The sequence below is a fragment of the Argopecten irradians genome, chromosome 9 (genome assembly GCF_041381155.1).
Source record: "Argopecten irradians isolate NY chromosome 9, Ai_NY, whole genome shotgun sequence".
Lineage (NCBI taxonomy): Eukaryota > Metazoa > Mollusca > Bivalvia > Pectinida > Pectinidae > Argopecten > Argopecten irradians.
Window position 1 is genome coordinate 21,423,257 of NC_091142.1, and position 288,146 is coordinate 21,711,402.

A 288,146-nucleotide genomic window follows, 5' to 3' on the forward strand; every position below is an offset into this window, starting at 1 on the left:
TAATCAAAGCAATAGCAATGAGCATGTAATGACATTACTTCCGAAGATGACAACATCACCGATGCTCTTAATTATAACAAAATACAGAAAGATTTATGAGTAAATATGCTAATTATAAAGACAATAACCTAGTTATGGCTAACAATTCCATGACTACAACATGTAATAATTTCATATTTACAACAAGTATTAAAAGCAAACAGGTCACGGCTGTAGTCTCAAAATAATCATGTCTGTTCAAGAAGATTTATTATTTAAATCCTAATGATCTATATTCCTACAATAATTAACATATGCCGATATTATTATAATTAAAATGATCATATTTACAAAGATACACCATTATAATTAACCTGTAAAGTTAACGTTACACAGTGCAATGTAAAGAGACGTAACTCAATAGGTTTAAATACAATATGGCGGTCTCCGCTTTGCGGGACCTTATCAAAGATGGTTAATTTCAATTATATTATCGACTTCCATAATTAAGATAGATTTCTAACATATAAGTAACTTAGGACGATAATAAAATTAATTAACATCAATTCCAATTATTTACTTTTGAGTTTGAAATACATTTTACAATCATAATACCTGATTAATCGCATTGTGTTATTAAGTACAAAAATAATAATTAAATCAATGAATAATTGACAATTTGAAGATATACAGTTAATAAGTAATCATAATAGTAAAAATAGGTTACAAACAAATGTATACAATAACATAGAATTTCTTACCTGAAATAATAGTCAAGCCATCAATAAGGTTCAGAGGTTTATTGGTAATGACCAGTTAACCCTCTCGACTTATATAGGCACTAGATGGCTTCAGGTGTTAAGCATAGGTAAACCGGCTTTTTCAGCTAAACTTTTGACAGCCGACACAAATACAATGGTGACCGCCGTACGGTGCCAAAGGGTAAAAAAACATATTCTATGACAATAAGATAGCTTCTACTATCACTTAAATAATCTACCTATTACGTGTGATTTCCTTTGATTAATAATTTCAAGATGACCGAAACATCCGGAAGTTAATCTCCCTTTTGAATTCATACGTGTCGGTCAGAACGATTTATTGACTTCAAATATATTGCAGACTAATTGATATGCCGACACATTTTTCTCATATCAATACTAAATGAAATGTGTTACAAACACAGGTAAATATATATATACACAATATACCTTAGCTATAAAATTATACTTTTGAAATTTCAATGTATTTACAAATAATCTTAGTTTCATAAGGGTAAAATATTCCTTATGATATAGTGGAGAAGCATAGCAGAAGTACCTACTGAGGATACGCGGATGAATATTTTCTTAATTTTTGTTTAATTAGTCATTGAGCTATCATTGTTTCAAAATTGCTTCAAGTAACAAAACTTATATCTTTGTATCGTTTCATATAACAAAACAAATATTGGCTTTTTGTAGGTTTATACGAGGAATTGTTAAACCTTTGAAAGGTGATATTACCCTCGGCCTTCGGCCTCGGGGAACATCCCCTTTTTCATGTTTCACAATACCTCGTATTAACATACAAAAAGACAATACTTGTATATTCCTAATCCATATTCGTCAGACATTTGTTTCAGTTTATACCGGCGGGCTGGAATTTTTCGCGAGTTTATTTTCGCAATTTTTAGAACATTGCACAATTTTAATCCCAGAAAATACACGATATCGCGACTGCTTACATATCTTCTTTATTAAATCGAAACGCTTAGCTGATCAAAGCTGGTTCAATCTACGATAGATTCCCTCTTTCTTTCTCCAATATTGTAGTTTTGTTGTTAAAATATTATCGTTATAGGCTACCGTAAAATCCCATTTAGGAAAACATGTAATTGATTCTGAATTATTGTTTCCTTTCATCAATGAAGGTCAGACGTGATTTACGACAACAAGTGGTTTTAATGAGGAATAAATATTTCAGCAATGGTCATTTGTGTTATCATCATTGTATATATATATTTAAAAGGTTTTATAAATCACATATTCACAACTTTAGCTGCAATTGTTGCTGCCAATCTAATTAATCATCTTTATCACCAAACATTAATTAATATCATTATTTCCTTATACTTTCAGGTACATAAACAAATTGCCAGATCTTCATCATCGTCAATCTAAACCATTTTATCATGATTATCTTGTCTTCTTATGAATAAAACCATCCAAACATTGAAACAACTTTCATATGATTTTGATTATCTTGTAGATAGTAAATGTTAGTTATCTTGGTTTCTTTCATCCGTTATAATTAAACTCGGGACCAAATACCATTATGAACATTTGGAAAGACTGAAATGTTATACTTGGTATGACCAACGGTGGGTGGGTTCGCTAAAATGTAAATAATAATTGAAAATCAACCTTTACAGTATTCAATTAGAATAGTACGGGCAAAAAATATCTTTAAAAAATAGATGCTGTTATTGTATACTAAGTAGATGTTGATTTATTAAAGTTCAAAATATACCCATCCGAAGTTGCAAGCAAAGCGTGAATGTGCCAAGGAGCATTTATCCAGTAGGCCTCTATGGATAAACAGTGATACGACTCTGTGCTGAAAGGAAACAGGGTTTATGGCTTTTATTTGCGATGTTTGTGATTTTTATTTTTTATAACTCGATCCCTGGTTATGGCCCTTAACATAACTTTCTGATTTTCAAGCTATAAGACCATGGTCATTTTGATACTTTATTTGTCTATGTCGGTTGAAAAATGTCAATGTTTTGACTATTTTTCATTTTTCAGTGAAATTCGAGATGGCGTCGAATTACAATTTTTAAGCTTAAAATCCGATTTTTTTCATTTACTGCGTAGAAACCACTACATACATTGAGTTATTTGGTCCTGATGTGCATTTATGTTCTATTGTGGTCATTTTGATACTTCATTTGTCTACTTCGGTTGAAAAATGTCAATGTTATGACAACTTTTCAATTTTTAGTGAAATTCAAGATAGCGGCCATCTTGATGACGTCATAACCGGAAGTTCATCCCAATTTATGCAATGTTAACATTTTGATTTGTAATCAGTGGGTCATAAAGGTTCAGAAAAATATTGGTTCGGAGGTTTGGGGTGCATTTGGGACTCTGTTTGCCCATTGCCTATATATTTTATGTCTTATGTCTTAAATGATGGTTAAGGATGTACTCCTCTGAGAAGTCAAAATTTTCTTGTATTAAACTTTTTTTCTCATATAAATTTTTGGAATGAAGAGTTCATACCATGAAAGTAAATGGAAGAAAAAACATATGTCCGTGTGCTCGTTTTTGAGTTATTGTCACTCAAAGATACCAAAATGACAAAATAGTGGATTTTATTGGAATTTCACCGTTTTGACCACATACACTAGAATCTAAAGCCATAATTTCCTAATGAGGTGTTTGATATGTATGGATGTTTGTAGAATTTATTTTCCAGTAGTCTTCATTAAAAATATATCAGTTATGATTAATAAGAGTCATATTTTTTCTCAAAATAACAACATATGCTACCCCTACCCCTTAATTTTGAGCTCCAAAATGCACCATTTTCAGCCATTTTTGTCAAATTTAATACTTTATAGAAAAAGTTCTGGTATTAAACTTTTGTCAATAGTTTGCAGATCAATAGGGAAAGGGTTGTTCTTTCTAAATCCGGCAGAAAAATGGGGTGTCCGTGTGCTTACTTTTTTGCCCCATTTAAATATATGTTATTTTTCAATATTTTTGACTAAAAAACAAAAGTGCTCAAATTACCATTAAATGTAAAAATAAAGTGACAAAAGTGTATCATTTCACACATTAATGTTCAATATTTTAATTAACATGAACCCAGTAAAGATTTACAGCAAAAATTAAATCCATACAGCTGAAAATGCTGACGCAGTGATGATTTAAGTAAAAACAATTTAAGTAAAAAATGGGAAAACGATGGCACTTCTCAAAGCCAAAAAAGACACAATTTCAAAATGGCCGCCAAATGGGCCATTTCTAAAAATCGCTGTGTAAAAAAATCTACTAAAATTAGAAATGTAATTTTTTGACAAAATTTGCTACATACCACATGCTACAGATATTGATAAATCGTATTTGAAAATCTCATAACGTTTTTGATCTATGTCGAAACGAGTCTTTAACGGGACTGAAACCACAGAAGAATACATCATTAACAAGAGTTATCCCTCTTTGCCTCTAGCTCAAACAGTCCAAGATATAAGACAAATTATTTGTTATTTTCCGCGATATTTATCGTGTTGAGCACACGCAATTATTTTTATGTCATTTAACTTTGACCTAATGAGTTTCTTCCACGTGTTTTACTAATATATGTCAAACGAAAAAAACACACAAAATGTATCACGACCTCTTATAATTCAGTTAGAGTGATCCAGCCTTATAAAAATCGTGACCCTTTTTACTTAATCAAACATTTAATAATGAAATTAAAAGTTTCATGAATTCATGTACCAGACATATATATTTTACACTTTGATATTGTCTTGTTTTTGAAGTTATGTATCTTTTGAACTACTTTAAAAGTAAGGTAACTTCAAGTATTATTTCAAAGTCGATAGAATGCATAGTATTCCGTATCATAATTACGAAAAAGTCTCAAACCAAATGATAAAATTGTTGAATTGTTTAATATGTTACTTATATTATACACGCTGTAGCATATTTAATGTTATCAAAATATTAAAATAATGTTAGTTCATTTTAATAGTTTCTAACATTGCATAAAATTCAGTTAATCCTCATCTGGCCAACAAATGAAACATTTTATCCTTTTTTGAGCAATACCAACATCTTAATAATATCACGAATTTAAAAAGGGATACGAACTCTCAGTAGTGGTATCATATTTACGTTATTGCATGTAACACCAATAATGAAAACAGTTTGATGATGGCTTTGTTCAAAGTCAAATACGATTGCGTCAAAGGAAGAAAAATAGAAAACATGATTAAGTTAAAGAAAAAACTCAAACACGATTATATCAAAAGAAGAAACTCTAGAAACATGATTAACTTAAAGAACAAGAATTCAAAGACAATTACATGAAAGGAAGAAAAACTAGAAACATGAATAAATTTAAAAAAATAAATAAATAAATAAAAAAACGAAAAAAAAAATAGAAACATGATTAAATAAAAGAACAAAAACCTCAAACACGACTGTATCAACAGAAGAAAATCTAGAAACATGATAAAGTTAAAGAACAAAACATCAAACACAACTGAATGAAAGGTAGAAAAAAAACTAAAAATATATTTAAATTAAAAAAAAAGACTTTCAAAACTACAGACATAAGTAACGTAAAGAATATACCCGACTGTATGAACGGAAAATAAAACTAGGAACACGATTAAATTAAACAAAACAAAATATCAGCTTGTCAAAAAGACTACGTTTCCTTCGCTTGATATAATTTTTTACAGAGAGAAAACAAAAACAAAAAGAACGAAGAAACATGAAATTGTAGAAAAGAAACGACAATCTTGATCGATGATGAGAGAAAATAATAAGGAAGATACATCCGGGATATAAATTGTTCCCTCTGAGTGAACATATTTTAAGGCATTATCATAGTTTATGTAATGAGAGTGATACACAACCAGTCGACATGTGTAACGATGACGACGTGTCCATGTCACCATCGTCAAACAAAAACGTCATACATAAAGGTTTCACCAGTAATGAAACAGTATCTTTACATGAACCATACTTATCTACCTAAAGAATCACTGTCATAATCATCTTAATGTTCTGTGCTGTCATGCAAAATGTTGTAAAATAATTCAATCAAATTATTTTGAGTCATCACATACTATTATTATATGTTTTCGTAACATAATCCTATTTTGTGTTCTATATAGTTATTTATCACATACAATGTGCTAGATATTCCATAAATTTCCCCGTATGATATCTTTGTATATGTCACTAGTGTAATATAACCCAGAGCGGTAATTCATTGTAACGTCATGACGGAAAAAATAAAATGACGTCGGGATTTCGAGGATAACGGGATACAATGACTGTCTCTGCTGAATTTTCGTAATACATTTTGACCTGAGATTCCTTAAAAATATAAGATGCTGTAGTGATGGGATAAAAAGAATCTAACATTAATTATAAATTATGCGTTCATTTCATATGAGATTTTATGAACTCTTCCCAAAGCTTTAATTTTTGGGCACCAAGGCTCGTACAAATAAAAGTATCCTATGCTCGTTTCATGAAATTTCATATCCAATGAACATTATTTAAGATCCTATATGTATCGCATTATCCGCTTGATATCCTGTGAATTTGCACATGAAATATCTTTGCATATGTTACTATTTAAGGATAAAGTTAAATAACTTTTTTATGTCATTTAAGCATTGATGTCTCTATTTTTTTTTAATTCATCGTGGTATGAAAACAAAAATGTTTGCAAACTATGTGAATCCGCATAGTGGATTCTCACAAAAGTTTGCAAACAAAATTTATTTCATAACCCGATAAAGTTTAAAAAATAGTTGCATCAATGCTTTTAAATAAGTTTTCAGACTACTTATTAACATAAAACACTTTTAAAAGTATGATTCCATTGACATTCCAAAGATTTTTTTTTTCTAAATCAATTCGCAACATCGACGTCTCTATTGTGACGTCATTATAACGTCGGGTTTTCGCGCAATTCTCGGATTTTTGTCGTCAGAGTATATGAAGAAAACGTATCTGCCAATCAGAAAGTCGGATTGTACTTCAAATAAATACAATTTATATCGCCATAAAGTTTTATATAATCTCATATGAAATGAACACTCGTTTAAGTTCCTTTCTAACTCAATAGGCGGTGTTCTTAAACTCCCAAAAACACTCAGAATAAACGATGCAACTGTTGATTAACATTTGTTTATACCACACGTGGAATAAGCTCTGTACGCATTCTGATTGGCTGACATGGTAAACTTTGACCGAACTACTTATGAACTACTTATTTCGCAGTGCCGCATCATCATTTGTCAATGCATGAATAATCGACTGACGTCATGCTACCGTGTATGTTAGGATCGCTGCTTGACGCCAACACTGCTGCTGGAAAGCGTACCGTATGTGACGTGGTTGTTGTGTCAAAAACGTGACGTTTTTATGTGAAGTATAGTAATAGGTGTAATTCGTTTTGATGGAAAAAGGATATTACTGGTGAATTTGTTAGATTAAACGAGTCTGTAACGGCCTTGAACTTGATAACAATGGCTTGATGATTATTTGGCGGGAAGTAAACGGCACGGCTCTGCCGTGCGCAAGCTTTTATATAGTCCGACAGTGAGCGATATATTGTTGGAGTAACTTTGAAAAAAATCTATTCAATAATACGTTTAATGAGAAATGTTTCATCCTAAAATTGACTTTTTGAATATTGATTAATGCCTTTTTGCTGATGAAAATATTACTACAATTTATTTGCATATGTCGGCAAACACATGTTATCATATCGTCGCCGTATTTCTATCGGCTAAAAGCTGATATAATTGTGGTACAAAACAAGTTATACGACTCGTGCTTGTTGGATACTCCTGGGTTATTTTTAGTGTTACAAAAGACACTCACTAAATCTCGTGTCTTTTGTAACTTTTAAAAATAACTCACTCGTGTGGAATAAAGTCGATATCCAACGACCAATCGTTGTGTAACCTCTATATATATCTCATGACCTAGTTGTGCTAAATTCTACATGTGTCTAAAACAACGTCACATGTTACACATTCACTTGTTGCAATATTAAAGAGGTGAGCACGTCCATGTTGACATATAGCGTGAATCAAGTTTAGAGAAAAATAGGTGACTTCCCTTCATTGCCTAGATATCCCCTTTCCTCTCTTATCAATAGGTATTCTGACCTTTTATTAATTATCAATTTATATTGCCTCCTAATCGCCATATGATGGGTGGGATTATTAAGTCTTTGAAAAGGTACTCATATTTCTTTTGTAGCAATCTCTTCCTTGTTGAATATGATGAACGCAAATAAATGTAAAAAAGTAACACAAATGTATTGTTTTGCTTTGGTTTTGAAATTATTATTATTTTTGTAATGAAAAAGGTAAAATGATTAGACAGGTATTAAACGTGTGTATATCAAATTAATAATGATGGTGTTTGGTACGTCCTGCAATCATCGTATAGAAAATTATAATTTTTTTTTAAAACTCAAATACTTTAATTAAAAGTGATTTGTTCCGTATTTTGTATACTGACACATCACGCACTGTTGTTGAGTTACACAGTACCAAGCATTATGAGAGTTATGATCCATAGGTATTCATTTTACAAAGTCAAATTACGGTTCAAAATGAATTCTTAGAATGAGACTACTGTATATTAACGAAACCACACATGGTCAAGACGCCACGCAGTGGTCTCCAACTTTATTTCACAATTATTTACAGTTTTAATTGTTGACTAGTGACCAAGCGACTTATTTTCTATGGTTTTCATCTCAACACAAAACATGAAAAACGAAGAGTTCTATATCATGTAAAGTCACTGATGTTACTAGGTAGTCGGTAACAATTATAAGAATTTCTAAAGCGTATTCCGCTTCAATTAAATTAAGTACTGAAGGCAAAAAAAACAGCAGATTTTATGACCAGTCGTTGTAAATAGAACTCTTTTTTAAATAATTAGATATTTTTCTCCAAATTTAAAAGGATTGAAAAGTAGAATAAAAAAGTTATCGCCAATAATCCATGAGCCTGAATAAAAAATATGCACGACGGAGAGTCTAGGAAACAGTAAAATTCTTGTTTCATCGTCACAATATGCTGAAAATTTAACTCCATTTATGTTACAATTACTATAAGAAAGATTTGAATTAACATGACCACACCGTATTTATTCAAATGGTGACATTTTAAAATTAATATAAACAAACTATCTATTTGATATCTATCTAATTTCAACAGACACATAAAAACATTAAAGAAATCAAAGCAAGTGTCCAAAAATATCAATTACACAAAATTAAAGCAAAAGTCTGTGTAGCGGTTACCACTGCCTTCTATTATCCCGGAGGATGGTACTCTTTACCTTCATTATTGGTTTCGTCAATGAAGGATGATACACTGACTCATTCTTTGAATCCATTGTCTTTATGATTAGTGTTCATTTGTGCTCATACATCAACTCATCGATCGGAATGATTTTTAGGTTAAAAAAGTTTGATAATTTAGAGTCGCAAAAGTTTTTACCGTTTATGCCACACTTATCATTCCCCCTTATAATGATTTACAAAATATATTAAAAATTATTTCTGTCACGCGGGTCATCTTAATATGTTTCCCGGCGAAGTCCTTATTACAGCGTCATACTTATCCGCTACTTCGCTACGAAGCGAAAAAGCAAAATGTACTTTCATCGTAAACCTATACTTACAGGACATCTCGAATTTTTTGATATGGAAACTTCATTTTAGGCCATCGATGTAGATATTTTGACGTTATATTTGATTTTATCAAACTTCTATTTGGTTCTTTTGAATACGTAGTAGAACTCCTCGATTAATCGTTTTTATGTTTGGATGACGATTTCTTTATTATATCGCCATTTGAAAATGAACAACCACAATTTTGAGACCAAATGTGATACTGGAACCTGTCTATAAAGACCAGCGAAATGAAAGAGTAAAACAGGTCCATATAGCCAAGCGGTCTGTATACACAGGTGGCATTGCGTTGTAAATTGGTCATTTAGGACCTTAGATAAGAGGTCTTAGGTGGACCTCACAACAGTGGTGTTAGGTGGACATTATACAAAGGCGGTTTACACGTAGTATATTCTATGTAACAACACAGCAGTGAAATATTACAATATTTCTATAATGTTAATATAGTAACGGTACAGTTCCCTACTAGGAAAGCACGGTATGCGTCTCGCCGGTGTCCTGTGCTGGTAAAGGGACCTCCGACACCTGGCTTTTATTTGACTTAAAATGTCGATCAATTTTCTCTTACAACTCCAGAGAATGTCTTAATAAAAGATCGTTATATCAACTTATAAAGACCATGCTGGGAAAGAAAGCCTGGATCTTTGTTGAATGGGGGCTTGTTTTCTTGGTAGATTATCAGTAGTTAGTGAAGAATCCGCCCAACACTAGATCACTTATGACAACACTAATACTTCTGTCCCATATACCAGGGGTACAGGATCAAATGTTTGCATAGTCGCCTCGGATTTCACCTCATTTGCACGGATAACGGTAAGTTTATCATATACATATGTTGTATCGATAGTTTATTACCATGTTCATGTGAACTGAATTTTATATCTTATATATTCATATTTATGTATGTCAAAAACATCAATGACCAAAAGCGCTAAGGTTTTGCTAAGATAAATAGGAAATTATGTCAATAGCCTATCTATAGTTACATTGATATTCATAATATATTTTGTTATAATTGCGTCTAAAGGTTTGTCCTCTCAGAAATACATTTAATAAACCATCATATCAGACATAAATATAAATGATGATATATTTGTAAACGGATTGTAATGCTGACAAATAATTGAATGGTACATCCTCGTACTGTTACTCATAAGAAGAATAACGTCGTATCTACAGAATATCGATACATGCATAGTAAAAGTTAAATAACATATCATTTCTGTGCAGAATTTTTCGAATTTTGAAGGTTTCAAATTATTTCGTGAGTAGACATATTCCTGATGACTTTAGTTACAACGATAACAATAACTTGATTTTAATACTCATTCTTTTTTATCAGAAGGCAATGACAGATAATTTCATGATATGTACTATAACACTAAGTTAACCAAGCGTTAGTTACGATGGAATATTCATATTTTAAAAAAATGTGAGTTTAAGAAGTTTTGTCGGCATAGATTGTATTACCGTTTATTTTAAATGTTTGTTATCGAACCTAGAACCTTCGTCTCCCTCCCCGATCGTTACATGTATCACTTCGAAGAACTCATTCATACACAAAATTGAAGTTTGAAAAAAAAAAGAAAAATGCGTCATAGGAAACGGTTGAAGTGACGAAATGGCGGGAGCTTTGATCGATTTTGCTGATTGTTAAAGAATCTGTAACATCACTCAATGTATATGTTCAGCATAGTATACCAACAATACTAGGAAAAAGACAATTGTTCTATTTACAGAAGTGTCATAAAAATGAGGGATGTCGTCAGGTACAGGTATTTACATGATATCAAAGAGGGAAATCGTCCAAATGCTACTTAGGAGAGTCCCATTTAATGTTAAATACGTTTCATAAACCGTTTAAGCTATTAACAACTCACATATCAAACTTATAAACAATAATTACGTTTGTAAATAATGAAGCTTTATTGCATGTCTTTGTCGCATGACAACTACTGCATGTAATTATGACGAATACACTTAGTATTAAGTAAACAACTAAAAATGTAAAATCACTTGGGTATGTTCCTTTTAATAAAAACTGACCAAACAAAACAAGTACGTATATGTTCCATCATAAAAGTGGTAAGTCGTAGAAATTCCAAATACATTTTAATGACAAAGTATCAAAAACAGTTACGTATACATGCCATATATACGTTTTTAAATTCAAACTAGCAATTTCTTAAAATATTTGTAAATCAACGGTTTACTAGTATATATAAAATAATCTTACAAATTAACTATGGTATTTTATTACGATATTCACCGAAGGCAATTGAATATAAAGAATGAGACCAGGTGTTTCTGAAGAGTGAGAGCTTTTTAATTTCACAAGGAATACCACATGGTTTATACACATATCTAAAGCAGAGTTGCTACTTCTTTCGCACAATCTTCAATGGTGCAAACACATGTGTTTATTCCGTCTTTGCATATTACAGAGTTAGCTTATTGCGGGTAGGTATCTATGGTGATGTCATTATTTTTGCACGCAATTCACGTCGTTTCTCCGAAAAGTATGACGTAACGCTAGCAAACACATGATGTCACAATCATTACCTGCCTGCAAGGGCAGATAACTCTGTAATATGCAAATACCGAATAAACAATGACTGGTAACAGCATAGTAGAGTGTTCATGATTTACCTACTTCGTGGTGGCTAGTTACATTTGATCGTCAGATGTATTAGTAGTGGACATCTCCGTGCCTAGTGCATGTCGTATGGGATTTCTACTCTCAAGATAAAGGGATATACCTTCCCCGGAATGTTTGTATATACCCGGAAAATCTAGGTGATAACAGGGATCAGTACTTGTTTTACCTAATACACGTATTTAAATGACATATATTGGATGTTGGAATGACAAAGGTGCCGGGCAAATTCCAGCTGATGTGACATGCATTACATGGAATCAAGAGGCAGTAATTCCAATAGTCATATGATAAAGTAAATAATAGTAACTCTTTTTGGATCAATTAGATTTTGGACTTCTTAAAATTGTTCGTGGAAATCATAACCTGCAACTAAAAATATATTAATGCATAAAATAATACATTTTGGTACTTAAATCCCTTCAGATTTATATTCAGTACCTCTATGGAATTTGGAGTGAGTTACATGAGGAAATTAATAATAAAACGTCTAGAAAATGTTCAAATTATGTTTGCATTAATTCTACAGGTGTGTAGCCGTTACCGTTGGCAGGTAAAGCCTACCTTAAGTTATATATGTAACATAAAAGAGAGGCAACTAACAGCCACACTATTCACTCACAGATTAGTAGCCATCTGCCTAAATCCCTACAGATCCGTCGGATAAAAGGATCATTTTATCTCAAATGTTTTAAATCCCCATCAATTTGGATATAAATTTATGCACCTTTTAAGGATGTTATCTCTATCATACGTGCTAATAAACATGACCACATGCACATAATTTATAGCGTTTATGATGTATTTTGTTATCAGAAAGTTTATTATCAGTAGATGTCAACTAGTGATTTGATATCGCAGAATAAGTGAAGTAAGACCCGTGGGTATGGAGGAACACCCCTGGGGTAGGAGTATGGAGGGGCGAAGTGGGTGAGACATGAAGATAATAAAGTAATAAGAGTGTTAAAGAAAGGCCTAGAAGAAAGGAGTGAGGAGTAGATGGTTATGAGACAAAGCCAAAGAGTGACGACGGAAGGTCATATGGGAATCACAACAAAAATTATGTAAGGAGATGAAGGGTTTTGACGGGCGAGGTGGGTGAGACATGAAGATAATAAAGGAATGAGAATGATAAAGAAAGGACTAGGAGAAAGCAGTGAGGAATAGATGGTAATGAGTCAAAGCCAAAGAGGGAAGGGAAGGACATGTGGGCAGTAAAAGAGATATTACAAAAAGGGAAAGTGATCGAAATGAGAAAATGTGAGATACGGAGAAAAGAGATGGACGGAGGATGGACAATAGAATTCAAAAGCTTTTGGACATACTGAGCAAAGCAATAAGGGGCAATGTGGGATAGGGAACACGGAATGGAGTAAGACGAGAAGGATCAATGGAAAATGGGTAGGTGTGATAGGCGTGGCAGGAAATACATTGGAAATGAGAGCAAGGAAGTAGTATGATAAGAAGGAATAAGGAAAGGAGAAGGAGCAGCAAGAGAGAAGTCGAGTAAGGAAGAGAGAGCTGGGTAAAGATATTGGTTCGGAGATTTAATGCGGGGTGCATGTAGGACACTCCTAGCCCGTTACCTAAAGTAGGGTAACTTTGCAGGAAAGGAAGGTACAGATATAGGGAATGCAGTGAAGAAATGGATAGAGACAAGAGAAGACGGTCGACACGAATAGTTCTATTTTCAATCGTCACATGTATAATAATCTTGTCGACTCACTGAAATTCAATTTTCTTCGACAACATTCCTCAATATAGCTAATAGCCCGTCTTTAATTAAATAAAATGGGTTCAATAAATGTCATGTTTACCTGGTGTGCGTAAGATATAGATATTCTGACCTTTAAACTTTAAGCCACTCGAGAAACACTTCTTCAATCACGTATAATTGCTTGGTAGACTAGATTCGCTCCAATCAATTTTAATTCGAATTTTTACCTTTAATTGAGTGTTAACACGGTTATAAAGTATCGAGTAGACGATAATAGACAATACCTTGAAATTCAGAGTTAAATTGGGGTTCCATTATTTACCTGTATTTCGAGTGAGACTGGTATTGTAAAACGACGAACGCTGACCCTAAATCGGGATCATAATTGCAACACCGCGTCACTGTTTCGAACACAAGTTAAAACAGGACATAAATACATATGAACACAACTGTTCTTGTGCTGTCATTTTTAAAAGCAGAGACACTCTCTATCGTTTGTGTCCGAACAAAAATATACAAGCTTATTGAAATTCGTCAGAAACATCAAAGCTGTCATTGGGCTCACTCAGTATTTGGATATATGACTTAATCGAAGCATTACAGGTATGATATTCTATTTGTTGTTTATAACATTTTATAAAAGAAATGGTTTTCAAGCATGACATACGTGTATGATATGTACAGATAATGATGAACCTCTTCAACAGTTAGCTGTTTCTATGTTTACCTCTTATAAATCTCGACGTATCTATATTATGCCAATATATCATCATATTCACTTATTTATAACATAACTACTTTATGTAAACACCTTGTTGCAAACCTGAAACGTCTGAAAATATATATTACCGTTTAATAACTATTGATTTTATGTGTAGACTATTTATCTCTATGCAGTCCGGAAATTAATTGATGGCGTTCGCATGGTTTTCAACCGTCCTCCGTTTCTACTATTGTATAGCTATTCTGAAGTACTTTGGCAAAAACATACTCTTTTGCAACTGAATGGTTTGTATTTAGAAAATATTGATGTTTAAAAAAGAGAGTATTAATACGAAAATAATACAAAATGTGATTTATAGTCCCTTCTATTGGAAATCTTTCACAACTTCCGGCGTCTACCGGAAGAAAATGTTTGGGTTTTGAAAATCGTCGACGATTTGCGAGAAAAAAAAATCGAAAAAATCTAGTTGACTTTGGAGGATATTATCAGCAATATCTGACACAGATAATTAGTTGTTGGCTTTGCATTTGTATTATAAAAGCTTTTATTATATCATTACTATCAAAATATATAAATAGATTATCTCAGTTATCACTACTGTATATGGAACAAGAGCATTAACATTACCACTGATCTTTTCTTTTATTTCCAGTAAGAGAGTTGCAGCACAAGAATTTGGTGTCCTAATATCATATCTTCACAAGCATGGGATTCACTTGCTTTCTGATTGGATTTAATGGTGAAATCGACATGTACTAATGACCGGAGGATTTCGATATTGTCGCAAAGACCAAAAGGGAAACACTTCTTTATCTTAATCGAATCTTTACCTGATCGATCGAAGGTCATTTTCAACGGCAGTTTAAATAAATGCGAAGTAACGCCTTACAATAGACTTCGCCTGGTTAAAAAGAGTTGAAACGGATTATAAATGATACTTCACCTGATGTCAACTATGGATAAGAAACTTCACCAATTATCTCAATGAAAAAAGACACTGTCATTTCACATGCGATCCTCTATATGATTTTATCTTCAAACATTTTATCAATGATTAACACTTCTATGACAAAATACAGAAGACATGCAATACACGTGGTGTTAAGGTGTTATTATTTCCAGAAATAGTACTAATGTACTGATTCATATATTTTGTACACCTCGCAAATGCTATATCGGCTGGCTGACCGATATTTAATGAAAGGGGCTTTCTTTTCATTGAAAATTACTTGTTGAACAAATATACAAAGACTTTTGTATAAACAAAAGGGCTGATGAGGATCGCGGATTTCATCAAACAAATTTGTATGAACAGTACTGTTTACTATTATTTAGATGACACCTTGGGATTACTTACCCCCTAGGCTTACACGGAATTAGACCAGCTATTAATACAACCATCTATAAGTGATCTTTAAATCACTGGATCTTTTTCCCTTGAAAGTTCAAACACAGTGCTGGTTCTAGCCCTGGAGTACAAAATGAAATCAGATAGCAGGGGAAGCTACGTTAGTGCCATGAGCTCCCCTGCTCTATCGCGTCTATCCTTCAACGACAGAAAGATGAGTCTCCTGTCCAGCAAGTAAGTATCAATTTATTTTATTTACTTAGTTCATCAAATTATTGATAATATTTATTAATAGTAATGTCATTTGATGAACAAAATTGTATTTTCTTTGTTCATCAAATAGTGGTTTTATATCTGCTTTATAGATTTTATTTGATGAACAAAATAATTCATTTTGTTTTCTAAGCTCATCAAATAATGAATTATATTATTAATATTAATCTTATTTGATTAACAAAATTATTCATCATTTTATTTTAGTTCATCAAATGATGAATTTATATCAATAATATGAATCTCATTTAATGAACAATATCAGTCTTTCTCAATTGTTGTCATTTTTATATATAATGTCATCGGGGTTCACTATCCGCTGTCTTTTACGTCATTTCTGTACATTGTACATTGTTATACTAAAATTGTTGTCCAAAGCACAACATTCAATTTTGATTTGGTATTAATTTTGTACTTATTGAAAACGAACTATGTATTCACACACTTATGCATGAGTATGCCTTGGTATTTTTCATTTATTTTTATTATTATCATTTTCCCTACCTAACACCCTGTATGTATGACAACAATTAACGACGACAAATCAAAAGTCTTCCTTTCTAGTGTTATTAACATGAACTTTCTTATACGTATTGTTATTTACATATATTGATGTTTTTATAAACCACATGTTTGATGCATTTTTCGTATCATTGTCTATGACTTAGAGTGGTCAATGTTGTAAATATTGTATTTTCATCATACTATGTATAATTATAACATTGGATATCGAATAAACTCCGACTCGGCATTGCACTTAATATGTAAAACGTAATAATCATGACGTCTTCTCTTCCGGAACGCGTGGTCTATTTCCCATTATATAGTTTATATGTTCCTTTCTCTTTCAAAATCTGACAATTGGATAACTGATCAATTTGAGAAAAGCTTTCAGATATCTTGTAGATTTAAATCATAACATGGAACAGTAATATATGAATGTCTTACTATTCATATGTAAAACATGTTATATAAACAAAACATTTAATAAAACAGTATGCACAAAGGGAAATTGCATATGTTTACCAATCTTGCAAACATTCGTGTGGGATTAAAAAAACTTCATTAAGTCTTGATGATCAATATATTGACGAATCCTTTACTATTTATGAAAGATGTTTTGATTAACATTCGCCATTGATAAACATTATCGAGATATGGATTAAAACGTTCTGAACATATATTTACACTTGTCAGAGTAAACGTTCGATTGTACCTGAGACATATTGGAAGAGGGGAATTGATATGTCTTCAGAGCATTGTCAAACATAATCCCGTGTGAAAACAACAACACATCATTCTGTATAAAACATAGAACGTTAGAAATTGATGAAGACTTGGAATGGCGAGCAGCAAAGATAATACATCAAACCACTAAACTATTTTAGTGGGGAATATAGTGTTCGGGATTACATTTCCATAGACTTTGCTGTCATTTATTTTTCGTAAATTTGAGGGCAGATCAATTTCACTAGCATAAAAAGGTCTCGTGTGGAATAGAAAATAAGAAAAAAAATCACATTTCCATGTACTGCATGTTTGTATACCAACAAAAGCTATGTATATTATACATTGAAATACTGCTGTTCATCCATGTAACAGACTGTGATTGTGTTTGTTTATTTAATATTCATATCATATCCGGCAATTTAGACTAAAGCTTCACTTGGTGGTCCTTACAATACCCTAAAAACAGGCTATACAACTTCTGAGTTTATTATTGGGTGGTTTTAGAATTCTATTATTATGAAAAAGATAATGCCATTGTTTATATTAAAATGACTACAGATTTAGATCAGCAGAGTATTATATTCAAAATTTTACTGACTCTTCATCATTGGAGTCGATGTTATCGAAGCAGAAAATTTGCCTTACTTTTTATACATATGTAGACTATACTGCGTTCTGTATAATTCATAAGATGATATTTCCAGTATGCGAGTCGATAGTATTGTTTAATTGAACTCTCTACAAAGTTTTACGTTTATGGATTTTCGAATTTCCATTGATGGAAGTAAACCCCATAAACCTTTGTACCAATATTTCTGACCAAAACAATTGACTGGTTGTCAAGACTCTATAAGACCTCTATAAGGAGGTTCGGTCCACATTGGGGACCTTTAAATTATTGTCAGCTTAACGAAGCTGCGCCATTTATACTTTGTATTTAAATTTCAAAGTCAAATTCTTTTATCGATTACTTTAGTTCATGTTTCATCGTTGTTTTTACGTATAACACAGACGACGTTAAGTTGACATGTTATGGCCTTCTGTCACAAAAATAGCTATAGATTCTTGAGCTCGATGTCAGCTGTATGATTAAGTCAATGAAGAAGTATCGTATGTCCGAGTATAGACAGTACAAAAATTATAATTCAGGGCTGATATAATGAACGGCTTAACATAGGCATTTCAGTGACATACTGAGAAACGTAGGGCTTATTTTAACCCAATTAAGCCAGGCACACCTCGTTATATCGGGGCGCTTTAAATCAGTTAAATATTACATACTTAAAAAAAACATAAATACGGAACGTAGAGCCGTATATTTAAAGTATTATATAACCATTCGTTATATACATGAAGGTGGAAAAGGTTAAGAAGTTCCTCATACAACATTCCATTTACATTGTCGTTGTCATAATAAATTAACATTGTGATAGCTAAACCATTTAAATTTTGTGTCAATTTACGAGTCTCTCAATTTACGAGAGACTTGAAATGTAAAATGTTCCTCAAAATGTTTGGTTTCGAGAGAGAGTCCTACAAGGATAATAAGGGCCCGTCTAATTAATGGAATCCTATCGCTTGTAACTTATGACATAGAACTGTTAGTGTTTGTGTATACAGGCTAATAAGTCGGTGTGGTTTATTTTCTTTTATCATAAATACTTCAAATAACACGTATATTGCTAAATTTATTTTCGATTCAGGAAAGCTTTTTTTTACTTAATGTCTAAGACAATGATCCATACTTCACAAACGTTTAAAGGCTATAGACGTGTTCCCGTAGACATTGCTGAAAAGATAGCTAATTAGTTAATTACTTAGTTAACACTTTTTTTCATTACGTGCATATTTCATTATACTGTTGTTTTTTTCTATTTTGTGCATGTTATACATGGTATAATATCCAATTTCATTACGACAACATGGCTAACTCAAAATAAATTCATATATCAAAGTGCCTTAAACCCAAACTTGAACACAAATATCAAGCACATGCCAAGTAGAAGAGAAGATGAATGTGACAAAGTTATATATTCAGGAAACAGGACACTTAACATATTTTCGCGTTTCCATGTCAAACGACATTTTCTCGACGATATGATTTTGCGATTTATAGCTCTACTAGTATTGTTCTTGTAGTTAATTTATTTCCGCGGCGATTTGTTTTGGCGAATTTTTAGTGGGCGTGAAATTCGTGAAAATCAATTGCCCGCGGAATGTTGGTTTACAATATTAATTTTGTTACATTTAAGCTTCCTTATTCAGTAAATAATTTCGAAAAAAATATATGTATACATTGCATAAGATAATATCTGCACAAGTCAATTATAAACAATTATGTACATATATATCATAAAGAAATACTTCCTTACATTACGAGGTATATACACAAAGCATATTAACCATATGTCCATTTTATACCCATTGTTATTTCAATGATACACATGCTTATCAGACACCTGTAGATAGGTACATCTGAGGTGTGTACAGGTATACACTAAATAGTCTGTGATAATTCAGGTGTCCAGGTAGGCTACCGAGAGAGAGCTTTATCTCGATAAGGATTCACTTATTGGAATTTTCTCTGCGACATTTTCTTATAGAAATGTCGTCACCGAAGAAACGACGGAACAAGATTAACTGGTTTGTGAATTTTCTTATTTTCTAATTTTTTTTTTGCAGAATTGTGAATTCATATGAAATATAACGAAAACACAATTACACTTTCTTTATTGTAAATTTCTATGCAAAGTCGTTAATATAAAAAATATACCATGTAACATGTTCGGCTGCCATGAACTATGATATCTAGTTCAGGTTTTAGATTTCATTCAAAGTATGAAGCCAAAAATACCGTATCACAATTAGGTTATGATTTTTATAACGATATAATGGATAACGTTTATATAAAAAACAGTCTAAAAATGTTGGTACATAGGTATAGTGTAAAGGAAATAAAATCGGTGAGTAAAATATTGCATTGCCTTGCAATCAAAATACTGATCTTATTCTGATCACTTTTCTGGTGTTTTGAGTTGTTATGGAAAAAAATAGGAAATTTTAACATACAAAGGTTGTTGTACTGGCTGTTTTTAGGAATTATTCATTCAATCATAAAAAGTCTAAATGTATTGTTTAATACTGCGGATGTTTTAGTATGTAACGGTCACCGGACAGTACAACTTCGATAATGAACATTCAATAGATATACTGTAGCATCAGAGGTGATATTGTTATCAATTATGAATATTTCTGGTAAAGAATAAGTTTTCTGTCAGTATTACTTATTCCGTTGGTTACATCCTTGAAAGATCCTGACGGGACGAAATGGCCACCATGTGTGGTCTTATTAATAACATACGAAATATCTTGTTCCAAATTTGTATAATCAGTGTATAATTTCAAAAACAATCTCTTAAAAGAAGAAAAAATATTTTAGATAAACAAAACAAAAAATGGAAAATTGTTGGGGAATAATTCAACTATTCTTTATGCTGATACAATAAACATCATCGATTTTCATGATATAGTGCATGTATGCCGTATTTGTCTACCATCAACAAAGGGGCAAACACATTAAAGTAAACAAGCCTTTGTTTTACATAATATACAATGTTTGGTAATTTTGTCAGTTGATTCATTCATATCCATATTTATTGACGACTACGTGTCAAAGGGTTTGCTTATACAATGATCGCAAACTATCTGAAACCTGAAACGGTCCCCTAGATTAGCTAAATTAATATGAACATAAATTTATCATTAACATTCGTTAATAAAGTGTAGCAATTTGCCGTTGTATAAAAATCGTTTCCTGCAAAAGTGTTTGCCTCTTTTCACTCTCTTAGCACTTTAGTATATAGTAGGTCACTGGTATCTCATGAATAATACAAACCAAAATTAAATCATACTTTAATATATACGCAACGACTTTGGGGGTCATCTTCAGGTTAGGTGGGCTCATTTGACGATTAACCTTATCCCTTTGTAGTTCGTAACTAAAATTCGTCGGTCTTACGACTGTAGCAAAAGTGGATGCATCCACATGAACATATCGTGTTAAATTAGGTTACTCTGGCCCAGGTATACATATATATTATTGATCTTTAGTTTCAAAATTCAAAACCAATGGAAATGAGGATATAGCAGCTTAATATTAATGAAGAAACAAAAGATGCATTTTCGAAATCTGAGCAAATTTTTAATTAATCGTGGAAGTGTTTCAATGTTTAACTGATGCGATCGAGCAAAGACAACAGAAGGGCAGATCACAAATATACATGTGGTTTAAATTATAAATATGTTAAAGGATTGTTACATGGTTCTTACAATAATGGATGTAGAAATAGAAATTCAAAATATTATGTATTATATTCGTACGTGTCTTGAAATACATGTAGTGACGAAAGAGTTAGTAACCAATTTGCAAACATAAAAATATATATAACAAGACTGCTTAATGCTTTCCGATACCTTGTACATTGTGTATCTATCTTATAATGTATTAGTCATTATATAACCATTATGTTCTCATGGTACACATTTCAGTGTGTCTGCATGAATCAATAAAAATCTTGAAAAATCTCGAAATACTTATATGACACCATATTGGCTTCGTTAGGACGTCAAAAAGATTACCACGACCTTTTTTGTGTGATGGTGTGCAATAGTACATCCTAAAATGGTAGATGGATTTAAAAAAAAAACACTACCAGATTATCATTCAATGTATCGCACTGCTTCAAAAAAGACCTCGTTGAAATGTAAGCCAATGTACGAAATGACTTATCGATGAAATACCCAATGGCTTCTTGAGCAGATATCAGTCCATCAAACAATAGTATCTACTCAGAACATATGTTACAATCCCTGGATACTCGCACGGTAGAGTAAATATAATGACGGATGTGATTCCAGGGCTTTGAAGGGTGGTTTCCGACACGGGTGAGGCAGTGTTCGTCTCCTCCGATGTGTCTGTTGATACTCCTTCGGGTAAATAATGGTACAGGAACCAGACGTGTAAGATCAATAATCATATTTACCACACCACGGGATATTGACACGAACACACGTGTAAAATACATCCAAATAGGTGTGCCGATTAATTATTGAGGAGTTGTTTTGGCAGTGGCCTAGTGATTAAAGTATCATACCATCGCCACCTCAACGCATCTTAGTTGTGAGTTCAAAGTCTACTAATGGAAGTTGTCCAGTGCTTGTATTTATATCATTTTCACTTTATTCTTGGAGGTTAAGTCTCTGTCCGCTGCCTAACATCAGACACTTTATTATCAATGGACAAAAACTAAAACAAACTCTTTGAGTTTGTCATCTAAAACCATGGCTATTAAGGGTATTACTAGTCAGAGATTATTAAATTTCCTTTAAACATGTATTTTCTCCCAACAACAATTCTTCCTTTGTCGTGTGGTATTACGTCATTGAACTTATGAATATTGTTGTATACCACAAATCATAGGTTTGAAAATTAGACAGATTTAGGGGTTAAAGAGCGTAAATGATACATAGTTCTCTCGAAATTGTCGCGAACAGCAAAATAGTTAATTAACTCATGTTTGTACTGACGTTGATGCTTAGATATATATTTTTTCTGAAAAGCACCGTGAGTATTTCACGAAACACTCTTTTCAGTTCCGTGGGGCAGACTGTTCTTTCGATATTTTCTTCCTGTGTGATACAAAGTTCTATCGAAATTGTCGCGAACAGCAAAAAAGTTAATACCTCATGTTTGTACTGACGTTGATTCTCAGATATATTTTTTTTCCTGAAAAGCACCGTGAGTATTTCACGAAACACTCTTTTCAGTTCCGTGGGGCAGACTGTTCTTTCGATATTTTCTTCCTGGGTGAATTGTGTCCTTTTATGATAAACCTTAGGGAAACATTTGTTCTGGGCTGTACAAACAGTGTGAACAAAACTCTTTTGAAGACTTTGGCATCTTTGAAACACAAAACGTATTGATTCAGAGAAGCTTATGCTTATCAACATTTGTTCCCATGTTTGCTAAAATAATTTGTTTCAAATCAACATGTTTGGTTTAAAAAGAGAGTAAAATTGTGGACATATTTTAACTACATTCGGCCAAATGAGCATTTCATTAGGCATAATAAAAAGCAAAGGGTTGTTCTTCCCGACAAAAGCACCGGGTGAGTGTAGATTTATTCGGTGTTGTTTCTTCTCATACTGTCTTTGGCCTTCGGTTGAGCACTTCCCCTGTGAAGAAAGCTCTGGATTCTGTCCTCTGGTCGAGACGACACTATAGTCTTTAAAAGTGGTAGTTTTGCTCCTGCTTAGCACTCAGTATAATATGACCGGGTGGTGTGTTGCTTGGTGTCTTCGGTGGCATGCTTCGGTGATATGGCGCTATAAAAAGGGCAAGAGTCATACTATACACGAAGACACAATACGAATATACCACAGTCTCCCAAAACACGCACATGGCAAGACACCACATACACGTGAGGCTGTCCTTAAATGAATCTGGCTGTTAATAGAACGTAAATATAATAAACAAAACAAAAAGAAAATATTGTCAAAAGAATACCATTTTTCAATCAGACCATTGTGTGGACTAACTGAGTGCCTGCCCCATACAGTGTGTTCCTATCTGTTCCCTCAGCTCCTTACATAAAACACTTAGAAGTCTATTAAAGCATTATCTTGGTTGCTACATGTTTTAATTATGACAGGTTACAAATCAATATGCTGATAACGTGACACTGTCAATAATAGGCCATAATTGAAACATAAATCGTTTTCCCTTTGTTTCAAAGTCTGTCCACTTATCATTGAGAAGGGTGTTTTGAGGGTCTCGATAACGGATGTGTTATGAGCGTAAATAGGCAAGGCTTGCGTTCCATTATCGAAACGAGCCGTTATGAGTGGCAACTATCAACGTAAATATGATTAGAATATTGATGACAACGTTACCGTTATGGACGAATATCGGTCGAATGGGTCTAACCTCATAATTGACTGTGGCGATTGGCAGGTATGATTAGTGTTTGCATAGGTCACTAATGCCTTTGATGGAAGTCTCAAAGGCATCTTTCCTACACACAGGTGAGCTGAAACGTTTGATTTCCTGATTCATATCTCTGAATGGAACCGCACTGCATGAGGCAAGGCCTTGACAAAAGTAGTCCAGATAATCGCGGAGCAAAGGGCATTGTAGTAGCAATTGTAGGACTGTTATTGTGAAATAAATACCTAACTTACTCTTTATGACTTTGATAACTAATTTCTCCATTTTCATAGAGAAAAAAGTTTAATTATCAAAAATGTCAACATAATTGCTTTTAAATGTGCCTTTACGCAGTTACTTTGCAGCATTGTTTGGGTGCGTTTGATATTGCTAACAAGTTTATTGTTTAGGCGCGTTTGATACAGCAGGAGTGAAACAGGCCTCACACAACACTTCCGCTGTGGTACTTTCATCACATGCTTTCCGGAAGTTGTAAATGAATATATAGAGCCCTGGTTTTTTTGCCTCATTATGTAGCCTGCAGCAATCGATGAAAACCATAGAATTGTCAAACCTTTTGGCTGATTGTTCAGTTTTTGTTATTGTGAAAAATCAGTTTCTTGCAAACCGCGAATGCTGAAGTAGTGCTCACACGAACAATAAACAAAGCGGATATTTAAGTGTTCATCTTCATGCATTCACTGTACAACACCTAAGACAGGAGAAGCTACATTATAGTATAGACATTTCCCCCTGAAACTCTCCACTATCATTGTCTAGACAGAAATACATTCGACGGTTTTCATCACGTGTCCAATACAAAATCAGTATCCCAAAGACGTATACATGTATATCAATAGTTACACTAAACCACTACGCACCTTTAACTTTAAGAAAGATAAATGGGTTGACTTAGCTGCAGTATTGTGGCTCAAAAGACTTTTAGACAGAAAATGGTGTCGTCTTCAGCGCTACAATTGGTGCCTATTACTGCTAATGGAGCGAAGTAATGATTATGCAAACCATTATAAAACTCAAATTCTCATCGAGACATTATTATATTTTTATTCTTTTGACATAATACATATAAAGGTCTTTCTGACGGGAATTTATACGGCGAATCCGCAAATTGTGAATTTGACGTCTTGTGAGCAGTACGGTAGATATTAAGAATGGTTTTTATGTTTGTTTTGGACAAAAATAATATGTAAATGCGTGTATTATAATTGGAAACCTACAAAAACGTATAGGAAACTGTGCCCAATGATTTTCGGAGGCAGTGCTCCACTACGACACATATGTAGGGACCAATCCGTAACCAGCGGAAAGGTATAGTAGGCCGGGTACGTATATTGGTTCTAGGGTTGACTATTCTTTTCCCCCGCCCCTGAGTTACTACAATTAATGTACATGTATTTACTGACCCCTCCCCGCCCTCTCCTCTATAGCCTTTGCTATAACAGGTATAAAACTGTCAAGCTACCATAAATATTTAAGTAGTAAACTGCTACCGTATAATATAAAGTGTTTTTCGTTGTTGTAAATTTGTATGTGACCTACTTAATATTTAACATTGTCCTCAATAAATGTGTAGAGACAAATGCCACTTTTTATATAAGTCAAACCTTTCTATCATATATTTATATATTTCTGTCATACATGTATGACTTGACTTTTACAATATAATGAAAAGGGACGCTTAGTCGATTTTATACGGTATTAAAGGGCGACATTTCTATATCGCATTTTACGACTCTGAGATAATGATGGGATATAGCTTTATCATCAGGAAGTGCACTGATAAACCGGTGTGGTCATAAAGCTCCTGCTTACCTCCTATTGGTACGGATGAAACAAAGGCTTTTTAAATGGAATATCTCTTGCTTTGCAAATACTGGTGACTCTTAAAGGATTCATTTGTCGCACCATTTGCGGTTATGTTATCCAAGTACTGACGGAAAGAACCGAATTTTATATATGTATATACGTTTACATCTTTCTTTTCATCCTTGGGCTTTGCAAAGTACGATTGCGTACACAGTCTTTTTATCCTAGCAACCAAGGGGGCTACATAGTCATCAACTTCATTCTATCTAAAGCCAAAACAGTGATGTAATATAAAAGGTTGGTCTTCATTTTCACTGAGTATATGTAAACGATACATGTATTGTGAACCCGGTGATATATCCATTAATGAAACGCTTGCTGATAAAGGAAGATGAATCCTATAAAGAAGGCAAAATCATCTGCCTCAGTGATATCAGTCAATTTTGCTTGGAAAAAATAATGTATGCACTTTATAATGATCTTCTTCAGTGAAATGAAAAGTTACAGAAAACATCTTCTTTGCTATTTTTCTTGTCTTCCCCATACATGTTCATGGGTTACCTGTGTACAATATATTGGTACTCCTAGTGTCTCGCGCGCGTCTAAGTCAGTCCACTTACACTAATGACGTTTCGGAGTTACTTCTCTTCGTTTTACTCCGTCAGTTCTGACGGAGTGAAACGAAGGGAGGTAACTCTGACAGATCAGAATCTGATCGTTCTAAAGAAGATATTGGTACTCTGTTGATTACCTGTCGGTAGGTAGAGATTCGTTGCTGTGAATACATCAGTTTCCATTGATAGTATAACCGATATTTTCAAACAATGTGGTCACGCTCAACTAAGAATGTGTAAATATGAATTATTAAAGATGGTTATCTATGTCCCTGGACATTTGGCTAGTCATTAAAGCCTTGTCTCCTTTCCTCTGGGATCTTATTGAAAATATAGTAATGGATCCTTGGTGATTATTGCTTGTTAATAGAGGCCGTCGAGTTATCTTTACATTCATTACTAACGATGTAAACTCACCTGTACCTAACCGTGTTATCTAAAGAAATGTATGGATATAGATCGATACACATATTGTTTATTGTTCTTTGTAATCAGTATCGGAAATGTACATCTTTGATGTAAAATTGTAGGTAAAGTTTCAACATTACGACCTATTATTAGACCACATTATAATAACAATTTCTTGTCATATAATTGTATACCTCTCACGATTATTTTTGTCATGTTGACAAACATATAAATAGAAATTAACAGATTTAAGAATTAATTCGCCCTCCTTTTTTAATTATTTTTTCTAGTGGTTTTTCTTTTTTGTTTTACTTTGTTTGTTTGTTTGTTTGTTTGTTTGTTCTCTACACTGAGATTATCTATACCAAACCCCGATTCTGGTCATACAACCAGTTTTAAATGAATATCTACTAGATTTTGAGCAGTCTCCCAGCTTTCCCATGGATACATACGTGTATACATTACACGCCATTACATTGTGTTTCATTAAAATAAGACACAGTGTACAGTGCGTATGTAAGTTCCCAACGGCTTCTCTAAGCTGCAATGCCATTAATCATTTCTTGCGATCTTCTGCCAATTGAAAGAACAATCAACAATTGCGAGGTTAGTTTCTGCTGTTATATATTATTCATACCATGCCGATAGTCAAACGCTGTAGTTGGCACGTTTTTGATGAGCACATTTGGTTGATTAAAAAATTCGTTCAAATTGCTATAGAAATATGTATTAAATGTGATTTTATTTCCAGTCAGCCCGGAACAGACTGTTAAATGTGTTTGTCAACACATCACCGTAATTTAGCAACTAGTGAACCAATATTCAGCATCGTCCGTTAACCGGAAGTTGGGGTGGGAACATGCGTGACAGCATGCAATAAAATGGCGGTCATGGCGATATGATCAGTATCGTGTGTACATATCTTTAATTACCACCGTGGCTTGCTGTTGGTCTTTAATTTACATTTCATTGTTATCGATGAGGCCATGTCTGTGTATATCTTCAGAAGAGACGCATCTTCAAGCCAGCGTAATGAGTCTTTTGACATTTTAAAGTAGACCCATTCCCTCCCCAGCCGTTTATCTTGTATATTACAAGTAAATAGCGAATAGCAGAAAACTACGATAGTATGAAAATGCAATATTTGACGGAGCTTTCTGTCCTGTGTGGAGCATCTGCTTTTCAACTTAGCATTCAGTTAAGTTATAAAATGTAAATGTAAAATCATACTAAGTAAAATTCTGAGTCCTTAATCCTGAAATGGAAACAACATCTCTTGACCACTTTAGATCTGCTGAGATGTACAGTATATCTAATGCGTTCTTCCCATCGTCGGGATTAGGGGTTTGTGTCAGTTATTGATATATTCTAATCCTTGGCGAATCGGAGAATTTTATCGTTAGATTCTTTTGTTTTGGATTGGAAAGTGCTTCCCATATATTAGGGAATTGGTGAGTGTATCTTGATACTATGTTCTCTCCGACGTGTTCTTTTACTGTTGGATTGGTGAGAACTCTCTGATGTATTCTTTTCCTGTCGAAATGGTTATGGTGTCTCCGATATGTTCTTTTCCCTGTCGAATTGGGGAGAGTGTCTCCGATGTATTATTTTCCTGTTGGATTGGTGAGGGTGTCTCCGATAATGATCTTTTTACTGTTGGATTGGTGAGGGTGTCTCCGAAATGTTCTTTTCACACTCTGATTCGGGAAGTATCTCAGATATGCCCTTTCCTTGTCGGATTGGGGAAGGTATCTCCGATATGCCTTTCCCTGTGGGTCAAGTGTATAATCATGTACCTCCAACACCTTCTATTCCATTTGTTTCCACCCCGTTCTGATGATACAGCTGTTGTCAAATAAGTTTTTCTATAAAAGATTAGTCTTAACCGTGTTTTTTCAAATATCTCCATTATACCTCCTCCTCGTTCGATTGGCGAGTGTGTCCCTTGCATGTTTTATTTTCCATTGTCCTTTTTCGCGTCCTTGACGAATTCTCCGACACTTTATTTTTCTAAGTTGATCGAGGGCAATGACTAAGTGAGTCATGCTGTATGTAAATTGAGAGGTTGAATATTTACTGACAATGTAGTCTTAAGAATGAATTGAAATTTGTCTCGTTGTTATGTGTGAAAATGTACTTCACTCATTGTTTTGTCCATGGATTTAAGTGTCATATGAACGATATCAAGTAAGATGAGAAATAGAAATGTTAGACAATTTGATATAAGGTAACCGCTTATATTTGCGGTACATTGTAATCGTGGTTAACAGGTAATAAACTTTCTACGTTAGGTAGGTAATCATGGGTTTTGTAATATACTTCACTTTGCATGCAAAAGAGTGATAAAAACAAGTCCTAAATCCGCAGTGTAATTGATCGAAAGCGTTGTGCAATTTAGGTACATATTCCTCGGAAAAGTCAATGCCGTTAAAACCAGAGGCAGATATTGAATTATGCTAATTGATTTCCAAGACTCATATACACGTATACATTAAGGTTGACCAGGGTAAGATTGTCATTTACCGGACAACCATGCCGTTAAAGGGTTTATCTTAAGTTCAATCATTTTTGAGTACACAACTCCAGGGCAAGTTCGAGATCGAATATATTAATCGGAATATTTGAAATTGGTCAACTATTGAATATTTCTTCTGTGCAGTACTAGATAAAAAGTAGGAAATAACTGTATCTCTTTTAGTCATTAAATACAATTTGTCGCAAATTTGTTTGTAGATAAGAGTAGGTAATTATAATAAAATACAAGGTATCGACATATAGAAACTACATCTCGTTTAGACTGTTTTAATGGGTTTATGTATCTGAATCATAATAATATAATGAGTACCACATTTCGGGTGTTAATTAATCCGATGACGCCGTTAAGGCAGCCTGACAGACACTTGTCCTATAATTCCATTACGGTACTACGGTGTCCTAGGCACTGTCTGACTTAATGGACACTGTGACACTCCAGTTTTTCACACTTGTGACAAGTACTTCTTTAATCAACACAATGTGGGTATACGAAAACTTGAGAAAAAAAACGAGCCGTTACAAACTCGAACGGGTCAGGGCTCGTAAAGACCCTCCCGATCTGTCGTAATTAACCCTGTAGATCACACAAAGGCTACTTAACGAGATGGCTTTTATTTAGTCTTTGCTGGTAAAGTACCTACAGTGATTTAAAAGGCGTTATTACCTAACAACGGTGAAACAGCTTTAAAACGATTACAGTTTTGTGAATGTCGTGTCGTACAGAAAGCTAGGCGGAAATAATACGGACACCTTTAAAGTCATCCTGGGTATTTAAACGGATTTGTCAGTATGTAATATGATAAGAAAAAAACTCGGATACAATAACAGAAACAGTTTAGTCACTGCAGGTAAAACATTTATATAAAATATAGTCCATTTAAACAATAAAGGCTTAATTGGCGCAGTGATTGGTCCGGGACAAAAGGTATTTAATCTTGTCATTGTCTGTACTAACTAAGGAACGCTACGCTCCACACAGCTCGCGGCCTGTCCAGTAGAATCTACACACCGCTCGGAGATGTAACAACTCAACGTTAGTGATATATACCGACAAAAATCTTCACCCGAACCTCGATACGGGGCGACAAGCTCGACGCTACCCGGGACTGGATGGAGTAGAAGTGTAATCTTTAAGGAAACTTTATTTCCTCTGGAGCTATATATCAACTTTAAATGTGATTCTCGGATTATTTTTTTCCTTGTCTTAAGATGTTTATGGAGTCGTTGGATCGGATTACCCTAACAACCTGTCGTTTGTGGTCCGGTTTCGGCACAGTGTTTTATCGTTAGTTATGCGCAGTGTATTGGATGTATATTTTAATTACCGTTAGGTAATATAGAGTTACGGTGGAAGTCTTGTATCTATGGACTGAATGGACATCATGGAGTTTAAAAGAACATTTTTCTAACGGAATCTATCAACTTAATAGTTCAAAGTATTTCATTCAATTTTGTAAAAACATATCGATCAGTATGTTGATTGAAAATACGTGAGGAAAAAAAAACCTCGAAATTGTTTATATACAAATTATTTGATATTGAATCGATAATAGGTTTTATCTAAGAAGTGAAGTTTATATAATGTTAATTAAAAAGTTAATCGAATTTTAATCCACACGTAACAGATATACTCCGGTGAGTTTAATTAAATAATCACATATATCTACACTTAATCACGAATTTTGGAGATATGGCTAACAATACTACCGCAAACTCCAAGGAAAACGTTCCGAAAAATCCCTCGGAGCCGGAGAAAGAGGACAGCCGACCTGGTACCAAGGAGGCGAGTCCTCTGGGGATAATTACCAATGGTCACGTGACCCATCCGGATACTGTATCTCTGAGTTCGTCTGTGGCCTCTTCGCGTACAGATATCCGAGAGATGGGGAGTGTTTCCCAAAGAAACTCCGCGTCAAACTCCTCACGAGGAGCTTTTACAGGACGCTCAACACTCAAAACCACCAACAGTACATTTGGGTAAGTGTTTTTAAAGAAATAATTCAATGTTTATGTTATTTTATTTCATCGTGAATAAGTTATACTGGGATACCAGGCATGGAGGCTGTGGTGTGTTTTCTTCGCCAGCAGTTACGTAACAATACACTTTGTGTGGTTTCACATAATGTAACTTGAATGATCGACAATGATATCAAAAAGTTATAAAAGTTAATCGTAGGAAATACATAGATCTGTAAAATTATATAAGAAATTGTGATTTTTGACTGAGCCTGTGTCATACATGTACTTCGTATAGATAACACAACATGTACATAGAACATATATCAATCATGGGCCCTAGAAAGTTTGGACCCATTTAGGAAGTTGAACAATGGGGATACCCACATTACGTTTGTTTTCGAAGTTATCTATTCTAAAGTTTTCCCTGAAGTCTCTGGGTATTTCCCTGTCACGAAATTTTGGGGGATGTTGATGTGAAAGTATACTATAACTACACATATCGTGTATGCGGAACGTCACCCGAACATACAATATATATCTAATAAGTAATTGTAAAATATCAAGTTCTTTACATAACTGTACGCTGAGAAAATGTGACAGTAAAGTTGGGTTTTTTTACCTGTATTGCCTTGTGGATGATTTTTGTGTTTCACTCTTGACACTCTCTGCTAAATAGTACTGGTACAGATTGGTGATAATGGCTAACAGGAAACATTGTCAAATAGCAATGTTGAGTACTAAACGTAAATCAATTGTTTTATAAGGTTTAGAACACGTTATTGAATTAATAAAACTGACCATCGCTTACTCTACAACGGACGTAGTCCACTGCTCGGTCTGAATGGACAGTGGTCAGTTCCCATTGTCGATAATAACGCTGATGCCACGAACCCGAGGAGATGCTGTCCATTCATGCTAATGGACACTTGCATTATCCAATTACTTACCACGATAAAAGTACATGCATTATTAAAGGCATATTCTACACGGCGTATCTAGGGTATACAGTGCTAGACTCTTCAACCTGGCCAGCTGGCTGGATCAATGGAGCTGATATAAATGGTGGATTTAACCCACAGGGACTTGGTGGGATTTCCTACAATCCCATGTCCGATATATATGTATTTACATGTACTGAGACTGAACCAAACCCCTGAGCTCTTGTTTACTTCTTCAGGTCAAGAACTATCATACTGTTTGTTGATTAAAAGGAGTAGAGAAGGCGCATGTATATCGTATTGCATACTACTACTTGGTACCTTTCGGCAGCCAATCTGAGATAAATACGCGGGGCAGTTGCTAAGTAATGAACAAAGCTCGATAATTTTTCTCCTGGAACTATGCCTTTCTTTCTTCACCACAATCTATCATATACGCTTAAATTATCTTAGCTGTTTACACGTCCGAAACCATTGTGATATACACTTATGGTTTACTCGAAGATTATTGAACTCAAAATTTTCGAAAATATATGATAGGCAAAAAATCGGTCAGCAGATCAATATCCACGTGCGCGCGTGATAGTTACAACTTAACTATTGCGTGTTCATTGGACACCTGCTATTAAACCAAAGATGACCCCTGCACGAAGGAAATAAGATTCAGGGGATAACCAAGTATACGAAGTACATTTGTATTTCTGAACAGACACGGTCTTGTTACCATCAAAAGAATGCGTTTTGCGCGGTCGTAACGCCTTGGTCTTTCTTATAAGTAGCCTGAGTTTGGTTCTGCGGTCGGATATGGGTGGGTATTTCCAAACCTCGACTGGATTAATCATGATGGGTCAAAGATTTGTGACAAACCGTAACTAGTTTCCCAGACTAAGGAGACACAGTGTGATTGAACACACATTTCAGTAGATCTACCCTACAGCATTCTCGATACTCCAGGAATCACTATCACTGACGTTATATCCACCCCTGGACTAATACAACCCATGGAGTATAGATAATGACCCTACAATTGCTCTGAATCCGCTCATTTTTGTGCCTTGATATGAAGCTAAACAAGCTACCTATGATTTGATCGTAGTACTTTATGACTATGAACATATCACCACGTACTGTAAAGGTCTGTGTGTAAGTAGCTGGAATTCAAAAAACTTGTATTCGAGATGCATGATTTCAAAAACTTGATTTCAACATTTCTGACACCAATTCTGGACCACGATATATTTTCACCTTTTAAATCTTTAGCGTACATACTTGACACCAAGTGGTTGAATCTGAAATGACCATATCAACTGGACACAAGTACTCGAGACATTTTTCAGGTCTTTGTAATCAAAACATTGACACGTTATTATTTGGTGAGAAGTCGTTGGTTGTTACGGACAATATACAACTCTCTGGCTGGTGTCTTGTGTCTTGGGCTGAAGGGTTTATTAATGAGCTCCGTTTGTATTCCAATAACCTGTCTCCCAGGGAAAATTGATGACTGTTGACAGTGCTGGTCTTGTAAGTTAAAGTTCAAACAACAAGCATATCTGGCCATGTAGTCTTATTGAAAAAATATTCATAAGGGTCAGTATGGTTTCCATGTTTGATATTAAACTTAGGTTCATAACAACGTTGTGTAGTCTAAACAATTTGAAAATAGAAACAAATTAAACATTCTGTTGTTCGGTTGTCTAAATTGTATATCAAAACAATTTGAAGTCTATCTCTTTAAAGATAATATATGTTAAGTGCATCTGTTGCCTGAAGTCTTGTGCGAAGTAATGGTTGTATGCGCTAATGAATATTCATGGTGATGTTAACTAGACTTTAGTTAGTATAGTGTTTACAGTACATATTAACTATAGGACCAGATCAGCATGTTGATTTCACAGGTGATATGTAAGCATTGCTAGAGTGCGGTTAATTTGGTTGGGCTAGGTCGCAGCACTCGCAGGTTAGCAAATCGGGTTAACTTTGTTCTGGCGCTAGACTTTGGTCAGGCAGGCAATTAAGCATTGCAGGTTAGCTCCTTAACTTTGGCTAGATGGGGTTAACTTTGGGCTGATGGGTTACTGTCTGTCCAGGTTGCAGGTTAGCTCCCTATATAGGGATTGGTTAACTTTGGTGGTGTCAATGAGTCCGTTTTCTGTGCTAACTGTTTAGTGTTTTGACTCATGCCACATCGATGTGATCAACATTGAAATATATATTTGCGACGCTATACTGCCACGTCTCTCATTATCCCTTCTGTAGCTTGTGTTCACGATATGTATTACTTTATACATGTCAAAGAGGAGGTTTAGAAACCTTCGCCTAAATCGCTTTAAACATCAACATCTACTATTATTTGTGAAAATAGTCAGTATTTTAATGAAATAATTTAAAGATAAAAACAATAATAATAAGGACACCAATACTAATGTATCGTTCGTTTGCTAAATCTTGCTAAAAATCGCCTAAATCGCTGGATAGCAACATTTCTGCTAGTCTCTGTATTATTTGACTAAAATAACGTAAAAAAAAAAACCTACATTGACAAGTACTTATATAGGCACTCCCGTTGTTTGGAATGACATTTGATGAAATACACAACATCTTAAATGAAGACCAATACTATACTTTTATATTTCAATACGTATCTGGGAGTGATCCATTTCAATGCCTATTATGACATCTTCCAATGATCACGTGTTTGAGTCAATCCAACCTTACGTCCATTACTAAATTTGGTTTTAATTGTGAATCCTACTATCATGAGGATAGACATGGCACCATGTTCTATAAATAACTTAGTTGACACTGAGAACAATACCTCTTTGTTACATGTGTGAAAGACAACGGTGGCCTGTTATGTTTCGGGCCGATCATTTGTCTCTAGAACTGGTAGTAGCCGGGGACCCATACAGAATGGTACCACTATTTGTTAAACAGACAGCAGTGATTTGCCTTCTCTCAATATCTGGTATGCCAAGTATAAACAAAGCCTTTGCAAAGCTTTCTGGAGTCTTAAAGGAGTGGTCCGAGTTCCCTCTGACCTTGAGATACGACTTGGTGATCCGACAGATAAATCTCTGGTGTACCAGACATAGTTAACCCATCCACCCAAAAACACACATTTTGGACTCTTTAACTTCAAACTTGAACAGTCTATTATGAAACTTCAGGGGGAAATGGGGGGAAGATAAGAAGAATGATCAAAATAATGTTTGTTATCATTGTCATTGTTGAATATCCTACCGAGAAGATAAAAATCGTCGGAGGAAATTCTACTAAAGTGGTCTAGAGTAGTATAATGCCATAGTAGAGTGGAAAGAAGCCAAATATGAGGCAATATTGCACATTTTGACAACAATGTGGGTTCAGGCGTGGAGACATTGACCAATTTGTGATTTTTGTCCAAGACAGGCGCCACTATCATTGTGGTAGGTAAAAACTATAAACAGAAAAATAACCATTAATAAAATATTTTCTATTTACCAAGTTATATTAATGAAACTTGGCATGCAATTCAAAATTAATATCAGAAGAGATTCAGACATGGCGACATATAAATAAATAACTGTAAACATGTACCAAGCCATAATACAGGTTATGAGGGTACGGAGAAGTGACAGGGAAGGATAAAGCTATAAAATGTTTTGGCTGAGATACGTTTATCTTTTGCCGTGTCTGCCTCTTTACTAATGTAAATATGACAATCTTTCTATGTTGTATAGATAACCAGGATCACCTACAGCTAAAGAGTTATCGTAAATGGTTACTGTTCAAACAAACTATGTGAGAGAGAACTTCCTCATTACCAGGGACCGTTGACCTTGTGACAATGATGATAAACAACTTCCTCGTTCACGGGACATTTGACTTTGTGACAGAGGTGTTATTCTCCTTGTTGTTTAGGAATGTTAACTTAGGGGTTTGCATGATTATTTCAGATGAGACCCTTAGCAGCTGGCCATGCTGTAGCCCTGCTGGATTAGGAATTTCAACCTAAAGAAATATCTTCTCTGAAACAAAAACGATAGGACATATTTTAAGCTAGAAGTACTTCAATTCCTAAGCTGTGCGTAACAGAGAATTGACAAGGACATAACAATAAGCGTGAATACGACCCTTGAATACCCTTACGCGGAGATAATATCACATAGTTTAAGCATTGGCAATGATCTAGAAGTCAACATTACAAGCCCAATTCTAAACCCTATCTCAGAATTCCAAACACAACACATTGCCTACTACAGAACAGTTCGAAGTATTCGTCATACAATGTAGAAGGATTCAAAACACCATTCCCTGAGCGTAAGCTATAGTCGTTCTCACCAAGAGCAACACTACCGCCAACCTTAACCATCCGTATGGCGGGGTAGCAGTGTCATTTGAGAATAGTTTTACAGTTTTACAAGAAGGTGCAACGCAACTTGCACACTAAATAAACATATTAATGGATTACTTCGATTAGAGACCCCGCCCATTATCATTTCTTGCAACAGGGAGATCGCAGACAGTTTCTTCATCGTAAGGGCGAGAACGCGGTATGTGGTTCCATTCAGAAGGGACACTTATTTCTCATGCAACAAATCACGTTAGTAATTCAAGAGTGTGTTACTGCGAAAGAAGAGATTTACAGGCAACATATCTTCACTTTATTTGACCCGGTTCACATGAAGAAATATTGCCTGTGTAGGGATAGCTTTATAAATAACGAAAGACAAAATTAAGGTTTGTTTATCTAAATCTCGCCTTATAGCATCTAATGTTTACTGTTGTTCATTTGGTATATAGCATTTTGTAAGCGTCTTGTATTTATCTTGCAAATAAAATATGATAAAAACCTACAAGCAAGACTTCACGAATGTCGATAAACAAGACCACAATGAGAAAAGCATTTCCCCTCTCGAAGATAAGATTATCATATCAAACAAATAAATAACCGTATTTTTTTATTTTTTTTTTATAAAAAATGTTTAGCTATACGTCAAACTGAATCGCTTGATTCGTCATTTACAATCGAATATTAGTCCGTAAACATGTATATACCATACCATAACACAAAAGATAACCAATTGTTTACAAATTTCTGTGTACAATGGAATAAGACACCTTCTGGTTTGTTTATTCCATATGCAAAACAAAAACCAAAGAAGTCAGACAATATGTATTTAATATAAACCGCACGGACACTGTACTTGTGTAAATCTCCCTAAATCTGCCTTACCGAATCTGAAGTGTTCCATAACGGTTAAGGTCGATTGTTGTGGCGTTATGTGTATTGTATGTATCAAACAATAATTAGTGTTATGTAGCTTCTGTCTGACTCTTTATGAGTGGTACAGCAAATGGCATTAATTCATGTCACCCCTGAAAATTCATAATGAACTGTTCCAGTCTTTGAATTGTAGGAGTTCTAATGTGTCTACAGGGGTGAATGGGTTATAGTGAATGAGTTACGTGAAGTCGCACTTGCTTGGTCCATGCCGACGGAAGTTAATCCTAATATGTAGAAGGTCACTTCACCACATTGTGTACGATTATAAATGATAAGCCTGTCAGTGATCGGTATCTTATAGAAAATGTTTACATCACGCCATTGTGCTGTGTCGACGCGTGTGCTGATGACGTCAGCCGGACTAAAGAGACTTAATTTTAAAATCAATGCGCAATGCTTAATCAGAAAATGCTAACTAGAATGAAAATGTGCAGTGATTAATTTGTTTGTGCTTAAAGCATTGCGTGTGGTACGGAACTCAACGGTGTGTCAAATTTAAATGTACCTCAATGGCACATTAAAGCAGAACTTCCATGAATCGTATTTTCATATAATTAGCCTAAAGAAACCCTGCATTATAATACAAATTAACTGAATTCTTTTGAGGATAAACTTCCGTCAATGGCAGAATGGTCTTTCACAGTCTAATTTGGAAGGAAAAGGTTTAAACAAACGGAAACTCATACATAAAATTTGAATATTAAAGGTCTTCAAAAGTGTTTTAATTTAGTGTTGAATCGATAGTAAGGTTGTTGAACCGAGCTCTTTTTAATTGTATAGATTACAATGGAAACCAAAATGCTGAAATTTGATCCTCATTGTTATATGATTGAAGAAAAGATACACAATTGTAACACTTTTAACAATAGACGGAGAATAGATGAAAAACAGACCATCATAGACCCCACATTGTCAAATAGACTCCTGAGTGATACTAAGCACCAAAGGAGATCACTAATCCGGAATACAAAAAGATCAAACATGACGCCGAAATGTATCTTACTAAAAGTGCAAAAAACACGATTTTTTTTCTCTGAGGAATTTCAAAACTCTCATTTTTGATTAATTAAAGTGCAAGAGTGCTTGTATCATATTCTGATCTCTAAGCCGTGACATTGTTTCAGTTAATTAAAGTATAGCATTTATATACGTTGGAGTGAACCTTGGAAAAGCCCATCTGCGTCAATTGAAATGTGCTGATTGTTGTATTAATTTCATTGATGAAACGGGTATTTGCCTATTTTTCCAAACAAAACGTTTTACATGATATACTATAAATTACCCACAGACCCGTGCTAGGATTATGAAAGAATTGTATCGTGCACATAAGAGTTCATGTATATCAAGCACGTGCATAAGACAACAACAAGGTCTCTTTGGTCGTGGAAGGAGTTTAATTATCGTTGGTTGATGGTTTACCTCCGATTCTTGACGGGTTAGCAAGAAGCGACCCGACATAATGACAACTACAAGATATGATGTTACAACGTCTGAAGCAATATCGCTTACATAACTGCTTGATTAATTTCCCGTATTGTAACATGTTTCTTGGTTATTAGTGCATCAGCATTGTATCAGTATTAAGAATAACCAAAATGACTACCTTATGCGCCAACACTCTAGAAAATATGCGTTTATTGAATTATTCGAACAATTTCCTCCAATTGCAGCATATATAAACCCCTAGACATATCTTAATTTGCCCCTTAACTTCCAACATTTTGTTGCGAGTTCGAAACCCACCATCGACAAAAGTCCGATAATAATTGTAGGTCGGTGGTTCTTTTTTTTGTTTCTCCTGCTTTTCTTCACCACAGGAACATCAACGTTAGTCGTCTTTGCATGATCATGGCTGTTGTTCATAAGACGTAAAACACAAGGTACCTTGGACAATAAAACAAAGACCTAAAACGAACGTGCCACCCTTCTCTGTCAATGGCCTAGACGCGGCACTTCCGGTCTGTGCCTATGCGTTTAACAGATAATTTACGGTTGAATGGAGTAAGTGTATTTGTAGATTTATTTTTCTACAATATATAATCCTTTCCTATACATTCCATTGCCTCCTTATCCTATAAGTTAAAAACCGAAGGTGCTTTGCGTGTATATTTAATCTTCTCGTATTAATATAAATCCCTTAGAGAACTTCGTACAATCTGGGATCTGTGGTCAGTTGTAACAGAGCTATAGATTTTATAGTGTGGACACTTCAGTGCTGCAGTTGTTTCGGAAAAAAAACATATCTGGACAAACTCTCTGGTAAACTTTTGTCTATTGGTATCATGTCAGTTGATGACAATTCAACAGTTAGTTTTGTGTTACTATTGCGTCAGGAAACGCCAGGTTTGGAGTTTGGAATCTTACTTGTGAAATAAATTGCTTTGGTCATCATTTGTTGGTTTAGATCATACAACATGGATACAGCGATACATTTCTAATGAATTTAATGGATGTAGGTTTCGATGTTGTGTTTATCACATTGTTTCTGTTGAGCATCTATTGTCCGAATGAAAAGAGCTACTGTGAGTAAGAAGTGATGCTATACTACTTGACCGACATGAAAACTTGCCTGTTCATGGAATTAAGACAACAAACCAGAGCGATTTCTAATCGGGTTTATTTCCTGTAAATATGTGAAAACTTTTATTTCAAATCATGGAAAGCGACAGACGCGAAACTGGTACAGAATCCCGTTCGACGAGAATTCCAGTGTCAAGGCGAAATACTACGGTCTCTCGTTCTCTGCAGCCCAGCACAGGCCGTTACTCGCCAAGAAAAAATGTAAAAAGGACGTCGTCATTTAACGATGGCAGCGATTCCGTCACCCCACGTCCGCAAACCGTGACAATAAATGGGGCCCTGGACGGGCATCAACCACCGGAGGGCGATCTATACGTAATCAACGAAGCAAACTCAAATCTTACCAAACCTGACATCACGGACAAACATGGAGTGGAGCTGGAAGTGAAGAGGGACATTTCTCCTTCCCGGATATCACGCATATCTTTAGATTCTGTGTCCGATCGTCCTCTTTCGGAGTTACAATCTGGATACAATACTCCATACTTTTCTCTCGGTCCCACCCCGGAACCTACTCCGCGGAACACCCCGGGACACACCCCAGCGCCACCTGTTGGGATTAATTTTAAACCTAAATATGATGTCAAGGGGAAATGGTACGTACATATTCTCATAATTTACATACATAAATATATATGTGATCTTCGGTGAGTATTCAGTGCACGTTGAAATCTATAAAACGAGTTTATAGAAGTCCTAATTGTTGCGAACCTTGAACCATTATGGTATACTAGTAGCCACCAGCTACAGCAATATATCTCGCCTTGAAAAGATTTTTGTTTTGTTCTACGGGGAAATAGTCAAAGAAATAAATCAGACGAGGATTTTGTAAAAATGTAATGAGATTTGAGATATCTAAAAGCTAGTGAGACGAAGTACTGGCAAGATGTTAAAAAACATTTAGTGTTCTTATCTGAACGTACGAGTAAACCCTCTGGAATGTCGTTATGACATCTACCATTTATATATCATTACGGTCATACAAACATGTACTTTACTGATTTAATAATTACTTACTCGAAATTTAATCGTTCAAAAAAGTATATTTATACTAATGCTATAGCACTGTCAAAGTTGCGTGTTCAGCGTAAAGGACACATCAAAAGGAATATTCGAAACCATATTTTAATTGAATAGTGAAGTTCAAATGGGATCACGAATTAGAGTGACACTACCCTATTGATTACATCGCATGGGTGGGGTAAAGCGTATATAAATATAGATATAATTAATTCTTAGATTAAATTACATTGATAATATGCAACAATTTGGCCTTGAGATAATGTTTTAATTACTTGTTTTGCTTCTCGATATAATCCACGAAAATTTGTTTCACTTCAAAAGACATTGTTTTGAGATACAATTGCTCTACAGCGATTGATTCGGGATACGTATTTAGATACCTACCCGCAAGGGAGGTATCTCTTAAAATGCAAAGAGGGAATAAAATACAAGAATCCCATACGCGTTGCTATGTTGCCATTACCAATGTTTAATAAGTAGATAGCTTATTCTTTGATACTTTCAATTGTCTTAGTCTGTAAAAATAGGACTTAGATTCCTATGTTTGTAGTAAAGTCTAAAAACAGAAGAACTTTTAATCACGTAAGGCCATTCTGTACTCACAGGATTTTTTTAAAATTTGTCTTCAATAGATATGTATATCAGAGCCTTTAATCACTGCCTATGCTAGTGATCGAACTCGAAGGCCTCTGGATTCCGATTCTCAACTGAACGACCTCACAATTGTAAAATACGTTAAGCAGTTCTCTATTATAGCCGAGATGTGTATTGCGGCTTGTGTTCACCATAACGATGTATTCCGAACAAAATCACCAACAACACACTATATTCCCCTTTATAACAAACAACTTCGTAAATAGCAAGGTCAGCAAAACAATCATATATGATTTATATTTAAATCAGTGGTGTTTGGCAATCGTTTTGGGGATTGAATGATAATAGGCTGCTGTTTGTGGAGTTGAAGGGCCAGAAATGCTGCTTCATGTTAACAGAACCAAAGCAATCTAATAATCAAATATAATCGTTTTACTTCTGATGCTACATCTCTTGGTAACAATATATTGCTTTACCATGGAATAATTATGTACATCAATGTACTTTTCAATAATCATCCATGGACATATTGGGATATACATGTACCTGAAACACACGAAGTTAGGTCACTGCAGCCTTTGGTCAAAGGTCAAAGATCCATACTGTATAGTGTTTCAAAATTCAGATGTTCATATTGTGTTAATTCCAAATGTTGCTCATTTTTGCATGCATTTGATTATTCCTATCATTTCTCATTTTGCATGTACATTTAACTAAGCCGATCATTTTTTTTTTTTTTTTTGCACTCAGTTTATTTATAGCCTTTCTTTAATACCTTGATGCCAATATGCTGAATTGCTGACACATAAGCAAACCTCCACACGTGTGAATATATGTAATTCATGATTCTAATTTATCAATATTGTTTACCCGTATCGATAGTCAGTGCTGTTACCAAATACTGTTTGACCTACAGGTGTACAGGGTGTCTGTGTATCACTTGACCCTACTGCCTTACTGTAGACTTCTGTCACAGGTGGTTGCTGCGTAGTGGTGAATTAAATTTAATCAGGGTCGAATTTTACTCATGTTCATGGATTTAAAAGGGAAATAAACCCAGTATCCATGTCATTACCTGTATACCACTTTATGTATTTTTAATGAGGTGGATACGTGTCATTTAGGGTACAGAAATGGGGTGCTTCGTGGGGAAATTTTTTAACAATATATCTGCATAGTCTGTAAATTCTCGAATTATTTGTTTCAGAAATGTCAATAATATTTGCACTGCGACAGTTGACATCATTTTAACCTTTAAAAATACTTTGTTATTTTAGCTTTCGTCATTTATATTGCACGAAAGAAGTTCGATATATTAACATAATAGATAGTATGTATGTAGTTACACGGTGTATATTCACTTCACCTAATTGAGTACCTCTTTCACTTACAAGTGGTTTCCTATGTGTAACGATTAGTTATCGAAGTGTATACAATTGCCATGTGTAATTAAAATAGAATTCATAGTGGAAAATAAACATTAAATCCAATAAATCGTTGATAACACTTGTATTGAAATGACTAGGAAACCGAAGCTAATCCAACAACGCACCCGGAATGTTGGTCGATGTAACACACAAGTCAGTCTGGGGAATTTATATCTGAACAAGACTTCATGCACATTCGGGAATATAGATTAACAGCATCTCTACAAGATCTATGCAAAGTGCAATATGATTCTGTGTATGAAAAATGGATTTTATGTTTCTTATTCAAAACGAATGGAAAAATTTTGAAAAAAAACCCAATTAACCTAAAGTGTGTCTATCGATGCAATGCCTATCTGAGGATTGTACAGGGTTTATATTTCGATTGTGACAAATTCTGAGAAGGTGAAAATTTTGATGGTTCCTTAAAGTTGATGAACATCGTTCCCATGGATATCTACGTACACGACTGCAATTGAATACACATATTACGAGATGAGTGATATTCAGTCGGTGTATTCGGCTGTGAGGGAGGGGCACCATGAGGGAGATTATCTGGGGGATCTTCCTGACACTCTCGAGCCCCTTTTTACCCCACGACAACAAGTCTATTCTGTCAACTCTGACATGATCGATGCCATCTCAATCAGGTGCTTCAACTTCAAATATTAATTTGTATTTCTAAGACATTATGATGGTTATTATGGTTTTATTATGATTATTGACATGTAGTTCCTTAGCTGAATAATTCTGCGATTGATCTGGCAACTAACTCGTGAAAAAATAAATTTGTAATTTTCCCGCGGTTCAATTACTAGTAGGATGCAGTTTAGAAATGTAAAACCTGTAAAACTTTTAACGGGTAATGAAAAAAAGATGAGCACGCAAAAATAGGTTATTCATTAAAAAGGAAACTTATAGGCCTACTTAGGTTGACATGGCCGGCGTTAATGTAAAACTGATTTTGATGCTGAAAATCAAGCGTTTAGATGAAGCGGACGTTTTCAACATCTGCAACCGGAAGTTGAGCTTGAGGCGCGCGGTAAAACAAGATTTCCAGGAAAATGTCCACGATTCACAACACTCGATAATAGGCCTTTAAAGAATTAGGGGGTTGAGTAAATTTATGGTCAGATAACTTACCATTTTATCAAACGAAGAATCGAAGCTAGGGGTCAATTTAAGTATAGGGCCTAGATGATGTCTTTTATTTGGAGCAGTGACCCTTCACTTCAGAGACATGAACTGGTTAACCCCATAGACTTTGTACAGATTGTTTTCCAATAATCCACGTTTCCATTTATATCACTAGCACTCCTACAGTCACGTGATGTGGGATCCAGTTTTCGGACATTAATTTGGCGTCCTGACTCCTGACCCGGTCTGTTTTTAAATAAATGATCATGGCACATGGTACATGATATCGATCACTGATCATGGATCCGGAGTTATCCCTAATCATGAGAGATCTTTATGTTTATGTTGAATGATATACATGTATGATACTGATTTACTGATTAGCTTATGAATGTACAGTGTTTTTGAATTTGTGCAAAGTCCTAAAATAGATGATAGTGATCCTTATACATATAATACAAAAAGGTTGTCTTTTACAACTTCTTATTTAAGAAAGGATATGGAAAATTAAATTGATTTGAGACACCCAACAAATGAACATTATTATAAAATGCAAAATGTAAATCAGTAACATATTCCAAATGTGGTTCGTTGTCCTAAAGTTTTATGTAATTGACCAGATCAGATTCATTAACTTGTAAGTAATTACATCTATAACAAGTTGAGTTTTACACACACAGTGTAGATCCAGAAACACATATGTACATGTATATATATATACAGGTAGAAGCCAGTTGAACTTGATTTTCCTTCAAAAGTCAAAATAGTATAGTTATTTATCTAGTTTTTATAAGTGCACATGTACAACTCGAATGCAAATGTCAAAATGAAATCTTATGTTGTGATATATGTGTTATAAACCATCCTTGTATTTGCTTTGGTGAATGTGATGGCAAGTTGTCATTCAGTCATTAAGGTTATTTTCAGTGTGAAATATTGTATGTGCATGATAATGCATTATGATATGCATTTGTATAGATGCAAGGACCCTGTATAGGCTTTAGAGCTGTTGAAAATTGTAATTTGATCAATTAATGGACATGCAAACTTCTACATATTTACCCAAATTGTTTAGCAAATTTGATCTTTATATAAAACAGAGAATTAAAACCTGTACAACAAAGAACTTGTGTCTAGTTATGATGCAAACTACGGGGTAATAATATAGATTGAAGCTAGTCATTTTGATATCATTATAACATGAATTAATGTTATATTTTAGCATGTACATGTATTAAAGAATATGTGTTTTCCTCACCATTAACTCAGATGTTTAAATATTACCATGCCTATGATGGATGAGTTTGAAGGTTGTAAATTAAAAAGATATATTTATAAAAGAAATCCAGTAATTTATAAATCTTCATATGTATATAATTATCCAACTAAGTTGTAGGAAAACAACTTTGTATTATGTGTATTAAGTATGTTTTACCTTTTAGTACTTTAGATTAATACAATGTTTTCATTGAAAGATTTGTGCATTAAGTTATTAAAGTTATTAAAAGCTTAAAGCTTAACTTCATAAAAATATACTTAAGTAACCGTTACACATATTTTTAGAATGCCAATATTTTATATCAACTACATGATTCATTGTACGAAGGCAAAATAAAATTACTCACGCTACATTCTTATAATAAATATAATGTACATGTAAAATATGACATGTATATCGAGTAATCTACTAACAAAGATCGTAACGAGTTAAGTCTTACGAGTTTGGGTGGTGACCCGAAGCCTGCCATTGTACAAGTCTATATTGTTTGTGTTACAAGTTTGTTTCGCTCGTTTCTCTATAATGAACTAACGGAGAGACATAATTAAAATGGCCATGGATACATCGATAGTAATATGTATAGAGGCTGTGTATGGCCAGAGTGTGTAGAATTTAAAGGTAATACCCGGCTTTGTGGTGTACTATATAGCTGTTCAATGGGTAACAATACCTATATACAGTATATAGGTAAATCTTAAGTGTAACACATGTGACCCTTGGTAAACTCTAAAGGTGTATACCTTCTGATAAGGTTCAGCTGAATCAGTTACAGTTGTAATTATGGTTTCTTGTTAATTTATATGAGAAGTACCCAAATTTACTGAATTATAATTAAATAATGATTAGTTGATTTTCATTTTAAACATTATATCTAATTATCTATATAATTCAATGTATTGCCTGATTGAAAATAACTTAATCTTCAGTTTGAAGTGTCACCCATGCAATCGAAAATAACATCATTTTAATCTTCAATATGACATAGAACCTTCCTAGCTAGCTATGAAGAAGTGCTTATTTTTCAACTTGATTAAGTTCAATATAGCATACCCACCCTACAAAGAATTATTTGTTTCATCTTTGTTTTTTTGTGTTGTCTGCCCTATATTTATGCTGTCAATTTTTCCTGCTCACAATAAAGTTTTAGTTTGAGATACTTTCAATATTTTCACTGAAGCTGCAATTGACTGAATTGATAAAATAACATTGATTTCCCAAATATAAACACCTATGTTTCTTACATAATGATGAATATGCTTGAGAGAAATGTAATAAGGCCATACTTGTTAACAGGCTGTATTTTTGTGGTTTAAATCCGACCGTCAGAGAGCGTGTTTTTAGGGTTGAATTACTTGTTAGACCATTGTATAAGAGACTGAAGGTTATTGTACAACTGAGGGTTTTTAATATAGACGTCTTGTCAATACACCAGTCGAGATTGACCAGCTCTGTAAATGTTTAACATGTGTTTATGTGATAAAAACCTGACCACGGTGATAACATGGCTGTTTCGTCTATGTCTTTCAGGAGCTCCACGACGCTGTCGTCTGCAGGAGGTGTAGAGGGCGAGGATGTAGACGAACATATCAACGTCGTTCTGAGGTATGTATTCAGTACAGTTAATATATGGTTAGGTTTTTGACATAAAAATTTGCAGTATAATCACATTATGTTAACCTGATGTAACAGGAAGTCACTGGTTCCATGCATAGAATCCAGTTGAACCTGTTTTAGGGACCACCTCTTTATTAAGACCACCTGCTTAATAAAACCACATCCTCATGATCTCAAATGGTGCAATTTTAACAAGATTTTACCTGTGGTTAAAGACCCCCTTGCTAAAAAGCATTTTTTTGGTTTGTCATTATAGATATTAGGTACCTTGTATTTATAGTTTAATTAATGAAATTTTATGACAAGGCGACTCATTGGTCCCCAGAGGTTTTTGTGTTTACTATTGTTTTATTGTATAATCATAAGGGCATATGCTGTGAATGAATGTTAGAAATGCTCTTTGTTGTGGCCAAATATATGTCGATGAATGCTAAATTACAATCCTAAAGATTGTGTTATTTTATATAATTTCTCTAGCCATGTTTTGGAATGGTACCAGTTCAAAATAAAAATTAACGCTGGAATCAGTATAGAAGATCTGCATTAAAGCATGTGCTGGGGATATTTACGTTTTACAAATTAAAGTTTTACCGGTAGTTCATTTAAGAATTGTGTGAAGAATATTGAATATAGGTGGTGTGTATATTGTTATTGATGCTAAAGTTTATTTCTATCAGGTATCTATTACAGAACAAAATTAATATTATGATGGTTAATGAATATGTAACTTTATATTGTCAGTTAGCATTACAGGCTGGTAAGAGAATCTCCCTGTATATCATGTACAGATTGATTCTAAATATCCTTTTTATCAGTCAAGGGCACCCTATATTCCACTATAGCCCCCCACATAGATGTTACTGTAGATCTCTGATAACAAACCTGTTTATATGACGTGATAGGGTTTTCCCGGGTATCTCATCATGTTTGTTGTGATTTACTTGTATTCAAATTTGTAGAAGGTTAATTATTCTGCTAGAGGTTCCACTCTGATAATTGTTGTGATTTACTGGTGTACAAATTTGTAGAAGGTTAATTATTCTGAGTTTCCGCTCTGATTAAAGTACAGGTCTTCATTTTATGGTTTGCATCCATTCATTAAAAAGTGAAACCAAACACAAACAAATGTTATATTGTTCAATATTTAGAGTAATTGATTTTTAAAAAGATTATTTTGAATGGGAGGCCAGGTTTCTTTCCCTTTATATAAATAAAGAAAACTGAGTTAGATTAAATATGATGTACATCTATAATGCTCTATTGAGAACTGAAGCACTGAAGCTTGAAGCATATTTTATAGTTTTATAGAGATGAGTGTGTCTATCTTAAAATTGATTATACCATATTGTATTGTTTTATAATATTATGACAACCAGGTTCAGAGAAAATTGAATGGTTGGTGTACAAATATGCATTTGTTTTAAAAATCTACACAGAAAGAAACTTACAAGTAGTTATTTGTCCAACTTTGCATGATAAAACTCAATAACCTTTTGCGGAAGTTTGCTTCTGTACTTTTAAAGAATTCTTTTACTGTTTATCATAACAGTAAAAGGATTCTGGCTGCAGTTAGGTTGTTAGGACCTTGAAAATGATATTTGTATAGAGTTGTTTATTATACCATTAATGATCCAGCTTTATAACGTTAGCATATATAGCCTTGAAATGTTTTGTTGTTGTCAGTCATTATACATGTAACATGTATTGAGGTGTTGAGAAACAATTAACAGAATGTAACATGTAAATAGTTTCTAGTTTTATTATATATAAAAACTTTTCCGTGTTCTTTCTTGTCCAAGATTGTAATGGTATTGGACTGGGTCGATCATTGGTGACCAGGTAGCCTAACCAGCAGAGCATCTTTGCTTTAGTGTTTGTAAGTCCAGGGTTTGAACCGGACCCCAGTCTGATCATGATATTTTCTCTTCTTATACAATATTGGCAATTTACACAAAGTTGACCAAGTATAACGCATTGGCTTCTCATTCCTGAAGTAGAACGACATAGGGATACAAAATCAGAAGTAAAATTAGTTAGTACAATTAGTGTTACAAGAAAATATGAAAATGATGGAGTAGGAGTAAAACCTGCCTGGTCCCAAGCTTTAATCTGCAACTACTATTTGAAGGAGTACGCTTAATTTAGCAAAGGATATGCAAACTTGTGTATTGTTGTGTCTTCGCGTTCAGAGACATGGAGAGCGGAGGGAGAAATCTAGCGAAATTCAGGACGAGGTCGATCATCGTTGACCAGATATACCTCAATCAGTGATGTTTGTCTTTACCAGGTTTTGTCTTTACCAATAAATAATGGATAAGAAGCACAGTAAACTGCTGGCAATATGTAGTGCCACTACTTCATTTCAGTTTGCTGAAAATCTCACTCTGGCTATGAAAAAAACTTGACGGCCTTCATTTGGAAATAAGAGTCTTAAAATCCCAACATTTATTTCTAGTGTAAAGGGGGAAGGGCTTATTGCCGGTAGATGCTGGCAATATGTAGTGCCATTACTTCATTTCAGTTTGCTGAAAATCTCACTCTGGCTATGAAAAAACTTGGACCTTCATTTGGAAATAAGATACAGTACTTTAATGAAGATCAATCTTTGTATTATACTGTTTTTTATTTGGTTGAAAATCAATCTTTCAGTAATTGTAATTTTTTTTTCATCTTCTTCATATACGATTCTGTTTCATATTTAAAGCCAGGGGGTAGCTTAAGCTTATAAACTGGTGGATCATGATCGATTGATCGGTTCTAATATCCCCAGTTGGTTATATATATATTATCTGTTTATAAATGGCTTCTAGCCAGAGGTTGTTGGGGTAAGAAATTCCTGTCATTTGACTCCTGTTCCATTCGTACAGCTTTGTTCGACTAACAATAAGACTGGAAATTTTAGTATCTGCAGTTTCACATGTACATTGGGCTGTATTCTATTTGTGTCAAGGCTGAAAAGCTCTATTTACACCATTAATTTAGATTTGTTGTAAATACATTGCAAAATACAATGCAAGATGATTTTTAATATTTGAACATGCTATAGGTACATGGGTTCAAAGTTGAAATGAAAAAATTGGCCAGTTGTCAGTTGTTTGATAGTGGGATTGGACTGGGTCGATCATCAGTGACCAAGTAGCTCAGCAGTAGAGCATTATGGCTAGTGTTTCACTTTGGAGGTCCTGGGTTCGAATCCCGGTCATGTAGTTGTATAAGGGTTTCATATGTCTTTGAGAGCAAAGACTTTGAAAAAGGAGAGAGGAATGTAGAAAGATTGGACTGGGTCAATCATCGGTGATCAGGTATAGTTCAGCGATAGAGCATTAATCGGCTAGTCTTTAGATATCCCGGGTCCGAATCCCAGTCTTGCCACTACATTTTCTCCTCTATCGGAAGTTCAGAAGTAGGTGGGATATAGAGTTCGTATGTCCCATGTCTGTTTAGACCTGGGTCAAATTTTTTACTCAAGTTTATGATTTCACATGGAATTGAGTAAAAAATTTGTCTGAGAAAGTTTTATGGTGCCACACCCTGTCCTAGCCCAACCCATCCTTTCCTGTCCTTGTGGAGTTTTTGAAACACAGATACAAGGGTAAAAAGTAGCTAGACTGGCCACCCTAAGTAAGTGTTGATAAGACTTTCTCAGCAGAGTTCTTTATTATCTCCCCCTAGTTTGAAACTAGAATCAGACATGTAGTAGAGACAAAAATAATCAAGCCAAGTGATTTTTTTTAATATTCTAGAAACTTGTTGCCAGTCTATGGCAATCAGGTATTACATACATTTCCAGTAAATCTATTGAAGTAACTCAAACACTGCAAGGGCATCGGTAATTCTATAAGAAATCCTCTACTAGCCTTAGCTTATATACTCAATCATCTAGTGTATAAGGTTACAATTATGTCAGACGAACCGTGTTATCTCAAGGTTAATTGTGGGAACAAAATTGAATTTGAAAATAGATTGACTTGTAGCTTACTAGTTTTACATTAAAAGATTATGAGATTTGTAGATGTCTTTGGGGCCAAAAATTAAATTGAAGAAGGGGTGATTGAGTGTATCGCAGAATGGGGTTGGGTTATTATTTAGGCCTGGTGACATAAAGTCCTATATTGGCTTCAGTAACATTTCAGAGGTCCTTGGCTTCTTAACTGATATTACAATAATAAAGTATGCAATTATGTTAAAAAAGAGTTCCTTTTGCCTATCAGATGTGACCCAAATATATGAACCAATTGAATATATATATGTTTTGGCAGATATTTGTTGGACTAAGACCTATCTAGCGATTACTGATTTTATCCCACTGTGAGATTTAAATCTAACACCCCTCCACACACTATATACCGCTATAGAAATAAGTAGAAATTAAGTCTAAAATGTTAGTCTACACCAAGGCCTATAGGGTGATGAAATTCACCTAAAACATGATGTATAAGTTATCAGGGAAATGAACGAACATCACTGATATTCCTTACAGACTCAACTTTTTTTTGCCTGCGATTTACTTTCACAAATTTTGTGATTCAAGTACATGTATTTGCAAAAGTTTATCTCCACTAATGAAGTTCTAGTCATCATTAGCTCACCTGGTCCAAAGGACCGAGGTGAGCTTATGGGATACCGCAGCGTCCGGCGTCCGTCGTCCGTCAACAATTGACTTCTTCTCCATAACCACTGGTCGGATTTCAACAAAATTTGACTGGTAGCATCCTTATGGGCTACTTAATGAAAATTGTACAAATGATGGGGCTGATCCCCCGGGGGCCTGAGGGGCGGGGCCAAAAGGGGTCAATTTGGCTATTTCCATATAAACGACTTCTTCTCTGAAACCAAGCATGGGATAGCACCCATAATGCAATGGTAGCATCCTTATAGGGTGGGGATTCAAAATTGTACTAATTATTGGGCTGACCCCCCGGGGGCCTGAGGAGCGGGGTCAAATGGGGTCAATTTGGCTATTTCCATAAAACGACTTCTTCTCTGAAACCAAGCATGGGATAGCACCCATAATGCAATGGTAGCATCCTTATAGGGTGGGGATTCAAAAATTGTACTAATTATTGGGCTGACCCCCCGGGGGCCTGAGGAGCGGGGTCAAATGGGGTCAATTTGGCTATTTCCATAAAAACGACTTCTTCTCTGAAACTAAGCAAGAGATAGCACTCATAATGCAATGGTAGTATCGTTATAGGGTGGGGATTCAAAATTGTACAAATGATGGGGCTGACCCCCGGGGGGCCTGAGAGGCGGGGTCAAAAGGGGTCAATTTGGCTATTTCCATATAAACGACTTCTTCTCTGAAACCAAGCATGGGATAGCACCCATAATGCATTGGTAGCATTCTTATAGGGTGGGGATTCAAAATTGTACAAATGATGGGGCTGACCTCCCGGGGGCCTGAGGGGCGGGGCCAAAAGGGGTCAATTTGGCTATTTCCATATAAACGACTTCTTCTCTGAAACCAAGCATGGTATAGCACCCATAATACAATGGTAGCATCCTCATAGGGTGGGGATTCAAAATTGTGCAAATGATAGGGCTGACCCCCTGGGGGCCTGAGGGTTGGGGTCAAAAGGGGTCAATTTGGCTATTTCCATATAAATGACTTCTTCTCTGTAACTAAGCATGGTATAGCACCCATAATGCAATGGTAGCATCCTTATAGGGTGGGGATTCCAAATTGTGCAAATGATAGGGCTGACCCCTGGGGGCCTGAGGGGCGGGGTCAAAAGTGGTCAATTTCCATATAAATGACTTTTTCTCTGCAACTTAACATAGGATTAAGCTCATAATGCAATGGTTGCATCCTTATAGGGTTTGGATTCAAAATTTTGCAAATGATGGGGCTGACCCCCCGGGGGCCTGAAGGGTGGGGTCAAAAGGGGTAAATTTAGCTATTTCCATATAAACGACTTCTCTGCAACTAAGAATGGAAGAGCACTTATAATGCAATGGTAGCATCCTTATAGGGTTGGGATTTGAAATTGTACAAATGATAGGGCTGACCCCCTGGGCCTTAGACGGCAATAGATGCGAGATCAAAAAGGTCAATTAGGCTACTACTTTCATATAAATTACTTCGTCTCTGAACTATGTATTGGATAGCATCATTGTATGGTTGTGATTCAAAATTAAACTTTAAATGGGAGTCAATTTTGCTTATTTTTCTAATTGTCAGAGTCTTGTGATAATTACTAACAAAAAACCAGGTGAGCGATACAGGCCCTCTGGGCCTCTTGTTTATGATATATTGTTAGAAAATTTCCATTGAAAGTTTCTCTGAATTTCTGAGGCCACTAAAATTCTTTGACAAATATTCTAGATCTCCTACCTGTAGATATCTGCATACGGAATATACATATGTGAAAAATGTGATTTCGCAGCTCTGACAGTTCTTTTTTTTTATGAACCATGGAATCTAGATGCTTTATGATATGGTCAGAATGCATTAATTGGAAATATTATGAACATCAGTTAGATATACATGGACAAATTTACTCATTATAAGTCAATCTTAAACCCAAGTCATGATCATGCACGATCACATGTTTATTTTCATGTACACACTGATACAGCAAGTTGTTGTATTTTAATTGATATATTGTTTGTTGCAGATTTGTTAATTAATGGATTATGATTCTGTTGGTTTTTTCCAGAGTTCGACCACTCAACAATCAAGAGATTATGAGAAAGGATGCATTTGTAGCTTCATTTCCTGGTGCTGGTAGAATTGAGGTAAGGGTTGGTTCTATTGAAATTGGGGTAATAATGTTGTTCAAGTGGATTCAAGAGCAGTGCTGATGGAGATTTTGGCCTTGTAGAATCGAGATATTGATTTAGTTACACATCCTATAAACAGCGAGGGTCAGTTAATTATCGTATAAACATATACCATGTTTAGAAGATGGAGGAAAGCTGGAGTACCTAAAGTAAATCCACCAACCTGCGGTCATTACCTGGCAACTACTCCATACTGGTTTCAGAGACATGATCCAGGGATGGAGGGCTTGTGGTAATGTACTGATATATGGGGACATCTTAACCACTCAGCCACAATATGGTCCAGGAATTAATACCCTGATAATTATAATGAGACCATCTGGATGTTTATAATTACTGGTGTTTGTTTCCAGGGGAGGTATCACAGAATAGGGTGTTGATGATTTTGATGTAGGACATTCAAAGATGTACATGAAGTTAAATTTTGGATTCCACACCCATATATATATATAGCATACATTGATTGATTTAATCTTCATACTTTGTAAAGTAAAAAGTATGAAGTATTAGCACAGAAATAATAAACATTGCATGACACTAGAATTGAAAGTTCAGCTCTCAAAGTGACTGGTGTTGAAAATAGATGGTACAGGATAAAGCTTTAGTGCTGCATGAATAGAATGACATGTTTTAAAGTGGTTTAACAGTAAAAATGATTGTGTTTAATCCTAATTAAATTAAGTGCTTGATCATGTTTAATATTTTCAACATAGACAATATTTACCATATTTGACCCAATAAATGCCCCTGTCCCTATAAGCACCCCTCCCTAATTTCACTTACTTCGAATTAAAACACACTCTGAAAATGTGAGAACTGTTGGTTTCCTTACTGATTTCTTTTGGGAATTGATTAAGGGCTTACTCTGTAGAATAATTTCATGAAAGGCAAGTCCAAATCTGTTACCAAAAGCTCCCTTATTTGCTTTGATTTTTTAAGTGCCTTAGGCGCTTATTGAGTTGAAAAGAGTATATCAGACAAACCAGTTATTATGATACTGAAGCTATGTTTATCATCAAAAACCTACATTTGTTTGCACTTATAAGTACAGTGTAGCCTATAGTACAATTTGATTTTGACCTTGAAAACAGAAGAATACATGAAGGTAGAAGCAGTAATACAGTGTACAAGGTATATCAATACACCTGTAGTACAGTTTAGAAACTATCTGAAATGGGGTCAGAGACTTCTTAACCTGGTTTTAAGTGTTTAGAGACGCACATTTGTTAAACCCTTAACTGTTAAGGTACAAAAAGCTTAAAACGCTGGTAATTCAAACAAGGAAACTAAAACACTTTATAGAGAATTACCAATTCATAATGCCTTCAATAGTGTAGTTTATCTCGTATTGTGTAATTTCATTGTATTGTATTGTGACTACATGATGTTTGTAAAATTACCTTCAAAACTTGTGCAATGTTCGCGTTTTTTTGGCTAAAAATAAAAGTTGAAGTTGGTGGTGCGAAAACTACATTGTATAGAAAATTTCAATTTTTCTTCACCCCCAAAATTTGTCAATTTTCAAGACTTACCAGTGGCGGAATTCTACTCTGCAGCACTGTTATTATACCAGCTTAATTATATAAATATAATACACATGAATAAGATACTAGGGATTGACAACAAACTCAGTCTACCTGTACTATTAAATTCTATATTAGGATATTACAGAATTATCTGCCGTTGCAGACAGGTATTGATTGTGATATTATGTACTTACAAGCTTAATGTCATACTTTTATGAGAAAATTTGATATGATTTTCGCTCACAAAATAATGACACAATATTGGGGTTAATTTTTGAGATCCCAAAATGATGTGATTAAAGTATGATTTACTGCGGAATAGTCTCACCTTCTAGTGATTATGATATCAAAATTGAAGGAGAGACTAATTGGCGGTAAATTTTACTTTACTAGTTTTAACATCTCGAAACCCATATATTGTGAAGTCATTATTTTCTGAGTGGAGTTCATGCCAAATTTTGTCAGAAAATTATGACATCAAGCTTGCTGGTTGTTTGGGATCTCGAAACCTCCGTATTAAAGTTAAACTTTTCAATAATAAGTTTACAATAGATACTTTCTCGAAAGGGAGGTAATTATAATTCTAAACATTCAAAGATAGAATATTTGTTGTAATTAAGGCCTTTATTTCATGATTTTTAGACAACATCATTTTGATGTAATGCTATGTTGATATGTGTTTTTGTCTTTGCAGTGTGATGCAAACTCATCAGTGCGGTCGTTCGGGTTCAATGTGGTGTTTGAACCAGAAGCCACTCAGCAGGACCTGTTTGAACACTCAGGGATGAAGAAACTCGTTGATATGTCCTTGAATGGGTAATTTTAGCCTTCATTGTATTATTTTTGCATTTTGTAGTAATTAAGCATTGGCTGTCATATTTTTGATATGATTGGGCATGTACCGGTGTGTAACATACATTGGGTAATCTAGCATAGCCAATGGTGTGCGTTAGCAGTAGTAATGTAACTATTTGTGAAATGAAAGAATATAATTTATCTATTGAAACATAGTATATGTTTACAAGATACTAGTAATCAAACAAAATCATTGTCAAAGAAAATGTTTCAAAGAGGATGTTTTGTCTTAATAGGGAATTTTTTTTTACAGAATATTAAATTACTTATTTAGCAATGTAAAAGTCTACTGTATTAAAAGTGTTAGCAATTCTTTAAGAATGGACAGATCAAAGGCCCACTACCTTTCCGGAGCAAAATTTAAAGGTTTCTAAAAAAACATTAATAGCATAATAAAATATATATCAATGACCTAAGATGAGGTTACAGCACCAAACATATGCAAGATTTCCTGGGTAATATATGATAATAGTGGAGATTTATTAATTCGCTGATTTGCCTTCTTACACAGTGATAGTCAACTACTGCGCTGTATTAAAAACAGCCCGCATTATGAAAATAAGTTAAGTTTATAAATTTTGCGAATCTATAAAATTATCGATCTTGTTGTACATCTCCATAAAATTTGTTTCGGAAAGGTAGTGGGCCTTAAGTTGATAAATATGTACCATAACAAATATCTTTATTGCTTAATTGCTTTGTCCCCTTTTACCATAGAGGAATGTATTATTTAATGTCTTGCTGTTGTTTGTTTTCTCTTGTTTAAAACACATGTACATTTGTATGTATATATTGCATGTTGTTTTGTTCCAGTTACGCATGCACTGCTCTCGCCTTCGGACAGACAGGGTCGGGTAAAACTCACACAATGACAGGCCCGCCTCAACAGGTTAGCATAACAGAACTCTCAATGACTCAGTCAAAGTTTGGTTTTTTTTTTTCTGAAGGTCAAGGTATTCTCAAGGTCATCTTTTTTGGATAATTTTTTTTTTACCTTTTTTACTTTGGTGAACTAATGTGGAAACATTGTGATCATTAAGAGTTTCTTTCCCTAGTTACGCTCCATCAGGGTGGTATTAGCAGTTTCACAATCTAGGGACTGAGAATAGAGTGAACAGTTTTTACTATCAATGAACCTTGTGGTGTATACTATATACATATTTTATTATTAAAATCATATCAATCATTCAAAATCACACGTTTAACTCCCTCATTCATTATTTTGAGATGTGTGGGGTGAGAGGTCAGTTTTACAGAATTAACCACAACACCATTGGTCACACGATTCACCAATCAAATTTAGCGTATCATCTGTCTAATAACAAGCTTGTCAGCTGGATTGTATTGACTAACATTCTGTGGGGCAAAATGGAAACATTCTGTAATAAAAATATTTCGTTGAGAAAAATCTACAAAAATTTTTTTAGTGTATTGAAAGTCAAAGTGAAAATATTGCAATGAAGCATGCATGTTTCTTTAGCTACACAATTCAGCAGCACACATGTGTTTTAGGGAGGGGTCAGTGGTTTATTATAATATTCCTAGGCAAAAGATTGAGTCATATCATAAGGGGTAGATGTTTCAGTGGAATATTAAATAACAACCTTGGGGTCTTGTAAAGGGAGGAATGTTCAACGAACATTAGAGGATTTAGATGTTTAAGAAAAGCGTGGTTTCTTTAGTAGGGAGATGACTACCAAATTATTCAAATCAAACTTTTCTTATTGGTGAGTGACTTTATGAAGAATTTCTAAACAATATTTATTCTAGGATTAATATGGATTTGTAAATAAGATTAAGACCAAAAGTTTAAGTTCTTACTCCTCACCAATATACATGTAGTGAGTTATCATAGTTGCATATACATTATTGTAGTCCTATCATGGTCAGTTTATTTCGTCCACTTGTTTTACAGCCAAAGGTAGTTTTTACAATTCATTAGTCCTCGCCATTATGGTGAGTTTATTTCGTCCACTAAAGCCATTTCTTTTCTTTGACTTTCAGTATTATGACGAGGTTTGTACCTGTATTATTACATCGCCCGGTGGTCGATTACCCCTGTTTTATAACACCTGTACATTGTTGATAACTATATTCCTTCCCATTGATTTTGCACTTGGTTCTTTATTGGCCTTTTTCATCAGCTTATTGAAATGGCATGCAAGTTCTTTTTAAGTTTTGTTCAGTTAAATGTTATTACCAATATTGTTTATAATGATGTTTTTGCACACCAGATCCCGATAAAATTATTATTTTCAGAAGCATGAATTGTTCCCTAAATGTTTTGTATTTTGCTCACACTCACTTTGGCATTATTGAAATTGAAGGGTTATATTCTCAGTAAGTTAACTATTGTGAATACAGCCCTGGGAATTTCAGGAATTTCACTTTGCATGAATGTCACCAAATTAACGTCAAACATCACAATTGCTGAATTTGGAGGAGCTTTTTATCATATCTCTAATTGTATTGTGTGTAATCATAAATGGTTTTTTATGTCTTAAATATTCGAAAAAGTGATTAGGACTTCAGAAGAAGTTGTCATAAACATTTCACCATAACTTCAGTATAAACATATAACTTTGATGTGGAAATTCATGACAATGCTATATTTCATTCCAGTTTGTTGATTTTTCAATGAAAAATAATATTTTTTTCTATATACTGGTACATTTCTATTGTATGTGCTCTAAATTTAGTTTACTCTACAGCTGATTCTAACGGTCCTTGACCAAATGTAAAAGGTCACCATTGCCTTTTAATTGTGATCTGTTTTAGTTATAATAAAAAAGTAAGGATATTTTCAGATCTTCCTGAAATGTTCATCTTCAAAGAAACTGATTATCAATAATGCTGTTCCTGAAATTCCACTTTTTCTTACTATTCAATCTTCAAGTATGAATTTCTTCATGCTTGTTTCAAATTCATATCATGCAGTTAACTGATTTCCCATCATTTCACTCATTAAAATTATTTTTATTTTTAACATGCATTAAATCAAGTTAAAGTTGTATACAAGGGGCAATAAAGGCCTGATGTAGCAAAACTGTCCTAAAATAGACAGGTGTCCTTTATAAACAGGCGTCCTTCATATGTACAGGTATTCTTTATAGCAGGTTTGATTTTATTTAAAGGTCAAAGTTCATGTTTCATTGTAAAATGTTTTCCATCTTTTTGCTCTGAATAAAATATATGAACTTACATGATGCATCGGGATGATTAAGCGAAGAAGTCATGACAAAAACATGAGTATATAATGTAATTTGTCTCATTACATATGTGTTTAATCAAAGTTCACTTTAAATTCTGAAAAGGTCATCTGTATATAGTTCATAAAACTTCACCATTGATAAACCAGAGGTATTAGTGAATGTACCAAGAAAACAAAGTGGGGAGATATTTTTTTAACTCCCTCTTTGTCTGTCAACCAGAATAAACCTCAATGAATCAGATCATGTACCTAATTAAATCATTTATCCTGAACAGTCATATGACCTGCTCCAGACTTTGAATTAGAAGGGTTCGAAGTGTCTCCAGGGGTGAATGAGTTTAAGTTAAAATGCATCCCAATTTCGACAGGTTTGTCCTGATATCTATAACTGTTGCATTGTTCATTTTGAAATATTTTCTTGGTTATTTATATTTCAGTTTGAGGGAGGAAAACATCCCCCTGAAGACATGGTCGGAATCATGCAGCGTTCATTTGAGTATCTTATTCACATGCTACAACAAGCAGGAGGAAACAAGACTATCCGGGCTTCCTATCTAGAAATCTATAACGAACAGGTAAGGTTATGGTTCCTTTATATCTGTAATCACCGAGCCCTGAAAATGATCAGGAACATACTTCAAAGTCTTTGTTGCCATTTTTTTTTTTTTTTTTTTTTCATTTTATTACCATAACTCATGATTAATAGGGTCCCTTTCAATAAATGATGAGTGTTCTCCCCTTGACTTGTTTGATGGTTCACTATCACCTGTGCCACAGGGCCATACTGGACATAAATCCAATTTATATAACTGAAAAAAACCTGTCAAACAAAGTATTTTATTTTATTGGTGCTGACCAAATGTTTCATTATATCTTAAAGTGCAATAATTTCAAATATCCGTCTAGCTAACTCTTCAAGTTTTTTCTATGGCTTTGCAGTAACATCTTATAGGAACCCTGTCGACCCAGAATGTCAAATACATGTACTATAATGTCATAACCATCAGTTTACTGTAAGCATTTTCATTATACAATGTATTCAGGTTTTCGTGTACCAATTAAGTTTGAGGTATCAAGGTTATATTACATATTTATCTGATTTTCATGGAAAAGGATACTTTTTTAGTATTATAACCCCCGCAACAAAGTTAAAGAGGTGGTGTATATACTGGTGTATATCAGGTTGTCCGTCTGTCTGTCTGTCTGTAGACTATCCGGGTTCTGTAATGTCCCCTATTAATGGAGTTATTACTAAATTTGTGCAGCGGGGGGTATTAGTCAACCACAACGACGACAGTTCTAGTTTATAAATTATTGAAGATCATATGATTTTGAGGAGCACCTGATATTGTACGATCTGCCTAATTGTTCAATTGCTTGTTACCTAATATCCCAGTTACCAAAATCCAAATTCTACAAACTGCCAATCTTACCTAAGCTTCTTGTCATAAAACCCATTATAAAGTATGACTTGTCAATTAAGAAGTTTAAATACTATATTGAGTAGTAAATTCTCTATGATAATGTTTCCTTCCATAGCGATTGTACATATATTTGTACAGGATTGTGTTTCGTGTTTATACATTGACGCTAAAGCTTTAAGTGTATAGTTTGATCCTAAGAAAGGTGTTATTATTTCACAAGAACATGGGTTATGTTGAGGTTTTGAATGGTATTGATAAAACGGTTTAACTCAATACTTTTATCTAGTGTCAATAGTTAGCCTCTTTGTTAGATGTGTATCACCTACATACCAAACCTTCACCAGTACCACCTCCTGTCATGTCAACTTCGTATGTATAATTTTAAACAAATAAACTCAAATTTATATTACCTGGTATGTGTGTCGTGGGTCGAGTGTCCTCAGATATTAAGCTGTTGACTGTTCAATTCTTTTCATTTTCTGTTAAAAACACAATTTTTTATTATATGGTCATAGAAGTGAATACAGTTTACTCTGTATTCTGTGTATCTAACTTTTACTACGAATCATTTAGGATTTACGGACACATGTAGAAGATAGCATTTGGCTTAAGTATGTTATCCTCTTTGAATAAAGTTTATTATTGTAAATATTATTTTTAAGACAAAACAGAAACGCCTTTAACTGAGGTATCTTCGGAACATACATACTTTTACATAAAAATACTGTTTAATTATACATGTAGTGACACAGTATACACAATCATTATAAACCAGTCATGGTCAAACAGGCATATAAAATAGGCAAGTGGTCATTTATATTATAATCATTATATAACATTACAGTTATTGGTTTATAGGAAGGTGGTAGTAATAATTGAAGACAAGTTCTTGATATACAGGCTTGTTATTAAAAGTAATATATATTGGATCACATTACTTCACAGACAATATTTCTTCAGATGATTTTTTTTTCATGTGAAGAAATATTGTCTGTGTAGTTTACAGAAAAAATTAAAATATTTTAGAGGTTTCTGTCAACAACGTCCGAAATAAGCGTCCCTCTTTGTTATATTTTTATAAGCGCCCATAGGCGCTCATTATGGCAAATATGGTAATAGAAAATATTTCATTTTTCCTTACTACCACAAGTCAACCTCTAAGCGATCAATGTAAGATGATCAGTAATATATTATGTAACATTACTTCCACAGGTGGTTGACCTCCTGAACCCGGTCCGCAGGCGGAACCTTCAGGTACGATGGTCGAAAAACAAGGGATTTTACGTGGAAAATCTGTTTGTAGTGGAATGTGAGACTGTAGATGATATGATGGCCGTCCTAGAGGAAGGTATGTACAATATTACTCATTCTACTGTGTTTCTATTGCACTGAGTTGTCAGACTTATAATCCCCCCTCTCCCTCCCTCACAATGAAGTTATTAGCTGATATGTACTTATTATATGAATCCATCAAAAACATTAAATGTATTTTTTTTTTAATTAATCAATTAGGTGATTGAAATTGTAAAATCAACAGACTTAGTCTTCAAAATGTTAAGTTCAGGAAATTTGATCCAAGTCATGTGTGTAGTTCTCGCACACCTTAAGCCCCATTTAGACTTTGATTTAGCCCTCTACCTACTTGACCTTGACAGAGAGCGGCTGAACGAGTCTCGAGTGAGGCTCCTTGTCATACAGCACAGGTGATATACATCCTCTCAACCCCGCGTACAACATCTCTGGGGGGGAATTGTAACATATATAATACTGGAGAGGTTTACACTGTAGGCTCTAGTGTGGTGGGTTTGATTAATTTTAGGTTTTATAGGGCTGAGTGTGAAGTGTTTTCAATCATGTACATTGTAGAGGTCTGTTTCTAGTTTCTGTAAAACAATTCACACTGATGTTTAAGGGGAGGTAATCTTATGTTACGATTTGATTATTGTTGGAGGTGGGGATCCTTGGAATTTTAGGTAAAAGTTTTACCTAGCAATGATACATGACTTTCACATATTTATGTGTGGATATCTAAAGTTATTAAAGTCAATAACCTATTAACGCAATATGACAAACAAGTGTAATATAAGAGAGAGATAAAAACAACTTCAAAATCTAGATGAGGGTTAATATGTATCCAATAAGGTTGAGTGTAGAATTTTATGCATAAAACAATATCCTGACGTAAATGATCATATGAAGAAGGTAAAGATGGATTTTACATAGCTGGTTTTTATTTCCATGTACCTGAGGATGTCTAAGAGGCAGCAAATTTGTGAAAGAGACATATAAATTTGTACTGTTTAAATTATATGTTTTCTCCATCTGGGGGTCAATTGATTGAAAAAAATATCCTGAAAGATGTACAGTTGTTGATTGAGAGGTTGAATTATTCTATAAAAATAGAATAAATGATCGATAATTTTTTTTTCTATTCATTTTTTGGCAGACAAGCAAATTAAAAGTCCTTCTCAAAAGTGTAATAATTTAACTCGATTGATAGAAAAAAAGTATTAAAATTATTTAAGCAATTGATGTTTGATGGAAAAAGTTGACTGAGTTGAATTAGGAAAAACTACTCTGTTAATAATTTCTTATTAATATCTATAAGTAAGAGATCATTTAAATCAAGTTGTGATCATTTTGTAGTTGATTTATATCAAAAGAAAAATCTTGGTCAAGGGAAGTAACTCTGTCAGATCTACCCTTATTTACATCGGATATATCTGAATACCTGTAATTAACAAAATTGTAATAAATGAGGGAGATCACCTAGCTCCCAGCTGTCATCAGTAAATGTCAAAAGTATGTTGTTGATAGGACAATACAAAATAAAGCAATCAACATTTCATGATGCAGTTTAGACATTCACAACTGTTCACAGTCAAAATAAGATACACAGTATTATCATGGAGGACAAATCATGGTTTTTTTTCCCCAAAGTTTATTTCTGTGGTATCATATAGAGTTGACTGTCAGGTAAATGATTATGTATTGACTTGCCAATCCCATCAACTTCTGATAGATATCATTCTGTCTAAATCCTATGATAAATATTCCAAGATGTTCACCTTTGCATAGTGACCTGATGTTTATTTGTTTACACAGTACAATGATACGAAAGTCGACCTAAGAATAGCTAACATGTACTTGTATTGGCAAGGTACTTACTTTCAATGAGATTTAAAAGGTACATTTATATATACCTGGTTATAATAGGCCCCACATGCTGACGATTGGGTATCTAATTGTACACAGAATGAAAATATTGACAATTAAAACTGAAGTTACGCTTCACCGAGTACATTAGTGTTAAAAAGTCTTTATATACCAGATATGGATATAATTAATGCACCGAACCATTTAAGCGTCTCAACATTTTGTATGACCACTCGATTGATTCAATAATGTCTGAAGGGACCGAGTCCTTAGACAAATATTTGTGTTTTAAAACAAACTCAGTAGAGTTTGATTGATGGCAAGCATTTAATGTTAACGTAAAGATTAAATGTGTATGACAACTGATAAAATAAATTGAAAAATAGCATTGACAAAATAATTATTCTGTTTAATTGAAAAATAGCTTTGACGAAATAATTATTCTGTTTACATATTACGATAAAAGAAATTATCAAATTAAACTTCCAAATTAATATAAGCTTGATATAACTGTGAAATTGTTGTATTTTTCATTAAAAAAAAATAAAATAATATGCTAATGTATAAAGCTATTATCAATGTATAAAAAGTATATTTTGCTTTTAAAAATATGAAATTTAAATTGACAGATCAATTAAAAGAGATTAAGAAATTTTTTAAAGATTTTCAAATTTTGAAATAGTGTATACTTTTGTACTAGTTTAGAGGTTTTAATTGTTATGACATCACATGTTCTCTTCCTTTTCAAATAAGAATTTTTTTTAGTTAATTGATGTTCTTTAGAACATAGCAGTAAAAGTGAAATAAAAATGCAATCAATTTATGATGAGCTAAGGAGTGGGGTAGATATTGGTATCATTATATATAATTAGTGGGTACCATTAGTGGAGTGTGAGGTGTGTTAATGTATTTGTTGGTAACTGGCCTGAAGATGTAAATAAACAATATTTCTTTAGGGACTGTTCAGTTCAATAACTATTTGCTTTGAAATAAATCCTGTGTTGTGTATGAAAGCAATGATCAGGAATAATATAAAAGTTGGGAGGTTGGGAGGAGTTTGGGCGACATCGAATGTTAGAGTACTAGATATACAACCAATCAAAGATTTCATTTTTATTATGAGAAAGGGGTCATAATGTGTGTTAATGATCCGGAGGTGGGATTATGGTTCCTTACTCTCTAACTCTCCACCTCAGGGCTACATTACATTATTGACTTCTTCAAACCACTAGCCCTTCATTTGTTGGCTATAGTGCATGTATTAAACCATTATGTGTCTGATTTCTTCTCCGACCTCTGAACTAAGGTGGCCAAATTGTCTTGATTCCTTCGTCCAACAATCTATCTCAGGGCTACATAATGGCCTGAGTTCCTTGACTTCCTCAAACCACTAGCCCTCCACTTTTTTTTACTTTAATGCATGCAACAAATTAAAGGTGTGTCTTTGTGACCTCTGAACTGTGAAAAGAAAGAAAAGAAAAAAGAGAAATTTCATTCACCCCTGTAAGTTCATGATGAACTGTTCTACCCTTTGAATTAGAAGAGCTCAAATGTGTCTACAGGGGAGAATAAGTTAACTATACCAATAAATGTGTCTACAGGGGTTAATAAGTTAATTATACCATCAAATGTGTCTACAGGGGTGAATAAGTTAACTATACCATCAAATGTGTCTACAGGGGTGAATAAGTTAACTATACCATCAAATGTGTCTACAGGGGTAAAGTTAATTTCAAATGTGTCTACAGGTATAATACACAAATGTGGGGTGAATAAGAATGTGTCTACAGGGGTGAATAAGTTAACTATACCATCAAATGTGTCTACAGGGGTGAATAAGTTAACTATACCATCAAATTGTGTCTACAGGGGTGAATAAGTTAACTATACCATCAAATGTGTCTACAGGGGTGAATAAGTTAACTATACCATCAAATGTGTCTACAGGGGTTAATAAGTTAACTATACCATCAAATGTGTCTACAGGGGTGAATAAGTTAACTATACCATCAAATGTGTCTACAGGGGTGAATAAGTTAACTATACCATCAAATGTGTCTACAGGGGTGAATAAGTTAACTATACCATCAAATGTGTCTACAGGGGTAATAAGTTAACTATACCATCAAATGTGTCTACAGGGGGTTAATAAGTTAACTATACCATCAAATGTGTCTACAGGGGTTAATAAGTTAACTATACCATCAAATGTGTCTACAGGGGTGAATAAGTTAACTATACCATCAAAGTGTCTACAGGGGTGAATAAGTTAACTATACCATCAAATGTGTCTACAGGGGTGAATAAGTTAACTATACCATCAAATGTGTCTACAGGGGTGAATAAGTTAACTATACCATCAAATGTGTCTACAGGGTTAATAAGTTAACTATCATCACAAATGTGTCTACAGGGGAATATAACTATACATCAATGGTCTACAGGGTGAAAGTTAACTATACCATCAAATGTGTCTACAGGGGTAATAAGTTAACTATACCATCAAATGTGTCTACAGGGGTAATAAGTTAACTATACCATCAAATGTGTCTACAGGGGTAATAAGTTAACTATACCATCAAATGTGTCTACAGGGGTAATAAGTTAACTATACATCAAATGTGTCTACAGGGGATAGTAAACATAATGTGTCTACAGGGATAAGTTAACTATCCATCAAATGTGTCTACAGGGGTTAATAAGTAAAGTTAACTATACCATCAAATGTGTCTACAGGGGTAATAAGTTAACTATACCATCAAATGTGTCTACAGGGGTATAGACTACACAATGTGTTAGGGTAACTATACCATCAAATGTGTCTACAGGGGTGAATAAGTTAACTATACCATCAAATGTGTCTACAGGGGTTAATAAGTTAACTATACCATCAAATGTGTCTACAGGGGTGAATAAGTTAACTATACCATCAAATGTGTCTACAGGGGTTAATAAGTTAACTATACCATCAAATGTGTCTACAGGGGTTAATAAGTTAACTATACCATCAAATGTGTCTACAGGGGTGAATAAGTTAACTATACCATCAAATGTGTCTACAGGTTGTGAATAAGTTAACTATACCATCAAATGTGTCTACAGGGGTAATAAGTACTATACCATCAAATGTGTCTACAGGGGTGAATAAGTTAACTATACCATCAAATGTGTCTACAGGGGTAATAAGTTAACTATACCATCAAATGTGTCTACAGGGGTAATAAGTTAACTATACCATCAAATGTGTCTACAGGGTAATAAGTTAACTATACCATCAAATGTGTCTACAGGGTGAAAAGTTAACTATACCATCAAATGTGTCTACAGGGTAAAAGTTAACTATACATCATCAAATAAGTGTGTCTACAGGGGGAATAAGTTAACTATACCATCAAATGTGTCTACAGGGGTAATAGTTAACTATACCATCAAATGTGTACTAAGTTAACTTACCTCATGTGTCTAGGGGTAATAAGTTAACTATACCATCAAATGTGTCTACAGGGGGTGAATAAGTTAACTATACCATAATTACATCAAATGTGTCTACAGGGGTAATAAGTTAACTATACCATCAAATGTGTCTACAGGGGTGAATAAGTTAACTATACCATCAAATGTGTCTACAGGGGTGAATAAGTTAACTATACCATCAAATGTGTCTACAGGGGTGAATAAGTTAACTATACCATCAAATGTGTCTACAGGGGTGAATAAGTTAACTATACCATCAAATGTGTCTACAGGGGTGAATAAGTTAACTATACCATCAAATGTGTCTACAGGGGGTTAATAAAATGTGTTAATATAGCCTTCAAATGTGTCTACAGGAAATATATACAAAGTGGGGGGAATAAGTTAACTATACCATCAAATGTGTCTACAGGGGATAAGTTAACTTACATCAAATGTGTCTACAGGGGGGTGAATAAGTTAACTATACCATCAAATGTGTCTACAGGGGGGTGTTAATAAGTTAATATACCATCAAATGTGTCTACAGGGGTTAATAAGTTAACTATACCATCAAATGTGTCTACAGGGGTTAATAAGTTAACTATACCATCAAATGTGTCTACAGGGGTTAATAAGTTAACTATACCATCAAATGTGTCTACAGGGGTGAATAAGTTAACTATACCATCAAATGTGTCTACAGGGGTTAATAAGTTAACTATACCATCAAATGTGTCTACAGGGGTTAATAAGTTAACTATACCATCAAATGTGTCTACAGGGGTGAATAAGTTAACTATACCATCAAATGTGTCTACAGGGGTTAATAAGTTAACTATACCATCAAATGTGTCTACAGGGGTTAATAAGTTAACTATACCATCAAATGTGTCTACAGGGATTAATAAGTTAACTATACCATCAAAGTAACTTGAGAGTATTTGTGTGTCAGTGATCACAATATCAATTACATGATTTATGTGTGATTCTGTAAATAGATGTTTTATGAAATATTTATTTTAGTCAAGGTTACAAACGTCTTACCTCAATAAAAATTGATTTAAAAGTACTCAGAAAATCTTTGGGCCTGGTCAATGGGTCTATCATCAGGTCATGTCACAATTCAGATATACAAATGTACATGTATTCACTCTGAAAGTTCATCTCCTTCACTGCCATACATATATAGTAGAGGTAAAATGCAGACTGGAACCAGTCAAAAGTGGAGACAGGTGCCCTATCAATGAAACTACCTAGTAAATGATGATGAAACCTGCATCCAGTGATTAGCTTCTTCCACTTAGATTCTAACCCAAGACCTCTGATTTGTTTAACAAGCTGGTCGACGGGTTGCTATCTGATCTTATTGGTATGCTGTATCTAATTTTTTAGCTCACCTGGCCCAAAGGGCCGGTGAGCTTATGTCATGGCGCGGCGTCCATCATCCGTTGTCTGTCTGTCCGTCCGCCGTCCGTCTGTCAACATTTCCTTTAAATCGCTACTAGTCATAGAGTTCTGCATGGATTGTAACCAAATTTGGTCAAAAAAATCCATGGGGGAAGGTGAAGAGAACTTGTATAAATTTTGGCTCTGACCCCCCCCCCCCCCCCCAGGGGCAAGAGGGCCGGGGCCCAATAGGGGAAATAGAGGTAAATCCTATAAATCGCTACTTGTCCTAGCGTTCTGCATGGATTGTAACCAAATTTGGCCAATAACATCCTTGGGGGAAGGGGAACAGAACTTGTATAAATTTTGGCTCTGACCCCCCGGGGGCGAGAGGGGCGGGGCCCAATTGGGGAAATAGAGGTAATTCTATAAATCACTACTTGTCTTAAAGTTCTGCATGGATTGTAACCAAATATGGTCAAAAACATCCTTTGGGTAAGGTGAACAGAACTTGTATATATTTTGGCTCTGACCCCCCGGGGACAAGAGTGGCGGGGCCCAATAGGGGAAACAGAAGTTATTCTTATAAATCGCTACTTGTCCTAGAGTTTTGCATTGATTGTAACAAAATGTGGCCACAAACATCCTTGGGAGAAGGGGAACAGAACTTGCATAAATTTTGCCTCTGACCCGCTGGGGGGAGGAGGGGTGGGGCCCAATAGGGGAATCAGAGGTAAATATTAAAATTCCTTTAGAAATGAAACAATGAACCAGTATTCAGGACATAACTTGGCATTACAAACCAGGTGAGCGATACAGGTCCTCTGGGCCTCTTGTTACAAGAATTCTAATACTATAGCCCCCCTTCAAGGAAGTACCTGATCTGTAATATGACCTCACTTTAGTGTACTTGAGTCCAGTATGTAAACATGGAAGATAGATTTCAGGTTTCCGTTTCTGGTATGTAAGGAGGGTAGTTCTCTATTTTAGTGTAACTTGAGGGGAGAAAATATACCTGTAGCAGCCAGATTGGGGTTCGGATCCAGAACCTCTAGTTAGTGTCCTAACTATCCCCGATAATCAACCCAGTCCTCTAGATCTTCTCCCACTACAGTATAGAATTAAACCCTCCATTTCCTGGACTCTAATCAACCATGACAACATACAGTACCGTGATGCTGTGTTCATCTGCATGACTGGTAGACCTTCACTAGTTATGAATGCTGGGGTTGGTTCAGAGCCCATAGTTTTATCGTAGGAGACAACAAAGAAGATTGATTTTCTGTGATATGAGGTTAACACGAGCCCTAGGTTATCGTTGTGGGTGTTTGATTTTCGCTGATAGACCACGACGTTCCAATTTATAAGCCTTGGGTTAACGTCATTGGTGTTTCTTTGATTCACAATTATAATCACTACAAAGTTCATATCTGTGTGAACTGTTATAGAAAACTCTATTTGTAGCTGGTACACATTGGAGTAATGAAAAAAATATCAATAGTGTAATTAATAAATTTAAAAGCCTGTGGAGATGAACGGTTGTTTTATGTAACATTAAATAATATTGTGTGACATTGTGTTAAGTTAACTATTGAGAAAAATGACAGGCGCTAAATGTCTGTACAAAAAGGTGTAGTAATATATAGGTATAGTCATCATGCTATTGCCACAGCTAGACTGGGGTTCAAACCTTGGACCTCCTAGCACTACCCAGCATCCAGATTATTGTGACTCCACTGTATAGAACTTTGATTTAATATGCAAGTTTGTGAATCACTTTGTTTTCATTAGGCTTAGCATTGCATGTAACAGAAATCACCTGTATTAACATTAGAAGAGAGTAATTCATTGATTAAAATTCATTTTTAGAAATTAGACAATAGCTTTGTTGAAATAAGATTCAACTCGACAGTTAAAACTCTGAAAGCATTTTACATAGAGGATTGATGTTCGTTAATGAGAGACTGAAGTGGTTCATCTAAAAGCATTACTAAACATGGTGTTAATGTGTACACATACATATCCTCCACCCGGAATCCAATACATGATTGATCTTTTCACATAAAACTGATATGCTATCGTCCCATCTCTAAAGGACAGCTGTAATGTCCAGACATGCAGCACAGTTACCGATCAAAGATTAAACATGAACTTATTGCACCTTATTGTTTTGTACGTTATTGCTTGACCATGAGGAGGTCAAGGTGATGATATGACTGACCACACAATATGTGTTATCGGTCTAGGAACCTGTCCCGCTGGCCGCTGTCAGCGTTATGGATTGTTTTGCCTCTTGGATATGGCATACAAATAGCTGAACGATACCTAATACCTGTGGTTTTGTCAGCTTCCGTCACTGAATTGATTAATGTTTGAACTGACGCTAAACATTATTGGCACGTCCATACTATATTTTTCTTGGTTTTTTTTTTGTTCGCATAAATTATTTGAGTTATATTTTACCTGGACTAACTGATAACAGATTCTGTATTGTATTGTAGTACTGTCACTGACTTCATACCTAGACAAATCTACCTGTACTCATTTTCTACAGGTAATACAGGTGTGTTATTGACTTACAGGTAAATACTGTACTGTGCAGTAGATTTTTGAAGCTTTATCGTGTTTGGGTTTGTGTGTGAGCATTAACTAAGATTATCTACACCCTGATTCTACATAGACGTGGGATACACCTTAACATGATTAGTTTTGGAATTCTGGATTTTATACAGATCAGTTCTGGAATTCTGGAATTTATACAACGCTGTGTCAATCATCATTATCATCATCATCTATGCATCAGTGAAGTTATTAAAAAATACTAAACATCACTGCCATTTGGGATTTTATACCATAAATTTTGAAGCGCAACTGTACCAGCATCTCTGCCAGGATCTACATGTGGTATTTTTATACATACTTTACATCTCTGATAGGATCTACATGTGGTATTTTTATACATACTTTACATCTCTGCCAGGATCTACATGTGGTATTTTTATACATACTTTACATCTCTGATAGGATCTACATGTGGTATTTTTATACATACTTTACATCTCTGCCAGGATCTACATGTGGTATTTTTATACATACTTTACAACATCCATGAAAGTATGGTTACTAATCAGGATTATGTGTCATTTTCTGTGAAAAATTTTCCATCATGGAGTATAATTTTAGGATCTATGTGTTGTATTTTGTATATTCTTTATAACATCATTAAAAGTATATAACAATCAGGTTTATGTAGCATTTTCTGTGAAAACTGTTCCATTATGGAGTATTTTAGGGGATACAGCTGTATCATGACATGATCTACCATCAGACCTGTTACCCGGTAGGAGGCCGTGTAAGATACACCTGTGTAGGTATAGGGGTGGAGCTAGCATTGTCATACCATTACCTGTAATGGGTTTGAAGAGGCGACATGGAGTGAGAACATTTAAACTATATCTCTGTGTGTATTTGTTTGTGTATGCCCGAGCGACTCGCTACTGTACACCAATACAAAACACCTTTGGTCCCTTCGGGATATAAAACAGTTCCGAGTAAGAGGGATTACACGGCACGGTTCAGTGGTGTAAAAGGGTCCTTTACGGTGACACTAGATACCGTTATGTGACATTGTTATGTATACTAGACTGGAGAGAAGAATTACACTGAGCATGTATATTGTCCAACTTTTATTTTCTACTGGAAGATTCATGCTAGATTTCAGCACAAGGCGTTTGATCACGCATGGAATTTAATTTGTGACTCGCGTATATTATAGAGGCTTTAAAAGGTGTAGATCTACAGGTGTGGATATATATTTGGTGATATTTCCTTATTCATACGACCAAAGTCTATAAGACATTCATGTATGTTCTACATCGACAAAAGATCCCCGAACAATTCTTTGTGGATAATAACTCACACTGAAGTGTTCGTATGAATATATATGGCTCTTGAAAGCAGAAAATCAACCAACAAAAGTCGGTCTTTATGGTATTATCACTTCAGGGAGAGCCGAGACACGTTCTATAAAACAGGCATTTATGAAAATTTTCAAAAGGTTAACATAATGGCCTCATATTACATTCTTTCATAACATTGGATGGTTATGCTATTAATACAGTGTGTACAACACAGTGATTGAAATACAAGTTTTATTTATAAAATACCTGTGCTTTATACATATACAGAACTCAGTGGATTTTACTTGTTTGTGCCTAACTATTTGAATATGTTTGTTGAGAAGGAATAAAGACTTACAGAGTTTGGTGTACTGGATTTAATTGGTTTTCCTGTCAACTACTCAGTAGAGGCTTATCAGAAGTCCACCTATAGGCTCTCCACTAATGTCTGCTTCAGGATGGTCTAAATCGCTGGCTTGTTGACCGGGAATGCCGATAATGGCCGGGAGATTTCCCCGGGACAACTGAATGTGAATTTAAGATGGTGACATATATATCAATGTCCTGAAGAAAAATATGCGAGTTACAAAGTTTTCTATGAGATCTGTGTTGATTTACATTCAGGTGCTACAAGAATTGATCGGGAAAGCTTGTATACCCGGAGTTTGGAAATCTCCTTTAAATGTATAAGTGCCTGTAGGGGAGATATTGTAAAGTGTTACATTTTAAAAGATTTAAGTGGATTCAAGTGGTTTTAAACCTTCAGAATATTTCCCTGGTGCCTGATGTTGACTGTGCCTGCCAGGATGTTTAAGTGTTAATGTTTTAGTGATGTAAGAGTGTGTTATACATGATATCTCCGAGGATGAGGAACCCGATGGAGGACAGACAACAAACGGGATCAGGCAGACCTGTCTACCAACAGTCAGAGTTAAGGAACCCTCCAGTCTATAACCCAGGACCCCCAAGGGGCCAGCAAGGTTACCAACTTCCTCAAAATGATCGTCAGCGATATTATGATCTGAAAGCAAATAATGGACAAGATCGAAATCAAAATCGGGGAACGGATTATAGGAATTTCCCAAGATACGATCAAGATGGAAATAGGCCCCCAATGAGGGATAACCCTCGAAGGGGAGATCACCCGTATGATAATTTTGACAGGAGACGCAATGAGACTGGTGACTTGCCTAGCATTGTACCAAGGCACAGATTGAATCCCCAGGAACAGAACCAGAGAAATTTTGTGAGGGAGGAGCCCAATTATCAACAGCGATCCCAAGGTTTTCGGGGACAGGACACGGACCGGCGAGGACAGGACACGGTCCAACTGAGACATCCTGACCCACCTAACACTCAGACAGGTTCAAACAGCCATAGACCTCCACAGTCTTATGGGTTTGGAAATGGACTCCAACCACTTGATTTACGGTTTCTTGACAGTCCGACACACAGCACACCAAGGCTTAACCAACCTTACACAAGTAATGACCAGCGAAATTGTGATCCATTAGGTCCTGATCCTTACTATGGTAACCCATCCCCACAACATATAGCCCCTCCTCAGTACAGTGGAAGATCCCACCCTCCACCACGACAAACAGACAATATCAATGGGTCAAGGCCATTCAGTGAACAGATACCGGACCAGGGCAATAGTGGACTATTCCATCAGGGGGGTCGCAGGAGTGAATCACAGATAATTGACAATAGATCTGGTAATCCATATTCAAAGGAGAATTCCAATGTGCAATACTTGTTGAGGAGTAATTCAAGGACGAAAAGTTCTATTAGAGGGTCAGGGGTCACACGACCAGCAAATGCTTTAGGTCAAACCTCACAGAGTAGGTCTGAGGTCAACCAAGGTGTAACCAGAGTAGGTCAAGGTCACGGTAAGGAGGATAAAAAAACTGGAGACCCTGTTGTAAAAGGTATAATGTCTGGAAAGAGATCTGATTTAGCAAAGGAATCAACTCAAAAAAAGACTGTAGAATTTCATGATGGAAATAAACAGACGAATAATGGACTTAACATTGTGGAGCCGTTAGAGAAAACGAAAAAAGATTCTGATAAACCGAAACGGGAGAGTATAGGTAGTAGGACTGGGTATGAATTCCCGGATGTGGATGATTTAGACGATGTTAATGTAGAGGAGGATGTGGAAGGTGTGTACGAGGGGAAGGATATATACATGTGTTACCTAAAGACAGAGCAGGGAGCTCTTGTGGGACCTCTTCGTTTCGACATCGAAGACATTAGCATAGGGCTTCCAAAACCAGACATGACAGAGCCGTCGGGAGAAACACCAGAATCACAAGAAGGTATCTTAGATCGGAATTATTAATGACAGAATTTTTAGGTGATGATCAAAGGATCTGATATAATGCTATTTTCACACACCACCCCATAATCTTCATGCTTATTACAAAATGAATACAGTATAATATAGTTATAACAATCCCTTGGGGACCATCGAAATAACTTTGTTATGAGCATAGTTTCATGATATTCATATTTCTTGAATTTTCTATGAACTTTAACGGGAATAAGAAGTATTTAGTTATAACAATGAATTTGTTATCAACATGTTTTACTGTCACATATTCTCATTTCATACTGTTTAACCAATGAAATATATATATACCCAGAATTCAAATTGGCAAAATGCCATATTTAATTGATGTTCCTTGGATTGAACTTCTTACTTGAGGTTATAGTGTTGCTATGGTTTTCAAGGTCGTTTCAAGGGACCTTGCCATGTGTGTGGTGACAATTCTGAAGTATACTTCGGTATCTTACCTACAAGGGGGAATACAAATATCTGACATGACCCCAGAATCAGATCTCTGGATATATACACAATACCTTAAAATTTGTTTTATACCATCCATGCATAGACACTGAAAATCAATACATATCAAGGCATTCCGTTGGTAACAATGTGTAATATGTTTGGAAAAGTAAAGGAACTCATTTTCTTCAGTTGAAAATCTCGTCTCAACTGAAGAATTAGAAGAAGTTTGTTTAGAAATCTGTCCCTTGATGAATTTTAAGATCAATATATCTAGGTGTAGATCTAAATGTTATACAAGTGTTGAGAGGCAATTCAGAGGTGATAGCCTCTATGTAGAAAATCTCATTCTCAATCACAGACTTATGAATAATCTCGAGTAATTGAAGCGATTATTTGTGTGTTTGAATTGGCTGGTACCTATCTGAGAACAAATGTTTACTTTGGGGTGAGGTATTATCCATGACCAGTTGGCTGCCGATAAAATGTCAGCGACTAGTTAAATGACGCGACCTTTTGTTATTACAAAATCTGTTCCTTTCCACATCATTTTACCTTTCATTTTTGTAATAATAGCAGCTATTTGCCATTTGGGGACCAAAGACCCCTTTACTCATAGAAAACTTTCATAAAAGATTTGAGTTGAAATTTTGCCAAGTTTACTTAATATGCTTATTTTGTTTTCCAAATTAAATGTCTGATGGTATATAGTTGGAACAATACACTTAGTAATTTGTATGAGGTATTGTGCAATGCAACAAAAACTTAAGTAGAAAATAAACGTGTCCTCACTTAAAATCAATGTAATTAGATTAAGGGACAAATTGGTATAATTGCATGCATAGTCATACTAACAGTACTTTAACATGACCAATATTGCCAATTTGTCCCTTACTCTAATTACATTGGAGTAGCTACAGGGGTCTGTGCTGACCGAGTGGTTAAGGTGTCCCGATCTATTACCAAAAGCCCTCCACCTCTGGGTTGCGAGTTTGAATCCCATGTGGGGCATTTGTCAGGTACTGACCGCTGATCAATGTGTTTTTTCTAGGATTTCTTCCACCATCAAACCTGGCATATCCTTACATGACCCTTGCTGTTAATAGGCTGTAAAACTAAACAAAAGTACCTGCAGAAAAATTATCAGTACATTGACTGTATTTGTCAGTAGAAGTGTCTCGCCTATTCTACAAAAGAAGTTGGAGTTATATAAATGCTTATAACATCAGCATTGTATTCCATGTTACATGAAATTCATATTCACATGTGAATCATGAAATATGATAATGCGGCTCAAAGGAAAGCATGTTTACTGTGACAGATTAATGTGCCATAAGTACCAGTTCAGATATGGTTGACATTTTTAGAGCTTTTTTCATCAATATACTTACATTTTGGTTCCCTAAGCGGCCTGGGTATGTGTATTAATTCACTACTACTGGGACATCTTGATTTTATCATCAGATTATTTAGTCATTAGGAAATCATATTAGGTGAAATTCAGTTGTATCAGAAGGAGACATCATACATTATAAATAAATAAAACACAAACTACCAAGGTCAAAGTTTGATAGTTGGTTTTGTACACATGCAGTACAGCATAGGTGGGTTGACATCGGTTTAACATTATTGGTGTACACCTATAGGTACATTAGGCAGCACTGAGCATAATTTGTACATATCTGATGACTGAAATTACAAAAGGAGTGGTTCGGTGTGGTTTGTACATTAAATCGGTCTGTCACAAAGCTGAAGGAGAATGCTTGTTTTTTTTCATATTGGTTCAATTTCTGATTGTCAATCAACAGGAATCTTGTGTATTTTTACCTGTTCTTCTACATAGTTGACCATAGTTGGCTGGTACTAGTTAGCAAATAGGGTTGATGATTTTTCTCCAAGAACTTCTGCTTTCTGTAAATGACCCTTGTTGTTATATTCCAATATATAATAAAAAAGATTAATGAAGAGATTATCGGTTATTACAGTTTTGAAATATTGCTGCTCACTTTATGTTGATAATAGTTCTATATTAAAGGTGTGTCATACATGTATATTTCAACATGTTGAATGAATTGTCAAGTGATTGAAATGGTAGTTTTGTTGAGTTTCTGTTTAGCTTTACATGTGGGCTATAGTAACTGTAATGTCATGTCAGTATGGCTGGTGTAGAATTGTATTTGTGGTATAGGAAGATATCAATTATGTATGTGTCTAACAAATTAGTCTGGGTAAAGACTGGTTAGCTTCACCCAGTCATTCACAACTTCATTTTGTCATGGTCTCTTTTCGAAAACATAAATGTTTAGACTTTCAAACTTTGAAGGCTTCTAAAAATCGATTGATGCTGAAAGGTGTGATCTGAAAGAATGAAATAGATGAAAGAGGAATTCAGGGATAGCGAGATAGCAAAGAAAAATGTTGCTTTGAATAAACTGGTATGCTGAGCTGGATTTCTAGCTTTCTGAGCCACTGGAGGGAAAATTAACACCATAGAAATTAATGTTTGTTGTAAAAGCTAATGTATAGGACAATGGAAATTGGTTATGTGTAGAACAAAATAATAATAAAAAAAACAAACATGAAAATTGAAATCGTTATAAATGTATTAATTTGAATATAGATATTGATTAAAAATAGTTTTGATATTGGGTAATTACAAGTTTTTGTATATATAGTGTATTTGTTTTGGTTATATTATTTTATTATTTAATTAAGAAACCAAACAAGCATTTGATTTTTTTTTTTGTCCAAACGGCTCATAATCTGTAGTGTGTTTTACCAGGGGAAGTTTGGCTTGAAATGACAAGAGCTAATTGATTTCCAGGGGTGTTACCATTCACAGATGTATTTCAGTGAATAAACAAATTAAATTATTGGGACAACACCTACACATCTAAAAGTTGTTTATGATGTTCATGTGTGGTTGTAGTACTGACTTACCAACGTCACAGTACACCAGTAAATCTTTAAAGCATTAAGACTTTTACAGGTTCATGAATATTACATGTACATCTACTATGTTTTAATTCCTTCTATGGAACATTTTTCATCTACCTGGTATACATAACGAAAGTTATGTGAGGATTACCACATAGTTCCTATTGTTGTCTTGAAATTTCATACAATTTGATATCACTGCATGTACAAAATCCATATCTGTTGAAGGACTTTCTTTATTACATGGCTTTACCGTGCCATATTCCTATTGGAAGATACACCTCCTGGTGTTGTATATCATACATTTCCATTGTGGTATTCAAATCAATTCAATTCTACAGTGACATGGATTCTGAAATTCAAAATCTTTGAATTGCTATTTAAAAGAAGGATTTTAAAGCTCGCTCCCAGTATTGGCCAAATTGTTTTCAAACCCCATTACTGTTACTGTACACTTTACTGTAAAATTTGGTATGTACAAGTCTGGAGAGGGCGAGCGAGACTGGGTTGTTATAAATTAAACCGACCTACTCTGAAGCTGTTCCGGAATTGTGATTGAAATTCATAAATCAATTGTTACTGTACAAGCTACAAACGAAGGACGGTGATTATTCTCCAGTTACTCCAACTTCTCTCCAATGTCTTTATGACAAACAAGCAAATAAAGGAAGTTAATTATCTCCCCTTTTGTATTACAGGAATGAAGTACCGACAGACGGGGTCACATGGTCTAAACGAAACATCAAGTCGTAGCCACAGTATGATGACGCTGTCCATTGACTCTGAGCTGCAGGATCCCGATGATGAGAATCTTTACGTCACAAAACGAGGAAAACTCACTTTTGTGGATCTTGCAGGTGGGTTAATTGTCTGAAATACAAACACTCTAGCTTTCATCCTAATTATGATTTTATGTTCATGTCATTTACAGGAAGCTATGCAACATGTTTTGAAAGCTGAGAGTCTCTTGGCTAGTGAATTTAAATATTTTGCATTTTGCAACTGTTGGAATCATAAACACATAACATATGGCTTGAAGTTAACGTTATGTTCAGACTTGAAATATAACATTTAGATTAGGAATATAGTTTTCAAACTTTCACAACATAGATGATACATGATATACTGTAGTGAATCATGTTTTCACTTAATTTTCAATTTTATTTAATATTAGCTTGTTAATTTCAACTGGTACATGTCACGAATGTGTTGAGCTTTAAAAATTTTCAATGTAGTCCACATTTCAACACAGATCTTGATAAGTTATAAATTGCCCTCAAATAGGTTTTGGTTCCATGTAAATTATAGCAGGGATTCTATTTGATATCCGATAGAAGACACACAGACAGTACAAAGAGTTGTCACCCACATCTTATATAGTGTCATTAGAAATCTAACAGATGTGACAGTTATGTATATATAAACGATTACCACAGCTTTAGCCACATAACACAGAGATTTAAACCTATCCGTAACATTGTAACTCCGAGAAACTTCGGGAAATTATCACCGATTCCAAAATAGTAGGGTCAAAGGCTGCATTTTAACGCCACATGTCTTTGACAGCATGAAATAGATGCTTTAGGTATGGAAATTTTTGCAATAAAATCTACGAGTCATGGCATTCTGATGCATTTAAGGGAATTGAATGATTGTACTTTTAAGTGCAATTTTACGACTGTTCAGGTTGATAGGTTATGTGAAACATAGGTTGATAGGTTATGTGAAACATCGCTGTGACATATTAGGATACTTTTGATGTACCATTCCAATTTGTTTTTATGCACCATGCATATTCAGTAAGTTTCACTCTTAGAGCCTTTAGATAAGTGGTAATATAAGCTAAAAGATTATACTTCAAGATTATCTTTTCATTGAAATTTTCAAGAACAGTGTAATGGTAAATTGCATTGTTTGAAACTTTAACTAATGTTTTACTCTCCAATGAGATAGTTGTAACTTGCAATAACAGCTAAAGAAATAACATGTATGGTTTTTTTTTGCCTATCATTGATGAAGTTTTTTCAATCTCCAATTCCCTTATTTTTCATTTAAAATATATTTTTATGAAATTTTATAATTGATGAAAATTTACTTTCTTCGTTTCTAAAGATTTTGTTGATCTGGATGTTACAGGGAGTGAGAAAGTAAAAGACTTCCATTCTACGGCAGATGAAGTTTTTCAATCTCTAATTCCCATAATTTTTTTTCTACCGTAATCGACCCAATAAGCGCCCAGGGCGTTTAAAAAATTGAAAAGGTGCTAATAAGACACAATTGTTGCAAATCTAGACAGTTTTGTGTAGTTTTGGTCTTTTTTTTATGCGTGGGCAATTGAAATCGAGGCCTCAAAAAGTGGGAAGGGCGTTTATAGGGACATGGGCGCTAATTGGGTCGAATACGGCATATCTTTTTGTGAAATCATATAATTGATGAGAATGGTCCGTCTTTGTTTCTGATGATTTTGTTGATCTGGATGTTACAGGGAGTGAGAAAGTAAAAGACTCCCATTCTACAGCAGAGACCCTAATAGAGTCCAATAACATCAACAGAAGCTTACTGGTGTTAGGTAAGTAACAAATTTAATGATCTGAGTTTTCAAAATATCTTCATGATCTGAGTTTTCAAAACGTCTTCATGATCTGAGTTTTCAAAACTTCTTCATGATCTTAGTTTTCAAAACATCTCCATGATCTGAGTTTTCAAAACATCTTCATGATCTGAGTTTTCACAAAAAAAATATATAGCTATGATGATTAAAGTTCAAGGTCATCTGGTAAAGCTCTGACCAAATTCAATAATAAGTTCAAGGTCATCTAACAACACTTCAATTAGGTCAAGGTTATCCTTTGTAATGCCCTGGCTTGAGCCCGGTTTGTTACTTGAATGAAAACATGTAATATCTTCATTTTCAGGAAACTGTATTTCATGCCTTGGTGACCACAGGAAAAGAGGGGGCCATGTTCCATACAGAGACAGCAAACTGACAAAGCTTCTTGCTGATAGTTTAGGCGGCAGTGGAGTCACACTCATGGTAAGTGTATGGGAGAAATAGAATCTTGTACTGCTAGTCTACAGGATTACAGGGTAATGTTCACAATGAGTACAGGAGGAATAGAATCTTGTAACACTGATTATGCAGTGTAGATGATTGTGGAGCAATATCCACATATCTAAGTTAGATGTATAGGAGAAATAGAACCTTGTACTTCTGATTAGGCAGTGAATTTTGTGGGGCAATATTTATGTTAGATGTATTAGGAGAAATAGAATCTTGTACTTCTAGCTGGCAGTCTTGAGAATAGTTGGATAATGTTAAAGATGTGTGTACAGTAGGAAGACACAATCTTGTATTTCTAATGGTTAGTTTAGAGAATAACAACAAGAGAAATAGAATCTTGTACTTCTAATAGGCAGTCTAAACGAATGTTATAGTTAGAAACTTTGAAACACAGCAAGACATGAATGGCTATAGATTATCAGGCTTAAAAACTAGAATCTAAGGAAGCTTAAAGATATTATATTTTTCTCTATATGGAGGAGGATTATATTTCCTGTACAAAACAATGGTGTCACTGCCCAGTACTGGGCGACTGGTATTCATACTGGTGCCCTTTATACCAGCCTCCGTACCTGTGAGTCAGTATTCATACCTGTCCTATATCTTGTTAATACCAAATATTGATTTACCTGTGAAACGCTCGCCAATCAATACTTATGTTTTGTTGTGTCTTGGACTTGTAAAAGATTTGTCAGAAACAAAGATATTGTGATTCTTATCAGCTACAAATGTATGATATCATTACGAATGTAATTCAATATTGAATCGGCTGTTGAATGTCAAGTCGCAGTTATTGATTTCTTCGTGATGGATATCTCATTTCTATGGGAGTTTTTATACAAAATATAAGACAATACCTGTTTGTTTTATTATTAATCATTACGGTGGCATGTGTATGCTATGTTGTAAATGTTTTTATTGCAAATGAATGAATTATGAATTTTATTAAAGCTGTAGAATTTATATCATGTGAGAGAGAGACAGCATGAATATTGCAGAATTGATTTTCGTATACTGGGTTCAGTCAGAGCGTTTAATTCTCATGCATATTCTCTCTATAGCTTTTGTTTGCTGTGAGTTTACATAGGTTTGCACTTTAGAGTCTAGCACCAGGTTAATGGTGTGAACCAGCATTAAAGCATATAAGAGAAAGAAAAAATCAACGCTGTACTGTGTATATGTATGAATTGTAAATCCTGAGGACCAAATTACCTAGATATTTGAAACATGTTTATAACAAACACATTTACAACAAATTTGTGGTTATAACGTAACAATTTTCATTCCCGTCAAGATATGTGTATAATAAACTATGCTTATAACGAAGTTCTCAGAGGTCTATTATAACTGTGTTTTACTATTATACTTTTATATTGATAAAAAAAAACCAAACTGGGGATTTGAACAGTGAATACCAGTAAATATTAAAACAAATCTCTACTTGCCACAGTTTTTAAATGTTTAGACATTAGTAGTATACCATAAACAATACCATATTCAACCCAATAAGCGCCCATGTCCCTATAAGCGCCCCTCCCCTTTTTGAGGCCTCAATTTCAATTGCCCAGGAATAAGAAAGGACCAAAATTGCTTAAAACGGTATAGATTTGCTATAATTTTGACTTATTAGCACCTTTTCATTTTTATCATTTTTTTAAGTGCCCTGGGTGCGTATTGGGTCAAATACGGTACCTAGTTTAGCAGCAAGGATATCCCGCTCCAGACTTGTGTGTGCTGTCTGTATGTTGTTGGTGCAGCAATTATTGCATATACAGGGTACATTTATTCATCACTGCACTAACTTGTTCAAAATCAAATTAATGCTAAAATTTGATTGCAAGTAGGTATTCTACATTTTACTAGATTGTGTGTGTATGTTATCCAGATTGCCTGTATCACTCCATCATCACATCATATATCTGAGACCATGAACACACTGAGGTACGCCAGCAGGGCCAAGAAGATCAAAACTAAACCTTTAATCAAAATGGTAAGTCTTCAATGTTTCTCATAATGTTAAGGCTAATTCTTGGATGTTTATCATAAAAGGGACTTTAAATAAAAAACAGTAAGTCATGTACTCAAGTTGTTTTATCATTCTTTAAGCTTTTGAAAGTGTTGTCCAAATTTTAGACACATCCTTATGCTTTCAAGAACATTTAAGCTTTCAATTTCATCATTTTTGCTCTTTACCAAAAAATACCAAACAAACAACCAAGTTAAACAAAAAATAAAATCTGTATCTATGCCAGTTATTAAAGCATTAATGTCACTATTTTTAAACTTCATTGGGGTATGAAAGAATTTTGTTTACAAACTGTGTGAATCTGTGTAACAAGTTTGCAAACAAAATTTATTTCATCGAGTTAAAAAATAGTTACATCAATGCTTATAATTAATTTTTCAGACTACATGATATCAAAAAATACATTTTAACATGCTTTTCCATTGATTTTCCCATGGGTTATTTTTTTCTAAATCAATACGCAATGTTGACGTCTCGATTGGGACATCACAATAACGTTGAGTTTTGATGCCATTCTCAGATTTTTTCTTCATAGTAGTATGCAGAGAAAGTATCTGCCAATCAGGAAGTTGGATTTAGTATGAAAAAAAAATTAATTATCATGAAATCATTAAAATTATCATGAAATCATTAAGAATTTGAATTTTTTTCTCTTACTTCAGGACCCCAGGGAGAAGCTGATTATGAGTCTGAAGAGAGAGATAAAAATACTCAGGAATGAAAACCAGTATTTACGCCAACAGGTACACAATCTGACAAACAGTCAAAACTGTCTAGTATAAAGACCGTACAAAGCACAAGGAAAAATATTTTAGCCAAATGGCTTTTATACACAGGTTTAATTGTGTTAAAATTGTTCATTAGGGAATTCAAGAAGTTGGTAAACAGGAGGTCTTTATACAGAGATGGTCACTAACGCAGGTTGTACTGTAAATATGAAAAGTTTTTGGTAGTTTTTGGATCCAACCAGACGTTAGACGGACTTATTTACATTTGTAAGGTAAAAGATCTTAAAGATGCTCCACCGCTATCAAATGGTATTTTTTCTCTATCAAAAACAAGAGCATTCGGTAAATTGTTTTCTTCAGTAACCAAAATTACTAATTTTACACCATTAATTACCATTATTGAAAAGTTTGTGCTTCTTATTTTTCTTCAAGATAAGAATATTAAAATTAGTTAATTGCATTCCGGAAAAAAATCTATAGCACTAAGTCCTATGAACCACTGATTTTGTATGCACCAAAAGCAAAATAAATTATTTGATATAATTTTTGTGCTTATTACCCATATATACACACTATTAAACACAAATTATTGTTAAAATCATGGGTATCGTTAATGTCCTGTCGGTAGTAGAACATCTTTAATGAAGTGTATATTTCATACGAGATTTTATAAAACAAGTCTTTCCTTAAAAGTTGAGCCTTTTACTGTAATAAAATATATATAGGGATAACACTTTTTTGAACACCTGCACAATTACAATAGGATAAAAGTCAAACAAATAATGTATAGCACATACAATATGAATTAGTCTCAAATGATTAGTCTTAACTCCCTATATATGTTAGTCTTTACTCAAATATTGGTTCTGATTGGCATTAGAGGCCTCAGATGGGTGCATGAAGGTAAAAACACTGAATAGTAAGTGTTGATGCCTGTTGAAATTCTTGAGCCTCTTGTTTGAAAAAATGAAATTTGAATTTATTATATTTAATCTAACTAATTGTTATTTATTTATTAATAGTTGGAGTTTCCAGAGAAAACCAAAGCTGCCATGCAGAAAGAAAGCGATGAAAAATACCAAAAATTCCTGAAGGAACAAGAACAAGCCAAAAGTATGACACCATTAGCTTTGTTATAGTTCATTAGTGTACCAAATCATTTCATACTGTCATGAGGGCGGGCGTCATGAGGGCGGGCTTGTGGGTCCAGATGTATACATAAGCAAAGATGATATAAGATTTGATCATATCATTATGCCCGTGTGGGGCAGTCGCCATGACCTGACCACTGGTCAGTGTTTCTTCTCCGGGTATTTCGGACTTCCTCCACTCTCTAATCTTGGCATATCCTTAAATAAGCCAGGATGTTATTAGGATATTAAACAAAGCAAACCAATACCATCTTTAGCTCATATGGCCCGAAGGGCCGGTGCGCTTGTCATGGCGCGGCGTCCGTCGTCAATCCGTCCGTCGTCAACATTTCCTTTAAATTGCTACTAGTCATAGAGTTCTCAATGGTTTCTGACCAAATTTTGCCAGAAAAATCCTTGGAGGAAGGGGAATAGAGTTTGTATAAATTTTGGTCCTGACCCCCTGGGGGCAGGAGGGACGGGGCCCAATAGTGGAAATAGTAGTAAATCTTTTAATTTGCTACTAGTCATAGAGTCCTAGTTGGATTGTAACCGAATTTGGCCAGAAACAGCCTTGGGGGAAGGGGAATAGAGTTTGTATAAATTTTGTCTCTGACCCCCTTAGGGGCAGGAGATATGGGGCTTCATAGGGGAAATACAGGTAAATATTTAAATTCCTTTAGAAAAGAACAATCAATCTGTATTCAGAACTTAACTTGGCATTACAAACCAGGTGAGTAATACAGGCCCTCTTGGCCTCTTGTTTTAGAAGCAGCTGATATAAAATTGAACTTGTTCTTTTTTTCAGCTGGTGAAAAGCCTAAGAAGGACCCAAAATCTGAAGAGGCAGGTTTATACGAAATGTTACAGGAATATATGATTGAAAATGAGGCCCTAAGGTAATATTGTGTATCACATTATAATCTTAATTAAGACTTAAATGATCAATCTTAACTTTTTTGATGGTAATGATAAAGAAATAATCCTTGTATTCATGTATCCAACAAAAATTTTACATCTTTTTAAAATATCATGATGATATCTGATAAATAATAAAAGATATATGGATGATTAAAACATTAGGTTGATATATGTATGATATTAATTTCAACGAAAAAGATAAATGATTAATATAAGGCATTCAATTATTTTCTTTCTTAAAATTTACGTTTTTAAAACAGGATTTACTCCTGAATAGAAATTGGACTAGACATTTTCTTAAATTGTCTTTTTAAAGAACTGAGAATGCTGATCTGCATGCTACTAAAGATAAAATCCGACGAGAACAACAACTTTTATACAAAGACAACGAGAAGATGATGAAGAGGATAGAGGATTTAGAAAGGTTAGTGATAACATGACCTCTGACCAAAGAATACGCGCGTGCACACGCGCTTAACGCATGAACCCAGAGTAAACTTGACCCCTGACCTTAAAGGTTGTCTTTTTAACCTTTGATATGCACAGGCAAATCATTATTCTCTCATATATAGTCATATGTTGGTAGAACCTCATCATTGAATTATCTCTTCATTACCTATGCATTAAGTTATTAATATTTAATGTCATTTTTTTAAGTGAAAATTTGTCGATGAAATGTAGAATGTTTGAACTATCAGAGAAAACAGAGAACATTTTATCTAAAACTTTTCACTTAAAAATGAACTGAATCATAATGTATTTCAAATCGAGCCACTAAATTTTGATTACCCATTGTTCTGATTCAGAAGTAAAAAAAAAATGAGTATGCAGTCTAAAAAGGACTTCTACATGTTTCTTATTAAATACAAATTTTTTGAAATACTTAGGATCGATAATGGAAATTTCTGCAGCATAAGTTTCCTATGAGAGTATGTCTAGAAAATTGCTGCTTTATTGGGTTCATGTCAAAACCTTTCTAATTAAAAAGATCTTTGAAATCTTTTCAGATTTATGTTAGAAATAGTGAGAATGTCTTGATGCATGATTATTGAAAACTTGAAAATCTACCGTACATCAAATTGATGGTATTCCAATTTCAAAATAATTGGAAATTGTCTTAATTAAATGAATTAAAGCAGATGTACATCATTTTGTTGTCTAGTTTAACATAAGTAGTACAGATTTAGGTTTAATTTGTAAGGTTATTTTGATTTTACAGCAGTTTCTTTGGGTAAGGATTAAATTAAATATGTAAAGAAATGCATGTATAGTAGAGGTGTTTAAGTTAGGTCTGATTTTGTGAGATGGTTTGAGGAGGTATAACAATCAATTACTGCATGCCATTGTTCAAAGTCTTCATAGCTTGTTTCATATATATACTCTACTGTGGAGAATATCATTGGATTTCATATACAGTGCATGTGTTTGCATTGAGAAAAAAAGTCATATCAAAGTTAAATTCTCACAGGATAGAAGAGAATATGCATATTTGCCCTATCGTAACTTTTAACATCTTCTAGAATTGATAGCAATTTTCAGTGTTATTTATTTAATCTAAAATTTAATGACAGTGGAATTCACCTAAACTTTTCATCATCAATAAAATGTTCACCTTTGCTTCAAGACAACTCTTGAAGAATGATGGTAAGTAGGTGAATGTTTTCTGGAAATTTAAAAAAATGGCCAAATATCTTAAATTTTGATAAGAAACTTGACGACTGGCACGTATGCTAATGAACATATCTATTTTGTTTCTGAAATGAGAAGTAAATTTACTTAACCGTTATGTGATAGTGTTCGGTTGATTAACAAGCTGGCTTTGAACAATTTGGCTCAACAGAAAGAAGGACTGGTGTCAACTTAGATAAATATGCTAGGATTTCTACATAGTCTCTCAAGTCTCTGGTTCTTATTTCTCGAGAAAAACATGATTTTTTCTTTCCTTTCGTAATTTGTTATCAAAATATTCAAAAACAAAAAGAAGTAAAATAAATTGTAGGTGAGTTTCTTTCAATTTTCAGTTTTATGTGAAATTTTCTTGGAAATTTCTTTAATTGAGCAAAACAATTTAATAACTGATATTGTATTCTAAATTATTAATTAAGGAAAAAAATGTTTTCCAGGAAGTTAAATCAAGACTTATAAGAAGCTAGAGCTAGGTCATGTATAGATCCATAGACCTGTGTCCACTGTCAAGATTTTACTTTACTGTAAATTAAGGCATTTCAACCTTCCTTAAGGTCAACTGACAGATACTGGGTATACTGGAATCGGGTTGTCCGTCCGTTTATCTGTAGACACAACTTTGTCCCGCAAAATCCTCCTAAACTACCAGACAGATTTCTATCATATTTGGTACACGAACCCTGACACAAAGGGGAGTTCAGTAAACTATATAGTATTCATCATTATCCCCAATTAATGGAGTTATTACTAATGAAATGCCTATAATAAGCCTGAGCGGAGGGTAATAGTCTGCCACACTGGCAACAATTTTGACAACATTTTGTGTAAAAGCATAATACTATCTTGTTTAAACACAACGCTATTGTAGAGCAATGCTATTCTGTTTTAACATGGCATAATAGTGCAAGTACAAGGATTGCGAATGAATTAATACAATGTTATTGCTGATTGAAATCAAATGTAGTAGTATTGCTAGACCGTTTTACTTCCTTATTCAATAAAACAACCATAGGAATTTATGATAAACGTTCTTTGTTACTATGGAATTTCTATGGTAATTACTCTTCACATAACAATGACAACTTAATAATATTTTGTAATGTAGATCTAAACACAATCAGTGATTTTTAACATGTAGATGTATAAAATGTAACAAGGTGGTTTTATAGGGCTTAAAAACAATTTTGGTTTTTAATGTGAATGACATGTCTTATTACATTAATGGGAATAAGGTTACGTTCGTAAATTACATAAAATTTTCTTGTAAAATGCTCATTGTCATTGACTTTATATTGCTATAACAATAGTACACTTACAAAGGATTTCTGAGGAATTTGAATACTTTTACTGTATGTCAAGCACTATTGTACACATTGTACTCATTGAGACAACATAAGGAATAGTAGTGTCAAAGTTTATTACATTAATTATGCTACCAATGGAATGGCTGAATGTTCTGTGTCCTGTATCTAAGAATTATTTTGTTGGCCAACTCGCCCATTTAGTAGTAGGAATATTGGAGGAGAATACAGTAGAAGCCTAAAGTGTTGTGTATTCGTTATCTATCTATTACAGGTTTTAATTGATTTCATTTTCTAGGTAAATTGGTTATTATCATTTTAACCAATTTTATTTTCATATTTAACTGGGCACTCTGACCTATTTTATATTTAGGTTAATTACTGACATTGACCTATTTTATTTTCCAGGTTAATAGGTCCGACTGCGTGGCGAACACGTCCTCCCCTGGACCCCTACAGCCAGCCGTCTTCCAATGCCTCATCTCAAGTCCAGTCACCTCGTCAGTCCCCAGCTTTACAGTACCGCTCGACTCAACCCAGTGGTCAGCCTTACCCTATTGGTCAACAAGGACGCTATCCGGTAGGTTATTTATTAACTGGCCACCATTCATATGTGTGATTATGATCTAGTCTAATAACTTGTTATCAGATCATTCTCTCCCTTTAGAGCAGTGTCTGCCATGGTCACACTTGAGGACTCATTATATGTACAAACATCTGGTACAGTTACGATATTCACAGTCATAATATAAAATCACAATTTCCTATCAATGCTATGGAGCTATATAAAACCAAATTTCAGCGATTCACAAAGTTTCATTTCAACACTCAGTCTTTTGTAATCACAATTTTGATTTGATGTTTTCAGTCACAGGATCAGTATGCTGTGGCGCCGAGTCCTAACGGAACAGGTCGAGGGAAAGGACCGCCTCCTCCCCCTCCTCCTAACAATAGCAAGCCTCGACGTCCCCCTCACAGATTAGCAGAACCCATCATGAGACCAGCTCAAATGTGAGTAGATTTACACTGAAGTGGCCATTACTTGACAACTGCCCCACATGGCATTTTTAACATGCAATCCAGTGGTGTATAACTTGTTGTAACATGTCGAGACATCTTATCCACTATAAGCCACCACAGCCCTACTCAAAAGGAATAAGCCAAACAATTGATTTACAACAACATAAAACATATCATTTTCATAATCTTTATAGAATTAGTTATGAAAACTGTTGAGATTGTTTCTATTAAGAGGTAAACTTATATTGTATGAATTTATTTTCAGACCTCCTGATCACCAAAATGGTGGACCTGCCTATGATCACCCGCCTCCCATTATGCCCCCACAACACATAGCAAATGGACCAATCAGACAAGGTAAATATTGTTGTCATGGAGATCAGTATGGATTTCCTATTCGGGGTATGAAGCAGATTTCACAGGTGAAAGTGCTATTATGCTGATATATCCAAGTTTGTCTTACAGATATATAGATATTATTTAAATGGTATTTCTAGATTTAAATTTTAAGCGATCATCATCAGATGGTGGGCTATTCAAATTGCCTTTCGTCCATGGTCAGTTGTCCGTGTGAATATGTAAACCATTATCATTATCACAATTTCTCAGAAAATACTGAAGGTTCTCTCTTCAATTTTATTTCAGATGTAGGTTTCCCTATTTTGTAGAAATGCATATCACAATCTGGTACTGATTAGAAAAGATGACATTATCATCAGCTAGTCGTTTTGGATTTTGATAAATCTTTTTGCCTCTATGTTGACTTTCTATAATTAAATGCTTCAAAGAAACTGGGAAAGAAAGTAAAAGCAGATAAAAGATATCTCTTTTCTTTGACCGACACAGATGATTCAGTGGTGGGCGCCAAGATCCCACAAGGATCTCTTGTCTTACTTTCAATCTTGACTATAAGCTTGCTGCCAGAAAACTAAATGCCTTTTGCAATGCTTTCTATAATACTTGTTTGAAATCTATACTCATAACATTTGTGTGACTGTCCTTCCTCTGTCAGGATCGTGGGATAGCAGTCGTGGGACAAAGAGTTATATGTATATTCATGCTAAACGTAATCAAATGAAAGAATGGAATAGAACAAAGAATGCCAGTCTGCCCGAGTTAAGGTCGTTTCAATCCTCCGATATGTCACCGCGGTGTAAGTGCTTAGATGTGCCCTCTCAGTGGTGCTTTAATGCCAAACGTTTAGTTGACAGTGATTTTATCTTTTTCCCAGTCAACCCACTCTTCCCAAAATGTTTTCCAATTCTGGTTGAATTAACTTTTGTTAGCAAGGTATAAAATAGTTTAGATCATATGTAGATATCAAAAACATGGTAAAGAAACAAAATCAATGATTGAAAAAATTAATGTTAAAAAAAAACATAAAGGAATTCAAACTTTCTTTTCAAACTGTTATGAATTTACTGCTATTCAGAAAACAACCATTCCTATACCGGGAAAAAACGCTCGAAAAAGAGTGTTTCCTGAAGTAGCCTATCCAGGGGAGGTAACTCTTAATGATAAACTGCACTTGGAAATATTGTCAATTGTTCACAAATTGTCTTCAGAACAGTGAAAATACTTTTGTAAAATGATTTCTTTTGTTTGTATGCTATTGTACCTTTTTATATACTGTATTTATATAAAAGCTAAATTAGGTAGATATTAGGTGTTTTTTCTACTTAGATAGATCTCTTAGATAGAAGTTGCATTAAAATTTGTTATGGTTGTCTAGTCTGAGTACATTCTACATCTGTCTCTTTCTCAGTTTAATAGATTTTCAATTTCTTTTTATCATTTTAAATGGCATTAGTATTGTAGCTTATGTAGTAGTGTTTGTAGCATGTGTGAAAAATTGTAATGTGAAAATTTTTGTGTGAAAGTTAATGTTAATATACCTGCATGTCTGCATGTGTAATAAACCTACGTAGAATTATAAAGTCATGCCATTATGTCCCCTTTTCGAAGCTTCTAACTCATCTCTCCTGTTACTGTATATAAACATATTTGTTTCTGCTAAGCCACCTTTGTCAAAATATATAAACTTTATTTTACATCGATTTAGAAACAAGTTATACAAATTCTATAAATCACTCTCGATGGCCCGTATGTAAGCGCACGAGGGGTCTTAGTGTGGGAGGAAACCGGAGTAACCGGGGAAAACACACGTGATCGGGCAGGTGACCCCTGACCTTCTCACGTCCGTGCCAGGGATCGAACCCCGGCAGGCTAGGTGAAAGGCGAGCGGATTAACCACTATACACCTCCCGATCACCTTTGTCAGTATGGTACCCCTGTAGTTCCTTTACTTTTTTAGTAACGACCAAATCTTAATTGTGTCCATTGACAGCCAAACCATTACCATAGCATCTTCATAAATACCTATTTCCTGCCTATGTTCTTTGACTGCTACTATTCATCACTTGTAATATCCTTCATCCTTCGTCTTCTGTAAAGAAGTTTGTACAAATATCAATTATTTCTCTTTGGTGGTTTCTTCTTCCTTTTAAATTGTACAACAGTATTGCCTCAAGCTAATTGTCTTGTGATTTGTGAGTCTTGTTCATCTCAGCAATCATTTTCTTGCCTACACAGCTTTCTTTACACAACTTCCATTGTCTGCTCTGCTGCAAAATCAGATCAGCCATCTCTATCCGAGTCATTTCATTGGGCATAACCCCCCATCCCACACCTTCCTAATAGCTCCCTTAGATAATCCTATCTGTCAACTGAATAGATGATTGTGTCTCTTGCATTGCATGGTCATAATAAATCCTGTGCATGCAGTCATTCCCTGTTTAGTGTTGGTGTGTTAACATCATATTTAAATCAGCAATATTTCAAAATACAAAACGTTTCATTGGGGGGAAAGTCTACTTATATATTATTCTTATTTTTTTTCAAAATTAATCCTTTCATTACTAGTAAATCATCTCATTGACATGTGTGTTGTTTCGCTTGATATAATATTCTGTACAGTTTGTGTAATTGTATATATATATGTATGTTACTACCTTATGCAAAAATAAGACCAAAAAATGGGAGTGGGTTAAAATCAGGAAAAAAGCTTTAAAAACTGGGTAATTTTGTAAAATAAAATAACATTTAATAATTGTTTAATGTTCTTGCAGCTGCAATCTTCCTAAAATGTATCAATCATGTTAAGCATAGTTAGTAAAAATTATGGAATTTATTTTCTTAAAGATATGTGTAGTTTTAAAGTTGTAGTAAACTAGACTGATTTTGCTAATTATCTCCCCTTTCAGAATCACCAGCTAGGATGGATAGTCGGGCAGCTTCCCAATTATCTAATTCTGGTGAGTTGATTTTGTACAGGTAGTCCATATATAGCTTCATACTCTAGATCAAATAACTGGTAAATTTAAAGTGGATAGATTCTACCTGAATGCACAATTTGACACAATAAAGCAAAAAAAAAAACATGCATGCTACTTTATCACCTATACCTGCATGGTAACATTATGCATGACAATCTTTTTGGTATTTGTTATGACAGCATCCCCAGCTTAGCTGCATTGTTATAGGTATAGTATATGAATAAAGACTGTAGCACATGACTAACATGTATTTGTTTTGTCTCTTTCAACAGAATCGGTGCGTTCCATGAATGAAAAGCTAAAACAAGAACTGGTCGAGTTGGAAGGGGAGATCCAACATCATCACAATATAAACCAGAGGACTAGATCTAGTTTGTACGGTTCACAAGCATCAATCCGATCTGGGCCACGGTGACACCTATAAACAGCAACTTATCTTCCACTATCAGTGTCTTATAGGTACCGGGATCACACATACAGCTGCAGGGCCTACATATACAGCTGCAGGGCCTACATATACAGCTGCAGGGCCTACATGTACAGAGCCATAACAAACTGTAGACCTCTTTTTGGACATTTGACCAGATGTGTAGCAATACTGAAGGGATGTCGCTTTAGAAGCCAAATGTACAGTAAAATGGCCAGATTAAGAAGTGTTTATTGGAAACAGTGCGACTGAAGAGTGAGAGGACCGTGTATTAATTAAAGCTTTCTTCTCCAGTACCACACAAACAGTGTACATATACAGCTTGAAGGGCCACAGGAATGTATATTATCTCTATGCTTCAGCAGTCAAAATCAATTAATGTTGTCACATAATTAAGTTATTTCAGTTTCTCTGAAGAACCGGCAAAACATTACTTTGAAATCGTAAAAGTTTCAAGGAATATTTGATCTGAAATACAAAACTTTTTTCACTCATAGTAAGACATTATGTGTAACTAACATCCTTACTAAAAATGGTCCAACTAAATCTATGTTCTATCACATTAATTTTTCTAATCTCTATTGGATACAAACACAAAGAATATGAATATACCAGGTAATTATGTTATTAAATGACAGATGGCAAACTAATTAAGTAGACACAACTGTCGTTGGCCTATGTAACAATGAACCTATAGAGTGCTTCTTCTCATTACATGGTTTTCAAAATTTATATCATTTATTTGTACCATAATGATAAAAAAAAAATATTTGAAAATAGTGGTAATTTATTCATGAAATTTGCAAAGAATTATCACTTCTTACTTTCTGTTCCTAAACTCAGTGTTACATATAAATGGATGTTGCATTATGTGTTTTTTGGTGTAATGAACTTAACTAAATCATTTCAATCTTTCATCGCGCTATCCCTACTTGGAATATTAAGGGTTTTAATGGTACATCCTGTTATGTGAAAAAGAGGACGAGATATTGAATTTCTGTAAGAGCCCCGTGTTATTGGTCAGAATTCTGGGCATTCCATACAACTATTTTGTGATAATTAATTATGGTGTATCTAGAAATGCCTTGGTGTGATTGGTCAAAATGTTGTGTATTTAAATGAGCTTGACTGTGATTGGTTAGAATATTGTATATTTAAATGAGTTTGGCTGTGATTAGTCAGAATGTTGTGTAACTGGGAAAAAAATCTTGGTTGTGATTGATCAGAATATTGTGCTTAAAGAGTGTGGCTGTTAGAACGAATATACGTACCCGGCAAGCTATACCTTTCTGCCGGGTACAAATTGGTCCCTATGTGTCGTAGTGGAGCGTTGCCTCCGAAAATCACTCGGGCAGTTTTCTATACTTTTTTGTGGGTTTCCAATCATTTTATGCGTATACATGCATTTACATATTATTTTTGTCCAAAACAAACATAAGTACCATTCTTAATATCTATTGTACCGTTACTCAACGTTATATTAACAGTTTGTGGACTCGCAGTAAAAATCCCCTTCAGGAAGACCTTCATATGTATTACGTGAAAAAAATAATACCTCAATGGGAATTTGATAATCTAATTGGTTCAGTTTTATTGCCTAGTAATTAAGCGATATCAAATAAGTAAGACAAAATGCAAATAAACATTTTTATAATGGTTTGCATAATCATTACTTTGCTCTATTAGCACTAATAGGCACCAATTGTAGCTCTAAAGACAACACCATTTTCTGTCTAAAAGTCTTTTGAGCTACAATATTGCAGCTATCTGGCTGTGACTAGTCAAAATATTTTGTATTCATGGAAGATGCTGTTTGCAGATGTAAGAGAGTGAAGAAAATATCTAACAACTTTGAGATTTTCCATCTGTATATTTTTCTTTGACTATGCATATCTGATATTTTTGGTTGTGAGAATGTATGAATCTATAGTCAGTGTGAAGTATATATTGCATCTCACTCCAAGGTTTTACTGCTGATCATGAATAGTTCCAAATGTTTCAAGTTTCCATAAGGTCATTTAAATATATACATTGTAATTCATACATGTATTTATTGTTTCTGCATTTAAACTATGCCTGCTTTTCTCCCAGTTAGTGACCATACATATATTTGCCTTATTATTCTGTATTTGCATATTACAGAGTTATCTGCCCTTGTGGGTAGATATTGATTGTGACGTCATATGTTTGCAAGCGTAACATCATAAGTTTTGGAGAAAACAGTGATGTAACAATTAACACCAACCTTCGAGGGAGCTAACTCTGTAATATACAAAGATGGAATGTGTAACATCATCACAATTTTTTTTGGAATGACAATATCTGTTACTTCGCCCGTCCAGACCAATGAGAGCCGTCCAAAATCCATTACATTATGTAAAATGTGTATACATCTTGCTGTAAAAATACCATGAATCTGATGAAAACATGCAATATTTATTCTTTTGAATAATTGGTAAAGTTGTTATCAGAAGGGATACACATTAATGATTGTTTTTTGTTGTACTATAGTTTTAAAATGTCCACAATAGGGTAAGATTTTGTACGTATCGAGCTCAAAATGTGAACCTGTCATCGTATTTAACAAACCTGAAGGTCTTTCAGTGGAAAGGAACATTTGTACGATAATATATACTGTCCACTATTGATAGTGTTAACATATATATAAATAGTGTATTTAATTATTTTGTTGTTTTTTGAATAAGTGCTAAGTATTTTGTTGCCCAATAAACTTGTTTGACTAGTCTTAAAGAATGAGAGTGAAAATAAAGAATAATAGTATGTTTGAATAGATAAATATGTATTAATGTATTTACAAGTCATCACTTCTACAGGTAAATGAAAACCGTCCAAAATATTGTAGATAAACAACAGGGACTTTGCAGAAATTCTAACCTCCTCATCATTTAAAATATATATATTGTAAGGTTGTAATTTGTGTCAGGTCCCTGTGCACTAAATAAATCTGTGATACAAAGTCCTTTGTATATATTTAATGTATATTCGGTATAGATTTATATATATATATATATGTCTTTTAACCAGTCAGAAATAAAAAAAAAATTGATCGCCATCAGGTGTAAAAACCACACATAATTGAGTAGAGTTGTCTGTTATCAACACTTACGATAAATAATCTTTGCTCAGTGCTTGCCCCTGTGAGGAAAGCTCTGGGTTATGTCCCCTGGCCAAGACACGCTATAGTCTATGAGAGCGGTAGTTTCTGTTCCTGCTTAGCGCTCTGCGAAAAAGGAGTGTGATGACCGATTCGACTGTTGTCAGTTTTGTGTCTTCGGCTGCATGCTTCAGGTATATAACACTATAAAAAGGGCAAGACTTCCTCAATACAAGAAGGCAAAACGAGAGTATACCGCAGTCTCCAAAAACACATTTGCAGTTTATACTGTATACACAACACATGGAAGGCCTTTCTTACATGTCTCTGGCTGTTAATAGGACATTAATTTAATCAAACAAACAACCAAACATAATCTTAGTCATATAGACAATAGCTTATTCAGCCTTTGTATTCAGTATTACAAAGTTATCTGTCCTTGTAGGGATATGTATCGATTTTAATGTCATTAGTTTGGGAGTGAAAATTACATCATTTTCTCTAAACATGTATTTATATACGCACTAACCAAGTGTAAGTAGAAGCTAGTCTCCTGGACAAAAGTTATCTCTGAAGCATGATGTTGTCATCGTGCTCAGAAACACATGACAATCAGCATGACAAGGAACAATCAGAAGTCACATTACCTGCAAAGTGACAGATAACTCTGTTACATACAAATGCAGTACTACATGGCAATACTATTTAATTTCAAGATTTTCTTTCACAGATTTAACAACTGAATGGAAATCAGTATAAGCAAGGTAGATTCTTGGAGACAAATATTTACCCATTGACTTTGGTATTGATAACAAAATTTGCAAAAGTGAAGTGCATATGAGAGACAGTTGGTTTTTAAGTAAAATGTATTGTGGTCTTTAGCAGCCAGCACATGGGAGACTTAAAGGCACAAAATCAGCATTATAGACATGAATCATGAGAAAGATTCAAACAAATGTTTAATAGAGGCAGTGAAGAAGATTCTAATCCAAAAACAGTAGATGTAAGGAAACTTCTGACATGATCTAATGATTCAAAAGTGTCTTATCCTGCTATACCTCTAACACTATTGGAATCAATTTATTCCAAAAGAATTGATCATTAGGCAGCAATCGGTCAATTGAACCAGTTGAATCAATTAGACTGTTTATGTCCAATTTCTGATGATTTTAAAACTCTGTATCATACAGATCTACAAAGATTAAACAAATGCTTGATTGGCTAGACCCGCAGGTACAATAAAGAGTTTTCAGAGAAAGATGTCAGTAATGAAGTACTGGGCTAATCTAAGACTAGTTTTGCCATTCATCCTTTTCTCGGGAAATGAAATAATATCAAAGCACGAATTTTAAATTTTTAATATTTAATACAAAATGACAATATACCATGGTAATGTTATTCATAAAATTTACATAAAACATATCGCACCACTTTTTTAACTCTCACACTAATACATACCTGGCAGTTGAAATACAAATCATGTACACAATTATACTAGAAATAAAAATGTCTTATCATAACATTCTTGCATCTTTCTCCCAGCATATGCCCATGTATTCACTATCATTCACCTACCTACATATTATTCCGCCTGTAAAATACAGTTAACTGGTGATAGAAAAGACCATAGCGGCTTTATGAGACACAACTGGCTGAATATAAGACTAAATAAACCAATATCCTATAGGCAAAATATTTTGAAAATTTACCAAGTAAAGTGGTAAATGTTCTATAAATTGTGTTAGAAACAACAGTGAAACCTAGCTGTTTTTATTAGCAACCACTTCCGTATAAAGACCACCTGCTTACACAATTATATTTCAGGATCCCAAATGACCGTTTACATTTTTTGTATAACACAATCTGACCTATGTAAAGACCACTGGGCAATAGAGATCAATTTTTCCTTGTCCTTTGAGTGGTCTTTATAGACAGATTTATATCAAACATGGATAAATTTTCTCCAATTCTAATGACAGCATCCTATACATACCATTAATTCAATGATTAATCACACTACACAAGTTGGTTTACAGTACTACAAATCCAGAGAATCAGAACAACATCATTAATATATACAGTTGTATCTAAAACTCTTAAAAAGATTATTCACCCCAAGAACAACCAGTATTTGGGACTTTGTATAGTGACTTATAGCCACTTGCCAAAGGGTATAATGTACTGGTATACAGTATACTGCTGTATGGCATCAGAAATAAAAGTGTCTTGGAGATTTCTGTAACCTGCCAGCTTTAACAATTTACAGCTATCACGACCCCAGATATACTTCTACATGAAGTCTTTATCAATTTGTCAGGAAATGAAATCCTCTAAAATTACTGTCATAAAGAATCTGTGCTGTTTTTATGTTCATTGTTTGTAACATTGTCGGACACAGTCTCGTTTTCCTCATTTTTGACATCTTTCCTCCTCGCTTTCCCTCCTCGTCCTCCGCTGTTCGACCCTCTTACGTCCTTTTTCTAACAAAGTATAAATCAGTACATTTCAAGATTTTAGAACTTAGAAGCGCTAGAAAATGTCAAGGTTTGCCTAGAAATATCTGTAAAATAATTTCAATCACTGGTTAATTGCAGTAACTGTATTATGACTCTTTAAATCAGAACGATTAACGCTCTCGCAAAAACACGTTGTTGGGCATGCAAACATGTTTAATTGCTGGAAACTAGAACTGTCGCCAGCCCAGAGGTGGATGGACTACTATTTCTCCGCTGTTCATATTTAGTAATTATACTCCTTTTAATGGTGACATTGCAGAAACACTTTTATAGTATACTTCAATTCCCTTTTTGTCAGGGTTCTGTGTACTAAATATTTTATAACCTTTGTTAAGTAGTTTAGGTAGGAATGTGACGGACAAGGTTTGCCTAGAGACAGGTCGGACAGACATGACAAACTCATTTTCCAGTTTAAACCTTTTAAACTGTTATGCGGGGGGGTGGTGGGGTCTACTAACATATCAAGTTGATTATCAGTATTAAGAGCTTAGCTATCTTTCCTTTTTAAAGTTAAGAGCGTAGCTAACATATCTTCTACAGTGTAATAGCTGAGTCTAAACATACCTTTACAGTTAAATAGCTTTGTAACTACCTTTACAGTTAAATAGCTTTAGCTAACATACCTTTACAGTTAATAGCTTAGTAACTTACTTAGCAACTTTACAGTTAAAGCTTAGCTAACATACTTTACAGTTAAGAGCTTAGCTAACATACCTTTACAGTTAAGAGCTTAGCTAACATACCTTTACAGTTAATAGCTTAGCTAACATACCTTTACAGTTAAAGCTTAGCTAACATACCTTACAGTTAATAGCTTAGCTAACATACCTTTACAGTTAATAGCTTAGCTAACATACCTTTACAGTTAATAGCTTAGCTAACATACCTTTACAGTTAATAGCTTAGCTAACATACCTTTACAGTTAATAGCTTAGCTAACATACCTTTACAGTTAATAGCTTAGCTAACATACCTTTACAGTTAATAGCTTAGCTAACATACCTTTACAGTTAATAGCTTAGCTAACATACCTTTACAGTTAATAGCTTAGCTAACATACCTTTACAGTTAATAGCTTAGCTAACATACCTTTACAGTTAAGAGCTTAGCTAACATACCTTTACAGTTAATAGCTTAGCTAACATACCTTTACAGTTAAAAGCTTAGCTAACATACCTTTACAGTTAATAGCTTAGCTAACATACCTTTACAGTTAATAGCTTAGCTAACATACCTTTACAGTTAATAGCTTAGCTAACATACCTTTACAGTTAATAGCTTAGCTAACATACCTTTACAGTTACAGTTAACATACTTCTAGCTTAGCTAACATACCTTTACAGTTAATAGCTTAGCTAACATACCTTTACAGTTAGTAGCTTAGCTAACATACCTTTACAGTTAATAGCTTAGCTAACATACCTTTACAGTTAATAGCTTAGCTAACATACCTTTACAGTTAATAGCTTAGCTAACATACCTTTACAGTTAAGCTTAGCTAACATACCTTTACAGTTAAGAGCTTAGCTAACATACCTATACAGTTAATAGCTTAGCTAACATACCTTTACAGTTAAGAGCTTAGCTAACATACCTTTACAGTTAATAGCTTAGCTAACATACCTTTACAGTTAATCTGCCATTAAATCTTTAACTTTACAGTTAAGAGCTTAGCTAACATACCTTTACAGTTAATAGCTTAGCTAACATACCTTTACAGTTAAGAGCTTAGCTAACATACCTTTACAGTTAATAGCTTAGCTAACATACCTTTACAGTTAAGAGCTTAGCTAACATACCTTTACAGTTAAGAGCTTAGCTAACATACCTTTACAGTTAATAGCTTAGCTAACATACCTTTACAGTTAATAGCTTAGCTAACATACCTTTACAGTTAAGAGCTTAGCTAACATACCTTTACAGTTAATAGCTTAGCTAACATACCTTTACAGTTAAGAGCTTAGCTAACATACCTTTACAGTTAATAGCTTAGCTAACATACCTTTACAGTTAATAGCTTAGCTAACATACCTTTACAGTTAAGAGCTTAGCTAACATACCTTTACAGTTAATAGCTTAGCTAACATACCTTTACAGTTAAGAGCTTAGCTAACATACCTTTACAGTTAAGAGCTTAGCTAACATACCTTTACAGTTAATAGCTTAGCTAACATACCTTTACAGTTAAGAGCTTAGCTAACATACCTTTACAGTTAAGAGCTTAGCTAACATACCTTTACAGTTAATAGCTTAGCTAACATACCTTTACAGTTAAGAGCTTAGCTAACATACCTTTACAGTTAAGAGCTTAGCTAACATACCTTTACAGTTAAGAGCTTAGCTAACATACCTTTACAGTTAAGAGCTTAGCTAACATACCTTTACAGTTAATAGCTTAGCTAACATACCTTTACAGTTAAGAGCTTAGCTAACATACCTTTACAGTTAATAGCTTAGCTAACATACCTTTACAGTTAATAGCTTAGCTAACATACCTTTACAGTTAATAGCTTAGCTAACATACCTTTACAGTTAATAGCTTAGCTAACATACCTTTACAGTTAAGAGCTTAGCTAACATACCTTTACAGTTAAGAGCTTAGCTAACATACCTTTACAGTTAAGAGCTTAGCTAACATACCTTTACAGTTAAGAGCTTAGCTAACATACCTTTACAGTTAATAGCTTAGCTAACATACCTTTACAGTTAAGAGCTTAGCTAACATACCTTTACAGTTAATAGCTTAGCTAACATACCTTTACAGTTAAAGAGCTTAGCTAACATACCTTTACAGTTAATAGCTTAGCTAACATACCTTTACAGTTAAGAGCTTAGCTAACATACCTTTACAGTTAATAGCTTAGCTAACATACCTTTACAGTTAAGAGCTTAGCTAACATACCTTTACAGTTAATAGCTTAGCTAACATACCTTTACAGTTAAGAGCTTAGCTAACATACCTTTACAGTTAATAGCTTAGCTAACATACCTTTACAGTTAAGAGCTTAGCTAACATACCTTTACAGTTAAGAGCTTAGCTAACATACCTTTACAGTTAATAGCTTAGCTAACATACCTTTACAGTTAATAGCTTAGCTAACATACCTTTACAGTTAATAGCTTAGCTAACATACCTTTACAGTTAAGAGCTTAGCTAACATACCTTTACAGTTAATAGCTTAGCTAACATACCTTTACAGTTAAGAGCTTAGCTAACATATCTTTACAGTTAATAGCTTAGCTAACATACCTTTACAGTTAATAACTAGCTTAGCTAACATACCTTTACAGTTAAGAGCTTAGCTAACATATCTTTACAGTTAATAGCTTAGCTAACATACCTTTACAGTTAAGAGCTTAGCTAACATACCTTTACAGTTAAGAGCTTAGCTAACATACCTTGTAACTAGTTACTTTACGTTAAAGCTTAGCTAACATACCTTTACAGTTAGTAAGCTTAGCTAACATACCTTTACAGTTAAGAGCTTAGCTAACATACCTTTACAGTTAAGTAGCTTAGCTAACATACCTTTACAGTTAAGAGCTTAGCTAACATACTTACAGTTAAGAGCTTAGCTAACATACCTTTACAGTTAAGAGCTTAGCTAACATACCTTTACAGTTAAGAGCTTAGCTAACATACCTTTACAGTTAATAGCTAACATACCTTTAACTTCTGTCTTTGGTTTCTTTCCCTTTTGTTTCTGTTTTTTCTTCAGTCGTTTTGCTCTTTTCTTTGCCGTTCTCTCCTCTGCAGCTATTGCATTTTGTTCCACTTTTTTCTGATAGTCAACATCTGCCTCTTCCTAATAATCACAGGAAAATACTAGTTTATATCACTTGGTTATCATTTTCATCCTAAATCACAGGCTCAGCAACGACTATAATGAAACAAGTTCAAGGTAAAATGTGTTTGTTTTTCAAGCCAGATTCTTGAACTTCTATAATAGTATTAGGCATGAACTTTTCTCTGACCCTATCTCTATCTTACCCTAGGTAAATGCAAGCTACACAAGATCTTTGCAGGTGCTCATATAGGGTAAGAGAAAAATAATCATTCACCCCTCTTTGGGATATACCTCATGACCTTCGGAATAAGACTCCTAAGCTGTCAAATAATCGACAAAAGCCTTTTTTTTTTTTTTCCAAAATATTTTTTTGATAACACAATAAATATAAACAAAATTATAATATAGAACATAAATATAATAAAGTACATGTATTAACAATTGGATTAGATAACAAAAGCCTTGTGTTTGACAATCTTACCCCTGGGATACCCCTGGGATGGAGATTATCCTGTCTTTCCCTAAATGGGTTGAGAGATTCTATTAATCCTTGAGCTAGACTTTGGTGTATTCTTGTTAATCAATTCTCTTGTATGATAAGTATACAACATACCCGCTTTGCTTTTTCTAAAACAAATTTCTGTCGAGCATACTCTCTCCTCCTCACTCCTCTGTAGACATGGAAATCTCCACTACCAGCTCCCGCACTGGACCCTTCAATGAAGAAACATCATAAAACTACATAACCGGGTAATATTTGTTTTAATTTAGTGTTTTTTTCTTCATACATCTCCAGAACAAAATTTTAATAAGTGCCAAATGTAGGATCATGAAAGCTAGTGCAGAATGATTACAAGTGTCACATAACAATACTGGACATTGAACACTACAGATAACGATGTATTTGATTTATGAAATAAATATAATTACAATTTACACTTAACTTATATAAGGTATGCTCAATTTGGTGAAAAGCATGTAAGGAACTAAATAATTTAAAACTTTTTAATGTACAGAAATAATGCCTGTGCAGTCTGATGATAAATCAACAGATATTTACGGAGGTAATAATTGTTGGACAATTTTTAAAACAAAGCATATCTGATGTGGAAGTCATCAAATATCCAACTGTGCATTTCAATTTTTGTGATCAACATCCATTTCCATGCTTTTGACGTAAAAACATGTTTTCATCTTGTGAGATTGCTTTCATTACCATTTTATATGCAAGCTAAGACATCTTTTTTTTTTTTAATTTGAAAGAAAGGAATATGAGTATATAAATTTCTTGTCCCAAATTAATAATATAACCATTTTAATTATCTTCCCATATCATCTAAAATTAATATTAATGCAACAATTCATAATTATCTCCCCTGATCATCCACAAATCACTGGTAATAATGTAGTGATTTAATTTAGAACCTGATTCAGTTATCTGAATTAAATTATAAGCATTATTCTCAATATCTTTTGGGTTTATAACTTCATAAACCCAAAATATATTGAGAATAATGCTTAATGATACAAATATATACCCCTAAACATTTCGGATGATGGTGAGCTATATACTATCTACTGTATGATTATACATACCCCAAACATTTCGGATGAATTCCAATGGTGCTCTAGGATTGTATTCCTGGGATTTTTCTCCAATGACAACCTCTTTATCCTAAAAAGATAATAAGAAAATATGAAATCTATAACTTTCTGATTAGCCAATTCTTTGTTTTTCACATATACCAATGTGACAGTAGCTATAAAAAAGATCCCACAGTGGTCAAATACTTAATTGATGATATAATGACATCATAATTGAGACATTGACAGTGCATAATGATTTGGAAAAAGAATCCCTAAAAAAATCAGTGGAATCATACATTACACATTTTGTTTTGTCAAAATGTAGGAAACATTAATTATAACCCATGGATGTTACTTTTTCTTAGTTTCATCTGAAAAAGTAGCAGATATCTTCTCACAAAAATTTACAATTTTTTTTTTTATATCCCTCGCTATGATTTAAAAAAAATGATGAAATCAATGATTACTTACAATATATAATACAGGCTTGTATCATGGACAGTGAGAGAGATATTACAGTGACTATATATGATAAAAAAAATCATGTACATGTATAAACATCTCTAGTACCAGTCCACACATGTTTGTTTTTCAAAGAGGTTGAATTTTTTTTTTTTTTATCTATAAACATGAATTAGTTACTGTATCTATATCCCTGTTCTAATAACCACATAATACATTTTTTACACCTTTGCATGTATATGACACCATTGAATTGCAGTTCTGGGAATATAATCTAATACCAGAGAATGCTTATACCTTCAGGTGTACCATTTAGTTAATTTCCTGCTCTATGTTAAAGGTCAACTAAGTTTCCGAAACAAAAATAAATGCTTATTAATAATAATTATAATCCAAATTAAAGTTTTATGCTAAAATTAATTCAATTAATTCATTCACTACACCTTTGACTCAATACAATTTTTATTCTCTATTTATGGATTGAATCTTGCTTTGGTCGATTTCATGGGGTGATGATTCAATTGAGTTCCTCTTGAAAGTTAATTGAAACAAATTAAATGAACTGCGTTCGTGAAATAAGGCAAAAGTAAGTCTAGAATATTTTCTTGCATAAAGACTGATGTTAACCTACCCAAGTTTGTGAGCAAATGAAATAGGATTTATTAAGTAGTTTTATTGAGTCCAACTTCAGCGAAAATTGAAATATTAATTTTAATTGTACACCGACTAAAATTCAAACTTTTCATCAGTGAGTATAATATGTATTTTTTATATATGAATAACCATTCGGAATATGAAGTCTTAATTGATCTTGTTAAACTATGAAATGAGTTGCATGGTACGTCATACAATGTACGGTGGATCATGTGATCAAAATTACAATGCCTGCATGGTATTCTGTCTTTGCATATTACAGATTTAGCTCCCTTGTAGGTAGATATTCATTGTGACGTCATTATTTTGTGAGGGCAATTCACTTTGTTTTCTCCGACGTAACACTCACAAACATATGGCGCCACAATCAATACCTATGCGCAAGTGCAGACAACTCTGTTGTATGCATATGGAGAATATGTAAATCTATGTATTTGGTAATAACAATTACATTTTTTATGTAAATGACAAACATGTACATGCATGTATAGACAAATGTATTAAATAAAATTGAATTCATGGATCACCTTAAATATAGAAGTAATCAACATTCCTTATCATTAGAATTTTATTTTTTATTTAGCATTTTATCCCTATATTATGAATATATATATATATATATATTAAATTACAGTAATGGATATTGTACGTACTATGTTGTATCACACATATGCATGTATAAAAGTATATGCATGACCAGATTGAATTGACTGCAATATACATGTATAATATTGATGGACCAGCTTTATATATATACATCCTTCTTCTTCTTCTTATATAGAACACAATTCCATTGATGCCGGTGATTATATTGTGCGGATTGGCAGAGGTGTGATTGTGAAAAAAAAAGTTATTTACAGTGATTGTGAAGGTGCATGTTATTTTTTTTTTATTCGGTTCGGTTATTATAGTTTAAATGTTATATTGTTTGGTTATAACAGAGAAGAGGACAGATAAAACTATAGATGCGTATTACATTTGTTTTTATGTTACCAAAATTATAGTAGATAGAAATTATTCCATTGTTGACCAACAGTGACAATTTTTTTCAGAATTAAAAAGCCCCTTGGGACATAAGCCCTTAGGACAAAAGCCCCTCTGGACAAAAGCCTCTTAGGATAAAAGCCCCTCCGAACAAAAGCCCTTTCTTTATGAAATAATTTATTTTTTCTTATTTTTTATTTATTTAAAAAAAAAATATTTATCTGCTGTATGGTACATTTTGTACATCCTTAAATTACAGTAATGGATATTGTACGTACTACTACGTTGTATCACACATATGCATGTATAAAAGTATATGCATGACCAGATTGAATTGACTGCAATATACTATACATGTTATAATATTGATGGACCAGCTTTATATATATACATCCTTCTTCTTCTTTTTCTTATATAGAACACAATTCCATCGATGCCGGTGATTATATATTGTGCGGATTGGCAGAGGTGTGATTGTGAAAAAAAAGTTATTTACAGTGATTGTGAAGGTGCATGTTATTTTTTTTTTTATTCGGTTCGGTTATTATAGTTTAAATTTTATATTGTTTGGTTATAACAGAGAAGCTAGAGGACATATAAAACTATAGATGCGTATTACATTTGTTTTTATGTGACCAGAATCATAGTAGATAGAAATTATTCCATTGTTGACCAACAGTGACAATTTTTTTCAGAATTAAAATGTCTGTCAAAGGCTTAAATTAATTCTAACAATTTAACAGACATTTTGCAATTGTGTAGCATGTCTTTCTTATCATGATTTACTGCCAGACTATAATATGCTATACTCTATACTGACTAAATCACCACTACCATCCCCCCTCCTCTTCCCTATCTACATTGTGCCTATTACCTGACAGGTAAATATGATTCCCCATCACCCAATTAGTTGTATCAATTGGCCCCAACACCTGGCCCAGCAAGTTAACAACCCCTGGGGGGGTCACAACGTGACTCACACCTGTCCCTGAATAGAATACGCTTTAAATTAACCTAGAGTTGATAAACTTGATCATGCGTCCAGAGAAAATAGAAATATTCAATCAATAGTATCATTTCAAAAGCATGCATTTCAAAAGATTAAACTTAAGAATTACCAGAAATTTAGATAAATCATCTGGCTAGATGATTTAATTATAAATCTCTTGAATTATAGATGCATGTTTAAAATTTCATGGATGTATAATCAGAAACAATAAACCTATACATATACAATGTATAATGTTAATAGTATATAATTAACAAGGCTTAAAATAACATGCATATTATATATATATATGACTTTTCAAGCCTTATTTCTTATTTGAATAATTATAGCTGAGTTTTAAGGCTCAAGTTTCAGACCTAGGGATGTATCATCAAAAATATACATTGTATGTTAACTTTTTAATAATATATGACTTTTTAAACCTTAATTATTTTTTATTCTTATAATTATATGCATAGTTGAATTAATTGCTAGAATACTCAAATAATTGGTATAAATGAGTCCACAGACAATTTATTTGACATGTTAGTTACATGATGAATATTAATGTGTAGCCTAATAAACTCAGTAGGGGGTATATACATTGTGGGACAGAATCAACCCCCTCCCCACCTCACCCAGGCTGTCCACTATATACCCTGTGTATTTCCCAGTTGGACAGGTGCCACCCTGTCATCTTTTCCTCTGGTTGGTTTACCTGTAGCTAACAATTAACCAACACCTACAGGTACACTGCCTAATTAGTACACAGTAAACTGCAGGTAACTTTCTCACTTTGTGTAAGGACACTGAAGAACAAGGCTGGACAAAAGATTAAGGATAAGTACAAGTTTACTTATTTATATATTTGTGTTCTGTAGACAATTGTGTGAAAATTTTATATTGGGTATATGGTATATTAACTCATTAACACCTAAAGTCACATTTAGACTCTTCTAAATCTTAAGACTAGAACAGTCCATTATGAAATTTCAGGGGATGATGTGTTAATAACTGTATTAATGCTTACAAAATCATTGGTAACATTTGAATACTGTAGATCATGGCATCTATAATGGCTGAAAGTATTGAATTAGATCATTTTGTTAGAGAAACCATCTCCCATTCACCAACATCTCTACCAAACATTACTTGTTATACAAATGATCAACTAATTAGTCTGAAAGCATCTATCTTAAATGGATGTATCATAGGGGTGGACAAGACAGTGAATTTAGGTTCTTGCTGTGTAACCATGCTCTCATTTAAAAATGAGAATTTCTTAAGGAGAGGGAAAAGTTACTCGCCAATACAGTTAGGACCATGCTACCTACATTGGAATCGAGATTATGAAACATATCATCAATTTTTTTCACATTTGCAAAGCAAACTTATTGATATTCCTCAGTCCAAAATTGTTTTTGGCACAAATGAGGAACCAGTTGTACTCAAGGCAATCACAGAATGTTTTCCAAAATCTGCACATACTCTGTGTACACTTCAACTAAAACAAAAAGCTACAGCAAACTTGAGAAAATCCATGACTCGTCAAATTGCTGACATAGTCATCGAAAAAACTATTTGCTAAGGATGGTGGTCTACTGACAGTCAGGGACCAAATGGTTTACGATAAGATTGAAACAGAGATCCAAGAAAGTCATCCTAACTGCTCCTACCTATGCCAGAAGTTGTTGCCAACTTTAAAGTTGAAAGTGTTCAAGGTACTTTGTCAGAATGGAAAAGTTCCTGTTTTATGGACAAACAACAATTGCAAGTCCATTTTCCATGTTCTCAAACTAACAGCGAATCAAAGTAGTTTGGTGAACATCTCAGTTCTTAAAGATCACATTCAACGCCTAGAGCAGGAACAGCAGATAAATATCTGGGGATCCCTACATGGTAAGGGAGATTTCATTCTCAATCCAAACACAAAAGCAACAAGATATTTTGTGACAAATGATACCTGGACATACATGACTCCTGATCAGAGATCCCGCAGACTTCATCAGCTGCTCATGCACAAAGAACCTCAAGTTGACAGCCTTGCATCAGCTAGGGTGAAGCTCGCAGTACCTCAATCAGATCCAAGCAATAAGAGGACAGTATCTTACCAAAACAGACCTGGTAACAGGCCTAATGTGAAGAGGGCTAAAACTGAATAGACAACTTCATGTTGTAACTATATTTTTATCATGTGTTCACACTATCTTGTATAGTTGTAATACTTGAAAGATAGCATGATACAATATACTGTACATATGATCAAATTTACATTGGATAATCACTTGACAAATCTAAATGTGTGATCACTAATCAAAGTTGTACTGTTGTAAACAAAGTCGGCTGTCGATGTAAAAAGATGCTAAAATAGACGATTATATAAAGGCATGCAGCAGATAGTAAATTTAGTAAAGTCTATGTCAAATTACCGGTTTTTTCATCAACTTTTCGAGCTTCAATCTCTGTAGATCTGAGGCCGTTTTCGGTAAAACGACTTGTTTTTCTTCTTTCGACATTTTGAGAAAAAAAATCCAAAATCTTCCGGAAGTTAGCTATGGAGATATAAATAAAAAGCGCGTCAATGTGTACATTTTCCGGAAATCAACTTATATTTTAAATAGTGCATTAATTTAGTTATACAAATAGTATTTTTGCATTTAATACAATTTTATTTCATATTTTGATAAAACGAATATTGATGGTTCTTCTGATAGCTTTTGACTGTAATGTTAATATTTTGTCCTAATCCGTTTTCTATAATTCCGCGCTCCGTACGCTGCATCAACCAAATTATGTGATTTCTCGCGAAACTCTCGCATTGTGCGAGAAGAAACCATTTTGGTGCTTTGTAAACAATAACACACTTTGTCTATTGTTTGTATTTACAAGTTTTTGCAACTAGTTTGTGGACTTCAAATAAAGCTCGATGAACATCTCTACAGACTGACATCGGAGTATTAGAAGAAACAAAAATGAAGGTAACCGTATCGCAGATTTAATTGAAACGAAATAAAATAGTTTCGGTAAATATATTGCACTCGATATGCCTCGTTATTAAAAAGGGGGTGTTTCTCGAACAATGACATTTTGACAGATGTGGTGCGCTCACTGTTGTCACAGTCAGTGTGTATGTTGATTTTGAGTTTTGTGTATTTTTAACACAACATTAACAAACTGACAATACCATGTGGATTAAAGAACAAATGATTTTCAGATGTTTTCTAATTTCAACAATTTATCAATTTACCTCATGTCAGTCATAATTATTGCCTGTAACGTTAGACTAAGGTACAAAACATTTTCATACTTTGTAATATTTTTATTGATTTATTGCATGCATCTAAATTCCACACTGACGTACAATATGTACATTTTTGTCAGAAAAATAACCACAACCTGACCTGTACGAAATGACTGGGGTGCATAGTGATAAAGATTAGTAGAGAAGGAATCAGCTGTATCACATTCATATGCATGGAGTATTTAAAAAATTAGGTGATTTTGATCATTTGTGATAAACAAATTACTTTCTTTATGGTGTTTTGTGAAGTACATGTATATGTCTATTTAAGTATTTCAACAAAAAAAATCTTTGTCATATATCATCAGATCTATAGACCTGCATGTCGATCAGTATTTGAAAATTAAGACAGTGATTTTTCAGGGAATTTAGGGGAAAAAAGATTTTGTAACAAATTGGGAATTTTTAATCGCAAAAAGAGCAGTATTGGGAAAAAGTTACCTACCCATTACTGAACATTGTATTATCGGTGATTAAAAGATATTGTTAAACAGTAGACTGTTTCATTTTATCAAAAGATGACGACCATCACAACAGTTCAAAGTAGTTTGTTTTTAGATTAAACAACGAGGGGAGAGATTTCCATGTTTTATTTGTTTTTCAGCAATTTGATTAGGGAATTTTTCATTTGATTGTAATTGGGGAAAAAATAGGGGAAGTTTGGCATTGGGAATGGGGCCATTTACCAACCCAAGTTATATAAGGAGAACAATCACTGTAAGAGAAATTGGTTGGAAGAATTATTAAAGTATATGTATGATTTATGTATTCGAAACATAAAGCCAACCTGCAATCAATCATTTAAATGAAGCTTTAATGAACATGAAAGGCCCACTTATATTACCTTTCTGTTCAATGGCTTTTGATTTTTAAAATGGGAATGTAAAACAAGATTTATAGTTTTGTAGAGTTGCATAAGTTATTAATTAGCTCAATTTTAATACTACATTGATCAACGCTTTCTAAACAATTTAATTAAAATCAATAGAATTTTAATGTTCATAATGCAAGCAAGGTCGTTTTATGTTTTTACATCCTCGTCCTAATTACTGTAGATCAGTGGACTATCACTGCGTGCCCCAGATGGTGCAAAAAAGCAAAATGAATCTTCACTTAAACCTTCATATCTCACTGCCACCAGGGACATAAAATGTTTATTATACCGAAAATTTGCGATTCGCTACTTTGGGTTAACTTGCGAAGAGTAAAAAAATGCCATTTTACTTTCCGTCTGTCATTGTTGTACAATCAAAAGGGGAGATAACTCCATGTTAAAGACAGGCGGTCACCATAGGGGCACAGTGCCCCAGTTAAATACATATGATGTTTTATTTCCCCTAAGGTAAATAGGACGTTTTATTTCCCTGTCATGTGATCTGTTAACTAATCACAGACACTGTTATAAACATGTGGTATAATAATTTATAGATTACACAAAAGGTTAATAACTTGGATGCAAGGCTGTCGATTTGTGTCCTTTAATTGCTTACTGTGTCAATGGCCTCTTTATCTTTAGGTTTTGGATGATTCTATCTTATTAATTTAAACTTAGCTGATATGAGTTGAAAACTGGTCTGATATATGGGTAGATCACAAGAAGTTGTTAATTTTTGGATTTGAACAATCTTTGATATGGCTGCCACAACTGATTACTGTTGATGCATGTGTGTATGTCCAGTAGTTCTAAATATGCTGATTTTATTTATTGAAAAGTACCAAGATAAAGTGAAATTTATCCACGTAATGGTTTTTTTTCTGATAAATTGATATTTACTTTACTAATTGATATCACATTCTATATACATGTACTATCTGAAATTATCTTGGAAACCAATCCTTCAATTATAATTTGATATATATATTTAAAAGAATTGTAACTTTTCATGAGTAAACGAAATGTGTTCAATTACAGATTCAGATGGAGGGTTTCCATAAATTACACGATGACTTGGAAAAAGTTATTGAAAAAGATGATTCCAACAGTTCCATAACAACAGATTCTGATGAAGCTAAACAGGAGTTCCGGACATTTAGAGAGAGACTGGTACACATTCTCCACACAAACAAGTTCCAGATTATTATTGTGTGTTTTGTGATATTGGACTGCCTTCTGGTCATTGCCGAGCTTCTCCTAGATATGAACATTGTCAATCTGCCGGACCATGAAAATCACATCGCTCCACAGATACTTCACTACTCCAGTATTTCTATCCTCTGTTTATTTGTTATCGAGATCATTGTTCGTATCTATGCCTATCGACTTAGCTTCCTCAAACACAAAATGGAAGTGTTTGATGCCATAATCGTCACAGTGTCTTTTGTCCTGGACATTGTATTCCGTTCCCACGAGGGTCCTGAAAGTGGAATTGGCCTCCTGGTGGTTCTGAGACTGTGGAGAGTAACCAGGATTCTGAATGGTAAGAATCGGTAGAATTGTATCAGTATTGTTTATTGTAGAGTTATATGCTCTTGTTAACTACTGTATAGACGGTGTATTTTGTGATAGGTTTATTTTATTTTAATCAGTGAATCAGCACCATTATGAAACTTATTGATATGAGAATATTGCATTTAGAGGAATAATTATTGTACCGCAAAATTAAACCACCACTTACAAATTCCTTTCACAAAACTGCAAAATATTGACCTCACAAGGCGCTATACAGTAGATCAGGATATATACTGTAGACTTGGAAATTTTCGGTAGGGGGAAATAAACACTAATTATGCGAAGGCCACTTGATCACGAACATTTTCCCAGCGCATTATATTTTGATCATGTATGAACTTTGTTGTTAAAAGTGTGAAAGTGTATCTGTCGCGAAAAATAACAACACCGCGAAAGCTGCATGCATACAAATTGCGAAAATAAGCACTCGCAAAAATAACCACATTCACAGTAGTACAGTCATCAAATCTGTTTATAAAGACCACCAAAAGGACAGAGGGAAAATGTTCATAGGTGGTTTTTATACACAAGAAGTTGAATTGTTTTGAAATTGGTAATTTTGTTATTAACTTGATAAAAAGATTAAAAGCTATGGGGTATTATATTATTCCTTTAGTTAAAATGTCTTTATTTTCGAAAGTTCTTCTCAACCCTCAAAATAAAAAATCATTACACATGAAAAACAAGATTAGGAGGTTTGCAGTATTGTGTCTAGCTCAGCATCAATCATAAAAATGTACTGTAAAACAAACATCTTTAATATCTAACATATATATAATTTCACTTGAATAAAAGTAAAGCTTTCAATGAAAATATTTTTTGGTCACATTTGTATTAAAAATAGGAGACATTATTTGTTCTTTTTTTGATCATCTAGGTATTGTGATGTCAGTTAAAAAGCAGGCTGAGAAGAGACTTCTCCGAGAGAGACGACTTCGGCAGGCCTGTGAACAAGAATTAACCAAATACAGAGAGTATTGTTCAACACAGGAACAGGAAATCGAAATCCTAAGAGGAATGTTACGCAAACACGGTATCGAGGATGCAAATAGACTAGACAACCAGCCAGTAGTGATTAGCACCATAGATGTGGTGGCAGAGGTTAATCAGATATCCGACAAAGCCTCAGAATCCGGAGAAGAAATGAACTCGGACAAAAATACAGAAAACTCCAATGGAAGTTGAGTTGGCAGGGACTAAATATATGTCTTAAACTGAACGTTTTGTCGGAGATTTGATGAAAAAGTTTAATTTACATGATATGGACAGATTTTTGGAACTTTTTTCCAGAGATTTGAAGAGTAAATAACATTTATGTGTGTGTATACATGTATATAATTACATGGTGTTGATGAGTTTTAGACTGAAGCTAGGTTTTTTATGGTTACTGGTTGTAATGTTGTATTTAAACCATATGAAGATTTGTTTGTATATTGTCACTAGTTGTTGATATGATGCACTTTTTCTCTCTCTCTTTCATTAAAGTTTATGAGTTAACAATACATATAGCTAGAGTACTGCACTGGTTTAAATTCCTGAATCTTTGAATTTTATATTAGTCTCATTTTATTTTTTATTTATTTTTTTTTTTTTTGGCAAAACATTTTTCATGGACCACATTTAACAAAAGGCACTCATTGTAATTTAATTTGATAAAATGCACTTTGCTCACTCTAATATTCAATTGATACAAATACTAATCATGAAAAGTTATCATTAAATTATGCTTTTTGTGTAATAGTATGTCAGGTTTTATGGGTTTCAATACCTTTAATAATTTAACTTCTAGAGAATTCCCCCGCCCATCACCATGGCCACCTACCTAACCCCCATATATAACCATACCTTTGATTAACAGAATTATAACCTTTATACAAAGCTAGCCATCTTTCAACTATAATTAGCACTGTGAATAAAAAAGATTTGTTCACCATTATCTCCTTATAAAAATTAATATTATTAATGATACATATACCCATGTATGTACACAAACTTGACAATCTGATTAGAATCCAGATGGCCATTCTCAGTCATTCGTTTTATAGAGAGTCTGACAACATCCTGTATAGATTCATGTTCTAATGACCTTTCAAATTGACCAATCAAGTAACTAGTACTACCACGAAATTTCTTAACAGAGAGAAAATAGTTTACAAGATCTAGAGCTGTCATCATTTATATGTATGTACTGTAGTCATTTTGCCTATATAACACAATATAGCCACAGTACATACCAGGTATATATATTAGTACTATTAGTATATTATACATGCTGTTACATAATGTCATTTTCAGTACTGTACAGTAGATGTATAAATGTAGTACATGTAGCTATATAGCTATCTAGGTGTAAAAAGTGTACAGTGAGTAGAAAGGTCACCAGAACGTGACCCCGAACGAGTTGTTGTTAAATCCTCTTTGTAATGAAGTGAGAATAGGGATCTGTATTTGAATGAGATTGTCTGATAACCACAACACCAGTCCTATGTTGTATATCACTATATATACCATTGCCTTTTATATGCTTTGTATGATTGAATTTGTTTACGCCAGTTTGCATTTAATATCAGATATTAAATTTATACTGTATAACATGAAATGTTTGTTGTGTAGAAATTTCCATTTTGTTTGTGGTCACTGGAAACCAAGAATAAAAAAATCAACAAATTTAGTTTAAATGTTATTCGAATCACTATATCAAACCACAAATATCTTTGCTCACACAAATTGAAAATTTTCATTGCTTTTGTGGTTGCTGTTAGACCATGACTATAAAAACAATGAATTTGGTAAATATGTTATTGGAATGGATCATTGTTCCAAAGACCAACCATGAATTCTAACCACAAAAACTCCAAACAATGAAAAAATATACCCAAGAATATTTCATGATACAGTGCCATTTTAATATCATTTGACTAAATCTCTGAATAATGTCTTGACTATGTTTTGCAAATTTTATTTAATGAAGTTCAAAAATATGATACTCTAAGACGATGTGTTTTTTATTTTAGCATATCAATTTTTAGCGTCTTTCTTCAAATAAACAAACGAAAGAAGTAGTCATAAATCCTATAAAAAATTTGTAATGAAGGATTTTCATATTTTTTTTTATTAAATTACACAAGATATTATTATTTACATTACATACTTAAAATGATCAGTTTTTTGTAAAGACATAACAAAAAATACAAATTGATACCTCAGATAATCAGCCCTCCCCTTTAAATATGTATTTATTATGTATTTATATTTCCTTCTTTACCTTAGTTGATGTTCAAAACAATGTGAAATTCTGTACATCTGTTGTAATTTTGATAGATAAACGTTTTTGTAAAATTTTGTAAAAATGTAATTAAGCACAAGTCAATAGATCTAGAATTGTTTGTTTAATATAAATCAAATGTAACAGCTTTTTGTGTATTACAGATACAAGTATAGTTATAATTACAATACAGATGAATGCAGAATTGATACAATGTATTATGAGCTTGTTATACTGTAACAGTTAACCTTGTTTTAATTAAATTCTGTATTTGCACATTACAGAGTTATCTGCCCTTGCTGGTAGGTATTGATTGTGACATCATGTGATTACGAGCGTAACATCATGCTTTTCGGAGAAAACAATGTGAATTGTGCTTACAAAATAATGATGTAATAATTGATACTGCCCCACAAGGGAGCTAACTCTTTAATATGCAAATACAGAAGATTTTTGGTTTTAATTTAAATGGAAATTCTATATAAGTTGACCTCTATGAAAGGGATATTCTGCTTATGTAGAACTGAATGCTTGTTCAAAGGTCTTTGTTAACATCATGGGGGCGAAGTTTATGTGACACAATAACTTTCCATATTAAAGAGAAACAAAATAATGTGAAAAATTGAATTGAAAACTTGTGTAAAATTCAAATGGCGGATAGTATCCCTTTCAAAAGGTACTGATTGGTTCGGTGTATTGGTTTACACGTATCTTAAGATCTGTAATTTATGTATTCCCATAAACTTGTTGTCGTGATCTGAGTCTCGATCTGTACAATTTCTTTTAAGGTTTTACTTAGTCAAGTTTTATTTAACTTCTAATTTTTACACTGATAATTATATGATAAAAATATGTTCTATTCTAGATTATTGTATGAAAATGTAATGAAAATACCGCCATCTAAAAATAGAACATGTAGATTAGTACTACTGTCATCAGAATTTTATCATCAAAACTGTATTAGATATGAAGCATTAATTTTGATTTTATTTATAGTAATGATATTTTTGTTTGTTGATTGAATTTGTTGTCTTAACATTATTTCTACTACTGTGTTTCTAGGTACAGGAATCACCTCTTGTAATGCAGATATATGAATCATTAATGAATCTCAATGTTAATTAAACTAGTCAGTCCAAGGTCAATAACAAACACATTTTATATAATGGTACACCTTTAAGTACTTCTTTCACTCTTACTTAACAGCTATTTTAAATGGTAATTGGTTTTATTTATAAGACCAGTTGCTTAATAAATAAATAGTTTATGGTTTTTTTATTCTAACATTGACTATATTTTTTCTTTTTACAAAACAAAAATGGTATATCAAATTTGACAAACAAGTTGATAAACGAAGTAGGCATGGGAAAGAAAAACTGTACTGCTAAAGCATTAAATAAATTGATTAATATAAGTTCAATTACTCCTTACTCGTAACTTGAATTTATATTGAAAACTTTATTCTTGATAATAATTTGAATGTAATTAACTTTATCAATCGTTATATTTTTTTTATCTTTTCCGAACAAAAATAAAATTATATTTCTTATTACTACTGAACAGAAATTTAAGTTTATCTATATCTTACCATTCTTAAGTTTACCAGTTTTCTTTTTCTTTTTTACGTCATCATTATCAAATCTTTTATCAGTAGAAATTACACACCTTGCCGTTTGTCACCTGTTCAAGTTACGCCCACCTATAGCTTACTACCATAACATTGTGCCATATTGATGTATGCAAGTGAATAGAGAGGGTAGTTTCAGAATTTTGTTAGAGTTAAAGCAAACGTTGACAGTTTTAACTTACTTGAATAAAACTAATAAATCCTTTTTAAAAAGATGAAGCTATTCATTTATTCTCTCTGAATATCTTAACTCATATCAAAATATACTGTCCTTACCATATATGGTTTCACCTCAATATTTGTAGTCGCTCTGTTAATGGAAATAATGTTGGCCATATCAAAGTTGAGATTTTTCATAAAAGATGTATTGTAAGGGAAGTTTGAAAACAGATTTTTTTTGTCAATTTGTTTGGCCATATCAAAGTTGAAATTTTTACTTAAAAAACTACATGTTGTAAGGGGAGTTTGAAAACAGATTTTTTTAAAAACTTTTTGCCATGATTCTTTGACATATCAAATATTGAAGAAAAAAACGAAAAAAAAACGAATTGATAAATGAAACCATGCACTCATTTATTCATATTTATGTCCGGCTCTTAATGTAAAAATGAGATTTCAAATCAAAAGTTGTGATCTAAAATATAATTGATCAAAAGCTCTTTTGTATTCTGAACACGAGAGTGCCTTGAGAGGTTGATTGTCACAGAACAAACTTTTTGATCATTTTGTAGATATTTTACATGTACATAGTAGCCGTTAGAATTATACACAGGCTGATGTAAAGGTATACTGGTGCACTGTGAGTAATCACAGGACATTGTGATAGGTGAGCGATGTGTATAACAAATAAACATATTAATGATCAATTTTCTGTTTAGTTTCATCTTATTTTACATATTTGCATGTTAAAGAGTTATTTCTCTTGCGGGAAGTTATCATTTGTGACTTTCATTACTTTATGAGCAAATTCACATCTTTTTCTTTGAAAAATATTACCTTACTATCACAAACACAACGTAATCATTAATACAAGGGCAGATAACTCTTTAATATGCAAACACAGAATAGCTCACCTGCAGAATGAGGACCTGGTGATGGTGTGCTCTTAAAACCCTCATTGTCTGTGGTCCTACATCCGCCCTAATGTCTCTCTTTTAAGTCATGGTATTGTTAATAACTTTGTTTGACGTCTTATTAACAGCATGCAAGGTCATTCAGTTTCAAGGACATGCCCAGTTGAGATATGGAGGAAAGCTGGAGTATTCCTTTGATATTTTTGAAGTTTTTAGGTCATCTGACCTGAAGGGTAAGAATGACTTATAGCAATTGTGCTTCATCAGTCATCTTGTGCAACTTCCCACTCTAGATCTCTAGTTATCTTACTTAATCCATATTTTGCATCGTCTGCTGTTTGTAAAACTTTTTCTTCAAATGACTTCTCAAAACCTAGAGTGTTCAGGGTACATACTCATATTATGCTTGTACTATGCTGGGATGAAGGTGTGTTCACATGAATGACCTTGACCATCATTCAAGGTCGCAGGGGTAAAAAGTCTTTCAACACCTACATGACAGTAACTTAGAGACCTATAGAATGCTGGGATACTTTTCAAGATCACAAAGGTCAAATTGGTAAAAATCTTTCAATCTGTTCTCAATAAGTTTTGATTTTCTTGTCTCGAAAATTTGGCCTGTAGCATGCATACCATCCTTGATACTCCATGGGTTCCGATCACTTACAATCTCTACACCCATGGACTATCGGATCCCATAGAGTATCGAGGATGTATGCATACATGCTGGTAAGAAGCACTTCAAAATTATTAATGAATGAAATTGACCATCTTTTTCAAATTTATTAGAAACTGTTGCTACACTTACAGCTGATCTAATGCTGCATCATCCTCCTGGCATTCCTGTAGTTCAAATGCCTGGTTTTCTGCTCCTCGGTGCCCACTTGTCACTCTAAATCGTCATCAGGTGGTCACCAACTATCCTCAGATATTTCAACCCTAAACCACGACATCCTCCAGTTGATGGGTCAGTAGTTGTGGCCAATCCACTACTCGATGGATCCTGACATCCATTCCAAGTCGCCCCGACGATGCCATACGCAGAAAGATGCTTTCGCAGCAGCTTCACCAATTCTCCTCAAGGCTGATGACATTGCCTTCCCCAGTACTCTTAACTGTCGCAGGAGTCTGTTCGATGATTGGGTTAGGAATCCCTGCATCCAACATCGACTGCGAAGAGACATGCCTTCCATCATTTCACTTTGCAGCCTGCTATTAGATCCGCTTACTTCAAATTATTCATTTCATGCGCCTCTTCACAATTGTCCTCCAACGGTACTGTGAGCTCCACTACGATGATAGTTCTGGACTGGTTCGATACCATTAGTCTCCACTATTGGGAAAACAAGCCTTCCATCCAAGTCCACTTTGAGCTCCCAGTCCTTTCCTCTATCCAGCAATAATGTTGTAGCTGACTTCTTCCGTTTCACAAACATCTTCGTATTTCCTGGTGTTTACTTTGGGCGCTTCCTTCTCATTTCTTCCTTTACAATGATTGCGTAAGACCTTATCGTGACGCCATCTGTAGCGCCCTGTGTCAATGCTGTCCGACACCCTGACAAGATATGGGTCATTGATCACTGGCTCCCACAGAGCTGACATGACGGATCATCTGTAAGTCTTCACTGGTGAAGATTTGATGGGGACGGTAGTGTGTCGTATACTGCTATTGATAGGTATGCTATCCTGTATTGGCCCTTCCTCCAGACCACACTTCTGACCAAGAAAGTACTTCATCCACGCCCCTCGCTTTCCCAGCTCAACAGCTTTTATCTTCCTCTTGTCTTCCTCTACCCGCTTGGTCTCGCTCTGAACCATCCGGCGCCTCTCTGGCATGCTGCAACCCTAGTCATTGCCTTCCGCTGCACGTGTTTCCAACCACATCCCATAGCTCCAGCTACTTCTATCCTTCTACGATTCTATAATTCTGCAATTACTACGGAAGAGTTCTTTTATTACATGCATATTTCTTTTGTTTTTCATTTCATTTTTCTTTTACATGAATTTTTTTATTATACATGGTCGAATAAGCTAAAATCTCTAAATGACATCTCGTTGGATTCAGTTCTCGGAATACTATACATGTATGTAGCTGTTTATTGAATGAGAGCATTTTAGATGAAAGAATGTAAGATGACAATGGTTGCACTAACTGGCGGTGACTAACCTATATTAATATGTACTCAGATTGTATTCGTTATCTCCGAAATCACATGGATCAAGTGTTGTTTGCTTACTATTTGTGATCGAGATAATTCAGTCATGAGTATAGTACAATACCAAACACAGGTGCTCCATACCTGTCTATAGATATGTAACGTATGGTATCAGATTTATATAAACAATATATCTGACCAGCGTTATAGAATTTATCTAGTCCCTGTGATCAAACTACACATGTGAAACTTTACACATGACCAGTGAGATAAACCCTTTATGATATAGATACAAAACTATAACGAAATCAGTCACTAACATATTCCACAATGCAGTGTAGTGGGCTGCTTCTTGTTTTTGCTTTAATCGGGACGGTCTTCGGACAGATCCCCCTCCCGAACAAACCTCTGGGATTCCCCTATGGGCTGGGAAAGCCGTCCGCCCCGATACAACTCTCATCGTTCATGGGTCCGTTATGTCCTGACAGTCAGAATGCCTTCCCAACTCTACTCAAAGTGGCGGAATATTATGGACCAGACCGAGTTAGACTTGTCACCCATCTCTTCCCATTGCCATACCATAGGAACTCCTTCTTAGCGGCCAAGGTAAGCTGATTATGACTAAAGTATTTCAAAAAACTCTTTGCCAATACTGAATTTAATTAGCTAAATTATTGTAAGTTCATTCATTTGGTATGATCAAATCAATTTTAAAACAATCAATCATTCATTTAACCAATCAATCAAAAAATCAATAAAATCAAATGCTATCATTCAATAAGTTTTTGTTCTATTTTAGGGTGCACAGATTGTTAACGCTCTGAGCTCTGGGAATTCCACATACAATTGGATAAACGCTGTGTATTCCCAGCTAGAAGCTCTTTCAAATGAGCTCACACACAACAAAACAGAGAAGCAGGTACAAGAGTAAGTATTTCCTTTTTCTCCAACTTTCTTGATACAAATTAGTAAATTATCCTCGATATCTCAGAGGCTACTATCACTGTCGTTATATATCTTCCACTGGGCCACTGGGAAATGTCATAATTTTACATGGTCTGAGTGACAACAGATTAGGCAAGTAGTTTTGTCCTTTTATGTGCATCTTATACAGAATCATCGAATAGTACTGTTGTTAACTGTATGTCCTTGTTTGGCGTCGCTCTCTGCATACATGTAATTTTAAGGAAAACTCTGTAGGCTTGTAATTGGTCAGTTTTTTCCTCCTGAAATGGCTTCAGTTTTATTATGACATATTCTTGGGATGGATATTATAACATTGATAGTAACATCTAGAATATCGAGGATGATCAATAACCTTAATTTGCTTTATCCTATAGTTATGATAGATGAACTTTTGTTATTAGGCCTAACTCAACACTCTCAATATGATATGAATAATGAAGCATTCCGAGAAAGTCTTTGAAACATATACGACATTATACCATAAACATTAGCAGAAATGAAATTCAGTTGCAATCTTCATATAAAACATTTTCAAAATGATGTAGATTTAAAATCTGGTTTAAGTATTATATACCCTATTTGTTTGTATAATGTGGCTTATTATTAATTTTTCTTCCGCGAAACGTTTGTCGAGATATTGATTTGGACTACATGCGTCCGTCCAAGATGTTTTTTCAGACTACATGTATGACTCCAAAACTCCCCAGCTTACAATGCCGGCACATGATCTTGAGCACCTAAGAGTTTCATAGCCGATAGATAATTCATTAAATATTTATTTATTGTTATAACATTTGTTCTTCAGTACCTTCCAACAATAAATGGTATTGTTTCAGTTTACCAAAACTAAACGAAAAACATTGACCTTACCCCATGTTTGAACTGGAAGTAAACACGGCACATGATCTTGCGCAGTACACTATAATCGAATTTTAATCATATTATGATATTCAATTTATTTAGCTGACCATTCTAATTCCAATGAATTAAATCAGACGTCACTTTCCGCCATTCTTCCACTATCGCCCCATTGTAATACGGTACGTCTGCACATTAGACTAAAAACTGAGATTGTATCATAATTTACATTGCCATTCTATACTTTTTTATGTCTGAATAAGTTTGTTACTTTATCAAAATCAGTTGAAATTACCAGTGCGCAAGATCATGTTCCTTTCCTGTATCTCCAAGAAACCTGCCGTAAATGTATCATGCTAGTGTCACATTTGTTTCTATTGCTATATTGGATATCTTCCACTATTGATTTTTATTTCTGTTAGCACGGAAACGTAATTGCAGTTTCCATTTGTTTCTTGGCTATAACCTCCAAAATTGTATCCTAGTTTCTTAGCTGTGCCTTTTACTATTGTGGACCTCCCGTTTTCCATATTTTTTTAATCTGATCAAGGACAACACCAATATCTGTCTAGATGGATAACGAGGAACCATACATCGACTGCGGGCACGAGGGATATTGCAATGCTTTGCGCACCTTGTTTTACCGAATTCCAACCTTGATCCCGAAAACATCTCAAATGGTCTTCATAAATTAGAATAAAGCCAAATTGATTTATAAAAATAGACGATAACTAAAAAATACAATACATACCTATGGATATGTATGATAGCATTTAAATATATATTTCATATATATATTTTTTTTTTGTTTCTTGTAGCATGTATGCTTCAATAGCGAAGAGCTTGAACCTCAGTGAAATGAAATTCAACAGCATGTACAAAGATGAGGATCTAGAAGAGGCGACGCGTTTAGACTGGAAATACACCGCGACCAGTAAGTTCTCGGCGTTCACGATTATCTAAAACTCACAACCCGAATAATAACAATGATGATTAAGTTTTAAAACTAATATTTTACAGAATACCCCTTATTCCGACTTTGCACATTACAGAGTTATCAACTCCCATGCGGTTAGGTATCGATTGTTACGTCATTAATCTGTAAGCGCAATATACGTCGTTTTTCTCCGAAAAGTATGACGTTACGTTCGCAAACACAAGACGTCACAATCTATATCCACTCACAAGGGCATATAACTCTGTCTTATGCAAATTCATAATTGGTGCACCCATTTGAATATGTCCCATTCAGTTGTGGTGTAATGTATTCAAACATTCTTCCTGTAAAATGCTGAACAACATCATTTGAAAAACAAAACAAGCTATTGAATTATATCGTGATACAAATGTACATTATGTCCCTTTACAGGGGGCGTGGCGTGGACTCCCGCCTTTATGATCAATGACGTACTGATACAAGCGGAACCGACATGGACGCTTGATGATTGGAAGAAAGTTATCGATAGTCTACTCGGTTATCAGCTAACACAGGTGCGTACTTTTATCAGACTCAACATTTTGGGTTATTGTTTTTCAATTTCATTCATAAATCATTTTGGCATATATTTTATTTGAAAAGGGCAATAGTTTGACCAATTATGATGCATCGTTTGAAATCTGCAGGCCTAATTTATCATCACAATCTATTTGAATTAATTTTATGTAACGTCTGTGAGGTTTTGATAACGTTTTGTAGGCGCCAACTCTGCACAATGTAGAAAGGACAAGACACAGATATATAGACGTATATCGAAGTTTTATTCTAGATATCATTCCTAGTACTAGCAACTGTAGATGCGTCTGTACAAGTCAATGTTGAGGCCAATATGTCACGTTATCAGAAGCTTTGGCTAGCGAAGATGGGGAGATGGCCTAATGTATGAAGCACAGGGATCTGATAATTAGTTCTAGTTTATATCAATATGGACCCTACAGAGAGATCATTTTTAGATGTTTTACGGGTCTAGATCATATATCAGTAAATACCATATTCTACACACACCAGAAGACTTCTACTTCGCCTATCTATCTATCTATCTATCTATCTATCCATCCATCTATTTTAGTCTTCAAAAAAGGTTACTTACGTTGGAAAGAGCGCTGATTTTCCTTTCCAAAATACTAAACAACTATACAAAGTACCGTCACTCAGACAATAGGAGCCCCGTTTCAACAACAATTGTCAAGAATTTTAATTCCAACACTATAAAACAGGTTTCAAAAGTTCTAAGGCTTTCAATAGAATTTATTAAGAAATAAAACAGTTTCAAATTTCGTATGTAGGTGTGTAGCGTAGTTTACTTGTTTCCTAAATTCTTACGTACGTTTGTTTTTTGTTGTGCAGAACAATTTGGAGTATTCAGGATGCAAGATAGGAACTAAAAAATGCGAGTACCTTCCCGGGAAGATCGAATGCTGCACTTCTGGAGAAGCTTGTATACCGAATGTTGGCTGTCGATGTTAGAGAAACAATCTATCAGCATTATTTTCTTTGAATGTGTATTTAGGACATAGTTGACAGTTTTATGTGTGGATTAAAAGGTTAGCATGTGATGAAAACAAACCGACATAATTATTTGTGTTTTAACGTTATGGATATGCTTGTCAGTTATCAATGAAAATTAAAATAAAACTGAAATTATTTTTAAGCATCATCTTACATATTTGGATAATAATGGCATTTAGCGTGAAAAACGTTAAGAGAAGCTGGTTTGTCTCCAAACGTTTAAGAATTGTCCCATCCATATTCTGTATCCGTACTGGATCCTCTGACTGTTCATATCTAGTGATATATTAAAAAAAAGATACCGTAATTTAATACTGGATTGTTCAGGCCCAAGAAAAACAAATATAATTCTGTCAAATATTTGATACATTTTAATATTAAATAATAGTGAAAGCTATAATGAAATCGAAATGAAGCCTTAAACCTAATTATGGTGGTTAAAGATAAAACTACAGTGGCAATAAGGCAGTTCGCAAGTGGAAATTTTGTTAAATATTCTTAGTAATTTAACATAGTTTTAATTGATATTTTTTAACGTCACTTTGCATTAAATGGTAACAGGATTTTGAGTACTGACTAATAATATTTTTGCATTCAATATAAATCATAAATATTTACCGTGCCATATTGATCGAAAAATTGGTCTAAATTGTAGACATGTAATTTTCATGACGCCATTTTACTTAAGGCAAAGAAAGACATGACGATGCTATCAAAAGTCTTTTGGATATATCGCTTACTTCATTTTTGCAAATAATTTCCGGAGAGGAATTTCTAAACATGCAAAATTACTAAGAATATTGTAAAATAAAATCTCTTGCGCACTGTATTATGGCCACTGACAGTACATGATCCGTATTAACAAGAGGTATAATTATAGACTCCACTACATCACAAATGAAGTTGGCGAAGATTAACATTCACCGATTTCAAAATGTAACGGGAATTCTTTAAAATTGTATAAAATTTACTTGATTGCTATTTCTTCGAAGATAAATTGCACGCCAAATAAATTTGATTTTCAGTAGTTATCTAACACCAAGTTGTAAAACAAACTGTGTCAACCTGTATTTAAGAATAAATCATCATTTCGAGGATCTCGAACCATGAATACTGCTTTTAATACTTAAAACCTATATTTAATTAAGAATACATTCATACCTTGCCTATAATCTTTCATGCAAATAATGGACCGGCTGAAAATAAGGCGTCATTTCCGTTAAAGTTCATCGGTCCACCAGCTCCAATTATATTGAAATCGTTTCCTATCTGGGGAATGAAAGAATTTGCAGGTTGGTCTGGAAAAGTTAATCCCGGAAATGCATTAGTATCAAACGGACCGGGAGTTATCACACCACCACCTTGGCGAAATTCTCCGATCACACCTTGGAAATTCATAGGCTGCTGGAAATCATTGAAGTCTGTAAACTGTGGTCCAGGTTGGAACACCTGGAATCCATTTCCATTGAACCCGCCTTGTCCTACATTGAAGGGAAATGCTTCCGGTTGACCGAATTGCATACCACTTCCGGGAAAACGCATTACAGGTTCAAAGTCAGCACCACCTTGAAAATTTGGGCCTAAAGCTAAATTCTGATCAAATGCAATGTTTGGTCCAGTGAGACTAATTCCATCAGCGTCAATATTTTGGACAATCTGATTCTGTCCAGGATCCATTGTATTTACACGTGGATTTTCAAGGACTGAGGAAACTGCTGCTGCAGATTGGGTTCGTATTCGTGGATCGTTGAAGTCAAGGCCGGCATTAAAACGACCTTCGACAGAGTTGAATGACGGGATAGCAGGCATTACTGCAGGTCTATCCAGGGATCCCCCGACAAAGGGCATAATAGAACCTGGGGTACAAGACATTGAATCATGAAATAATATTTGCTACATGATATACATGTATGTATATATACCACGGCGAAAGTCGATTTGTACCACGTAGAAAAGAAAAAAAAATGGATTTTTTTTCTAGTGATTACGAGATGCTTAATATCTAGTTATCACGCGATAGTTTTCTCATGATTACGACATAATTTTGTCTTTATTAAGTCATAGTTTTCTCTTGTAATTACCTTTTTTTATTTTCTGTGTGATACTATTCGGCTCTCGTGATATATAGATTATTTATATTTACACTTTATCTCTGTTGAAAGCAATGTTACAAACCTTTTCGTACGTGGATGCTGCAAAAATGTGACTTATGTGAACTTCTTTATTTCTTGACAATCGTTTAAAATTTACTCTAAGACTCTTTCAATTGTGGATAGGAACGCAAATACGTATTAAATGAAGGGATATTTTACCTGAGAATCACAAAATGCAGAAATTCCCTAGGCATACCAAGATATTTACAACATTTTGTGAGACATAGGTGTAGAATAGCCCTATTCGTTCTAACCACATTTGGAAGGGAATAGAAAATTACGATTGCAAGTCAATTCTCCAAACATAAAAATAGCATAGCATTTTTTAACGTAAATTTCACTGATTGCGCCCTTTACAAAAATATCAGGCTGTTTTTGAAATAATCAATCTTGTTGTTGACTATTTGACGTCTCTGGTTTGTATTGCAGGAGTAGCGATGTAAAACAGACTCTGACAATATAAGCGTATGAGATAAAGTACAATGTGTCCCATAAATCATGTTACAATTTCAAAGTTTCGTCTTTGTTTAATATAGAACGTAAATCACCAGGATTATGTTTGCAAAAAAAACTCTAATCATAAATTTCATGTTTGAAATAAAAACAAATCTAGGAGGTAATCTTAGCAACAATTTACAAAAAAGACACATTTTTGGAAAAACATCCAAATGAGAGATGACAAAAAGAGGAGCTTTTATAAGAGATTATATATATATATATAATTTATCATTGATTTAATATACCACGAGTCTATTTTATTTAATTAGTCACAAGTGTAAGATTGCAGGTATTACATAACTACTACTTATTGAATTATTGGCAAATGTTCAATTTCGTTTCTACACAGGGCAGGAAAATTCCTATTCAAATGTAAAGATTCCTTGTACCGATACGATTAAACCAAACGACGTCGCATATACCGTCAAAATTACTTGTGATTTAATAAGTGCTATTACACATATGACCAACAATTTTTGCATTTGTGACATGGCCGTATGACATGGCTGGACTATGGTTGCTAATTTTGGCCATGTCGCACTGCTGCGTTGGCGTTCCCCGCCATGCGAATGAAGAGTGTGTCGTGATAAGTTTATCGCATAGCACAGTTTCGCTCTTTGGTTGGCGCGTTGTCGATCTTCGTATCACGGAGATGTTAATACGAGAATGCGATATGACAATAAGCAGCCACCATACTGGACACACAAGTCACTCGATAAACACTGTGCTTTTAGGAAGCCAATTAACAATCTATTCTATAGCCAAAATTAACGTTTTACCCTGTCCTTGGTTAACATCGTCCATGGTCGCGATCGGTTGAAAGCCACTGCCAGCATTTATTGGAATAACGCCGATTTGGGAGTTTACCGACGGACGTCCGCCAACATCTGTAACATACAATATTATACATCAACATAAGCTCTAGATAATTTGGAAGTCCTTACTTCACGGTATCTTATATATGGATGCTAAATAAACTAAAACAAAAACAAAAAACAAAACCGAAAAACATAAAAAAAACCACACATATTCAGAATCAAACTGATTAATTTCGTAACGCTTTTAAAACTAAAAATAATTTCGCTAATCTTTTGACGAACTACAATTGAAATTTATTTTCGAAACAAACAATCCATTTTTTACGTTGGCAAATAATTGTTTGTATTTAAATAACAAACATTCTTTTAATTTTTGGAAACACCAAAAGTACAGAGATTGAAACTAAACTTGAAATTACCAATATGCGGCATTTTATAAAATTGTCAGTGCTTTAGATACACAATGGATTAAGTTATTCAAGGTTTAATTTCAATTTGTTGAACTATTACCTTGACCTTGATTCATATCATCTATTGCAGCTAAAGGTTGAAAGACACTTCCGGTGTTGAAGGGAACCATACCATTTCCTATTGTACGTCCGGTGTTGAACATCACAGGTCCGTCAGAACCTTAAAACATCATAAATCGAGTACAAAAAGGGAACTTCTTTATTTCGACATCAGTAAGCCCATAAAGGAATTCCAAAGACCTCACAAGCTTTTGTGGCATTCGTGCTAGTACAGTATAGAAGCTAATATTCTCCGGGGTTTTAATTTTACTAATTTCACGGATTTATTCAAATTCGCAAAATCTAATACCTCGCGAATTATTCTAAAAAAAACAACCGACATGTTTTTACATATCAAACTCTGCTACAAAAAAGATTGTCAAAAATTATTTTCCGCGAATAGGTTCCAAGCATTAAATTGCGAGATTTTACACCTCCGAAATGAAAAAGACATACAGTATTTTTCACACATAAAATTTCACATAAATAAGAGCTCTTAGTTTCGTTACATCACTATAACTAATATTCGCCGGGGTTTTCATTTTACTGATTTCACGGATTTATTCAAATTCGCAAAATCTAATGCCTCGGAAATTATTCTTAAAAAAACCCAACAACCAACATGCTTTTACGTATCAAACTCTGCTACAGAAAAGATTGTCGGAAATTATTCACCGCGAATAAGTTCAAACATTAATTTGCGAGATTTTACACCTCCGAAATGTAAAAGACATACAGTATTTTTCAAACAAAAAAATTCACATAAATAAGAGCTCTTAGTTTCGTTACATCACTATAATAGGTTGGCTTACGCAAAATGTTTTCAAATGATTTCTAAGCAAATTGTGGAAATAATGTTCTGTGTTCTTTTAATAATCAAATAAAAATTGTTTGAAATCTTTTTTTTATTTGTTTTTACCTCGCCCAAAGTTCACATCATCGATGGTCCCTCTTGGCTGAAATCCGGCGTTGATGGGACCAATGTCACTCCCAAATTGATCCTGAGGGTTGACAAACATGGGCCCTCCAGCACCTTACGTTATCAGTAATCATGTTATTAATTTGTAATAAAAAGTGATGAAACCAGAATTTTTTTCCGTAAATCGATTGCTTTATCATAAACGCATGGTTTGTATCTTATGTGCTTTAACATCATTACTATTGTCCTATCATCCACATGATTTCCAGTAACGTCGTCAAAGACATAGTTTTGTAGGTCACTTGTGTAATATAACCTGGATCGCTTTCCATTGGCTGGGCATGTTAGGAATTGAAAGGCTTTGATACCCCGTATCCTCGATATTCAAGTGGTTACTATCACTTTCGTTATATCCGCCCCTGGACAATGTCGTTGCAAAACTGAAAATACTGGCGGTGACAGTAAAGATTTTAGAGATAAACGGCCAACTTCAAAGCCATGATGCTATTTCTACATGAAAAGATCAAACTACCTGTCGCATACATTGTATGTTGTTATGCATCGAGTCTTATGTGTTACTATGTTGTAGTCCAGGTGTAGATATGACGACAGTGATAGTAAATCCTGGAGTGCCGAGGATGGATACACCAAGTACATTCCAAGTGATTAACCGAATTTTTATATAAAGTACAAAAAAGAAAAAAAAAGTTTTCATTTGTGTCCGTTTTCCCAAAGGAAGTTAATAATAAGAAAACCTATTGGATATCACGGTCATCATATATGTACACTAGTTTTTACCGACACGAACGATTGTAAGTCAATTGGATGTTACCTGGTCCTTGGTTCATGTCGTCGATGGTCCCTCTTGGCTGAAATCCAGCGTTGATTGGACCAATTCCACTCCCAAATTGTCGTTGAGGGTTAACAAACATGGGCCCTCCAGCACCTTAAGTTACCAGTAATCGTGTAAATTAATTTCGAATGTGACAAAAATGATTTGCGCAAATCTACCGTTTTGTCATAAATGTCGGTGTTCTTACACTTACTGTGTAATGACCAATACACTGTTATGAAAAGATGATACACACTAAGCCATCATACAACCTTATGAATACATTGCAAGGGATCAAGCATCACATTATCCATCTGATATCCAGTGTTTTATTTCATGAGATATTTTATTTTTATTTGTCCCTTGTATAACAAGACCTGGAATACTTCCCATTGACTGTGTAATATATAAAATCAAAGGTTTCCATACCCCACATCCTCGATATTCTAGTGGCTACTATTACTGTCGTTGTATCCACTCCTGTCTTTGCAAACCACTGAAGATACTGGCGTACAGAGGTTAATTTTAAAGACTACAGAAAGCAATGTCCCACTTCAAAGCCATGCACTTGATCGTGATTTCTACATCAAAGAATCTGTTGTCGCACATAGAACCTTAAGAATGTCTATTACATAGTCCAGGGGTGGATATGGCGAAAGCGTTAGCAAACCCTGGAGTATCGAATATTGACACACGAACATTCTTCAAATACATTCCAAGTGATCAAACATGTTTTATATAAAGCAAAACTGACACTTATTAAGTTTTCTTCTGCAGTCCTATTCCCCACAGAAAGCTGATAAGGAGATGACCCTTAGGATATCGAGGTAATGTTGTATGTACACGAGCCGTTAACGGCATGGATGGTTGTTTCTTTTAATTGGTGTTACCTGGTCCTAGGTTCATGTCGTCGATGGTCCCTCTTCGCTGAAATCCGGCGCTGTTTGGACCAAATCCACTCCCGAATTGACGCTGAGGGTTGACAAACATAGGCCCTCTTGCACCTTAAATCATCAATAATCATGTAATTATTATGTAACGTAAATCCATCGTTTTGTCGTAAATGTCGGTACACTTATGACGTAATGACCAATACAGAATCATAATGACAGTCTACTTTGTGCTAGGTAAAGATGGTAAACACTAACCCACAGGTTCTATCTTATGTATCCAATCATACTCACCATGTACTCTATGAATGCATTCCAAGGGATCGACCATCATTACTATATCACATTATCGATCTGATATCCAGTGGCATATTTTATGTGGGATATTGTTTTTGTAGGTCACTAATGTGTAAAAGGACCCGAAACTCTTTTCATTGGTTACGCAGGATATAAACTCAAAGGTTTGGATGCCAACATCCTCGATATTCCAGTGGTTACTCCCACTACCGTTATATCAATCCCTAGACTATGGCATTGCAAAACTGAAGGTACTCGCGTGCAAAAGATTTGCTTTAAAGATTACATAGAGAAATGCCCAACTTCAAAGTCATATAATGTGTCATTATTTCTACATCAAAAGATCGTCGAGGGGTGGACATGATGGATGAAAGTCATAGTAAATCAGCGACTATCGAGGATGGATAACCCACCACCCTTCAAACGCATTGCGAGTGATCAGATATGTTTTATGTGAGCCACAAGATGGCAGACTTTTATCAAGTTTTCATTTGTATTTTTCAAAAAAGAATTTGATTAGAAGAACAAAAATCATATACAGTATAATAGGTATATAGGTATACTGTATAATAAACTAACAGTTACCGACACGAACGATTGAAAGTCAATTGGTGTTACCTGGTCCAAAGTTCATGTCGTCGATGGTTCCTCTTGGCTGAAATCCAGCGTTGATTGGACCAATTCCACTCCCGAATTGACGCTGCGGGTTGACAAACATGGGTCCACCAGCACCTTAAGTAATCGTGTAATTAATAATGAATAAAGAACTTAAAACATAAATAAAATGCATTACTATAAGCGATTAAATCATGTTAAGTTGATTTCACGCAATCACAAAATATTTCCATTTCTTGTTTTCATATGCCACTAGATCTAGTTCATATCATATTGACATAGGTGGTTTGAATATTTGATAGTATATACAGAAAGTATTAATTGAAACAAAACAAATACCGATTATAACCCATCATTGAATGCCTGTTCGGAAGAATGTTAAATTGACGATGTTCATGCACAGCATCAGTATTATGAATTTGATATAAGATTTATGTAAAACAAATAACTTTACCTGCGATATTTGGATTTTGTTGACCTTGATTTGGCAGCTGCTGACCAAAGTCGTCAAAAGCGAACCTATTAGGTTGCGTCCCTCTGTTAGGAACCGAGACACTTGGTGGCTCTGGTATCTGTGCTATGACTGGCGGGAAAGGAAGGATCCTAGCTAATCCTGCTTGCTGGTTTGCTGAAGCAACATTTCGGATGAAGTTTTGTCTTTGCAATTCTTGCACGACTCCCGCTCGTGTATTGACATCGGCATTTGCAAAACCGACAGGTCGAACATTACCTCCGCCAAAATTCCGAAAGACGGCGGGACGAATGTTAGCGCCACCTACATTTCGTATAACTGCTGGGCTAATGTTACCGCCTCCAATATTTTGAAGAACTGCAGGGCGAACGTTGCTGTCAGGAACATTTTGCACCACTGCAGGCCGCACATTATTTACGCCAGCGATTTGAACGTTAGCTTGTCGAACGTTGTGATCAACTAATTGAGGTATAACGTCATTGTTTCCTCCCCCTGGACTATTTGCTAAATTCACGTTAGGCGTGGAACGAAATCCGACAATATCAGGCCCTCCACCTTGTCTTGTATTTTGCCCTGAAATACATCACATGACTGGTTAAGATAAAATAGATGTAATCTCCTTAGATTATGAGATAGTTAGATCTAGGACATCGGCCGTTTTCGCTGTAGATCGTGAGCAATTCAAACCAATACTGGATACATTTATTGAGTTAATTCCATATAAATCTTAGATGCATTTCTGAATTACATGTATTTAGTTACGATTTACAACAAATATCCAATCATATATACTGTAAACAAACTTTTATTTGTGATTTATTTTCGCGAATTTCGCGATCAAAGTAAATTCGGGAAAGTTTATTTCCGCGAATTGATAGCTTCGGCAATTCTTGCACCATATAATTCAAAGATATTTCCTTTTTATTTTAAATCCGCGAAACTTAATCTCCGCGAAAATGTTTTGAAACGGAAATCGCGAAATTTAGAAGGAAAGAAAGTTGGTTTACAGTAGTATATTAAAAGAAAATCAATATCTGCGACTTATTTTTTTCTAATTAATGTTCCAAATATTTCAAAACATACTTATGTATAGAGCAACTTAAGGTATTATAGACCACTATCAATTATCGACCCCCTACAGTTAATAAAATATTTAACTCTTATGTTGATATATTTAATATCAATCTCCAAATTAACAAAGATTAATGAATAAAATATGTATGATACGTACCAGCCTCTTGAAAAACATGTCCTTGGCTACGGCTGGCTGAAACTTTTAAAATAGCAAACTGTGTTTATCACTAGCGCAAGGAGACAATAGGCAAGGATAACTATACTATCAAAACAGAAGAAAATAAACACGTTTAAATAATTTAAAATGTGTATTCAGGAGACTTAAAAGAATCTGAACTGCTAAAATCTAATGCATTTATATTATGCATACAGCTTTTCACTTTGTGTCGATTACCATATGTAAAATATTACATTGATCTGTGTTTATATCTATTTAAAGTTATTGTTTGGTCTATCTATTATTATTTTTGTAAAATGAAAATAAAAAATGGTAACGATTTAGTCACAATACATTCATATCGGTACCGTTCATGAAAGTGTAAACAATGATTTTTCTCATGAACGTAAGTTGCTGGAAACAAAATCAAAGGCAAAAATTAAAAAAAGAAATGCAGCTCGATGACGTAAATCTGATAACTTAGTCAAGAATTAACAAGTATAAACGTTCGATGAGTATGTCTTTTGCTCTAAGTCTTGAATGATGTCATTATTGCTATAGATACACAATTGTTGAACATTTGAAGATTGAACAAGAACGAGAGTAAAATATTCCTTTGAAATATTTGTTAATATTTTTCAGTGTTTCGTTTCTTCCTACAATCTCAAAGATAGGAAAAGTTAATTCGAAACTCGGAAATATATACTCGAATAACGACAAAAAATCATTCCGCGTTAGTAGGAACAGGTACATTAAAATTTTACGCATTGTACCCGTGATAAATCATAAGATTATTTAACCTATAAGTGACTGTATTTAGATGAGAATTACTATACTGTACACAGTAAAAAGTACATGTACAACGTAGGTAAAATATGTTAGTGTTTGTCATATCGGTGTAGACTCATAATAGATATCACGATATTCTTAATAGATAACTATATCATGATTAACCTATTTGGGGCCCCTTTTGTGCCAGTCGACATTGGAACACATTGTTTTCTGTTGATGTGTATTGGCCAAGTGATCTGCATACCTGTCTACTACGGTGATTGATGACCTGATTGGCAGGTGGACAATTAATCATTAATTTCCTTATTTAGGGCACCAGGTACACAAGGTTTACCAAATTACCTGGTAGATTTAGTATCAAGTTAACCATTACTGGTGATAAATTTACCGCTTGTTGATCAAATACACACGACAATTGGAGTGTGGACGTTACTATTTATGGTACCGATGACTGTATTTTTATTCCCATTCACTAAGGAAAATGAAGACAAATTTTGATTATTAATTATTAATTACTTATTATAATAAGGCTTAATCGAAATAATAAATCATCATTAATACTAAAACATTGAAAATGCGCATTATTTCTAGATTTAATGCAATTATAGCATGAGAACCGTTAAAAGCAAATGTTACTCTTTGATTTTATTGAAGATGTTTTCCTTTTTGTACTGTATAGTTATATACATGTTTTAGTTATATGTGCCATAATTTTCATACTCATGAATCAAGGATAGCTTTTGATATGTTATTAACCACAAAACATTTTGAGAAGTATAATTCAAAATCCATATGTTTTAAATACAAAGTCAAATAAGAGTACAAATATGTTATTAACTACCAAACAATTTGAGAAGTATAATACATAAAATGCATACGTTTTAAATACAAAGTCAAATATTGATATTAAATGAATTTAGGCAGTACTGCTTTCATTATAATATTTGCGTCTGTAGCGCAGTAAAATGTAAACACACACGATCAAACCAAGACGTAAAGTTGTAGTCATTCAATTAACTTCGTTAGAAAATCGCCATAAAAACAATCTTTCCCAAATGTTAAATGAACACCATTACATCCACCTGAACCAAATCATTAAGCAAAAATAAATAAATGCCAATTGTATAGGTATCCTTTTTTCTTCATGTTTTATTCTTCTTGTGTTTTATCATACTTATTAACAACTCATAAGCATTTCACAATAGACACTTGGTTAATCATATTATGAGATACGGATAAATTAAAACCTCAATGCTTTTTCAACATAACAGCATTTGAAACTGAACTTTGATGAGTGCATTTGCAATCAAGTACAATTTGAAAATTAATTATTAATTTAATAAGATATAATGTAGTTGAACATAAATTACTAAATTAACAATTGATATAGAATTAATATATTTTCATTTCATCTCAAATAAACGTTTGAAATCGAATTAGTGAAACGCGAGTCTAATATAAAGTTTCTACAATAAGGAAAATTTATATCACACTTCGCTTTAAACTGTATATATTAAGTATTCTTACGGATATCGTTTTAACTTTTATTTCTCTTTTAAATATGGTTTATTGCCTGAATTACATATATAAGGTACACATTTGACAAACATATATCTCTATATAATATCACGTAAACTATAATATTCCATCTTTCATTCTATGACATTTATACAAAATATTTTAATAAGGTAAACAAATATTATTTGTAAACATTGCATCACCATTTTGCCATTGCAGTGGATTTTTTATGATGTATATTGATATATTCATTAGCGCGAATCTAATTGACAGTTTATATATTAGAAGAAATGTGAATAAATCTTGTACTTACCTAGGCACATCAAGAGAAATACCGAGAGCATCATGTCAGCTGTTTTTGCTCCTTACACCTTCGTTACCTGTGTTACCTGTGCATATGTACCTGGCGTCTAATGAGCTCACGAACAACTCATCATCTTTATTGTTGCTTTGTATGGTGACACTGGGCTAAAAAACGTATGCCCACTGATCAATACTTAGTGACTATAATGTCAATCACACCGTCGCAGAATCGCACTATCGGTTTATAGGAAATAGCACTGGAATGCATGTTTATTACAAGGGGTTTGTTTCGGTGTATTGTATACTGGGTCTGACACTTGTTATGCTGGACTGTATCTTGATCTCACACTATTGTTCCCATTTTCTTTGCACCAATAGTATTTTGTAAAAATTATTGTCAAAAGTTAAAATGTTGAAAGTTTAAGAAAAATCAGCTTCGGTTTGTCTTCTGAAATTTTAATATATAACATTATATTAAATGGCTTTCTGAACGTGTCCACTTTGTTGGATTGACATGGACATTAGAATCCTCTTTTAAAGTATAATGTAGAATAATTTAATTTGATATGTTACACTCATTTCTATTGGTTAGATCTTTGAGGTTATTTTTCCATAGACCGAAATAATTCTTCGTCAAGTATTAATGACTTCATATTTACAAATGGTTTCGCGGGGAATTTTAAAAGCGGCACAGTCATTGGCCAAACTGAATTATTGGATAATATATCAATGCACCACAACTCAATTTGTTTTATTGTAAAAGTAAGTAACATCACGGAAATTTATATCTAATTAGTACCTGAGTGAGTTATCGGAAATAAATTATAAGCATTATTCTTTTATTAATATCTTTTGGGGTTATGACTTCATGAATAGTGAATAATGCTTATATGATTAACTATTTATTGTCCTGAAGATTAACCGTCTTCGGATTCATTGTATAACGTTACTCATCCAAACCTCAAGGAAAATATGTTGTATTTACACATAACAGAGTTATTTAGAATAGTCCTACTTAGTTATTTTACCACAATGAAAAATGCTATGATAATGTATAAAAGAATAGCTTAGAATTGCATAGAGAAATAAAGAATGCGTGGTTATTTAAAAATTCATTTTGGTGCGAGACTTAGGAAAGCAAAGACGATAAGTAAAAAAGCCCTTTTATTTAAGATATTTATTAGCCGAATGTTCTGTTTATCAAGCAACTATTTGCTAATAAATGATATTAAAAAAGAACAGCCAATTCCCTCTTTGCATATTACATATTTACTTCCCTGTCGGGTAGGTATCCATTGTGACGTCATTATTTTGTTAGCGCAACTCACGTGGTTTTCTCTAAAAATATGGCGTTAATTTCTGAAACACATGCCATCACAATCAATACCTACCCGCAAGAGCATATATATAACTCTGTAATATTTATGTATTTCTCTGTAAATATGGAAAAAATGAGTCACGAGTATACTAAAATTATGGACAACATACGGTATGTGAATATTACAAAATTATCAATTATACTACTGAAAAATAGTGCAGTTTTTTGTATAAATGTGTATCATGTATCAGTACGTATTTACTCTAAAGAGCATTCTCGCCACCTTCAAACTCTAGGTTATTTAATAGTAAGCTATCACCATCGACAGGTAATGATACTTTAGTATTATTTATTGGTAAAGAGAGCAGTAACGATGTCAACTAAAGCGACAATATCTGCAGACTACAATGGATGTTCAACGAATACCTATACATATACCTGCGTATATAGTGATGGGGGAACATCGATATGTACAACAAGAAATATACACATATCAACATTATATATACCTATATGGACGAGGACATCCGACATACGGTATCGTATATATTTCATAATAAACATCACAAAATGTTTAAATGTACATGTATATACAATGTATACAATGACAGATCAAGAGGGACAGTTTTGGTCCTAATTCTCCTGCGAGGTTCCTTCAGACGTCATATACATTTCCCATTTATACACTCGTGGAAATAACGACCAAAAACATTTTTGGAAAACCCCGGAGATAATCGACTTGGCACCACTCTAATTAATTAATATTTATGAAGGTCGGATAATAGCGTTATTAATGTCTTATTAAATCTTTATCATACTGCCATTGATTACCATAAATTCCTGTAAAGTTGAGGCTATCACGTTTCCATAGCATGTTGATATGGGTAATGCATATTTTTTCTGATTTGGTCTGATATTTTTCGACGGTTTTGTTTTGGACGTATCGATAATTAAAAAAAAGTAAACACATTTGTATTTTGTATCATAAACGAGGAACCGATAAAGTGCACACACAAAAATGCTATCAGTGCATTTCAAACATACGTTTTAATGTAATCAGAAAAGCTCGGACAAGCTATTAAGCATCCTCCATACTCCAGGGGTTACTAATAATCAAGTAATATCCATCCCGAACTTTGTCATAGTAAAACTGAAGGCAGTTCAGGAGAGGAAAAAACACCTGACCATTCACAGGCGTACACAGACATTACCTTATGATCACAGAGGGCAATGTCCAAATTCAAAGGCAGTGTACCGTTATTGCGTTCTTATGATGTACATCAAAGTACCAAACTACGTGTCGCATCTGTTCAGTTGCTATATGACATAGTCCAGTAGTGGATATAACGAGATTTCACACCAGTGCTTCGACCCACGTCCATTGACAATTTGATCACAATATTTGTCATCTAGGATTTAAAATATCATCCTTTAAACATGTACCATAAACACTAAGACCTCGTTAAGTGAACATGGTCATAACTCTTAAGTTATCACAATATTAAATCCATAGCGGAAAACTTAGTCAGGATCAACAAAATACTCCCAAAGCATCGATGGTTTGGATAGGTTTGTTGGTTAAGGTTAACACACATAAACATACAGTCATTTCAGGACGCCCCTCACGTGGCATGCGGCATGTAGATGTATGTATGTTTTCGGAGACCTTAGACGGTATATTCATGTTGTGTCTCCTTGTAATAGTGGAACTGTTGCCCTTTTTATAGTGCTATATCACTGAATCATGCCACCACAGACCCCAGCCTAGCATCCGGTCACATTATACTGACAACAGTCGTCCCACTCTCGCTGCGCAATAGACAGGGACTGACCGCTGGTTGGTTGCTACACCGGCTTTCCTCCACCTAATAATCTGGTACGTCCTTATATGACCATAGCTGTAAATATGACGTTAAACCAATTAAACCAAAAACCCAAACGCTTTTAACTTATGGATATGAAGATTTTGTGATATTAACAGTTCCTGATTACTGTTGTACTTTAATGAGCTTTATCACTTTTCACCGTCTACTTTCTGTCGTCCATATAGTCTATATCAGCAAAACCTGTTGCAATGAACTTCTGGCCACGTGCAGACGGCTAAGTGCTCTACCTTTTAAGTAGGGATGCCTTCTGTGTCCCATTTCCCCATAATATGCATAACGGATCTATGAACGTCACTTCCACTAAGGCAGACGCATTCACAACATTATATGTTAACCGTTCTGTAGACAAAACCGACTTTACTATACGGTAAAATATTGTGGATCCCTATTTACACCATATCTAGATACTATCGAGGCTATCTTTCCTTTTCCTTTTTGTAATTCCGTTCTCCATACGTATTGTTCAAAAAAAGCAGCGCCTATTATCATTTTCTATTAAGATTTTTGAAGGTATACATGGTTTGTTTGAAATAATTAATGTATAACACTTATTAAAGAATGTTACAGACAAAAGTTAGTATCATATATAGATTTTTACTTCTTTCTTCTTTCTTTATCCCACTCAACAACAAATACGTTTATCTGCCTTTGGTGTATTTATGACGCACTGCATGTAAATAAATACAATTACAAATCACAGTCATATTTCCACAAGCTAATTAGGAGAATTAAAGTCCCATACTGTATGTCCGTAATTATATTCCTTCACCTAAATCAATTTATGCACACAGCACAGTATCATGTTTTGTCTTATTATATTTAATCGAGAACCTGTTTTTTATTGAGGTTAAAGGACAAATTATAACAACACAGTTCCATTGTCATATTGATACACTAAGGTAAAATGTCAAAATATAGGTCACAGTGACACAGTCCTGGTACGCCACTCATCATCTCACCTAGGTACACCAACATACCAAACATGAAAATTTTTTGCCTAATGATATAGGAAATGGAGCCCGGAATTTGTATCCTACATATGTAGATTCCAGTGACCTGGTTTTAGTACATGACAAACCGTTTAAACTAGGTCATCTACATATTAACAAGTATGAAGTTCCGATACCTTATAGTATAGAAAGTAGAGCCTGGACAATGTCAGTCTGACGGACACGCCGCAACCCTATAGTTCCCCCGAGGTCCCGGTTGGTATCTGTTTATTATAAATATTTGTTCATAATTTAAGAAATACAAAAAATACTATAATATATTCCTCAAACGTATCTAGCCATGATGTATGTATTATACCATTACTCAACACACAGGTGAATCTACATTCATCTACAGTATAGATGCAACTCATTGTCCAATATACAGGTGTATATAGCTACATTGCACACACAATACCTGATGGACCTAAACCCATATAAGGGATTCGTTATCATACCTAGTAAAATGATATATAAAACTATACAGGTGATGTTAGAGGTAGTATATTAGATAACACCGACACAGGTATACATGGACATTCCCAGGTATGTACTCAACGTAGCTCTATTAAGGTAAGATATGTTAGAATTGTTACAAAAGGTACTGTTTTATTCTCTGTAATACCTATTAAATATTCATTTGTGAATATACGAGATCTGATTCATATTGTATATTTTTCATCATAGGAGCAATGGATCTATGAACGTCACCAAGAAGGAAGTACAATTAGTATGGGCGTGAATGGCAAAGTCCGAATAGAGATAGAGACATGATGCTGAGACTGTTGACGCTGGAATCATCGTCAGTAGCTGCGATATGTGTTCGCCAGGTCGGTAATTTGGTGTATTTCTACATCATTTGCAATCATGTGGTTATATTTGGGTATATTTGCTAATTAACACAGATATACTTGATACGGCATTCATGACCTCGTTGTCCTGTAGAATATGGACTTAATTTTGAAATTTATCCAGATATACAAGAACTGTAAACGAGAATCTGAAGGACCTTAGGAATTTACAAACCAACATGGCGGCGGCAAATATACCAGTTCGTCTGAAAGGTCAGAGGACATGCCTTCATCACAAAGGAAAGCAACTGGATTTCTACTGTGAAATATGTCAGGAACTGATGTGTTCAAAATGTCTTTCCTCTGTTCATAAAGGACACATTGTGTGTGAAGTCGGTGATATCACTCCCCAGAAAAAACAGGAAATCCAGAACTTTATCACCAGAACAGAACAAAACGACCTGGTACAGATTGGGACATACATTGCCTCTACCGAAACACTTCTAAAGGAAAATGACATTTCATTCGAGAAACTCTCAAATCAGTTGAATATACAAACAGACAAGTTAAAACAAGCCCTAGACAAGCATACAACAGAGACGCTGTCTCTGTATCAGAAGATGAGAGATGACAACACCAAGCTCGTACAGAAATACAGGCGGGACCTTGTGATGCATGATAACCAGCTCAAACAACTTATGCAGGATTGCAAGAAAGCACTTCAGGAAGGCTCACACTTACAGGTCTATGATACAGCCTGTGAGGTCCGTTCTCCCAGACGTCTCCCTATAAAACCTGTCCTTGGGAACGCCAGCTTCACCCCAAACAGACATCCTCAATGTCATCTAGAACAAGCTATAGGGAAAGTGATCACGACTGGTCAATCACCTACTGAGCAGGGCCAGGCAGTCTCAATGTCCACTCACCATGGTAAGAAAGCATCGACATCAAGTGCCATCGGTAAAGTCTCTTCACATGAATACGATAATGGGAAGAGCAGAGATACAATGAAGAAACTACTGCCAGAGACAAAGGTGTTAGAGGAGTGGGAGTCTCCATACCATATTTATTCTATTTGTCCCACCACAGAAAATCAGGCCTGGACAAGTGACTACAGTGAAACATTAACTCTCCTGGACAGGAAGGGCAAAGTAGTAAGGAAAATCACACACCGTAATAGCACCAAGGACATCAGTCTCTCTCCAGCAACACAAAGATTGTGGGCCTGTGACTATGAATGGAATATCATGGAGCTGGTATCAGGGCGACTTACTGCAAGATTTCACACTAACAAGTTTCCCAGGTGTATCTGTGTTACAGCTGATGGCCATGTCATTGTTGGGATGGCTAAACACATCTCTAAATTTACCACACAAGGTCAAATGGTGATTACGACAATGACTTCAGGGACTGGTGAACCATTAGTGTGTTCACCACGCGAGATCACTGAGTGTCCTGTCACTCACAGTGTTGCTGTGATTGATGATAACTATGAAAGTGATGGGGGTGATGGAAATAAACATGTTGTTGTCGTTGATGAGAACTTTAATGAACTGTTTGTATACAGAGGTGATATTTCTCATAAATACAAACAACACTCAACACCATTTCAGCCTAACTGTGTAGCATATGACAGTGTGGGTAACCTCATCATTGGGGCTGACCAAGGTATTCTACTCCTAAACGGAGGAGGGGAGTTTCTTAGACTGATACATGAGGGTACATCAGGTTCATTGGCAGTGGTTAAAGGAACAGAAGATGTGTTGTGGGTAAAGGTTGGGGAATGTGTCAAACTATTACAGTACAGTAAAGTGCGATAAATTTGATAAAACTACTAAATTACAAGTACAGCAGGGTGTGATAACTGTGATAAAACCCCTATGGTACAGCGAGGTGTGATAGCTGTGATAAGCTACTACAGTACACTAGTGTATGAGATGGCTGTGATAAAAGTACTACAGTACGTACAGCAGGGTGTGATAGCTGTGATAAAACTGCTACAGTACAGCAGGGTGTGATAGCTGTGGTAAAAGTACTACAGTACAGCAGGGTGTGATAGCTGTGGTAAAAGTACTACAGTACAGCAGGGTATGATAGCTGTGATAAACTATTACAGTACAGCAGGGTGTGATAGCTGTGATAAAACTACTACAGTACAGCAGGGTGTGATAGCTGTGATAAAACTACTACAGTACAGCAGGATGTGATAGCTGTGATAAAACTACTACAGAACAGCTGGGTGTGATAGCTGTGATAAAACTGCTACAGTACAGCAGGGTGCGATAGCTGTGAAATCAACTTCTAAATTACAAGTACAGCAGGTTGTGAGATGGCTGTGATAAAACTACTACAGTACAGCAGGGTGTGATTGATCAAATTACTATAGCACGTACAGCAGGGTGTGATAACTGTGATAAACTACTACAGTACATCAGGTTGTGATGGCTGTGATAAAACTACTAAATTACAAGTACATCATGGTTTAATAACTGTGATAAAACTACTAGAGTATAGCAAGGTGTGATAGCTGTGATAAAAATACCACAGCATAGAAAGGTGTGATAGTTGTGATAAACCTACTACAATACAGCAGGATGTGATAGCTGTGATAGAACTTCTACATAGCAGGGTGTGATAGCTGTGATGAAACTACTACAATACAGCAGGATGTGATGGCTGTGATATAACTACTACAGAACAGCAGGGTGTGATAGCTGTGATAAAACTACTACAGTACAGCAGGGTGTGATAGCTGTGATAAAACTACTACAGTACAGCAGGGTGTGATAGCTGTGATAAAACTACTACAGTACAGCAGGGTGTGATAGCTGTGATAAAACTACTACAGTACATCAGGGTGTGATAGCTGTGATAAAACTACTACAGTACAGCAGGGTGTGATAGCTGTGATAAAAATACACAGATCAGGTGTGATAGTTGTGATAAACTACTACAATACAGCAGGATGTGATAGCTGTGATAAAACTACTACAGTACAGCAGGGTGTGATAGCTGTGATAAAACTACACAGTACAGCAGGGTGTGATAGCTGTGATAAAACTACTACAGTACAGCAAGGTGTGATAGCTGTGATAAAACTACTACAGTACAAGTGTGATAGCTGTGATAAAACTACTACAGTACAGCAGGGTGTGATAGCTGTGATAAAACTACTACAGTACAGCAGGGTGTGATAGCTGTGATAAAACTACTACAGTACAGCAAGGGTGTGATAGCTGTGATAAAACTACTACAGTACAGCAGGGTGTGATAGCTGTGATAAAACTACTACAGTACAGCAGGGTGTGATAGCTGTGATAAACTACTACAGTACAGCAGGGTGTGATAGCTGTGATAAAAACTACTACAGTACAGCAGGGTGTGATAGCTGTGATAAAACTACTACAGTACAGCAGGGTGTGATAGCTGTGATAAAACTACTACAGTACAGCAGGGTGTGATAGCTGTGATAAAACTACTACAGTACAGCAGGGTGTGATAGCTGTGATAAAACTACTACAGTACAGCAGGGTGTGATAGCTGTGATAAAACTACTACAGTACAGCAGGGTGTGATAGCTGTGATAAAACTACTACAGTACAGCAGGGTGTGATAGCTGTGATAAAACTACTACAGTACAGCAGGGTGTGATAGCTGTGATAAAACTACTACATTACAGCAGAGTGTGATAGCTGTGATAGCTGTGATAAACTACTACAGTACAGCAGGGTGTGATAGCTGTGATAAAACTACTACAGTACAGCAGGGTGTGATAGCTGTGATAAAACTACTACAGTACAGCAGGGTGTGATAGCTGTGATAAAACTACTACAGTACAGCAGGGTGTGATAGCTGTGATAAAACTACTACAGTACAGCAGGGTGTGATAGCTGTGATAAAACTACTACAGTACAGCAGGGTGTGATAGGTGCTGTGATAGCAGGGTGTGATAGCTGTGATAAAACTACTACAGTACAGCAGGGTGTGATAGCTGTGATAAAACTACTACAGTACAGCAGGGTGTGATAGCTGTGATAAAACTACTACAGTACAGCAGGGTGTGATAGCTGTGATAAAACTACTACAGTACAGCAGGGTGTGATAGCTGTGATAAAACTACTACAGTACAGCAGGGTGTGATAGCTGTGATAAAACTACTACAGTACAGCAGGGTGTGATAGCTGTGATAAAACTACTACAGTACAGCAGGGTGTGATAGCTGTGATAAAACTACTACAGTACAGCAGGGTGTGTGATAGCTGTGATAAAACTACTACAGTACAGCAGGGTGTGATAGCTGTGATAAAACTACTACAGTACAGCAGGGTGTGATAGCTGTGATAAAACTACTACAGTACAGCAGGGTGTGATAGCTGTGATAAAACTACTACAGTACAGCAGGGTGTGATAGCTGTGATAAAACTACTACAGTACAGCAAGGTGTGATAGCTGTGATAAAACTACTACAGTACAGCAGGGTGTGATAGCCGTGATAAAACTACTACAGTACAGCAGGGTGTGATAGCTGTGATAAACTACAGTACAGTACAGCTGGGTGTGATAGCTGTGATAAAACTACTACAGTACAGCAGGGTGTGATAGCTGTGATAAAACTACTACAGTACAGCAGGGTGTGATAGCTGTGATAAACTACTACAGTACAGCAGGGTGTGATAGCTGTGATAAAACTACTACAGTACAGCAGGGTGTGATAGCTGTGATAAAACTACTACAGTACAGCAGGGTGTGATAGCTGTGATAAAACTACTACAGTACAGCAGGGTGTGATAGCTGTGATAAAAACTACTACAGTACAGCAGGGTGTGATAGCTGTGATAAAACTACTACAGTACAGCAGGGTGTGATAGCTGTGATAAAACTACTACAGTACAGCAGGGTGTGATAGCTGTGATAAAACTGTCTACAGTGTGATAGCTGTGATAAAACTACTACAGTACAGCAGGGTGTGATAGCTGTGATAAAACTACTACAGTACAGCAGGGTGTGATAGCTGTGATAAAACTACTACAGTACAGCAGGGTGTGATAGCTGTGATAAAACTACTACAGTACAGCAGGGTGTGATAGCTGTGATAAAACTACTACAGTACAGCAGGGTGTGATAGCTGTGATAAAACTACTACAGTACAGCAGGGTGTGATAGCTGTGATAAAACTACTACAGTACAGCAGGGTGTGATAGCTGTGATAAAACTACTACAGTACAGCAGGGTGTGATAGCTGTGATAAAACTACTACAGTACAGCAGGGTGTGATAGCTGTGATAAAACTACTACAGTACAGCAGGGTGTGATAGCTGTGATAAAACTACTACAGTACAGCAGGGTGTGATAGCTGTGATAAAACTACTACAGTACAGCAGGGTGTGATAGCTGTGATAAAACTACTACAGCACAGCAGGGTGTGATAGCTGTGATAAAGGTGTGATAGCTGTGATAAAACTACTACAGTACAGCAGGGTGTGATAGCTGTGATAAAACTACTACAGTACAGCAGGGTGTGATAGCTGTGATAAAACTACTACAGTACAGCAGGGTGTGATAGCTGTGATAAAACTACTACAGTACAGCAAGGTGTGATAGCTGTGATAAAACTACTACAGTACAGCAGGGTGTGATAGCTGTGATAAAACTACTACAGTACAGCAGGGTGTGATAGCTGTGATAAAACTACTACAGTACAGCAGGGTGTGATAGCTGTGATAAAACTACTACAGTACAGCAGGGTGTGATAGCTGTGATAAAACTACTACAGTACAGCAGGGTGTGATAGCTGTGATAAACTACTACAGTACAGCAGGGTGTGATAGCTGTGATAAAACTACTACAGTACAGCAGGGTGTGATAGCTGTGATAAAAACTACTACAGTACAGCAGGGTGTGATAGCTGTGATAAAACTACTACAGTACAGCAGGGTGTGATAGCTGTGATAAAACTACTACAGTACAGCAGGGTGTGATAGCTGTGATAAACTACTACAGTACAGCAGGGTGTGATAGCTGTGATAAAACTACTACAGTACAGCAGGGTGTGATAGCTGTGATAAAACTACTACAGTACAGCAGGGTGTGATAGCTGTGATAAAACTACTACAGTACAGCAGGGTGTGATAGCTGTGATAAAACTACTACAGTACAGCAGGGTGTGATAGCTGTGATAAAACTACTACAGTACAGCAGGGTGTGATAGCTGTGATAAAACTACTACAGTACAGCAGGGTGTGATAGCTGTGATAAAACTACTACAGTACAGCAGGGTGTGATAGCTGTGATAAAACTACTACAGTACAGCAGGGTGTGATAGCTGTGATAAACTACTACAGTACAGCAGGGTGTGATAGCTGTGATAAAACTACTACAGTACAGCAGGGTGTGATAGCTGTGATAAAACTACTACAGTACAGCAGGGTGTGATAGCTGTGATAAAACTACTACAGTACAGCAGGGTGTGATAGCTGTGATAAAACTACTACAGTACAGCAGGGTGTGATAGCTGTGATAAAACTACTACAGTACAGCAGGGTGTGATAGCTGTGATAAAACTACTACAGTACAGCAGGGTGTGATAGCTGTGATAAAACTACTACAGTACAGCAGGGTGTGATAGCTGTGATAATACTACTACAGTACAGCAGGGTGTGATAGCTGTGATAAAACTACTACAGTACAGCAGGGTGTGATAGCTGTGATAAAACTACTACAGTACAGCAGGGTGTGATAGCTGTGATAAACTACTACAGTACAGCAGGGTGTGATAGCTGTGATAAAACTACTACAGTACAGCAGGGTGTGATAGCTGTGATAAAACTACTACAGTACAGCAGGGTGTGATAGCTGTGATAAAACTACTACAGTACAGCAGCAGGGTGTGATAGCTGTGATAAAACTACTACAGTACAGCAGGGTGTGATAGCTGTGATAAAACTACTACAGTACAGCAGGGTGTGATAGCTGTGATAAAACTACTACAGTACAGCAGGGTGTGATAGCTGTGATAAAAATACTACAGTACAGCAGGGTGTGATAGCTGTGATAAAACTACTACAGTACAGCAGGGTGTGATAGCTGTGATAAAACTACTACAGTACAGCAGGGTGTGATAGCTGTGATAAAACTACTACAGTACAGCAGGGTGTGATAGCTGTGATAAAACTACTACAGTACAGCAGGGTGTGATAGCTGTGATAAAACTACTACAGTACAGCAGGGTGTGATAGCTGTGATAAAACTACTACAGTACAGCAGGGTGTGATAGCTGTGATAAAACTACTACAGTACAGCAGGGTGTGATAGCTGTGATAAAACTACTACAGTACAGCAGGGTGTGATAGCTGTGATAAAACTACTACAGTACAGCAGGGTGTGATAGCTGTGATAAAACTACTACAGTACAGCAGGGTGTGATAGCTGTGATAAAACTACTACAGTACAGCAGGGTGTGATAGCTGTGATAAAACTACTACAGTACAGCAGGGTGTGATAGCTGTGATAAAACTACTACAGTACAGCAGGGTGTGATAGCTGTGATAAAACTACTACAGTACAGCAGGGTGTGATAGCTGTGATAAAACTACTACAGTACAGCAGGGTGTGATAGCTGTGATAAAACTACTACAGTACAGCAGGGTGTGATAGCTGTGATAAAACTACTACAGTACAGCAGGGTGTGATAGCTGTGATAAAACTACTACAGTACAGCAGGGTGTGATAGCTGTGATAAAACTACTACAGTACAGCAAGGTGTGATAGCTGTGATAAAACTACTACAGTACAGCAGGGTGTGATAGCTGTGATAAAACTACTACAGTACAGCAGGGTGTGATAGCTGTGATAAAACTACTACAGTACAGCAGGGTGTGATAGCTGTGATAAAACTACTATAGTACAGCAGGGTGTGATAGCTGTGATAAAACTACTACAGTACAGCAGGGTGTGATAGCTGTGATAAAACTACTACAGTACAGCAGGGTGTGATAGCTGTGATAAACTACTACAGTACAGCAGGGTGTGATAGCTGTGATAAAACTACTACAGTACAGCAGGGTGTGATAGCTGTGATAAAACTACTACAGTACAGCAGGGTGTGATAGCTGTGATAAAACTACTACAGTACAGCAGGGTGTGATAGCTGTGATAAAACTACTACAGTACAGCAGGGTGTGATAGCTGTGATAAAACTACTACAGTACAGCAGGGTGTGATAGCTGTGATAAAACTACTACAGTACAGCAGGGTGTGATAGCTGTGATAAAACTACTACAGTACAGCAGGGTGTGATAGCTGTGATAAAACTACTACAGTACAGCAGGGTGTGATAGCTGTGATAAAACTACTACAGTACAGCAGGGTGTGATAGCTGTGATAAAACTACTACAGTACAGCAGGGTGTGATAGCTGTGATAAAACTACTACTACAGTACAGCAGGGTGTGATAGCTGTGATAAAACTACTACAGTACAGCAGGTGTGTGATAGCTGTGATAAAACTACTACAGTACAGCAGGGTGTGATAGCTGTGATAAAAACTAGTACAGTACAGCAGGGTGTGATAGCTGTGATAAAACTACTACAGTACAGCAGGGTGTGATAGCTGTGATAAAACTACTACAGTACAGCAGGGTGTGATAGCTGTGATAAAACTACTACAGTACAGCAGGGTGTGATAGCTGTGATAAAACTACTACAGTATAGCAGGGTGTGATAGCTGTGATAAAACTACTACAGTACAGCAGGGTGTGATAGCTGTGATAAAACTACTACAGTACAGCAGGGTGTGATAGCTGTGATGAAACTACTACAGTACAGCAGGGTGTGATAGCTGTGATAAAACTACTACAGTACAGCAGGGTGTGATAGCTGTGATAAACTTCTACAGTAAGCAGGTGTGATAGCTGTGATAAACTACTACAGTACAGCAGGGTGTGATGAAGCTGTGATAAAACTCTACAGTACAGCAGGTGTGATAGCTGTGATAAAACTACTACATTACAGCAGGGTGTGATAGCTGTGATAAAACTACTACAGTACAGCAGGGTGTGATAGCTGTGATAAAACTACTACAGTACAGCAGGGTGTGATAGCTGTGATAAAACTACTACAGTACAGCAAGGTGTGATAGCTGTGATAAAACTACTACAGTACAGCAGGGTGTGATAGCTGTGATAAAACTACTACAGTACAGCAGGGTGTGATAGCTGTGATAAAACTACTACAGTACAGCAGGGTGTGATAGCTGTGATAAAACTACTACAGTACAGCAGGGTGTGATAGCTGTGATAAAAAAACTACTTTACAGTACTCATGGCGTAATAGCTGTGATAAAAACTTACTACAGTATAGCAGGGTGTGATAGCTGTGAAAAACTACTACAGTACAGCAGGGTGTGATAGCTGTGATAAAACTACTACATAGTACAGGGTGTGATAACTGTGATAAAACTACTACAGTACAGCAGGGTGTGATAGCTGTGATAAAACTACTACAGTACAGCAAGGGTGTGATAGCTGTGATAAAACTAATACAATAAACTACTACAGTACAGCAGGGTGTGATAGCTGTGATAAAACTACTACAGTACAGCAGGGTGTGATAGCTGTGATAAACTGCTACAGTACAGCATGGTGTGATAGCTGTGATAAATTACTACAATACAGCAGAGTGTAATAGCTGTGATAAAACTACTACAGTACAGCAGCTTGTGATTGCTGTGATAAAACTACTACAGTACAGCAGGGTGTGATAGCTGTGATAAAACTAATCAGTACAGCAGGATGTGATAGTTGTTATAAAACTACTACAGTTTGACAATGCGTGATTGGTGTGAAGGAAGTTGTGATAGAACTACTACCGTACAGTAGAATGTGAGAGGTGTTATACAACTACTGCAGTACAAAAGGGTTTGATGCTGTATTAAAACTATAACAGCAGGGTGTGATATACGTAATTGACTGCTATAAAAGAATCACGGATATTTGTTTTTAATCATAACTGACTCTAATGCATACGATAGTTGAGAAGATTTTAATCATTTTTAAATCAAGCAGATCATACATGTATTTTTCATCAATACTCATATAAATCATAGTTGTAAATGTTCATTACTAATCATAAAGATCATAATTGAGAACTTATAAACATCATACTTACATTTCTTTATTTCGAATCAAAAAGATTATTGTCGTACACTCTGTTTTAATGATATATACCAAACTTGTAAACTTTTAAATTTTAATCAATAATCATACAAATCATACTTCTAGACTCACTATATACTTATAAAAAACAAAGTTTTGAAAACCTGATAATTTTATTCAGATCAATCGCATTGGTAAAATGTTATTTGAATCATACGTGTACATTATAACCTATTTTGTTTTTAATCGTTTGCATTATTATCACTACATTGTACTCGCTTACACGTTGATCCTACTCTTCCGTGCACAACTAGTGCCGTTCATAGGATATGATTGACGTACTATTAGTTCTGATTTATAGTCTTAATCACCAAAGATGATGTGATGATGTATAACCACTTACCTTTTATTTTTAATCATCTAAATCTTACCTGTAAACTTTTATTTTTAATCATGTACATTATACCTGTAAACTTTAATTTTTAATCATGTACATTATACCCGTAAACTTTTATCTTTAATCATGTACATTATACCCGTAAACTTTTATTTTTAATCATGCACATTATACATGTAAACTTTTATTTTTGATCATGTACATTATACCCGTAATCTTTTATATTTAATCATGTACATTATACCTGTAAACTTTTATTTTTAATCATGTACATTATACCTGTAAACGTTTATTTTTATCAGATAGATCATACGTGTACTCTTATGATCCATAAAGCTTCAAGTAATAAAACATTGAACACTGAACACTTTTAATCATATTATTTGTAACACCTAGATGTAAATTTTGTTTTAAAATCATATTGATCACATCTTTTATTTTTCATCCAGAAAACATAATCTGGTTATGATTGGGTTGATATATCATGATCATGATTAGTAGTCCAAATCACCAATGATTAGGTGATGACCTTCACCTTCTCCATGACCCCGTCATCGGGGCAACAGGGTCACCTGTGCTGGCTTTAGAGCCTGAGGCTCCAAGGTATTCGGGTACAGGAAGGGTCAAGTCCAGTCTATCATCATGATAACAGATAAAATGGTACAATTGTCATTTATAATTACATTGTGAGTATCTGAAACTCTTAAACACACTGTCTCTAAAATATGGCAGAAGGGTATGCCATTTATTTCGAATTACAACTTTGTAATTCATTTTATACAAATATTTTGTTGAGAAAATTGAAATGGTCTAATATTTTGGTAATACAGTATGTTATTTCGTTTCCAAGAATTGAAATACTGTACAAAATTTCAAATTAAAATTGATTTTCAATTTGACATATCAGAGTTTAACTGTTACAAGAATGAGGTGAAAAGATGCAAAACGAGTTTGTTGTGATACAAAAGACGTTAGGTATATCAAATTCGTTATACAAATGATCATATCATTAATATCATATAATGCTTCTGTCGAAAGTAGCTTCTATTTTATTACACATGCTTTTTTTTAACAAAGATCATTATGTTTGAGGTTTACTGTAATTATGATAAAAAATAAAAATAATTAATTCAAGAGAGAAAAATACTCTCACTACCAAATCGTGAACCTTTTGTAAACCCGGTAAAATTTGATTTTTGTGGTTTTAATCAAAATTGTTGATATTTTAGTCTGCTGGAAGGAACAAATAAATCTTCTCAATGTGTGAATGTGAATTAGTGAGGTTCCACTGGATTTATAATACTGTAAACAGACGTCTTTTGTGTGGGATTAAATTTCTCGTATTTCACGAGTGATAAGAAATCGCGAAAATGTTTTTGCACAGGTAAAATGTAACCATATGACTCTAAATCGTGAAAAATGTTTAAGCACAGGTAAAATGTAACCATATGACTCTAAATCGTGAAGAATGTTTCAGCACAGGTAAAGTGTAACCATATTACTCTAAACCGTGAAAGATGTTTTAGCACAGGTAAAGAGTAACCATATGACTCTAAACCGTGAAAGATGTTTTAGCACAAGTAAAGTGTAACCATATGACTCTAAACCGTGAAAGATGTTTTAGCACAAGTAAAGTGTAACCATATGACTCTAAATCGTAAAAATGTTTTAGCACAGGTAAGTGTAACCATATAAGTCTAATAAATCGTGAAATATTTTAGCATTTAGAATCCTCTGCCTTTATGTAGGCAATGCTCTAATAAATAACAAATATGACAAGACTTTTCTACCTTTATGTTGTAAATGGTCTAATAAAAACAATTGTTGTGATTATCTAAATTCCAAGGGACACAAGCCACCGCTCTTGATCAAACATATTTCTAATATTTGCAGCTGAAAACTTTTCAGGAAATTCACTGTATTTAACGGTCAAAACCTGACATGGCTGAAAGCATAAAAGTTTAATTTTGTTGTGAAAGCATGTTGACAGATTAAAGGAATGTTGCCTAATGAAGAGAAAGTGGAAATAACGCCATACACATGACAACATAGATATAAGAGATCCCAAGGATCTTGACATCATCAACGAATGATCTGTATCATATAATATAATGAAAAGAGGGATAATTCCATTGTTTTTCCTTTCTTTCCCTCCTCTTTTGAAATATTGAATTCACTACGACGACACCCATCACCGCTCTTTCGTCTTCCTTGAAGAACATTTTCTCTACAACTCCCGCCATTGGTAGATTACTATCGCACTGTATGTAAATAAAAACAATCACAAAGTATATTCATGGTTACACAAGCTAATTCGACGGATTTAGGTCCCACCTTTTTTGCCGAATATACACAGTATGTTGGTTTAGTGCATCATAGTAATGAGGAGAGACCATATACACACACAAACATGTACATGTTTGTTTCAATTGAGGTCAAATATCAAAATATTGCTCAGTGACATGGTTTTGATAACTAGCCCGATATAATCTGGCCTTGACATTAGACTTATACATTATGACAGATAGAAGTCTGGTTTAGGACCAAAACGCACTACTACATGAAAAGATGGAATTCGCCGGCAGCGTTTGGTATCGGGCCAGGTCATTCTCCTATTCAGACTGACCACCGAGAATTGCTGTTTTCTTTTTTTTTAACAAATGAATAATATATCTACCCAAATATAACAATCCATCAAGATAAAAGGCGATTTTCATACTATGAGAAAAAGGCGAGGATTAAATTTAAAGCTGCGGAAAAGAAACTACTGTATTGAAAAAATAGAACATGCATGCGTGATAAAATGGATGGCTTTAAGTAGATAAATTATTCATTTGTTGAAAAGGTAAATGGCGCTTCTCGGTTGAAATATTTTGTAAGCAGTCTAAATAGGAAATGACCTGGCCTGATTCCAAACATTGTCGGCGAATTCCACCTTTTCATATAGAATTGCGTTCTGGCCCTAAACCACACATGCATCTATCTGTCATAATACCTATGTCTGATGTCGATAGTTGAAAGCGTAGTCAGGATCAATAAAATACTTTCAATTAAATAACGAAAGATTTCGAGTTTTAGTTGCCACTGACCGGACATACAACTGAAAATCACATCTTATCCCATAGCAAATACCTTCCTTGACATATTATCTGTTTCGTCAGTCAGATACTAACGGAGCCAACATATTATTATATCTTCTTCCTAATTGCGATCTCCTCCAGAATTCTGTCTTTATATGTAACAGAGTTAACTGCCCTGGGTAGGTATTGATTTTGACGTCATCATTTTATGAATCCTTAAAGTTTTCCTTAAATTCTGATGTGACGCTCATAAAAACATGACGTAACAATTAACGCGTATTTTCAAGGACAGATAACTGTAATATACAAAAGTAGAATTGTAAACATCGTCATTGATAAGAACTGTTGATGAAATCGTATGTATACAGGGTTTGTTAATATAACATCATACAAATAAAATTCTATTCAATTTGTTTTATTGAATATACTTTTATCACTCATTAACGAATATTTCAGACATAAATTGAGTATCATGGTTATACATTTTTACAACGTTGTTCTTTCTTCACTTCACTTAAACACAAATATATTTACTATAGCATACACATTCTATTCGTCAGCTCATAAATAAGATTAAGAAAATATATACATACTTTTTGTCTATAGCTCTCCGATACTCAGACAATGGAAAACCGATTGGCCATATGCTTTTTATCATTGACATATACTTGGTCATTTCTGTCGATACAGTATTTCACAGTTCTTTGAAGATATCAATTACCAAAACGAATAACCCAACTAGTTTTTACAAAAACTATATTGACTTAATCATCTACCAAATGAGAAGAACAAACATTTTCCTCCTCTATATAGTAACATAAGACGACAGCATAGCTATATATCTATTTGTATATCAATAATTGCCCAAACGTGTTAAATGCTCAGTTTCAGTTTCCATGTCAGTTTTCGTAATTTGAAAGTATATTTTGAAGCTAAACAATAAATAGATAAATTTTTAGTTAATGGAAATAATCCACACGATGTAAGAGAGATAATCCCACTACAAAATTAATGTAATTGAAAATTCTATATGCTCCTGTCAGCGTGATATCACGATTGTAAACACACCTTTTCATGGACTCTGACTAAAGCATTTAATGATAGTACCCTCCAGCTTCGGGATTTATCTTGACTTCAAACACAGGTGAAAATCACTTTAATATCAAGTTTATATCAGAAATGTACCTTTCATAATACCTATTTGGGACATAGCAGACCCTGTTTTATTTTACACATACATCGATAAACGTTAATTTAGTTTTTTAACAAATAGTTAATAATTTACGTGAGATGACTTGAAATAATTCAATATTCACACTTATCTAAATACCACATAATCTACTCGTACTAGTGAATCCACATGTTCAATTGCAACCAGAATTCCGTATAGCCGCTTATTTTTGCAGGGATGAAATTTTCGTGATTTTGCGGGTCATTCCTATTATAGCGAAGATTTGATCCGCGAAATATTGAGAAATGGTAAATTCAATCTCTACAACTCCCGACTTTGATGCAAATATTAACAATAATATATTACGGTAGTAATAATAAAACAAATTAGCATGCTACTGTATGTTAATGTTATAGAATACAATACCTGAGTCACAAAACGAAATTTAGTAGTTAAATTAGTATATCAGAAAAGCTTAAGATACGCGCGTTCAATGAGAAATGTCTAGAAAAATACTATATACTATACATTGGATATTTATGTGAAAATTAAAAACATAACAAGACATTTTATGCAAATATGTCGTGTATAACAAATTGTGTGAAAAAGATCTTCTAAAGTGATAAGCAGAGAACAATAGTAGAGTTAGGTTAATGAAGGGAGTCCTATATCTATAAGATAGTGTGTATGATATTACCATTGCGATACCTACTGTAGTGGTAGTTCAGACATTTTACCTACACATGCAGGTATATCTTTAACCCCTGATATAAAATTGTCTTATTACCCAATACACAGATCGATATATCTATAGTTACACAGGTGTATCAATATACAGTACAGATGTTTCATATCACACAATATATAGGCCATCTACCGGGAGTACAAGTACAGTATCAGTATGTGTAAGCGCGCAAACGTTTCATTGATTCAGAAGTAAAACTTAGATCCTGAAATATTTCACTATTCACATAACATTTTACCATACTTTATGAACATTATCCATTTACAGGTTTGTTTACACATATGTTCTTAGTGGTGTGTGTAAGGAAGATGTCTGAGGTGTTCCTAATACTTAATGATCGTTTTTACTAAGAAGGCGTTACAAGTAAGGAACTGTACAAATTGAGCGCACGTGTGTTATGTAGGGGTCGGTGAGCGCGTCGAAATGATGGTAGATAAATATAAATGACTCTCCATAAAAGTGGAATGCCTAAAAAACGATTTTCCAAATACAAATATAAATTCTCAATTGAACACGTTTAACTTGCGTTACCAGTTGTAATTTCCTAAACACATATGTATTTACCTAACAGTAAAGATAAGGTATCACCTAGTGATGGGCAATGTTATGTTTATTAGTTACCACACAAATCCAGGAAGTAAAATAAGCATAACACAGAAACAGGTATACCTCGACATTCCCAGGTACGTACTCACCGTAGCTAGCTATATATATTTTGGAATTTATACAAAAGTATTGTTTTATTCCCTTTAATGCATACATACGAGATCCTGATTTATTATGAATAATTTTCATTATAGGAGCGATGGATTTATGAGCGTTACAAAGAAGGACGTACAATTAGTATTGGAAAGAAAGACAAAGTCCAGGAGAAGAGATAAGGATATGGTCAGCGTAACAATGTAGCATTAAGATGCTGCGTCTGATAACGTTAGAATCACCGTAAGAGTGGTTGTCGACATGTGAACCAGGTTAGTAATTAAGTGTACTTCAGCCGTCTGGTTATATGCGCTAACTAACACAAATATACTTGATAGGATCTTAGGAATTTATAAACCAACATGGCGGCGGCAATTATAAATATACGTCTGAAAGGTCAGAGAACATGCGCTCATCACAAAGGAAAGCAACTGGATTTTTACTGTGAAAAATGTCAGGAACTAATGTGTTCAAAATGTCTTTCGTCTGTTCATAAAGGGCACGTTGTGTGTGAACTCGGTGATATCACTCCCCAGAAAAAACAGGAAATCCAGAACTTTATCACCAGAACCGAACAAAACGACCTGGTACAGATTGGGACATACATTGCCTCTACCGAAACACTTCTGAAGGAAAATGACAGAACATTCGAGAAACTCTCAAATCAATTGAAGATGCAATATGACAAGTTAAAACAAGACCTAGACATGCTTACAGCAGAGACGCTGTCTCTGTATCAGAAGATGAGAGATGACAACACCAAGCTCATAAAGAATTACAAGCGGGACCTTGTGATGTATGATAACCAGCTCAAACAACTTATGCAGGATTGCAAGAAAGCACTTCAGGAAGGCTCTCACTTACAGCTATATGATACAGCCTGTGAGATCCATTCTCCTAGACGTCTCCCTATAAAACCTGTCCTTGGGACAGCTAGCTTCACTCCAAACACAACTCCTCAGGGTCATCTAGAACAAGCCTTAGGGAAAATGATCACCTCTGGTCAATCACCTCTTGACCAGGGTCCGGCAGTTTCAACGTCCACTCACCATGGTAAGACAGTATCGACATCAGGTGACATCAGCAAAGTCTCTTCACGTGAACAACATTCACCCGATAATGAGAAAGACACAGATACAAAAAGGAGACCACTGCCAGACACAAAAGTGTTAGAGCTCTGGAGGTCTCCATGTAGAATTAATTCTATATGTCTTACTACTGAAAATTTGGCTTGGACATGTGACTACAGTAAAACACTAACTCTCCTGGACAGGAAGGGCACAGTAGCATGGAAGGTCACACACAGTAGTGGCATCACTGACATCAGTCTCTCCCCAACAACACAAAGATTGTGGACCTGTGATGTTGACTGCAATATCATCGAGCTGGTATCAGGACAACTTACACAAATATTTAAAACTGAAGAGTTTCCCTGGTGTATGTGTGTTACAGCTGATGGTCATGTCATTGTGGGGATGGATAACCACATCTCTAAATTTACCGTACAAGGTCAAGTGGTGATTACGACAATGACTTCAGGGACTGGTAAACCATTAGTGTGCACACCACAACAGATCACCGAGTGTCCTGTCACTCACAATGTTGCAGTGATTGATTATAACAAACGAAGTGATAGGGGTGGTGGAAATAGACATGTTGTTGTCATTGATGAGAACTTTCATGAACTGTTTGTATACAGAGGCGATATTCCTCCTACATTCAAACAACAACAGCAATCAAAACATACACCATTTTATCCTTATGACGTAGCATATGATAGTATGGGAAATCTCATCATAGGGGCTGACGAAGGTATTCTACTCATCAAGGGAGGAGGGGAATTTCATAGACTGATACACAAGGGGATAGCAGGGTCATTGGCTTTTGGACGGGAAAATGTGTTATGGGCACAGGTGGGAAAATGTGTCAAACTACTGCAGTATAGCAGTGTATGATTTCTGTGATAAAACTTGTAATAGAACTACTACAGTGCAGCAGGGTGTGATAAATGTGATAGAACTACTACAGTGCATCAGGGTTTGATAACTGTGATAGAACTAATACAGTACAGCGAGGTGTGATAATTTAAATTTTCACTAATATCGTTTATGTATAAAAAAAAGATATAGGGACCTAACACAGAACCTTGTGGTAAACCTGCCTGAATGGTTTCCAAGAAGATCTAAATCCATCAACGACCACTCTCTGCATCTTATTACATAAGTACGATGAAAACCACTTATCATGTTTCCGCTAATATCATATATTTTTTTAATTTATATATAAGACTATCATGCCAAACGCGGTCAAATGCTTTAACTATTATCACAGAAAACCATTCTTACTTCTTTACCCTTACCCATATGTTTAACAATTGTATCATATATATTCAATAATTGAAAAGTAGTTGAATCTTTTGGTAAAAACCCAGATTGATTTTTGGAAATTATATTATTCTCTGAAAGAAAATTAAACATGTATTTGAATTTTTTTCTTCTAGTATTTTACTAAATATAGTGGTTACAGAGATTTGTCGAAAATTTGATGGATCATATCGTAGACCTTTGCCTCCATAAATTGGAGTGACATTGGAATGTTTCCGTACATTTGGAAGAGTACCGGTAGAAATAGACTTGTTTAGTATGATGCAGTGGTTTAATTAGCGAATTAGACACATTTTTAACAAATTTGGAAGGAATAGTATCTGGGCCAGCTGGTTTATTAGCGTTGGGAAGATGTAACTGATCTTTAATGTTTTGTTCAGTGATATTAATAGTAGAGTAGAGATGTTGAGGTTGGGGACAGTTAGGGGGCAAATCATCAGCATTCTTATTGGAGACAGATATAAGTTAATTCGTTAAAAGATTCGGCTTTATCAATAGGATGTGATTTTAACTCCCCATTTATGACCAATGGAGCATCGGTTTCATTTTTTGATTTTAGATTCATAACTGATTTGGCGATACGCCACCATATACCAGGTGGGATAGACTTATTAACTAAGGATTATTGGAGTTTAGAAAGGTACTTTTCTTTTGCCTCTCGGATAGAAGAAATTACTTGGTTTCGAATGGTTCTAAACTTGTTCCAAGAGGCAGGGGTATTGGTTGATTTAGCTTTAGAATGCTGACGATTTGTCTGTCGTATTTTACTCTCATGTTATTCGTCATCCAAATTTCATCATTGGGCCTAATAGTTACAGTTTTTTGGGGAACATATTGGTCAATAGCTGAAAAAATTGTATCAGTGAGAATAGCATTAATGTTAATAAATATTACCTTGTAAGCGTTCATTTCATTCGATAGAATTAAGAAAGTTGTTAGACCCATCATAGACAGTATTATTAAAGTATAAAAGAGTGGGTTTTTTTAAACATGCTTCTTCGGGGATTTAAAATTTAGCTCCCTAGTTAATGGACAGTGATCACTACAGGACGGACTATGCACTAAGGTATTAGAGACAAGATTAGTATTATATTTCATGATAACATGTATCAATTTTGAAAAGACAAGGAAGTTTTTCTAGTGGGTTCCGAAACGGTATTTTCTAATTCATATTTTGATAGAATTCTATCAATTATATCGCCCACTAGTATAACGTCTCTTTCAAGAATATCCCAAAAAATCACTAATGAGTTAGGGGGCATATAGATATATCCAATAAGAATAGACTTGTTATTAGCAGATATTTCAGTCCAAATAAGTTCAAGATTGTTTGACTCAATGTCCGGTCTGCGTTAAATATTAAGATTATTTTAGCATAAATAAGCACGCCACCTCCATTATTTTCGCGATCTTTCCTAAATGTATTGTCTTTTTTTTCCAAGGAAATATAACAATTAGGTACAGAATCATGCAAATGTGTTTCAGATAAGCAGAGTATATCATAATCTGAGAATTCTGCTTCCAGAGTGTCAAGTTTATTACGTAAAGAGCAAATGTTAATGTGGCATAAAGATAAGTTTTTTTTAACTGAGTATGGTATTGCAGACCGGGATTCGGGTGGATATCACCACAAATAGATAAAATGTTATATTTGTATAAGTGAAAATTGATATTTTTGAAAAAGGACAGAAATACACCAGAGAACCACTCAGTTTAAAAGTCAATTACTGTTCCTTCCCTATCTGAGCAATATACGTAATTTATCAACCATTATCAAAAATCATCGTAGTAAATAAGAGATGCAACTGTGCAGAAAGTAAACAACGAGTGATAATTACATCAACCCTAAAATATGGAGACTTATCTAGGATATATTTGAGGATTAGATGGTATGTATGACTGTTCATATTCTGAGATACATGTTGATAATTTGAAACTAAATAATTTAACAAAAAAAGAGATTAGAAAATAAATCATTTAGCAAAAGGCTTCGAACTCTTCCATAATGGATGTAATAGCAGTGTTCAATCTTATACAGTACAGCAGGATGTGATAGCTGTCATAAAACTACTACATTGGAACAGGGTATGATAGCTATGATAAGATTACTACAGTACAGCAGTGTGTGATAGCTGTGATATCAACAGAGTGTGATAGCAGTGAGAGAAGTTGTGATAGAACAACAACAGCACAGCAGGGTGTGAGAGGTGTTATACAACTACTGCAGTACAAAAGGACTTAATGCTGTATTACAATATTGCAGCCGGGTGTGATAGCTACATTGTATGATAAAACTACTACAGTACAACAGAGTGTGATAGCTGTGAGAGAAGTTGTGATAGAACTACTACAGTACAACAGGGTGTGAGAGGTGTTATACAACTACTGCAGTACGAAAGGGTTTGATGTTGTATTAAAAATATAACAGCCGGGTGTGATATACGTAATTGACTGATATAAAGAGAATCACCGAAAGTTTGTTTTAATCATAACTGATTCTAATGCATACGATAGTTGAGAAAATTTTAATCATTTTTAAATAACGCAGATTATACATTTATTTTTTAATCAATACTCATATAAATCATACTTGTAAATTTCTATTACTTATCTTAATTAAAAATCATAATTGAGAACTTATAAACATCATACATACATTTCTTTATTTCAAACTATAAAAATCATTGCCGTGAACTCTGTTTTAATAATATATATCAAACTTATTAACTTTTAAATTTTAATCAATAATCATACAAATTATACTTGTAGACTTTGTAACCATATCTTTCGGATATGTAAAATTTAGTTTTTAATCACTATATACTTATAAAAAACAAAGTTTTGAAAGCCCGATAATTTTATTCAGATCAATCGCATTGGTATAGTTTTATTTGAATAATACGTGCACATTATGGCCTGTTTTTGTTTTTAATCATTTGTATTATTATCATTACTCGCTTACATATTGACCACCTCTTCCGTGCACAACTAGTGCCTTTCATACGATATGGTTGATGTACTATTAGTTCTGATTGATAGTCTAAATCACCACTTACCTTTTATTTTTAATCATATAAATCATGTACATTATACCTGTAAACTTTGATTTTTGATCATGTACATTATACCTGTAAACTTTGATTTTTAATCATGTACATTATACCTGTAAACTTTGATTTATAATGATGTACATTTTACTTGTAAACTTTGATTTTTATCGGATATATCATATTGTACGTGTATTCTTAGGAGCCATAAAGCTTCGAGTAATAAAACATGGAACACTGAACAATTTTAATCGTAATATATTATTTGTAAAACCTAGATGTAAACTTTTATTTTAAAATCATATTGATCACATCTTTTATTTTATATCATAAAAGTCATACCAGTAAAAAATTATTTTCAATTATACAGATAAAAGATATTTACTTTTTTTTATGTTTCACCTAGAAAACATAATCTGATGTTATCAGTGATGATGATTGGGTTGATAAATTATGATCATGTTTGTAGTCCAAATCACCAATGATTAGGTGATAACCTTCACCTTTTCCATGACCCCGGCACCGGGGAAACAGGGTCACCTGTGCTGGCTTTAGAGCCTGAGGCTCCAAGGTATTCGGGTACAGAAAGGGTCAAATCCTGTCTGCCATCATAAAAATAGATAAAATGGTACAATTGTCATTTATAAATAATTTAATTTCATATGTTACATATGTTTTATTGTGAAAGTAAGTAAAATTACGGAAATGTATGCTTTGTACCTGATTGAGTTATCTGAATTAAATTATAAGCATTATTCTCAATATCTTTTGGGGTTATTTGCGTCTATGAAGAATGTTCTTCCGTTTTTTGTCTATGACTTCATAACCCCAAAAGGTATTGAGAATAATGCTTAATTATATTGGGAGTATCTGAAACTCTTAAACACTTTGAAATATCGAATTCACTGGGACGACATCCTGCACTGCTCTCTCATCTTTCTTGAAGAACATTTTCTCTACAACTCCCACCATTGGTAGATTACTAACGTACTGTATGTACGACAATAACAAAGTAAATTCATGTTTACATAAGCTAATACGACAAATTTAACTCCCCACCCTATTTGCCGAATATACTCAATATGCTGCTTTAGTACCACATTAATTGAGGTCAAATATCAAAATATTGCTCAGTGACGTGGTTTTGATAACTAGCCCGATATACTCTGTTCTTGACACTAGACTGAGACATTATGACAGATAGAAATCTGATGTACGGCCAGTGCGCACTACAACATGAAAAGGTGGAATTCGCCGGCACCGTTTGGTATCGGGCCAGGTAATCTCCAATTCAGACTGACCACCGAGAATCGCTTTTTTCGTTTTTTTAAACAAATGAATAATTTATTTACCCAAATAAAAATAAAAAATAAATTTAGCAATCAATCGAGATTAGAGGCTATTTGCATACTATGATAAAATGGCGACGATGGCGAGGGAAATTTAAAGATGCGGAAAAGAAACTACTATGTTGACAAAATAGAGCATGCATGCGTGATAAAATGGATGGCTTTAAGTAGATAAATTATTCATTTGTTGAAAAGGTAAGTGGCGCTCCTCGGAGGTAATATTTTGTAAGCAGTCTAAATAAGAAATGACCTGGCCCGATATCAAACTGTGTCGGCGAATTCCACCTTTTCATATAGAAATGTTTTCTGGCCCTAAACCACATTTGCATCTATCTGTCATTATGTCTATGTCTGATGTCGAGAGTTGAAACGTAGTCAGGATCAACAAAATACTTTCAGTTAAAAAACGAAAGTGTTCGAGTTTTAGTTACAACTGACCGGAAATTCAACTGAAAATCACATGTTATCTCATAACAAATACCTTCCTTGACATTTTATCACTTTCATCTCATTTTACTTTTAATATTTTGACATATACAGTATTTCATAGTCAGATACTAACATCTTCTTCGTTATTGCGATCTCCTCCAAAATTCTGTCTTTATATGTAACAGAGTTAACTGCCCTGGGTAGGTATTGATTTTGACGTCATCATTTTATGAATGAAAATTACGTTGTTTTCCCTTAAATTCTGATGTCACGCCTACAAAAACATGACGTAACAATTAATGCGTAACTGCAAGGACAGATAAATGTAATATGCAAAAGCAGAATTGTAAACAGCGTCTTTTATCAGAAACTATTGACGAAATTGCATGTATACAGGGTTTATTAAGAATATATAACATCATACAAATAAAATTCCATTTCGTTTGGTTTAATTGAATATACTGTTATCACTCATTAACGAATATTTCAGACATAAATTGAGTATCATGGTTATACATTTTTACAACGTTGTTCTTTCTTCACCGCACTTTTACACAAATATCTTTACAATATCATACACATTCTATTCGTCAGCTCATAAATATATACACAATTCTCGTCTATAACTTTTCGATACTCAGATAATGCAAAACAGATTGGCAAAATGCTTTCTATCATTGACATATACTTGGTCATTACTAACGATATAGTAATACACAATTCTTTGAAGATATCAATTACCAAAATGAATCTCGCAACTACTGAATGGTTCATTTTAAAGCTATAACGTTTATACAGAAATATATTGACGAAATCATCTACCAAATGAGAAGAACAAACATGATTCTCTAAATAGTGACATCAGACGACAGCATACCTACCTATACATTTATTTATATATCAATAATTGCCCAAATATAATAAACGCTAATACAGTTTCCATGTCAGTTTTCGTAATTTGAAAGTATAATTTGAGGCCAAATAATAAATAAATTTCTTTTTAGTTAATGCCAATCTGTCACTTATACCTGTATCAATACAGTTATAATTTAACATCACGTAACATTGACCGAGCTGTACACTATTACAACCTGTCGTTACAGGAATGTATCTGATGCTGACAAACACCACAACTGTTGTATAACAACTGGCATAACAGATAAGTTTGTAAATCTGTGATACAGCTCAGAGGTTCAACATCAAGTCTGTAGTAGATTCATCCTTTCACATTGAAATCTCTAGATAAGAACACCCTGACTCGGTCGTGTCCTTATGCTTGAGAATTAATAGAATTCAGTTCTTTATTCCGCTCCTTCCTTATTGCTGGGCTCCACTTGGACTAAGACGGCACCCTTCGCTGCTGTCTCACCTTCCTTGAAGTTCACTTTCTCTATAACTCCTGCCTTTGGTGCATTTATGATGTACTGTATGTAAATATAAAGAATGATATATTATTACAATCATAATAATATCAAACTAGGATACTATCGTATGTTCAATATAAAGAATGATATATTACAATCATAATAATATCAAACTAGCATGCTATCGTATGTTCAATATAAAGAATGATATATTACAATCATAATAATATCAAACTAGGATACTATCGTATGTTCAATATAAAGAATGATATATTACAATCATAATAATATCAAACTAGGATACTATCGTATGTTCAATATAAAGAATGATAAATTACAATCATAATAATATCAAACTAGCATGCTATCGTATGTTCAATATAAAGAATGATATATTACAATCATAATAATATCAAACTAGCATGCTATCGTATGTTCAATATAAAGAATGATATATTACAATCATAATAATATCAAACTAGCATGCTATCGTATGTTCAATATAAAGAATGATATATTACAATCAAATAATAATGATATCAAACTATCATGCTATCGTATGTTCAATATAAAGAATGATATATTACAATCATAATAATATCAAACTAGGATACTATCGTATGTTCAATATAAAGAATGATATATTACAATCATAATAATATCAAACTAGGATACTATCGTATGTTCAATATAAAGAATGATATATTACAATCATAATAATATCAAACTAGCATGCTATCGTATGTTCAATATAAACAATGATAAATTACAATCATAATAATATCAAACTAGCATGCTATCGTATCGTAGTTCAATATAAACAATGATAAATTACAATCATAATAATATCAAACTAGGATGCTATCGTATGTTCAATATAAAGAATGATATATTACAATCATAATAATATCAAATAAAGATGAATATTACTATCGTCAATAGGTTCAATATAAAAAGAATGATATATTACAATCATAATAATATCAAACTAGCATGCTATCGTATGTTCAATATAAACAATGATAAATTACAATCATAATAATATCAAACTAGCATGCTATCGTATGTTCAATATAAACAATGATAAATTACAATCATAATAATATCAAACTAGGATACTATCGTATGTTCAATATAAAGAATGATATATTACAATCATAATAATATCAAACTAGGATACTATCGTATGTTTCAATATAAAGAATGATAATATTACAATCATAATAATATCAAACTAGCATGCTATCGTATGTTCAATATAAAGAATGATATATTACAATCATAATAATATCAAACTAGGATACTATCGTATGTTCAATATAAAGAATGATATATTACAATCATAATAATATCAAACTAGGATACTATCGTATGTTCAATATAAAGAATTATAAACAATGATATATTACAATCATAATAATACCAAACTAGCATGCTATCGTATGTTCAATATAAAGAATGATATATTACAATCATAATAATATCAAACTAGCATGCTATCGTATGTTCAATATAAAGAATGATATATTACAATCATAATAATATCAAACTAGCATGCTATCGTATGTTCAATATAAACAATGATAAATTACAATCATAATAATATCAAACTAGCATACTATCGTATGTTCAATATAAAGAATGATATATTACAATCATAATAATATCAAACTAAGCATGCTATCGTTGTTCAATATAAAGAATGATATATTACAATCATAATAATATCAAACTAGCATACTATCGTATGTTCAATATAAAACAATGATATATATATTACAATCATAATAATATCAAACTAGGATACTATCGTATGTTCAATATAAACAATGATAAATTACAATCATAATAATATCAAACTAGGATACTATCGTATGTTCAATATAAACAATGATAAATTACAATCATAATAATATCAAACTAGGATACTATCGTATGTTCAATATAAACAATGATAAATTACAATCATAATAATATCAAACTAGCATGTATCTATCGTATGTTCAATATAAACAATAGATAAAATATAATTACAATCATAATAATATCAAACTAGCATGCTATCGTATGTTCAATATAAACAATGATAAATTACAATCATAATAATATCAAACTAGGATACTATCGTATGTTCAATATAAACAATGATATATTACAATCATAATAATATCAAACTAGGATATATCGTATGTTCAATATAAAGAATGTATATTACAATCATAATAATATCAACTAGCATATCGTAGTAATATAAATGATAAATACAATATCAATCAAATCAATGAATAATCAAACAAACTAGCATGCTATCGTATGTTCAATATAAACAATGATAAATTACAATCATAATAATATCAAACTAGAATACTATCGTATGTTCAATATAAACAATGATAAATTACAATCATAATAATATCAAACTAGCATGTTATCGTAGCAATAAAACAAGATAATTACAACAATATAATGAAATGAAAATGATAATAATCATAATAATATCAAACTAGCAAGATAATATAAACAATGATAATTACAATCAAATGTTCAATATAAAAATGATAAATTACAATCATAATAATATCAAACTAGCATGCTATCGTATGTTCAATATAAACAATGATAAATTACAATCATAATAATATCAAACTAGCATGCTATCGTATGTTCAATATAAACAATGATAAATTACAATCATAATAATATCAAACTAGCATGCTATCGTATGTTCAATATAAACAATGATAAATTACAATCATAATAATATCAAACTAGCATGCTATCGTATGTTCAATATAAACAATGATAAATTACAATCATAATAATATCAAATAGCATGTTATCGTATGTTCAATATAAACAATGATAAATTATAATCATAATAATATCAAACTAGCATGCTATCGTATGTTCAATATAAACAATGATAAATTACAATCATAATAATATCAAACTAGCATGCTATCGTATGTTCAATATAAACAATGATAAATTACAATCATAATAATATCAAACTAGCATACTATCGTATGTTCTTATATGTATATATAAAATAATAAAATAAAATCAATAAACTGCATTATGTTGTTCAATAAAAATGATAAATTACAATCATAATAATATCAAACTAGCATGCTATCGTATGTTCAATATAAGCAATGATAAATTACAATCATAATAAATATCAAACTAGATGCTATCGTATGTTCAATATAAACATTACAATCATAATAATATCAAACTAGCATACTATCGTATGTTCAATATAAAGAATGATATATTACAATCATAATAATATCAAACTAGCATGCTATCGTATGTTCAATATAAACAATGATAAATTACAATCATAGTAATATCAAACTAGCATGCTATCGTATGTTCATGTTATGAAATGAACGTCAGTCCAAAGACGATCAAATCAGTTCATCAGTGTACTTTAAACTACGTGCACTCAATGAAAAATGTTTAGAGAAATACTACTACGCATTACATAAATTTGTTATTTTTTTAAAGATTATAAGCATTACAAGACATTTTATATACATATATACCGTTCAAGGAGCAGTGAAACAAATCAAGTGATAAGTAGAGAACTATACTAAAATTAGGCTAATGAATGATTTCCTATTTATGTAAGAAACTGTGTATGAGATTACCATTGCACTATACATGTAGCAGTAGTTCAGATATTTTACTCACACATACAGGTATACCTTTGACCCATGATATAAAAATGTCTTATTTCCCAATACATAGAGATGTCACAGTAGGCAACTGCTGGGGTCATGTATAGACTGAGCAGTAATGAGTGTTTCTGGATTGTGGATTCACATGCTTTATATAGGGGTCGATGAGCGGATCGAAATAATGATAGAGAAAAAACATTACCGTCAAATACAGAAAAAAATAAAATAAAACTCTTTCAAATCTCAATCTTAACCTACATTGCCGGTTTTCATACCAAAAATACATGTGTATTTACCTCTGGTAAAGACATGGTATCGTATTACCTAATACACATGGTTAGATACATATCTACAGTATAGGTATACACATGGTTAGATACATATCGACAGTATAGGTACATAAACCCGACACAGACAAATAATACCAGATGACCTGGAATCACGTGACCTAGTAATGGGCTATACAATTAATGTTTGTTAGTTACCTCACAAATCCAGGAAGTAAAATAAACATAATACCTAAACAGGTATAGATCGACATTAAGCTTCGTAGTCAACATAGCTATTTGTTTTGGAATTAGTACGAAGGTATTGTTTTATTCCCTTCAATACCTATAAAACATTCAGCTGACGAAATTTGTGAATATGCGAGATCCTGATTCATTTTGTATACTTTCATCCTAGGAGCGACGGAGTTATGAGCGTCACAAAGAAGGAAGTACACGTACACGTACCATGGGCGTGAATGGCAAAGTCCGAAAAGAGACATAGATTGACGGCTTAAGATTCTAACATTATGAAACTAAGACTGCTAACATTGGTGTCCACGGAGAGACAGAGGTGTGTACGGCTTAATTGTATAACATTATGATTTATTGGAATCATCGTTAAAGTGGCTGTCGACAAGTGTTCATCAAGTCAGTAATTTGGTGTATTTCTACCACATTAGCTGCCATGTGGTTATATTTGAGTTAATGCTCTAATTAACATTTATGACTTTTTTTGTCTGGTAGATGTAAATGTAAACACTATCAAGTTATTCTAGTACTATATACGTAGACCTGATCAAACGAAGATCTGAAGGATCTAGGGAATTTACAAAACATGGCGGCGGCATATTTACCAATACGTGTGAAAGGTCAGAGTACATGCGTTCATCACAAAGGGAAGCAACTGGATTTTTACTGTGAAAAATGTCAGGAACTAATGTGTTCAAAATCTCTTTCCTTTGTTCATAAAGGACACGTTGTGTGTGAACTCGGTGACATCACTCCCCGGAAAAAACAGGAAATCCAGAACTTTATCACCAGAACAGAACAAAACGACCTGGTACAGATTGGGACATACATTGCCTCTACCGAAACACTTCTAAAGGAAAATGACAGTGCATTCGAAAAACTCTCAAATCAGTTGAAGATACAAACAGACAAGTTAAAACAAGACCTAGACAAGCTTACAGCAGAGACGCTCTCAGTGTATCAGAAGATGAGAGATGACAACACCAGGCTCATACAGAAATACAGACAGGAGCTGCTGATGTATGATAACCAGCTCAAACAACTAATGCAGGATTGCAAGAAAGCACTTCGGGAAGGCTCTCACTTACAGGTCTATGATACAGCCTGTGAGATCCATTCTCCTAGACGTCTCCCTATAAAACCTGTCCTTGGGACTGCCAGCTTCACTGCAAACGAAACTCCCCAAGGTCACCTAGAACTAGCCGTAGGGAAAGTGATCAAGTCTGGTCAATCACCGTCTGACCAGGGTCCGGCAGTTTCAACGTCCACTCACCATGGTAAGACAGTATCGACATCAGGTGACATCAGCAAAGTCTCTTCACGTGAACGACATTCACATGATAATTTGAAGGACACATATACAAAGAAGAAACTACTACCAGAGACCAAGATGTTAGGGCAGTGGGAGTCTCCATGCAAAATTTATTCGATATGTCCAACACAGATAATCAGGCTTGGACATGTGAATTGCTTAGTAAAACACTAACTGTCCTGGACAGGAAGGGCAGAGTAGCACAGAAGGTCACACACAGTACTTGTATCAATGACATCAGTGTCTCCCCAACAACACAAAGAGTGTGGGTCTGTGACAATCAACGCAATATCTTGGAGCTTGTATCAGAACAACTAACTCACAGATTTAACACTCAAAGATTTCCCTGGTGTATCTGTGTTACAGCTGATGGCCATGTCATTGTTGGGATGCTTAACAACATCTCTAAATTTACCACACAAGGTCAAGAAGTGATTACGACAATGACTTCAGGGACTGGTATACCATTAGTGTGTTCACCACGTAAGATCACCGAGTGTCCTGTCACTCACAATGTTGCTGTGATCTATTATAACGTACAATGTGATGGAGCTGACGATAGCAAACATGTTGGTGTCATTGATGAGAACTTTAATGAACTGTTTGTATACAGAGGTGATATTCCCCATACATATAAACAACAACAATCAAAACATACACCATTTTCTCCTTTTGATGTAGCGTATGATAGTATGGGTAACGTCATCGTAGGGGCTTACCAAGGTATTATACTCCTAAACGGAGAAGGGGAGTTTCTTAGACTGATCCATGAGGACAGAGCATCATCATTGGCAGTAGCAAAAGAAACGGAAGATGTCTTGTGGGTAAAAGTTGGGAAATGTGCCAAACTATTACAGTACAGCAAGGTGTGGTAGCAGTGATAAAACTACTACAGTACAGCAAGGTGTGGTAGCAGTGATAAAACTACTACAGTACAGCAGGATGTGATAGCTGTGATAAAACAACTACAGTACAGTAGTGTGTGGTAGCTGTGATAAAACTACTACAGTACAGCAGGGTGTGGTAGCTGTAATAAACTACTACAGTGCAGCAGGGTGTGGTAGCTGTGATAGAAATACAACAGTACAGTAGGGTGTGATAGCTGTGATAAAACTACTACAGTACAGCAGGGTGTGATAGCTGTGATACATCGCAAATAGCTGTGATAAACTACTACAGTACAGCAAGGTGTGATAGCTGTGATAAACTACTACAGTACAGCAGGGTGTGATAGCTGTGATAAAACTACTACAGTACAGCAGGGTGTGATAGCTGTGATAAACTACTACAGTACAGCAGGGTGTGATAGCTGTGATAAACTACTACAGTACAGCAGGGTGTGATAGCTGTGATAAAACTACTACAGTACAGCAGGGTGTGATAGCTGTGATAAAACTAAACTAATTACAAGTACAGCAGGGTGTGATAGCTGTGATAAAACTACTACAGATAGCAAGGGTGTGATAGCTGTGATAAACTACTACATACAGCAGGGTGTGATAGCTGTGATAAACTACTACAGTACAGCAAGGTGTGATAGCTGTGATAAAACTACTACAGTACAGCAGGGTGTGATAGCTGTGATAAAACTAATACAGTACAGCAGGGTGTGATAGCTGTGATAAAACTACTACAGTACAGCAGGGTGTGATAGCTGTGATAAAACTACTACAGTACAGCAGGGTGTGATAGCTGTGATAAAACTACTACAGTACAGCAGGGTGTGATAGCTGTGATAAAACTACTACAGTACAGCAGGGTGTGATAGCTGTGATAAAACTACTACAGTACAGCAGGGTGTGATAGCTGTGATAAAACTACTACAGTACAGCAGGGTGTGATAGCTGTGATAAAACTACTACAGTACAGCAGGGTGTGATAGATGTGATAAAACTACTACAGTACAGCAGGGTGTGATAGCTGTGATAAAACTACTACAGTACAGCAGGGTGTGATAGCTGTGATAAAACTACTACAGTACAGCAGGGTGTGATAGCTGTGATAAAACTACTACAGTACAGCAGGGTGTGATAGATGTGATAAAACTACTACAGTACAGCAGGGTGTGATAGATGTCATAAAACTACTACAGTACAGCAGGGTGTGATAGCTGTCATAAAACTACTACAGTACAGCAGGGTGTGATAGGTGTCATAAAACTACTACAGTACAGCAGGGTGTGATAGGTGTCATAAAACTACTACAGTACAGCAGGGTGTGATAGGTGTCATAACACTTCTACAGTACAGCAGGGTATGATAGCTGTCATAAAACTACTACAGTACAGCAGGGTGTGATAGCTGTGATAAAACTTCTACAGTACAGCAGGGTGTGATAGCTGTGATAAAACTTCTACAGTACAGCAGGGTGTGATAGCTGTGATAAAACTACTACAGTACAGCAGGGTGTGATAGCTGTGATATTACTACTACAGTACAGCATGGTGTGACTACTACAGTACAATATGATGTGATAGCTGTGATAAAACTACGACAGTTCAACAGAGCGTGATAGCAGTGAGAGAAGTTGTGATAGAACTACTACAGTACAGCATGGGGGTGTGATATACGTTATTGACTTCTCTATAAAGAATCACGGATATTTGTTTTAATCATAACTGATACTAATTATCAAGTACGTACAAGATAGTATCTTGTACGTACAACTTAGTATCTTGTACGTACAAGGTTAGTAACTTGTACGTACAAGATACTAAGTTTTACGTACAAGAACTTGTACGTACAAGATAAAAAAAATATGTAGAGGCCCTAATACGCCGTCGTAGATAGTTGAGAAGATTTTAATCATTTTTAAATCACACAGATCATACACGTATTTTTAATGAATACTCATATACCTGTAAATCATACATGTAATTTTTTATTACTAATCAAAAAGATCATAATTGAGAACTTATAAACATCATACTTACATTCCTTTATTTCAAATCATATAGATCATTGACGTGAACTCTGTTTTAATAATATATATCAAACTTGTAAACTTTAAAAATTTAATCAATGATTATACAAATCATACTTCTAGACTCACTATATACTATATACTATAAAAAGCAAAGTTTTGAAAACCTGATAATTTTATTTATATCAATCGCATTGGTAAACTATTATTTGAATAATACGTGTACATTATGGCCTGTTTTTGTTTTTAATCGTTTGTATTATTATCATTACTCGCTTACATATTGACCCACCTCTTCCGTGCACAACTAGTGCCTTTCATACGATATGATTGCCGTACCATTTGTTCTGATTGATAGTCTAAATCACCAAAGATGATGTGATAATGTATAACCACTGAACTTCTATTTTTAATCATATAAATCTTACCTGTAAACTTTTATTTTTAATCATATAAATCTTACCTGTAAACTTTTATATTATCAGATAGATCAGATGTGTACTCATATGAGCCATAAAGCTTCAAGTGATAAAACATTGAACACTGAACACTTTTAATCACAATATATTATTTCTAACACCTAGATGTAAACTTTTATTTCAAAATAACATTGATCACATATTTTTTATATCACAAAAGTCATACCTGTAAAAATTGTTTTCAATCATACAGATAAAAGATATTTACTTTTATTTTTCATCTAGAAAACATAATCCGATGTTATCAGTGATGATGATTGGGTTGATAAATCATGATCATGTTTGTAGTCCAAATCACAAATGATTAGGTGATGACCTTCACCTTTTCCATGACCCCGGCATCGGGACTACAGGGTCACCTGTGCTAGTCTGTGGTCTGTGGCTTCAATGTATTCGGGGACAGGAAGGGTAAAGTCCTGACACCATCATAATAACAGATGAAATGGTACAATTGTCATTTATAATTACATTGGGGGTATCTTAAACTCTTAAACGGCCTCTAAAATATGGCAGAAGGGTGTATCATTTATGTCTAATTACAACTTTGTAATTCATTTTATACAAATATTTTGTTGAGAAAATTGAAATGGTCTAATATTTTGGTAATACAGTACGTTATTTGTATTTCAAGAATTGAAATGCAAAATGTCAAATTGAAATTGATTTTCAATTTGACATATGGGTGTTTAACTGTTACAGGAATGAGATGAAAAAAAGTTGTGATAAAAAAATCGTTAGGTATATCAAATTCGTTATACAAATGATCATATCATTAATATCATATATTAAATATCGAAAATAGCTAGTATTTTATTACACGTAAATTTTTGTTTGTAACAAAGATCATTATGATCGAGTTTCACTGTAATAATGATAAAAAGTTTGCAAATGAATTGCGAATGTTATAGGGAAAAATATGTTTATGGTTGTGAAACGTCATACATTTGGATCATAAGATTCAATTAAGCTCATACCGGTTACTTAGGCCATTTCGCGAAACATTGCTACAATCACAAAAGTTTGATCTTCAAAATATTAGAAACAATTAATTCAAGAGAGAAAATTATATTCTTACTACGTAAACCTTTAAACCCGTTAAGTTTAAGTTTCGTGGTTTCAGTCAAAATTGTATTTGAGTCTGCCTGAACGAACAAATATCCTTATACGTAGAAAAATCTTCCCAATGTGTGAGTTAGTGAGGTTCCACTGTATGTATAATACTGTAAACAAAATTATTGTGTGTGGGATTAAATTTCTCGTATTTCGCGAGTGATAAGAAAAAGTGTAATCATATGAGTCTAAATCGTGAAAATGTTTTAGCACAGTTAAAGTGTAACCATATGACTCTAAATCGTCAAAATGTTTTATCAAAGGTTAAGTGGAACCATATGACTCCAAATAGTGAAAATGTTTTAGCACAAGTAAAGTTTAACCATACGACTCTAAATTGTTAAAATGTTTTAGCACAGGTAAAGTGTAACCATATGATTCTAATAAATCGTGAACATGTTTTAGCATTTATAATTGTATTCTCTGCCTTTATGTATTTAATGCTTAATAAATATTCTCATTAAGAAATTTCTCATTTGTTGTGATTATCTAAAATTCAAGGGACTGAGACAAAGCTAATTTTTGCAGCTGTACACTTTTCAGAAATTTCAGTGTATTTAACGGTCAAAACTTGACATGGCTGAAAGCCTAAAAGTTTAATTTTGTTGTGAAAGCATGTTGACACATTGAAGGAATTTTGCCTAATGAAGAGAAAGTGGAAATAAAGCCATACACATAACAACATAGATATAAGAGATCCCAGGGATCTTGACATCACCAACGAATGATCTGTATCATATACTGAAAAGAGGGATCATTCCATTGTTTTTCCGTTCGTTCCCTCCTCTTTTGAAATATTCAATTCACTTGGACGACACCCATCACCTCTCTCTCGTCTTCCTTGCAGAACATTTTCTCTACAACTCCCGTCATTGGTAGATTACTAACGTACTGTATGTAAATAAAAACAATAACAAAGTATATTCATGTTTACACAAGCTAATTCAACGAATTTAAGTCCCACCTTATTTGCCGAATATACCTAGTATGTTGCTTTAGTGCCTTATAGTAATGAGGAGAGACCATATACATGTTTGTTTTAATTGAGGTCAAATATCAAAATATTGCTCACAGTGACATGGTATTGATAACTAGCCCGATATAATCTGGCCTTGACACTAGACCGACATTATGACAGGTAGAAGTCTGGTTTAGGGCCAGAACACACTACAATGTACCACATGAGAAGGTGGAATTCGCCGGCACCGTTTAGTATCGGACCAGGTCATCTCCTATTCAGACTGACCACAAAGAATTGCTGTTTTCTTTTTGTTTAAACAAATGAATAATATATCTACCCAAATATAACAATCCATCGAGATTAAAGGCGATTTGCAAACTATGAGAAAATGACGACGATTAAATTTAAAGCTGCGGAAAAGAAACTACTGTGTTGAAAAACATGCATGCGTGATAAAATGGATGGCTTTAAGTAGATAAATTATTCATTTGTTGAAAAGGTAAATGGCGCTTCTCGGTTGAAATATTTTGTAAGCAGTCTAAATAAGAAATGACCTGGCCCGATTCCAAACTGTGTCGGCGAATTCCACCTTTTCATATAGAAATGCTTTCTGGCCCTAAACCACATTTGCATCTATCTGTCATAATGTCTATGTCGAGAGTTGAAAGCGTAGTCAGGATCAACAAAATACTTTCAGTTAAAAAACGAAAGTTTTCGAGTTTTAGTTGCCACTGACCGGAAATACAACTGAAAACCACATTTTATCCCATAACAAATACCTTCCTTGACATTTTATCTGTTTCATCTCTTTTTAGTTTATTTAAAATTTAGACGTACACAGTATGTCATATTCAGATTCTAACGGAGCCAACTTATTATTATGTCTTCTTCGTAATATCGATCTCCTGTAGAATTCCGTCTTTATATGTAACAGAGTTAACTGCCCTTGGTAGGTATCGATTGTGACGTAAGCATTTCATGAATGAAAATTACATCGTTTTCCTTAAAGTCTGATGTGACGCTCACAAAAACATGAGGTAACAATTAACGCGTATTCGCAAGGACAGATAACTGTAATATACAAAAGCAGAATTGTAAACAGCGTCATTGATCAGAACTATTGATGAAATCCCATGTATACAGGGTTTGTTATGAAAAAATAACATCATACAAATAAAATTCAATTTCATTTGTTTTATTGAATATACTATTATCACTCATTAACGAATATTTCAGACATAAATTGAGTATCATGGTTATACATTTTTACAACGTTGTTCTTTCTTAACTCCACTTTAACACAAATATATTTACAATATCACACACATTCTATTCGTCAGCTCATAAATAAGATTAAGAAAATATATACACAATTCTCGTCAATATATTACTTTTCGATACTCAGATAACGCAAAACAGCTTGGCAATATGCTATCTATCATTGACATATACTTGGTCATTACTGACGATATAGCAATACACAGTTCTTTGAAGATATCAATTACCAAAACGAATCTCGCAACTACTGAATGGTTCGTTTTAAAGCTATATCGTTTGTACAGAAATACATTGACGAATTCATCTACCAAATGAGAAGAACAAACATGTTTCTCTACATAGTAACATCAGACGACAGCATACCTACCTATACATTTATTTGTATATCAATAATTGCCCAAATGTGATAAATGCTAATATCAGATGTCAGTTTTCATAATTTGAAAGTATAATTTGAGGCCAAATAATAAATAAATATCTTTTTAGTTAATGCCAGTCTGTCACTGATACCTGTATCAATACAGTTATAAGTTAACATCACGTATTACACTATTACAACCTGTCGTTACAGGAATGTATCTGATGCTGACAAAAAACACACCTGTTGTATAACAACTGGAATAACAGATAAGTTTGTAAATCTGTGATACAGATCAGAGGTTCAACGTCAATTCTGTAGTAGATTCACCCTTTCACATTGAAACCTCTAGATAAGAACACACTGACTTGGTCGTGTCCTACTGCTTGAGAATTCATAGAATATTATTCTTTATTCCGCTCCTTCCTTGTTGCTGGGCTCCACTTGGACTAAGACGGCACCCTTCGCTGCTGTCTCACCTTCCTTGAAGTTCACTTTCTCTACAACTCCTGCCTTTGGTGCATTTATGACGTACTGTATGCAAATATAAACAATGATATATTACAACTCAGCTAAAAACAAACATATAATATATTTCAATCATAACAATATCAAACTAGCATGTTATCCTATGTTCATGTTATGAAATGAACGTCAGTCCAAAGACGATCAAATCAGTTCATAAGTGTACTTTAAAATACATGTACGTGCATTCAATGAGAAATGTTTAGGAAATAATACTACGCATTACATAAATTTGTAAAGATTAAAAGCATTACAAGACATTTTATATATGTACCGTTCAAGGAGGAGTGAAACAAATCAAGTGATAGGTAGAGAGAACTATATTAGAATTAGGCTAACGAATGAGTTCCTATTTCTATAAGAAAATAAGACTACCATTGCGATATACATGTAGCGGTAGTTCAGATATTTTACTCACACATACAGGTATACCTTTGACCCATGGTATAAAAATGTCTTATTTCCAAATACATAGAGATGTCACAGTGGGGTAGGATTGTGGATTCACATGCTTTATATAGGGGTCGATGAGCGGATCGAAATAATGATAGAGAAACAACATTACCGTCAAATACAGAAAAAAAAATAAAACGCTTTCAAATCTCAATCTTAACCTACATTGCCAGTTTTCATACCAACAATGCATGTGTATTTACCTCTGGTAAAGACATGGTATCGTATTACCTAATACACATGGTTATAAATAAACATACATATTATCTAACACTCGATGCATATCTACAGTATAGGTACATAAACCCGACACAGACAATTAATACCAGATGACCTGGAATCACGTGACCTAGTAATGGGCTACACAATTTATTTTTGTTAGGTACCTCACAAATCCAGGAAGTAAAATAAACATAATACCGAAACAGGTATAGATCGACATTAAGCTTTCTATTCAACGTAGCTATTTGTTTTGGAATATTACGAAGGTATTGTTTTATTTCCTTCAATACCTATAAAATATTCAGCTGACGAAATTTGTGAATATGCGAGATCCTGATTCATTTTGTATACTTTTCATCATAGGAGCGACGGAGTTATGAGCGTCACAAAGAAGGAAGTACACGTACACTTAGCATGGTCGTGAATGCATGGCAAAGTCCGAAAAGAAACATAGATTGACGGCTTAAGATTCTAACATAATGAAACTAAGACTGGTAACATTGGAGTCCGCGGAGAGACAGAGATGTGTACGGCTTAATTGTATAACATTATGATCTATTGGAATCATCGTTAAAGTGGCTGTCGACAAGTGTTCATCAAGTCAGTAATTTGGTGTATTTTCTACCACATTAGCTGCCATGTGGTTATATTTGAGTATATGCGCTAATTAACATTCGTGACCTTTTGTGTTTGCCTGGTAGATGTAAATGTAAACACTATCAAGTTATCCTAGTACTATATACGAAAATCTGATCAAACGAAGATCTGAAGGATCTAGGGAATTTACAAAACATGGCGGCGGCATATTTACCAATACGTGTGAAAGGTCAGAGTACATGCGTTCATCACAAAGGGAAGCAACTGGATTTTTACTGTGAAAAATGTCAGGAACTGATGTGTTCAAAATGTCTTTCCTCTGTTCATAAAGGACACGTTGTGTGTGAACTCGGTGATATCACTCCCCAGAAAAAACAGGAAATCCAGAACTTTATTACCAAAACAGAACAAAACGACCTGGTACAGATTGGGACATATATTGCCTCTACCGAAACACTTCTAAAGGAAAATGACAGTACATTCGAGAAACTATCAAATCAGTTGAAGATACAAACAGACAAGTTAAAACAAGACCTAGACAAGCTTACAGCAGAGACGCTCTCTCTGTATCAAGAGATGAGAGATGACAATACCAAGCTCATACAGAAATACAAGCAGGACCTGGAGTTGTATGATAACCACCTCAAACAACTAATGCAGGATTGCAAGAAAGCACTTCAGCAGGGCTCACACTTACAAGTCTACGATACAGCCTGTGAGATCCATTCTCCTAGACCTCTTCCTGTAAAACCTGTCCTTGGGACTGCCAGCTTCACTCCCAACATAAATCCTCAAGGTCATCTAGAACAAGCCATAGGGAAAGTGATCACGACTGGTCAATCACCTTCTGACCAGGGTCCGGAAGTCTCAACGACCACTTACTACGGTAAGACAGTATCGACATCACCTGCCATCAGCAACGTCTCTTCACATGAACAACATTCACACGATAATGGGAAGAACACAGATACAAAGAAGAAACTACTGCCAGAGACAAAGTTGTTAGATCGGTGGGAATCTCCATGTAAAATTGATTCTATATGTCCAACCACAGCCAATCAGGCTTGGACATATAATCACAGTAAAACAATAACTCTCCTGGATAGGAAGGGCACAGTGGTACGGAAGATCAATCACAGTAATGAGATCATAACCATCAGTCTCTCTCCAACAACACAAAGATTGTGGGTCTGTGACTATGAATGCAATATCATGGAGCTGGTATCACAACAACTTACTCACAGATTTAACAGTAAAAACTTTCCCTGGTGTATGTGTGTAACAGCTAATGGCCATGTCATTGCGGGGATGCCAAAACACATCTCTAAATTTACCACACAAGGTCAAGTGGTGATTACGACATTGACGGCAGGGACTGGTAAATCATTAGTGTGTTCACCACGTAAGATCACAGAGTGTCCTGTCACTCACAATGTTGCCGTGTTTGATGATAACTCTGTACTTTACGGGGGTGATCAAACTAAATGTGTTGTTGTCATTGATGAAAACTTTAATAAACTTTTTGTATACAGAGGTGATATTCCTCCTACATATGAACAACAACTATCAAAAGTTGAACCATGTTATCTTAATGATGTAGCATATGATAGTGTAGGTAATCTCATCATAGGGGTTAGTCAATGTATTGTACTCCTCAACGGAGGAGGGGAGTTTCTTAGACTGATACACAGGCATACATCATCGTCATTTGCAGTAGGTAAAGGAAGTGAAGATGTGTTGTGGGTAAAGATTGGGAAATGTGTGAAACTACTACAGTACAGCAAGGAGTGATAACTGTGATAACTGTGTGAAACGTACTACTGTAAAACAGGGTGTGATAGCTGTGATGAAGCTACTACAGTATAGCAGGGTGTGATAGCTGTGAAAAACCTACAACAGAACAACAGGGTGTGATAAACTGTGACAAACTACTACTGCAACAGTAAAGCAGGGTGTGAAAGCTGTGATGAAGCTACTACAGTATAGCAGGGTGTAATAACTGTGAGAAACCTACTACAGTACAGTAGGGTGTGATAGCTGTGATGAAACTACTACAGTACAGTAGGGTGTGAAAGCTGTGATGAAGCTACTACAGCATAGCAGGGTGTAGTAACTGTGAGAAACCTACAACAGTACAGTAGGGTGTGATAGCTGTGATAAAATTTCTACAGTAGAGTGTGATATGTGAGATACAATTACTACGGTACAATAGGGTATGATAGCTGTGAAAAACCTACTACAGAACAATAGGATGTGTGATAAAACTACTACAGTACAGCAACGTGTGATATGTGTGACAATAGGCCCACAGGGACAGTATCGCTCACCTGCTTTGTAATACCAAATTATGTTCTGAATACCGGTTATTTTTTTTCTTTTCTGAAGGAATTTGAACATTTATCTGCTCCACGGTGTCAGAGCCAAAAAGAAGTGTTGCATATAGGGTGAAAATCCGCCCACGATAATTTTTTGATTTTTGAATTTAAATTAATTAATTGCATTTATACACATATGTCTATAATACTTTAAACCCGATTGGACCATTATTAGGACTACAGCGCCCCCCTACATTAACATTGGTAAATTTAAAGCCCATTGGGCCTTTTACCTGGCATAAGTCATAGTACAAACACTTAAATCACGTTTTTTCTTGTGATTAAAAATACTACATAAAATTGCCTTTTTAACGACATATCACACTTGGCTGTATCCAATATCATTTTAACACAAATCGGACGTAAATATCAAATTTGATAGAAAATACGATTTTTTCAAGTTTTTAATTTTTCGTTTGAGCAACAGAATAAGTAAGGCACTGCTCGAGTACCCTAAAATTTGGATGTTTAAAATTATATTCAGGTTATCATCGTTTCACCATAAACAGCTCAAGTTAATGAATCACTGGATATGCCACGTTTTGTTAGGTTTATTACGTCTACCCCATGTTTTTCCGTGATATCAAAGTACTGAGAGTACACTGTCAAATATAACCGACTTTACTGTAAGAGTAGAATGTGATGATGAGGTACGTATTTCGACCAAACCTTGAAATTGTTATCATAAACTCATGTTTATAATATTTTTCAGAAATTCTAATTATCCGTTTTGAAAGAGTGGGACATATAATACTGACAGTTATGATTTAATATATACACAATGCTTTGTTGCATTCCAGAAACTGTATAAGCATTAAGGTAATAAATACGACAGTATGTGTCCTTTGCCCATTGTTAAAGGGAACCATCAATGTTACCATCGTCTCAGGTAGGGCGTTAGAATTGCACCTGCTATGCCCATTGCATGATCGTAAAAGGCGCCTAATTTGGTACCTTTTTTGTTAGCGACATCAGACGAAGCGTTATGTCTCATTTTACCTTCAGTAACCTATAATACCACCAAAAAGTTTACCACGTACTGATTACAAGTTATAAGTTTTTTCTCATCCAACATCCTTCATGAAAGTGCATGCGTTCTAAATTATCTAATGAAAGTTCTAGAAACGCTCTAAAAATTCTAGAACAGTTCTACAACTGTTCCGGAACGGTTCTACAATGTTAAAGTAGACTTTTCCAGAACACTGTTCTAGAACTGTTCCAGAAATGTTCTGAAACTATTCTAGAAATATGCTAGAACTGCTCCAGTTTTCAATTCCAAAATAGTTCCTGAATTGTTCTAGAACATTATTCTAGAACAATTCTAGAACACTGTTCTAAAACAGTTCTAGAGCATCGTTCTAGAAAAGTCTCATTTGACGTTGTAGAACGATTCTAGAATGCCCTTAGAACAATTCTAGAACAGTTCTTGTTATATAAGGAATTAATTAAAAACTAATAAAATGAAATTGCTCTATTTTTATGAAAAATTAAGAGCAAAACTGGAAATTGCAAGAAAACCCTTACAGATCTGATGAAGTATTGCATATCGTTAAAAAGATAATACGAAATGCTATGTTATTACACCAAAATAAGTTATCTTTGGGTTTTGTATGCCTTAATATGATACATTCCACACTTCCATATATGGTAACTGAGTGATCACGTGAGATGACATAGTCGTGCGAGTGGTCAGTACATAGTCAATTTCTGAAGCGAGTGGACGTTCCTTACCACAGTGAAAAATTCTACGATTTTGAACTTTTTTCAAGACTTGTCTACATTGTGAGAAGTTACCGTTGAGTAATATTGTGACACGCACCTGTTTTTACGGAAGAATTCTGGAATTGGTATTTTGAACAATGTTTTTGATCGGGCCTGAGTGCCAATAATAGACACGATCAGGGCCTGAGTGCCATTGTTTACATACTGTCAGGCCTGAGTGCCAATTGTCTTACGACTTGAGAGTCCAAGTGATTTATAAAACTATTAGAGTCTACATGTATATGCTAATCATAGCTATGGTGTTTCGATATTATGACTTTAAGAAGTGATCGGAACGTTTTTGCTGTTTTCACCGATACTACGATGGCTACGGAGGCTGACCGCGCTAAGTCACCCAGTGCAACAGGGACTGTAAATAGTGAGAAAGACGATGATCATCCGTCGAGTATTGAACTTTTATTGCAGTCACAGGTTTAGACACTACAGAGCATTGATAAACTAGTGTATTCGGTGAAAGATATTCGGAAACAGATCGATTCTGGAGCCATACACACAGGAACTAGTTCAATGGAACGGCAAATTGGCCGGAGAGCTGGCTGTTCTGGTAGTAGGGGCGACTCCCCTGTATGTGATCGAGATTCACAGAGTGGGCGGAGCTACCAACATCCGGGTCCGTTCCAAGATGGCGGCGACAGCAAGGTGTGATAGCTGTGATAAAACTACTACAGTACAGCAGGGTGTAATAGCTGTGATAAACTACTACAGTACAGCAAGGTGTGATAGCTGTGATAAAACTACTACAGTACAGCAAGGTGTGATAGCTGTGATAAACTACTACAGTACAGCAAGGTGTGATAGCTGTGATAAAACTACTACAGTACAGCAGGGTGTAATAGCTGTGATAAAACTACTACAGTACAGCAGGGTGTGATAGCTGTGATAAAACTACTACAGTACAGTAGGGTGTAATAGTTGTGATAAAACTACTACAGTACAGCAAGGTGTGATAGTTGTGATAAAACTACTACAGTACAGTAAGGTGTGATAGCTGTGATAAAACTACTACAGTACAGCAGGGTGTAATAGCTGTGATAAAACTACTACAGTACAACAGGGTGTGATAGCTGTGATAAACTACTACAATACAGCAGTGTGTGATAGCTGTGATAAAACTATTACAGTACAGCAGGGTGTGATAGCTGTGATAAAACTACTACAGTACAGCAGTTTGTGATAGCTGTGATAAAACTACTACAGTACAGCAGGGTGTGATAGCTGTGATAAAACTACTACAGTACAGCAGTGTGTGATAGCTGTGATAAAACTACTATAGTACAGCAGTTTGTGATAGCTGTGATAAAACTACTACAATACAGCAGGGTGTGATAGCTGTGATAAAACTACTACAGTACAGCAGGGTGTGATAGCTGTGATAAAACTACTACAATACAGCAGGGTGTGATAGCTGTGATAAAACTACTACAGTACAGAAGGGTGTGATAGTTGTGATAAAACTACTACAGTAATACTACTACAGTACAGCAGTGTGTGATAGTTGTGATAAAAATACTACAGTACAGCAGGGTGTGATATTTGTAGTAGTAAATCATATAGATTTGTACCTTTAAACTTTCTTTTTAATTGTATATATTATACCAGAGCTGTAATTTTTTTTTAATTGCATAGATTATTACTTTAAACTTTCGTTTTTAATTCAGTTGTACAGCTTATACCTGTTAACTTTTAATTTTAATCACTATGAACTTATAAAAAAACCTGATAAAAAATCAGATAAATCACATTTGTAAAATTTTATTTTAATTACACAGATTAAACATTTAGTTTTAGTCCTATAAAGCATTCTTCTAAATTTTGTTTTAATCATATGTGTCACATCTTTTGTTGTTAATTATGGCATTATAAAGATGATACCTTATGTTTTCAAAATTACTGCAAACTTTTAATTTTTTATCATAAATGTCACTAGAGAGTTTATCTCAGGAAACTAAAATGTGACTTGTCTCATGATCAGTTAACCTTAAAATGGGAAAAACTGCATAATCGATAGGTTACACTAAGGTGATTGCAATAGAATCATCTGTTCCGTGAACAACTTGTGATGTTAATAGCATATATCAGTGATAGTGATTGGTTTGCTAAATCCCAAAAGATGATGTAATGATGTATGACCACTTACCTCCATTTTCATCGCTATCATCTTCACTAGTGGTTGTCCCTTCTCCACCTTGTCTGAAGGTTTAACCATCACCTTCTCAATGACCCCAGGCATCGGGGCTACAGGGTCGCCTGTACTGGCTTTAGAGCCTGAGGCTCCAAGGTATTCGGGTACTGGAATAGTTAAGTCTTGTCTGCCATCCTGAAAACAGATCAAATGGTATAAATGTCAATTATAATTACATTGAATATTAAATACTAACATTTGTTCAAACAATGGCAACCAATACAGTGTAAAACTTGTTAATAACAAATTACAACAGATCTTCTAATTCAATTTTCTTTGATTTTTTAAAAATGAAATATTGTTGATTTGATAATCAAGTTTTATGGAATTTGTTGTAAATGTTTTTGCTGACGAAAGCATCCACAGATAAACACTTTGCAAACTGGTTCCATAAAACTGTGTTCCATAAAACTGTCATTTAAAATTTTAAGATTTTCTTATTTAGATTCTATATTCAATATGTATTTTAAACACTGTTTTAATTCTGTTGTAAATCCTCTAATAAATAAAAAAATTTTTTAACAAGAAATTCTACATTTGTTGGGACTATTTTCTTTGTGAGTGAGAAATGACATAAATCTTGAACAAGTATATTATTTCTCACTTAATACACAGCTGTACAATTTCTAGTTAAACTCACTATACCACTTAGGTTTGGGATTACCAAGTATATGATTGCTTATATGGTCCGTTCTGTTTCTCCTGATAACGGCCAACATTTGAAAGGCTGAAAGTCTTCAATGTTAATTTTGTTGAGAAAGCATATTGACAGTTTGGAAGGAGTCTAGCTATAGTGTTGCATCAAGATTAGTTAATTGCCTGAAGTGCAGATAATTTCAAGCAGCAGTAAATTTTGGTAGGGCTTTAATTTGTCGGATCTGTACATAGATTTTAACAAATAAGCATTGTTATTAATAAAAAGATGTGAATTATTTTATCTTAAATACTGGTAATATTTATTATCTACCTATATACAATGTATGTAGGGTCATATCTATTGCTCAGATAAATCCAGAGAGAAACCAATGAGCAGTGTGTATTGATGGCTGATACTCGACACCTGTAATCCAATACAGTATTTATGTAGACTCGCCTCAAATATTATCAAAATACATAGTGTGATATTTTTCTATCTCGTCTCAAGTTGCATGTACATGTAGTAGCTGTATACTTTTCAGTTCAAATGGTACATAACAAAATGCACCAGCATTTTAAAGATTTGATTGATGGGACCGAGTTATTAACATATTTTCAGTTAGCAATACATATGTTAAACACCAATTTGAAATTAAAATTTTAAAATTTACGTGAAAGTATGCACATTCAATACCATTAGCATATATGTCATTCATATAAATTAATTTATAATTACTATTTTTTCACACACAATAACATACCAGAGAGAAGATATGTATGGAAGGTCCCATTTGTACAATGTGTGCAGTAGAAAATTTCCCGTCAATGTTACATGTGATTTTCATTTCGCCTGCTTCACTCCGCTGATCAGCGGTCACGTGATACTCTGTGTCCTTGACCTTGACTGTGTAGGAACCGTCACTGTTTGACTGCACTTTTATCTCAACTTCTGGTGGAATAACAGAGTTGTAATACTTCAATTAATTACAATTATATCAATTCTTTCTAAAAATCTAATTCAAATTAGAAATAGGATTAGGGATAATCCTTTCTATAACAATATTACAAGCAATTTATAACTAATATATGTATTGTATACAGTACAGGTAGGTTTTTTTTCAGAATGAGCAATTTTTGTTATTTATTCTGACTTAAAAGGAGAAAAATGAATTTCAACTTAGGGCTGTTCCAGTAAAACATATATGGTAGGGGGGAAGGCACTTTGAAATTGGGAGACCCTCCGATAGAAGTGATTTTCAATTTTGTTGACCCACACACATATCTATTTTTTTGTGAACAAGACCATGGCATAGAAGCGATTTAATTTTTTTTATTTCACTCCAATTTGTATCAGGGCTCGGATTTCAGGCTGTTTTACTTGCTTTTTGCAAGTAGATATACCAGAATAGCAAGTGAAAAAAAATGCACTTGCTTATTTTAGCAAGTGGTTTTTATCAGGGACAACTGTAAAAATGGCATAATGATTGTGAAAAATTGTTGTAATGGAAAATATGGGGGCCCAGTTCTTACAGTAATGTTGTTGATATTTATTATGTTCTTATACACCTCACATCATCATGCAAAAATAAATGATTTTATATATAACATAACTGTAATTTGAATACGGACATTAATTATAAGTAAAAAATATATTTTAGCAAGTAAAAATTTATGGCACTTGCTATTTTTAGCAAGTGGCAAAAAATGTAAAATTCGAGCCCTGTGTATTTGGATTTACACATTTTGATTTCTAGCATCACCAAAGAGTCCTAGGACAAAATTGCAATGTATATGGTGCAGTGAACTTTTGTTTGATATGCTGCATCTACTACTAAATTTGTATATAAGGGTACAATCCTTGTAGAACCAGCGTAAAATCTTCTAAACATACTGAAGTGTTTCGCAAGCATAATGCAGAAGTTGACATCTGAACATTCACACTTAAGCTTGTGAACTGCAACTTTTTCCTCGACTTAATACCTGTGAATTTAAATGAAGATCTGTTATTTTGCCAAAACTAATCTATTGTTTCTTTGTACCATTGTCAAGTTTGAATGAATATAATATGTTTTAGATAAATAGTCTATCAATATTATATCAAAATACTCAGAAAATAAAACAATTGTTTTTTATTGAAGATGAACAACACATTAAATATTGTCAGAAATTAACATTTTTTTCAATATTTATTTCTGTATTTTTGTAGTCAGGATGACTGAGCATGAGCAACATTATAAAACATAAAATTTGCATTTTATTTCAAAAGGTTACAAATGCTTCAGATAGACCCACTTACAGAAGGGATTTTATTGAAACGCCACCCTGGCACAGAAGTGATTTTATTTTGAACCCACCATGGCACATACTGTTTTTTAAAGTGCCTTCCCTGGGTGCCATATATGTTTTGCTGGAACAGCCCTTAGTAATCATGCTGGAAGAACTGGTGCTGTATTAGATTTACTTAATATTAATAAATAAGGCTTGTGGCATATATAATTATTGAACGAGTTTAATCAATTTCATTTTACACAGCCACGAGTGTAAGATTCTATTTATTACATAACTAGCATTTATGAAAATATGGACAAAACTTTCAATTTCATTTCTATATAAGAGTAGCAAAACCAGACTCTGATTTGACGTTTCTGTCTACCGAGACAATTGTGAGACGTCATATTTTGATCATGATGTCAATATTACATGTGCATCACAATAGTGTTATTACACATATGTCTTACAATATTTATGACATGGGTTATATGAGTAAGTTATGTGATAAAGAAAATTCTGTAGCTTTTCAAACTTACTTTGATCTCCATCTTGAAGAATGATTTTCCTTGACGGTTGTGCATTAACCCTGGCAGCTGTACACATCGTAAAAGGTGAATATGGATCTGAAATTAAAAAACAAATTTAAACCATCAAAACAATCACAAATTAGAAATGGATTGTAACACTTTAATTATACATGTGAGTTACATGACACTATTGTACAAAGTTTGTTAACTCCATAGGAGGGAGGGGTACCTACGTATGCAGAATTTTGGTCAAACTCCAAAGTAATCTATTCAAGTTCACTAATTACTCCGCGGATAAGTGTATGGGGCCAATGAAATACTTTGAATTAAAAGAGATTACTGCACAGATACCTAGGTATATAAATATTTAAGTTGCAGATTTCTCACCTAAAAAAAGCACATAAAATACATCAATACCTCCTAATGTACTGTTCCTACACAATAACATTTCTAGATTAAAAAGACTTTGGGGCATGTCAAGTTTATTGCTTTTAAGAGCAGGTATCATATGTCATGCCTTAAGTTTTCTAAGCCTCAAACCATATATCTCCCTACCTAGAGTATTGTTACATCTGTTCCTGGCTTTGTCAGCCTCCCGGAGAACCAGTGAAATAGCTGCCTGACAGAGGGCTGTGTCTGATACAGTTCTCTCTGGGAAGAGTTGGTCGTAGTGTTGTGGAATGAAGTCAGTGTGAACATCTGCTGCCTCAAAGTGTGGGTTGTCAGCGAGGTCCATCAAAAACTGGATATTTGTACTCAAGCCAAGCACCTGTTCAACAGAATAAGCTTCTCTTCATCAATATTAAAGGGACAATTCACTCAGGCTAATTCTTTTACATAACCAAGAAGCAAAATATGGCATAAATGTATTGTTCTACATTTCTTATGAAACATTTAACTCAAGATATTGACAAATTCCACGTTATTTTTAAGTATTTTAATTGATACCGTTGTAACTACAAATCGTTGATCAATACGATTAAGCAGGTACAGTATGTACTCTGTACCAATTCCCGAGCCAAAGTCACGCACGTTAAACAAATGAACTACATAACCACTGAGGAGGCAATAAAATGATTCTTAGGCAAGACAATTCATCTAATAAGGTCAGAGCGATTTGAGCAGTTCTAGACAAAAGTTGCATTACTCTACGAGCAAGGGACAGGGTTCGGCATACAAGATGTTCGACCACAATGTGTAATGGCGGACAGCGAGCGAGTCTGAAAGTTTCACACACATTTCACCACCATGGGCTTTTCGAGCATATCACAGTAAAACCGACTGATCTAATTTCCATAAGAACAGTTTTTTCCCCGATATATGTACAAATTCTAATGTTGTCTTATATTGAATTGTCCCTTTAAATATTTAATAAAAGTTATAATATCTCCTTAAATTTCAATTATACTTGAAATTTCAAAGTACCAGTATATTTGATGCTAACTTCTGTTAAATGTACATTCAATTGATCTGAAGACCTGTCAGCTTGGGCAGTCTTGATACATTTTAGGACTGAACCTCTGGTGTTACTCACATGATAGTCAGCGAGGGCAGACTTTATACGTCGCAGAGCTGAACCTCGGTCTTCTGACCACACTACTAACTTGGCAATCATTGGATCATAGTGAACCGATACCTCGTCACCTGTAGCCAAACATTGAACACAAGAAAAATGATCAATTAAAAATTTTGATATTTCCTAGAAACATAAAACTTCAACCAACAAGAGTATCTGGGTTATTAGTATATTCTCTGAAATTATCTACTAATTTAAAAGACATTAAAACTAGAAAATTGTATGGGAGATAAGTGACCATCCTGTCATGCATAACCAGCATGACAGGACTAAAGAGCACATCAAGTACGCATTATGGTACATCACAGTCATATATTAATTAACTCAATCTTCAAAAAGTCTTACTGCACTCAAAATGTTTGAATGTACATGAAGGCAATGAAAGATTAAAACACAGTCTAATCTGAATCATAACACCTAAATGAGTCCATGTAAATCTGTAACGTTTAAGGACCTGATTATCACCATGTCCTCAAAACTCTTCTCTGATTCTGGTTAAGATAAAGTCATAAAAAATAAAGTAATAAAACTTACAGATAATCTAGATAATTCTTTTTAATATAACAAACATATTACGGATAACAGAATTTTGTACTATGAATTCACTATGGTCAAGTGAGTGATCTCCCCTATATTATGTACTAAGAATTCACCGTGGTCAAGTGCGTTACTCCCCTACATTGTGTACTATTAATTCACCATGGTCAAGTGAGTGATCTCCCTAACATTGTGTACTATAAATTCATCATGGTCAAGTGAGTTATCTCCCCTATGTTGTGTATTATGAATATCATGTGAGTTATCTCCCCTACCTTGCCTAACACCTGTGTCAATCCTGGTATTATCATCTGAAGCAGGTGTGGTTAAGTGTAGCAAAGGCCCTGCTCCTGGCATGAATGTGTTGTTAGGATCCTCAGCATAAATTCGTGCCTCAAAAGCATGACCTTTGAACTCAATATCTTTCTGTTCCATAGGAATTTTCTCTCCACTGGCAACCTATAAATACAAATATAATCTTCTAAAGACATTCTTCTTCCACCTGAACCCTGGACACATCATCCTTTTTTTCTCTTTAGAAAGGTACAAATGAGATTAAAGGTCATGAGGAGATCAGATCATTGAAAGGAATACATATTGTCAATTAAAAAATTTACACATGTCTTTATTGATATAGATACAGAAATGTATCTTTTAAGTTTTAATATGATGGACATAAGCTGAGAAGAGTCTGAATTTCAACAAACCAATTGTTAGAAAATATGATGAAATTTGACCTGAAAGCATTCCAGGACAGCGAGATGTGAACTACAGCGGAGTGTAATATGAAAAAGATTCTGGAACAGATGGCGTATTACAAAGGTTCTGATATAGAAAAGGATTACAAACCCTGATCTGCCATTCCACAAGATCTGTACCAGTGATCATTTCTGTGACGGGATGTTCCACTTGTAACCGCGTGTTCATCTCCATGAAGAAGAACTTCTGATGTTTGTCCATTATAAACTCTACTGTACCTGTAATCAGAAATATTGCCTTCATGAGAGAAAAAATCACAAACATTCCAATACAATAGACACATCACAGCAAGCTGTATAGGTTATGAATGTATCCTTTAAACAGAATAGATTGGTGAATCTAACTTCTAAGTACATGTACAGCCAAACTTGTGTATAAAGACAACCCAAGGGACAAAAGAAAAGTGGTCTTTATAGCCAAATGGTCTTTATACACCATTGTACATTTCTTGTGATATTTCAACAATTATGATCTGTACACTACCATCTTTATCAGATCACAGGTTTACGACGCGCGCAAATTTTTAGTATTTTTTTTTTGCGCGCGTCGTAAACCTGTGATCAGATATATTACAAGGCATCAACAAATTATTTTTGTGGTCTTTTCGCGCCTAATTACTTTTTTACAACAATTGAAATTAAAATCATCAACAAAATACATGTAATCTCACAAGAAAAATATAGCATAGATTACAGTACATTGGGTGAAAGCTCACCTGCTCCAACATAGTTCACAGTACATTGGGTGAAAGCTCACCTGCTCCAACATAGTTCACAGTACATTAGGTGAAAGCTCACCTGCTCCAACATAGTTTACTGTACATTGGATGAAAGCTCACCTGCTCCAACATAGTTTACTGTGCATTGGATGAAAGCTCACCTGCTCCAACATAGTTCACAGTACATTGGGTGAAAGCTCACCTGCTCCAACATAGTTCACAGTACAATGGGTGAAAGCTCACCTGCTCCAACATAGTTCACAGTACATTGGGTGAAAGCTCACCTGCTCCAACATAGTTTACTGTGCATTGGATGAAAGCTCACCTGCTCCAACATAGTTCACAGTACATTGGGTGAAAGCTCACCTGCTCCAACATAGTTCACAGTACATTGGGTGAAAGCTCACCTGCTCCAACATAGTTCACAGTACATTGGGTGAAAGCTCACCTGCTCCAACATAGTTTACTGTGCATTGGATGAAAGCTCACCTGCTCCAACATAGTGTACAGTACAATGGATGAAAGCTTACCTGCTCCAACATAGTTCACAGTAAACTGGATAAAAGCTCACCTGCTCCAATATAGTTACCCATATGTTGGATGAAAGCTCACCTGCTCCAACATACTTTATCATACATTGGCTGAAAGCTCACCTGCTCCAACATTGTGTATCATACATTAGATGAAGCTTACCTGCTCAAACATAGATTCCTGTACAATATATGAAAGCTCACCTGCTCCAACATAGTTTACTGCCCTGGCTGCCCGTACTGCTGCCTCCCCCAGAGATCTACGTACTTCATCCGACAATCCAGGCTGAAAACAGATATAGGATCTTAAATGAGTTTGCATTTCATACTATATGAGATTTTATGAACCAGTCTAAGAATAATTTATTTTTGCTAGCTTTAGTGAGTAAAAAATACTCTGGGATAAACTTCTCAAAATTAACAAAAAATTGTATTCCACAAAATTACAACAACCTACATTTCAAAGATTCTCAACATCAAAATGTATTGCAAAAATCAAAAAACCCGTCATTTTGTGACGACATCCTCAAACTTTGATGTCATGTCATAATTCCCAGCAAATGAAAAGCTCCAGGTTATACTGCACTATATAGGATATATGCAAATATATTTGCTGTATATTAAGCAGATTATAAGATAATACACTGAAATATATATTAAAACTAATTTAAATACTCTCAACAATTGTTTCATTGTGTGGAAAAATATTTCATCCTGTCCTAGGAAATGTGCAATACTATATAATTTTATATCATATTATACAGTTTTCAAATGAATTATTGTTGTTGATGTTTCTGATCATCCAGTTGCCCCAATGTTTAGACCACTTTCACTTTAACCTCTATTTTATCTGAACAAGGAGGTTTCACTACTGTAAGATATAAAAATGTCCTTGCCTCCATATGGAAATGAACTACTCAATCAAACAAGGCTTGAATTTCAGGCTATTTTACTTGCTTTTTTTACTGTAGATATACCAGAATAGCAAGTGAAAAAACATGCACTTGCTTATTTTATCAAGTGATTGTTATCATTGACAACTGTAAAAATGACATAATGATTATGAAAAACTTTTTTAATGGAAAATATGGGAACACAGTTTTTAATATAATGTTGTTGATATACCTATATACCTCACATCATCATGAAACAAGAGGCCCATGGGCCTTAACGGTCATCTGACTATTAGTACAATACAACATAGTTGTTTAAAGATTTTAGCCTATTTGACCTTTGTGACCTTGATTGAAGGTCAAGGTAATTCATTTGAACAAACTTGGTAGCCCTTCATCCCAGCATGCTACCAGCATGCCACATGCTCAATATCAGTACCCTGGGCCTTCTGGTTCTTGAGAAGAAGTCATTTAAAGATTTTAGTCTATTTGCCGCCCGTGACCTTAAATGAAGATCAAGGTCATTCATTTGAATAAACTTGATAGCCCTTCATCCAAGCATGCTACATGCCCAATATCAGTACCCTTGGCCTTCTAGTTCTTGAGAAGAAGTCATTTAAAGATTTTAGCCTATTTGACCCCTGTGACCTTGAATGAAGGTCAAGGTCATTTATTTGAACAAACTTGGTAGCCCTTCATCCTAGCATGCTACATGCCCAATATCAGTACCCTGGGCCTTCTGGTTCTTAAGAAGAAGTCATTTAAAGATTTTAGCCTATTTGACCCCTGTGACCTTGAATGAAGATCAAGGTCATTCATTTGAACAAACTTGGTAGCCCTTTATCCCAGCATGCCACAGGCCTAATATCAGGTCTCTAGGCCTCTTAGTTATTCACAAGAATTTGTTTAAATGATTTTAGCCTATTTGACCCCTGTGACCTTGAATGAAGGTCAAGGTCATTTATTTGAACAAACTTGGTAGCCCTTCATCCCAGCATCCTACAGGCCAAATATCAGTACCCTGGGCATTCTGGTTCTTGAGAAGAAGTCATTTAAATTTTTTAGCCTTTTTGACCCCCGTGACCTTGAATGAAGGTTAAGGTCATTCATTTGAACAAACTTGGTAGCCCTTCATCCAAGCATGTCACAGGCCCAATATCAGTACCCTGGGCCTTCTGGTTCTTGAGAAGAAGTCGTTTAAAGATTTTAGCCTATTTGACCCTCGTGACCTTGAATGAAGGTCAAGGTCATTTATTTGAACAAACTTGGTAGCCCTTCATCCCAGCATGCCACAGGCCTAATATCAGGTCTCTAGGCCGCTTAGTTATTCACAAGAAGTTGTTTAAAGGATTTTAGCCTATTTGACCCCTGTGACCTTGAATGAAGGTCAAGGTCATTTATTTGAACAAACTTGGTAGCCCTTCATCCCAGCATCCTACAGGCCAAATATCAGTACCCTGGGCCTTCTGGTTCTTGAGAAGAAGTTGTTTAAAGATTTTAGCCTTTTTGACCCTCGTGACCTTGAATGAAGGTCAAGGTCATTTATTTGAACAAACTTGGTAGCCCTTCATCCCAGCATGCCACAGGCCTAATATCAGGTCTCTAGGCCTCTTAGTTATTCACAAGGAAGTTGTTTAAAGGATTTTAGCCTATTTGACCCCTGTGACCTTGAATGAAGGTCAAGGTCATTTATTTGAACAAACTTGGTAGCCCTTCATCCCAGCATCCTACAGGGCAAATATCAGTACCCTGGGCCTTCTGGTTCTTGAGAAGAAGTTGTTTAAAGATTTTAGCCTTTTTGACCCCTGTGACCTTGAATGAAGGTCAAGGTCATTCATTTGAACAAACTTGGTAGCCCTCCATCCCAGCAACCTACAGGCCAAATATGAGTACCCTGGGCCTTCCGGTTATTGAGAAGAAGTCGTTTGAATAAAAAGTTTACGCACGGCGCACGGCGCACGGCGGACGGCGCACGGCGCACGGCGCACGACGACGGACGGTGCATGATGACAATAGGTCATCCTGACCCTTCGGGTCAGATGACCTAAAAACAAATTATTATAGATATTATGAAACTGTAATTTGAATAGGGATAATTAATAATAAGTAAAAAGATATTTGAACAAGTACAACTGTAGAGCACTTGCTATTTTTAGCAAATAACAAAAACTGTAAAACTTGAGCTATGTCAAATATCAATCTATGGAATCCTTATGAGACAAAACAGAAAAAAAAATTCTTATAAACTTTTGTTTTGTCAATAAAATACCCAGAAGTATAAATATAATCAGTTATGCACCAGTATTCATATCGAGGGTTTGAGACCTGGTATTTCACATCATCACCAGACCCAGAAAAACCCTTGAATTATGACAAAACACTTACAGCAGGTGCCTCTTCTATGATTTTCTGGTGTCGCCTCTGTACACTACAGTCACGTTCAAATAGGTAGACATAGTTATCATGTTTGTCGCCAAATACCTGTACCTCAACATGTCTGGAATCAAATCAAAGGTACACATATTTATTGTATTTAAGCATTGATGTCACTATTTTTTAATTTTATCGGGGTATGAAAAAAAAAATTGTTTGCAAACTGTGTGAATCTGCGTAGCGGATTCTCACAAAAGTTTGCAAACAATTTTTTTTCATAACCCGATAAAATTAAAAAATAGTGACATCAATACTTATAATTAATTTTATACTCTATTTGATAAAATGAAGTATGTTTAAATGTAACATTATAGTGGTTTTTCAAGGGATTCTTTTTTCCGAATCAATACGCAACGTCAATGTCTCTATTGTGACGTCACGATAACGTCGGGGTTTCGCGCCATTCTCCGATTTTTTTTTTCATAGTGGTATGCAAAAAAAATATTGGCCAATCAGAAAGCCAGATTTGGTATGAAAACAAAGAAAAATTAATTATGGTGCTTTAAAATTGTGGGGTTAATATTTCACAGTTTCAAAGAAGGCATATATTCGTGGAGGTTAATTTTTGCGATTCACCATGCCAAATTCTATAATTCGTGACTACATATTATACTACAACAATTGTTCTCAGGTACGGCAATAAATTTCTGAAAAATTCACTGGTGTTAAAAATTTGTGAAAATGTATTGAATATATATAGCAAATATAAACCACCTGTGAATGTAACTACTATACAGTATGAATGTGTATTTGTATATCAAGGTATGTATAAAGTGTGGATGCATTGAATTTTTAATCTACATGTATGTGTTATTTATTGACTGATTTCAGAATATTTCAGTAACGGTTATGTATACATAAGTCAAAATAAAATAAAATTTACAATAGATACCTTTATTTGTATATCAAGATATGTATAAACTGCGGATGTATTGATCTTTTTAAAAATATTCATTCATAGTTAGTCAGAACAAACCAAATGAAAAGTATAACATTACCTTGGAGTTTCGACAAATTTCTCGAGCAACATGACATCATCACCAAATGATTTCAATCCTTCTGCCCTGGCTGAATCCAACTGTGATTCAAATTCCTCTGGAGTGTGAGCAATTCTCATACCCTAATGATAACACATGGGTACATAATTAGTAAATATTATCAGATATCGGCTTCTTCTTTACTATTGATCGAAGAAAATGTGGCTGACATATACACATAGCCAAGTTTATTGATTACAGGTTTTAAATAATTACATGCAGTACATGTACTATAAGTTAAGACGGAAAATGCCTTATAATTATGCCGGAATAGACAGTGTTCCAGATTAGATGAGGGCCAGTTACACTGTAATCAAATACTTGGATACATGATATGAAATGAATTTTGTTTGTTTAATTATTTTAACATCCTATTAACAGCCAGGGTCATGTAAGGACGGCCTCCCATGTATGCAGTGTGTAGCATGTGTAAATTGTGAGGTGTGTGTTTTGGGAGACTGCGGTATGTTCGTGTTGTGTCTTCTTGTATAGTGGAACTGTTGCTCTTTTTATAGTGCTATATCACTGAAGCATACCCCCAAAGACACCAAGCAACACACCCCACCCCGTCATATTATACTGACAACGGGCAAACCAGTCGTCCCACTCCCTGTATGCTAAGCGCTAAGCAGGAGCAGAAACTACCACTTTTATCAATTTTGGTGTGTCTCGGCCAGGGGACAGAACCCAGAGCCTTCCTCACTGGGGCAAACACTCAACTCAAGGCCAAAAGTGAGGCTGTGCCAAGGGAGGCATTAGGAAAGATAAAGTCAGTTAGGAAGAAGAGAAAAGATAAGATCCTAAATTTAGTCGCCTTTTACGATAATGCAATAGGGGCAGCAGGTACAATTCTAACGCCCTACCTGCAGGACAGCAATGAACTGAATATATTGCCAATATTAAGTATTTCATAAACCTGCTCCATTTTCATATTCTATCAGATCAGAGCAGGTTTATGAAGTATAAAATATGGTCAATATTAAAATCAAGTTTATGGGATGTAAAACATATTTTATGCTATGACATATTAATTGAAATTTGGTTTTAGATATAAAGGCCCTGACCTTTCCTCCGCCTCCTCTCACAGCTTTGATCATGACTGGGTAGCCTATCTTCTCAGCCTCTGCAGCAAGTGTGGCGTTGGATTGGTCCTCGCCATGGTAACCCTCAATAATAGGCACACCGGCAGCGGACATGATAGACTTTGATGTACTGTCAAACAATCAAATGATGAATTACTGTAACCATGACACCAACTTAATTTGAACCAGAAACTACAGTTTAATTTGGAAAGAGTTAAATTGCGAAAAAAATTTCTCCTGGTACAATAACCAGATATACTATTGAGTATATTTAATTACAGAATGTTCAATAGTTTTACCTCTTGATCCCCATGTCTCTGATAGCAGAAGCTGGAGGGCCAATAAAAACCACACCCTCTTTACCACACAGCTCTGCAAATTCTGTATTTTCAGACAAGAACCCATAACCAGGATGTATAGCCTGAAAAAATAAAACATGATTAAAATTATCAAATCAATTCAGCTTTGATAATTAGCAACAATAAAAAAATGACATTTTCTTCACACAAAGGACATTTCATATCACGCAGTGAGTATAAAGAAAATAAGTTTCTATTTTTCTTTTGTAGGTAAAATAAACAAACAAGTAGAGCTTCTTTATATAAAAATTATGTCCAATGTACATTATCGTAATTATTTTCTTTTTTCTTGTGTTTGGAGATGACAATGTTTTAAAGATGCTCCACCGCTGACAAAGGGTATTTTTTCACTATCAAATACAGGAGCAGACGATTTAGTATTTTTCTTCAGTTACAAAAGTTACTTACTTTACACCATTACCACCATTGAAAAGTTTGAGCTTCTAATTTTACTTCAAGTTAAAAATATGAAAAATAATTAATTGCATCGCGAAAAAAATCTGTGTCACTATATCCTATATGGAAGTAAGTTCTGATTGCGTATGCACCAAAGGCAAAATAAATTATTTTACATTTTTTTTTGTGTTAATTAGACATATATATACACGATCAAACACCAATTATTGTTCAACTGAGGAATATCTTTTATGCTTTGTCGGCGGTGGAGCATCTTTAATGAATATTTGTGTAGATAATTACCTTGGGCATATGTAAAAGAAAAATAAGATATTTGTAGTAATGTTATAAATGAAATCACCTGACATGCTTATTAATTCCATACGACAATAACGTAGAATCCTTGATATGTTTCAAACATTTTATTACTCTAACAAGAACAACCAGTCTGGTTAATTTGTAAAATGTCTGCTGACAGTACGATTTTCACTAAATGTACATATTTTACCTGAGCTCCAGATTCTTTTACTACTTTCATAATTTTGTCTTGGCGTAAGTAACTCTGTGTAGCCGCAGGAGGTCCAATGTTGTACGCCTCATCTGCCTGAAATTGTTACAGTATATTTTTGTACTGTGTTTTTGCTTTAATAACAAGTATCATGTCAGGACGTGGCAGGTAAAGAAAGAAGGAAAACCAGAGTAACTGGAGAAAAAACATAAAACTACAATCACTTGGTGCTTGACAACTCTCCTACATTTGTACATGGGATTCAAACTTGAAACAAAGAGGTGGAAGTTTAGAAGTAATATATACATTTACATTGAAATATTTAGATCATTTTGGCCACCTCAGCCTTTGAATACCTACCTGTTCTATGAAATAACTGACTTCTAATTTTTTTGAGCCACCAAACAATTGAAATCTAATTTTTTTGAAACACCAACAGGGCGTCCAGTAGATCCTCGAGAGTATGTTTTTGACTCATTGATTTGAAGCACTTGTCTATCATATTCTATGACTCTACAAATTTCTGAGAAATGGTGATTAGACTTCTAAAACTGCTAAAGTAAAAGAGCCAACTGGATGCCCTAGACTAAACAACTGAAATCTAATTTTTGAGACACCAAAATTTTATAGGAAAGCAAATAAAAATGTATATATAGTTTGATTATCAGCATTTCTAATAACTTTAAAAACACACACGTGGTATTCAAAATGTTATGTTACCATAGAAACATGTAGAGAGTCTTTGTCTGCATCACTATACACAGCAACTGTCCTGATCCCTAGACGACGTGCAGTCCGTATGACACGACAGGCGATTTCTCCACGGTTGGCAATAAGGATCTTATCAATTGGTTGAACACCTGGAAAGATAGCATGTATCAATCAGTAAGAGAAAATACAGTAAAACACAGTTATAACAAACCTCTGGGGACCAGCAAAGTCACTTTGTTATAAGCATTATTTTGTTCACACTGTTTTTTCCAGTCTTGATGATAGCTTCTAGCTAATATGACTGACCTTAATTGATATCCATTGTTCACTTTCTGGTTTGCGCATGCAAAGAGAGAGTTGTTAAAGAATTATAAAACGATAAAAAAAGTCTATCCCTTGTAGGCCGTTCATTTCCTTCCTATTGCGTGTATATGGCATATGAACCCATTCCTTAGATGAATTTTCAATTCTTCTGTTGTAAGGATTAGCAATATGTTCACACTCCAGCACCGCCATTCACACCCTGTTTTTGCATATGATTAAGAATATTCTCCCATCACTTTCAGATCTAATAAACTATTTAACTCAAACTTTTTATTGGTATCAGCAATTACATAAATAAAATATTCTTCCTTTCATTACTAGTTTACTACACAGCTATATAACCATGAATTTGTTATAAATGTGTTTTATTGTATAGTCTGTATTATTATCAATATTATCTAATTTTGGTGTATCTCACTGAAAGAATGAGATTTCATTTAAGTCATTTTTTACAGCTTATTAGGTACATGTAATAAGTATCATTAGAACTGCCTCCTACAGTATATATATATGTATATGTCAACTACCTGTACACTAATAATGTTTGTGTCTCTTTTTCTTGAGGATTTATGTTTGTGTATACATGTACATGTATTGTCTGTGACCGAACCGGAGAAAGGAACATAATTTGACAGGGACATTTACCAATGGTCAGTACATGTACCTAGCTGAGTAACATCTACAGTTTTGTATGTGCGTTTCCTACATATATTATACATGTATATACTTTCTTCTTATACTTTTGACTTTTATAGACTGATTCCATAGCAATTACTCAGTACTGTATACATGTACTGTATATACCCTCTATACAAGTATACTAAGATTTGATAACATTTACTGCTTATAGAAAAAAGAAAAAGAACATAGGCTTTGCCTAAAATTATATTACACGGACAGTGGATGGATTCATACAGGTTTTGGTCACTGCTGGCCTATATTTTGTAGATTTTGCTCGTCCACTTAAAAGGCAATTAACACTCACCTTCTGTAGAATAATTCTTTCTGTGTAAACTCTGTTTCCCCCTGAAACAACACATACACGTACATGTATTTAATTCAATCTGTTCAATACAAAAGAAAATATTTACAAATAGTTTTGGCATCAAATGAAAACGGAAACTCTATAAAATAAATAGGAGAATTCTAAATATAACAGTGACTATCAAATAATGATTGATGTCCCCACTCTGCAGCTTGATTGCAATTTTAACCTACAGTATGGGTTACTGTTTACAATTTATTGTATCAAGTCCAGATCCATACACATGTAGCGGGATTGGACTGGGTCGATCATCGGTGACCTGCAGGTAGCTCAGTCGGTAGAGCACTCGGCTAGTGTGCGGAGGGTCCCGCATTTTCTCCTTAACTTAAACTCTGTATTTTCCCTTTTATAAATACTATGTGTAAGCAGAGCTTTTGTGATGTAACAGATCTAAAATGCAGGATTATTTTTACATTGAGTCAAAACATGCAGTCCGATTGAAATCACTCACTGCTTGAGGTAGGAATCGAATATTTGGGACATTTGGAGCTAAAGTGGAGTTTTCTCAAGTCTTAAGTCGCTATTATTGACCAGGATCACAAAATGGTCGCGGCGATTTTGAATATATAGGTAAACAAAAATAACAAGGGACGAAGTGCAATGTACGACGATTGGTGTCAACTCGCCAAAGATTTGTAACTTTCAGCTGATATAAATTGGCAACCGCTTCAAATAAGAAGACAAGTTGAAATGCTAGACCCATAAATACTTAGGGAAGAATTGATTAAGCTGTCAACCTGACATAGTGACTGAAAAGTCTTTGAAGTGCCCTTCGACTTGGTAGGCTGGCCATTTTCACTGCAATTTGCATTGATGTAAGCGGTGTCTAGGTTATTCAGACGCTTAAATCTTTATTGGATTTTACAGAATAATGAGTATTTTGATAATGAATAATTAGTTTTTTGTCTTATCAACAGTTTATCATACAGATTTGAACCTAAAAAACAATTCAACTAAAGATTGGTATTTCATTTCTTTCTTTATTTTCTATGACATAAGCATTCATTCCCCAAGCGTTTGTTTGATACAGATCATGGCTTCAGCAGCTGCTGCAACTCATGAGACAGCATCGTCATCATGAATTTTGGAAGTCAGTTTCTTAATGTTGCTCTAAAGTTGATTTTTGTTCCTTTTTAATGCAACATCTGGAGAATTTAAAGATTTATCATAAATGTACTTGTACAGAATTGAGTACATTAATTGATGTTATACTGAACATTAAGTACATGTACATTGTACATGTCAATACAGAATTTTGTGTATGCGTTGCGATTTAAAATGCGTACATGTAGCCGCATCTTTAGTTGAAAACACTCACTGCAAACTTGATTATGTGAATTGATAATTAATTTTCTGTACGAATTTATCAAGAATTCATCAGGATGTCATCAGCTAACTTAACAAAGGTGATGGGCTCAGATGTTAGCATTGGAGCCATGTTGGAGAAAGTTTTATTCATGGGATCATCCCTGTTGGAAGTGAATAGATGGGTAGTTATGATACTGTTTTCATTGAGCTTCATCTATCTCTTGAAAAGGAGAAGTCAAACCAACTACCCTAAGGGACCCAGGAAACTTCCCATTGTAGGATCCATTGATTATTTCCGGTCTAAATCACACCTGAGACTGACCAACCTAAAGGATTTGTATGGTGATATATACAGCATTAAGACAGGAAATTATGATACTATTGTTGTCTGTAGTCTGCAAGGAATATTGGACGGCCTCTCATCCGAACAACTGTTTTTTTCTGGACGACCAGACTTCAAATCAAATGATTTACTTTATTTAGGAAACCGACAAAGAGGTAAATTAATGCATATAAAGCTATTTAGGTGCAATGAATTGTCAAACCTGTAATATATAGATGAAAGTATTTTTTTTAAAACAAATGAAATGCATCTTATGCAGCTTTAAACTTAGCTACTGTTGTAGCAGAAAAGATATACATGTGTATCACCTTCTAACTGACTTCGGAAAAGTCAGGCTGTCTGAATGTGAGATCTTTTCCGCTACAACAGTATACTTTAAACTACACAACGTAGAACTAGCTGCTACAGACACCATACAAGTTGACAATTTATTATACAAAATGTATAAACTAAATAATGGTAATGATATGAAATTAGAAGTTGATATAATTAACATCAATCATACACTGTATATTCCTTTTTTAATAGATTACTAAATATTACAGAATGTTTAACATACTGTACTTTCCTTCAATCATTTTTGTTCGTTTTTTTACAGGGATAGCTACAGCTGACCTTGGTGCAAAAACCAAATTGAAGAGGCAATTTGTTGAAGACAGCTTGGATAGCTACTGTTCTGCAGCAGAAAATTGCATGGAGCAAAAAATCACAGATGAAATTGTTAATCTTATTTGTTATTTTTTACAACAGTCAGATAATGTAAAAGCATTCGACCCTGCAGAAAGTTTTAAATTTGCACATCTTCACATTATGTTGCAACTTGTTTTCGACGAACCATACAGCCCTGATGATGATTCTGTTGATGAGATGTTTGATTGCTTGGAGCGAAGATTTTCCTCAAAGAAAAGAAAACTTAGTGATTATATTCCTATCCTTCGATCATTTAGTGGAGAGGAATTTAAGGAAATGGCAGAGAAAAGCAGAACTCTACTGAAACATATCCGCCATTATCTAAACAAACACAAGGATACATATCATCCAAGCATCATGAGAGATATGGTTGATCAGCTTTTGTTACTTTTGGAAAATAACGAAGACAATGGTCAGATTGAAACCGAGGACATTGATTATCTTCTTCTAACGATAATGGGGTCAGGGTTCGGGGCAGTGCCTTCTTTGTTAACCTGGTTAGTAGGATACATGGTGGCCTTCCCAGAGATTCAGCAGACGGTACAGAAGGAGCTGGATGAGGTTGTTGGGAGGAAACGTTTCCCCAATCTTTGTGATCAGCCATATCTACCTTATACGTCAGCGGTGATTATGGAAGTACAAAGAATTGTAACCATTTACCCCTTCTTGTTGCCTCATAGAACCACAGAAAGCTGCATATTCCAGGGTAAATATCAGTTATAAATAAACCCTGGAGGTGAAATGTACTTTATACTTTATACTCATGGTCATTATTAATATTCACCAATAATGAACTTGGATTGCGTGATTTTTATATTTATATGAAATGTATTTCAAATATGTCATTTGGATTAATTGATATGGTACAGTTGCAAGACAAACGTTAAGATGATATAATTATATATACCATCTAGGAATTTTGATTATTTGAGCATTGATTGTGATATGAAAAGCAAAATATTGACCTTGTTGGGTAATTGTGGTACATGTATTGACTATAAGTTTGGTAAATATTGATTTTTCATGATATGACAATTTGTTTGCTAATTTGTTTTATAGTCATTAGTTGAGACCAGAGCACTGATCAGGGTGGCAAGTCATTGTTTTTTTTCTAAATATTAGCTTAAGTTTTTATTCTTTAAATTGATTTCAGGCTATGACATCCCTCAAGATACACTGATACTTTTTAATGTCTGGGGTGTTCACCATGACAAAAGGCACTGGAGAAACCCAATGCGGTTTGACCCAATGAGGTAAGGATATACATGTAAATTATGCTCTATTTGACCCAAGGAAGTTATAACATACCTGGTAATCATGCTGAATTTATCATATAACTGTTCTGGTATGTCATGTGCATTGCCATAAATCTCTCGAGACAAATGTATGTACTATGTGACTTATGACACTGATAAAGATGTGACAGGTACATGTATGTACCAAATTAATCTATAAATATGATACTATAAACAATGTATCTGTAATATTTGAAGTAGCATAATTATCATCATAAACATCATATAAAACCAGGATTTTCTCCTTTTTCCAATAAGCGCCAATGTCCCTATCCCCAATTTCAATTGCGCGGGCATTAATTAAGACCAAAACTATGAAAATTGTATAGATTTTGCACTTTGCTTAATTGCAATAATTTCATCTTTTTAAGCACCTTTTCATTTTTTAAATTTTTTAAATGCTTAAGGGCACTTATTTGGTCGAATATGGTAAGATAAGAATTTTCTGAAATTGTAAATGTCTGCCTAGAGAGTATTATATATAGGGTTCTCACAGACTCTTAATGATATCTTTTGTACAGGTAAAATTCTATATTTGGTGTCTTTACAGATTTTTAGATGATGGCGGAGAGTTATCTATTCCTGACTTCTATTTGCCGTATGGAGCTGGTGAACGTCGATGTCCTGGAGAAAGCCTTGTTGATGTTGAAGCATTCCTCTTTTTCACCCACCTCTTGCACCAGCTAACGTTCACGCCAGGACCACAGATCCCCAACTTGGAAGGAGAATATGATTACATCGTCAGTCCCAAGCCCTTCAAAATCACGTTAAAGGCCAGGGATTGAAATGGTGACACTACATTGTAGCATTATCCTCAAGAGATCACGTTTTACTCATCATCATGATCCAAGCAAATGGTTGTCAGTATTAAAAAAGAAGAGATAATACATTTATATGACTTTTGACTCTCTGGTAGGACATGACCGATCAGTTTTACTTTTCGTTTACCTTTACCTATATAGGGGTTAGATGGTCATGATGGGACATGTAATTAAGATCATTGCGGGTTTTTTTTTATATTCAACATATCAATACATAACAAGGAAGTAAAAATGAAATCAGAAACATAATTTAGTTTCGTCAAAATTGGATCAACCAAAAAATTGGCCTCTTTGTTTAACCATATTAGTTGGGCTCAGGAAGGCCAAGGATGGTAAATATGTTGTTAATATATCCAGTTTAATTCCTTATGAAATAGAAAAATAAAATACCCCGTCAAATCACTCTTCATGCAAAGAAATTGATTTATATTTTATCAATTCTAAACGTCCTCCCGCTCGCTATGTTCCTGTTGACATTTCCAGGCAGCCTCACTTTCGAAGAGTTAGGCAAATTTATTTTTAACACTGTACTAAATTTACATGAGGCTTTCCCATAACTTCCATGGTCTAACTGGACACCGCAAGCAGAAATTGACCTTCGTTTTGATATGTAAGGAATTCTGGAAGGCCTATGAACGCATTTAAACACTTAGTCTGGTTTTCATTGCCCGACTATTCACTTTAAATTCATATCATATATCATGACCAAGTAACCCCAAGCTATCTAAACAAAAGATTAAACTTTTTTATATAAAATCGGTTATGGCCTTCAAAGGGTTCCAAGTTGACACACGCTCCTCCTTTCAAAGTAATTGTACATTTGTTTAATTTCTAGGTGTTCATATTCATGACAATCATGTTTGATCTAATACATGTGTGTTATGTTAATTAAATCAATGCACAAGTTAGAAAGTGAGATACGTTATAACAAATAGACTCTGTGAACCTTTGGATTACTGTGATAATTTGTTCATATTTAGATTTTACAAAAGGTAATTAAGATACCACTTTAATAGATGTATATGAAAATAAAAATTGAATCTTCCACCTTACCGCTATGTGTATCGAGATTTAGATAGAATAGAGTGATTATTTAACACTTGTCATACAATAAAATTTGTTATTTACTTATTAATGTAACTTAATTAAAAGCTAAGAGTTTGCAATACTCCTACACGTGTATGAGGTCTTATTCCACCTGATTACATTGGGTGGATATATAAAACAGAGCAGTAACATTTTGTTGTAACAAGCTTTGTAAAGCCAATTAATGAATTAATCTGTTTTAAAGTAAATATCCCGTTTTTTTAATAATTTTTCAAATCTCATATTTTCTAAAAAAAAATCACATGGCTGTTATGTATACTCATCAGTCCATCCAACAAATACAAAAACTGTATGACAACATCCACTTTCATTGAGTTGGCCCCCTGTGAGAGAAAGAACTGAATTGAGGCCTGTCAGGGCCAAGATCTGTTCTCTCATCCACATATTGAAAAATTACGAAATATTCCTGGTTGTGCTTTGTGCATTAACATAACATAATCATGGGATTATTCCTGGAGACCTACATGTACTCACCTGTTTACTTTACCATAAGTTACCTTTTTACTGTGTTATAAGTCACATTGTATGAACGGAAGTGTATAGTATAATCATTAGTTGCTTTTTGTATCGTCACTTGTGAGTATCGAAGCGGGATGAATGAAAACGGGCATGGTGTACAGGTCGGTAAAACACCAAATATCTGTATTATTCGTAACTACAAATATGTTTAGCATTATAGACGTCCTTATAACATGTATATCAACAAATTCATGAACATGATTTTTAAAAATAATGTTAGCAAAAGATAAGAATCAAAGTGTAATCACTGAATTACGATCAAAACTGTGATGTGTTTTCGGAGGAAATTGCGTTTTCCCCTGTTTTTCCTGAAATATAAGTTATAATTGTAACTTATATGAGTAATTTGATTATTTATTTAATTAGAGTTTCTTTATTCTATATCATACGTATTAGAAAGCGGCTAAAGCATATCTTAAAATATGCATACATGAAATAGCTTTGTATAGTCGCTTATTACTTTACTGTATAGTCGCTTGTTTAATTTTAAAAAATAATGTATAGCCACTTGCGCAAAAATCTCATTACAAATCGCTCATATTTCTACTTTTCAACAATTTTCTAGCAAAGGGAACTTACATAAAATATCGTTTAGGCCACAGGATGCGTTCAGCATTGAGAAACATATAAACAAAAAGTGGAAAGTTGCGTTAATCTAGTTTTTTATGATTTGATGAATGGAAAGCTCACTTTTTTATCACGTGATTCTCGGGCGACAACGATTTTGAATAATTACATACCAATCGATACAGACGCACAAGGGCAAATTAGATGCTCATCACTATCATCACTAATATTAATCATCCTACATATGTTATTATTTTATATAAAAAAAAATGTGAGTATATGTGCATTTTGACCACGACGTCATTAAAAGGACATTTTGTTTGTTCTTTTTGTGTCTTGATAATGGGCCAGATCGCCTCGAAAATTTGACATATTATCTTTGTCTATACTTATGGAATTATTCTTTTCCCTATAAGTTATATTTGAAACCAAAATATATTTACACGTGCGATTAGATTTTACTTATTTCGCTAGTGATGCACATGTAAGAAATTGCGAAAATCAGTCGCCGCAACAATAGCATTGCATTAAAAACAAAAGATTAAATCGCGAAATTTAATCCTCGTGGAATAATGTTAGACACGAAAATATGAAAATAATTTTGTATGTGAATGGCCATTTCCGTTGTAAGAAATATGGATAATGACGTAAGTAATTTTCGTTAATGATTCTATAAGTATTTTTTTACTCCGTAATTCGGACATTTTTAGCTCACCTGGCCTCCGTCCGTCAACATTTCCTTTAAATCGCTACTAGTCATAGATTTCTGGATGGATTGTAACCAAATTTGGCCAGAAATATCCTTAGGGGAAGGGGAACAGAACTTATATAAATTTTGGCTCTGACCCCCAGGGGGCAGAGGAGGCCGGGGCGGGGCCCAATAGGGGTAATAGAGGTAAATCCTATAAATCGCTACTTGTCCTAGAGTTCTGCATGGATTGTAACCAAATTTGGCCAGAAACATCCTTGGGGGAAGGGGAACAGAACTTGTATAAATTTTGGCTCTGACCCCCTGGGGGCAGGAGGGGCGGGGCCCAATAGGGGTAATAGAGGTAAATCCTATAAATCGCTACTTGTCCTAGAGTTCTGCATAGATTGTAACCAAATTTGGCCAGAAACATCCTTGGGGGAAGGGGAACAGAACTTATATAAATTTTGGCTCTGACCCCCAGGGGGCAGGAGGGGCGGGGCCCAATAGGGGTAATAGAGGTAAATCCTATAAATCGCTACTTGTCCTAGAGTTCTGCATGGATTGTAACCAAATTTTGCCACAAACATCCTTGGGGGAAGGGGAACAGAATTTATATAAATTTTGGCTCTGACCCCCTTGGGGCAGGAGGGGCGGGGCCCAATAGGGGAAATAGAGGTAAATCCTATAAATCGCTACTTGTCCTAGAGTTCTGCATGGATTGTAACCAAATTTGGCCAGAAACATCCTTGGGGGAAGGGGAACAGAACTTGTATAAATTTTGGCTCTGACCCCCTGGGGGCAGGAGGGGCGGGGCCCAATAGGGGTAATAGAGGTAAATCCTATAAATTGCTACTTGTCCTAGAGTTCTGCATGGATTGTAACCAAATTTGGCCACAAACATCCTTGGGGGAAGGGGAACAGAACTTGTATAGATTTTGGCTCTGATCCCCCGTGGGCAGGAGAGATGGGGCCCAATTGGGGAAATAGAGGTAAATCCTATAAATTGCTACTTGTCCTAGAGTTCTGCATGGATTGTAACCAAATTTGGCCAGAAACATCCTTGGGGGAAGGGGAACAGAACTTGTATAAATTTTGGCTCTGACCCCCTTGGGGCAGGAGGGATGGGGCCCAATTGGGGAAATAGAGGTAAATCCTATAAATTGCTACTTGTCCTAGAGTTCTGCATGGATTGTAACCAAATTTGGCCAGAAACATCCTTGGGGGAAGGGGAACAGAACTTGTATAAATTTTGGCATTGACCCCCCCGGGGGCAGGAGGGGCGGGGCCCAATAGGGGAAATAGAGGTAAATCCTATAAATTGCTACTTGTCCTAGAGTTCTGCATGGATTGTAACCAAATTTGGCCAGAAACATCCTTGGGGGAAGGGGAACAGAACTTGTATAAATTTTGGCTCTGACCCCCTTGGGGCAGGAGGGATGGGGCCCAATTGGGGAAATAGAGGTAAATCCTATAAATTGCTACTTGTCCTAGAGTTCTGCATGGATTGTAACCAAATTTGGCCAGAAACATCCTTGGGGGAAGGGGAACAGAACTTGTATAAATTTTGGCATTGACCCCCCCGGGGGCAGGAAGGGCGGGGCCCAATAGGGGAAATAGAGGTAAATCCTAAAAAATTCTACTTGTCTTAGAGTTCTGCATGGATTGTCACCAAATTTGGCCAGATACATCCTTGGGGTTAACAGAATTCGTATAAATTTTGGCTTTGACCCCCAATAGGGGAATTAGAGGTAAATATCCAAATTTCTTCAGAAAAGAAACAATGAACTTATATTCAGAACATTACTTGGCATTACAAAACAGGTGAGCGATACACACTACTGTATAGAATGGCTATTAAATTGTCATGAAAATATCATAAATGCTCTTGCATTAAAACCTCATCAAAATTCCATGAAAAACATGCATGAATAAGAACATTAATTGTTTCTTAATCTTTTCACAAAAGATCATCTTTAATGCTATTAAAAATATCATATTAACGAAAAATAACTTAATGAGGTTTTAATTATTTGATTAATGATATTTTAAAATTAATTAAAAATTGATTAAAAAATTGTCAATTTTTAATTTTCTTTTCATTGTCGTCATCACTGGTTTAACAATAATTAAAATCATTAAAATTAATGAAATCAGTGCATGATTAAGAACATTAAAATGATTAATGGTAATGAAAAAACAAATTGAAATTTTAATAGCTATGTACGCCTTAATTAATTCCTTATTAATCAATTGTTGTTGAAAAATAGCCCACCATCTGCTGATGGTGAGCTAAAAATGCATATATATATTCATATCACTACAGGCAAATGTGACCAGCAACTGCCCATTAATATGGTTGCATATTAATGATCAAATTACATTATTTTTTATCAATATTTAATTGATTAATTGCCATCATTTTATAAGCATTGCAAAATAATGGTGCTCAATATCTAGTTTGAGGGTCATAACACAATAACCTTGTAATGACAATCAAATATCAAATTCAGATTATCATGGGCATTAATATTAATTACTGTAATAGCCAGTAATGGCAGTTAAAATGAACTAGACCATTATTTCCTTTTTTCGTCAGATGATTATCATATATAATAGGTGATTAAAACATCTTAGAGATAACAGTTTTGCAGCTGTTACTTTCATTATAAACAAAATAATTGATATTTGCCTCAAATAAACTAAGTGTTATAATTGACAAGAATTCAATATTTTTGTTTGACAAACACATAAAATAAAAACCACATGCATTTTAGGAACACCTTAGAAATTATATTTGTGTGCCCTATTTCACGTTGATAAAGAATTGTAAACACATTTAAAATCTACTGAAAGTGTTCATCTGTACCTTAAGATATTCAGGAATGAGATCATCTTTTCACCAGTTCTCAAAACTTACATTTTAAGAAGAATGAATATTCCCCTCCAACACTTCAACAGACACTGCAGCCATTTTGGATTTTGTCTGTTTTGGCGGGAAAATTGAAGTCACATGACTTCTTATTTTGATTAATGGCCATTAAAAAATATTTAATGGTATCAAATATATATTTCATGACATACATAGAGAAATAATGGCCAATAATTCTACTAGATAGATTTTCATCCAAAACTAATGGTCATTAAATTTCATGCTGCATTTTCATTGTCTTTAAAGTGAGATAAATTAGAAATTTTGATAAATGTGATTGTTTTGCATTTCTTAATGATAATCATCATGGTCATTAACTTACATTAAATATTTCAATTATCATCAAAACATCATTAATGATAATTAAAACGCAAATTAATGATCTTGAAATTAAAAAAATACCAGAAGTAATGATCATCAAATTGCTGAACTTCTTGAAGCATAATTTTCATGGCCTTGAAAACTTATTTTAATGAGAAATAAGTTGTTCTTAATGAGCATTAAAATTAGGTTTAATGATTTTTAATGAAATAACTGCAGCTCATTAAATTAAGAAAAACATGATTTAATGAGCAGTTTTAATGTAAAAACAATGATTAATGACAGTTTAATAGGATTTTAAGTTCATTTTAATTAAAGTTCTATGCAGTAGTGACAGGCCCTCTGGGCCTCTTGTTTTAAAGTAATGACTGGTCCATGGAAATCCAAGTTATACCTGAAGTATCACAACGTGGTGCATTCTATTACATTTTTGTTACATTTACTCCATCTAAATTGTAAATGACTATATATGATCTTTGCAACAAAGTTGACTAAACGTTTAAATTGATAACTCTGTTAGACTGATGTGTTTAATTTGTTAGCTTCAGAGTCTTTTATCACTGAATATATTTCCTCTTTATAACAAGTGACTATACAGTGTCCTCACAAGCAACTATACATTGCCAGTTTCAAAACAATGCAAGTGACTATACAATTTTAACTGATCATCCTAAAACTTCAAAATACGATTAAATAAAAGATATTGTGTCCATAAAGATGTATTTATGTGTTTTATATTGTTGGATTCATTTATAGACCTGTGATGGTGCTAGAAATAGTGAAAGACAGACAGAATACCTTAAAATAGCGCAAAATATTAGGCAGGTGTCTCAATTCTTCGATGATGAATAGCAGATAAACTCACAAAAGGTATCTCAAATGTTAATGCTGGTTAACCCTCAACATTTCATTAGTCACTGGTTGTTCAAATTTCTATCCATAACGCCGTTTATAACCGAAGATTACAACAAAAACGTATAGAATGAATAAAATTGGCAAAAATTATCCATGATTGATTGTTTCTTTTGTCTTAGTAAGTGACCGAGTACCGCTATACAGACTCGCAACTACAAAATTTGAAAAATACTATACACTTCCGTTCATACACTGTGTAAGTGACTGACTTAGATAAGAGTCACTTATGAGACGTTAAAAGGTAACATACATGTATAGGACAGTAACTGGAAATGGTCCTATAATCTTGAGTTAACTACAGAAACAACAGTAAATGTTATCACAACTATGTTTTAATTATATGTACTACAAATAACAACTTTCAGATGGTGTGATTGACACCCATTTGTATATTGATTCATTATTTTGTTTGTAGATGTGAAGAATTTATAACTGTTTTTATGCTTCTAGGGTTGTGCAATAATTACATTTGAAAATATTTTTGTTTTGTTTTACTATTTTCATTTTTTCTCAAATATTGAGTTCACTGCTATTGCTACATTGTAGGCAAAACTCATACATATATACATACATGTGTATGATTGTATATGATTTTTTGTAACAAATTAGGATACTTGGTATTTAATTGGAATACATTGTATCTGTTAAAGAATGGCTAAGATACAAACTATACATGTATTTGGGACATATATATCTGATATATGTATGTAGTTTGGCTATGTAGAACTCAGCACATGCATGTAGTTGAGCTATGTAGAACACAGCGCAGGCACATGTACTTGTATGTAATTTCATCTTTGTCATTGAGCTATGCAGAACTTGAATACATGTATGAAGTTGAGCTATACAGAACTTGAATACATGTATGAAGTTGAGCTATTCAGAACTTGAATACATACATGTATGAAGTTGAGCTATGCAGAACTTGAATAATACATGTATGAAGTTGAGCTATGTAGAACTTGAACACATATATGAAGTTGATCGAACTAGCAGAACTCAAACACATGTACATGTATGAAGTTGATCAGCCAAGCAGGACTCAATTGCATTAATACATGTATGAAGTTGAGCTATATGTATGCAGAACTTGAATACATGTATGAAGTTGAACAAGCAGAATTCAAACACATGTATGAAGTTGAGCTATGCAGAACTTTTTAAATATGTTTATGGAGTTGAGCTAATCAGAGCTTAAATACATGTATGAAGTTACATGTAAGTTTCTATTTTGCTTGCTCTGTTGGATCTCAGTACTATTATATTGTATTTTCCAAGACAGGTTAATTGTTGTGTATACAATGTTTCAGATCTATGATACAGTGGAACTCAGTTAATACGAACTCGAAGAGACCGAGATAAAACTTTCCAAGTGTTCAAATTAAACGAGTTCTCATGTCTACTGACGATCTCTTTACTTGGTATACATAGACTAGTTCCATGTCATAAAATGGTGTGAACAAGAGGGATGTTGATGGCAGTTGCAAAATTATAAAACCGAGATATATATTTTGAAATGCTGTTCTACAGCAGATTTATGAAAAAGAAAATCGGCATTTTTGGCGAACTCATTGCCCAAAAAATCTCATTTCAAGTTATAAGAACATTTTATGTATGATTTTTGTCATTCGGACCCAAAATTGACTTTGTATTATCCGAGTTTTTCGAATTCGAATTATCCAAGTTCTTTAAACAAAGATAAAGAGGGAATTCGGCCGGGACCGCCAAAGTACTTCGTATTAAGCAGGGGTATGGAATTATCCGAGTTCATATCAAACAAGTTCCACTGTATTTATATTTATTAATAGGCAGTTATTTTAATTTGTGTAGATCTTTTATCAAAATAGGAAGTTATTTAATTTTTGTCAACGTTTTATCAAAATATAGGAAGTTCTTTTAATTTTTGTCAATGTTTTATCAAAATAGGAAGTTCTTTTAATTTTTGTCAATGTTTTATCAAAATAGGAAGTTCTTTTAATTTTTGTCAATGTTTTATCAAAATAGGAAGTTCTTTTAATTTTTGTCAATGTTTTATCAAAATGGAAGTTCTTTTAATTTTTGTCAATGTTTTATCAAAATAGGAAGTTCTTTTAATTTTTGTCAATGTTTTATCAAAATATAGGAAGTTCTTTTAATTTTTGTCAATGTTTTATCAAAATAGGAAGTTCTTTTAATTTTTGTCAATGTTTTATCAAAATAGGAAGTTCTTTTAATTTTTGTCAATGTTTTATCAAAATAGGAAGTTCTTTTAATTTTTGTCAATCTTTAACTTTATATATTGTTATTAATAAAAAGTTTACTTTTAGAAAATTATTGATCTCGTTTTACATTCACATTTTAAAAATTAACGTAGACCGTCCCTTCTGTGACATCATACGTTTGTTACGTCGCTATCCGAATCCAGCAAACGTATTTTATTTCTCCGTACTCATCTATTGCAACTCGCTTCTGAAATCGGCATTCGAGCAAGTATTTCGTCTCAAAGAACCTTTTCGAGTGTTTACTTGAAGTATATCACTCTAAAGATGTGCCAATGGGTACAAGGTACAAGGGTAAATGAATAACATAAAATGTTGAAAAGTGCTACGGATTCGCCTATTTGTTAACATTTTCAGACCAAAATTTAAGGGGTAATAGGAAGCAAATCGGTCATATTTTGAAAAATAATGCGGTGAGGTATACTTTTTATTGGCTTTTCGTATTGCAAATAAGCCAATCTTCATGGAAATTCTAAAAAATCGATTTCTCTTGAGATCATTTTTTCAGAAAAAAACATGACTATTTTGATGCATTTTTTTCACTAAAATTGGGTCCGGACTTAATTTAAAAATAACGATATTTCGTTTTATTGTGGAAAAACCAGCTTATTTGATATAGTTATGAATTCTATAACACCTACTGAAGTACAGGGACCTGGCACGAAAATTTTTAACCAATAGTATATATATATATTATAGTATCCTATAATATATATATGTATACTATTTGTTAAAAATTTTCGTGCCAGGTCCCTGTGTACTGAAGGTATGAACATGTTACAGGCATATTATTTATATGTTAAGGGAAGCTACATGTACAGGGAGGAAATATTATTTATTTAAAAATCCTTGAAATCCGGATTGTACATATCTTTAAACAACCCTGGAAGAAAAATTAACTCGGTTACATATGATTTTTATGCGGTTTTTGTGATCAGGGTATACCTAAAATCAAAATATCAAAAAATGAACGAAATCCATGAGAGGAAACCAGAAGGGACGGTCTACCTTAAGAGCCGTTTCAGAAAGGTAGTGGCCTTTAAAATTGTATTGAGTTTGACCAGTAAAAGCGTTTATCAACGACTGTCTACTCCATAAAATGGAACAACAATTTTGACGGTGAGCAGTTGACATTATACCATGTCAACATTACTCCATTAGTGACGTCATAATGGTCACGTTTTTGGGTGTCAGTTATACCCTCATAGACTTCACGTGCACTCTGCCTTGGTTAGTTCATATGTAGTAGAAGTGGCAAGTGAATGTTTTCAAAATGTTTTAGATAAAAGGCAGACTGACCTTGATCTGTCAACATAATGTAGGGAATTACTATTTTTCTTCTGATCAACTACATATATTTGTATTTGTGCATATATTTGTACTATATTTAAATTTGTATCACGGTAAAAATATAACAATTGAAAGATTAACAAAAACAGGTGGAATATTTAATGCTAACCTCGGATCCAATGACTTTGACTAAACTCCATAGCTATGGCTTGCTTTAGCCCAGCATCATTAGTGCCTTTCGTCCCTCCGCCCGTACATGCGTTAATGATTCTTGTTACCGCAATTTCTCATAAAGTACATGAAGGTTCCTAGGGTTCCATCCTCGATACTCCGGGGTTCCGACCACTTACGATCTCAACACCCCTGGACTCATCCTCGATATTCCAGGGGTTCCGATCACAAACGATCTCTACACCCTGGACTTTGTCGTTGTGAAACTGGAGGCAACAGAACAGGTAATTTAGTCCTTTGATTCACATCAAAAGGGCCATATAACGATACACTTTGGTTGACTGTGTCGCTTTGAAGTATAGGGCGTCACGTGCACTCTCCCTGTAGTCTTCAAAGGAAATCTTTGATTGGTTCAGTTTTTTTCCTCTGAGCAGCCTTCAGTTTTACTATGAGATAGTCCAGGAGTGTAGAGATCATCATCGTATACGTAAATGATCGGAATGATGGAACCCCTGCAGTATATACTGCATTTTGGGACCAATAGGCCACCATCTTGGATTTTGATAGTTGAAGTTTGTTACCGCCAATTCTCACAAAGCACTGGGAAATTTGTCTAAATTTCCATATGTAGGTTCCCATCGATGTGAGCATGTCACAGTTTGGGACAAATCGGCCAATAAGACGGCCGACAAGTATAGCTATCTTGGATTTTAATAGTTCAAGTTTGTTACCGCTATTTCTCAGACAGTGTCTTTCAGCTTGAAAAGCAAAGAAAATATCCCTTTTTCCATTGTCTGACATAGGTCATTTTTCAGTGGACGCCGAGATTCTTCTGGAATCTCTTGTTATATAATTATTTTGCTTCAAATTTATGTTGTTTTACAAAATGCCAGAACTTTCCTTCTCATGATTTAGGCTTGTATCTTATCTCCTGCTGAAGGACGTTACATAAAACCAACTAGTGAACATAAATACGCCTAAATGTATCCATGCGGTTATACAGGACAGTTCTAAATGTAGGCAAAACGGAGGGCAAAGTAACATCAGTTCTAATGGTGAAATACATGTAGAGCCGACTTAAGAGATAAGACTGTGACACAGGGGCTGGACATCAGTATTAGGTCTACAATGTCTGTTATTACAACGGTGATTTAGATAATATACTATCTGCTAATGTATACTATAAGTGACGTAACTAAAATCCAATATTTGTTTGTTTGTTTGTTTGTTTGATTATTTATTTTAACGTCCTATTAACAGCTATGGTCATGCAAGAACGGCCTCCCATGTATGCGATATGTTGCGTGTATGTTGTGAGAGATGCGTGTTTTGGGAGACTGCGGTGTATTCATGTTGTGTCTTCTTAAATAGTGGAACTGTTGCCCATTTTATAGTGCTATAACACTGAAGAATGCCGCCGAAGACACCAAGCAACACACTCCAACCGGTCACATTGTACTGACAACAGGTGAACCAGTCGTCCCACTCCCGTTATGCTGAGCGCTAATCAGGAGCAGAAACTACCACTTTTATAGATTTTGGTGTGTCTCGGCCATGGGGACAGAACCCAAAGCCTTCCTCACAGGTGCGAACGCTCAACCAAAGGCCAAAAGTGAGGTGATGTCTAGGGAGACGTTAGGAAGAATAAAATACTTTAGGAAGAAAGAAAAAATAAGATCCTAAATTTAGTCGCCTTTTACGATCATGCAATAGGGCAGCAGGTACAATTCTAACGCTTTACTATTTTACACTTCTGTATAAAGTCAAATACTTTGCGAAATTGAACCATCTGATGAAGAACATTTTAATGCACAAAAAGTAAGCGTTTCAGCTATTGTTTACACACAAATATATATTGAACTCTTGATTGCAATTTTCATAATTTCATTGTGTAAGGTTTGAAACACGTGTCGAGAGCCTGCATGTAGTGATCGCGTTTCCCTGAACATGACACGGAATAATTTATATGCATATCACTACTTATCTACATGAGAGAGGCATGATCTTGATTAAAGTACAGATAACATATATGGTGAGGTTTGGTGCGATTTTGTTAACCAATGCCAGTCTTATTAGGCAGGATAGCAGTAATCAACCACATGTAAAAATGGATCAGCGATTTTAAAACGTTCCGAAAGTTTTACCGGAAGGATCAACTTAAACTCGTGAAGCATTTCGGAAGATTTTCTGATCAACTACGTACCAGCAAAACAATTGAAGACGAATATTTCATTTATTATCAATAATATCATTAAGATTATGTACTGAAAGGACATTTTTATTAATTACTGGTGATAAAGGAATTCGAAGAACTGAATCAACTTGCGAGCAACACCAGATAAATTTTACCCGAAGACAAATACTCATAAAGGAGCAGTATTCATTGGAGGGTAGTGGTATATAAGTGATAAACATTATAAAAGATTTAATTTTGGAACAAATCCGCTTCTCGGAAAACATGTTAACGTTCATTCTCGCCAGCGTTTTGCTTGGACTTGTCACCTTTCTGATATTCATGAAGTTCTTCTCGAAAGCCACTAACTTACCACCAGGACCTAAACCCAGACCGTTTTTCGGAAACGATATTTTGTTTAAAAAGGACCCCAAGGGATATCTAGAGTTGACGAAGTTGGCCGAAGTGTATGGGGACGTATACACTCTTTATTGTGGTTCAACTGTTATCATCATGGTCAATGGATACGACGCCATTCACGAAGCATTTGTGAAGAAAGCTGATGTCTTCACGGATAGGCCACAGCTGTTTGTTCCATTAGTCGGAGTGTCTAGGGGTACAGGTAATGTAAACGCAATGCATACATCAAAACTTTATATATTGTCTTTGTTTCATTTATTTATTGAAGCGATAAAGTTGGTTATACCGGTACACCTCCAACATTTATTAGGTTACTATGTCTCATAGTTTTTGGCGCCTGAACTTTTAATTATTACATTTTTAGGGGGTCGAATACAACACAAGTAGGTGCCGCTATGTCGGTGTCATTCTCGATAGTCTAGCGGTTTCTATCACTGGTCATATCCATCCAGAACTGTGTCGTGGCGAAACTGGAGGCATTTCAAGAGAATAAAACTGACCAATCACAGTCCTATACAAACTGTCATTAAAGATTTCAGAGAGCCAACTTCAAAGATTCATCCTTTGGTGAACATCTATTGTCGCACACAGATCCTTCAGTTTTGCTATGGCATAATCCAGGGTGTATATAACAACAGTCCCATGCCCCCGGTATAGTAAACCCTGGGATACCGAGAATTTGTTAACGTCGATGTGAAGAAATCGACGTCCGAACGAAAACCCACGTTCCCTTTCGCTGATCAAACTAAAACTTCATGGACACTTTCCTTTGAAAAACTATTGTTTGTGGAAGGTTTCTTTTGTACATTTGTTGTCAAATTCTGGGTGCTGCGGTATATGTTGTTTTGTCATTGCCAAAAGTACAATATTGTATTTTTCAATACCATTGCCTCCTCAACGTTTCTCGTATTCTTACATCGATATACGGTTCATACAATACAATTGCGTCTGTAACTTTCGCACAATTTGTGCTTTCCACCATTCCTGCTACACTTTTTATCTACTAGTACTTATACTTCGAAGCTTCATTAGAGTTTCAACTCATACTAGATTGCTTTTACCTCTCTATCTTCTTTTAAACTCCGTTGTTTCCAACAAATGATAAGTGAAATGAGAAAACTAACGATTCTCTGTATAGGTTTGACGTACAACAGCGGACAGCCATGGAAAACGCTGAGAAGATTCACACTGCAGACACTCAGAGACTTCGGTGTCGGAAAGAAATCTCTTGAGGAGAAAATTCAAGAGGAAATCGCAGTCGTCATGGAAACGTTGATATCGTCTAATGGGAAGCCAATTCGAATGAAACCTTTTCTCTTATCGGCGGCAACCAATATCATCTGTAGTGTTATGTTTGGGGAAAGGTAGGGAGGATAAGTCTTGACACGACGAGATATAATTTATATTTAGTCACCTTAACCACGTACGGATCTAAACTCGTTTTACCTAACACGAACATACCACAAAATTGTCACAGTTTGATTCAGCAAAGTTCACTGCTTTATCAGTTTTGATCTAATAATCGAAGCATAGAAAGAACCGTAATGCAATTCGTCACTAAGAGTCAGAAACGCATAGCTTAGCAAATATTGAATACATTTCTTTTTATCTGCATTATGTTTCTTCTTGAGTAAATTTGAGTCATAACTCGTCAAGACGACCACACGGTTATTGTACCTTAAATAAACAGGAACATCTTAGGTTTTACTGATATTCTACACACGTCCTCCCATTTTAGTCTTATGTGATGTAATTTGTCTCCAGATTCCACTACGATGAAGGGAGGTTTACACAGCTTACAGGAGTCTTGGAAGAAATCTTCAAACTAAATGCACCCTTCGCCAAAGAGAATTTCTTTTCGATCACAAGATGGTTTCCCTCCGGTCGCCAGGTATATACATCGTTTTTTTTATATTATTCTTTTATTTTAAAATCATATTGGTATTACAATTGATCATCCTTATTATTATGTAATATAATGTAATTCAATATTTTTTTATACGTTCAGACATCTTTGTTTTTGGTTTGTTCCAATATCTAACTTTAAACAATATACATATTTTTTGCTTTGTCAAAGGACTTCGGAGTAGATGGTTATTTGTTTTACCTTGAATCATATAGAGTAGTGTCAAAAACCTGTGCAAATAAAACATGGAGTCAAATTGTTTCTTAACACTGTATACCATGATGGCCATGATGAGGCAGAGCACTGGGAATCCGTTTGTTAAAATCTGAAAAGACAGCTACGTACTGTACGTAGCAGTAAACACATTTTAGTGCTTACCTCGCTGTTTGCGATAAAGTATGACCTCCGATTGCATTTATGTTAATGTATATTATACAAGCTCGCTGTAATACGAAATAATATGTTTTCTTGTACGAATTATGAATAGTATAGTAACATATGCCAATACTTTTGATAAATGTTTCTAATCATAAAGAGCAAAATAATATACTGTGAACCACCTGTTTTTCGCGTGTTTCGTGGGCAAGTGGAAATCGCGAAAATAAATCGATATAGTCATCCTCGATACTCCAGGGGTTACTATCTCTGACGTTACATGTATATCCACACCAAGACTATCTCACAGTAAAACTGAAGGAAACAGAAGACACAGGTAACTTTGTCCTTTGATGTACATCAAAAGAATCGTATAACGGTACAGTCTGCTTGACTGTACATGTGTGGCTTTGAAGTTGGACGTCGCTCTCTCTGTAGTTTTCAAATGAAGTCTCTGCTGGCATGTGTTCCTGAACTGCCCCCACCTTTACTATGAGATACGAGTCCAGGGGTGGATATCACGTTAGTGATAGTAACCCTGAATTATCGAGGATGAGATACAGTACGATCTTAAAAGACTCTGAAAAATCGCTTAAATCAAATCGCAACAAAAAAGTAGCTAGCCATGAAAACGTGAAATTAAGTTAGTTTACAGTAACTGTTATCTTTGTTTAATTAATACGACATCAAAACTAATGCAGAGTTTGATATCTAGGCTGTTTTATAAATACATTATTTTGATTGTGTTTTCCAGTTGATCTCTAAACGTAAAGCAGCTATAGATAAAGTGAAGGCCTACCTGTCTAAAACCATAGCAGAACATCGGAAGACATTTGACAGGAACAACATCCGTGATTTCATAGATCTCTATCTACAGGTGGCCGAGGATCAGTCTAACCCAGAACTCTATACAGGTACATAGATCTCTACCTACAGGTGGCCGGGGGTCAGTCTAATCCAGAACTCTATACAGGTACATAGATCTCTACCTACAGGTGGTCGGGGGTCAGTCTAACCCAGAACTCTATACAGGTACATAGATCTCTACCTACAGGTGGCCGGTGGTCAGTCTAACCCGGAACTCTATACAGGTACACAGATCTCTACCTACAGGTGGCCGAGGATCAGTCTAACCCAGAACCCTATACAGGTACATAGATCTCTACCTACAGGTGGCCGGGGGTCAGTCCAACCCAGAACTCTATACAGGTACATAGATCTCTACCTACAGATGGCCGAGGATCAGTCTCACCCAGAACTCTATACAGGTACATAGATCTCTACCTACAGGTGGCCGAGGATCAGTCTAACCCAGAACTCTATACAGGTACATAGATCTCTACCTACAGGTGGCCGAGGATCAGTCTAATCCAGAACTCTATACAGGTACATAGATCTCTACCTACAGGTGGCCGAGGATCAGTCTAATCCAGAACTCTATACAGGTACATAGATCTCTATATATACCTACAGGTGGCCAAGGATCAGTCTAACCCAGAACTCTATACAGGTACATAGATCTCTACCTACAGGTGGTCGGGGGTCAGTCTAACCCAGAACTCTATACAGGTACATAGATCTCTACCTACAGGTGGCCGGTGGTCAGTCTAACCTGGAACTCTATACAGGTACACAGATCTCTACCTACAGGTGACCGAGGATCAGTGTAACCCAGAACTCTATACAGGTACATAGATCTCTACCTACAGGTGGCCGAGGATCAGTCTAACCCAGAACTCTATACAGGTACATAGATCTCTACCTACAGGTGGCCGAGGATCAGTCTAATCCAGAACTCTATACAGGTACGTTATACATAGATCTCTACCTACAGGTGGCCGAGGATCAGTCTAACCCAGAACTCTATACAGGTACATAGATCTCTACCTACAGGTGGCCGAGGATCAGTCAAACCTAGAACTCTATACAGGTACATAGATCTCTACCTACATAGAGCAACCAACTAAATGATTTTACATAGACCACAGTGTTAAACTTTGTTAAAGTTTTGTACTGTATTATTAAAACAAAGGAATATTAGTTAGCTGTTGTGTTCTATAATTAAAGTCTAGGTTCTCATATAACACAAAATGGAAAAAAAAGTTTGGGTCCTTCTGCTCAAACTCCAACCAGGGTAGCTTTATTGAAATCAGGCGCATTTTACACTAAACAATCCTGAAATTCTAATGCTTTTACATATTCATTATCAAAGTTGATATTTTGAACCTAAATCTTAAAATGAATTTCCAAATTCATATCATGGTTATCTAGGAATAATTACCTGTCAGAAAACATTTTTACTTTTGAAATTCATAATTAGCCAGCCAATCAGCGGCCGGGTTAAAATTCTATCCTGGGCTCAATCTTGTATACACAGGAGCCATTTCGAAGGTCTTTTTTTATTTAGTTGGTTGATCCCTACAGGTGGCTGAGGATCAGTCTAACCCAGAACTCTATACAGGTACATAAATCTCTACCTACAGGTGGCCAGGGGTCAGTCTAACCCGGAACTTTATACAGGTACATAGATCTCTACCTACAGGTGGCCAGGGGTCAGTCTAACCAGGAACTCTATACAGGTACATAGATCTCTACCTACAGGTGGCCAGGGGTCAGTCTAACCCGGACTCTATACAGGTACATAGATCATTACCTACAGGTGGCCGAGGATAAGTCTAACCCAGAACTCTATACAGGTACATAGATCTCTACCTACAGGTGGCTGCAGGATCAGTCTAACCCAGAACTCTATACAGGTATATAGATCTCTACCTACAGGTGGCTGAGGATCAGTCTAACCCAGAACTCTATACAGGTACATAGATCTCTACCTACAGGTGGCCAGGGGTCAGTCTAACCCGGAACTTTATACAGGTACATAGATCTCTACCTACAGGTGGCCAGGGGTCAGTCTAACCAGGAACTCTATACAGGTACATAGATCTCTACCTACAGGTGGCCAGGGGTCAGTCTAACCCGGACTCTATACAGGTACATAGATCATTACCTACAGGTGGCCGAGGATAAGTCTAACCCAGAACTCTATACAGGTACATAGATCTCTACCTACAGGTGGCTGCAGGATCAGTCTAACCCAGAACTCTATACAGGTATATAGATCTCTACCTACAGGTGGCTGAGGATCAGTCTAACCCAGAACTCTATACAGGTACATAGATCTCTACCTACAGGTGGCCAGGGGTCAGTCTAACCCGGAACTCTATACAGGTACATAGATCTCTACCTACAGGTGGCCAGGGGTCAGTCTAACCCGGACTCTATACAGGTACATAGATCTCTACCTACAGGTGGCCGAGGATCAGTCTAACCCAGAACTCTATACAGGTACATAGATCTCTACCTACAGGTGGCTGCAGGATCAGTCTAACCCAGAACTCTATACAGGTACATAGATCTCTACCTACAGGTGGCCAGGGGTCAGTCTAACCCGGAACTCTATACAGGTACATAGATCTCTACCTACAGGTGGCCGAGGATCAGTCTACCCCAGAACTCTATACAGGTACATAGATCTCTACCTACAGGTGGCCGAGGATCAGTCTAATCCAGAACTCTATACAGGTACGTTATACATAGATCTCTACCTACAGGTGGCCAGGGGTCAGTCTAACACAGAACTCTATACAGGTACATAGATCTCTACCTACAGGTGGCCGAGGATCAGTCTAACCCAGAACTCTATACAGGTACATAGATCTCTACCTACAGGTGGCTGAGGATCAGTCTAACCCAGAACTCTATACAGGTACATAGATCTCTACCTACAGGTGGCCAGGGGTCAGTCTAACACAGAACTCTATACAGGTACATAGATCTCTACCTACAGGTGGCCAGGGGTCAGTCTAACCCAGAACTCTATACAGGTACATAGATCTCTACCTACAGGTGGCCGAGGATCAGTCTACCCCAGAACTCTATACAGGTACATAGATCTCTACCTACAGGTGGCCGAGGATCAGTCTAATCCAGAACTCTATACAGGTACATAGATCTCTACCTACAGGTGGCCGAGGATCAGTCTAACCCAGAACTCTATACAGGTACATAGATCTCTACCTACAGGTGGCCGAGGATCAGTCTAACCCGGAACTCTATACAGGTACATAGATCTCTACCTACCGGTGGCCGGGGTTAATCTACCCCAGAACTCTACAGGTACATAGATCATTACATACAGGTGGTCAAGGGTCAGTGACCGTCAGTCTACCCTGCAACTCTATACAGGTACATAGAGCTCTATCTACAGGTGGCCGAGGATCAGTCTAACCCAGAACTCTATAATAGAGGTTCATTTCATATGAGATTTTATGACATTCATCTAATTTTGGCCTGCCAAGTGTTGCAAAAACTATGAAATGACCATTCATTTAATATCCTATTATATATATATGTATGGTACATCTTGGTAATATTTCCCAAAGAACACTATTCTTTTTTTTGCAGAGGCCAACATTTACAAGATAATAGTGGATTTATTCCTGGCTGGAGGGGAGACAACTGGGACGAGTCTAGACTGGTGTCTTCTCTACATGATTGTCTACCCTGATGTCCAGATAAAGTGCCAGGCGGAGTTAGATAAGGTCAGAATTAATACAGTAAAACTATCATCATAAACTCTAAGGGACCTGTACATTCATTATCACTATGCAAGAAAATTGTTGTATATTTGTATGTAGATAGAGTGATTGGAAATAATTTTTGTCTTAATTTGAAGTAAATTTTATACAGTGCATTATGTCCAGCAACTTCCAGCTACCTGGTGACAATGGACAGAAGCCCTACCAGTCAGTACTCCAGGGGTTACTATCACTTGTTAATCATACATGGACCAATAACTAGCCTGCAGAGTCTTCCTTTGAAGATTAGGGAGCGACAAAACTTCAAATTAAGTTACAGTTATTGTTATTTGAGTCTTTGGACCAAACTTCCTGCTCATCTGTATCTATTGTTGCACACTGATCAGGTCTACAGGTTTTCTTTCTATGCTAATGGCCAAGAGTGGATATGATGACAGTGATACTGTAGTAACTTCTGGAATATTGAGGTGTTACTGTGTTTGTATATCTCAGGCATGGGAGGCCCTCTCTCACACTGTACCATATATCAACAGGAAATCAGGGTCAACTAAATAACTATAAGCATTCTCCACAGTGATCTGTCATGAATTTTCAACCAATGATATACTGTATTATTACATTAACAATACATATATAATCATTAAACTGTTGGTTGAAAATTTGTGCCAGGTCCCTGATAAGACCTCTTCTGAATATGTACACTCTTGTTTTCATTTCAATGTTATAAACTGAATATTTGTACTGTATGTCACCAGGTGATCATTTTCAGGTGATAGGGAGGGGTCGTCCAGTGAGTCTTACTGACAGAGGAACTCTTCCGTACGTGGAGGCTACTTTACTGGAGATACAGAGAATTGGAAACACATGTAAGGCTATAATATACAGTATAACCCCTCTAACTCGATCCTGCATTTGTACAATACCCCCAATCGTCGAACTGATCGCATGGTCCAAACCGTGTCTGTATAATATATTTCATGTAACAAAACCCAGGATAGCTTGAACTGTTTCAATAAAAACATACCCATGTATTCATCGAACAGGTGTTCCACCCATGAGGAATTTACAAAAGCTCATTTCGATGTAACACATATATTATGTTTTCAATTTGATATTTCTATCATAAAATTTCAAAATGCTGAAAATCACAGTAATTATTTTTAAATTTTTAACTATCGATGATTGATTGTGACCAACCTTACTCTGTATTCCTTGAACTATTGATCTGGTCCCCTGCCGTTCCAGTTATAGGGGTTTTTACTGTCTATCAAGAGTTAATTTGAATTATACACATTAGTCTAGCAATAATGCTTCAATGTATAACAGGAGCTACAATGTAGCTAGAATCACTATGAATAGGAAACGAATAAATTATTTATCATGCATTAATTTTCATCCTTTGAATCCTTTTAGATTGTTCAACTCATGGAATATTTTGAAAAGAAAATATTTATACACATAATTGGAAGTATATGTTTAATGCAATTTTTACTTATACCTCGTATGTATATCATTTTCTGTTAAAAATGGCTTCTTTTTTAGTGACTTTTTCTCTACCTCATGTTGCCAAACAAACCAGCGAGCTTAGAGGTTTTACTATTCCTAAGGATGCTATCGTCATAGCCAATCTATACTCTGCTCACATTGACCCTAAGTACTGGGACAAACCAGACAAATTCTCCCCAGAACGATTCCTTGATAAGAATGGGGACCTACGGCGACGAGATGGCTTTGTTCCTTTCTCCATAGGTAAAATTATTATTGTATTATTATAAATGATCTGTTTTATTTGAGCAGCAATAACAAGGTTATGTATTAGCATGCTTATTTGAATTGCTAATGTCAGGTGATTTTTATGATTTTTTATTTTGAAGAGAGCATCTAGTGGCCCTAGGGCTGTTTGCATTAAACCTTGTTTTTAAAATGGATGTTTACCCTAGGTCAGTACTGCTTATATCTGTACAAAACTACATGCACATGAGCTTTAAACTTTCACCAAAAAATACCGCAAATAAACAACATGGAAATGTTCTATTATTATTTAAGGTCCTCGACTATGCATTGGAGAGCCACTAGCCAGGATGGAACTGTTCTTGTTCTTCACCAACTTGCTCCAAAAGTTTAAGTTCAGCACAGTTCCGGACTCGCCCAAACCATCGATGGATGGTATCCAGGCCTTAACCCTGACACCCCTACCATACGACCTTGTGGCACAACCTCGATGATAAGCCTGACACCCCTACAATATGATCTTGTAGCACGACTTCGGTGATAGCCCTTATACCCCTACCATACGACCTCAGTGATAAACCTGATTTGCACGACCTTGATGATAACCTGACACCCCTACCATACAATCATTTCTGACCAGGGGTTACAATCACTTGTTGATCATATCAACCACTGGACTATCTTATAGCACGACCTTGATGATAAGTTCTGAAGATTTCATATGAAGTAAAGCCACATTCTGAAGATCTCTGTACCTTGTCAATGCATTACACCCAGCATTACTGACAAGTTGTATGAGGAATGTCTATATGAGGAATGTCTGTATGAAGAATGTGTAATACAGTTTTCTCCTACATTGAGGGTGTGACAATGAAATCACAACTCTCGGAGGGAATTTATGAATGTCCATTCCTCAGCTTCTTCCCAAGGGTTAGACTTTCATGAATTCCTTCAAGGAAGGGTTGCATGTGTGTGGACATCCATTAATTCCCTCGGGTGTTGTGATTTTGTTGTCACATCCTCAAGGTAGGGAAAGATTATATTTCTCCAATATACACATAAGGATGAGATTGAAGTCTCAATAGAAGCATCCCAATGCGACATGACCATGGTTTCATTGGTAACACATCAATATTGATGTCAGAAATTCTGGTTCAAAAGTTTGTGAACGCCATCTGCCGTACCCTGTAGGGGTTGACAGAGAAATCACACATAGCTCAAATAAATGACAAATCAGTGAATGGAGGGAAATATTGTAATCATGTACATTAAATGTATAAGCAAATCATTATAAATGAATATTATATCATTTTATTTTGAAAATGTAAAATGGCATTTAATTTTTAATGCATAATTCAATCCTTGATCAATAAAAGAAATGTATGTATGACAAATATGGTTTCTTGTTTTTAAAAAAATATTTCAAACATATATATACATGTATATATGTACAAACAGAAAATTTAAATCTCGCTGAACTTTTATAAAAATAAAAATTATACGTTTGACCCAAAACTTAGCTACCAACATAATAGTTGTTATTCCCTGACTTGACATATTTCAAAATAATTCATTTGAGGAAATTGAAATTCAGTCCCAGTGATTACTCAAATAAACAAGATTACAATTCACAAGAAATTTGACATTTCAACATGCCACAAATTTACGGTTAAGATACCTTTGAAAGGCCACTCTATGTAAATGAGGAAAATATCAAAATATATTGGTAAAATGTCAGGCACCTTAACAACTGACTACATTTGCCCAGAAGTGAAGGCAAACTCGCTCACTGGCGTCGAGAAATCAGGTGAAATATACGGAGGTAGAGAGCAAGAAGTAATTTAAAAATGGTTGCTTTTTTAACCACCATTACAATGAACACCTTTAAAAGTGTACCAGATAATATATGTTTATCCAGGTTCTCTAATGTGACTAAAGTAGTTTAACTACAGATCAGTCACTGGTGTCGAGAAATTCGACCAGAAATTATATGCTATCTTTACTCATTCACCCCTGAAATTTCACAATGGACTGCTCTAGTCTTTGATTTAGAAGAGCCTAAATATGTCTTAGGGTGAATGAGTTACTAGAAAATTACCACATTACTACAACTGTTTTTATAACATATTACAGTGACTGTAATATTATAATGTACAATAAAATATGTCAGGTAATCATTTTTATTCAGTTTTTTAAGCTGAACATTTTCAAGTGTTACAGAGTTTGACTATAGATTGAAGAACTATTTTCACCATTATAGAACCTGAGTAAACTTATAAATGAACTTTTATACAACCGTGTCTATGTGAAGTACATTTTGAGTGGATTTATGTCAAGTGAGATAACAATATATCTCCTTTTGTTTGCACAATAATAAAATAAGGGCCTTACTTATTGCATTGTACAACATTTGTTTGAGTTGGAATAGAAATACAAAGTCCCCTCCATTGCACGTCATATTAAATTGTTATAAAAAGCCTAGAAAAATAATTCTGCACCATATACAAGATATACCAGGCATAAATGAAAACGACATGGTGTATGATTACAAAAATACTACATTAAAACTCAGGGCATTAGTATTCTATTAGCAACTTCTTTCTGGTCCTGGTGCTATATACAGCAGTCAAAAACTAACAGACAGGTTGTCAGTCTTCCAGCCGATTTTAAGCAGCAGTCATCCTAGAATCAAAGTTAAAGCATGATATATTATGACAATAGATTTACCTGAATTATTGTATTCAATCCAATACAAAAGTGTCCCCAGCTTACACCCTATAAGCTCCCCTTTCCCTTTTTGAGGCATCCATATTACATACTTCCAATTCCAATTCAATGAAATGCAGACAGAAAAAAAAATTCTTTGATTTCTTTTGAAAATTGATTGATGTCTTACTTTTTAATATGTAATTATATATGTAAGGCTAATTTTGGTTATATAACGCCACCTTATTTTTATTCTTTCTGTTTAAGCGCCATTGGCACTTATTGGGTTGAATACAGCATTACAAAGACAGTTAATATTTAACCTTTGATCTAAAGTGAAGGTCACAGTGACCTTTATGTACACTGATCAAGTCTCCATTATCATATGTTGATTGTGATAGATATACGTAATGCTGTAAACAGACATTTTAGCAGAAGTCTATTGTGAACTTAAAATATTTTACTTAAATCAGAATGATTGCAAAACAATAATTGCATGTTATATTGTGTGACTTTAGAACTGCTTTAAATTACCTTGTTAAAATCAAACATGCTAAACTTTTATTGTGTCTAAAAACTACATTAATTTTGCAGTATATCTGCTAGTTCAAAGATCTCAAATTAATTTTGCAGTACGTCTGCAAGGTCAAAGACCTCATCACTAGTCACTTGTGTTTGTATAAACGAATTATAGCCTGACCACTTACACGTTTGTGATGTGTACCAATGACATTTACCAGATATGTTAATTAACTCACACTTTTTGCACATCAGTTTTTACGGAGCTCACCAAGCGTCACTCGGAGTAGAAGTAGGTCTCCAGTAAGTTACAGGATTGCTCATGTATCTGTGGGTTGTTGTGATATTCCAAGGCCTCTAATCCCTCTAAGCCGCCACTTTCTTCCAACTTCTTCTTGCCCTAAACATAACAGTTGCCCATTAATCTAATTATCAAAGATCAAATTATTCTCCCCTGTACATTAACATCAAGATTTTAATTTAAACATTGAAAATGTCATATGACAGGATTACAGTAACCTTGACCTTATAACCTGGCGTTCCTGTCACATTGAGATATTTAATGTCTGTCAGAAAAACCAGGTTAAGGTCAAGTTCATTACAACAATTCAGAGGGAGCCACTGTCATATTGCTAGAGTCACCTAATTCCTTCTTATCAAAGATTTTAAACAAATATTACATAAAGTCAAACCTGTCTATAAAGACCAACCAAGGGACACTGGAAAATGGTCATTATAGTACGGTGGTCTTAATACACAGGGACCCTAAGAAAGTTGTCTTACGGTATAGCTGGTTATTTTTGCATAGATGATATTTTCACAACTTTTTGGGACATTGTTATAATGGTGAAAAGATACATGAAATACTGAAAAATGGTTGAATGATATCTAGCCTTGAATCCATATCGCGAAAATTTAAAATCGCTGACAAATGATATCCTCTCCTTTTTAGATAAAATCGCGAAAAATTTTGGTCCACACAAATAACCCGCTATACAGTATTAAGCATTTTAGAGTTGGTATTTATACAGAGGTGGTTGCTAAAGCAAGTTTTTTGTACATGTAAATGGGACCGCAGGATTTCAATATCGTGAGCAGTATTTCTATTAAGATTCAGTTGATGGCAGTCATGATCAATGATGTTAACTTTAAGTGAAAGCAGATCACATATCACATGTTTGATGTTAACTTTAAGTGAAAGCAGATCACATATCACATGTTTGATGTTAACTTTAAGTGAAAGCAGATCACATATCACATGTTTGATGTTAACTTTAAGTGAAAGCAGATCACATATCACATGTTTGATGTTAACTTTAAGTGAAAGCAGAGCACATATCACATGTTTGATGTTAACTTTAAGTGAAAGCAGAGCACATATCACATGTTTGATGTTAACTTTAAGTGAAAGCAGATCACATATCACATGTTTGATGTTAACTTTAAGTGAAAGCAGAGCACATATCACATGATTACCAAACTGGAGGACATTTCATGACCTACCTCTTTTGTCATTCTCAGCATCATTTCAATCAGTGACAATACTAAATTTAGGACCTCCACATCATGTGATTTTAAAAGTGGCGCAACTTTCTGGAGCATTCCATTACTGAGTAGTTGAAGGCAGAGTTCCTCCCCATGGTAAGCAATGTTACACAGAAGGTACAGAGCCTGAAATGTCGAGTTAACATAAATATATTTGTGTAGTAGAAGGCTAGATATTAGTGCAGCAATGAAACCTGAATATATCATATTTTATTGCATCGTGATATTCAATTACATATCATACAGAACCATTGCAAATGATTGATATCATATACTTAATAGATGTACAGCATTTCACAACTTACACCAAACCCTTAACCAACGCTAATGCCGATGCTCAAAACAGGTAAGTACATTATTACATAATGAAATTTTACAAAAAGTGAAAGAGCAAACTATATACAGTATATAATATATTGTATATTGATAAAATACAGCATGTCACTTCTGAGATTATTCTGTATTTGCATATTACAGAGTTTTCTGTCCTTGCAGGTAGGTAGTGATTGTGACATCATGTGATTGCGAGCGTAATGTCATACTTTTCGGAGAAAACGAAGTGAATTTCGCCCATAAAATAATGACATCACAATGGATACCTACCAACAAGGGAGCTAACTCTATGATATGCAATGACGGAATTGTGCTTCAGTACCTTATTTTATTTAATTGACATTCCTAATGATAAACCTACTTCCATCTTTATGTCGTAGGCTCCTGTGACCTGATCCAGGATTACCGGAAGGAGTGGCCCAAAGGCTATTGTATGGCAGGTGTGGGGCTCCCCTAGGGAAAAAAGAAATACAGTATACTATATCTAGGGATAAAATACTATATCATCATTTAAGTCTGATGCTGTAAAGGGGTGGGGCTCCCCTATGTACAAGAAATACACTACATAGAATAAGCATATTTACATTGCCACTAAACACATGTTGCTTGCTACAAAACCCAATGTATGATAATTTCAATGTTAACATTGTCAGTTAAGCTCTGGTTTACAAATAATTTCATCAGATTCAACAGGTCACAAAAAGACGCCAGTGTGAAAATTGACCGAAGAGTGTGAAAATATTCTTAACATTGAATCAAATGGATATTTTGATTAAAATATTTGGAATGGATTCAAGAGTTATGTATATTTATCATAAGTTTGTTCATCCGGTTTATCGGTGGTACTATTACGTCTATTTTCATTGTTTAGCGGGTTGTCCATGGCAACACACCGGAAACAGTTGAAACCACTATTTCTATGCTGTTCTATCAAATAATTTTTCTCCATACAGATGTATAAGTTACACTTTCATACTTTATTTTTTATCTATTTTCTTTTTTTTTTCAAGTGGAATGACTAATTTAATGTAAAATATAAAATAATGTTCTAATTGAGACTACCTGTAGATAATTAATGTGAAAGACAAAGGCCTTGACATAATCCAATTTGATACAAAAGTAGGAGTCGGGGTCGTTGTTATGTTTGTGTCATATGTAGTGTGAGTGAGCAAGTGAATGCCTCATCTGTAAATATTTCCATCTGTCTTGTTTAATAAATGTGATTAACTGTTGAACTGACTCCTTTGTTACTACAACATGACGGTCATAGTTTGAGCTCACGAACCTGGGTTGCAAACTAGCGGAAGTACTATGGACGATGCGGGGTCATGGGACATACTAATGTCCAGAGTCAAGTGACAATCCCGGAACTCCGACTTGTCCTATTACAAACTGGTTTTGCATCAATCACTTATCCATCTATTCAGATTGTAACGGCTGATCCAAGATTTTTACCACTGTGGCATAAATATTCAACCTCATTATTATATAGCTATAGTTTGGCATAATTTGTTAGTTTTTTTTCACACAAAAATTGTGATATCTAATTCGTAGAACTAAAATGTACAAGTTACTTGACATATCTTTGTTAATAGTTAGTCTAATTTGATCTAAAGTGTCCTGCACATATTTTCCAATTTTTTAGTGCTTATTGTTGGGTCGAATACACAGTATCAGGTACTTTTGTAATCATGTACCATAATCGTATTAAGTAACTAAAATGTTTGAACATTTCCCCTCACCTGCAATGTTGGAAAGGACCCAGAGAGTCTCCTTACGGATGTGCCGGTGGCTGGATGACAGATACGCTGCGAGTGTTGGAAGGAGGGACGGGTTCGTACATGCCATTTGTGTACATTCATCTGGGCCGCTACATATATTACCAAGGCAACGAAGCAGTGGGGTCACTATCTGTAATGTATCAGAAACACTAGAAGTATTTCATAAAACCATAAGATTTCAAATACTGTATCAAGAGGATCAATATTTAGAACACACTTGTACCTCTTAGCTCTCATGGCATTTGATTTTATAAATAAGAGGTTTAAAATTGCAGAGTTAAGAATCAGACACCAGACAAGTTAAACCTCCAGATATGATATTTTTACGCCTCATGATTAAAACGGGTAGTATTGGACACAACATTTTGTGGCATTTCGCAGTGGATCAGAGAAAAATTTTCACCAAAATATTTTACAATGCACATGCAGATAAAATGATATCTTACAATTTCTTTTAAGGTTTGAGTGCATGATTACTGAGAAATACCTTGTTGATTTAAGTTTTTTTTACCAGAGATGTACAATGAGGCAAGAATTTAATGTAATTTTTATGACTTTGTTTAAGTTATTTTTTTAAATTGTTAGAAGCAGTTGCAGTAAAAAGTGGAAGTTTTTTTTAAACATTGAAGCGGTATGTTGGTATTAAAAGTGGTAGACTTCTGTGTAAACTGATAGAGTTAACATGTACAGTATGCTGCACCTTCACCACTTATTTTTTAATTAGTGAATGTATAGATATAGATATATATTTATAGATGTATTGTACATTACAATTTTGATAATTCTATGGAGTGTTACCTGAAACATGTGAGGATTAGTGGACACAAGTTGGACAAGGATGTCGACAATCTGTGTGAGGATGCCCAATCTCACTATCTCTTCTGTAAATTTGCCACTGTCAAAAAAATCAAACATGTACACACCTTTGTCACTAAACATGATAACAATTTATACATAACAATGATATGATTTTACAATGTAAGAGGAGACCTACAGAGTAATTATAACACATTTGGTTTAGTTTATTAAGTTAAATGTCCTGTTAACAGTCAGGGTCATTTAGGACCGCCTCTTACGCATGTGTGCAAATTGCAGTTATAGATGTGAATGACTATCTTTTGGGAGGCTGTGGTATATCAATGTTGTGTCTCCTTTTAATAGTGGAACTCTTGCCCTTTTCATAGTGCTATCATGAAACATGCAGTCAAATGCAGCGAACAAGCAGTGCATTGTACTACAGACAACGGGCGAACCAGTCGTCCCACTGTCTTTTTGCTGAGCGCTAAGCAGAAACTACCAATTTTATAACAGTATGTACTATGATAATAATAAGAACAAGTAGGCTATTTGTAGGAGAAGATGAAATCAGCACTAATTTAAAAAGATATAAATGCAATCTTGATGCATATAAATTATGCCTAATTTCCATGTATCGTTGGTGAAATTGAAGCATGAAGATGCCTATTGATAATAGCAGATATTTTTTTTTATTCTTTCAATAGAAGGCATTAAAGTTAGTGTATAATTCACAATACAGCCTTACCTTGCAGCTAGATAAGTAAGGACCCACGAGACTTCAGTCAGGATGCCTTCATTCTCCGCTGTGTTCCTAAGGTGTGTTTGCAGTAAGGGCAACGCCTTTGCCTCTACTATCTCACTACAAATAACATAGGTGTTGACTAAGTGAAACTAGAAATACAGTCTAACCTGTCTATACCACTCATGGGCCAGAGGGAAAGTGGTCTTTATAGTCAGGTGGTCTTTATACACAGGTTGGATTGTGTTGAAAGATGTCATTTGAGATCCTGAGAAACTGGTCATATTAAGCAGGTGGTCTTTATACAGAGGTGGTCACAAAGGCAGGTTTTAATGTGCTAGTAAATCAAGTATCCTATATGTTTGAAAGCAACAACAATGGGGTCAAAAAATGTCTAATGTGATATCCGATAATATTTGTGCATGACTGTTGGGACGTAACTCTCTAATTCTGATGCTGAAATGACGTTAGTCCGGGATATTACCTTTTAGCATCATTCCATCACCAATATAAATAATAGTCCCGTACAAACTTTATCAGGTATATACATGGTATGCGAATGAGTCACATTCAAATTCCTTCTTAATTCAAACACTTAATTTGGCATATGGATGAGGTTTAAATTGATAAATGTTTGTAAACAATTAAGCAAAAGAAAGGCCTTATTAAATTGTGATACTTAAAGTTTAATGTGGAATTTTTTTTTTTTTATTTCTGCACATAGATATTTATAAGACTATAACCTGATCTATATAGTTAATACTTGTGATTTCATTTTTATGTATTATTAGTTATCTCCCTTATAATTACCTGGCTATGTCTTGGCATTCCTTCACCAAATTAGACAAGGCAAATGAAGCAGACTGAACAACTGATGGATGGGGTGACTAAACAAACAAAAAATTTAATTTTCAACATTAGAATATGACATCATTTCAATAGCAAAACTTAATATTTCTTTTTTAGGAAACCAAGAATCACAAGATATCATTTGTCAGGCCTATTCTGATTTTCATATTACGTAATTTAAGTCCATTTGGAAACAGAATTTTATTTAGAATTGAACTCATTCACCTCTGATAATTCATAATGAACTGTTCCAGGTTTTGAATCAGAAGAGCTCAAATGTGTCTTCAGGGGTGAACATGTCAAAGGATAGCTTTACCTGCAGTAGTTGAACCAAGGGGAGGACAACTCCCTGGGCATGGATAAGTGTTCGACTTTCCTTACTGTCTCCAGCTAAGTTTCCTAAAGCCCAAGCACTCTGGTCCTGAAAAAAAGTTCAGATCAAAGTACTGAAAGTACTGCAGACGAAAACAATTAATTTGCAAATAATGGTGATCACTAAAAGAGGCATACCTGTGTAAAATTTGGTCATATATCATCTATTTTTTTTCTTTACATTTTTTTTTGGTGGTGGTGGGGGGGTGTTGGATGGGGGGGGGGGGGGTGTGTGTCCTGCAGTTAATTTCTAATTTAAGATTGAGTAATATATCAATATAATCAGTATATAAGTTTTTAATTATTTGTTGTCTTTTTATATAATTAAAAATAAATAAATCATAATTTAATCTCACCTGTATAACAGGTATTACACTGCTAAGGTAAGTAACCAGGTAAGGTGCCACATGTTTAGCGATGGCGATGGCATGTTCATGTGTCCCCGCGGATATGTTAGTGATACACCAGGCTGCCTCCTGTTGGAGTTCAACATCCTGGCCAGTATACACACCTACCAGCCAGCTCAGAGAGTTGTCTATGCTGCAATCATACAATCAGAAATTTAAACATCTGTGATACGTTTATAAGGCCACCCTAAATTTGATACATGAATTGAATATACAGTAAAACCTGCCTTAGCGACCACCTCTGACCAAATGGTCAATTTTAACACAATTCAACCTGTGTTTCAATACCACCTGACTATAAAATCTATTTTTCCTTTGTCTCTTGAGTGATCTTTATAGACAGGTTTGACTGTATATGTATACTTATTTTTTATCACTTATTAATCAAATTGAAACTCAAAACCACATTTTGAGGATGTCAGATCAATGCTCATTTTATGCAATCTGAACATAATATAATTTCTGCATTGATGGCATGAACAACATGCAGTATTAAAAAATGATATATTAGAGCAATTTTTTTCGGCGAATTTCGCTAAAACTATTCGATTTTATTTTTTAGAATTTCCCAAATATTTTATTCAAATAACCGGAGGTCATGTAAAAGTCTATTCAAATACACAGAGTTGAAAAACAAAGATAAAGAAGGAAAAAATCGGCACCGCAGAATTTTATGCAAATAACCGAAATATTCAAATAATCGTTATTCGATTATGTGGAGTCCTCTGTATAGCTACCACTGTACCAGACGACAGGCCTTTTATTTAAAATTGATGATCTTATGATCATGCTAGAAAAACAAAGGGAGCTAACTCTGTAATATGCAACCACTTATTACATCTAATCACTTGGTTTCTTAACTTACTTATTTGTGCTGCTACAATTTTACTTCAGGACATCTGTTGTTTATTTATTATAGATTGTCTCCAAGTTGATCATTCAGGAATATATATGATATTAGATATGAAATGGTATATAACAACTACTGAAATTTGAGGAAATTACCTGAAGAAGACATCAATGTACACTGTCCCCTGAGAGAAAGCTTGCTTTAATAGCTTTAGGTTTTCCAGACGATGATTTCCTGGTTTCTGGAGGCCAGTGGTGGCTTGTCTTACCTGAAATAGTATAACAGATGTAAGCATGATTGTATCTCCAGGTAACTATTAATAATGAATTAATAAGTAATTTTTTGTTTTAACTTAACTTAATGGTAACAATAAATATTTTGCATCATAGTTAATGATAGCAAACATGAGTAGTTAAAGCCATTTTACAGACACTTGAGGTATTACACTCACATACAAATATACACTCCCTTAGGGTATCTATTATCTGAGGATGAGTTAAATCACATATTATATACGTTACTTGTACATTAATTTAATAAATGATTTTTAAACATATTCATAGAAGATCTTACAGAAGATGTATTTATTTAAAAAGTTTAATGATTTAACAAGTTCGCATGATCAATTTAAAATTACATAGTTACGAATGTAAAAATCTATTTTTTTACATAACTACATTATATTAATTATGGATATATACTAGACAAAAGTTTCAATCTCCCTTCCATATAAAAGTGGCGAAATCTAGCTCGGATATGTGACATCTCCATTTAACAATCAAGTGTTGCCCTATTTTAACTATGAGTGACACCATAATTACCTGTGATGTCACAAGTGTTATTATACATGTCTTATGATATTTAGGAGGCGACATGTGGCCGCATAAGACATGGCTGAATGGGCCAGTTAATGATGCTATCTGATAAACATGGATCTATAATATACCTAATTCAACAAAAATAACTCTACGGAAGATTTTTGCAAACTAAAATTTCCTGTTGATCAGAGATTGGATACATAACTGCAATTTTAAAGTTATGTGGTGTAATTACCTATAACTATATATACTATTATACCAACCTCATCTTGAGAAACTTCAGCGCCAGCCTCTGTCTCTGTGATAAAGCGAAACCTCTTGGCACTGAGAACCTTATCCTTCTTCTCCTTTCTTAAGGCTTTTAACAAGAAGAAATTTCATAAACACCATGTTTATATACATGAAGGAATTAAGAAAATGATTCCTCTGTTCCTATTGAAGCCAATACAAATATGGTTGAATCCTTATAAATTTGAGTAAACTCAGTGTACCATTGTTCAGTCACAATAACAATCTTTTTCGATTTCAGAGACTATAGATTGATGGTTTGAAAACAGTTTGTTGTTGAAATCAGGACTGGGTAGGAATGATTATTGCCAGTGAAAAATAGGTCAACATCAAAGCATGCTACATAACGGTACCCAATAAGTTGTAAACCAACTTTCTTTTGCTGAGCTATTAATTTTCGCGATTTCCATTTCATTACAAGTTTGAGAAGATTAATATTCCTGGTTTTAACAATTAAATGATCAATCCTATTGATTTATAGATGGTACATATTTGTATTAATTTGCATAATTAAATTTTTGCAAATCGTAAATCGAATGAGAATGATAGTTGGTTTACAGTATATAGATGCGGATGTACCCTATAGGTATCTTATTTAGTAAGTATTTGTGGGTTTTTTTAATCTCAGTTCATAGGCGTCTTGCCTGGTGTACATATACCCAGCACTCACATCAACGTTTAATAAACGTGCCTACTGGCTTATTTTGCTTGCAAGTGCAAGGCTTATTTTTTATCGTATAATTTCTGAAGTAGGCCTTCGACCATTACATGATTGAAATTGTAATTTTTAATGAAAATTTACGACAGTTCTTCTTAATCTTCCATCCTTAAGAGCAAGGATTAGACATTCTGAAATTTATTAAGCATTACATTGATATTTCATTTGACTCATTAAGACAAGTATTTGTGGGTTTTTTAATCTCAGTTCATAGGCGTCTTGCGTGGTGTTTTAATAGTAGTGTAATTATAATGAGACAGTGATGAGACCCCTCACGGTACCGACACACAACTGTGAGCAATACACATAGTACAGGAATTCCTTCTTTGTGCGTACAGTCATTGACTGGAACCACTTAGAGGATAAGGTAGTATGTGCCCCAACAATGGAGGCTTTTAAACATGCCTGTAAGATCCTCTCTCTACCGTTGTGTTAAAACCGGAAACGGGTTCTACAACGTATCAAATATAGATAGATGAATCCTTATCACTAATTAATCCTTGTCTGAAATACATATAAAATGTGCATGCCAGCTTACTTAACAGGTGACTGAGCATTGGTAGGATATTTTCTTTACATGATTCAACTGCAAGTGTTCTCTATACAAGCATTTTACTGAGTACATACACCCAATGTGTCTTTGAAGTTTGTTTAAAAACGGAAATGACTTATAAAATGGTGACCTTTAAAATGACGTTATTAGATATTTTTTCCGAGTGTGTACAATAAACGGCGCCAATATAACGGGTTGTGGTAATGACCGAAATGTGCCGAAATGGAGTCGGAAATACCGAAATGTATATTTCGATCATTACCACAAGCGCAATAAAACAGCGACAAACAACATACGCAGCTTAAAAGTTGTTTTTTTATGAATAAAAACCAATTCTACATATCTTACCAATATCCTCATTTCTAGTCCGCTCTCTGATCGTCTTGACATCGTCTGCTTTGTGCTTGTATTGTGCCTTCCTATCCATAATATAATAAAAACAATCAAAATCTTGCACGATTCTCACCCTAGCCTTCTCCCATGTTTATTTTCTTCTTTGAAAAGATTATTTTGAGAGTGATCTCCCGTAAGCGTTATCTGTTTCCTGTATGCGGATGCTTGATTCACGGACTCTTTATACGAAATGATATTAGACTGTTGCATATTGTTTATATTGTTATTTTCTTTAAAACGAAACCAAATTTTAAAAACTTTATTTTCTGACTCACTGTCGAAAATATTGAGACGAAGATAGCGTATCTCTTATATTCATTTTCATAAATCATACCTTGAGATCCTGAAACGAACGGTCCCGGAAGTTACAAAGCGCGCCATATTTGATAAATAGACTGTCAACATGTAAATCCAGTTCAACTCTAGACATCATGGCAACACATAAGAAGATATTTTCTAGATCTGTTTGATGTTATAGTGTATAGATATCATGGTAATGAATTTTTGAAAATGATTATATATAGGTCTGTCTTCTAAAAAAGTTGCATTTTGAATGTTTAAAAAAAAATAATTAAATAGGCGTCTGCGTCTGGTTTGATGAAAATATAACAGTTAGGCCTAATAACCTACCCCTACTATATGTTCATATAGTAGGGGTAGGATATTTTATTTTTCCAAAACCAGATGCAGCAGCCTGTGGTTAGACTAGTTACAGTTGTAGAAGTCTGTTGAATGAAAAAAGTTCAGTAAAGTATTTAATTCTTGAAATCTGAATACTGGCCAGTGGGCTAAGATTTTGTAACATAATCAAACCTTGGTGAAAAAATCTTAGTAAAAGTCTGTCAGAAAGTGATTCCTTTTCAGTAGCTAACAGATACACTGTACCAGATCTTAAAGGTAATAGATTTTTTTCTTGCACCTCTAAGATATAACAAAAGCCATCTATATTCTTGTTCAGAATGTGAAATCATCCCGTCTGTGGTATCCTGGTTCAAAGCCAATTAACCATTTCATCTTCGAATTCAGTCATTTCACATAAAACTATAGATCCGTTATATCAAAGAAAAACGATGATCAATCGATACATTAATAATTAAAAACAACAAACAAATGTTGCATGGTAAATGACTAAATGCACATATTTTCTATTGATTATCCGAAGCGTAAGAATTTGAGATCTAGAGTACGACATTCCATGGCATCCATGCACAGACTGTTGCATGAATGGTGTACAATTCCACCAAAAATCACGTTAAGGTACCAGAGTTCGGACGAGATAGAAAAATCTAGCACAATATATCATGTGAGATTTCCCAGTCGGAGGTGCGAAAATATGATATATAGATAGAAATGTTTTTGCATGGTCCCAATAACACATGCTTTAATTTTAAAAGAGAACGGCCAGCTTCTACATGTAAATGGATGAGACTGAATACACATACATAACTACAATGTACATCTGTCATTAAGCTAACAGGATGAGATGAGAAAATGTAAGAATTGGACAGAGGCTCAAAACCAGAACCTCCAAATGCTAGTACTAAGTATCCAGCTCAGATGAGCTACCCTCATCAGTCATGGTCACCAATGAGTGGCCAAGCCCAATTCTGCTATACATGGGCATCTACAGTTTTTGGTGATAAGTCTCCCTACATTGTGAGTCAATTTCTTGATATTGTTCTATATAGGTATAAAGATTCCTCCCTCTAGATCTAGTACATTGATAATCAACTAATGTGCGGTAATTTAAAGATGATGGTGGGAAAGAAACATAAATAAACCCACAATATGAAAATTAACATTGGATTTATTTTATTCAAATTGTTCAGAAGATGCTGATAAGTGAACAGCAGTTGTGATTTAGGGAAAATTCATTTGTTTGCATCTCCAGAAATACATTACTTCCTCATAAACAAAACAACATGAAGTTTTCGTCACTAGCGCCAGACATTTGGAAATCTGGACACACATGCAGTAGAATATGCACACAATCACAACTACTGTTCCAACTTCCGTCACTACTAGTACTACTGGTTAGGTCCCAGTAGTATTAACATTAATTAAGCTAATAAAATTTGGGAATATACAAAAAATTATCAATGTCATTTTACATTGAATTTCCCATTTTTTAAAATCAAAGGTCGTTTTGGAAAGGCCTTTGAATTACTGGTCTGTCGCTCTGCATGTACCTAAAAGGAAATTGCCTTTAGTGCATCGCAAAGAAAGTTAAACATATCGCTATATATGTACATGTACATGCAATTAAAACCTACTACACTCCCCCACCTTTCAAATGTGTTCACCCTCACACATAAACTAACCCAGGCTCTGTCTCCAAGAAAGCCTTTAATACTTCTTGAATCTACTTGGAGTAGTCTTATGCACCAAATAAATTAGGGCGAGAGTATAATACTTAATGCTGCCAGCCAGCTCAAACCCCAAACCCCTGACTTACTGCTCCGCCGCTCTATCGACGGAGCTAATAGAAAATTCCGTCTAGCATGAAGATTTACTATACTATGTACAGTTAAAACCTACATTATCTGGGATTCTTTTTTCACACACATCAATGATCATTAACTTTGGTTTCAACTTTCAAGGTACATGTATGTAATTTGCACTGAACAAGCTTCCGATCAAGTGTTATTATTTTTCGGGATGATCTGAAATACTAGATGACTGCCATATTGAAAACACTACTTCTCAAGTTCCACCAGTGTGATTTAGCCTTGTCTGGAATTATCCTGACCATTAACTGTTATTTTTTATATCAATCTGAATTAAGATGATCACCACAACGGTCATAATGAAAAATTTATTTTAAAGTTCTTCTTCACCTTCAGTGCTGAAAATTTCTTTACAGAGCAAAAACATATTGCACTGTCTTTCCAAAGTGCAAGAGAGATTTCAGAGTCACAACCTTGGATCATACATAATCTTTTCCTATTCAAATGGTGCCAAGGTGGCGGGAGATGAAATCATGGGGGAAGTCTCATATTTGAACCCCCCCCCCCCCCCCACCTACAGAGATTATGCTTATGTACATTTTCTATCACAATTTACTGTACAATTTAGACAGTGGGTGCTAGAAATAACATACGCAAATGGCAAATTGAAGGCGCGATTTGTGTTTATTAGGGTTGAGGTGACCCGATGGTTTGTATTTGTGATTTGCGATCGCCGAAGCAAAATTGTGTTTGGGGGTGCGGTCCCCCGAAATAAATATGATGCTTATGAGTTTTCGATGCTTTGATGATTGCAAATGCCAGGCGCGAGATTCGTGTTGGGGGTCGGGGTCCCCGGAAAAAATTACGATAAAATAGATGAGTTTCGATAAGTTATAATAAAGCATCTAACATGGAATTTTCGATTAAGTACTGCATTTAAGATAATTGTGTCGTCATAACTATGACCTACGAATTACGCTCACACATCGGTACATTGTGTGTACAGAAAAAAATGAATTAATTGTCTCGCTAAGACATATAAACAAATTGATCTTTTAAGAGACATTTTTTAAATAGTACATAGAATCCCTTGATGGACATTTTTAGTCTAGTTTGTGTGTATTGAATTTTTACTATTTAAGGTTTGACATTATGTGCTTGAACCTTTTAGGAAATGCGCCGCGCAGCGGAAAATTTTCTAGAAATGAAGTACGAAAAATGTGCAGGAGGACCTTTTTTTCTTTCAAATAAGCTTTTTTAGAAAATTTCAGTCGGCGAAAATGGGGGGGCAAAAAGACATGTTTGCCCCCCGTCCTGCGGAACGGGGGGGGCAGTTGCCCCCCCTGCCCCCCGCTTCCTACGCCCCTGAATTATCAGATGACCGTTTAGGCCCTTGGGCCTCTTGTTTTTATAGAATTTAATTTCATCTGATCATGAATTAACCCCATGGCCATGCAGTGTCTCATAATTATTGGCTGAACATATGCTGAACCAGTGATGCTATTGGTGTATAAGTACATTTTGAATGGTTATGCCCAGGTATTTTGCCATAACAATATGTTCTTAGCAATGGCCATGATGAAAATGATAATTGTACTTAACTTACTGCAGAGTTGTGTGATAATACATTACATTTTTTGGAATAGAATTCATTTTCCACCTTTTTTTCCAGTCAGCTAGTTTGTTCAGATCAGTATGTAGGGTTTTAGAATCTGTTTTGAATAAAGATGAAAATTCATCCATGACAAGCTCGGGACCTGAAGAAGCCCAATGTTTGGGGAAAACCGGCTGATGGAAGTATAACCATCATATCCTTTAAAGCTTGTTGTGATTGAATTTTCATCTTTATTCTACTCGCCCACTCAAATGCCTGGCATTACCTTGAGGTACATGTATCCAAGCTAAGATACCAGAACCAAGTATACCTCTTTGAGAAGTAAGAGTGTTGGATCAATATTTATTGATTTGTATTAATTGATGCAAGAAATGTCCATTTTGAATTCACTGACCATATTTAAAATGATATGTTTCATTATGTTATGAATTTGAATGTTAAAATAATGGCAATAAATCATTGCGACAACAATATACTTCTCAGTTTCACAATCCAGGTTACAGTATCACGAGTCTATATTGGAATGAATCAATTTCTTTGATTTTTTATTTCAGTCTAAAAAGAAAGGTTTGAGCGTTGAAGAGAAAAGATCTCGAATGATGGATTTTTTCTTTGAAAAAGTAAGTACTGTTATATTAAATGAATAATGTTTTTGTTTGTTGATTTTTTTACACATTGAATGTAAACAAAGCAATAAATTTTGTGTGGTTGTTATGGTTTTACTCATTCTGTACCTTTGTCATATTGTCAACTGTAGTGAACAAGAGCTGGATTTTTCCATTGTCAACTAAAGTCGACAGAATGTACATGTAGTGGACAGAATTTTACCCTCCCTCTTCCCCATGTCGACTAAAGTCGACACTCAAAATATTTTCATTACATTTGCATATTGTTTGTTATAGCAGTGGAAGTAGGTCCATCAAACGGATGTTATTATCAGAAACAAAATGTCAGTTTGTTGCACCTTCGCTTCAGATTGCAATATCAATAAAATCTTGATGTATGTTTTAGATAATTCATTAAACTATTTCTATGTAATTTCAAATAATTGCACTGACTTTAGCATGTTTAAATTAAATTGATTAGCCCACAACAAATGGGCATTTTGTCCAGCATATTTGCTAAAACTTCCGGAGGCATGACTAATAACTCCTTCTGGAACGGAACCCAAAAAGAATACAGAGTACAAAAAGAGTTAACTGTTGAAGTTTTATGATTATATTGGTTTTGTCTACAGAAAGACTTCTTCACCCTAAAGGAGTTAGAGAGGATGTGTCAGAAAGAGAAAGGCATCACCTCCATGTCTGTGAAGGACATCCTTACCAGTCTTGTTGATGACGCTATGGTCGATACAGATAAGATTGGGACGTCCGTCTACTTCTGGGCATTCCCCAGTAAGGCTAGTCAAAATGTGAGTACACTCCTCATTAAGATTAATCAATCATATTTTTTATAACTTGGTTTGTTCAGTTTTCACGTTTTAACAGCCAGGGTCATTTGAGGATGTGCCAGGTTTGGTGGTGAAGGAAAGCCGTAGAGCCCGGAGAAAAACCACCAACCAGCAGTCAAACATTACCTGTCAACTGGCCACGTACATGGTAGCAAACTCGCGACCCAGAAGTGGAGGGCTTGTGGTTTATATTTTTGCTATTTTTATATACCATGAAGTATACATAACAGTTTTAAAATCAGCGAAAAATTCACGTGTACACACTGTATATTATTTTAGTAACAATGAAGTAATAAGATTGGAATAGGTTTACCACTTTAATCTTTTCATTTTGAAAACACTCTTGGTGAACATAATTAAAACTATACAAGATAAGTAAGGAAAGTTAATGGTATCTGAAGGTAAATGTAATGAAATAAGTTTTTCTTGTATAATACTCTGTAGTTGCATATGACTGAGTTATCTGCCCTTCTAGATAGGTATTGATTGTGGTTTCATGTTTGTGAATGGTGTGTAACATCATGTTTCAAAGAAAATTATGTGAATATTGCTCACAAAATTATAATATATATCTACATGTATGGATACTAATCTGCAAGGGAGGTAACTCTGTAATTATTAATATATAAAGACAGAATTTGTCTGCTGCAGATTAATATTAAGCAAATATTTATGTTATTCAAAGAGAAAAAGAAAAATCAGTGACCTAAATAATCAACTGGAGGACTTGGAGAATAGGAAGGTAGCTCTAACAACATCAGTGTCAAAGGCCAAGGTCGGCAAAGAGGATAATGTAAGTACATCTCTGTTCATTTTGTTGTATCAAAGACATTATTTAATTTGGATTATGTCGGAAATATAGTTGGTATCGCTGTCACTAGCAATGGGTTTTATTAGTTTAACGTGCATTTAACAGCCAGGTTTATGCAAGGACATGTCAGGTTTGTTTGAGGAAAGCAGGAGTACCTGGAGTAAAAGCCATCGACCAGCATTCAGTACCTGGCAGCTGCCCCACATGGGATTCAAACTTGCGACCAAGATGTGGAGGGCTTGTGGTAATATGTCGAGACAACTTAACCACTCGGCCCATTGTCATTAACAAATGGAATGCCTTCCAAAATGTTTGTCTCACTTTAAAACTGGAATAGTTTTTTATGACTTCTAGCTCTCATCACAACACCAAGTGAGCACCCCTACCCTCTTCTGGGTATAAAAACGCCCCTCTCCCATCCCATGGATTAATCTTTGATTCAATGTTTAACGACTGTTTGATGCTTTTTTATTATAACTTTAATTATGACATGCTTCACAAAGGAAAGAATGCAAGATGGCGACCTACTAAATCAATGTTGTCAGGTTGGTTTTCTGCAAAGAAGCCCCCCCCCTCCCCTTTGATTTCTTCTCTGGGTTGGGGGGGGGTCTTATTTGTAGTGAAATATGGTAAAAGTTTTTCTTCCATAACTTGAATTTTTGTTAACTTTAGCACTCTGAGTGCTAATTACAGGGAATACAGTAGGTGGAGATCCATGTGGAGCATTTACCAGGTACTGGTCATAGAGTACGTAGTTTTTCTCTGGGAACTGACAATACATGTACTCTGGCTTTTCTCTATCCAGTCCCTGGCTTTTAATAGGACATTAATTATAAACAGAAACAAGCACTCCTATCATGCATTAAACAGCTTTCAGTTGGCATTCATATAGCCAAAATGAATGCCAACTGGACAGAGGCACTATAGTGCTTCATGTTGAATTGAAGGAGAGCTTGTTTTTTGTTTTAAATTGACGTCATAATAAGTGGATGGCAGTTCATAGAATGATGAATGCCAACTGTGCTTGGTAATGTTACTTGGTGGGACTGTAATGAAAATGAAAATATTTTGATTTGCTGCTCAAAAACGTATGCAACTGATAATACATGTAACTCAAGGAATTTACATGAATAAACAGGAGGACCGATCAGAGTTATTGTCAGAGCTAGCTGAGAGGAAGGAGGAGAGATCTCAACTGATGGCTGAACTAGAACTATACAGAGAATGTGATCCAGACGTTCTACAGGAAGTTCAGAACCAGACGACTGTTGCTAGGGAAGCAGCCAACCGATGGACAGGTGATCAGATAAAGAGAATAATTACTGTATCAATATCTTTACTATCATGTGATTTCAGATATATTGATTCAAGCAATTTATTAATTGGTCTATTAAAGATGTTCTTACACTGTCAAAGATCAATCATTTTCATCATGTCAAAGATCAATCATTTTTCATCATTTCAAAGATCAATCATTTTCGTCATGATTGATGACCTTGTTAAATTGAAAGTATTGAGTTGGTCCCAACTACATGTAGTTTATATACTCTTTTTAGTACAATAAATTGAATACCTTATTCCGTCCAATAAGCAACTCTCTCCCTGTAATTGACCTGCTCTCTTTTTAAGACCTCAATACCACATACGGTATTACCCCTTTAACTTGAACCCGCATTCCTCAAATAGCTCACATTTGTCAAAATGATTGCATGGTCATTATCAAAACTGTGTAGGTTTCTCTATTTGATTTCTTTCGCAAATTGATTAATGACTTGGTACTCGGTGCAATAATTTTGTGAAAAATGAGCCCAAATTTGGTCCCTTTAAGTGCCCCTTCAATTTGTCAAATTTTAAGTGCCATTTGTGCTAATGGGGCCGAAAAGGTACATACAAAATGTATGTTGTATGTATTGTATCGTGGGTTAGGTGTATTGCTGTATACCCTTATAGCAATCTGATTAAAATACAGATCCTTATTATCACTACGTTGGATAAGAGGATCTGAGAACATCCCTTTAGGGGTCACGTCAAGATGACCTTTTGAAATATATATTAAAAAATAGCTCCAAAACGGCCTATATTTAATACTTTTCTTAAATTATCAAAAAAGGCAATTAGAATTTGCAATCAAATTAGTAAAAATAATTATGAATTGGAATGAATGTCATGATGCTTTTGTAAATTTTTTTTTTTTTTATTATTTTCTTTGACAGATAATGTGTTCTCTATCAAGTCTTGGATTAAAAGGAAGTTTTCGTTTGAAGACAGTGTGATTGACAAACAGTTTGATATCCCTGAAGATTTTGATTACATTGAATGAGAGTTTTAGTTTTGTTAATAGTAAACCATTTACACCCTAATAACACGTTTTTCCTCTGTTCATTTAAAGTGAATAGTCGGGCAAAGAAAACCCGTCTAAATGCGGTCATTGGCCTTCCAAAAGTTCTCACATATTAATACGACGGTCAAGTTCTGCTTAGTTTCCCAGTTCTGACCATTAAAGTAAAGAAAAGTTGAAAGCATTGAAAGCGAGGCTGCGTGGAAATGTAACCACGGACATACATGTAGTGAGCCGGGAGGACGTTTTAGAATTCACAAACTTTAAATCAATTTCTTCGTACGCAGACAGATTTTGACACGAGATTCTATTTTTCCATTTCATAAGAAATTACACTGGATACATTCACACCACTTTTACCGACTTTAGCCATCCTTGCCCGACTGTTCACGTTAAAATTTACTGAAAACCAACTTTAATTCGCTTGCAATTTACTTTACCGAATTTTGCAATCCAAGTAAATTCGTAAAAAGGTTATCTCCATGAATTATTATCTACATCATCTATATTGATAGGAATAATCAATCAATTGTTAAAGTGAACAGTGTCGGTACCTATATTGTGGGTTTTTCTCTGGATAATCTGGCTTCCCACTTCCTGCAAACTATGGAATGAATGACTTTGAATGACCTAAAATGGCACTGGCAAATAATATCACAAACTGTTATTTACAGTTGAAAATATTGTTAACAATTAGATGAAGTTATCAAGTCCCGTAACTCTTGCAAATATTGATGGATTTTGACCAGTATATCATCCATCTAAGATCTCATGGATATAAAGCAATACATCAAATTTGGTTGAAATCAGACAATGAATACTAAAGTTATCGAGCGAAAACCATGTTTTGATGATTTTAAAGTTGTAACTCTTGCAAATATTGACGGATATTTACCATTATCGAACTCATCCGAGATCTCATTGATATAAGCAATATACCAATAGTTGAAATCGGACAATATATATACATGTACTTAAGTTATGGCACGGACTAGTTTCTCGGACGCCAAAGATACCGACGTCAACATAGTGATACCTAAGTGTTGCCGTTGCGTTGTGGGCGACACAAAAATGATATGTAGGTACTTTGAAATTCTTTGTTTTTGGAAATAGTCCAGAGGATAAGCTATTGATAAATAATACCAACTAAATAAAGTCAAATTTTATTTACAAATTTAAATTCAAAGTTACATATGTGAACCAAAATAGCTTTTAATTTTACAAAAGATCACAGGGGGATTTTGGAGCCCCCCAAAAAATTATCTATGTTCGACAATGGAAAGAGGGATCTTTTCTCTGCTTTTTAAACTTCAACTTTCCAAATCCAACATGGCTGCTTGTCCATCTTGTTGACCGATTGGATGCAAATGCACAACTATATGGTCTTGGAGAAACCTACAAATTAAATTTGAGACAGATCCCATCAGTCCTTGCTGAGAAAAAGTGGTAAGAAGCATCAAAATGTAAGATACATGTAACTGCCAATCGGCCATTTAGACTTGACCTGTTGGTCCCAAAATACAATATGCACAACTAGCTAAAGAGTCCTAGGGAAACCTACATATGATATTTGAAAAAGTTCCCTTCAGTACTTCATAATAGCGGTAACAAGAATTGTTAAGTGAGAAGGATTCGTGTCTGTCTCTTTACACTACTAAACACCACGCGAGACGCTTATGAACCGGGAATAAAAACCGTTTTTCTCAACAAATACTTGTCTTATCGAGTCAAACGAAACACCAATGTAAAGTAAATTAAATTTCACAACGTTTATAACTTGCTTTAAAGACGGAAGATTTAGAAGAAATGTCTTAAACTATCGTTAAAAAAATACGACCGCTCATGAAATGGCAGCACGCTTCAGAAAGTAAGACGGTAACCCTCGCACCCCCATGCTACATCAAAGGCTGCGGCGGCGGATATCAAAGGAAATCAGTCGTCGCCCAACGTCACGGTCAGTGCACAAACACAAAAGCGCCTGCGCTGTCTTTGCCTAAAACTCAGTGTGACTTATCCTTCTCATATACGTCCTTGGCGGTAACAAGAATTGTTAACAGTGGGACCACGGACGAAAGGCGATTTCAATAGCCCACCATCATCAAAACTGTACAATGTAACTATAAAACAAGATTGATAATTTTGTACAGAACTACACTTATTATCCCTCCCTGGACAATTTTAAATACATGTAGATAAATCAGATGATAATTTAAATTGTTTCTGGCATTGCCCTAATTACCGCTCATGCAGTGATTGACCGCAGGCGTTACGCTCTATAGACATTTTTCTATACATAGGTAGTACTTTAATCCAGTATTACATTTCTATATAGAGAGAATTAATTTTATAGAGCCAAACGCCTGTTAGTTGTCTATCACTACATGGTAAAACTGAAATTAACCTTCATTGTGAACTTAAGACTAGCATTAGTTAAATTGATGTTACAACTTCTATTAGGCCATAAGTACAGATATTCTGACTTTACAATGGTTATAGTTTGGTTTTGTTTTGTTTTTTGGTTTTGTTTTTTTTAAACGTAGCCTTTTATGAATTTTTATATTCTCAAGTAAACCTTCAAATATCAGTAATTAATTTTTCTTTGTTTTCATACTAAATCTGGTTTTCTGATTGGTCGATTCATTTTTCATACCACAATAAGAAAAAAACCCAGGAATGGAGCGGAAACATTGACATTGCATATTAATTTGGAAAAATAATCCCTTGGAAACCAATCAATGGAATCATACCATATGATATGTGTAAACATATTTTATTTTATCAAGTTGTCTGGATAATTAATTATAAGCAGTGGTGTCATTATTTTTAAATTCCATCTGTATGAAAGAAATTTTGTTCGCAATCTGTGAAACCGTGTAGTATCATATATAAAAGACTCTTTCATATGTGGATATGAAGGATAGGTATATTCTACCCAAGGGTCACAAAATGCTGTTAAACCCGAAATCCCTATCCTTCATATCCACATATGAAAGATTAATTTTCACTCATACCTTGGAATTTATTACTTTGATTTTCTGCCATTTTGAAAAAAAAAGACGAAAAAAAAATTGTTTGCAATTCAATTCTCCATAAATGAAAATTGTGTGATATTTTCAACGCATATCCAGATGTTTGTATGGTTTAAAGTAAATCCAGCCTACTTTCTGGAAAAAAATGAAATTGTACCTAGCAAATAGTAATTTTGTTGATGTGACGTCACAAAATTAGGCTTTTATTGCATGGGTAGCCATGCAATTGCAGCCTCAGGTAACATGAGTGTATTGCCCTAGACAAGCCAGTACTACACGAGCAGGTATGAGAATATATATGGTATAATCAAGCTAATAAATAAATAGTATCATTGACTGATCTTTTCTAATGCTCTCACATATTCTTCATGATGAAGATCAATCAAGTCTGAATTTTCCATAAAAATGTCCAGTAGCTTTCCAAGTGTCGCTGAACAACCTGTTCTATTTTTCCACTTTATGATTAGTTGCTGTATGAGAGTGGAGCTTGCATACTTTCGATAGTCTGCTTCGATGTGAGACATTTCTACTTCATTAAAGTCCAGACAAGTGCCAAATGCATGTAGATGTCTTGGTGAAAACGTTTTTGAAAGGAACATGGCCTGTTTTTCTGTGACGGGCCGACTTCTTAATTTTTCTGGAATCTCTGGATATCCAGAGTCATCTGTGCAAATAAAATAACAGAAACAGTTTAGACAAATAAACAGTTATCAATAGGCAGACTTTTTGGTTAAAACCTTCCAATGTATTTGAATCTAATGCAATCAAAGTGATACACACCCTAAACAGAAACATCTTTTAAATGTAAAACGAGTTTGATAATTTTATAGAGTAGAAAAAAGTTATATATGCTTTACTTAAATACATGTACTACTCATCATCATTTTCATAAACAAATTAAATGAATGTTAATTTTCAAAACATAGGTCGTTTTATGTTTCCTGCTGTCGTCCTAATTACTTTACAGGACTATAACTGTGTCAGATGGCAAAACTTTATTCTTAATTTAACATAGAATACACTGAATCTTACATTTGTTTGATGTTGTAACCTCATATTAGGCCACTGTAGACATATAGTTTATTAATACATGTGTAATGTTATTGTTTTAGGAAACTTCCTTTTTTTCAGAAACGTAGTGCCTGGCCATTGACCTATTCCTGTACAATGAAAATTAAAAGTACACACAAATTGAACCCCTTCCATATCCTCTCCGAACAGAAGTTAGTAAATTAATAACCAGGAAGTGAGAAAATAAATTTCTACTCTAACATTTTGTTCCATTCCCCAGGAGACTCATCCTCGATATTCCAGGGCTTCCGATCACTTACGATCTCTACACCCCTGGACTATCTCATAGTAAAACTGGAGGCAACAGAATAGAACAGGTAATTTAGTAGTAGTCATTTGATGTACATCAAAAGAGCGTATAACGGTACACTGTGGTCGACTGTGTGGCTTTGATATTAGTCATCGCTCTCTCTGTAGTCTCCAAAGGAAATCTTTGCTGGCCTGTGATTGGTCAAATGTTTTCGGCTGAACTGCCTTCAATTTCACTATGAAATAGTCCAGGGGTGTAGAGATCGCTAGTGATCGGAAGCCCTGGAGTATCGAGGATGCAGGAGACTGAAGGTTGGATATACATGTACATGTAACAGAAAACAACAAAGGAATTTTGAATTGTTATAAATTAAATGTTTTCCACATCAATTATAACTATAGCAGTACTCAAATTATAGTTAAAATATGATAGTAGTCAATCGCTGCTTATCCTTGAGTTACAGTGTATAGCTATATATATATATATATAGTATGTACCTGTTCCTGCTTCCGACACTTGGATTGGCTTCTTCTCAGTTTCTCTGATTTTCCTTTCTAAAGCATGATAGGCATCGTTACGATTTTCTGCCAACTGTTTTAAAAAGAAATTAAATATTCCTGGTTTTTTTTCAATTCTTTCATTGAGGAGTTGTATAAGAGTTTTCATTTGTTCCTGTTTTGTTTTCCCATTCATGATTTTCTCGACTACATCATGAATGGTAAGATAATCTTCGTCCACAAATCTATCCATTATATCCTCTGCTAGGACTGTTGCAACTATGTCTGAATAATTTTTTTCAATATTCATCTTGAGCTGCTCGTTCTCCATAGTCTTTTTGAGATGTTCCTATAAAGAAAATAATTGCATCATTTAATAATTCTTCACAACTACTAAATTGTAAAAAGTTCAAAACAATTGATATTTGAATAAAAGTGGTACACGAATTTATGTGTAATATATATATAGAAAAAAAACAGTTATTTTTAACAATTTCAATATTAAATTTTGTAAAATGTATATACATATGTGTACAAATGTACAGGTATATATGTATTACAAATGTATGTATTCTGTATTTGAATGTTACAGAGTTATCTGGCCTATGTTACATACAATGTAACATGTGCAAGTGATTGGATTGGAATACATGGCAGGTCATTTTCGTGCTGCAATGTACATGTACTTAGGCACCTAACAATATTAAAATCAGACAATGGCACAACATTCTCGGAAAAAGAGTGGGCCTTTAAGGCCAAGTGTAACGTCTGTAATGATTATAGGAAAGATGTTATATTAAGCCCTGTGCTATGATACACGTAGTGATCATAAATTTCAAATACTACTTTGGGATATGAAATCCATTATACAACAAGTTTCTACGCCTCTTGGGTATTACAAGAAGAAGAATTTTATGTATACAGTAACGTTACAAGCACTGTACATGTACACAGGCGTCTGCTTCTGGTTTGATAAAATTTAATAACCTACACCCTACTATAGTATAGTAGGGGTAGGATATTTTATTTTTCCAAAATTAGATGCAGACGCCTGTGACATGTACAAGTATATACTTCCTGTTTAAATTGCATATATATCACCACAAAATAAAGACTGTGTACAGTGTATAAACGGTGTTGTAAATTATCAATTCATTTGCGTGTCAGGTAATTTACATAGAACTGACATCGAAAATCAAGAATAAAAGTCAAAAAAGAAGTAAACAAACCTCGAACGTCTGGACTCTACTTTCGTTTTGAATTTTCAAGCGTATCAGAGACCGCGATCTTTTAAGATCTTTCGAAGGACAATGCACAGGATCGGGCAGGATCGGACAGGATTTGACCAGAGAAGCAATGTCGGCTATATCAAGTTATCATTATCAACATCATATTTAGGCCTACCAGTCGTGGTCGTGTAATGCAGCGTATTTCTAGAAGGAAGAATACACTGTACGTACCGAAAGAAAAGAAAAACAATTACCTGCGGTCAAAACTTCATATATATGACTTTGCTGGTGGTGTATCAATATCGTGCGCGTCAACCTTGATCAAAGAGTTTTTATGATAGTGGTTGTAATGAAAAAAATGGCAAAATGGGTTTTTGTAGATGTTTACCGTTCATTCTCCACTAAATGTACAAATTCCATTATTAAGTGTCCTCTATCAATATCGGGACTTAAAAACCATGTTTGTATATCATGTTTGTTTCACACGTAAAATATATTGATTGATCTTCGAAAATAATCAAGTGTTGTTCCTCTGACCAATTAAGATTTTTCTCATCATCACATTAAATATGGCTCTCGTGACGAATTTCGACTGTCCTCTTAAGCTATAATGTATTTCATAAATCAACTGTGACTAAGGAAATGGGTAAATGTTACATTTTTTTCTATCATATCATAGATATTAGCATACGCAATGAGAATAGACAAGTATTGGCACACAAAATGCTTAGATATTTTTGATGTAACTCATTTTATCATTGTCACAAACTATGCTGGCAGATACGTTACAAACAAATAAAATCATGTACACAATTAATGTATTATCAAATGTCCACGTTTTCTCCGTGATAATGAACTTTAATCTGTATACTAACTTTTACCTTTATGACAAGGACACATCCATTAACAATTAAATGGACAGGTGCGATCTAATCTTGAAAATATACATGTTACGCAACGACATCAACAGATACGTTACTACTATGTACTTGATTACCTAAGATGCCACTTTCCCACAGAGATAAAGTCACATCGCAGTTTGAAAAGTTTGTGGTTTGGTCGACAAGTCACACGGTGTCATTTAAATGATGAGAGGGGTTAGTGTCGGTCAGTACGTACGTTACCGACAGATACGTTATGGAAAAATACCCATATCGACAGAAATTCTCACGCTTGTCATAAAACATTCGAAATTAGCTTAACCACGTGGCAAGTGTCCGAGAGTTTGTCAATAGTTTACAGGCGGGAAGATTCGTTATGTTGCCAGTGTTGGAAAACTCGAAATAAGAAAAACCTTTACTTTCCTTTAGTATATACCTGTACATAGTAACATATATATACATTTCTGATAATAATCACGTGATTTCTAACACTAGTAAGCTGTATTGATTAAGCTATTAGGTATATAATTAATTTTTAAATGTACAAATCACATATCAAAATAGTAACGTATCTGGTATAAAAGATCACGTATCTGTTTGATGAAAGATGTACCGTTAACTCTAATATTTAGTGTAAAACTAATAAAAATACTGTTACATCGACTAATTCAAATACATTTTATAGCCAGATATTGTTAGAATGTTTGTTATACTAATGATACGGTAATGTGATATATAAACATGAAATAACGTATCTGTTTATTTGGTAACGTACCTGTCATATTTGGTAACGGATCTGTACTTTTGTACGTAAACCTAATTTGAGTGAACTTTGCTTCATTTGTAGCAATTTGTTTCAGACTAGATATGGTCAGAAAATGTAAGTTTAGGGTTGTTTGTGGCAATCAAGTATGACGGAGACTGATACGTTTCGGTGAAGGAAGGCGAGGACAATGAGAATGAATTATTCCTTTGCTTCATGTCAAAAAAACATCAACAAAGGAAAAATGAGGTTTCGTTGGCCAATAATATCAGAAGAACTGTTTATCATGAGTTATCGCATCTACCTGTCAGCCGTGCGGGTCGTTTTTTTTCCCAATTAAATGACAAGAACGCTGAAACCATCCGCAGTCAATGAGAATCGGTGTAGACAGATACGTTACCAATATGGTAGAAACATAATCATCTCTTCATCGACGCCGCTTTCAATAGTTTTGATTTATCGTTTGATAATTTGATGTTGTAGTTTTGACTACAAGTTTTGAAGCAGATTCGTGTTATTGAATTCGTTTATTTTCTAATACTTCATAAAGACATATACCAAGAGAACAGATACGTTATCGCTGCTAATTTAGGCAAAAATCATCTAAAGTATTGCAGAGAAGTGAAACCGCTGAAAAGTACGTTTTCTTTAATGCATTTTGACGAATTTATGAAACAGAAAAACATAATAGTCCTGTCAGATTTCTTCAGTCATATATTAAGTATGTTGTAACATATACGTTACTGTTTAAAGCAGGATTTTAATGTCCTATACAGTAATTTGTGATTTATACGAATACAAAATTACTGACATGTACTGATGCAGATAAAGGTACAGTTTGATAATAAGGAAAAATATAGAAACAAAATACTTTGGTACTATTTTTATATGAAACTATTCGAACACACTTATGAATCATACAAACCAATATTCACAAATGAACTTTTCATAACTGCAATTGATAAAGACAAGTTGCTTTCGAGACGGACAAATGGCTTTGAATGGAAAGAAAAGTCCAAAACCAAAGCAAAAATTCAGTTAAAGTGTATATTTTGTGGCATTTCTAATGACAAATCTCAATTTAGTTCATTTAAACAAAGTCACGTATCTGTTCTTTACCAAAATATGATGGTTGACTGTAACAATTATAACTTTTCTTTGAGTAAAGATAGGAGCCAGCCCTTTTGGATTTAAAAAGTAGAGATATTTGCCAAACAAATGACAATACATAAGAACTTTGTTTTCAATTTTCATATTTTATGTTTTCATTTCTGAAAACATGCAAATTAGTGGAGAATGAACGTTATACTAGCATTGTGTAAACAGTATGTACTATAATTTCCATACTCGCGAATCAAGAAGAGCTTTTATGTTATTGCCAACATTTTGAGAATCACAAGACTTACATGTACAATGGATAGATTTTAATTTTACAAGTACAAATAAGAGTTGAAAATGATTTTTGGCAGTACTTCCAAAAATCATTACATCTACTCTACAGTGCAGTGAAATGAGTATATGCTGTCAGACCATGAATCCGAGTTTTTTAATTTTTAATTAACATTTCTACAGTGTATAGAATTTTATTATGCGAGTAAATGTATGCAAAAACACAGAATTTTAAATGCATAGATTCCATGTTGCAATTAGTAATTGTAAAGCATTATACATGTTTTTCTGTCCATTTGAATAATTTTCACAGATCGATTCATCAAACCTTATGCTTTTCAATTTACTGAAGGAAAAAGAACATTTAAAATTTTTACTGCTTATGCTTTGTAGAGAGGCGAAATATCATTTTTATATCATTATATTTTTATGCTTCAAAATTTTCACTTAGGTCGAAAATGCTATTGCGATTACATTTTTAGCTATACATGTATAAGAATCATTTTTAGCCCTCTATCATTAGATGGTGGGCTATTCAAATCGCCCTTTGTCTGTGGTCCGTTGTCCGTCCGAAACAATGCTTGTTACCGCCATATCATGAGAAGTACTCCACAGATATTTTTCAAATTTACAATTCAATTACAATTCAATTCTTTTATTACATTAGGCCATTTGGCCTATCGTCTACAAACAAGCATATACATTTACACAATAACACAAATTCTAAAGAATACATTTGACAAAATACTAAAGCGGTGCGTATTTTCCCAAAAAGTAATCATATGAATTAAATACATACAATGTAAACAGAATAACCAATATATAATACTTTGAATTAGATATTGCACCTAGAGTTTCAATATCGAGTTATATGTACTAAAATTACACCTGTACAAATGACAAAAAAGGAACATGCGGACGAACGGACTAATTGAAGAACACGAAAATATCGGATAGAGAGAAGCACTTAGAAGACAAAAACATTTCAGTAATAATGTAATTACATAATTCTACGTTTATGGGCTTCTACTATAAATCTTCCCAGCAAATTTAATTCTTTCAGACTCTTTGAGTTTAATAATTCGATAACTTTATGAACTGATGGCTTGTGCCAATAATATTTTTTTTATATATATTTCATCCTAATATCAGAATAAAAGTGACAGGCAAGAAGAAAATGATATTCATCTTCAACATCTAATGAATTACAATATTGACAATATCTGTAACACCTTTCTACATTCCTGTATCTCCCGGATTCTACAGCTAAATTATGCGCAGAAAGACGAAATTTCGTAATCATTATTCTTCGTTGATTTGGTAATGATTTAGTCAAATAGAATTGCAAAGTCACTTTATCAACCATATGCCTATAAAGATCACATTTACTTGAGACTTGTATCAAATTAAATACATTTTGATTGGCCTGATCTTCAATTCTCTGTTTAATTAGAGGTAAAAGATAGATATCGCTGGAAGTCTGTCTCGTCCAAACATAACCAAAACCTAGCTCAAATAATTTACGCTTTAGAAATACTAACCAATTTTGCATAGGATGTTCCTTCTCCGTTTCCATGTAAAGAAAGTTATATACCTCAGATAAGATGCAATTGTCTGATTTTGATAATTTAAACCAATATTTTAACATTCTATACAGTTGTGCATTAGCCAGTGGCTGACGACCAAGTTCAATGTATACCATAGCGTTACATGTGGATTTCTTTACACCAAGTAAATTTTTGCAAAATTCCAAATGAATTTTTTTCTACCTCAACCGATTTATTAATTCCCCATATTTCACAGCCATAGAAAAAAACACTACAAACATATGAATCGAAAAGGTGCAACATAGTTTTGATATTCAAACTCATATTATTACATTTAGAGCGAAGTGCATGGTCCCCTTGCAATTGGGCCCTAGGAGTGTCATGCTGATTTTGAGACTGATCGGAAAAACAATATGGCAGACGTCTTGGATTTTGGCAGTTGATGTTTAAATTTGTTTAAATATTTCTCAAATTTTACATGCATGGTTCTTTCTAACGTGCCACGCAAGGGAAGGATGAAGATATCATAGCTAGCGGCTGTTAGAGGACATCGTTTAAAAGGCATACCAGACACACCCTTTCTCCGCCACGGAGCAGAACAATATGTTAAGGGAGGTTTTCTGGAGTGGCCTCACGTGGAAGTTGAAGAATACCACTAGCTATATTAGCAAGGCCATAATGGAATTTGATAGATGCACAGAGTGGAGAAAGACCAAGAGAAGAGTCGCCATTTTAACTGAAACTATATTTCTCTAGGTACAGTTGTGTGGATGACTAAAATTTTAGATACATTATTAATTTCTGATTAAACATGCTATATAATTTTTTTAAACATTGCAGATGCCAGGCCGGGATGTCAACCTTAAGTAGTGGGAAATATAATAGGGTAAAATATGAAATTAATTATGTAGTCAGAGTTAAGGAATTAGAATTACTGTATGGTAATTTTTGTTGTCCCAGTACTGTCTATATGTCGCTCTCTTGTTTACCTGTATACTTATATATTACTTAAAATGAGTGAGTGCATGGATGTATGAGTGCATTTTTTGGTTACAAGTAAGGTTAGGTACCAGTCAGGTGATTTAGCAGACTGGTGAGCGGTGTGGTTTTATTTGTTATAGGTATCATATAATAATGTGTATTTTTCCTCCAAATTTCCTTTTTTGGGAAGATTTCCTTTGTCCGTGAGGCAGTTCACAAAGAGAGTCCAAAGAGGGCAGTTGTCTCTTTGACCTTTTGCCATTTTTTGGATCTGGTTCTTATAAGGAACTTATTCTATTTCTTCTTTAACTAATATTGTATATTCTGTGTATTTTCCATAAAGTAAACTACATAAGTAGAATGATCGCGAGAAGCTGTGTTTTTGAACAAGTTGAATATACATGTGTATGTGAGTAATTTGAATTTAATGTATACTGGCCTTTTTATCAAGACAATTTGATATAAAGCAGTTTATTCAGGACAAGCTTGTAAGAACAAGAAAGACATACAACTTGAGTTGAAAGTATTTTTTTATTATATTACGGGTGTAACAAAATATAATACTTAATATTTCTTTCCCAGAAAGTCTTAGATGAGAGTCAAACCCGCCACACAAGGTATACAATGCATAGCATAGAATGAACATGTACAAAGGAAAGAGGCTGTAAGGGTTAGGTGATGGGCAATGCTTACAATTGTTAATTATCTAAAATAATTGATGTAAAAGCACAATTAAAACAATTGACAATAAATCGGGTCCTACATATGTTGTTTGAGTGTACATGAGGGTGTGATGGTGTGTGGGTGGGTGTGAGATGGTATGTGAGTGATGGTGTGTATGTATGTATGTATGTATGAAAGCATGAGTCAAGTTAATTAATAGATAGTATTATGGACTGATCTTTCCTAAGGCTTTCACATAGTCTTCATAGCCAAGATTAATAATGTTCCTGTTTTTCTCAAAAATGTCCAGTAGCTTTCCAAGTGTCGCTGAAGCCATTTTATTGTTCTACTTTATTATCAGTTGCTTTATGACTTCAGAGATTCCAAACTTTAGATAGTCAGCTTCGATGTGAGAAATGTCTACTTCAGTGAAGTCCAGACAAAAGCCAAATACGAGTAGATGTTTTGATGAAACCGTTCGTGAAAGGAACATGGCATGTTTAGTCGTGACTCGCTGAACTCTTAATTCTTCTGGAATCTTTGGATATCCAGGGTCATCTATGCAAATAAAATAACATAGACAGAGATTCTCATGATTTGAACAATAATAAATAAACTCATGACAAGAGATTCCAGAGGGATCTTGGCACCCACCATAACTGATCTACATCTAACAACGGAAAGAGGGATCTTTTTCTCTGCTTTTCAAACTTTTACTACATACTACATATGAAATTTGAGAAAGATCCTTTTAGTATTTTCTAGTACTTTCTGAAATATATAGCGGTAACAAACTTTAACTATCAAAATTCAAGATGGTGGCCTGTCGGTCATAAAATGCAATATGCACAACTAGATCCCTAGGGGAACCTGTGCATGAAATTAGAGACAAATCCCTTCAGGACTCTCTGGGAAATATCGGTAACAGACTTCAATTGTCAAAATCCCAGATGGCGGCCTGTCGGCCAGCTTGTTCACCGATCGGTCCCTAAATACAATATGCACAACTAGACTCCTAGTGGAACATGCACATGAAATTTAAGACAAATCCCTTGACTACTTTCTGAGAACTAGCGGCAACAAACTTCAATTGTCAAAATCCAAGATGGCGTCCTGTCGGCCATCTTGTTCACCGATCGGTCCCAAAATGCAATATTCACAATTAGACCCCTAGGGGAACCTGCACATGAAATTTGATACAAATCCCTTTAGTACTCTCTGGGAAATAACAGTAACAAACTTCAATTTTCAGAATCCAAGATGGTGCCCTGTCGGCCATCTTGTTCACCGATCGGTCCCAAAATGTAATATGCACAACTAGGGACCTAGGAAAACCTGCACATGAAATTAGAGACAAATCCCTGGACTACTCTGAGAAATAGCGGCAACAACTTCAATTGTCAAAATCCCAGATGGCGCCCTGTCGGCCATCTTGGACACCGATCGGTCTCAAAATGCAATATGCACAACTAGACTCCTAGTGGAACATGCACATGAAATTTAAGACAAATCCCTTGACTACTTTCTGAGAAATAGCGGCAACAAACTTCAATTGTCAAAATCCAAGATGGCGTCCTGTCGGCCATCTTGTTCACCGATCGGTCCCAAAATGCAATATTCACAAATAGACCCCTAGGGGAACCTGCACATGAAATTTGATACAAATCCCTTTAGTACTCTCTGGGAAATAACAGTAACAAACTTCAATTTTCAGAATCCAAGATGGTGCCCTGTCGGCCATCTTGTTCACCGATCGGTCCCAAAATGTAATATGCACAACTAGGGACCTAGGAAAACCTGCACATGAAATTAGAGACAAATCCCTGGACTACTTTCTGAGAAATAGCGGCAACAAACTTCAGTTGTCAAAATCCCAGATGGCGTCCTGTCGGCCATCTTGTTCACCGATCAGTCCCAAAATGCCATATGCACAACTAGAATCTAGGGGAACCTTCATGTGAAATTTGAGAAAGATTCCTTCAGTTCTTTCTCAGAAATAGCGGTAACAAGAATTGATAACGGACGGAAGGACGGACGGATGACGGACCATGCACGGACGAAAGGCGATTTGAATAACCTACCATCTGATGATGGTGGGCTAAAAATCTATGTTTAATTCACATAAAAAATAATATAAAATAACTTGTTTTGCCTTATTAGGAGTTCATTCCACATACATATAGGGGATAGTGCCATGGAATCTTTTCAGAACACAATTAATTATTTTTAATATTTTCATCTCGAAGTTAAATAAGAAGCTCTAACTATGAAAGTAATGAAGAAAAGTAGATTCATCCTCTCCTGTTTTTAGCTCACCTGGCCCGGTGAGCTTATGTCATGGGCGCGGCGTCCGTCGTCCGTCCGTCCGTCGTCCGTCCGTCCGTCCGTCAACATTTCCTTTAAATCGCTACTAGTCATAGAGTTCTGCATGGATTGTAACCAAATTTGGCCACAAACATCCTTGGGGGAAGGGGAACAGAACTTGTATAAATTTTGGCTCTGACCCCCCGGGGGCAGGAGGGGCGGGGCCCAATAGGGGAAATAGAGGTAATCTTATAAATTGCTACTTTTCCTAGAGTTCTGCATGGATTTTAACCAAATTTGACCAGAAACATCCTTGGGGGAAGGGGAACAGAACTTGTATGAATTTTGGCTCTGATCCCCCGGGGGCAAGAGGGTGGGGCCCAATAGGGGAAATAGAGGTAAATCCTTTAAATCGCTACTTGTCCTAGAGTTCTGCATGGATTGTAACCAAATTTGGCCAAAAACATCTTTAGCAGAAGGGGAACAGAACTTGTATAAATCTATGCTCTGACCCCCCCGGGGGCAGGGCCCAATAGGGGAAATAGAGGTAATCTTATAAATTGCTACTTGTCCTAGAGTTCTGCATGGATTGTAACCAAATTTGACCAGAAACATCCTTAGGGGAAAGAGAATTGAAAATTGTATAAATTTTGGCTCTGACCCCCTGGGGGCAGGAGGGGCGGGGTCCAATAGGGGAAATAGAGGTAAATCCTGTAAATCGCTAATAGTCATATAGTTCTGCTTGGATTTTAACCAAATTTGGCCCAGAAACATCCTTGGGGTTAACAGAATTTGTATAAATTTTGGCTTTGACCCCTGGAGCAGAAAGAGTGGGGCCTAATAGGGGAATTCAGAAAAGAAACAATGAACTTGAATTCAGAACATTCCTAGGCATTACAAACCAGGTGAGCGATACAGGCCCTCTGGGCCTCTTCTTTATATATAAAAACACCATTCGTCAGCGATGTTGCATCTTTAATATGAAATATGAAATGTTAAAAAACAAATTTGATAATTTTGAGTCGAAAAAGCTACATATGTATAACCTTAACGTTAATACTACTCAAAATCATTTTCAAAAACATTTTTTGTGACGAAATTAATTATTTTCAATATTTGTATCTTGAAGTAAAATAAGATGTTCAAACCTTTCAATGGTGGTAATGGTGTAAAGTAAGTAACTTTTGTAACTGAAGAAAATTACTGATTCGCCTGATCTTGTTTTTGACTAGAGAAAAATAGCATTCGTCGGCGTTGGAGCATCTTTAATGAATGTCCTAATTGTACCATACAAGATTATCACTGTGTCAAGCGGCAAACGCCATAGTTAACATAGAAAAGACAGAATCTTTCATTTTTTTTGATGTTACCGTGCTCATATTTAACCATTGATACAGAGTTTCATAGTGTTATAATTTGTGTCAGGAAACTTATTTTTTTTATTTTTAGAAACGTAATGCCCCGCAATTAACCTATTTCTGTAAGATAAAAAAAATAATAAACAAATGGAACCCTTTTTCATGTCTCTCCGGACAGAGGGGTGGGCCAAGTAATTGTAGGAAACCAATAGCAAAGCAGTGGGAAAATTTCAATTTTAGGATTTTTGTTACATTCCCTGACTGAAGGTTGGATATAATAGAAAACAATTTTTTTTTTAGATATTAACATTAAATGTTTTCCACATTAGTACTAAGTATAAGGTTTAAAATCTCCTCAGTTAAAAAGAAACTAAACCAATTTTGTGTAAAATGGTAGTGTCTGATCCTGCTGTGACGAATAGAATGAACAGACGTGAACGACTAGGAGAAATTTTCAAAGATCAAGAGACCTTGTTTGATTCTATCCAAGTCCTTTATCTAAAACTAAAACAAATATTTTTATATTCATTGCATGGATTTGCTACCCTTCCAAGTTGGACTGTAGAAATGTATGAAACCGAGCAAATTAGAAATACATGTTATATGTATGTGCTACTCCCCATGAAGAATATTTTTTAATATTCCTGACAATGTGTCAAATGTTATTCCTCATCTGTCAAAGATGAGCAACATAATGTGACTTCTTATCTATTTATTTATCAAATACTGTAACCATGAACCATGCACGACCGAGAGAAGAGGCCCATGAAGACTTAACGGTTATCAGAGTCATGATACAATACTGTAATAAAGAGTGTCAAAACATATAAAGTGCTTCGATCACAACTATAGGTTGAGAAAACTAGCTGTTCCTAGCTCTAGATCTCAGTGTATGTTACAGTGGTGATCATGATCAGTTACTGGTAAAGATATACTGTATATTACAGTGGTTCAGTTACTGGTAAAGCTATGATGTATATTACAGTGGTTTAGTTACTGGTAAAGCTATGATGTATATTACAGTGGTTTAGTTACTGGTAAAGCTATGATGTATATTACAGTGGTTTAGTTACTGGTAAAGCTATGATGTATATTACAGTGGTTTAGTTACTGGTAAAGCTATGATGTATATTACAGTGGTTTAGTTACTGGTAAAGCTATGATGTATATTACAGTGGTTTAGTTACTGGTAAAGCTATGATGTATATTACAGTGTTTTAGTTACTGGTAAAGTTATGATGTATATTACAGTGGTTCAGTTACTGGTAAATCTATACTGTATATTACAGTGGGTACTGGGGCACCTTATTTCGTCAAATAGTTTGTTTACAAATGAGCCATACGCTAAATGTTGATTTGAGTTACACTATAAAAGTACCATATTCGAAATGATTGAATTTATTAAATCAAATCTTGGTTTATGAGTCGGGTATACTCTTCTTTTCATACAACTGGTATTTTGCTTATAATAAGTTGTTTTTCTACATTGATACCTTTGGCCATTTGCCTCCATCACCGACTTACAATGTTTTATAACTCATTGTATAGCTAATAATTCCTAGATTCATCCAAATGCGCAAAATTTATCAAATTATAGTTATACATATCACAGCCGGTCGTATGAATGATGCTTTCAAAAGCTATACACATATTTATAAATAATCTATAGAAATAAACCTTCGCGAATAAGTTCCAAATAACATTTAACAATCGCAAAAATCAAACTTAGAGCTATACATTACTCAAATTATAGCTAAAACGATTATTGCTTATTCTGGAATTATTATACATGTGTACCTGTTCCTGTTTCTGACACTTGGATTGGTTTATACTCGGGTTCTCTGATTTTCATTACCAAGGCATGGTAGGCATCGTTACGATTTTCTGCCAACTGTTTTAAAAAGAAATCAAACATTCCTGGTTTGGATTTAATTCTTTCATTGAGGAGTTGTATAAGAGTTGTCATTTGTTCCTGTTTTATCTTCCCATTTATGATTTTCTCGACTACATCATGAATGGTCAGATAATCTTCGTCCACAAATCTATCCATTATATCCTCTGCTAGCACCGTTGTAACTATGTCTGCTTGATGTTTTTCAATCTTCCACTTGAGCTCCTCAGTCTCCATGGTCCTATGAAGAGAATTAAAGAAGAGAATATAAACATTTTATCACTTAATAATTCTTTGCAATATAAAACTGTAAGAAATATTACCATTTGTTGTATAAAATGATACATGAATTTATATGTGATATATAGAGATAAAAAAGAAACTTTTGGTAAAGAAATAACATATTTTCAAAATAATGTTTTGTAAAAATATACATGTTATACTCATCCTCGATATATTCCAAGGGTTACTGTCATTGTTTCATTGTCGTTATATCCATCCCCTGGTGTACTTTATATTAAAACTGAAGCTCTGTGTGCAATCACAGAAGAAAAAAGTAGCTTGGCTCTTTGATGTACATCACAAGAATTGAATAACAGTACACTGTGGTTGACTGTAGCTTTGAAGTTGGGCGTTGCTCTCTCCGTAATCTTCAAATGGATTCTCTGCAGGACTGTGATTGGCCAGTTCTTTTTTCACCTTAACTGCATTAAGTTTTGCTATGAAATATTCCAGAGCTGGATATAACAACAGTGATAACAACCACTGGAGTATCGATGATGATATATAAATTTTTAATGTAGATACCTCTGATATCCTAGATTTAATTAATGGTCACAAGAGTAGAAATACAGTAACTAGCACATTTACTATGTACATTTTAGCTACAATGTATAAGAAACTTACCATTTGATAACTTACGTTAAAACATAGTTGTGATAACATCTATCATTGTCTCTGTACTTTATCTCCTGGATTATGGGACCATTACCTGTAACTGTCCTATATGTTACCTGTACTTTATCTCCTGGATTATCGGACCATTACCTGTAACTGTCCTATATGTTACCTGTACTTTATCTCCTGGATTATCGGACCATTACCTGTAACTGTCCTATATGTTACCTGTACTTTATCTCCTGGATTATGGGACCATTACCTGTAACTGTCCTATATGTTACCTGTACTTTATCTCCTGGATTATCGGACCATTACCTGTAACTGTCCTATATGTTACCTGTACTTTATCTCCTGGATTATGGGACCATTACCTGTAACTGTCCTATATGTTACCTGTACTTTATCTCCTGGATTATGGGACCATTACCTGTAACTGTCCTATATGTTACCTGTACTTTATCTCCTGGATTATGGGACCATTACCTGTAACTGTCCTATATGTTACCTGTACTTTATCTCCTGGATTATGGGACCATTACCTGTAACTGTCCTATATGTTACCTGTACTGTTTATCTCCTGGATTATGGGACCATTACCTGTAACTGTCCTATATGTTACCTGTACTTTATCCTCCTGTATTATGATTATCGGACCATTACCTGTAACTGTCCTATATGTTACCTGTACTTTATCTCCTGGATTATTTATACTCCTGGATATGGTACTTTATCTCCATTTACCTGTAACTGTCCTATATGTTACCTGTACTTTATCTCCTGGATTATGGGACCATTACCTGTAACTGTCCTATATGTTACCTGTACTTTATCTCCTGGATTATGGGACCATTACCTGTAACTGTCCTATATGTTACCTGTACTTTATCTCCTGGATTATGGGACCATTACCTGTAACTGTCCTATATGTTACCTGTACTTTATCTCCTGGATTATGGGACCATTACCTGTAACTGTCCTATATGTTACCTGTACTTTATCTCCTGGATTATGGGACCATTACCTGTAACTGTCCTATATGTTACCTGTACTTTATCTCCTGGATTATGGGACCATTACCTGTAACTGTCCTATATGTTACCTGTACTTTATCTCCTGGATTATGGGACCATTACCTGTAACTGTCCTATATGTTACCTGTACTTTATCTCCTGGATTATGGGACCATTACCTGTAACTGTCCTATATGTTACCTGTACTTTATCTCCTGGATTATGGGACCATTACCTGTAACTGTCCTATATGTTACCTGTACTTTATCTCCTGGATTATGGGACCATTACCTGTAACTGTCCTATATGTTACCTGTACTTTATCTCCTGGATTATGGGACCATTACCTGTAACTGTCCTATATGTTACCTGTACTTTATCTCCTGGATTATGGGACCATTACCTGTAACTGTCCTATATGTTCCTGTACTTTATCTCCTGATTATGGGACCATTACCTGTAACTGTCCTATATGTTACCTGTACTTTATCTCCTGGATTATGGGACCATTACCTGTAACTGTCCTATATGTTACCTGTACTTTATCTCCTGGATTATGGGACCATTACCTGTAACTGTCCTATATGTTACCTGTACTTTATCTCCTGGATTATGGGACCATTACCTGTAACTGTCCTATATGTTACCTGTACTTTATCTCCTGGATTATGGGACCATTACCTGTAACTGTCCTATATGTTACCTGTACTTTATCTCCTGGATTATGGGACCATTACCTGTAACTGTCCTATATGTTACCTGTACTTTATCTCCTGGATTATGGGACCATTACCTGTAACTGTCCTATATGTTACCTGTACTTTATCTCCTGGATTATGGGACCATTACCTGTAACTGTCCTATATGTTACCTGTACTTTATCTCCTGGATTATGGGACCATTACCTGTAACTGTCCTATATGTTACCTGTACTTTTATCTCCTGGATTATGGGACCATTACCTGTAACTGTCCTATATGTTACCTGTACTTTATCTCCTGGATTATGGGACCATTACCTGTAACTGTCCTATATGTAAAACACAATTAAAACAATTTAACCGTACAAACTCTGTTCACCCATTTTTGCGTCTTTATTATATATTTGCCATCTGATGCTGATATACTGTAGGCTATATTGGGTCATACATCTGTTGTATGTGTGTGCATGAGGGTGTGTTAGTGTGTACAGTGTGTGGGTGGGTGTGAGATGGTATGTGAGTGATGGTATGTATGTATGTATGTATGTATGTATGTATGTATGTATGTATGTATGTTAATGAATAGATAGTATTATGTATGATCATTTGGTTTCACATAGTTTGTTAATTTTAATGTCCTGTTGTTTCTCAAAAATTCCAGTAGCTTTCAAGTGTGCATGCAAGAAGAACGTGCCTTTATTATCAGTTGCTTTATGGTTCAGAGGAAAGCTTTAGATAGTACCTGATGTGAGAAAAACCTACTTCAGTGAAGTCACAAAAGCCAAATACAGTAGATGTTTTGAAAAACTGTGAAAGGAACATGGCATGGCAGTTACGTGACCCGCTGATTCTTAATTCTTACTGGAATCTTTGGATATCCAGGGTCATCTATGGTAAAATATATGAGATTCTCATGAACATGTTGACAATAATAAATAAACTCATGACAAGAGATTCCAGAGGGATCTTGGCACCCCCATAACTAATGATCTACATCTAAACAACGGAAAGAGGGTCATGCTTTTAAACTTTTACTACATACTATGTGTATATTAGGATGATGTAAACGATATTTGGTATCAATTTTGTAACTGGTTAAAAGGAAATTATAGTCTATGTACATTGGCCAAATTATTAAAGCCGGTGTTAACAGTGTGTTTTTGGGGTCTGAGGGTGTGAAAAATATATTGTAATTTAGAGTAGATGAGCTTTACAATGTGTTTTGATTTTTTGCTGCCCGAAAGCGCCAGATTTTGGTGTTTGGGGGGTCCGGGGCCTCCCCCATATCAAGAAAAATATTATCCTGATTAAGAATAGCTTAAAGTTTAGTTTATGACTTCAGTGAATTGCTGAGCGCCAAAGGCTTTAGATAGTTATGGGGTTCGATTGTGAAAATGTTTTAGAAGGGCTTTTCGATGAAGAGATTCCAGTACAAGAGATTCCAGAGGGATCTTGGCACCCACCATAACTGATCTACATCTAACAACGGAAAGAGGGATCTTTTTCTCTGCTTTTCAAACTTTTACTACATACTACGATATGAATGAAATTTGAGAAAGATCCTTTTAGTACTTTCTAGTACTTTCTGAAATATATAGCGGTAACAAACTTTAACTATCAAAATTCAAGATGGTGGCCTGTCGGTCATAAAATGCAATATGCACAACTAGATCCCTAGGGGAACCTGTGCATGAAATAAGAGACAAATCCCTTCAGGACTCTCTGGGAAATATCGGTAACAGACTTCAATTGTCAAAATCCCAGATGGCGCCCTGTCGGCCAGCTTGTTCATCGATCGGTTCCTAAATACAATATGCACAACTAGACTCCTAGTGGAACATGCACATGAAATTTAAGACAAATCCCTTGACTACTTTCTGAGAACTAGCGGCAACAAACTTCAATTGTCAAAATCCAAGATGGCGTCCTGTCGGCCATCTTGTTCACCGATCGGTCCCAAAATGCAATATTCACAATTAGACCCCTAGGGGAACCTGCACATGAAATTTGATACAAATCCCTTTAGTACTCTCTGGGAAATAACAGTAACAAACTTCAATTTTCAGAATCCAAGATGGTGCCCTGTCGGCCATCTTGTTCACCGATCGGTCCCAAAATGTAATATGCACAACTAGGGACGTAGGAAAACCTGCACATGAAATTAGAGACAAATCCCTGGACTACTCTGAGAAATAGCGGCAACAACTTCAATTGTCAAAATCCCAGATGGCGCCCTGTCGGCCATCTTGGACACCGATCGGTCTCAAAATGCAATATGCACAACTAGACTCCTAGTGGAACCTGCACATGAAATTTCAGACAAATCCCTTGACTACTTTCTGAGAAATAGCGGTAACAAACTTCAATTGTCAAAATCCCAGATGGCGTCCTGTCGGCCATCTTGTTCACCGATCAGTCCCAAAATGCCATATGCACAACTAGACTCTAGGGGAACCTTCATGTGAAATTTGAGAAAGATTCCTTCAGTTCTTTCTGAGAAATAGCGGTAACAAGAATTGATAACGGACGGAAGGACGGACGGATGACGGACCATGCACGGACGAAAGGCGATTTGAATAACCTACCACCTGATGATGGTGGGCTAAAAATCTATGTTTAATTCACATAAAAAAATAATATAAAATAACTTGTTTTGCCTTATTAGGAGTTCATTCCACATACATATAGGGCATAGTGCCATGGAATCTTTTCGGAACACAATTAATTATTTTTAATATTTTCATCTCGAAGTTAAATAAGAAGCTCTAACTATGAAAGTAATGAAGAAAAGTAGATTCATCCTCTCCTGTTTTTTACATATAAAAACACCATTCGTCAGCGATGTTGCATCTTTAATATGAAATATGAAATGTTAAAAAACAAATTTGATAATTTTGAGTCGAAAAAGCTACATATGTATAACCTTAACGTTAATACTACTCAAAATCATTTTCAAAAACATTTTTTGGGATGAAATTAATTATTTTCAATATTTGTATCTTGAAGTAAAATAAGATGTTCAAACCTTTCAATGGTGGTAATGGTGTAAAGTAAGTAACTTTTGTAACTGAAGAAAATTACTGATTCGCCTGATCTTGTTTTTGACTAGAGAAAAATAGCATTCGTCGGCGTTGGAGCATCTTTAATGAATGTCCTAATTGTACCATACAAGATTATCACTGTGTCAAGCGGCAAACGCCATAGTTAACATAGAAAAGACAGAATCTTTCATTTTTTTGATGTTACCGTGCTCATATTGAACCATTGATACAGAGTTTCATAGTGTTATAATTTGTGTCAGGAAACTTATTTTTTTGTTTTTAGAAACGTAATGCCCCGCAATTAACCTATTTCTGTAAGATAAAAAAAATAATAAACAAATGGAACCCTTTTTCATGTCTCTCCGGACAGAGGGGTGGGCCAAGTAATTGTAGGAAACCAATAGCAAAGCAGTGGGAAAATTTCAATTTTAGGATTTTTGTTACATTCCCTGACTGAAGGTTGGATATAACAGAAAACAAATTTTTTTTTTAGATATTAACATTAAATGTTTTCCACATTAGTACTAAGTATAAGGTTTAAAATCTCCTCAGTTAAAAAGAAACTAAACCAATTTTGTGTAAAATGGTAGTGTCTGATCCTGCTGTGACGAATAGAATGAACAGACGTGAACGACTAGGAGAAATTTTCAAAGATCAAGAGACCTTGTTTGATTCTATCCAAGTCCTTTATCTAAAACTAAAACAAATATTTTTATATTCATTGCATGGATTTGCTACCCTTCCAAGTTGGACTGTAGAAATGTATGAAACCGAGCAAATTAGAAATACATGTTATATGTATGTGCTACTCCCCATGAAGAATATTTTTTAATATTCCTGTCAATGTGTCAAATGTTATTCCTCATCTGTCAAAGATGAGCAACATCATGTGACTTCTTATCTATTTATTTATCAAATACTGTAACCATGAACCATATCACGACCGAGAGAAGAGGCCCATGAAGACTTAACGGTTATCAGAGTCATGATACAATACTGTAATAAAGAGTGTCAACACATATAAAGTGCTTCCATCACAACTATGGGTTGAGAAAACTAGCTGTTCCTAGCTCTAGATCTCAGTGTATGTTACAGTGGTGATCATGATCAGTTACTGGTAAAGATATACTGTATATTACAGTGGTTCAGTTACTGGTAAAGCTATGATGTATATTACAGTGGTTTAGTTACTGGTAAAGCTATAGTGTATATTGCAGTGGTTTAGTGAGTTACTGGTAAAGCTATAGTGTATATTGCAGTGGTTTAGTTACTGGTAAAGCTATGATGTATATTACAGTAGTTTAGTTACTGGTAAAGCTATGATGTATATTACAACGGTTTAGTTACCGGTAAAGTTATACTGTATATTACAGTGTTTCAGTTACTGGTAAAGTTATACTGTATATTACAGTGTTTTAGTTACTGGTAAAGTTATGATGTATATTACAGTGGTTCAGTTACTGGTAAATCTATACTGTATATTACAGTGGTTGGATGATGTATATTACAGTGGTTTTTATGTGTTACAGTGGTTTAGTTATTGGGTAAAGCTATGACTGGTTTATATATACAGCTGTAGTCTAGTTACAGTGGGTTTAGTTATGGTTAAAAGCTATGATTTATATCATAGTGGTTGAGTTGATGGTACAGCTATGTATGTTTTATTCATCTTTTTTAGTTATGGTAAAGCTATGATGTATATAGTACAGTGGTTTAGTTACTGGTAAAGCTATGTTGTATATTACCGTGGTTTAGTTACTGGTTGTTAAGATATGATGTATTTACAAGTTTTTGGTCAAAGCTATACTATGTATATGGTAAACAGTGTATTTAGTTACTGGTTAAAGCTATGGATGCTATATTTACAGTGGTTTAGTTACTGGTAAATACTATGATGTTTATTACAGTGATTCGTTACTGGTAAAGATAGTGTATATTTCATTGGAAAGTGATTTATGATCAGTTTACTGGGCAAGCTATGATTGCTATATTACAGTGATTTAGTTACATGGTAAAGCTATGATGTATATTACAGTGGGGTTTAGTTTCTGGTAAAGCTATGATGTATATTACAGTGGTTTAGTTTACATGGTAAAGCTGTCTATGATGTATATTACAGTGGTTTAGTTACTGTTAAAGCTATGATGTATAGCTACTGGTAAAGGTGATAGTTACAGGTGGTTAGTTACTGGTAAAGCTATGAAGTATATTAACACAAGTAGTTTAGTTACTGGTAAAGCTATGATGTATTATACTGTGTTTTAAGTTACGAGTGAAGTATGATCGTATATTACAGTAGTTTACTTACTGGTAAAGCTATGATGTATACTTACAGTGGTTTAGTTACTGGTAATAACTATGATGTAATATTTACAGTGATTTAGTTACTGGTAAAGCTATGATGTATATTGAACATGTGGTTTAGATTATTGGTATTAAAGATTTAGTTACTGGGAAGCTATGATGTATAGTTACAGTGGTTTAGTTTACTGGTAAAGCTATTGATGTGTATATTTCTGTAGTTTTAGTTACCGGTAAAGATTTGATATATATTACAGTGGTTTAGTTACTGGTAATGATATGTTGTATATTACAGTGTTTTTAGTTACTGGTAAAGCTATGATGTATATTACAGTGGTTTTGTTACTGGTTATGATGTATAGTTATGGGTAAAGCTATGACTGTATATTACAGTTGGTTTAGTTACTGGTAAAGCTATGAATGTATATTACAGTGTGTTTAGTTACTGGTAAAAGCTATTGATGAAAAATAACAGTAGTTTAGTTACTGGTAAAGGTATGATTTTATATTACATGTTTAGTTTAGTTTGGGGTAACACTTAAAATCTATGTAGTTATGTAAAAGATATATTACAAGTGGTTTAGTTACTGGTAAAGCTATGTATATTGTATACTGGTAAACAGTGAAGTAAATTACAGTTTTAAGTTACTTGGTAAAGCTATGAAATGTATATAGTTTACTTGTAAAGGCTATGAAGTATATTACAGTATTAGTTACTGGTAAAGCTATGATGTATATTACCGTGGTATTAGTTTATTGGTAAAGCTATGATGTATATTACAGTGGTTTAGTTACTGGTAAAGCTATGAATGTATATTACAGCTGGTTTAGTTACTGTGTAAAGCTATGTGTATATTAATTGTTTTAGTCTAATGTAAATATATGTATATACAGCAGTTGTTTAGTTACTGGTAAAGCTATGATGTATATTACAGTGTTCAGTTACTGGTAAAGCTATGGTGTATATATTAAGTGGTTTAATTTACTGGTAAAGCTATGATGTAAAAAACACATTGGTTTAAGTTTACTGTAGCTATGATGGTATATAACAATGGTTTATTTACTGTATATTACAAGTGGTTTAGTTACTGGTAAAGCTGATGATGGTTATATTTACAGTGGTTTAGTTACATTGATATTTAGTTACTGTAAAGCTATGATGTATATTACAGTGTATTTAGTTACAGGTAAAGCTATGATGTATAATTACAGTGTTCAGTTACTGGTAAAAGCTATGAGTGTATAATGGTAAAGCAGTGTATTTACAGTAGTTACTGGTAAAGCTATGTTGTATATTACTTAGTGGTTTTCGTTACTGCGGTAAAGCTATGATGTTAGTTACTTATTACAGCTCATGATGCTATATTACAGTAGTTACTGGTAAAGCTATATGTATATTACAGTGTTTTTAGTTACTGGTAAAGCTATGATGGTATATTTACAGTGTTTTAGTTACTGTAAAGCTATGATGTATATACCAGTCAGTTTACTTACTGGGTAAAGCTTATGATGTATATTACAGTGGTTTAGTTACTGGTAATTAAAGCTATGATGTATATTACATTGATTTAAGCTTTCCCGGTAACGCTATGATGTATATTACAGTGGTTACTCATGATCAGTTACTGGCAAAGCTCATATGATGTATATTACAAAAAAACAGTGTTTTGATTCGTTACTGGTAAAGCTATGATGTATATTACAGTGGGTTTTAGTTACTGGTAAAGCTATGATATGTATATTACAGTAGTTTAGTTACTTGCTAAAGCTGATGATGTATATTACAGTGTTTTTTAGGTTACTGGTAAAGCTATGATGTATATTACAGTTAGTTTATTTAGTTACTGGTAAAGCTATGATGTGGTATATTACAGTGGTTTAGTTACTGGGTTAAAACTTTGATGTATAGTTAACTGTTATTGAGTAAGCTATGATGTATATTACAGTGGGTTTAGTTACTGGTATAAAGCTATTGTGTATATTACAGTGGTTTAGATACTGGTAAAAGCTATGATATATATTTACAGTGGTTTAGTTACTGGTAAAGCTATGATGTATATATACAGGGTTTAGTTACTGGTAAAGCTAGATTGTTTTATTACAGTGGTTTCAGTTACTGGTAAAGCTATGATGTATATATTACAGTGGTGATTTTAGTTACTGGTAAAGACTATAATTGTTATATTACAGTAGTTTAGTTACTGGTAAAGCTATGATGTATATGTACAGTGGTTTAGTTGTCTGGTAAAGCCTATGATGTTTACTACAGTGTTTTTAGTTACTGCTAAAGCAATATGTATTATTACAATGTTTATTACAGTGTGTATATCAGTTACTGGTAAAAGCATATGATGTATATTACAGTGGTTTAGTTAGCTATGATGTATAAAGTGCTATGGAGTGTATATATACAACTGGTTTAGTTACTGGTAAAGCTATGATGTATATCTACAGTGGTTTAGTTACTGGTAAAGCTATGATTTAATATTTTCTGGGGCGAATAGAGATAAAAAAATGAAACTTTTGGTAAATGTTGATTTGAGTTAACATATAAAACTACCAAATGTATTTGAAGTTTTAGTAATGTAAATAATCTTGGTTATGAGTGTATATACTTCTCATCAACTGGATATATTCCTAATTGATTACTGTCATTTGTTTTCACCGAAAGGTTGTCGTTATAGCCATCCCCTGGTGTACTTTATATTAAAACATGAAGCTCTGTATGTGTGCAATCACAGATGTATAAAAAAGTAGCTTGAATTAACATACATTGATGTAATCATCATGTCTCTGTACTTTATCTCCTGAAGATTGAATAACACGAGTACACTGGAATTATTATACTGTGTACCTTAGAAGTTGGGGTTTAAGTCTGTAACTGCCTCCTGTAATCTTCAAAGGGATTCTCTGCCAGGACTGACCATTACCTGTCAGTTACCTTACTTTCACCTTACCTGTAACTGTCCTATATGTTACCTGTTTTGCTCCTGGATTATCTGGAACCATTACCTGTCTGTCCTATATGTAGACCTGGATATAATCAACTTTGAACAACAAACCACCTGTACTTTAGTATGGATTGGGACCTGTAACTGATATCTTCCACTTGATATATGGGACCATTACCTGAACTGTCCTATATGTATGTTAATATTGTAACTGTCCAATATTACCTGTACATTATCTCCTGGATTTATGTAGATTATGGACCATTACCTGTAACTGTTAATAACCTGAACTTTATCTCCTGGATTATGAGTAATGAATAAGTAAACTACTTTATCTCCTGGATTATGGGAACATTACCTGTAGAACTGTCCTCTAATATGTTACATGTACTTTATTCTGGTTTATGGGACCATTACCTGTATTAATCTCCTTATTATGGGACCATTACCTGTAACTGTATATAAGTTACCCTTATTTATTCCTGGAGCGAAGATAAGTTATAATAAGTACGTTTAGTGTACCAAAAATGTAAACTGTCAATTTAACTGACATATCTCCTGTTATGGGGACTTTACCTGTAACTCTATATCTCCTGGACTTATTGGACCATTAACCTGTCCATATTTACCTGTAATCTCCTGGATATCCCTTAAACTTCCTGTAACTGTAATTTGATCTCCTGGATTATCATGATACCTAATTATGTCCTATATGTTACCTGTACTTTACATCTCCTGGATTATGGGACCATTACCTGTAACTGTTTGCCTATATGTTACCTGTACTTTATCTCCTGGATTATGGGACCATTACCTTGTACCTGTACCATAAATGTCTCCTATACCTGTACTTTATCTCCTGGATTATCGTACCATTACCTGTAACTGTCCTATATGTTACCTGTACTTTATCTCCTGGATTATCGGACCATTACCTGTGTTACCTGTCCTACATGTTCCCTTTTACTGTCTTATATGTGACTCTAATATAAGACAGTCACTTATAAGACAGTAAAAGGTTAGCATATGGAGAATTACACAATACAGGGTGAGTATATCTCCGGGCATAATCCCAAAAATAATTATATTGAACACACAACACACAACCATACCGGAATATTCCATTATTTTTTACTCCAAATTACGAAAAAAAATCCCACACAATAATTATGATGATAATTTAATCCTCTATTGCTGCGGAATTAAACACATCCACAGAATTTTTTTGTATATATCCCAGATTGAGGTTTTCCTCCTTATTATGAATTCACGATTTAACACTTATCTACAGCATTAACATCTCCAATTTCCACTTTCTGCAACCTTGTTGTTTTTGTACACCACTTTTGATTTTAAATTTCCAAATCATCTACAATGTATTTTTACACTTATTTTGGTGTTTTTCAACAATATTTCAAAAATTCGCATTAAATCCCATTGGCTTGTTGAATGATAATTGCACATAGTATAAATAAATCCAAAATTGTCCCTAGGGAAGTCGAAATTTTTAAATCCTCTGAATTCAAAGTTCTGGGGCACCGACTGTTTCGAACTGGCCTGAAAAATCACTGCTATATGCGCTCATTTTAGCAAGACGCATTTCAATCAAACGCCTAAATTGCAAGTCTAGTTTCATATGTCATTTCTTTTCCACATCAAACATTGGAAAGACATGTCCTTTTAGTAGTAAAAGTCATTAAAGCTACCCTAATATAATCGATTTAATTGAGAAGTAATATCCCTCCATCACTGTTTGCGGACATGGTGAAAATGAATTTTAAGATAGTTGTCCACCCCAAAGCATGCTTTATGCATTCCGTTCATGAATTATATTCATCGCATATAACACAGGCAAAGGTAATTCTATGTTGCCATTGTCTATATCGAATTTGTCATGGTTGAATTGCACATTGGTAGAATTATCAGAGCTCATAAACAAAGGCAAACAACTGGTTTATATTAGAAATAAAAGTGTAATTTATTAGCACAAAGACTTGCTATGTTTTAAGTTAGAGATAAGCCTCAGCATTTACAATATGTGGGAGAGAGAACAGATCTCAGCCTTGGTGGGCCTCGATACAGTTTTCTCTCTCCACATATCATACAGTTTTTCGGCTTATCTCCATAACTGACATATAAATAACGAGAAGATTGCTGTATGGTTTTTTTTCTCAGTTTATTTGTTTGGTATGGTTGCTATATCTGTGCTATTTCAATATCATTTAGGACATTTTAGTTGATACAATGTGCATGTACAATTTATAATCATCATCATTTATATAGTATGTCGTAATGGAAAAAATATCGCTTTCCGACTGACTTTTTTGAATTGGAAAAACCAATCAAAATGATATATCTTTTCCGCTGCAAAGTAGCTACTGATCAACGTTAATGATCACTAGGTCGCGAAAAACCATCAACTGGTCATTTATCTGAAAATATTACTTTGGGATATGAAATTCATTATATGACAAGTTTCTACGCCTCTTAAGTTTTGCAAGAAGGTCTTTAACGATTTATATTGCAGTATACAAGGTCTTGTGTACATGTAAAAATGTATGTGGTACAATTTCTTTCACTTCCTGGTTGCACATCTATCCACCAAAACTTAAAGATTTTAAAGTTATATATAAATGGTGTTGTAAATCATTGATTTATATGAGTCAGAAACATTAGTTAGATAGAAATGTCATATAAATCAGGAATAACCGTTGATATTATGCACAAAAAGGGAGATAAACAAACCTCGAGCGCCTGGACTCTACTTTCGTTTCAATTTCAAAGCGCCTCACACTCAGAGACCGTGATCATTTAAGGTTTTTTTTCCGAAGGACAATGCACATGATCGGGCCGGATTGGACAGGATTAGGCAGAATCATTGACTGTTATATAATAAATATGAGGTTTTATCAAGTTATCGTTATCAACGTCCTATTTACAATCGTGGCCATTTAATATAGAGCGTTTGGTTTTGATACAGAGGAAAACATGTGCTTAACATTTTTACATATATCAAGTTCATTTTTGCTGTAAAATCTTTTGAAGGTTCACTAATACTGTTACAAAAAATTAAAAATTGGAATTGTGACACTATCTTATACATAATAAACTTTTAAAGTGAAGTTTAGGAAGTATAGTTGCAAAATATTAGAAAAAAAAGTTAAGTCATCAAACGTTTTGTATACACGTACAGCGTTTTAATCTGTTAAAACTGTGAAAAGGGTTGTTGTGATCTTCATAAATTTATGGGTTAGGAGTAACGAATGCCGCTATTCTTATCAAATCAAATGGATGACAGTGGGCTTCGCATATACTATTATAACCAGATATGTCCAATTATGCAAATAATAATATTTATAAGATAACTAATTTCGAAGATATTGCTTGAGTTGTTAAAGTGTCTCATGGTCAGCTCGAAACTGCCCATCGTCAATGTAAATCTCACGTAGTGACAATATCTATAATGTATTTGATTCACACATTACACACAACACACCGCATTACAGTGGAATGCGTATCTAAGTCGTTCGGGACTGTGCCTTGGCGGATCGGTTCAAAACCACATATTCACCAGTGAATAGGTTTCAACAGTCGTAATAGCGCGTTTATTCGGCTCGGGAATAGTGTCATGTCTAATCTAGTGTGGCGGTGTTCCATTAGTATACACAAGAGATAAGTCTAACTGATCGCAAGGCGGAGTTTACCTGATTTATAACTGTTGGACATTCACTCAATTGCGTACGGCAATATTGCAATTCTGTCAAGAACATGCTAAAAACATTTGGCAATTACAAAATACCGTAAATATAAAAACAGCATTACATGTATGTATAATTAGCCGATTGACCTACATGTACCCATAGCCATAGTCACAGGTTTTAAAGTGAGTTGAAATTGGTATCTATAACTTGATAATACTATTTTATTTGCAAATCACTCATGGCGGCATAGCTAGAGAGTACGTTACTTTATACGCAACGCGTACAGGTATATATCCCCAAACGTCAAATTTTATGCTTTCTTGAACTACAAATAGAGTGTTTTTTAGACACAACTTATCATAGGGTTTGAATAGAAATTCTACATAAGCATACCTTTAAACATTTACAATTCAAACAACTAACAATTAGACGTTGGGATGTCTCGCTTCCGGATGAAACATCTATCATTAGGCAAAAAATGTCTGTTTTAGGGTTACCCGACCGACCCTAATTTTTTACTCCCCCGACCCTAATTTTTTGTACCTAAAAGGATACTCCTATTAATAGTTTTACGCTAGGCCAATCTAATCTGTTTAATACCTTCTTTCTTAGTCAAATCTCCAATTATTCATTGTTAAATAAAGAGTCAAGAGTAAAAGACACTTAATGTTTAAATCATTTTATTGATAAATAGGAGCTATATATCTGTTTAGTAAACAGCTCGCTATTGCATCTGAACTTGACAAAAAAAAAATATAAATATTACATGTATATACAAAAAATTTTTTTAAAGATGCTCCACCGCTGACAAATGGTATTTTTTCACAATATCAAAAACAGTGAGCAGGACGATTTAGTATTCTTTCTTCAGTTACAAAAGTGTTACTTTAATTTTACACCGTTTACCACCATTGAAATGTTTGAGCATTCTAATTTTAACTTCAAGTTATAAAATATAAAAATAATTAATTGCATCCCGGAAAAATTCGTGCTACTATATCCTCATATATGGAATGAAGTACTGATTGCGCATGTTACCAAAGCGAAGTAAATTAATTATTTATATCTTATGTTTTTGTGTTAATATTATACATACATACACACGAGTTTTCAAACACTATTTTTGATTTCATATATGATGAATTATCATTTATGCTTTGTCGGCTGGTGCGAGCATCTTTAATATCGCTACCTTCCGACCCTTTTTTATGATGCCAATGTAACACCTAAACAAACATATTTTTTTAGTTTTATATA

The 288,146-nt window shown here is 34.6% G+C and overlaps 15 protein-coding genes and 2 pseudogenes across 16 annotated transcripts; 10 read left to right on the forward strand and 7 right to left on the reverse strand.

Moving 5' to 3' along the window:
• Positions 1-40,175: 40,175 nt before the first annotated feature.
• On the forward strand, positions 40,176-97,159 carry LOC138330628 (uncharacterized). The gene is made up of 23 exons (XM_069278180.1): positions 40,176-41,094; positions 47,486-47,560; positions 54,232-54,310; positions 56,576-56,697; positions 57,550-57,625; positions 60,385-60,522; positions 62,584-62,719; positions 62,909-63,048; positions 74,107-75,589; positions 79,695-79,853; positions 81,482-81,565; positions 81,912-82,030; positions 83,943-84,047; positions 84,746-84,826; positions 85,834-85,924; positions 86,750-86,840; positions 87,179-87,286; positions 88,082-88,093; positions 90,258-90,429; positions 90,718-90,860; positions 91,135-91,226; positions 94,133-94,183; positions 94,477-97,159. The coding sequence occupies exons 1-23, from the start codon at positions 40,574-40,576 to the stop codon at positions 94,617-94,619; spliced, it is 4,221 nt and encodes a 1,406-aa protein (XP_069134281.1). The 5' UTR covers positions 40,176-40,573; the 3' UTR covers positions 94,620-97,159.
• Positions 97,160-100,088: 2,929 nt separating this feature from the next.
• On the reverse strand, positions 100,089-111,273 carry LOC138330629 (PRKR-interacting protein 1 homolog). Its single transcript, XM_069278181.1, has 5 exons — positions 111,155-111,273; positions 105,647-105,725; positions 104,664-104,764; positions 103,877-104,068; positions 100,089-100,226 (listed from the first exon to the last, which is right to left on the reverse strand). The coding sequence occupies exons 1-5, from the start codon at positions 111,239-111,241 to the stop codon at positions 100,089-100,091; spliced, it is 597 nt and encodes a 198-aa protein (XP_069134282.1). The 5' UTR covers positions 111,242-111,273.
• A 268-nt stretch (positions 111,274-111,541) lies between these two features.
• Positions 111,542-120,233, forward strand: LOC138331756 (voltage-gated hydrogen channel 1-like). The gene is made up of 3 exons (XM_069279520.1): positions 111,542-111,703; positions 113,939-114,443; positions 115,353-120,233. The coding sequence occupies exons 1-3, from the start codon at positions 111,698-111,700 to the stop codon at positions 115,658-115,660; spliced, it is 819 nt and encodes a 272-aa protein (XP_069135621.1). The 5' UTR covers positions 111,542-111,697; the 3' UTR covers positions 115,661-120,233.
• A 2,649-nt stretch (positions 120,234-122,882) lies between these two features.
• Positions 122,883-127,068, forward strand: LOC138331758 (uncharacterized). The gene is made up of 5 exons (XM_069279522.1): positions 122,883-123,202; positions 123,396-123,523; positions 125,239-125,354; positions 125,790-125,911; positions 126,765-127,068. The coding sequence occupies exons 1-5, from the start codon at positions 122,927-122,929 to the stop codon at positions 126,882-126,884; spliced, it is 762 nt and encodes a 253-aa protein (XP_069135623.1). The 5' UTR covers positions 122,883-122,926; the 3' UTR covers positions 126,885-127,068.
• Positions 127,069-127,282: 214 nt separating this feature from the next.
• Positions 127,283-138,890, reverse strand: LOC138331757 (uncharacterized). Its single transcript, XM_069279521.1, has 10 exons — positions 138,784-138,890; positions 136,161-136,202; positions 134,912-135,502; positions 134,461-134,574; positions 133,546-133,659; positions 132,656-132,769; positions 131,824-131,937; positions 130,906-131,025; positions 130,357-130,464; positions 127,283-128,782 (listed from the first exon to the last, which is right to left on the reverse strand). Exons 1-10 carry the CDS (start codon positions 138,815-138,817, stop codon positions 128,103-128,105), a joined length of 2,031 nt encoding a protein of 676 aa, XP_069135622.1. The 5' UTR covers positions 138,818-138,890; the 3' UTR covers positions 127,283-128,102.
• Positions 138,891-143,483: 4,593 nt separating this feature from the next.
• Positions 143,484-145,989, forward strand: LOC138331759 (uncharacterized). Its single transcript, XM_069279523.1, has 2 exons — positions 143,484-143,539; positions 143,654-145,989. The coding sequence occupies exon 2, from the start codon at positions 143,997-143,999 to the stop codon at positions 145,575-145,577; it is 1,581 nt and encodes a 526-aa protein (XP_069135624.1). The 5' UTR covers positions 143,484-143,539; positions 143,654-143,996; the 3' UTR covers positions 145,578-145,989.
• Positions 145,990-159,995: 14,006 nt separating this feature from the next.
• LOC138330888 (uncharacterized) lies at positions 159,996-162,348 on the forward strand. The gene has a single exon (XM_069278377.1). The coding sequence runs from the start codon at positions 160,362-160,364 to the stop codon at positions 161,952-161,954; it is 1,593 nt and encodes a 530-aa protein (XP_069134478.1). The 5' UTR covers positions 159,996-160,361; the 3' UTR covers positions 161,955-162,348.
• A 10,393-nt stretch (positions 162,349-172,741) lies between these two features.
• Positions 172,742-175,824, forward strand: LOC138331760 (uncharacterized; annotated as a pseudogene).
• Positions 175,825-180,739: 4,915 nt separating this feature from the next.
• On the reverse strand, positions 180,740-206,488 carry LOC138331761 (methylcrotonoyl-CoA carboxylase subunit alpha, mitochondrial-like). Its single transcript, XM_069279524.1, has 17 exons — positions 206,412-206,488; positions 205,615-205,655; positions 204,315-204,454; positions 203,595-203,690; positions 202,631-202,752; positions 202,314-202,461; positions 201,211-201,332; positions 200,165-200,276; positions 197,091-197,172; positions 195,729-195,856; positions 195,155-195,338; positions 194,301-194,410; positions 193,322-193,535; positions 192,776-192,862; positions 190,730-190,917; positions 189,288-189,467; positions 180,740-181,730 (listed from the first exon to the last, which is right to left on the reverse strand). Exons 1-17 carry the CDS (start codon positions 206,483-206,485, stop codon positions 181,608-181,610), a joined length of 2,151 nt encoding a protein of 716 aa, XP_069135625.1. The 5' UTR covers positions 206,486-206,488; the 3' UTR covers positions 180,740-181,607.
• LOC138331762 (uncharacterized) lies at positions 182,580-186,626 on the forward strand. Its single transcript, XM_069279525.1, has 2 exons — positions 182,580-182,662; positions 182,760-186,626. Exon 2 carries the CDS (start codon positions 183,189-183,191, stop codon positions 184,782-184,784), a length of 1,596 nt encoding a protein of 531 aa, XP_069135626.1. The 5' UTR covers positions 182,580-182,662; positions 182,760-183,188; the 3' UTR covers positions 184,785-186,626.
• Positions 206,489-206,628: 140 nt separating the features above from the next.
• On the forward strand, positions 206,629-215,083 carry LOC138331764 (cytochrome P450 1A5-like). The gene is made up of 4 exons (XM_069279526.1): positions 206,629-207,480; positions 207,924-208,721; positions 209,169-209,268; positions 209,861-215,083. The coding sequence occupies exons 1-4, from the start codon at positions 207,057-207,059 to the stop codon at positions 210,093-210,095; spliced, it is 1,557 nt and encodes a 518-aa protein (XP_069135627.1). The 5' UTR covers positions 206,629-207,056; the 3' UTR covers positions 210,096-215,083.
• A 7,826-nt stretch (positions 215,084-222,909) lies between these two features.
• LOC138331765 (cytochrome P450 2J4-like) lies at positions 222,910-233,584 on the forward strand. Its single transcript, XM_069279527.1, has 8 exons — positions 222,910-223,694; positions 224,631-224,856; positions 225,257-225,383; positions 226,528-226,687; positions 230,238-230,374; positions 231,141-231,237; positions 231,914-232,120; positions 232,418-233,584. The coding sequence occupies exons 1-8, from the start codon at positions 223,358-223,360 to the stop codon at positions 232,594-232,596; spliced, it is 1,470 nt and encodes a 489-aa protein (XP_069135628.1). The 5' UTR covers positions 222,910-223,357; the 3' UTR covers positions 232,597-233,584.
• LOC138331766 (importin subunit alpha-8-like) lies at positions 233,398-245,890 on the reverse strand. Of its 2 annotated transcripts, none has more exons than XM_069279530.1 (13): positions 245,727-245,890; positions 244,083-244,177; positions 243,157-243,269; positions 242,101-242,284; positions 241,689-241,793; positions 241,334-241,410; positions 240,530-240,643; positions 239,785-239,881; positions 238,948-239,116; positions 237,567-237,658; positions 236,831-236,998; positions 235,599-235,727; positions 233,398-234,784 (listed from the first exon to the last, which is right to left on the reverse strand). In XM_069279530.1, exons 1-12 carry the CDS (start codon positions 245,803-245,805, stop codon positions 235,605-235,607), a joined length of 1,416 nt encoding a protein of 471 aa, XP_069135631.1. In that variant the 5' UTR covers positions 245,806-245,890; the 3' UTR covers positions 233,398-234,784; positions 235,599-235,604. The 2 variants fall into 2 exon arrangements, with proteins under 2 accessions (XP_069135631.1, XP_069135629.1); XM_069279528.1 differs by having other exon boundaries at positions 235,567-235,727.
• A 218-nt stretch (positions 245,891-246,108) lies between these two features.
• LOC138331768 (meiotic nuclear division protein 1 homolog) lies at positions 246,109-254,457 on the forward strand. Its single transcript, XM_069279532.1, has 6 exons — positions 246,109-246,264; positions 250,388-250,453; positions 251,071-251,244; positions 251,969-252,076; positions 253,233-253,392; positions 254,308-254,457. Exons 1-6 carry the CDS (start codon positions 246,262-246,264, stop codon positions 254,412-254,414), a joined length of 618 nt encoding a protein of 205 aa, XP_069135633.1. The 5' UTR covers positions 246,109-246,261; the 3' UTR covers positions 254,415-254,457.
• A 1,126-nt stretch (positions 254,458-255,583) lies between these two features.
• On the reverse strand, positions 255,584-260,566 carry LOC138331767 (uncharacterized). Its single transcript, XM_069279531.1, has 3 exons — positions 260,509-260,566; positions 259,280-259,628; positions 255,584-258,125 (listed from the first exon to the last, which is right to left on the reverse strand). Exons 2-3 carry the CDS (start codon positions 259,608-259,610, stop codon positions 257,791-257,793), a joined length of 666 nt encoding a protein of 221 aa, XP_069135632.1. The 5' UTR covers positions 259,611-259,628; positions 260,509-260,566; the 3' UTR covers positions 255,584-257,790.
• Positions 260,567-262,619: 2,053 nt separating this feature from the next.
• LOC138330630 (uncharacterized) lies at positions 262,620-265,520 on the reverse strand (annotated as a pseudogene).
• Positions 265,521-266,577: 1,057 nt separating this feature from the next.
• LOC138331769 (uncharacterized) lies at positions 266,578-286,022 on the reverse strand. Its single transcript, XM_069279533.1, has 3 exons — positions 285,934-286,022; positions 272,192-272,526; positions 266,578-267,290 (listed from the first exon to the last, which is right to left on the reverse strand). Exons 2-3 carry the CDS (start codon positions 272,520-272,522, stop codon positions 267,079-267,081), a joined length of 543 nt encoding a protein of 180 aa, XP_069135634.1. The 5' UTR covers positions 272,523-272,526; positions 285,934-286,022; the 3' UTR covers positions 266,578-267,078.
• Positions 286,023-288,146: the final 2,124 nt, after the last annotated feature.

Coding starts and splice junctions, on each gene's coding strand:
- LOC138331759 (XM_069279523.1), top strand. CDS start 143,997: ATGGCGGCGGCAAATATACCAGTTCGTCTGAAAGGTCAGAGGACATGC.
- LOC138331769 (XM_069279533.1), bottom strand. CDS start 272,522: ATGGAGACTGAGGAGCTCAAGTGGAAGATTGAAAAACATCAAGCAGAC. Junction 267,291..272,191: donor AGTGTCAGAAACAGGAACAG/GTACACATGTAT, acceptor TTATTTGCATAG/ATGACCCTGGATATCCAAAG.
- LOC138331766 (XM_069279530.1), bottom strand. CDS start 245,805: ATGGATAGGAAGGCACAATACAAGCACAAAGCAGACGATGTCAAGACG. Junction 244,178..245,726: donor GACTAGAAATGAGGATATTG/GTAAGATATGTA, acceptor TCTTGTTAAAAG/CCTTAAGAAAGGAGAAGAAG. Junction 243,270..244,082: donor CTGAAGTTTCTCAAGATGAG/GTTGGTATAATA, acceptor ATACTATTTCAG/GTAAGACAAGCCACCACTGG.
- LOC138331757 (XM_069279521.1), bottom strand. CDS start 138,817: ATGATGCTCTCGGTATTTCTCTTGATGTGCCTAG. Junction 132,770..133,545: donor CGACATGAACCTAGGACCAG/GTAACACCAATT, acceptor TGGTAACTTAAG/GTGCTGGAGGGCCCATGTTT. Junction 131,026..131,823: donor TGATGTGAACTTTGGGCGAG/GTAAAAACAAAT, acceptor TGATGTTTTAAG/GTTCTGACGGACCTGTGATG.
- LOC138330888 (XM_069278377.1), top strand. CDS start 160,362: ATGGCGGCGGCAATTATAAATATACGTCTGAAAGGTCAGAGAACATGC.
- LOC138331764 (XM_069279526.1), top strand. CDS start 207,057: ATGTCATCAGCTAACTTAACAAAGGTGATGGGCTCAGATGTTAGCATT. Junction 207,481..207,923: donor TTTAGGAAACCGACAAAGAG/GTAAATTAATGC, acceptor GTTTTTTTACAG/GGATAGCTACAGCTGACCTT. Junction 208,722..209,168: donor AGAAAGCTGCATATTCCAGG/GTAAATATCAGT, acceptor AATTGATTTCAG/GCTATGACATCCCTCAAGAT.
- LOC138331768 (XM_069279532.1), top strand. Junction 251,245..251,968: donor CCAGTAAGGCTAGTCAAAAT/GTGAGTACACTC, acceptor TGTTATTCAAAG/AGAAAAAGAAAAATCAGTGA. Junction 253,393..254,307: donor AGCAGCCAACCGATGGACAG/GTGATCAGATAA, acceptor TTTCTTTGACAG/ATAATGTGTTCTCTATCAAG.
- LOC138331762 (XM_069279525.1), top strand. CDS start 183,189: ATGGCGGCGGCATATTTACCAATACGTGTGAAAGGTCAGAGTACATGC.
- LOC138331756 (XM_069279520.1), top strand. Junction 114,444..115,352: donor AGTAACCAGGATTCTGAATG/GTAAGAATCGGT, acceptor TTGATCATCTAG/GTATTGTGATGTCAGTTAAA.
- LOC138330628 (XM_069278180.1), top strand. CDS start 40,574: ATGGAAAGCGACAGACGCGAAACTGGTACAGAATCCCGTTCGACGAGA. Junction 62,720..62,908: donor GATGGCCGTCCTAGAGGAAG/GTATGTACAATA, acceptor TAAAATCAACAG/ACTTAGTCTTCAAAATGTTA. Junction 86,841..87,178: donor ATTGAAAATGAGGCCCTAAG/GTAATATTGTGT, acceptor GTCTTTTTAAAG/AACTGAGAATGCTGATCTGC.
- LOC138331761 (XM_069279524.1), bottom strand. CDS start 206,485: ATGCAAATTGCAGTGAAAATGGCCAGCCTACCAAGTCGAAGGGCACTT. Junction 205,656..206,411: donor CTTTTCAGTCACTATGTCAG/GTTGACAGCTTA, acceptor GTGTTGTTTCAG/GGGGAAACAGAGTTTACACA. Junction 181,731..189,287: donor TGATAGCGATGAAAATGGAG/GTAAGTGGTCAT, acceptor ATTTGCATACAG/TACGTCATAAATGCACCAAA.
- LOC138331767 (XM_069279531.1), bottom strand. CDS start 259,610: ATGGAGAACGAGCAGCTCAAGATGAATATTGAAAAAAATTATTCAGAC. Junction 258,126..259,279: donor AGTGTCGGAAGCAGGAACAG/GTACATACTATA, acceptor TTATTTGCACAG/ATGACTCTGGATATCCAGAG.
- LOC138331765 (XM_069279527.1), top strand. CDS start 223,358: ATGTTAACGTTCATTCTCGCCAGCGTTTTGCTTGGACTTGTCACCTTT. Junction 224,857..225,256: donor AGTGTTATGTTTGGGGAAAG/GTAGGGAGGATA, acceptor ATTTGTCTCCAG/ATTCCACTACGATGAAGGGA. Junction 225,384..226,527: donor GGTTTCCCTCCGGTCGCCAG/GTATATACATCG, acceptor TGTGTTTTCCAG/TTGATCTCTAAACGTAAAGC.
- LOC138331758 (XM_069279522.1), top strand. CDS start 122,927: ATGCAGTGTAGTGGGCTGCTTCTTGTTTTTGCTTTAATCGGGACGGTC. Junction 123,524..125,238: donor ACAGAGAAGCAGGTACAAGA/GTAAGTATTTCC, acceptor TGTTTCTTGTAG/CATGTATGCTTCAATAGCGA. Junction 125,912..126,764: donor TCGGTTATCAGCTAACACAG/GTGCGTACTTTT, acceptor TTTGTTGTGCAG/AACAATTTGGAGTATTCAGG.
- LOC138330629 (XM_069278181.1), bottom strand. CDS start 111,241: ATGTCGAAAGAAGAAAAACAAGTCGTTTTACCGAAAACGGCCTCAGAT. Junction 105,726..111,154: donor AAAAGTTGATGAAAAAACCG/GTAATTTGACAT, acceptor TTATCTTTTTAG/GATAAAGAGGTTGTCATTGG. Junction 100,227..103,876: donor CTAAGCTCTTAACTGTAAAG/GTATGTTAGCTA, acceptor ATACTTTGTTAG/AAAAAGGACGTAAGAGGGTC.